This window comes from Pseudophryne corroboree, chromosome 6, assembly GCF_028390025.1.
Source record: "Pseudophryne corroboree isolate aPseCor3 chromosome 6, aPseCor3.hap2, whole genome shotgun sequence".
Taxonomy (NCBI): Eukaryota; Metazoa; Chordata; class Amphibia; order Anura; family Myobatrachidae; genus Pseudophryne; species Pseudophryne corroboree.
In genome coordinates this window covers 55,720,738-56,009,095 of record NC_086449.1, presented here as the reverse complement: position 1 = coordinate 56,009,095, position 288,358 = coordinate 55,720,738, and the positions used below count along the sequence as shown (strand labels likewise).

The 288,358-nt window shown below is 46.1% G+C and overlaps 2 protein-coding genes, 1 long non-coding RNA gene and 1 pseudogene across 4 annotated transcripts in view; 3 read left to right on the top strand and 1 right to left on the bottom strand.

The window, feature by feature from the left end:
• The first annotated feature begins 48,576 nt into the window (after nucleotides 1-48,576).
• On the top strand, nucleotides 48,577-169,853 carry LOC134934242 (zinc finger protein 208-like). Its single transcript, XM_063929721.1, has 3 exons — nucleotides 48,577-49,236; nucleotides 84,250-86,232; nucleotides 166,836-169,853. Exons 2-3 carry the CDS (start codon nucleotides 84,428-84,430, stop codon nucleotides 168,451-168,453), a joined length of 3,423 nt encoding a protein of 1,140 aa, XP_063785791.1. The 5' UTR covers nucleotides 48,577-49,236; nucleotides 84,250-84,427; the 3' UTR covers nucleotides 168,454-169,853.
• Nucleotides 136,709-153,957, top strand: LOC134936114 (uncharacterized). Its single transcript, XR_010180456.1, has 3 exons — nucleotides 136,709-137,030; nucleotides 142,407-142,441; nucleotides 153,895-153,957. It is a non-coding gene; the product is annotated as an uncharacterized LOC134936114 (long non-coding RNA).
• Nucleotides 169,854-211,503: 41,650 nt separating the features above from the next.
• LOC134936950 (5S ribosomal RNA) lies at nucleotides 211,504-211,622 on the top strand (annotated as a pseudogene).
• A 58,337-nt stretch (nucleotides 211,623-269,959) lies between these two features.
• Nucleotides 269,960-288,358, bottom strand: part of LOC134936111 (gastrula zinc finger protein XlCGF17.1-like) — a 150,348-nt gene continuing 131,949 nt past the window's right edge. Inside the window, exons 3-4 of one of the 2 annotated variants that reach the window (XR_010180454.1) lie at nucleotides 272,872-274,623; nucleotides 269,960-270,881 (exon numbers count right to left, since the gene is read on the bottom strand). Coding sequence is in view for 1 of the 2 variants with exons in the window: in XM_063931023.1 (XP_063787093.1) it covers nucleotides 273,476-274,444 (969 nt within the window). In the remaining variant the exon portion in view is untranslated. Of the gene's footprint in view, nucleotides 270,882-271,039; nucleotides 274,624-288,358 lie in introns of those variants that run through there. The other variant, XM_063931023.1, reaches the window with a different exon arrangement.

Genomic DNA, 288,358 nt, shown 5'->3' with positions numbered 1-288,358 from the left:
AAGTCTTTAGCTGACACTCTAGGATTCTTCTTCACCTCATTGAGCATTCTGCACTGTGCTCTTGCAGTCATCTTTACAGGACGCCCACTCCTAGGGAGAGTAGCAACAGTGCTGAACTTTCTCCATTTATAGACAATTTGTCTTACCGTGGACTGATAAACATCAAGGCTTTTAGAGATACTTTTGTAACCCTTTCCAGCTTTATGCAAGTCAACAATTCTTAATCGTAGCTCTTCTGAGAGCTCTTTTCTGCGAGGCATGGTTCACATCAGGCAATGCTTCTTGAGAATTGCAAACCCAAAACTGGTGTGTGTTTTTTATAGGGCAGGACAGCTTTAACCAACGCCTCCAATCTCGTCTCATTGATTGAACTCCAGGTTGGCTGACTACTGACTCAAATTAGCTCTTGGAGAAGTCATTAGCCTAGAGGTTCACATACTTTGTCCACCCTGCACTGTGAATGTTTACATGGTGTGCTCAATAAATACATGAGGACATATAATTGTATGTGTGGTATTAGTTTCAGCAGACTGTGTTTGTCTATTGTTGTGACTTAGATGTAGATCAGAACACATTTTATGACCAATTTATGCACAAATCCAGGAAATTCCAAAGGGTTCACATACTTTTTCTTGCAACTGTATGTGTGATGGGCTTATGGATGAATATAAAGAGATGAGTAAAATAGAGATGGGGGCTGTCTGATACCCCTTTCAAACTTATTTCAAAATCATGGGTTTTTGCATGTGAACGTGCAGCAACCTGCGATTTTGTCCTCGACCCTGCTCATTACAAAGGTTGGACTGAGACCTGGCAAATCCAAGTCTCATGTCTGGAAGGGGAAAGAGTGAAATCCAAGGTGGATAAAGCATCAACTGGTTTGTATACATTTTGTTTTTGCTTTTGTTTCCAGTTTATTTACACCTCTTTGCTGGCTAAGGGGCAGAATCAATTGCTGACGGAAATTTTGAAAAACCCCAGGACGTGAGGTTTTGGTATTCTAACGCAGGACAGAAAATGAGATGCAGTGATATCTATAGAAATGACTGCCTCTTTATGCACGCATCCCCAGGGCAAGTGATTGGTAGTTTCCAATTAGTTTGATTAGTCTGTAATTACTCATCTTCAAAAGTGGTGTCTTCTGCAGGAGCAGTGAGAGAGGTGTGTGAGTTTTGGTAAGTGTGTGTAAGTGTGACTGTGTGTGTGACCCCCCCCCCCCCCACCCCCCTGAGCTGGCAACTGGGAGAACTCCTTTGCAGCACCCTCCCCAATCAGAAGATGGAGGAGAGACCAACGGGAGCCGTGGAGACCCCCAGAGAGCTGAGTATCTTTTCATTTTATTTTTTACGTCCGCAAGGGTTTTCAGAGCTGAAAACCACACAAACATTTTTTTTTCTTGGATATCGTAGGTATCGGGGGCACGTATACCTGTGGTAATCCAAAATTGGGTGAAAGGTAAGCAAGGTTTTTTTTACCTCACTCCCAATTGAATTCCCCCTTTGTGTTTTATGTTTTGCTTAGATGTTAATAAAAGGTCCGGATATAAAAATACCTTTAAATAAAGTATATGGACAAAATATTTGGCCACACCTGTAAATTATTAAATTCAGGTGTTTCAATCAGACCCATTACCACAAGTGTATAATATGAAGCACCTAGCCATGCAGTCTCCATTTGCAAATATTTGTGATACAAAATACAGTAGGTTATTATGCAGAGCTCAGTGACTTAAAGCGTGGTACCGTAATAGGATGCCACCTTTGCAATAAGATGGGTCATGAAATGTTATCCCTGCTGGATATTCCACGGTCAACTGTTAGTGATAATATTAGAAAGTGGAAACGTTTCATCTTATATATCACAATTCTGGCAATTTCTATGATTATTTAAAAATGTTCTTAAAGGGTTAACTGAATTTCTGCTAGAAGCGCACATATAGTTTCTAACTGTTGAACACCGACTTCCTGTAAGCTTCCTGACCACAAATGAACTCGAAATGTCACTGTGTGGGCTACATAACTACAGTTTTATATTTCCAGTATCTGTCTTTTAGAGCATTTGAATAACTATGAAATGGATTCTATAGTCACACACAAAATGAATTCCATAGACAAAATGATGTCACCTTTGACACAAGTGACAGTGCCTCTAATTGTGAGTGGGGTACGCATCTCCTGAATTCATACTAATATACAATCTACCTTTTTGTGATGATGGGAATTAAAGATACCTTGATATACACAGGGTTCAGCTTTCTAGAGTGTGAGTTGGGGTATGCCCATCTTCATTGAGTCTACATGTACATATAAAGACACCAGTGGTGGAACTAGCGAGCAGCGGGCTCAGGTGCAACAAAATTCTTTGCCCCCCTTCTCATCCCGTCCAAGTCCACCCCCTCACCACCAGCTCCAAATTAGATATTCTTTGCATGCTCCCGTATGATATATATTTATATATATATATATATATATATATATATATATATACTGCGTCCCCTTTTTACACATTGCGGCAGACAGCACCCCCTTTTAACAACTTACAGCAGACAGAGTTCACCTATTTACATATTACGGCAGACAGCATCACCTTTTTACACATTACAGCAGACAGAGTCCACCTATTTACATATTACGGCAGACAGCATCCCCTTTTTACACATTACGGCAGACAGAATCCCATTTTTACACATTATGGCAGACAGTCCCCCTTTTTTACATATTACAGCAGACAGTCCCCCTTTGATTACATTACGGCAGACAGCATCCCCTTTTTACACATTACGGCAGACAGCATCCCCTTTTTACACATAACTACAGACAGCGTCCCCTTTTTACACTTTTATGGCAGACAGCGTCCGCTTTTTACGCATTATGTCAGACAGCGTCCCCTTTTTACGCATTACGGCAGACAGCGTCCCCTTTTTACAAATTATGGCAGACAGCGTCCCCTTTTTACACATTACGGCAGACAGTCCCCCTTTTTTACATATTGCGGCAGACAGTCCCCTTTTTACACATTACAGCAGACAGCGTCCCTTTTTACACATTACGGCAGACATCGTAAACCTTTTACACATTACGGCAGACAGCCCCCTTTTTTTACACATTACGGCAGACAGTCCCCCTTTGACTACATTAGGGCAGACAGCATCCCCTTTTTACACATTACGGCAGACAGCATCCCCTTTTTACACATAACTACAGACAGCGTCCCCTTTTTACACTTTTACGGCAGACAGCGTCCCCTTTTTACACATAACAACAGACAGCGTCCCCTTTTTACACTTTTACAGCAGACACTGTCCCCTTTTTACGCATTACGGCAGACAGCGTCCCCTTTTTACGCATTACGGCAGACAGCGTCCCCTTTTTACAAATTATGGCAGACAGCGTCCAGTTTTTACACATTACGGCAGACAGTCCCCTTTTTTACACATTACGGCAGACAGCGTCCATCTTTTACACATTACGGCAGTGTCCCCTTTTTACACATTACGGCAGACAGCATCCCCTTTTTACACATTATGGCAGACAGCATCCCTTTTTACACATTACGGCAGACAGCATCCACCTTTTACACATTACGGCAGACAGTGTCCCCTTTTTACACATTACGGCAGACAGTCACCTTTTTTTACACATTACGGCAGACAATCCCCCTTTTTACACATTATGGCATACAGCGTCCCTTATTATACATTACAGCAGACAGTCCCCCTTTTTGCACATTACGGCAGGCAGTCCCCCTTTTTTACACATTACGGCAGACAATCCCCTTTTTACACATTACAGCAGACAGCGTCCCTTTTTACACATTACGGCAGACAGCGTCCACCTTTTACACATTACGGCAGACAGCGTCCCCTTTTTACACATTACGGCAGACAGCATCCCTTTTTACACATTACGGCAGACAGCATCCCTTTTTACACATTACAGCAGACAGCATCCCTTTTTACACATTACGGCAGACAGCGTCCACCTTTTACACATTACAGCAGACAGTCCCCCTTTTTACACATTACGGCAGGCAGTCCCCCCTTTTTACACATTACGGCAGACAATACCCTTTTTACACATTACAGCAGACAGCGTCCCTTTTTACACATTACGGCAGACAGCGTACACCTTTTACACATTACGGCAGACAGCGTCCCCTTTTTACACATTACGGCAGACAGCGTCCCCTTTTTACACATTACGGCAGACAGTCACCTTTTTTTACACATTACGGCAGACAATCCCCCTTTTTACACATTACGGCAGACAGCGTCCCTTATTATACATTACGGCAGACAGTCCCCCTTTTTACACATTACGGCAGACAGCATCCCCTTTTTACACATTACTGCAGAGTCCACCTTCTACACATTACAGCAGACAGAGTCCATTTTTTGTTATGCACACCAGTGCCTGCAGGAAAGTACTGGTGTCAGAACTGTTACGCTCTCCAGTGCCTGCAGGAATGTACTGGTGTTTGAACTGTTATGCAAAACAAATGGACTAACAGACAGACTGGGGAATATGACATAACGTACAAAGAAGGTGATAGGGTAACAAAATACACACAAAGTGAACAGAGAAGCCCAGAGGCTAAGGAACTGGGTATCTCCCTTGTATTAGAACTGCTCAGATGGGAAAAGCAAGATGTTGTGTTTTAATACGTAGAGAACCCAAAATGCTGTTGCTAAGGGCAACAGCAAAACCCTAAAGGGTTACCAACGGGTGTGGCAGTAAACTCCTTGGTCAGAGATGGAATGATAGACACAAGGAGAGTCTCCACAATCCTAATTCTCACTTGCAGGGCCCAGGTTCAGCTTACTGCCACTAAACTGACCCCTGACACCTAGCACAGTGAGACAGGATTAGACAGGCAAGTCTTAGAATACAGCCACAAACTTGCTAAATTCACAGAGTAGTAACAGAACCCCAGCAAGCTAAACGACTGACTCCAGTCTTACTGCTAGGTCTGGATTGGCAGAGTGTAATACCAAATCCCCAGGCCTATTTGCAGTAAGCAACAAACAAATACAAAGCTACACAGTACTGGCTAACTTTCAGAAACTGACTAACCAACAAAGATTCAGCAGCATCTGCTTACCCTGAGAAGAGGCCTTATAAAGCAGGTGCTGTTCACGCCCCACTCAGACCTCACAGACTGTGAGCACAAAAACCAGCACCGGATCCCCTGCCATGCACAGAGCCTATAACCACTGCACAGCAAAGGACCCGAACCGGAGTATCAGCTGCGCTCAGGTTACTCCGCTAGCACTTGTCTCCCGGTTGCCATGACTACGTGGCAGCACAGGGCAGGAGACCCTAACAGTACCCCCCCTCTTACGAGGGGTCAAAGAACCCCTACCACCGGGTTTATCGGGGAACTGCGAGAAGAAAGAGCATATCAGTCTGGGGGCATGAAGATCACAACTGCGCACCCACGACCGCTCCTCCGGGCCATACCCCTTCCAGTGCACCAAAAATGACAGCCGACCCCGAACCACCTTGGAGTCAAGAATCCTTTCAACAACAAACTCCCTCTGGCCACGTATCAGAAGAGGGGAAGGTCTTCCACTGGAAGAAGGATTACTAATCGCCCGTTTTAAAAGGGAACAATTAAATGTTTTATTGATACCCAAAGAACGGGGCAGATCTAACTGAAATGCCACCGGATTGATAACCCTGGTGATCTTATAAGGGCCGATGAACCGGGGGCCTAACTTATGAGATGGCTGTCTCAACTTCAAATTCTTGGTAGACAACCAGACGAAGTCTCCTAATTTGAAGCTGCAGGGTCTTTTCCGCTTATCAAAAACCCTTTTGGTCACTAATGACACAGACACAAGGGCTTTCTTCACTTTCCGCCAAATACCTCTAAGGACCGAAACCACAGAGGAACCACCAGGCGTGGAGTCCAGAGGGTCAAAAGAATTGGCCTTAGGATGATGCCCATACACACAAAGGAAGGGAGAGATCCCTGTAGCAGAGTGAGCCGCGTTGTTATAGGCAAACTCCGCCATGGACAGATGAGTAACCCAGTCAGTCTGACACTTGGAGACATAACACCTGAGGAACTGCTCCAAGGACTGGTTCACCCTTTCAGTCTGACCATTAGACTGCGGATGGTAGCCTGACGACAAGCTGACAGAAATCTGGAGATTGGAACAAAATGCCCTCCAGAATTTGGCCACAAACTGGGATCCGCGGTCAGAGACCACATCAAGTGGCAACCCATAGAGACGCACAACATGCAGCATAAATAATTCAGACAGGCATCTGGCCGATGGCAGCCCAACCAGTGGAACGAAGTGCGCCATCTTCGAAAACCTGTCAACGACAACCCAGATGGCTGTCATCCCCGAGGATTTGGGCAAGTCCACCACAAAATCCATTGAAATGTGGGTCCATGGCTTAGATTGGATAGAGAGTGGATGTAATGGGCCAACAGGAACCCCTCTAGGAGTCTTATTTCGGGCACAGATGTCACATGCCCGAACCCACTGATCCACATCCTTAGCCACCGAGGGCCACCACACCGCCCTAGATAGCAACTCCCGAGTTCTGGCAATACCCGGGTGACCTGCCGACTTCTTGGCATGGAATTCAAGGAACACTCGCTGTCTTAACCTAGGAGGCACAAACAAAAGACCTACCGGAAGGTCTGGAGGAGCCTGCTCCTGTGCTCTAAGGACTAATGATAAGAGGTCCTGGGTAATGCCCACTTTAATACATGATGGGGAAACAATGGGCAACGGCTCCTCGGTGGTCTCCTGGATTGGAGCAAAACTCCGCGAGAGCGCATCAGCCTTGATGTTTTTTGACTCAGGGCGATATGTTATCAAAAAATTAAAGCAAGCAAAAAACAAAGCCCATCGTGCCTGCCTGGCATTGAGATGCTTCACTGACTCTAAATATGCCAGATTCTTATGGTCAGTGAGAATTGAGACCACAAACTTAGCCCCCTCAAGCCAGTGTCTCCACTCCTCGAGTGCATCCTTAATAGCCAACAATTCCCGGTTACCCACGTCATAATTCATCTCGGCAGGCGAAAATTTACGGGAAAAGTAAGCACAGGGATGAAGGCGATTATCAGACACTCCCATCTGAGAGAGCACTGCCCCAATACCCATCTCAGAGGCATCCACCTCCACCACAAAAGGACGCTCTGGATCTGGGTGTCGCAGCACCTTGGCCGAAACAAATGCCCTTTTGAGATGGGCACAAGCCGCTTTAGCCTCACAAGACCAGTGAGCAACATCCGCCCCTTTCTTAGTGAGTGCCACCAAGGGCGCCACTATAGACGAAAATCCAGCGATAAATCGTCTATAAAAATTTGCAAAGCCCAGGAAACGCTGAAGCGCCTTCAAACTAGTGGGCTGCACCCAATCCAGGACTGCCTGTACCTTGGAACCCTCCATTTGGAAACCTTCTGGGGAGATAATATATCCTAGAAATGCGATTTGCTGAACTTCAAATTCGCACTTCTCCAGTTTCGCCCCAAGCCGGTGGTCTCTGAGTTTCTGGAGGACTAAGCGTACATGCTTCCGATGTTCCTCCAGGGAATGGGAGAAGATTAGGATGTCATCTAAGTATACAACTAAGAATCTATCCAAATATTCCCTGAGCACATCATTCATGAAATTCTGGAAGACTGCCGGGGCATTACAGAGCCCAAAAGGCATCACCAAATATTCATAATGCCCTGAGTGGGTATTAAAGGCAGTCTTCCATTCATCCCCCTCTCTTATTCGGATTAGATTGTACGCACCGCGTAGGTCAATCTTAGAAAAAGCTGGTCAAACAAGACCGAAATGAGAGGCAGTGGGTATGAGTTTTTAATCGTGATACGGTTCAATTCCCTGAAGTCAATGCAGGGTCGCAACGAACCGTCCTTTTTACCCACGAAGAAGAACCCCGACCCAACTGGAGACTGTGAAGGTCTGATAAATCCCTTAGCCAAGTTCTCCTGAATGTACTCTGCCATAGCCTGAGTCTCAGGACGTGTCAGGGAGTACAACCTGCTCTTGGGAAGCTTAGCATTTGGCAACAAATCAATGGCACAGTCATTGGGGCGATGGGGAGGTAGTACCTCTGCAACTTTTTTGGAGAACACGTCCGCAAAATCTGCATAACACCCTGGCAATCCTGGCAAACTTAGCTGCGAGAGCCTGACTGGAAGGCTCAAGCAACTCCTGAAACAATCAGTACCCCAACTAAGAATCTCCCCAGAGACCCAGTCAAATTGAGGATTGTGGGCCCTTAACCAGGGTAACCCCAACACCAATGGGGCAAAAGTACAGACAGTCACATAAAAGGACAATTTTTCAGAGTGTGTGGCTCCAATAAACAAAGAAATCTGGCTAGTGCAAGAGGTAATTTTACCTTGGGATAATGGTTCCCCGTTTAACCCACAAATCTCAATTCCCGATGCCAAGGGTACTAAGGGAACAGAGTGTTTCAGGGCGAATTGGCGGTCCATAAAAACCCCGTCGGCCCCACTGTCCACAAAGGCCTCAGTCTTGACAGTTTGACCGAGGATCTTCAAGGTCACCGGAATGATAAAAGTCTTCTTGGGAAATTCTGACTTCTGGCCTGACAGGATATTTCCCATCACCCTCAGGCCCTGAAGTTTTCCGGCTTTTCTGGGCATGATACTACCACATGACCTTTATTCCCACAGTACAAACACAACCCCTGCTGTCTCCTCCACGTCTTCTCATGCGAGGAGAGGCGGGTAGCCCCAATCTGCATAGGCTCCTCGGAAAATTCCTCAGAGTCTGAGGTTCCCTTGGGAAGGAAGGAAATCTCAGTCTAACTTTCAAGCCTACGCTCTCTCAGCCGTCTATCCACCCGGAGGGATAACTGCATGAGCTGATCCAAGCTATCAGGCAAGGGATATTGTACCAGTTGGTCCTTTATCTGGTTAGAAAGACCTCTTCGGTACTGGTGTCTCAGGGCTGGGTCATTCCACTGGGTATCATGGGCCAACCTCCGAAACTCCGTACAGTAAACCTCAACAGGCCTTCGCCCTTGCTTAAGGATCGAAATCTGAGCCTCGGCTGAGGCCGTCTTGTCAGGGTCATCATACAACATGCCCAGTGCCGTAAAAAAAGCATCAACACTTTTAAGCGACGGACAGTCAGGCTGCAACCCATATGCCCAGACCTGTGGGTCTCCTTGTAGCAAGGAAATCACTATGCCCACCCGCTGAATCTCCGACCCAGAAGACTGAGGCCTAAGCCGGAAGTATAGCTTGCAGCTCTCCTTGAAACAAAAGAACTGCGAGCGATCTCCAGAAAAACGATCCGGGAGATTTACTTTCGGCTCCTTAACCCCTGCAGGTGCTGCTGCTACGGGAGCTCTGCCAGCAGCCTGGGAGGTGTGCATTTTAATGGACAAATCATTAAATTGTCGAGTCAGGACCTGCACCTGATCGACCACCTGTTGCAACGTATTTTGAGGGGTATGCTCCATATTCCCACAAAATTTCAACAGGAGTATTAGGCTGCTGAATATGTTATGCACACCAGTGCCTGCAGGAAAGTGCTGGTGTCAGAACTGTTACGCTCTCCAGTGCCTGCAGGAATGTACTGGTGTTTGAACTGTTATGCAAAACAAATGGACTAACAGACAGACTGGGGAATATGACATAACGTACACAGAAGGTGATAGGGTAACAAAATACACACAAAGTGAACAGAGAAGCCCAGAGGCTAAGGAACTGGGTATCTCCCTTGTATTAGAACTGCTCAGATGGGAAAAGCAAGATGTTGTGTTTTAATACGTAGAGAACCCAAAATGCTGTTGCTAAGGGCAACAGCAAAACCCTAAAGGGTTACCAACGGGTGTGGCAGTAAACTCCTTGGTCAGAGATGGAATGATAGACACAAGGAGAGTCTCCACAATCCTAATTCTCACTTGCAGGGCCCAGGTTCAGCTTACTGCCACTAAACTGACCCCTGACACCTAGCACAGTGAGACAGGATTAGACAGGCAAGTCTTAGAATACAGCCGCAAACTTGCTAAATTCACAGAGTAGTAACAGAACCCCAGCAAGCTAAACGACTGACTCCAGTCTTACTGCTAGGTCTGGATTGGCAGAGTGTAATACCAAATCCCCAGGCCTATTTGCAGTAAGCAACAAACAAATACAAAGCTACACAGTACTGGCTAACTTTCAGAAACTGACTAACCAACAAAGATTCAGCAGCATCTGCTTACCCTGAAAAGAGGCCTTTTAAAGCAGGTGCTGTCCACGCCCCACTCAGACCTCACAGACTGTGAGCACAAAAACCAGCACCGGATCCCCTGCCGTGCACAGAGCCTATAACCACTGCACAGCAAAGGACCCGAACCGGAGTATCAGCTGCGCTCAGGTTACTCCGCTAGCACTTGTCTCCCGGTTGCCATGACTACGTGGCAGCACAGGGCAGGAGACCCTAACATTTTTAGAGCAGACAGCGTCCCGTTTTTTACACATTACAGCAGACAGCGTTCCTTTTTTACACATTATGGCAGACATTCCCCTTTTTTACACATTACGGCAGCAGTCCCAGTTTGATTACATTACAGCAGACAGCATCCCCTTTTTACACATTACGGCAGACAATCTCCCTTTTTACACAATGCATCAGACAGCGTCCCTTTTCACACATTACGGCAGACAGCGTTCCCTTTTTACACATTACGGCAGACAGTGTCCCCTTTTTACACATTACAGCAGACCGCATCCCATTTTTACACATTATGGCAGACAAGGTACCCTTTTTTACACATTACAGCAGACAGTGCCCCTTTTACACATTAAGGCAGACAGTCCCCCTTTTTAGACATTACGACAGACAGTCCTCCTTTTTAGAGATTACGGCAGACAGCGTCCCCTTTTTACACTTGTACAGCAGACAGCGTCCCCTTTTTTACACATTATGGCAGAAAGCGTCCCATTTTTAAACATTATGGCAGACAGCATCCCCTTTTTACACGTTACTGCAGACAGCATCCTTTTTTTTTTACACATTTCAGCAGACAGTCCCCCTTTTTACACATTATTGCAGACAGCATCCCCTTATTTACACATTATGGCAGACAGTGTCCCCTTTTTTTACACATTTCAGCAGACAGTCCTCCTTTTTTACACATTACGGCAGTCAGTTCCCCTTTTTACACATTACGGCAAACAGCATCCCCTTTGTACACATTACGGCAGACAGCGTCCCCTTTTTACACATTATGGCAAACAGAGTACCATTTTTTACACACTATGGCAGACAGTCCCCCTTTTTTACACATTGCAGCAGATAATCCCCCTTTTTACACATTACGGCAGACAACGTCCCCTTTTTACACATTACGGCTGACAGTTCCTCTTTTTTGCACATTACGGCTGACAGTCCACCTTTTTTGCACATTACGGCAGACAGTGACCTTTTTTACACAATACGGCAGACAGAGTCCCCTTTTAACGCATTACGGCAGACAGCGTCCCCTTTTTACACATTACGGCAGACAGTCCCCCTTTTTACACATTATGGCAGACAGCTTCCCCTTTTTACACATTACTGCAGAGAGAGTCCACCTTTTACACATAACGGCAGAGTCCATTTTTACATTTTTATGGCAGATAGGGTCCCATTTTTTACACATTACAGCAGACAGCGTTCCCTTTTTACACATTACGGCAGACAGCGTCCCTTTTTTGCACATTACAACAGACAGTCCCTTTTTTACACATTATGGCAGACAGTCCCCCCTTGACTACATTACGGCAGACAGCATTCCCTTTTTACACATTACGGCAGACATTCCTTTTTTTCACACATTACACCAGACATTCCCCCTTTTTACACAATGCGGCAGACAGCGTCCTTATTTACAATTTACGGCAGTCAGAGTCCCCTTTTTCCACATTACGGCAGACAGAGTCCACCTTGTACACATTACGGCAGAGTCCCTTTTTAAATTTTTACGGCAGACAGGGTCCCGTTTTTTACACATTACAGCAGACAGCGTTTCCTTTCTACACATTACGGCAGACAGAGTCCACCTTTTACACATTACGGCAGACAGCGTCCCATTTTTACACATTATGGCAGACAGAGTACCCTTTTTTACATACTATGGCAGACAGTCCCCCTTTTTTACACATTACAGCAGACAATCCCCCTTTTTACACATTACGGCAGACAGCTTCCCCTTTTTACACATTACTGCAGAGAGAGTCCACCTTTTACACATTACGGCAGAGTCCATTTTTACATTTTTATGGCAGACAGCGTCCCGTTTTTTACACATTACAGCTGGCAGCGTTCCCTTTTTACACATTATGGCATACCGTGTCCCTTTTTTACACATTACGGCAGACATTCCCCCATTTTTACACATTACGGCAGACAGTCCACCTTTGACTACATTTGCTCATTACAGCAGACAGAATCTCCTTTTTACACTTTTACGGCAGACAGCATCCCCCTTTTTACACATTACGGCAGACAGCGTCCCCTTTTTCCACATTACGGCAGACAGAGTCCACCTTGTACACATTACGGCAGAGTCCCTTTTTACATTTTTACGGCAGACAGGGTCCCGTTTTTTACACATTACGGCAGACAGCATCCTTTTTTACAATTTACGGCAGTCAGAGTCCCCTTTTATCACATTACGGCAGACAGCGTCCCCTTTTTACACATTACGGCAGACAGCGTCCCCCTTTTTACACATTACGGCAGACAGCATCCCCTTTTTACACATTACGGCAGACAGAATAGATAGATAGACAGACGGAAAGAACAGATGATACTTACTGTTTCCGCTGGCTCAGGCAGTCAGGCTCCTCGGTGCAGCTTCTGGCAGATCCCGGGCAGGGGAGGAGGGAGCCGCAGCAGCACACTTTAAGTGGTGGAGGCGCCGCTGCCCCTCTATTTTCACATAGGCTGGCTGCCGCTGCTGTGATGAGGGAAGTGCATCCCATCCCAGCCTATGTATAAGGAGAGGGACAGCTGCAGCGGCACCTTCACCAATTACATTGCGCTGCTGTGGCTCCCTCCTCCACCTCCCTCCTCCTCCTCCCTGTGGCTGTGTCCCTGCGCTCTACTCTTCGGCGGACCACCCGCAGCACACAGCGGCAGGCGGCATGTAATGAGTCATTTTGACTCATTACATGCCGCTGGCTTTGGACATCATCAAAGTGGCGGGCCCCAGTGCAAGGCACCACTTGCACTGGTGGTAGTTCTGCCACTGCCTAGTTCATTTTCTGAACCATAGTAGAGCCTTATTAAATGTTATGCCCCATAGTAGTGCCCTAGTTTATTCTATGAATCGCAGTAGTGCTTAAGTTCACCCTATGTCTCATTTCAGAGCTGCCAGTGCACATTATGCCGCACACTACCCCCAATTCACGTTATGATATATAGTGCTTCCCGTTCATATTGTGCCTCATTACAGTGCCTTGGTTCATATTATATAACATTATAATGCCCTCCAGTTAATTTTATACCACACTACAATGAGCAGGTCTAGGGTCATACCTAGATATATTGCAGGTCCCAAGGAAAAAGTTTGAAAGGACCCCTACATACCACCCAATGGCGAAATATGTATATAACACATGTAACTGTGACAGGGAAGGTGGGCCCCTCTCAGCTCTGGGCCCCAAAGCATCTGCCCTGCCTGCACCTGTGGTAGCTACGCCCTTAAAAGATACCATTTATATACACATCCAACTTCACTACATTCTGAGTCTGGGTACTCTACTTTTAGTTGGAATATTAAAGATACCCTTTATTTATTAGCAGTTACCATTATAAGGGTTATTCACAAGTTGCTCCTGTGCCTACGGTACGCTATTACTGATTTTACCATTTGAGATTGTGAGGAGTCTTCTATCAACACTTCATTTCCTATAGAAAACACCTCGCACTATATATCTGTTATTGGATTAAACATAGATGTACTATACCATTATATGTTTTCTTTTTTTTCCCATTATTCCTCATGGTCTGAGATTCCAAGGAACATCTTAGGGGTCTTCATAAATTAATTTTCATCATTAAAGGAAAGTACAGTAAGATTGTTCTAGTGCCTATATAAAAGTGTCCCCCGGCTGCTGCATCACCTCCCTGGCTAGTGGAGCTCGGTGTTGGTTTTAAAAATACGGGAGACCACTACTTCTTTTGTCCCCATATTTTTGGAACCAGAACGAGTCCAAGAGCCCAGTGCTGGTTGTTTAAATATGGGGAACTGCTATTCATATTTTTTTCCTGTATTTTTGCAACCAGGGCCGGCTCAAAGAGCTCGGGGCTGGTTATGCTTCTTTTTTTTTTGGTGAGGGGGGGGGGGGAGACCTGCACGTCATTTAAAAAAAAAAGTTTATAACTATTTCTTTACTGTTCAATACAGAAGCATGGACGTATCACACTCTGTTCATTCTTTTGCCTAAGTGCACAGAGCAATGAGAACCTTAAAAAATGCATGTTTTTATTACGAAAAAATTGCTAAACATCGAATGCAATTCCCATTTTAACCCTAAAATTAGCACCCTATTACATTTGTGTTTTTCTGCTAAAAATCACAAGTAACAAACGTGTAATTTGACGCGATTTTTTTGGACACCCGAAAACATCTAGCCCCATATGTTAGACTGACATTAGGTCGACAGGGTCAAAAAGTTGACATAAAAAAGGAAGACCGTACAAAAGGTGGACAGGGTCAAAAAGTTGACATGAAAAAAGGTAGACAGTACAAACGGTGAACAGGGTCAAGAGGTCAACTTGAAAATGGTCAACATAAAAAAGACAGGTTTTTTTACATTTTACATGTTTTTGGACTTTTTTATACCTTCTCTATCCATGTTGGCACAGAGTTGGTTATAAACCTTGTGGTAAGCGCAGTGAGCCACCGAGCCCGAAGCGTGGCGAGCAAAGCTGGCACCGCGGGGTGATGCCTTTTTACAATTGGGGGTCCCAGATGTCAAAACTATCCACACAAACCACAAAAATACTAAAAAAATGGTGTCTATCTTTATGCCGGCCATTTTCGTGTCAAGCTTTATAGAGAGCCTGTAGCTCCTCTTTGTGTCCGTTTCACCCTGGCATGTGAGATGTCCCCGTCTACTACCCTCTCATTCAAACAACACACTGCCTCCTGAAGGACTTCATACCCACTCGTCCTATTGTGCTTGGGCATTCTATCCTGGTTCTTCAGGAGCTCATTCATATGTTTAATCAACCTGGCAGCTTACTGATAATAGGCAGTGTAGTACAACCAATATACCCCCTGCTCAGCTACCCAGTCTTTCATTTGCTTGCCAGTGACGTGTGTTCCATTATCTGACTGGCTCTCTTTTGGTATCTGGTATTGCAGCCATAAATCTTTCAACATTTTGATTGTAGCTTGTTGCTCGGCACTTGCACTTCCACTGTTTGGACTTGCACCGGGGCATCTATTATTTAATTGCCTTCTAGTCCAGTGTGGGCATTGACATGTCCCACAGACACAGGCCGTCATCGACGCTGGTTCCAGATTTCTTTCCACAGCTTGGTTACTCCCCAGATGACCATTCATGCACCTTCCACTTGTACTGGTGCCAATTGAGCATCCATATAGTCAGTCCTTGGAATACTGTACAGTCCAGCTATCAGTGTCAATGATGAGAGGGCCTTTGGTTTCTTCCAACAGCATGACATTCGCATATACATTAGCTCTGCATGCTAACTTGGTCCTTCACTACTCTTATGTATCAGTTCTTGGGTGGTTCCTGTGGGGACCGCTGTTGCTGACCCATCTGTGAGCGATGCATACTTCTTTTCTTTTGTCAGTTGAGTATCTGGTTCTGATATCTGAACTGGACATCTTTTGATTTGTAGTGGAGGCAATTCAGTCTCTGTACTTTCAAAGTTCACCATTCTGGCAATGTTTCTGGTCACTTGGGCAGTCTCTTGGATGTGCATTCCACCTCTTTCCATCAAGTATCACTTCCACATCATCTGCTTCTGAGCCAAAGCTGTGTCTGTGCCAAGACCCTCTTGTCTCACCCACCCTCCCACAGGTAAGTCAGTTCTCATGGTGATAGATGGTTGCTTGGTTATGCCTTTCACATGCTGAAGTACAGTGTAGGCTGTGAGCAAAGTCTTCTCAAAAGGTGAGTACCTTGTCTGTTTGGTTAGTAACTGCTTGGCCCAAAGTCCAACAGAAATCTCTAGTTCACCACTGTGTGCATTCTTCTGCCATGGGCTCCAGAGGAAAAATAACTGTTCTCCTTTGACGGAGCCTAGGGTGTTATGCACCTGCATCACTTGTTTTGCAGCTTGGAATGCAGCTTCCTGTTCAGCTGTCCACACAAATTTAGTGGGGGGGGGGTTTTCTTCTCACACTGTACTAAGGGCTGCATGTGTCTCTGAGCTCCTCCACTTGGATAACTTCACCTGTGGTCTGCCTTATTTCTTCATAACCACTGTGGATGCAGTACTGCTTCAGGTTCACAGGTTCTGCTCGTGGGGTATGGTTCCCATGTGGCATTCCCTCGACCTACCAATCTTACTGCAGTTTGTGAAGGCTTTTACAGAGCAGCCAAACATATGTGTGTCCATTAAAGTTATATTGTCTGTTAACTCAGAGACCAACTCTTGAACATGAAACCATGGGCAGTGCCCAATCCACATTCTATAGTAAACCTGGGCCACCAACAGCTGTGCAAATCTTCTACTGCTACCTTGCTGGTACTTTTGTGATGTACATGTAGGGGATGCAGTCAGTTTACCTCCAATCAAAATCCAGACGTTCAAAATCCCGACACCAATTGACCGATGGTCAAAATCCCGACAAGGTCAAAATGCCGACATGGACAAAATACCGACATTTAAATACCGACAAGGTCAAAATACCGACATGTAAAATGCCGACAGGTCAGAATACCGACATGAGTTTTTCATGATTTTTTTCATTGAAACCGACTTGTTCATACTTTACCATCCCAGTGGACCTGGAGGGGGAATATAATAGTGTGCCGAGTGCAGCGAGGCACCGTGCCCGAAGCATGGCGAGCGCAGCGAGCCATGCGAGGGGATGTGGTACACTTTACATGGTGTCCATGTTGACTTATGTTGACATACACACACAAAAACAACAAAAACTGCATGTCGGTATTTTGACCTGTCGGCATTTTACATGTCGGTATTTTGACCTTGTTGGTATTTTAAATGTCAGTATTTTGTCCATGTCGGGATTTGACCTTGTCGGGATTTTGACCATCGGTCAATTGGTGTCAGGATTTTGAACGTCGGTATTTTGATTGGAGGTATTTCATACCGATCCCACATGTAGTTGGTAAGCAGGGATGTGCTGTGAGGTAAATGGCTCAGGAGGCACTGGCTTGTTCCAGAGCCAGATTTATACACATTATAGGAGCCAAAGGGATCATGTGAGCATTATGCACAGGTGCATCAGTATATACATGTGGGCGTTATACACAGGTGGAGCAGTATATACATGTGGGCATTATACACAGGTGCAGCAATATATACTGATGGAAATTTGCTGAGTTTTGATCAGAGATGTGTGGATGCCTCACCTGCCATAGACTTTTTACTTCAGTTTTGACTATAAAAATTATTAGAATACAAAGGAGAAATGTATAATAAATTATTTGTAATTTTTCATATCATTTATATAGTCACAACTCTGGCATATACATTAGTATGACAGGAAAGGCTCTGCCTCACCCCACCACATGCAGCTGTAGGTAAGACAGTTGCCCCGTAATTCAACAGGGTTATATTGTTTGACTATACTGTTCTCTCCTCCTGTCCTCTGCAATTTTCATATGGGTATCGGCCCTTGACTTTGACTACAAAGATGTCCTATTTTATCAACTCCCTTGGGGGTGTTCTGCCAAGAACCTGCCATGAGGGGTTGTGAGACCTTCCACTGACTTGTCAGTGTCTGTGTATCCTCACCCTTGATTCCACCTCCCCACTCCTTGTCACTCAAAGCTGTCTTTACATCTTTATAGGGTGTGGGCGTGGTGCAGATAGGACTGTTGGAATTACTTTCTCACCCACTTCCTCATCATAGTCACTTGTAACTATGGGTTCAGACAGGCCCTGTTGTGTCTCCTGCCTAAACAACTCTTGCTGAACTATCTCATCTATATCCTCTTTAAAGACTCCGGCACTCAGTAAGTCTAAACATGTGTTTCCTGGATGTTTTGTAATGGCTGTGTAACGGCTGTGTAACTTGTCTCTGTTGTGTAAGGTGATTGTTATCCATACCCACCACTTCTCCTAACGCTGCTAGCTTACCCCAAAAAATACACAATACCACACTCTGTTTATTTCTGCTTGATCAGTGAAGAGTGGTGTCTGGTGTACAGGGAATATAGTGTGTGACATATCAGGACCTCCTTAATCATGTGGCAATATCTCCCCATCTGCTGTCCCCATCATGCAGGCTAGCATTTCCTCTAACGGACACTCAGATAATTCAGATTTCTGTGTCCTATGAAGCCACATTTCACTGTGTGTGTCCTAAACAATTAGACATATTAGAAATGACATTTCTCTGTATCGATGTTAATGATTTGCTAACATGTGTTTCACTCTTAGGGGTTCTATTTACTAAGCCTTGTATGGAGATAGAGTCAGCGGAACTAAAGTCCCAGCCTATCGGCTTCTAACTACCATGTCCCAGGCTGGGTTTGAAAAATGACAGGAGCCGATTGGCTGGTACTTTATTTCCATTCACGTCTTAGTAAATACATACCTCCCAACTTTGAAGTTCCCCATGGAGGGACACACGCGCGGCGAAGCCGCGCTTGCTCCCTAAAAGGGGGCGTGGCTTAGGGAAAAGGGGTGTGGCTTCGCGGGAGGACCCGCGACCGCGAGCCACGCCCCGTTTTCGTTACTGAGGGGGCATGCCCAGCGCTCTGTGAGCCGCTGGCATGCCCCCTCTCCCTCTGTCTCCAGTGAATAGACGCTGTGCGCATGCGCACAGTGTCTATTCACCGCGACAGACAAAGCCTCCCAACTGCCCCCCCACCGCGGAACACTGCGGCCCGCGGGTGGGACAGCGGGACAGTCCCCAAAAAACGGGACTGTCCCGCGAAAATCGGGACAGTTGGGAGGTATGTAAATAGGCCCCTAAGTCTGATCTGTCTCTGCCCAGCTGCACTTCTTTGTACGCTCTGCACCACATGTTACAGAAGAATCATCACAAAGTTACATTTTTTTACCTGACAGAGAGAGTTAGATTTGGGTGGGTTATTTTGTTTCTGTGCAGATTAAATACTGGCTGCTTTATTTCTACACTGCAATTTAGATTTCAGTTTGTACACCCCACCCAAATCTAACTCTCTCTGCACATCTTATATCTGACCCACCTGCACTGCACATGGGCCCTCATTCCGAGTTGATCGCTCGTTCTTTTTCATCGCATCGCAATGAAAATTCGCTTAGTACGCATGCGCAATGTTCGCACTGCGACTGCGCCAAGTAATTTTGCTATGAAGAAAGGATTTTTACTCACGGCTTTTTCTTCGCTCCGGCGATCGTAGTGTGATTGACAGGAAATGGGTGTTACTGGGCGGAAACACGGCGTTTTATGGGCGTGTGGATGAAAACGCTACCGTTTTCAGGAGTGGCTGGAGAAACGGGGGAGTGTCTGAGCGAACGCTGGGTGTGTTTGGGTGTGTTTGTGACGTCAAACCAGGAACGACAAGCACTGAACTGATCGCACAGGCAGAGTAAGGTTGAAGTTACTCAGAAACTGCAAAGTAGTTTGTAATCGCAATATTGCGAATACATCGGTCGCAATTTTAAGAAGCTAAGATACACTCCCAGTAGGCGTAGGCTTAGCGTGTGTAACTCTGCTAAATTCGCCTTGCGACCGATCAACTCGGAATGAGGGCCATGGTTTTGCCCATTAGAGAAAGATTTTGCTGTTGCTATCAGGTCTGAACTCTGACCATTGTCAGACACAAATTCATCATCTCTGTGTTCATTGGCCCTCATTCCGAGTTGTTCGCTCGCAAGCTGCTTTTAGCAGATTTACTCACGCTAAGCCGCCGCCTACTGGGAGTGAATCTTAGCTCCTTAAAATTGCGACCAACGTATTCGCAATATTGCGATTACACACCTCTTAGCAGTTTCAGAGTAGCTTCAGACTTACTCGGCATCTGCGATCAGTTCAGTGCTTGTCGTTCCTGGTTTTACGCCACAAACACACCCAGCGTTCGCCCAGACACTCCCCCGTTTTTTCCGGCCACTCCTGCGTTTTTAAAGGAAACTGTAGCGTTTTTTCGCACACACCCATAAAACGGCCAGTTTCCGCCCAGTAACACCCATTTCCTGTCAATCACATTACGATCACCAGAACGATGAAAAAGCCGTGAGTAAAATTCCTAACTGCATAGCAAATTTACTTGGCGCAGTCGCAGAGCGAACATTACGCATGCGCACTAAGCGGAAAATCGATGCGATGCGAAGAAAATTACAGAGCGAACAACTCGGAATGAGGGCCATTGTTCTCAGCAGCCTCATCCACAACTACCACAAAAGACTTCAAGCTGTCATTGAAGTTAAAGGGGGCAATACACGGTATTAAGAACTAGGGTATGTAAACTTTTGATCAGGGTCATTTGGGTAGTTTCTGTTGTCATTATGATATAAAAAGAGTAAACACAGATGTTTGACAATAAATGGATTCACCCAACCACTAACCATGAGTGAAAGAAAAGTTTGTGCGTTATCATTCATATTCTCTGACAAATTGCCAGAAAATCACAAATTCTGCTAGGGTATGTAAACTTATGAGCACAACTGTATCTTATGCGATCCTGTCGCCCGGGAAGCTGCCGGGCGGTTCAAGTGAAATCTTATGTGACATGAGGGTCCTATATGTCGCTGTAGTGTATGGGGCCCTTTACAGTCAGTCTCAATTAACTGCTTGTATCCTGCCAAAGACTACACCAAAATATTGTTGGTTGAAATTACCAGGTTCAGTGATACAAGGGTTAACCAGGGAGACGGGCACAGAAATGCAATGCAATAACAATTTATTCAGACATATGTACATGAACAGGTAACAAATTAAGCAGTTGGAATACTTATCTTCCCAAAGGGTTAATGTCCTATGATGACTTGTTTCAGGCTAGGAAAATACCATAAACTGGGGAAACACCAACTATGTTTGTCAAGTTAAAAAAAAATTATCTAACGTCCTAGTGGATGCTGGGGACTTCGTAAGGACCTAGGGGAATAGACGGGCTCCGCAGGAGACTGGGCACTCTAAGAAAGATTTAGGACTACCTGGTGTGCACTGGCTCCTCCCCCTATGACCCTCCTCCAAGCCTCAGTTAGATTTCTGTGCCCGGCTGAGCTGGATGCACACTAGGGGCTCTCCTGAGCTCCTAGAAAGAAAGTGTTTGTTAGGTTTTTTATTTTCAGTGAGACCTGCTGGCAACAGGCTCACTGCATCGAGGGACTAAGGGGAGAAGAAGCGAACCTACCTAAGTGTTGGTAGCTTGGGCTTCTTAGGCTACTGGACACCATTAGCTCCAGAGGGATGGAACACTGGACCTGATCTCGTCGTCCGTTCCCGGAGCAGCGCCGCCGTCCCTCTTACAGAGCCAGAAGCAAGAAGGTGGTCCAGAACATCGGCGGCTGAAGACTTTTGTCTTCTCCAAGGTAGCGCACAGCACTGCAGCTGTGCGCCATTGCTCCTCATGCACACCACACACTGCGGTCACAGATGGGTGCAGGGCGCTGGGGGGGGGGGGGGCGCCCTGAGCAGCAATACTAACACCTTGGCTGGCAAACTGGCACCATATATAGTCCCTGGGGCTATATAGGTGCTTATTAACCCCTGGCAAAACTTTTACATTAGCGGGAGAAAGCCCGCCGAAAAAGGGGCGGGGCCATCTCCCTCAGCACACTGGCGCCATTTTTCCCTCACAGCTCCACTGGAAGGAAGCTCCCTGGCTCTCCCCTGCAGTCCTGCACTACAGAAAAGGGTAAAAAAAGAGAGGGCGGGGGCACAAATTAGGCGCAGTATAACTATTTTATGCAGCTATAAGGGGAAAACACTCTTCTATAGGTGATATCCCTGTGATATATAGCGCTCTGGTGTGTGCTGGCATACCCTCCCACTGTCTCCCCAAAGGGCTTTGTGGGGTCCTGTCCTCTGTAAGAGAATTCCCTGTTTGTCTGATGTGTGTCGGTACTGCTGTGTCGACATGTATGAGGAGGAAAATGATGTGGAGGCGGAGCAAATGCCTGTGAATGTGATGTCACCCCCTGCGGGGTCGACACCTGTGTGGTTGGACTTATGGAAGGAATTGCGTGAAAGTGTCAACTCCTTACACAAAAGGTTTGACGACATAGGACAGCCGGCTACACAGCTTGTGCCTGTTCCAGCGTCTCAAATGTCATCAGGGGCTTTAAAACGCCCGCTACCTCAGGTGACAGATACAGACGTCGACACGGATACCGACTCCAGTGTCGACGATGATGAGACTAGTGTACCCTCTAATAGGTCCACCCGTTACATGATTGAGGCAATGAAAAAAGTTTTACACATTTCTGATAATACCCCAGGTACCACAAAAAAGGGTATTATGTTTGGTGAGAAAAAACTACCTGTAGTTTTTCCTGCATCTGAGGAATTAAATGAGGTGTGTGAGGAAGCGTGGACTTCCCCTGATAAGAAATTGATAATTTCAAAACGATTATTGGCAGCGTACCCTTTCCCGCTAGAGGATAGGTCACGTTGGGAAACACCCCCTAGGGTAGATAAGGCGCTGACACGCTTATCAAAGAAGGTGGCACTACCGTCTCCGGATACGGCCGCCCTGAAGGAGCCTGCTGATAGAAAGCAGGAAGCTACCCTAAAAGCTATTTACACACACTCGGGCATTATATTGCCACAAGCGATTGCATCAGCTTGGATGTGCAGTGCTGCTGCTGCGTGGTCAGATTCCCTGTCGGATAATATTGATACCATGGATAGGGACAATATTTTGCTGACGATTGAGCATATAAAAGATGCAGTCTTATACATGCGTGATGCACAGAGGGATATTTGCCGGCTGGCATCAAGAATAAGCGCTATGTCCATTGCCGACAGAAGGGGGTTATGGACTCGGCAATGGTCTGGCGATGCCGACTCAAAGCGGCACATGGAGGTTTTACCCTATAAGGGGGTGGAACTATTTGGGGATGGTCTTTCGGACCTCGTGTCCACAGCTACTGCTGGGTAATCGACCTTTTTGCCACAGGCTGCCCCACAGCAAAAGAAAGCACTATATTATCAGGTACAGTCCTTTCGGCACCAGAAAAGCAAGAGGGCTAGAGGCTCATCCTTTCTGCCGAGAGGCAAAGGTAGAGGAAAAAAGCTGCAACACACAGCTAGTTCCCAAGAGCAGAAGTCCTCCCCTGCATCCGGTAAGTCCACAGCATGACGCTGGGGCTGCTCAGGCGGACCCGGGTACGGTGGGGGCCCATCTCAGAAATTTCAGCGCACAGTGGGCTCTCTCACAGGTGGATCCCTGGGTCCTTCAAGTAGTACTTCAGGGGTACAGGCTGGAATTCGAGACGTCTCCCCCCCGCCGTTTCCTAAAATCTGCCTTACCGGCAACTCCCTCTGCCAGGGAGGCAGTGTTGGTGGCTATTCAAAAACTGTATTCACAGCAAGTGATTGTCAAGGTACCCCTCCTTCAGCAAGGAAGGGGTTACTATTCCACAATGTTTGTGGTACCGAAACCGGACGGTTCGGTGAGACCCATCTTAAATTTAAAATCCTTGAACACTTATATCAAAAGGTTCAAGTTCAAGATGGAATCGCTCAGGGCGGTTATTGCGAGCCTGGACAAGGGGGATTACATGGTCTCCCTGGACATCAAGGATGCGTACCTACATGTTCCCATTTACCCTCCTCACCAGGAGTACCTCAGATTTGTGGTACAGGACTGTCACTATCAGTTCCAGACGCTGCCGTTTGGGTTGTCCACGGCACCGAGGGTCTTTACCAAGGTAATGGCCGAAATGATGATACTCCTTCGCAAGAAAGGAGTTTCCATTATCCAGTACTTGGACGATCTCCTGATAAAGGCGAGGTCCAAGGAACAGTTGATAGTGGGGGTAGCACTTTCTCGGGAAGTGCTACAACAGCACGGCTGGATTCTCAATATTCCAAAGTCACAGCTGGTCCCGACGACACGTCTTCTGTTCCTGGGAATGATTCTGGACACAGACCAGAAAAGAGTGTTTCTTCCAGTGGAAAAAGCAGAGGAGTTGTCATCTCTAGTCAGAGACATCCTTAAACTGGGACAGGTGTCGGTACATCAATGCACACCAGTCCTGGGAAAAATGGTAGCTTCGTACGAGGCCATTCCATTCGGAAGGTTCCACGCAAGGACTTTCCAGTGGGACCTGTTGGACAAATGGTCTGGGTCCCATCTCCAGATGCAACAGCAGATAACCCTGTCGGCAAGAACCAGGGTGTCGCTGCTGTGGTGGCTGCAGAGGGCTCATCTACTAGAGGGCCGCAGATTCGGAATACAGGACTGGGTCCTGGTAACCACGGATGCCAGCCTTCGGGGCTGGGGGGGCAGTCACACAGGGAAGAAATTTCCAAGGACTGTGGTCAGATCAGGAGATTTCGCTTCACATAAATATTCTGGAGCTAAGGGCCATTTACAATGCCCTAAGTCAAGCAAGACCCCTGCTTCAGAACCGGCCGGTGCTGATCCAGTCAGAAAACATCACGGTGGTCGCCCATGTAAACAGACAGGGCGGCACAAGAAGCAGGAGGGCAATGGCAGAAGCCACAAAGATTCTCCGATGGGCAGAGAATCATGTGTTAGCACTGACAGCAGTATTCATTCCGGGAGTGGACAACTGGGAAGCAGACTTCCTCAGCAGGCACGACCTCCACCCGGGAGAATTGGGACTTCATCCAGAAGTTTTCCGAATGCTGGTCAACCGTTGGGAAAAACCACAGGTGGACATGATGGCGTCCCGCCTAAACAAAAAGCTAAGAAAGGTATTGCGCCAGGTCAAGGCACCCTCAGGCGATCGCTGTGGACGCTCTAGTGACACCGTGGGTGTACCAGTCGGTTTATGTGTTTCCTCCTCTGCCTCTCATACCCAAGGTACTGAGAATAATAAGACGGCGAGGAGTGAGAACTATTCTCGTGGCTCCGGATTGGCCAAGAAGAGCTTGGTTCCCGGAACTTCAAGAGATGCTGGCAGAGGACCCTTGGCCTCTGCCGCTCAGACAAGACCTGCTGCAGCAGGGACCCTGTCTGTTCCAAGACTTACCGCGGCTGCGTTTGACGGCATGGCGGTTGAACGCCGGATCCTAAAGGAAAAAGATATTCCGGAGGAAGTCATCCCTACCCTGATCAAAGCCAGGAAGGATGTCACCGCAAAGCATTATCACCGCATTTGGCGGAAATATGTTGCTTGGTGTGAGGCCAAGAAGGCCCCAACGGAGGAATTTCAACTGGGTCGTTTCCTAAATTTCCTGCAAGCAGGTGTGACTTTGGGCCTCAAATTGGGAACCATTAAGGTCCAGATCTCGGCCCTGTCGATTTTCTTCCAGAAAGAGCTGCCTTCACTGCCTGAAGTTCAGACTTTTGTCAAGGGAGTCCTGCATATTCAGCCTCCTTTTGTGCCCCCAGTGGCACCTTGGGATCTCAATGTGGTCTTGGAGTTTCTAAAATCACATTGGTTTGAGCCACTTAAGACTGTGGATTTAAAAGATCTCACGTGGAAAGTGGTTATGTTGTTGGCTCTGGCTTCGGCCAGACGGGTGTCAGAATTGGCGGCTTTGTCCTGTAAAAGCCCCTATCTGATTTTCCATATGGATAGGGCAGAGTTGAGGACTCGTCCTCAGTTTCTCCTTATGGTGGTATCAGCTTTTCACTTGAACCAACCTATTGTAGTGCCTGCGGCTACTAGGGACTTGGAGGATTCCAAGTTTCTGGACGTAGTCAGGGCCCTGAAAATGTATGTTTCCGGGACGGCTGGAGTCAGGAAAACTGACTCGCTGTTTATTCTATATGCACCCAACAAGCTGGGTGCACCTGCTTCTAAGCAGTCTATCGCGCGCTGGATTTGTAGCACTATTCAGCTAGAGCATTCTGCGGTGGGACTACCGCAGCCTAAAGCTATAAAAGCCCATTCCACAAGGAAGGTGGGCTCATCTTGGGCGGCTGCCCGAGGGGTCTCAGCTTTACAACTTTGCCGAGCTGCTACTTGGTCAGGGGCAAACACGTTTGCAAAATTCTATAAATTTGATACCCTGGCTGAGGAGGACCTGGAGTTCTCTCATTCGGTGCTGCAGAGTCATCCGCACTCTCCCGCCCGTTTGGGAGCTTTGGTATAATCCCCATGGTCCTTACGGAGTCCCCAGCATCCACTAGGACGTTAGAGAAAATAAGAATTTACTCACCGGTAATTCTATTTCTCGTAGTCCGTAGTGGATGCTGGCCGCCCATCCCAAGTGCGGATTGTCTGCAATACTTGTACATAGTTATTGTCACAAATATCGGGTTGTTATGGCGAGCCATCTGTTCAGAGGCTCCACTGTTATCATACTGTTAACCGGGGTTCCTATCACGAGTTATATGGTGTGATTGGTGTGGCTGGTATGAGTCTTACCCGGGATTCAAAATCCTTCCTTATTGTGTCAGCTCTTCCGGGCACAGTGTCCTAACTGAGGCTTGGAGGAAGGCCATAGGGGGAGGAGCCAGTGCACACCAGGTAGTCCTAAATCTTTCTTAGAGTGCCCAGTCTCCTGTGGAGCCCGTCTATTCCCCATGGTCCTTACGGAGTCCCCAGCATCCACTACGGACTACGAGAAATAGAATTACCGGTGAGTAAATTCTTATTATCTCCACCATAACCTCAGCTATGCGCGGTAACTATGGAACAACCGCCCCAGCTTTACTGTACATATTTCAGTTGTTTTACCCCTTACAGGTGTGGAAAGAGGATTTTTTCAGCTAAGCTTCCAATAACTAGTAGATAAACAACAGACTTCCAATAAATTGGGAAAGTCCAATCTGTCAATAGCGACACAGCTGGCTACTAAACCATCAGATTAAAAAAAAAAAGTACTTTAGCAAACCATAGCAGTAAATGGAGACTACTATCAACTTTAAGTAACACTGGTACAGCAATCACTGGACTTTTAGGTTAAGGACCCGGGAGTCCCTATGCGAATGCACAGAGTGCTGCAGGGGGTGCTGGGAGGCATCTGATTGGATAGAGCTGGGGAAGGGGGCGTGTATTTTATCTCCTAGCATAGCGTAGATGTGCCTTAGTTGCTTTCCGATTGGCTGGTTTTCATCTCGCTTATGTTCCTGGAATATGTTATTTTAAACCATTTGACCATATCATTACCAATAGTAATAGTTATACAGAATAATATATATCATTAAGTTTTGATCATTTGGGTCTATGGGCCTAATTCAGACTTGATTGCAGCAGTAAATTTATTAGAAGTTGGGCAAAACCATGTGCACTGCAGGGGGGGGGGGGGGGGTAGATGTAACATGTGCAGAGAGAGTTAGATTTGGGTGGGGTGTGTTCAAACTGAAATCTAAATTGCAGTGTAAAAATAAAGCTGCCAGTATTTACTCTGCACAGAAACAAAATAACCCACCCAAATCTAAATCTCTCTGCACATTTTATATCTGCCCTCCCCCCTGAAGTGCACATGGGCCCTCATTCCGAGTTGTTCGCTCGGTGTTTTTCATCGCATCGCAGTGAGAATCTGCTTAGTGCGCATGCGCAATGTTCGCACTGCGACTGCGCCAAGTAACTTTACTATGAAGAAAGTAATTTTACTCACGGCTTTTTCATCGCTCCGGCGATCGCATTGTGATTGACAGGAAATGGGTGTTACTGGGCGGAAACACGGCGTTTTAGGGGCGTGTGGCTGAAAACGCTACCGTTTCCGGAAAAAACGCAGGAGTGGCCGGAGAAACGGTGGGAGTGCCTGGGCGAGCGCTGGGTGTGTTTGTGACGTCAACCAGGAACGAAAAGCACTGAACTGATTGCACAGGCAGAGTAAGTCTGAAGCTACTCAGAAACTGCTAACTCGTTTGTAATCGCAATATTGCGCATACATCGGTCGCAATTTTAAGAAGCTAAGATTCACTCCCAGTAGGCGTAGGCTTAGCGTCTGTAACTCTGCTACATTCGCCTTGCGAGCGATCAACTCGGAATGAGGGCCCTGGTTTTGCCCAACTACTAACAAATTTGCTGCTACGATCAGGTCTGAATTACCCCCTATATGTATATACGATTCCATTCCCTGTTATTTTGCATGGTTCTCAATATAATTCAATATTTCTCATTCGTCCTAGAGGATGCTGGGGACTCCAAAAGGACAATGGGGTATAGACGGAATCTGCAGGAGACATGGGCACTTTAAGACTTTAAATGGGTGTGAACTGGCTCCTCCCTCTATGCCCCTCCTCCAGACCTCAGTTAAATTCTGTGCCCAGAGGAGACGGGTTGCACACTAGAGTTTCTCTAAAAAATACTTTTGTTAGGTTTATTATTTTCAGGGGGCACTGCTGGCAACAGGCTGCCTGCTTCGTGGGACTGAGGGGAGAGAAGCAGACCTACTTCTGTGAGTACAAAGGCTCTGCTTCTTAGGCTACTGGACACCATTAGCTCCAGAGGGTCTGATCACTTGGTATAGCCTAGCTGTTCGTTCCCGGAGCCGCGCCGCCGTCCCCCTTGCAGAGCCTGAAGTAAGAAGCCAGGTGAGTAGCAGAAGCAAGAAGACTTCAGAGGCGGCAGAAGACTTCAGTTCTTCCGTGAGGTAGCGTGCAGCGGTCGCGCTGCGCGCCATTGCTCCCACACACACAAGGCACTACATGGGTGCAGGGCGTAGGGGGGGCGCCCTGGGCAGCAATTAAACCTCAATCAGAGACTCGCATAGGCACTGTATACCGACCCCCGCCAGTATAAATAAAAGCAGGACTGAAGCGCGTCATGTAGGGGGGCGGGGCTTCCTCCTTCAGCTCTAACCAGCGCCATTTTCTCCACAGCGTGCTGCAGAGACGCTGCTCCTGGCCCTTCACTGCTGTGCACAAGTAACAGGGTGCACAAAACAAGGGGGGCACGGCAATTTGGTGTTGATTACTTTGGTATAAAAGCGCTTATAGGTCTGGGGCATTATTTAATTCTTTCAGACCGGTGAGGTGCTGGGTGTGAGCTGGCAAACTCCCTCTCTGTCTCTCTGAAGGGCCTTACTGTGGGTCTGTCCCCTATAGCCCAGTGTGTTTTAGGGTGTCGGTACGCGTGTGTCGACATGTCTGAGGCTGAATGCTCTTCCCAGAAGGAGGCTGGTGTGGGGGCTGAACAGAATGTGGGAGTGACTCCGTCGGCACCGCCGACTGCTGATTGGGTAGATATGTGAAGTGTTTTAAATGCAAGTGTGGCTTTATTGCATAAGAGGTTAGACAAATCTGAGTCTCAGAACCAAGCATGGACACAATCCATGGGAGATGTTTTGTCACAATCTCAGACCCCCTCAGGCTCTCAGAAACTTTAATTTACCCAGATAGCGGACACAGATACTGACACGGATTCCGACTCCAGTGTCGACTATAATGATGCCAAGTTACATCCTAAGGTGGTGACAATGCTAAATTCCTTTGTCGTATAAACAACCCTTTATGAAGCTAAGAACACTGTATGCTGTTTACTTAAGAAGTACCGTAATGGTACGCTATCTGCGTAGCGATCGCTCAGCCGTAGGCGAGACGCTCAAGCGTCACGTTCGCTCACGGCCCAGTGATCACAGGACACGTTATTGGTTATGTCTAGGGGAATGATTCGCTGTAGCGTAGCATACGCTCGAGACCACGAGGAGGTCACCAGCGATGCAGACGCTTACAACACTATACCTTTATGTTAAAACCTTATACCAATGAAATACACTGAATACCTTAATGTGAGTACAGGGTGTAAGTGCAACCTTGTGTAACCTGACTATCTACAAAGCTGCTTGAGCGTCACCGACGCTCAAATGAACACTTATCACTATAGAAAATACACAGATGCTGGTTTAGGTTCCAAGGCCTATTAACTGTATTATATCTAATATACTTGTAAAAGGGGATAACAGTACAAATGATACACTACAATATAACAAAGACTTCCTAACCACAGAACTAAACAATAAATACAAAAAGACAATACTACACTGACCTAAATGCAATACAATACAATACTATAATACTATGAGAGATATAAGAGAAAAGAAGAGAGAGAGAGGGAGAGAGAGAGAGAGAGAGAGAGAGACGGAGAGAGATGAGAGAAATTGGCTCACAGAAAGACAATGATTACGGAGAGAAACTTACGCACAAAGGGTAACGATCGCAAGCGCCTCTGGACAGCCAGCTTCCCGATTATCAGCAATGATAACAGTTTGAAGAGAAGTGAAGGCTGGATGTCACAGACCCGTCTTTTATGCTACTCACACAATGCAATCTATTGGTCCCTACAGTCTCACTGTCCATTGGACGCAGGAACTCGGCTTCGCATTATAACAAAGGTCACAAGTTGATTCATATCAGTGGCCCTGGTTATGCAAAACAATGGGTGATAACTAACACATTCCTGTCTTCTGGAGGGGGTATTGTTTGGCGAATACAAAACAGAATCCTGTCTGGGTTTTGTTCTATATTCATGATGTCCACTTTCAGTTGAGACAATGACATCTCAGCCCTCATTCTCCTGTATACAAATCCAGCCCCATTTGTAAACACAGGTGTTGGCCTTCCTCATTGAGTCTCAAAAGCTCAGTGTAATTAAAGACTATTGTACTCCGTCTGCGGGAAAGATACTGATTTGGAGTACAATTGATCTTCAATTACTATTCCTGTGTTTACCTTATGCATGTGTAGGTATGAGGCCCTCTTAACATGCAAACTATTGTTTGGGGGATCTCTGAGGTCAAAGAGACATTTGAGACCTACTGATGCCTGTCTCCAACTGTTCAGATGCATGACTAAGTAAGGACAAATAAATAAATGGACATAACTTCTTATGTCCATAACTATTCGCACGAGCAATTAATCTGCTCCAAACCAACACCGGAATATTGCTATTTAAATACTCTTCCGATAGGTACCAAACACCACTGTCTGACTCCTGTTAGACCCTTCGCACAATACAAAGAGGGATTCCTCCGTTCAGGGACATTCTATATTAACCAAACTTTCAGAATCTATCAAAGGGACCATAATCTATAAACTACATTAATTGTGAACATTTGTAACGAATGAGTCGCACGCTACGATCACATAAACTCTACCGTAAATGCGCATACCGCGCCTGCGTGTGCACGCTATTGCGGGTATGCGCCTCCACGGGAGAGCGTACGCACGCGCAGCACGGACCAGTGTGCGGTGCAAATATGGCAGTGTGCATTGAGACATTTTTCTGACTTCGACAGTCTACCCTTTGGCAGTCAATAATAACTGCCACAAAACCTTTAAGGAGAAAAATGTAAGTCAGGGGTTAATTGATTTCCATGGTGGGGTAAGGAAGGAGAGAGGAGTAGGTGTGAAAAGGGTATGACCTAGTGAGAGAGTAGAAGCGTGTGTGTATGAGTCCATGTTTGGAGGGTCATGTATCATCGTGCCGTACGTGTGGTAAATCAAGCTTCGAGGTATTGCGAAGTATACATTTGAATTCCTTCTTATCCCGTACTAAGGGTCTGTGGATGGGCTGTCAAACTTTACCGAGCTCATTTCGGCTGTGGTTGTAACAAAATGGGGATGCACATTTTAGTTGATGATACATGAATGGGGGAGGTATGTGGTTGCTGATATCTGTGCCTGTATTCCCTATCGTCTATGTGTGTCGTTACCTGAGGGTTGTAGAGATGAAGATAAAGAACACTTACGAAAATGCAATGATATTCTATGTCAGGGAAATGTACATCTGTCGTTGAGGTTGTGTTCGGTATCTGTTGAGAGTCGTCTTCTTTGCGCTGTATTGCTCCTTAGGCATGAGCAAATAGCTTTGTCTGAGCCATCAGATTTACAAAAAAATGTTGGGCTAGCGTGAGTTTAAAAGTACTAGGGAAACTGGGGATCCATGGCAAAGTTCATCAAGTGTCCATATTTAAAGTTGTCAAATCTTCTTCTTTGGTGCTTGTCTGTTGTCTGTATACATCTCGTCTCGTCAGCTTCCTCGTCCAAGGGGGTCTTTGTATCTTGGAGAAAAGCAGAAAAACAGGTGAAAGAAACGGACCGTATAATCGCATTTTCATCACATTCTGGTTTCTATCATTGGGTCATAAATCAAATCCAGGTTAATTACAGTTTCCTCACTCCTCAAGCTCATCACTTTTGTACTTTGTTTGCACCTCATTAAAGCCTGCCCGCATCTAAATATCAATCCAATCGATATAACGACACCCAAGATACATAGTAGAAACTTTCCAACATCCATTATGACTCCTTGAGCCCAGTCCCCCAAACCGGAGAACCAATTTCGCGGGTTCAACCATGACACCCAACTAGTCAGCTCATTACCTACAGCAGCAAGGGTGAGATTGTGTTTTCGACGAAATTCCCACTTCAATTGGAGAATATCGTCCATCTTTTGGTCTATGACCTCTACCGGATCCTCGGTGCTATTTGTGATATACGTGCAACACTTTATGCCGTACTGTGTTGCCAATGTAACACAATATCCGCCTGTTACTGCTGTGAGGTAATTAAGAACCATCCTATGCTGAACTAGTTCTGTTTTGTAAGCTTGAAGTTCTCTTCCAGTGTATCTAAACGTGTCATCATACATTTCAGTGATATTATCTAACAAATTGGCGAGTGCGGAAATGTATTTATAATTCATCACTCCTCGAGCGGTACGAGTGAAATCTAACGCTACCAGAACCTGAATCCCGGTGGATTCATGGATAAGATCAGAGGCCGGATGCTCTAACCTTTCTGACAGTTGTCTTTTAACCCGGTGCTCGTAATGAGTGTGAGTATAAGGAGCTTGGGCACCACGGTGTATGTCCTTCATTTTGTCATGTGTAACAGTCATCACTTCAGGCAATACTTTTCCAATATAACACAATCCTTCAGAGTTTGGGGCAAGCCATTTGTACGCCTTTCTCCCGCATATGAAATATGCATCATCGGGGAGAACATAAGGGACGGAGAAGGACATGATCATGTTACAAACCTTCCAGGTGAAATCTCCTGACCCTAATTCTTCCATCTGCTTAATGCACGTATCGGTTTGTACGATATGTGCACAGTATCCTGGTGATACCTCTCCAACTCTAGTAATCCTATTTCCTAAGGTATATCGATACCGGAAAGATTTTCCTCTACTGGCTATGTGGCGTACCAGCTCTGTATCTGTAGGCATTCTATCTGCTCTGTGTGAAAAGGTCATGGTAAGGTTGCTCCATGACACTTCCCAATTTCCCGGCTTACGGGGATTGGAGATATTAAAACATAAGAGGGACCTATCCACATGGTATTGGTGGAGCTTCAAACTAGGAGGGCTGGAGATGTTAAACCTCCGGTCCACCGGTCTCCCACCCCTTAGCTCAAGTACCTCCCCTAACGTTAAAGGAAATGGTACTAGCCCTGATTTGCTATGACCCTGAGGTACTTGAGAGCATACCCAACAATCGGTCTTATTTAACACATTACCCACTAAGGAGTGATAGTCACTCAATGGATGCCGGTCCATATGGATATTAAAACTGGATTGGCATTTCTTTGTTACAGAGCCTCCAGATACAACTTTCTTTTTGAACTAACATTCCTTCACAGTTGTTTACAAATAACATGGTTGTTAGATCGTGCCCGGTACTCGCCTTTGCTTGGTGATTGGGTTGCTATTGGAAATTTACACCTCCGTCTCAGTCATCAGGACCTTTCTGGATCCTTTCTCGACCTCACTGGTACTCTCACCGAAACAGACTGCTCTGGTCAACATCATGGTTAACGGGAAAAAATCCATATCACAGTCTCTTGGGGCAAGTCCATCTTACAGGAGGAGAAAAGAAGAAATTTGTAAATGGGGTATAAGAAAATCAGTTTGAGGGGGAGAGAACTCGTTACGATAATAAGTTCTCTCGTCTTGTCGTTCTTCTTGTTCTGCTGTCCTCTCAAAAGGTGCTGTCTCTTCAGTCTTCCGAATGAACCTTCTGGTGATGTAATCTTTCTTCCTAACTAGCGATCTTTCTGTGTGGAGCAAAAATCTGGCATTACCATTGGTTAACACTTAGGGGTGACATACCATCTTTAAACCATGGAAACATGAGTGAGGAGAGAGAGAAAATAAAAAACAAAAGAGATAGAGAACAATTCATGTGCATATATACATTACATAACTCGACAATAACCATCAATAAGAGAAGAGAAACAAAGCATTTTTAAACATTGTCAACATTAGGAAAACATTGTCAGACTATTAGGCTGTCGTATCTACGTGTCTAATGGTTTCCTTGAGCAGTCCCTCCCCACCAGCACTTGCATTATTCCACTGTCTGTATCTGGCCAGAATACATTGTGGTGGATAGGTCATGCTGGGGTTTGGTAGACTTCTGCAAGGACCAAGCGAATATGCAATGTTTGAATTCTTACCAATAATCGTCAGAGATGGGGATAGAGAGAGAGAGAAAAAACATTTTTCACAAATACATTTACAACGTTTAACCTGGTCATTCCTGTGTCTTCAGTGAATGACCTCCCAATTTACTAACCATTACCTCAGGCTTACCATCCGTCGTATGATCACCTTTCTTGACTACCTATCATGGGTGTGGCTCAAAATTCCTCCTATCTGATCTCTGATTATAATGGTGTGTGTTGTAATTTTGCTCATTTCTTGGTCTAGGGGGTCTAACTTTATGTGGGTTATTACAGTTGTTGGCATAATGCCCTTCTCTTCTACAATGGTAACAAATCCTTGGCTTTCTCCATGTGCTAGGGGCCTGGGGTTCCGGTCGACTTGATGCATCCTCTAGTGCTTGGATGTTCAGTGTCATCAACCGCTCTCCCTGCGCTTCCCTGGTTCTTTGGATATTTCGGTCATGCTCGATAGCGGACTCTCTTAATGCCGCCACCGAGATACCTCTCCAATGAGGTATTGAAGTTTGTACCCTAATTTTTAGTGTATCTTTTAAGTTGTTCGCTAATACGGACACAGCTACCTCTCTGTGGTGTACATTAGTTTCAATGTCATCTATACCAGTGTACCTAGCCATATCCTGCAGAGCCCGGTGAAAATACTCTTCTGCGGATTCACCTTCTTTTTGTCTTATTGTATAGATTTTATTCCACTTTGTTACTGTAGGAAAATATTCTTTCAACTGTAGATTGATTCTTTTTACATTATCTTGGTTATACTTGTTTGTTAGTGGCACTTCCTCATCTAGCTTACAATCAGTGATAAATTTCAATGAATCAACATCGGGGGGTAAACATGCCCTCAAAACTGTCCTCCAATCTTTGTTACTTGGCTCTGCAGTATGTCCTAGCACTCTAATGTATCTTTGACAAGCAACTAAGTCTTTCCTGGGATCAGGAAATTCAGACAGAATTGCTCTTAATTCTGTTCGGGAAAAAGGGCAGTACATGGCGATGTTCCTGACAGGAGTGATTCCTGAAGAGTCAGTTTCCCCATTTGGTACTGCAATTATCCTAACAGGATTAAGTCCAGTAATGTCATTCTGAATTGATTCTAGGATATAAGGTACATTTGTTTGTGCGTGATGTATAATACCATACATACCTGTGGACACGACCTCACCTGACCCTCCATTAGGGGGTTTGATTACAGTTTTTACTGACTGGGTCGCGTCCACCTGGACGTCTTGTGTGATGGCTTCTGGAAGAGGTGCCGACATCGTTCTGGGTTCACTTTCTGGTTGGTGTTCCTGAGGAAAGTTTAACATGGGGTGCGACTTGCATGGGTTAATAGTTGTACATTCAACAGTATTACAATTATCTTTGTTACATTTATTACACTTATTCTTATCATCTATACTACAGTTGCTAAGAGCGTTTATATTGTTCACCCCTGTGCTTTTCTCCGCAATCATAATTCTCCCTGCTGCCACGTTTCTCCTCTCAAGATGAAAGTTAGGTATGTAAGTTACATTTCTCTGTATTTCACTCTCCTGTAGCCATAACTGCAAACAATCATCATGTTTAACCCGTAGTTTCAAGTATTTTATGAGACAGATCCTCCGCCTTAAATTATGCAACACCTCTAAGTCAAAACTACCTATCCCGGGAAATGGTACCTTATCCCCCGCAGTCATTCGTGTCCATTCATCACAAAAGGTCTCAGAGTGGGGACCATATTTCCCCCACATTACTAACCGAGCAGACCCTCGGGGTCTGCAAGCCTCTGGAGTCTGAATCCTGACCTCCGACCGTCTCTGTATTGTGCACTTGGCTGCCATTGTGGACCTTTTTAACACAGAAAAAAACTTCCTAAAATGCACCAAACACAGAACTTCGTTGGAAATCCTTAAAGCTCTTCCACTGAACTTCTTCTGCTCCGGGTATCTCCGGTCCGCCTTCTAGCAGACACGTGTAGCCGTTGCAGGCCCTATTTTTTAGAGATTTTCCTGAGAAAATTCCCTTCCTTTTTCTTTACACAAATCACGCTTGCATGTGCTCCCTACAACACGTATGAGGGCAAGATTTACGCATGGATATACGACCTCATATCACGTTGCGTTATTGGTCACACATACAACCGTGCGGTCCAATCGTACCACTTATAGACACTTGTTGCCCATAAATGGTAGGATCATTGGAGTCTCCCTACTGTGCTCCAAAACAGCCAGAGCGTAATACAACGAAAACTTTATCACACTCTGTTGCACGTTTTCACTCAGATCGTGCTCATCACGTTCCACATAGATCACACATATCACAAAGTCCACAAAGCGGAATTCAATACCGTTTTATCACATAGATCACAAAGTCCACAAAGCGGGATTCAATACACTCATACCGTTTTCAACCCACTATCATTCTTATAGTTTTCTGATCAGAAAAATCATTTCCCGTAGTCTGATAGCTCTCCCCAGAGGCGTTACAGTAAAGTAAGGTATTTAAACTAAATTTTGGAAACTGAACAAATGTGTGCTATTTATCGCTTTGCGTTATTTACCGCATTGCGCTACTTATTGCCTTGCGCTATTTATCGCCTTTTAATTATAACATTTGTGATTTGTTACATGAGCGTACACGGACGCTCCGTTGCGCTGCGTGCGTCGGCCTTTGGGTTGCGTACGCAAGTCTCAGTCTTTTGTTAGAGACACGTGTACGCACAGCAAAGATCCACCGTAACACGATTTATACGTTTATCAATGTAGATGATCCTTGATCATTTACCGCGCACCACACTGACCTTGTCTCTTGGCAAAGCTGTGTGTTTGTCTATATTTTAACTATGTTGCTTCTACTATGAAATAACAGCAAATCTCTTTTTAGCACTTTCTATCAACTATAAAATTGGCAAACAGGAATAGTGATATACGAAAAATGAAACAGAAATGCAGATATATGCGTGCGTACGCAAGACAAAAGAAAAATAAACAGTTTTAAAAGGACACAAGCGTTTTGTTCTTACTTCCGGTTACCGGGTTCCTTCAGCACTCTTTATCTAAGCGAAGCAGACGCTTATCCCGTCAGCACTGTGAGACAACCTCCCACCCTTTGCTGGAGGGATAATGTCTGCTGATCTACCTAGTGCAGATATGAGAAGTATAGGACGAGCCCGCAATTGACAATGCTAAATTCCTTTGTCGTATAAACAACCCTTTATGAAGCTAAGAACACTGTACGCTGTTTACTTAAGAAGTACCGTAATGGTACGCTATCTGCGTAGCGATCGCTCAGCCGTAGGCGAGACGCTCAAGCGTCACGTTCGCTCACGGCCCAGTGATCACAGGACACGTTATTGGTTATGTCTAGGGGAATGATTCGCTGTAGCGTAGCATACGCTCGAGACCACGAGGAGGTCACCAGCGATGCAGACGCTTACAACACTATACCTTTATGTTAAAACCTTATACCAATGAAATACACTGAATACCTTAATGTGAGTACAGGGTGTAAGTGCAACCTTGTGTAACCTGACTATCTACAAAGCTGCTTGAGCGTCACCGACGCTCAAATGAACACTTATCACTATAGAAAATACACAGATGCTGGTTTAGGTTCCAAGGCCTATTAACTGTATTATATCTAATATACTTGTAAAAGGGGATAACAGTACAAATGATACACTACAATATAACAAAGACTTCCTAACCACAGAACTAAACAATAAATACAAAAAGACAATACTACACTGACCTAAATGCAATACAATACAATACTATAATACTATGAGAGATATAAGAGAAAAGAAGAGAGAGAGAGGGAGAGAGAGAGAGAGAGAGAGAGAGACGGAGAGAGATGAGAGAAATTGGCTCACAGAAAGACAATGATTACGGAGAGAAACTTACGCACAAAGGGTAACGATCGCAAGCGCCTCTGGACAGCCAGCTTCCCGATTATCAGCAATGATAACAGTTTGAAGAGAAGTGAAGGCTGGATGTCACAGACCCGTCTTTTATGCTACTCACACAATGCAATCTATTGGTCCCTACAGTCTCACTGTCCATTGGACGCAGGAACTCGGCTTCGCATTATAACAAAGGTCACAAGTTGATTCATATCAGTGGCCCTGGTTATGCAAAACAATGGGTGATAACTAACACATTCCTGTCTTCTGGAGGGGGTATTGTTTGGCGAATACAAAACAGAATCCTGTCTGGGTTTTGTTCTATATTCATGATGTCCACTTTCAGTTGAGACAATGACATCTCAGCCCTCATTCTCCTGTATACAAATCCAGCCCCATTTGTAAACACAGGTGTTGGCCTTCCTCATTGAGTCTCAAAAGCTCAGTGTAATTAAAGACTATTGTACTCCGTCTGCGGGAAAGATACTGATTTGGAGTACAATTGATCTTCAATTACTATTCCTGTGTTTACCTTATGCATGTGTAGGTATGAGGCCCTCTTAACATGCAAACTATTGTTTGGGGGATCTCTGAGGTCAAAGAGACATTTGAGACCTACTGATGCCTGTCTCCAACTGTTCAGATGCATGACTAAGTAAGGACAAATAAATAAATGGACATAACTTCTTATGTCCATAACTATTCGCACGAGCAATTAATCTGCTCCAAACCAACACCGGAATATTGCTATTTAAATACTCTTCCGATAGGTACCAAACACCACTGTCTGACTCCTGTTAGACCCTTCGCACAATACAAAGAGGGATTCCTCCGTTCAGGGACATTCTATATTAACCAAACTTTCAGAATCTATCAAAGGGACCATAATCTATAAACTACATTAATTGTGAACATTTGTAACGAATGAGTCGCACGCTACGATCACATAAACTCTACCGTAAATGCGCATACCGCGCCTGCGTGTGCACGCTATTGCGGGTATGCGCCTCCACGGGAGAGCGTACGCACGCGCAGCACGGACCAGTGTGCGGTGCAAATATGGCAGTGTGCATTGAGACATTTTTCTGACTTCGACAGTGGCTAAGAGTATTCAGTACATAATTGTGGCAATTAAAGATGTGTTACATATCACAGAAGACCCCGCTGTCTGTTAACTCAGAGATCAACACTTGAACATGAAACCATGGGCAGTGCCCAATCCACATTCTATAGTAAACCTGGGCCACCAACAGCTGTGTAAATCTTCTACTGCTACCTTGCTGGTACTTTTGTGATGTACATGTAGTTGGTAAGCAGGGATGTGCTGCGAGGTAAATGGCTCAGGAGGCACTGACTTGTTCCAGAGCTAGATTTATACACATTATAGGAGCCAAAGGGATCATGTGAGCATTATACACAGTAGAGATGAGCGGGTTCGGTTTCTCTGAATCCGAACCCGCACGAACTTCATGTTTTTTTCACGGGTCCGAGCAGACTCGGATCCTCCCGCCTTGCTCGGTTAACCCGAGCGCGCCAGAACGTCATCATGACGCTGTCGGATTCTCGCGAGACTCGGATTCTATATAAGGAGCCGCGCGTCGCCGCCATTTTCACACGTGCATTGAGATTGATAGGGAGAGGACGTGGCTGGCGTCCTCTCCATTTAGATTAGGGTTGAGAGAGAGAGAGAGAGATTGCTGTGATACTGTAGAAGAGAGTGCAGACAGAGTTTAGTGACTGACGACCAGTGACCACCAGAGACAGTGCAGTTGTTTGTTTTATTTAATATATCCGTTCTCTGCCTGAAAAAAACGATACACACAGTGACTCAGTCTGTGTGCACTGCTCAGCCCAGTGTGCTGCACATCAATGTATATAAAGCTTATAATTGTGGGGGAGACTGGGGAGCACTGCAGGTTGTTATAGCAGGAGCCAGGAGTACATGATAATAATATTATATTAAAATTAAACAGTGCACACTTTTGCTGCAGGAGTGCCACTGCCAGTGTGACTAGTGACCAGTGACCTGACCACCAGTATATATAATATTAGTAGTATTGTATACTATCTCTTTATCAACCAGTCTATATTAGCAGCAGACACAGTACAGTGCGGTAGTTCACGGCTGTGGCTACCTCTGTGTCGGCACTCGGCAGGCAGTCCGTCCATCCATAATTGTATATACCACCTAACCGTGGTTTTTTTTTCTTTCTTTATAGTCGTCACGGTCATACTAGTTACGAGTATACTACTATCTCTTTATCAACCAGTGTACAGTGCGGTAGTTCACGGCTGTGGCTACCTCTGTGTCGGAACTCGGCAGGCAGTCCGTCCATCCATAATTGTATATACCACCTAACCGTGGTTTTTTTTTCTTTCTTTATACCGTCGTCATACTAGTTACGAGTATACTACTATCTCTTTATCAACCAGTGTACAGTGCGGTAGTTCACGGCTGTGGCTACCTCTGTGTCGGAACTCGGCAGGCAGTCCGTCCATCCATAATTGTATATACCACCTAACCGTGGTTTTTTTTTCTTTCTTTATACCGTCGTCATACTAGTTACGAGTATACTACTATCTCTTTATCAACCAGTGTACAGTGCGGTAGTTCACGGCTGTGGCTACCTCTGTGTCGGAACTCGGCAGGCAGTCCGTCCATCCATAATTGTATATACCACCTAACCATGTTTTTTTTTTCTTTCTTTATACCGTCGTCATACTAGTTACGAGTATACTACTATCTCTTTATCAACCAGTGTACAGAGCGGTAGTTCACGGCTGTGGCTACCTCTGTGTCGGCACTCGGCAGGCAGTCCGTCCATCCATAATTGTATATACCACCTAACCGTGGTTTTTTTTTCTTTCTTTATACCGTCGTCATACTAGTTACGAGTATACTACTATCTCTTTATCAACCAGTGTACAGTGCGGTAGTTCACGGCTGTGGCTACCTCTGTGTCGGAACTCGGCAGGCAGTCCGTCCATCCATAATTGTATATACCACCTAACCGTGGTTTTTTTTTCTTTCTTTATACCGTCGTCATACTAGTTACGAGTATACTACTATCTCTTTATCAACCAGTGTACAGTGCGGTAGTTCACGGCTGTGGCTACCTCTGTGTCGGAACTCGGCAGGCAGTCCGTCCATCCATAATTGTATATACCACCTAACCGTGGTTTTTTTTTCTTTCTTTATACCGTCGTCATACTAGTTACGAGTATACTACTATCTCTTTATCAACCAGTGTACAGTGCGGTAGTTCACGGCTGTGGCTACCTCTGTGTCGGAACTCGGCAGGCAGTCCGTCCATCCATAATTGTATATACCACCTAACCGTGGTTTTTTTTTCTTTCTTTATACCGTCGTCATACTAGTTACGAGTATACTACTATCTCTTTATCAACCAGTGTACAGTGCGGTAGTTCACGGCTGTGGCTACCTCTGTGTCGGAACTCGGCAGGCAGTCCATCCATCCATAATTGTATATACCACCTAACCGTGGGTTTTTTTTCTTTCTTTATACCGTCGTCATACTAGTTACGAGTATACTACTATCTCTTTATCAACCAGTGTACAGTGCGGTAGTTCACGGCTGTGGCTACCTCTGTGTCGGCACTCGGCAGGCAGTCCGTCCATCCATAATTGTATATACCACCTAACCGTGGTTTTTTTTTCTTTCTTTATACCGTCGTCATACTAGTTACGAGTATACTACTATCTCTTTATCAACCAGTGTACAGTGCGGTAGTTCACGGCTGTGGCTACCTCTGTGTCGGAACTCGGCAGGCAGTCCGTCCATCCATAATTGTATATACCACCTAACCGTGTTTTTTTTTTCTTTCTTTATACCGTCGTCATACTAGTTACGAGTATACTACTATCTCTTTATCAACCAGTGTACAGTGCGGTAGTTCACGGCTGTGGCTACCTCTGTGTCGGAACTCGGCAGGCAGTCCGTCCATCCATAATTGTATATACCACCTAACCGTGGTTTTTTTTTCTTTCTTTATACCGTCGTCATACTAGTTACGAGTATACTACTATCTCTTTATCAACCAGTGTACAGTGCGGTAGTTCACGGCTGTGGCTACCTCTGTGTCGGAACTCGGCAGGCAGTCCGTCCATCCATAATTGTATGTACCACCTAACCGTGGTTTTTTTATACCACCTAACCGTGGCAGTCCGTCCATAATTGTATACTAGTATCCAATCCATCCATCTCCATTGTTTACCTGAGGTGCCTTTTAGTTCTGCCTATTAAAATATGGAGAACAAAAATGTTGAGGTTCCAAAATTAGGGAAAGATCAAGATCCACTTCCACCTCGTGCTGAAGCTGCTGCCACTAGTCATGGCCGAGACGATGAAATGCCAGCAACGTCGTCTGCCAAGGCCGATGCCCAATGTCATAGTACAGAGCATGTCAAATCCAAAACACCAAATATCAGAAAAAAAAGGACTCCAAAACCTAAAATAAAATTGTCGGAGGAGAAGCGTAAACTTGCCAATATGCCATTTACCACACGGAGTGGCAAGGAACGGCTGAGGCCCTGGCCTATGTTCATGGCTAGTGGTTCAGCTTCACATGAGGATGGAAGCACTCAGCCTCTCGCTAGAAAAATGAAAAGACTCAAGCTGGCAAAAGCAGCACAGCAAAGAACTGTGCATTCTTCGAAATCCCAAATCCACAAGGAGAGTCCAATTGTGTCGGTTGCGATGCCTGACCTTCCCAACACTGGACGTGAAGAGCATGCGCCTTCCACCATTTGCACGCCCCCCGCAAGTGCTGGAAGGAGCACCCGCAGTCCAGTTCCTGATAGTCAGATTGAAGATGTCAGTGTTGAAGTACACCAGGATGAGGAGGATATGGGTGTTGCTGGCGCTGGGGAGGAAATTGACCAGGAGGATTCTGATGGTGAGGTGGTTTGTTTAAGTCAGGCACCCGGGGAGACACCTGTTGTCCGTGGGAGGAATATGGCCGTTGACATGCCTGGTGAAAATACCAAAAAAATCAGCTCTTCGGTGTGGAAGTATTTCACCAGAAATGCGGACAACAGGTGTCAAGCCGTGTGTTCCCTTTGTCAAGCTGTAATAAGTAGGGGGTAAGGACGTTAACCACCTCGGAACATCCTCCCTTATACGTCACCTGCAGCGCATTCATAATAAGTCAGTGACAAGTTCAAAAACTTGGGCCGACAGCGGAAGCAGTCCACTGACCAGTAAATCCCTTCCTCTTGTAACCAAGCTCACGCAAACCACCCCACCAACTCCCTCAGTGTCAATTTCCTCCTTCCCCAGGAATGCCAATAGTCCTGCAGGCCATGTCACTGGCAATTCTGACGATTCCTCTCCTGCCTGGGATTCCTCTGATGCATCCTTGCGTGTAACGCCTACTGCTGCTGGCGCTGCTGTTGTTGCTGCTGGGAGTCGATGGTCATCCCAGAGGGGAAGTCGTAAGCCCGCTTGTACTACTTCCAGTAAGCAATTGACTGTTCAACAGTCCTTTGCGAGGAAGATGAAATATCACAGCAGTCATCCTGCTGCAAAGCGGATAACTGAGGCCTTGACAACTATGTTGGTGTTAGACGTGCGTCCGGTATCCGCCGTTAGTTCACAGGGAACTAGACATTTTATTGAGGCAGTGTGCCCCCGTTACCAAATACCATCTAGGTTCCACTTCTCTAGGCAGGCGATACCGAAAATGTACACGGACCTCAGAAAAAGACTCACCAGTGTCCTAAAAAATTCAGTTGTACCCAATGTCCACTTAACCACGGACATGTGGACAAGTGGAGCAGGGCAGGGTCAGGACTATATGACTGTGACAGCCCACTGGGTAGATGTATGGACTCCCGCCGCAAGAACAGCAGCGGCGGCACCAGTAGCAGCATCTCGCAAACGCCAACTCTTTCCTAGGCAGGCTACGCTTTGTATCACCGGTTTCCAGAATACGCACACAGCTGAAAACCCCTTACGGCAACTGAGGAAGATTATCGCGGAATGGCTTACCCCAATTGGACTCTCCTGTGGATTTGTGGCATCGGACAACGCCAGCAATATTGTGCGTGCATTAAATCTGGGCAAATTCCAGCACGTCCCATGTTTTGCACATACCTTGAATTTGGTGGTGCAGAATTTTTTTTAAAACGACAGGGGCGTGCAAGAGATGCTGTCGGTGGCCAGAAAAATTGCGGGACACTTTCGGCGTACAGGCAGCACGTACAGAAGACTGGAGCACCACCAAAAACGCCTGAACCTGCCCTGCCATCATCTGAAGCAGGAGGTGGTAACGAGGTGGAATTCAACCCTCTATATGCTTCAGAGGTTGGAGGAGCAGCAAAAGGCCATTCAAGCCTATACAACTGAGCACGATATAGGAGGTGGAATGCACCTGTCTCAAGCGCAGTGGAGAATGATTTCAACGTTGTGCAAGGTTCTGCAACCTTTTGAACTTGCCACACGTGAAGTCAGTTCAGACACTGCCAGCCTGAGTCAGGTCATTCCCCTCATCAGGCTTTTGCAGAAGAAGCTGGAGACATTGAAGGAGGAGCTAAGACAGAGCGATTCCGCTAGGCATGTGGGACTTGTGGATGGAGCCCTTAATTCGCTTAACAAGGATTCACGGGTGGTCAATCTGTTGAAATCAGAGCACTACATTTTGGCCACCGTGCTCGATCCTAGATTTAAAACCTACCTTGGATCTCTCTTTCCGGCGCACACAAGTCTGCTGGGTTTCAAAGACCTGCTGGTGAGAAAATTGTCAAGTCAAGCGGAACGCGACCTGTCAACATCTCCTCCTTCACATTCTCCCGCAACTGGGGGTGCGAGGAAAAGGCTCAGAATTCCGAGCCCACCCGCTGGCGGTGATGCAGGGCAGTCTGGAGCGACTGCTGATGCTGACATCTGGTCCGGACTGAAGGACCTGACAACGATTACGGACATGTCGTCTACTGTCACTGCATATGATTCTCTCACCATTGATAGAATGGTGGAGGATTATATGAGTGACCGCATCCAAGTAGGCACGTCACACAGTCCGTACTTATACTGGCAGGAAAAAGAGGCAATTTGGAGGCCCTTGCACAAACTGGCTTTATTCTACCTAAGTTGCCCTCCCACAAGTGTGTACTCCGAAAGAGTGTTTAGTGCCGCCGCTCACCTTGTCAGCAATCGGCGTACGAGGTTACATCCAGAAAATGTGGAGAAGATGATGTTCATTAAAATGAATTATAATCAATTCCTCCGCGGAGACATTGACCAGCAGCAATTGCCTCCACAAAGTACACAGGGAGCTGACATGGTGGATTCCAGTGGGGACGAATTGATAATCTGTGAGGAGGGGGATGTACACGGTGATATATCGGAGGATGATGATGAGGTGGACATCTTGCCTCTGTAGAGCCAGTTTGTGCAAGGAGAGATTAATTGCTTCTTTTTTGGTGGGGGTCCAAACCAACCCGTCATTTCAGTCACAGTCGTGTGGCAGACCCTGTCACTGAAATGATGGGTTGGTTAAAGTGTGCATGTCCTGTTTATACAACATAAGGGTGGGTGGGAGGGCCCAAGGACAATTCCATCTTGCACCTCTTTTTTCTTTTATTTTTCTTTGCGTCATGTGCTGTTTGGGGAGGGTTTTTTGGAAGGGCCATCCTGCGTGACACTGCAGTGCCACTCCTAGATGGGCCCGGTGTTTGTGTCGGCCACTAGGGTCGCTTATCTTACTCACACAGTCAGCTACCTCATTGCGCCTCTTTTTTTCTTTGCGTCATGTGCTGTTTGGGGAGGGTTTTTTGGAAGGGACATCCTGCGTGACACTGCAGTGCCACTCCTAGATGGGCCCGGTGTTTGTGTCGGCCACTAGGGTCGCTTATCTTACTCACACAGTCAGCTACCTCATTGCGCCTCTTTTTTTCTTTGCGTCATGTGCTGTTTGGGGAGGGTTTTTTGGAAGGGCCATCCTGCGTGACACTGCAGTGCCACTCCTAGATGGGCCCGGTGTTTGTGTCGGCCACTAGGGTCGCTTATCTTACTCACACAGTCAGCTACCTCATTGCGCCTCTTTTTTTCTTTGCGTCATGTGCTGTTTGGGGAGGGTTTTTTGGAAGGGACATCCTGCGTGACACTGCAGTGCCACTCCTAGATGGGCCCGGTTTTTGTGTCGGCCACTAGGGTCGCTTATCTTACTCACACAGTCAGCTACCTCATTGCGCCTCTTTTTTTCTTTGCGTCATGTGCTGTTTGGGGAGGGTTTTTTGGAAGGGACATCCTGCGTGACACTGCAGTGCCACTCCTAGATGGGCCCGGTGTTTGTGTCGGCCACTAGGGTCGCTTATCTTACTCACACAGTCAGCTACCTCATTGCGCCTCTTTTTTTCTTTGCGTCATGTGCTGTTTGGGGAGGGTTTTTTGGAAGGGACATCCTGCGTGACACTGCAGTGCCACTCCTAGATGGGCCCGGTGTTTGTGTCGGCCACTAGGGTCGCTAATCTTACTCACACAGCTACCTCATTGCGCCTCTTTTTTTCTTTGCGTCATGTGCTGTTTGGGGAGGGTTTTTTGGAAGGGACATCCTGCGTGACACTGCAGTGCCACTCCTAGATGGGCACGGTGTTTGTGTCGGCCACTAGGGTCGCTTATCTTACTCACACAGCGACCTCGGTGCAAATTTTAGGACTAAAAATAATATTGTGAGGTGTGAGGTGTTCAGAATAGACTGAAAATGAGTGTAAATTATGGTTTTTGAGGTTAATAATACTTTGGGATCAAAATGACCCCCAAATTCTATGATTTAAGCTGTTTTTTAGTGTTTTTTGAAAAAAATACCCGAATCCAAAACACACCCGAATCCGACAAAAAAAATTCGGTGAGGTTTTGCCAAAACGCGGTCGAACCCAAAACACGTCCGCGGAACCGAACCCAAAACCAAAACACAAAACCCGAAAAATTTCAGGCGCTCATCTCTAATACACAGGTACAGCAGTATATACATGTGGGCATTATACACAGGTGCAGCAGTATATACATGTGAGCATTATACACAGGTGCAGCAGTATATACATGTGGGCATTATACACAGGTACAGCAGTATATACATGTGGGCATTATATACAGGTACAGCAGTATATACATGTGGGCGTTATACACAGGTGCAGCAGTATATACATGTGAGTATTATACACAGGTGCAGCAGTATATACATGTGGGCATTATACACAGGTACAGCAGTATATACATGTGGGCATTATACACAGGTGCAGCAGTATATAAATGTGGGCATTATACACAGGTACAGCACTATATATATATACATGTGGGCATTATACACAGGTGCAGCAATATATATTGATGGAAATTTGCTGAGTTTTGATCAGAAATGTGTGGATGCGTCACCTGCCATAGACTTTTTACTTCAGAGTTTTGACTATAAAAATTATTAGAATACAAAGGAGAAATGTAGAATAAATTATTTCTATTTTTCATATCATTTATATAGTCACAACTCTGGCATATACATTAGTATGACAGGAAAGGCTCTGCCTCACCCCACCACATGCAGCTGTAGGTAAGACAGTTGCCCCGTAATTCAACAGGGTTATATTGTTTGACTGTACTGTTCTCTCCTCCTGTCCGCTGCAATTTTCATATGGGCAGGGCCGGACTGGCCATTGCTTCTACCGGGAAGATTCCCGGGAGGCCGACGCGCAAGTGAGGCCACCTGTCTGCCATGTGTTTTTTTTTTTTTGTTTTTTTTTTTACAGGCAGCCGAGGGTATGCAGCGCGGCCGGGCCGTGTTAAATGACAGGCAGCGTAGACAGTACTCCTAGGGCTGACTCTGAGGGGCCGGAATGACTACAGTACAGAGGGTGGAGGTGGGCGGAGCTAAGCGGGCAGGACAGCCGGCTGGGCTGAGAAGCTAGGACTGGGAGACCGAGGAGCGGGACACAGTGGAGCAGAGAGGGGGAGAGAAGCTGCATTAATCTGAAGACCGGGAGAACGAGGCTGATCAGAGGGGTACAGCTGGAGCTAATGATCGTGGCTGCAGCCTGCTTCTCACACACAGGCAGATGTCTGCCTGAGATTGTGAGTAAACAAGCAGCTCGGGGCTGAGCTCATCAGCACCAGCGGGCCCCTCTGTCAGCCTCAGGCACTGATCATTAGATTTAGGTTTTAGATGAAGGTTGTGTGCCCCTCCCTCACCAATCTAGCACAGGACTACAGTTTCCCCTCTCCTCAGACTTCAAGCCCTGCACAAACGAGTGTACAACATGTTGCCCCGCCCCCAGGTCTTCTACAGCTCCTCCCATCTCCATCTGCTTCCACGGGTTAGGCAGCACAGAGGGAGAAACTCAGATTCCCCTGCTGTGCCTCTAAACCCCCCCTCCCACTGCCACCATGTGTGCCTTTACCACCTATATCAGCTGCCTGTGTCTCTTGCATCCCTCCATGTGTGCCTCTGCCCATCTCCCTTCTGTCCCTCAGCCCCCTTTCTCATATGCCTCTGTCCACTTTCCCATCTATACTTTTGCCACATTATCTATCTATGCCTCTGATATTCCCCACTCTGTACCCCTGCTGCCTTTCATCATACCCCTGCCACCATCTGCAGACGGACACTCTGCTTCTCCTCCATGTGTACAATCCACACCACCCCATGGCTGGTTGTGCAGAACAACAAAATCAACACAGCGTACAGTGCCACATCATTCATTAGGATGGCAGGTTAGCACAATTTTTCATTTTTTAATAATTGTATATTCCTATTTTAAGTATGTATGTGTGTGTGTGTGTGTGTGTGTGTGTGTGTTGTACACTTAATAGGCACGGCTTGTGCTCCAGCTCCCACTACGCTTCAGGTGTGATGTGCAGGTGTGTGCCCCAGCGTCAGCAATGAAGAGGACCAGGAACAGGGTGGTAAGTATGATGGGATGAGAGGGAATGGGGACAGAAGGAGGAGAGCACTAAGGTGAGCTACAGATGTGCGTGTACACACAATAGAGATATATGCAATATGTGAAGGCCTGATTGCATTTGTGGATGTCTGACAGGCATGCGTAGGGAATGTGGGATGTCTGTGGACATGTAGGTAGATTTGGGGGTATGTGGTGAAGTCTGAGGAGCATCTGGAGCAGCTGTGGCCAGCCCGCGTCTCCCGAGCCGCATGCAGCTCTTTCTTTATTGAGCTGCGGCTCCTGCCGCCCGCTCCCTGACACTGTATGTGCGGCAGCAGAACCACCCTGATGGACAGATGGAGATAGCTTTATCTCTGTCTCTACACTTGTCTTACAGAGGATGACTGCCACGGCCATCCGTGAGCAGGGCAGACTCCCTGCTCCCCCTTCTCTACCCCTACCTGGGAGAGATAACGTCTCTCCCAGCCCAACCACAGTGCCCTGTGCTGCGAAGAGCCGCAGCGTGGGATGGAAGACGACTGCTGGCCGGTGGATGCGGCTGCAAACGTATGTATAACACACACTCTTTTTCTCTCTCTCTCTCTCTCTCTCTCTCATTTTATAGAAGGGGACTATGGGGGTAATTCCAAGTTGATCACAACAGGATTTTTGTTAGCAATTGGGCAAAACCATGTGCACTGCAGGGGAGGCAGATATAACATGTGCAGAGAGAGTTAGATTTGGGTGTGGTGTGTTCAATCTGCAATCTAATTTGCAGTGTAAAAATAAAGCAGCCAGTATTTACCCTGCACAGAAACAAAATAACCCACCCAAATCTAACTCTTTCTGCACATGTTATATCTGCCTCCCCTGCAGTGCACATGGTTTTGCCCAATTGCTATAAAAAATCCTGCTGCGATCAACTTGGAATTACCCCCTCTTTCTGCTATAATGTTTATAATGGGGATTCTTGCCTGCCGTAATGTGTAAAATGGGGACTCTTGCCTGCCGTAATGTGTAAAATGGGGACTCTTGCCTGCCGTAATGTGTAAAATGGGGATTCTTGCCTGCCGTAATGTGTAAAATGGGGACTCTTGCCTGCCGTAATATGTAAAATGGGGACTCTTGCCTGCCGTAATGTGTAAAATGGGGACTCTGCCTGCCGTAATGTGTAAAATGTTTCAGTGTTTCTCACCCCCAGTGTAACTAAAAATGGGGGTGTGACACACGGTCATGCTCCTACAAACATCATACTGAAGACGGGCGCACAAAAATGGGGTGTGGCCTCATGTCAGTTATGATACCTGCTCTTTGGCTTGACTACAGATATTTTTCGGCTCTTTGCCTCTGACTGGTTGGCCACCCCTGATCTGGAGTATGCCGGGACATAGCATGCACTAGTTCTTGGTACCAGTGTCTCATGGAACACCTCTGCATCCACTGGGTCAGCAGCAGGGGGTGAGGTGGTCGTGTGGAGCCCTGTTAGTTTAATTTGTACTGGGCCCCATCAAATCTGGTGGCAACCCTGGATGCAGGGGATGCCATTGTTATGTGGCCTGGAGTGCTGCCAGGTCCCGACATGCCCTGCACCCATGTAATGCCACCGAGCGGGAATTAGGAGAGGGTACATAAAAGGCAGTGATTGCACTGGCAGCAACATCACTAGATACTGATTGGTTCCCACAGAAAGTGCTCCGCAATAAGAAAATGTCCCATTCGCTTACTTTAATGCTGGCGTCTTAATTCCGGGACTACTGTGCCCCTGAAGCAAAAGTTTTACTGGTGGACAGTTGGGTGCAGCGCTGCGGCTACAGGAGCTAATTTCCTCCAGGGGCAGTGATTGCAGTGATTTCTTGTGTCGGCATTGTTTTGTGCTTGTTTCTCGTGCCCTGGTCTTCCCAATAGAGGACTATTTAGGTACAATTACTAATGAATATGGTTCTGGCACCTGCAGCTATTCCCCTTAATCAGTCACAAAGTGTGTGAAATTACATTTTGCAAATATTGGGGCATTACACATACAGTATATATGCCTTAGTTACACATTACAGGAGTAACGTAGGGTTCACTGAGGACTGCTCCAAGGAGTGGTAATAACTGACAGGACAGGGAGACTGCTTTTAAGTAGTGAGAGCCAGTGACATATTAACAGGGGGAACCTGTACTCATCTGTTTATATAGCACCCCCAATCCTTATCTCTCTCCTCTATCTCTTTCTCTACTTATTTTCCCCTTACCTCTTTTCCCTATCGCTGTCACTTTACCTCACTCTCTCTCTATCTCACAGACACTCTTGTCACTTTGTTTTAATAAATGTTTCTGTCACCCATGTGTCACCTCCACCCCAGTGGTGGGGATAGACTGTAGTAACCAGCTAGTATATTCTCTGTGCAGCATCTGTGAGGTGTCACTATGCCTCCCCGAGTTTTATTCAAAACATGCAGAAGCAGGCAGACGGTGTCCGCCTACTTCTGTGACATCACAAGTTGGAGAAAGTTGGCTGGTCTGATTACAAAGTTGGTTAGGTTTATGGAGTCACTGTTTGGGACACTAAGGTCAGTTGGATGGTTGAAGGGAAGTTTCTTTGGTACATGGCCAGCTTTTGCCTTGCCTATCACTGATGTATCCAGGTATAGTGATGTACTGGTCCCACCTACTTTGTTGTTGGTACCACGTATAGTTGATTTGGTGACGCCCATGTGAGGCCACTTCCAGAAATTATTCCAGGGCCACTTTTAGTTCCCAATCCGTCCCTGCATATGGGTATCGGCCCTTGACTTTGACTACAAAGATGTCCTATTTTATCAACTCCCTTGGGGGTGTTCTGCCAAGGACCTGCCATGAGGGGTTGTGAGACCTTCCACTGACTTGTCAGTGTCTGTGTATCCCCACCCTTGATTCCACCTCCCCACTCCTTGTCACTCAAAGCTGTCTTTACATCTCTATAGGGTGTGGGGCGTGGTGCAGATAGGACTGTTGGAATTACTTTCTCACCCACTTCCTCATCATAGTCACTTGTAACTATGGGTTCAGACAGGCCCTGTTGTGTCTCCTGCCTAAACAACTCTTGCTGAACTCTCTCATCTATATCCTCTTTAAAGACTCCGGCACTCAGTAAGTCTAAACATGTGTTTCCTGGATGTTTTGTAATGGCTGTGTAACGGCTGTGTAACTTGTCTCTGTTGTGTAAGGTGATTGTTATCCATACCCACCACTTCCCCTAACGCTGCCAGCTTACCCCAAAAAAATACACAATACCACACTCTGTTTATTTCTGCTTGATCAGTGAAGAGTGGTGTCTGGTGTACAGGGAATATAGTGTGTGACATATCAGGACCTCCTTAATCATGTGGCAATATCTCCCCATCTGCTGTCCCCATCATGCAGGCTAGCATTTCCTCTAACGGACACTCAGATAATTCAGATTTCTGTGTCCTATGAAGCCACATTTCACTGTGTGTGTCCTAAACAATTAGACATATTAGAAATGACATTTCTCTGTATCGATGTTAATGATTTGCTAACATGTGTTTCACTCTTAGGGGTTCTATTTACTAAGCCTTGTATGGAGATAGAGTCAGCGGAACTAAAGTCCCAGCCAATCGGCTTCTAACTACCATGTCCCAGGCTGGGTTTCAAAAATGTCAGGAGCCGATTGGCTGGTACTTTATCTCCATTCACGTCTTAGTAAATAGGCCCCTAAGTCTGATCTGTCTCTGCCCAGCTGCACTTCTTTGTACGCTCTCTACAGCACATGTTACAGAAGAATCATCACAAAGTAAAAAAATTTTACCTGACAGAGAGAGTTAGATTTGGGTGGGTTATTTTGTTTCTGTGCAGGGTAAATACTGGCTGCTTTATTTCTACACTGCAATTTAGATTTCAGTTTGTACACCCCACCCAAATCTAACTCTCTCTGCACATGTTATATCTGCCACACCTGCACTGCACATGGTTTTGCCCATTAGAGAAAGATTTTGCTGTTGCGATCAGGTCTGAATTAGGACCATTGTCAGACACAAATTCATCATCTCTGTGTTCATTGGCCCTCATTCCGAGTTGTTCGCTTGCAAGCTGCTTTTAGCAGATTTACTCACGCTAAGCCGCCGCCTACTGGGAGTGAATCTTAGCTTCTTAAAATTGCGACCGACGGATTCGCAATATTGCGATTAGACCTCTCTTAGCAGTTTCTGAGTAGCTCCAGACTTACTCTGCCATTGCGATCAGTTCAGTGCTTGTCGTTCCTGGTTTGACGTCACAAACACACCCAGCGTTCGCCCAGACACTCCTCCGTTTCTCCAGCCACTCCCGCGTTTTCCAAAAACGGTAGCGTTTTTTCACACACGCCCATAAAACGGCCAGTTTCCGCCCCAGAAACACCCACTTCCTGTCAATCACATTACGATCACCAGAACGATGAAAAAGCTGTGAGTAATATTCCTAACTGCATAGCAAATTTACTTGGCGCAGTCGCAGAGCGAACATTACGCATGCGCAATAAGCGGAAAATCGCTGCGATGCGACAAAAAATACTGAGCAAACAACTCGGAATGACCACCATTGTTCTCAGCAGCCTCATCCAAACTACCACAAAAGACTTCAAGCTGTCATTGAAGTTAAAGGGGGCAATACACGGTATTAAGAACTGGGGTATGTAAACTTTTGATCAGGGTCATTTGGGTAGTTTCTGTTGTCATTATGATATAAAAAGAGTAAACACAGTTCTTTGACAATAAATGGCTTCACCCAACCACTAACCATGAGTGAAAGAAAAGTTTGTGAGTTATCATTCATATTCTCTGACAAATGGCAAGAAAATCACAAATTCTGCTAGGGTATGTAAACTTATGAGCACAACTGTATCTTATGCGATCCTGTCACCCGGGAAGCTGCCGGACGGTTTAAGGGAAATCTTATGTGACATGAGGGTCCTATATGTCGCTGTAGTGTATGGGGCCCTTTACAGTCAGTCTCATTTAACTGCTTGAATCCTGCCAAAGACTACACCAAAATATTGTCAGTTGAAATTACCAGGTTCAGTGATACAAGGGTTAACCAGGGAGACGGGCACAGAAATGCAATGCAATAACAATTTATTCAAACATATGTACATGAACAGGTAACAAATTAAGCAGTTGGAATACTTATCTTATTAAAGGGTTAATGTCCTATGATGACTTGTTTCAGGCTAGGAAAATACCATAAACTGGGGCAACACAGGGGAAATACCAAATATGTTTGTCAAGTTAACATTTTTTTCTCTAACGTCCTAGTGGATGCTGGGGACTCCGTAAGGACCTAGGGGAATAGACGGGCTCCGCAGGAGACTGGGCACTCTAAGAAAGATTTAGGACTACCTGGTGTGCACTGGCTCCTCCCCCTATGACCCTCCTCCAAGCCTCAGTTAGATTTCTGTGCCCGGCTGAGCTGGATGCACACTAGGGGGCTCTCCTGAGCTCCTAGAAAGAAAGTGTTTGTTAGGTTTTTTATTTTCAGTGAGACCTGCTGGAAACAGACTCACTGCTACGAGGGACTAAGGGGAGAAGAAGCGAACCTACCTAAGTGGTGGTAGCTTGGGCTTCTTAGGCTACTGGACACCATTAGCTCCAGAGGGATTGAACACAGGACCCGACCCCGTCGTCCGTTCCCGAGCCGCGCCGCCGTCCCCCTTACAGAGCCAGAAGCAAGAAGGTGGTCCAGAAAATCGGCGGCTGAAGACTTCTGTCTTCTCCAAGGTAGCGCACAGCACTGCAGCTGTGCGCCATTGCTCCTCATGCACACCACACACTGCGGTCACTGATGGGTGCAGGGCGCTGGGGGGGGGGGGGGGGGGGGCGCCCTGAGCAGCAATATTTACACCTTGGCTGGCAAAATTAACACCATATATAACCCCAGGGGCTATATAGGTGTAAAAATACCCCTGCCAGAATTACTAAAAAAGCGGGAGAAAGGCCGCCGAGAAAGGGGCGGAGCCATCTCCCTCAGCACACTGGCGCCATTTTCCCTCACAGCTCCGCTGGAAGGAAGCTCCCTGGCTCTCCCCTGCAGTCCTGCACTACAGAAAAGGGTAAAAAGGGGGCAAAAATTAGGCGCAGTATAACTATTTTATGCAGCTATAAGGGGAAAACACTCTTCTATAGGTGATATCCCTGTGATATATAGCGCTCTGGCGTGTGCTGGCATACTCTCCCTCTGTCTCTCCAAAGGGCTTTGTGGGGTCCTGTCCTCTGTAAGAGCATTCCCTGTGTGTCTGCTGTGTGTCGGTACTGCTGTGTCGACATGTATGAGGAGGAAAATGATGTGGAGGCGGAGCAAATGCCTGTGAATGTGATGTCACCCCCTGCGGGGTCGACACCTGTGTGGTTGGACTTATGGAAGGAATTGCGTGAAAGTGTCAACTCCTTACACAAAAGGTTTGACGACATAGGACCGCCGGCTACACAGCTTGTGCCTGTTCCAGCGTCTCAAATGTCATCAGGGGCTTTAAAACGCCCGCTACCTCAGGTGACAGATACAGACGTCGACACGGATACCGACTCCAGTGTCGACGATGATGAGACTAGTGTACCCTCCAACAGGTCCACCCGTTACATGATTGAGGCAATGAAAATTGTTTTACACATTTCTGATAATACCCCAGGTACCACAAAAAAGGGTATTATGTTTGGTGAGAAAAAACTACCTGTAGTTTTTCCTGCATCTGAGGAATTAAATGAGGTGTGTGAGGAAGCGTGGACTTCCCCCGATAAGAAATTGATAATTTCAAAACTATTATTGGCAGCGTACCCTTTCCCGCTAGAGGATAGGTCACGTTGGGAAATATCCCCTAGGGTAGATAAGGCGCTGACACGCTTATCAAAGAAGGTGGCACTACCGTCTCCGGATACGGCCGCCCTGAAGGAGCCTGCTGATAGAAAGCAGGAAGCTACCCTAAAAGCTATTTACACACACTCGGGCATTATATTGCGACCAGCGATTGCATCAGCTTGGATGTGCAGTGCTGCTGCTGCGTGGTCAGATTCCCTGTCGGATAATATTGATACCATGGATAGGGACAATATTTTGCTGACGATTGAGCATATAAAAGATGCAGTCTTATACATGCGTGATGTACAGAGGGATATTTGCCGGCTGGCATCAAGAATAAGCGCTATGTCCATTGCCGCCAGAAGGGGGTTATGGACTCGGCAATGGTCTGGCGATACCGACTTAAAGCGGCACATGAAGGTTTTGCCTTATAAGGGGGTGGAACTATTTGGGGATGGTCTTTCGGACCTCGTGTCCACAGCTACTGCTGGGTAATCGACCTTTTTGCCACAGGCTGCCCCACAGCAAAAGAAAGCACCGTATTATCAGGTACAGTCCTTTCGGCCCCAGAAAAGCAAGAGGGCTAGAGGCTCATCCTTTCTGCCGAGAGGCAAAGGTAGAGGAAAAAAGCTGCAACACACAGCTAGTTCCCAAGAGCAGAAGTCCTCCCCTGCGTCCGGTAAGTCCACAGCATGACGCTGGGGCTTCTCAGGCGGACCCGGGTACGGTGGGGGCCCATCTCAGAAATTTCAGCGCACAGTGGGCTCTCTCACAGGTGGATCCCTGGGTCCTTCAAGTAGTACTTCAGGGGTACAGGCTGGAATTCGAGACGTCTCCCCCCCGCCGTTTCCTAAAATCTGCCTTACCGGCAACTCCCTCTGCCAGGGAGGCAGTGTTGGTGGCTATTCAAAAACTGTATTCACAGCAAGTGATTGTCAAGGTACCCCTCCTTCAGCAAGGAAGGGGTTACTATTCCACAATGTTTGTGGTACCGAAACCGGACGGTTCGGTGAGACCCATCTTAAAATTAAAATCCTCGAACACTTATATCAAAAGGTTCAAGTTCAAGATGAAATCGCTCAGGGCGGTTATTGCGAGCCTGGAGGAGGGGGATTACATGGTCTCCCTGGACATCAAGGATGCATACCTACATGTCCCCATTTACCCTCCTCACCAGGAGTACCTCAGATTTGTGGTACAGGACTGTCACTATCAGTTCCAGACGCTGCCGTTTGGGTTGTCCACGGCACCGAGGGTCTTTACCAAGGTAATGGCCGAAATGATGATACTCCTTCGCAAGAAGGAGTTTCCATTATCCCGTACTTGGACGATCTCCTGATAAAGGCGAGGTCCAAGGAACAGTTGATAGTGGGGGTAGCACTTTCTCAGGAAGTGCTACAACAGCACGGCTGGATTCTCAATATTCCAAAGTCACAGCTGGTCCCGACGACACGTCTTCTGTTCCTGGGAATGATTCTGGACACAGACCAGAAAAGAGTGTTTCTTCCAGTGGAAAAAGCCGAGGAGTTGTCATCTCTAGTCAGAGACATCCTAAAACCGGGACAGGTGTCGGTACATCAATGCACACGAGTCCTGGGAAAAATGGTAGCTTCGTACGAGGCCATTCCATTCGGAAGGTTCCACGCAAGGACTTTCCAGTGGGACCTGTTGGACAAATGGTCCGGGTCCCATCTCCAGATGCAACAGCGGATAACCCTGTCGGCAATAACCAGGGTGTCGCTGCTGTGGTGGCTGCAGAGGGCTCATCTACTAGAGGGCCGCAGATTCGGAATACAGGACTGGGTCCTGGTAACCACGGATGCCAGCCTTCGGGGCTGGGGGGCAGTCACACAGGGAAGAAATTTCCAAGGACTGTGGTCAGATCAGGAGATTTCGCTTCACATAAATATTCTGGAGCTAAGGGCTATTTACAATGCCCTAAGTCAAGCAAGACCCCTGCTTCAGAACCGGGCGGTGCTGATCCAGTCAGACAACATCACGGCGGTCGCCTATGTAAACAGACAGGGCGGCACAAGAAGCAGGAGGGCAATGGCAGAAGCCACAAGGATTCTCCGATGGGCAGAGAATCATGTGTTAGCACTGACAGCAGTATTCATTCCGGGAGTGGCCAACTGGGAAGCAGACTTCCTCAGCAGGCACGACCTCCACCCGGGAGAACGGGGACTTCAGAAGTTTTCCGAATGCTGGTCAACCGTTGGTAAAAACCAGAGGTGGACATGATGGCGTCCCGCCTAAACAAAAAGCTAAAAAGGTATTGCGCCAGGTCAAGGGACCCTCAGGCGATCGCTGTGGACGCTCTAGTGACACCATGGGTGTACCAGTCGGTTTATGTGTTTCCTCCTTTGCCTCTCATACCCAAGGTACTGAGAATAATAAGACGGCGAGGAGTGAGAACTATTCTCGTGGCTCCGGATTGGCCAAGAAGAGCTTGGTACCCGGAACTTCAAGAGATGCTGGCAGAGGACCCTTGGCCTCTGCCGCTCAGACAAGACCTGCTGCAGCAGGGACCCTGTCTGTTCCAAGACTTACCGCGGCTGCGTTTGACGGCATGGCGGTTGAACGCCGGATCCTAAAGGAAAAAGGTATTCCGGAGGAAGTCATCCCTACCCTGATCAAAGCCAGGAAGGATGTCACCGCAAAGCATTATCACCGCATTTGGTGGAAATATGTTGCTTGGTGTGAGGCCAAGAAGGCCCCAACGGAGGAATTTCAACTGGGTCGTTTCCTACAATTCCTGCAAGCAGGTGTGACTTTGGGCCTCAAATTGGGGTCCATTAAGGTCCAGATCTCGGCCCTGTCGATATTCTTCCAGAAAGAACTGGCTTCACTGCCTGAAGTTCAGACTTTTGTCAAGGGAGTCCTGCAAATTCAGCCTCCTTTTGTGCCCCCAGTGGCACCTTGGGATCTCAATGTGGTCTTGGAGTTTCTAAAATCACATTGGTTTGAGCCACTTAAGACTGTGGATTTAAAATATCTCACGTGGAAAGTGGTTATGTTGTTGGCTCTGGCTTCGGCCAGACGGGTGTCAGAATTGGCGGCTTTGTCCTGTAAAAGCCCCTATCTGATTTTCCATATGGATAGGGCAGAGTTGAGGACTCGTCCTCAGTTTCTCCCGAAGGTGGTATCAGCTTTTCACTTGAACCAACCTATTGTGGTGCCTGCGGCTACTAGGGACTTGGAGGATTCCAAGTTTCTGGACATATTCAGGGCCCTGAAAATTTATGTTTCCAGGACGGCTGGAGTCAGGAAAACTTTGCCGAGCTGCTACTTGGTCAGGGGCAAACACGTTTGCAAAATTCTATAAATTTGATACCCTGGCTGAGGAGGACCTGGAGTTCTCTCATTCGGTGCTGCAGAGTCATCCGCACTCTCCCGCCCGTTTGGGAGCTTTGGTATAATCCCCATGGTCCTTACGGAGTCCCCAGCATCCACTAGGACGTTAGAGAAAATAAGAATTTACTCACCGGTAATTCTATTTCTCGTAGTCCGTAGTGGATGCTGGGCGCCCATCCCAAGTGCGGATTGTCTGCAATACTTGTACATAGTTATTGTTACACAAATCGGGTTGTTATGGCGAGCCATCTGTTCAGAGGCTCCATTGTTATTATACTGTTAACCGGGGTTCCTATCACGAGTTATATGGTGTGATTGGTGTGGCTGGTATGAGTCTTACCCGGGATTCAAAATCCTTCCTTATTGTGTCAGCTCTTCCGGGCACAGTGTCCTAACTGAGGCTTGGAGGAGGGTCATAGGGGGAGGAGCCAGTGCACACCAGGTAGTCCTAAATCTTTCTTAGAGTGCCCAGTCTCCTGCGGAGCCCGTCTATTCCCCATGGTCCTTACGGAGTCCCCAGCATCCACTACGGACTACGAGAAATAGAATTACCGGTGAGTAAATTCTTATTATCTCCACCATAACCTCAGCTATGCGCGGTAACTATGGAACAACCGCCCCAGCTTTACTGTACATATTTCAGTTGTTTTACCCCTAACAGGTGTGGAAAGAGGATTTTTTCAGCTAAGCTTCCAATAACTAGTAGATAAACAACAGACTTCCAATAAATTGGGAAAGTCCAATCTGTCAATAGCGACAAAGCTGGCTACTAAACCATCAGATTAAAAAAAAAAAAAAGGTACTTTAGCAAACCATAGCAGTAAATGGAGACTACTATCAACTTTAAGTAACACTGGTACAGCAATCACTGGACTTTTAGGTTAAGGACCCGGGAGTCCCTATGCGAATGCACAGAGTGTTGCAGGGGGTGCTGGGAGGCATCTGATTGGATAGAGCTGGGGAAGGGGGCGTGTATTTTATCTCCTAGCATAGCGTAGATGTGCCTTAGTTGCTTTCTGATTGGCTGGTTTTCATCTCGCTTATGTTCCTGGAATATGTTATTATAAACCATTTGACCATATCATTACCAATAGTAATAGTTATACAGAATAATATATATCATTAAGTTTTGATCATTTGGGTCTATGGGCCTAATTCAGACTTGATTGCAGCAGTAAATTTATTAGAAGTTGGGCAAAACCATGTGCACTGCAGGGGGGGGGGGGGGGGCAGATGTAACATGTGCAGAGAGAGTTAGATTTGGGTGGGGTGTGTTCAAACTGAAATCTAAATTGCAGTGTAAAAATAAAGCTGCCAGTATTTACTCTGCACAGAAACAAAATAACCCACCCAAATCTAAATCTCTCTGCACATTTTATATCTGCCCTCCCCCCTGAAGTGCACATGGTTTTGCCCAACTACCAACAAATTTGCTGCTACGATCAGGTCTGAATTACCCCCTATATGTATATACGATTCCATTCCCTGTTATTTTGCATGGTTCTCAATATAATTCAATATTTCTCATTCGTCCTAGAGGATGCTGGGGACTCCAAAAGGACAATGGGGTATAGACGGAATCTGCAGGAGACATGGGCACTTTAAGACTTTAAATGGGTGTGAACTGGCTCCTCCCTCTATGCCCCTCCTCCAGACCTCAGTTAAATTCTGTGCCCAGAGGAGACGGGTTGCACACTAGAGTTTCTCTAAAAAATACTTTTGTTAGGTTTATTATTATTCAGGGGGCACTGCTGGCAACAGGCTCCCTGCTTCGTGGGACTGAGGGGAGAGAAGCAGACCTACTTCTGTGAGTTCAAAGGCTCTGCTTCTTAGGCTACTGGACACCATTAGCTCCAGAGGGTCTGATCACTTGGTATAGCCTAGCTGTTCGTCCCCCTCACAGAGCCTGAAGTAAGAAGCCAGGTGAGTAGCAGAAGCAAGAAGACTTCAGAGGCGGCAGAAGACTTCAGTTCTTCCGTGAGGTAGCGTGCAGCGGTCGCGCTGCGCGCCATTGCTCCCACACACACAAGGCACTACATGGGTGCAGGGCGTAGGGGGGGCGCCCTGGGCAGCAATTAAACCTCAATCAGAGACTCGCATAGGCACTGTATACCGACCCCCGCCAGTATAAATAAAAGCAGGACTGAAGCGCGTCAGGTAGGGGGGCGGGGCTTTCTCCTTCAGCTCTAACCAGCGGCATTTTCTCCACAGCGTGCTGCAGAGACGCTGCTCCTGGCCCCTCACTGCTGTACACAAGTAACAGGGTGCACAAAACAAGGGGGGGCACGGCAATTTGGTGTTGATTACTTTGGTATAAAAGTACTTACTGGTCTGGGGCATTATTTAATTCTTTCAGACCGGTGAGGCGCTGGGTGTGAGCTGGCAAACTCCCTCTCTGTCTCTCTGAAGGGCCTTACTGTGGGTCTGGCCCCTATAGCCCAGTGTTTTTGCGTGTGTCGGTACGCGTGTGTCGACATGTCTGAGGCTGAATGCTCTTCCCAGGAGGAGGCTGGTGTGGGGGCTGAACAGAATGTGGGAGTGACTCCGTTGGCACCGCCGACTGCTGATTGGGTAGATATGTGGAGTGTTTTAAATGCAAGTGTGGCTTTATTGCATAAGAGGTTAGACAAATCTGAGTCTCAGAACCAAGCATGGAGACAATCCATGGGAGATGTTTTGTCACAATCTCAGACCCCCTCAGGGTCTCAGAAACGTTAATTTACCCAGATAGCGGACACAGATACCGACACGGATTCCGACTCCAGTGTCGACTATAATGATGCCAAGTTACATCCTAAGGTGGCTAAGAGTATTCAGTACATGATTGTGGCAATTAAAGATGTGTTACATATCACAGAAGACCCCGCTGTCCCTGATACAAGGGTCTGTATGTTTAAGGGAAGTTTCCTCCCTCTCATGAACTGAACGCTCTTTTTGAAAAAGCTTGGGAGTCTCCTGACGAGACTACTAATTCCCAGGAGAATTGCTATGGCATATCCTTTTCCCTCTCAGGATAGGTTACGGTGGGAATCCTCACCCACGGTGGACAAAGCCCTGGTGCGTTGTCCAAGAAGGTGGCGCTACCGTCTCCGGACACGGCAGCACTTCAAGATCCTGCCGATCGTAAGCGTAAAACTACTTTAAAATCTATTTATGTGACTACGGGTACGCTGTTCAGGCCGGCTGTGGCATCGGCATGGGTGAGTAGCGCTATTGAAAAGTAGAGATGTGCACCGGAAATTTTTCGGGTTTTGTGTTTTGGTTTTGGGTTCGGTTCCGTGGCCGTGTTTTGGGTTCGAACGCGTTTTGGCAAAACCTCACCGAATTTTTTTTGTCGGATTCGGGTGTGTTTTGGATTCGGGTGTTTTTTAAAAAAACAACTAAAAAACAGCTTAAATCATAGAATTTGGGGGTCATTTTGATCACAAAGTATTATTAACCTCAATAAACATAATTTCCACTCATTTTCAGTCTATTCTGAACACCTCACACCTCACAATATTATTTTTAGTCCTAAAATTTGCACCGAGGTCGCTGGATGACTAAGCTCAGCGACCCAAGTGGCCGACACAAACACCTGGCCCATCTAGGAGTGGCACTGCAGTGTCACGCAGGATGGCCCTTCCAAAAAACACTCCCCAAACAGCACATGACGCAAAGAAAAAAAGAGGCGCAATGAGGTAGCTGTGTGAGTAAGCTAAGCGACCCTAGTGGCCGACACAAACACCTGGCACATCTAGGAGTGGTACTGCAGTGTCAGGCCGGATGGCCCTTCCAAAAAATACTCCCCAAACAGCACATGACGCAAAGAAGAAAAAAAAGAGGCGCATTGAGGTAGCTGTGTGACTAAGATAAGTGACCCTAGTGGCCGACACAAACACCTGACCCATCTAGGAGTGGCACTGCAGTGTCACGCAGGATGGCCCTTCCAAAAAACACTCCCCAAACAGCACATGACGCAAAGAAAAATGAAAGAAAAAAGAGGTGCAAGATGGAATTGTCCTTGGGCCCTCCCACCCACCCTTATGTTATATAAACAGGACATGCACACTTTAACAAACCCATCATTTCAGCGACAGGGTCTGCCACACGACTGTGACTGAAATGACTGGTTTGTTTGGGCCCCCACCAAAAAATAAGCAATCAATCTCTCCTTGCACAAACTGGCTCTACAGAGGCAAAATGTCCACCTCCCCCTCTTCCTCCGATTCCTCACCCCTTTCACTGTGTACATCCCCCTCCTCACAGATTATTAATTCGTCCCCACTGGAATCCACCATCTCAGGTCCCTGTGTACTTTAAGGCGGCAATTGCTGGTGAATGTCTCCACGGAGGAATTGATTATAATTCATTTTGATGAACATCATCTTCGTCACATTTTCTGGAAGTTACCTCGTACGCCGACTGCTGACAAGGTGAGCGGCTGCACTAAACACTCTTTCGGAGTGCAGAGGATTAAGTGCTGAATTCTTACCCGAACTTGCGGGAATGTCCAGTTTAGAATACAGGCACCCGGAGGGATAAGATACTGTATAGCTTCAAACCGTAATGCTTACCGCCGGTGAATCGTTGTTAATTTCAGTCCTGGTGGGCAGGTAGATCGGTCTGATACCAGTATGCTGTTTGCAGTGTGACCGATGAAATATTGCACTCTCGGGTCCTGACAGGTGGACAGCGGGAGCTCCGGTCAGCGTCTCGGATGTAACCACCGCTTGCAGTATGACCGCTGGAGATAGCACACTCTCGGGTCCTGGCAGGCGGACAGCGGGTCCTCCGGTTAGCGTCTAAAATAGCACCGCCGCTTGTATTCAGACCGCTGGAGGTTGTACACTCTCAGGTGCTGGCAGGCTGACAAACGGGAGCTCCGGTCAGCGGCTCAGTGCGTGTGGATCCTTCCGTCAGTGTGTGGTCAGACAGACAGGGAGATGACGTCAACGCGTTTCGTCCCGTCACAACTCGGGACTTCCTCAAGACGGGACGAAACGCGTTGACGTCATCTCCCTGTCTGTCTGACCACACACTGACGGAAGGATCCACACGCACTGAGCCGCTGACCGGAGCTCCCGTTTGTCAGCCTGCCAACACCTGAGAGTGTACTACCTCCAGCGGTCTGAATACAAGCGGCGGTGCTATTTTAGACGCTAACCGGAGGACCCGCTGTCCGCCTGCCAGGACCCGAGAGTGTGCTATCTCCAGCGGTCATACTGCAATCGGTGGTTACATCCGAGACGCTGACCGGAGCTCCCGCTGTCCACCTGTCAGGACCCGAGAGTGCAATATTTTATCGGTCACACTGCAAACAGCATACTGGTATCAGACCGATCTACCTGCCCGCCAGGACTGAAATTAACAACGATTCACCGGCGGTAAGCATTACGGTTTGAAGCTATACAGTATCTTATCCCTCCGGGTGCCTGTATTCTAAACTGGACATTCTCGCAAGTTCGGGTAAGAATTCAGCACTTAATCCTCTGCACTGGGACGCCAGTAATAGGAGGATGTGAGAGACTTGTGTGATCTTAACTGGCAGTTTTTACAGTACTGATACTTATTGTGACACAATTGGATGTAGCAGATTGAATAAGTCTGTTTAGTGTCACTTAAACACATTGTTGCCATCAATACAATTACACTGTTGCTGCCTAATCCCTTACAGTGCTAGTGGATTCTATCTGTCTTTTATTCTAGTGTGTGGAATACACAGAATTTTAGTTATCTATGTATGTGTGTCATTTTATTTGAGTAAATTAATTGTTTATAAATCAAGGCAGACTCTCTGTTGTTTATTTTGGTGGTGAGTGAAAGCGGACACCTATTGAGATATATATAATCAATTACCAATGGTTTACATTCAATTTAAGCGCACTATTGTTTTTTCTTTTTCTTTATTCAACTGTGTGAGGATTTAGCCAATCCTTTTATGTGTGCAGCTGAAGTTGAATAATTAAATCTAATCAATTTAATTGAGCCGGGAGTTTGGGGTGTTAATAACACCTCTCCTGTGGTTGCGGTTTAAAGTTCAAAGGGTTGCAGAACCTTGCACAACGTTGAAATCATTCTCCACTGCGCTTGAGTCAGGTGCATTCCCCCTCCTTTGCCTACATCGTAGGCAGATGTATAGGCTTGAATGGCCTTTTGCTGCTCCTCCATCCTCTGAAGCATATAGAGGGTTGAATTCCACCTCGTTACCACCTCATGCTTCAGATGATGGCAGGGCAGGTTCAGGACTGTTTGCTGGTGCTCCAGTCTTCGGCACGCGGTGGCTGAATGCCGAAAGTAACCCGCAATTCTTCGGGCCACCGACAGCATCTCTTGCATGCCCCTGTCGTTTTTTAAATAATTCTGCACCACCAAATTCAAGGTATGTGCAAAACATGGAACGTGCTGGAATTTGCCCACATGTAATGCACGCACAATATTGGTGGCGTTGTCCGATGTCACAAATCCCCAGGAGAGTACAATTGGGGTAAGCCATTCTGCGATGATGTTCCTCAGTTTCCGTAAAAGGTTGCCAGCTGTGTGCCTCTTATGTAAAGCGGTGATACAAAGCGTAGCCTGCCTAGGAACGAGTTGGCGTTTGCGAGATACTGCTACTGGTGCCGTCGCTGCTGTTCTTGCTGCAGGAGGCCATACATCTACCCAGTGGGCTGTCATAGTCATATAGTCCTGAGTCTGCCCTGCTCCACTTGTCCACATGATCGTGGTTAAGTTGACATTGGGTACAACTGCATTTTTTAGGACACTGGTGACTCTTTTTCTGACATCTGTGTACATTTTCGGTATCGCCTGCCTAGAGCAATGGAACCTAGATGGTATTTGGTACCGGGGACACAGTACCTCAATCAATTCTCTAGTTCCCTGTGAATTAACGGTGGATACCAGAAACACGTTTCTCACCACCCAGGCTGCCAAGGCCTGAGTTATCCGCTTTGCAGCAGGATGACTGATGTGATATTTCATCTTCCTCGCAAAGGACTGTTGGACAGTCAATTGCTTACTGGAAGTAGTACAGGTGGTCTTCTGACTTCCCCTCTGGGATGACAATCGACTCCCAGCAGCAACAACAGCAGCGCCAGCAGCAGTAGGCGTTACACTCAAGGATGCATCGGAGGAATCCCAGGCAGGAGAGGACTCGTCAGACTTGACAGTGACATGCCCTGCAGGACTATTGGCTTTCCTGTGTAAGGAGGAAATTGACACTGAGGGAGTTGGTGGTGTGGTTTGCAGGAGCTTGGTTACAAGAGGAAGGGATTTAGTGGTCAGTGGACTGCTTCCGCTGTCACCCAAAGTTTTTGAACTTGTCACTAACTTCTGATGAAAGCGCTCCAGGTGACGTATAAGGGAGGCTGTTCCTAGGTGGTTAACGTCCTTACCACTACTTATTACAGCTTGACAAAGGCAACACACGGCTTGACACCAGTTGTCCGCATTTCTGTTGAAATAATTCCACACCAAAGAGGTGATTTTTTTTGTATTTTGACCAGGCATGTCAATGGCCATATTCATCCCACGGACAACAGGTGTCTCCCCGCGTGCCTGACTTAAACAAGCCACCTCACCATCAGAATCCTCCTTGTCACTTTCCTCCCCAGCGCCAGCAACACCCATATCCTCATCCTGGTGTACTTCAACAGTGACATCTTCAATTTGACTATCAGGAACTGGACTGCGGGTGCTCCTTCCAGCACTTGCAGATGGCTTGCAAATGGTGGAAGGTGCCACCTCTTCCCGTCCAGTGTTGGGAAGGTCAGGCATCGCAACCGACATAATTAGACTCTCCTTGGGGATTTGTGATTTAGAAGAACGCACAGTTCTTTGCTGTGCTTTTGCCATCTTAACTCTTTTAAGTTTTCTAGCAGGAGGATGAGTGCTTCCATCCTCATGTGAAGCTGAACCACTAGCCATAAACATAGGCCAGGCCCTCAGCCAATCCTTGCCACTCTGTGTCGTAAATGGCACATTGGCAAGTTTACGCTTCTCCTCAGACGATTTAGATTTTTGCGTCATTTTACTGAGCTTTATTTTTTGGGATTTTACATGCTCTCTACTATGACATTGGGCATCGGCCTTGGCAGACGACGTTGATGGCATTTCATCGTCTCGGCCATGACTAGTGGCAGCAGCTTCAGCACGAGGTGGAAGTGGATCTTGATCTTTCCCTATTTTACCCTCCACATTTTTGTTCTCCATTTTTTAATGTGTGGAATTATATGCCAGTAATATATCAATAGCAATGGCCTACTGCTATATATACTGCGCACAACTGAAATGCACCACAGGTATGGATGGGATAGTATACTTGACGACACAGAGGTAGGTAGAGTAGTGTCCTACTGTACCGTACTGCTATATATTATATACTGGTGGTCAGCAAACTGTGCAAAACTAAAATGCACCACAGGTATGTTTGGATAGTATACTTGACGACACAGAGGTAGGTAGAGCAGTGGCCTACTGTACAGTACTGCTATATATTATATACTGATGGTCAGCAAACTGTGCAAAACTGAGATGCACCACAGTTATGGATGGATAGTATACTTGACGACACAGAGGTAGGTAGAGCAGTGGCCTACTGTACCATACTGCTAGATATTATATACTGGTGGTCAGCAAACTGTGCAAAACTGAAATGCACCACAGGTATGGATGGATAGTATACTTGACAACACAGAGGTAGGTAGAGCAGTGGCCTACTGTACCGTACTGCTATATATTATATACTGGTGGTCAGCAAACTGTTCAAAACTGAAATGCACCACAGGTATGGAAGGGATAGTATACTTGACGACACAGAGGTAGAGCAGTGGCCTACTGTACTGTACTGCTATATATATATATATATATATACACACACAATGCAGTTTACCCGGCACTCCACCTCGTACACAGCTGGTTCTGGTGCCCTCATAAAACAAATACAAGCAAGCAAGGATGCGGCACTCACGAACACTTGGGAAGAAAATCACAGACACCAATTCTGGTATAATCAACGTTTCAATCCTTTAAGGATTTTCGTCAAGAGCTTGCTCCTGACGAAAATCCTTAAAGGATTGAAACGTTGATTATACCAGAATTGGTGTCTGTGATTTTCTTCCCAAGTGTTCGTGAGTGCCGCATCCTTGCTTGCTTTTATATATATATATATATATATATATATATATATATATATATATATATACACATACACACAGAGAAAAAAAACCACAGCACTCACCACACCAGAAGCGGGGCACAGCTATGCACTTACCACTCACAGGGTGGGGTGCAAGTAACACTGCACTCTCCACCACAGAAGTGGGGTGCACAGCCGTACTTACCACTCACAGAGCGGGGTGCATGTAGCCCATGACCACATCGCTCAAATAAATACAAACAAGAAACCCAGCACTCACCAAAGTAAACTTACTTATCCTCAACACTTCAATAAATAAACGATGGGGGTTTAGTTGGTGGATTGGCCAATGCACGGAAGCCTGCATACCGATTTTCAAGGTACCCCACCTTCATGCAGGTCCTACACTATCACAAAGTCTTAAAACCTGACTACTTCACTGCTGCATCATCTGCCTGCTAGATGTAATGTGTACCTGCCACAGACTTTATGGCTTTTAAAGGCACACTAATCACCTATTGCACTGGCTCAAAGATGATTGCTAAAGAACAGCTTTAGCATTAACCGTGGCCACTAGCTTTCTCATGCACCCCTGTGTGGACTTTATTATCCTGAACCTATCTCAGCTGTTCTTTAGCAATCATCTTTGAGCCAGTGCAATAGGTGATTAGTGTGCCTTTAAAAGCCATAAAGTCTGTGGCAGGTACACATTACATCTAGCAGGCAGATGATGCAGCAGTGAAGTAGTCAGGTTTTAAGACTTTGTGATAGTGTAGGACCTGCATGAAGGTGGGGTACCTTGAAAATCGGTATGCAGGCTTCCGTGCATTGGCCAATCCACCAACTAAACCCCCATCGTTTATTTATTGAAGTGTTGAGGATAAGTAAGTTTACTTTGGTGAGTGCTGGGTTTCTTGTTTGTATTTATTTGAGCGATGTGGTCATGGGCTACATGCACCCCGCTCTATGAGTGGTAAGTACGGCTGTGCACCCCACTTCTGTGGTGGAGAGTGCAGTGTTACTTGCACCCCACCCTGTGAGTGGTAAGTGCATAGCTGTGCCCCGCTTCTGGTGTGGTGAGTGCTGTGGTTTTTTTTTCTCTGTGTGTATATGAAGGGGTTAATCTATGGTTAGCTCTTATTAACCGTGGCCACTAGCTTTCTCATGCACCCCTGTGTGGACTTTATTATCCTGAACCTGTCTCAGCTGTTCTTTAGCAATCATCTTTGAGCCAGTGCAATAGGTGATTAGTGTGCCTTTAAAAGCCATAAAGTCTGTGGCAGGTACACATTACATCTAGCAGGCAGATGATGCAGCAGTGAAGTAGTCAGGTTTTAAGACTTTGTGATAGTGTAGGACCTGCATGAAGGTGGGGTACCTTGAAAATCGGTATGCAGGCTTCCGTGCATTGGCCAATCCACCAACTAAACCCCCATCGTTTATTTATTGAAGTGTTGAGGATAAGTAAGTTTACTTTGGTGAGTGCTGGGTTTCTTGTTTATATATATATATATATATATATATATATATATATATATATATATAGTTATACTGGTGGTCAGCAAAATTCTGCACTGTCCTCCTGTATATACTACAATGCAGCACAGATATGGAGCGTTTTTCAGGCAGAGAACGTATAATACTTGTGGTCACTGGTCAGCAAAACTCTGCACTGTCCTTCTACTATATAATACTGCTGGTCCCCAGTCCCCACAATAAAGCAATTAGCACACTGAGCACAGATATTTGCAGCACACTGAGCACAGAAACTGAGAGGACGCCAGCCACGTCCTCTCACGATCATCTCCAATGCACGAGTGAAAAATGGCGGTGACGCGCGGCTCCTTATATAGAATACGAACCTCTCGAGAATCCGACCACGGGATGATGGCATTCGGGCGCGCTCGGGTTAACCGAGCAAGGCGGGAGGATCCGAGTCTGCTCGGAACCGTGTAAAAAAAGGTGAAGTTCGGGGGGGTTCAGATCCCGATGAACCGAACCCGCTCATCACTAATAGCTATATATGTAAACAGTAGATATAACAAAACACAGTAGATACTGTACCACACAACCCTGAATGCATGCACTCTTTCTTAACTAACACTGTCCCTTGAGAGGTAGAATACTTAAGTGTCCTGTAAAATGCACAGCGCTGGCGAGTAGGCGGTTTTACAGAGGAGGATTTGCCCCAGCAGTCACAGGAACAGCACAACTCCGTGTGATGGCGGCTGACAGGGAGTGAGGGAGAGATATGCAGCTCCAGGGCGGGAAAATTTACCCAAATGGCGCCCTGGGGCTGGGAGAGGGGCTACTGGTTAGGCTTTATCCCCCTGCTGGCTTCCTCACCGGGCACTGCAGGTTTTTTTAAGAGAAAAAGAACCCACCTGTGCCCCGGTGACTAGTGGAGTGGCTGCCCTTTACAGTGTCCACGCTAGCGCGCGCGGCCCGCCTCCAACGGCCGCACCGGATCACGATAATAGCGGGTCAAAGAGACCCCTTACCTCACCATGTACCTGCAGCCATGCAATCCCGGAGGGCAACGGCGAGTGTGTGTGACTGACAAGGAAAGACACCGGAGCCTCCGCTGTAGTTACCCAGCAACCAGGGCGCTAGAGTATACAGCCCCACTGGGGTAGTGATGGAGCTGCAGCAAAGGATGTCTATTTGACATTCATGACAGCTGCAGCCCTTGAAGTCTTCAAATCTCTTCTTTCTTTTGAAATTAAGCTATAATATAGGCCGCAGGAGCAGCCCCCTGTTGAATGCCTGCTTACTGCATGGCACCAACTTACAAACTGAGCTCCTGTGCATGAAGGCGGGGTTATAGAGGAGGCGGCGCAGTGCATCTTGGGAACAGTCAAAGCTTTGAGCCTGTTGGTGCCTCGGATCAAGATCCTACTCTACACCCCGATGTTAATCCTTGTGGAGCCCAGTGTACCCGGCAGCAGAAATATTCCTTTTGCACTTTAGGGATTTAACACTGACCAGGTGTTACCCCCTGTAAAGGTGCTATGCATAGATACGGATATAGAAAATGCCCAAAGTGCACCTGCCAGTGATGATAAAAGGGTAACCAGTGAAATTGGTAGCTGCAGAAACCGCTTATCCGCTAATTTTAGGCTGTGACTTTTTGCTACCGCAGGAGGTGATTAGCTGGCATGGCATCGGAGGGCAGACAAAGACTTAGGGATCCCAGGAACCAAGGTCTACAGCCAAAGTTCTGTGACTGTAAAATCCTCCTTGGCCAGGGAGCAGCAGGAGCACAATGAGACCAAGGCACATTGGTGTCCCACTGGTGAAAGAGTGTATTTACAGGACCAACAGAATGATGGAAATATGATAAATGCATTTAAAAGTGTTGTAGCAGTGAATAGTAAAGTAATTACTTCTTTACCACCAGAGTGGATATCATACTTTGTACCGAAAAATTATTTATTGTTGTTATGCACACCAGTGCCTGCAGGAATGTACTGGTGTCTGAACTGTTATGCACACCAGTGCCTGCAGGAATGGACTGGTATCTGAACAGATAGGGATGCAAAACAAATGAACTCACAGACAGACTGGGGAATATGACATTACGTACACAGAAGGTGATAGGGTAACGAAATAAACACAAAGTGAACAGAGAAGCCCAGAGACTAAGAAACTGGGTGTCTCCCTAGTATTAGGAATGCTCAGATGGAAAAAGCAAGATGTTGTGTTTTAATACGGAGAGAACCCGAAATGCTGTTGCTAAGGGCAACAGCAAAACCCCAAAGGGTAACCAACGGGTGTGGCAGTAAACTCCTTGGTCAGAGATGGAATGATAGACACAAGGAGAGTCTCCACAATCCTAATCCTCACTTGCAGTGCACAGGTTCAGCTTACTGCCACTAAACTGAATACCTGAACACCTTGCACAGTGAGAAAGGATTTAGGCAGGCAAGTCTGAGAATACAGCCGCAAACTTGCTAAGTTCACAGAGTAGCAAAAGAACCCCAGCAAGTTAAACGACTGACTCCAGTCTTACTGCTAGGTCTGGATTGGCAGAGTGTAGTACCAAATCCCCAGGCCTATTTGCAGTAAGCAACAACAAATACAAAGCTACACAGTACTGGCTAACTTTCAGGAACTAACAAAGATTCAGCAGCATCTGCTTAACCTTAGAAGAGGGTTTATAAAGCAGGTGCTGTCCACGCCCCACTCAGACCTCACAGACTGTGAGAACAAAAACCAGCACCGGATCCCCTGCCGTGCAGAACCTGTAACCACTGCACAGCAGAAGACCCGAACCGGAGTATCAGCTGCGCTCAGGTTACTCCGCTAGCACTTGTCTCCCGGTTGCCATGACGACGTGGCAGCACAGGGCAGGAGACCCTAACAATTGTACCGTATTGCTTATTTGCAGGTTCAAAAGGTAGACCAGTTGTTGGTTCCCTGGAAACATGAGCAGATGGTAATGAAGGCGGCTCACACTCATTTGAGGGGTGGGCATTTGCGGAGGAGAAAACTCTCCAGCATATACATATATATATATAGTTAAGGTTATTTTGGCAAAGTATTCATCTTTTTCATGTTAGGGGTGGATTAAATTACTACTTTAGTTTACCGTCCATAGACAGACAGCCTGGTTGAATGCTTTAACTGAACCCTAAAGCAAATGATAAAAAGGGTAGTGTCTTAGGAGGAGCGTTATTGGGACCTACTCCTACCCTATGATGTTTGCAGTTTGAGAGGTACCCCAAGCCTCTACCGGGTTTAGCTCCTTCAGACTTCTCTATTGCAGACAACCTAGGGGGATTTTAGATCTGTTAAAATAAGGGTGGGAGCAGCAGTCACCCCAAGAGCCTAGCATTGTTTGTGGTTGTGGCCCAACTATATGACCATTTAAGCCTAATTGACCCACTCTGAACAACATATGAACATGGCTCAACAGCTTCAAATACTTAGTTATGACATTACTGCTGGTAACCAGTCCTTTAAACCGGGAGATAAGATACTGGTTCTCACATCCACTACTGAAAGTGAATTGTATGCCCAGTGGCGAGGCCATTATGAGGTCATAGAGATGGGACTTGTTAACTATAAAGTTCGTCATGAGGGTAGAAGTCCAAATCTACCATGTGAATTTAATAAAACCCTGGGAAATAAATACCAGTCAGCCCTCTTTAGTGGCCATGAGAACCCCAGATTGTCAGGTTCCTATGGAAGTCACCTTGAATCCCAGCCAGAAACAAGAAGTGCTAGACTTAGTAGCACAGTACCAGGATGTGTTCTTGGCCATCCCGGGAAAAATCCAAATCATACAACATGATGATATTATTCCACCCTGGGAGGTAATAAAACAAAGGCCATTTTGCATACCTGAAGCTAAACGGGAAGCAGTAAAATGGAAAGTGAAGGAGATCCTGCATCTAGGGGTCATAGAGGAGTCAAACATGAATGGAATAATCCTATTATTTTAGTACATATGCCTTCAGGAGCCTTAAGATTCTATAATGATTTCCGAAAATGAAATAAAGTTTTTCAGTTTGACTCCTACCCCATGCTCGAGTGATGAGTTAGTAGAAAATTTAGAAAAAGTCAGTATCTCACTACTCTTGACTTAACAAAAAGGTACTGGCAAATTCCATTGACTAAAGCTGCCAAAAAAAAGGCAGTACTTCCTGCTCCGGGCTCCTTTACGGTAAAGGACCCCGGCAGATAGGAAAATTGAGACCATTCTGAAATCTATCTACACTGCTGCAGGTGTTGCTCAAAGACCAGTCATTGCAGATTGCTGGATGATACATGCAATTCATTCCTAGGCTACTCAAATTCAGGAAGGTCTCTCGGGTGATAAGACCCTAGTTACTACTGTCACTTTCCTAAAACACATTCAGGACACGGCAAGAGATTGGCAATATTAATGCTAGGACCACAGCTATGGCTGTGTCTGCGTGCAGAGCCATATGGTTGCGTCAGTGGATTGCTGATGCTGACTCCAAACGTAATGTGGAATCTCTTCCCTTCACAGGTGAATGGCTTTTTGGAGGTGAATTGGATGCATGGATTTCCAAACCTACTGCTGGGAAATCCATGTTTCTCAATTCAGGGGCTCCGCCTGCTTGACGTACCTACCTGGGACCGTCTAATCAATCCTTTTGGTCCTCCAGATTTTGATCTAGGTGCAGGGGGCCCTCCAACATAGCTAGAGGCTCCAGTGGTAAACCTAGAAACCAGCCGTTGCTGGACCTCAGGACCAAGGCAGCAGTTCTGCGTTTGCATGACGGTGCCCACCCACCCTGAGGGGATCTCATGGTTGGAGCTCAGTTACGTCACTACAGCCATATCTGGGACGGTTCCTGCCAAGATGCTTGGGTAAGGGACCTTATCTCAGGGTTACAAGCTGGAGTTCGACGGTGCTGATCCCCAACGATTTTTCAAATCAGGCTTACCAGCTTTGGAAAATGTGTGGTACGCTACTACTGGCCATAAGCAAGTTGGTCCAGCCCCAGGTCATTGTTCCAGTACCTCTACAACAACAAGGACAGGGTTACTACTCCAGTCTGTTCGTATTACCTAAAGCAGACGGGTCTATGAGACCCATTCTGAATCTGAAGTCCTTGAATCCTTACCTGAAGGTTTTAAAATTCAAGATGGAATCTTTCAGTGAATGCAGGCCTGGAACAACAGGAATTCCTAGTGTTCCTGGATATCAAGGACGCTTACCTCCATATCCCAATTTGGCTTCATCAGGTCTATCTGCGGTTCGCCCTACTGAACGATCACTACCAGTTTCAGGTGTTACCCTTTGGCCTGTCTACAGCTCTGAGGGTGTTCACGAAGGTGATGGCGGAAATGAGGTTTCAGCTCAGGGTCCAGTGGGTCAGCGTGATTCCATACCTGGACGAGCTCCAGGGAGCTTCTATTGTTCCATATAGATTGCACTCCAATTTCTGTCTCACCACGGGTGGATTCTAAATCTGCAGATGTCCCACCTGGAACTGTTTCAGTGGCTCCTGTTTCTGGATACTGTAGCACAGTGTTCCTCCCAGAGGAAAAAGTGAGAACACTTCAAGAAATGGTTCGCATGGTGCTCCTACCTGCTCGAGTATCCATTCATCTTTGCATAAAATTGTTGGGAAAGATGGTGGCCTCGTACGAGGCAATACAGTTCGGAAGGTTTCATGCCAGATCCACTTGGATATCCTGAACAAGTGGTCCGGTTCCCATCTTCAGATGCACCGGGTGATTCAGTCGTCACCCCCAGGCCAGGATTTCACTCGTGTGGTGGCTACAGTCTTCCAATCAGCAGGAAGGTTGATGCTTTGGGATTCAGGATTGGATCCTCCTCACGATGGATGTGAGTCTGAGAGGATGGGGAGCTGTCGCCCAGGGGGTGCAGTTCCAGGGCAGGTGGTTTGCCCAAGAGGCCCTCCTTCCAATCAACATCCTGGAACTTTGGGCCATCTACAATGCTCTGATTCAGGCCTCCCCTCTACTCTAGGATTGGGCAATCCAGGTTCAGTCGGACTCCACGGCTGTGGCGTACATCAATTGACAAGGAAGGACAAAGAGCAGAGCCTGCATGCGAGAAGTGTCAAGAATACTCTACTGAGCAGAAAGAAATGCAAGAGCATTGTCCGAAATCTTATTCCGGGAGTGGACAACTGGGAAGCAGACCTCCTCAGTCACCATGATTTCCTCCCAGGGGAGTGGGGACTACACCCTCAAGTGTTTCAACAGATCATCGACAGGTGGGGCTGCCCACAGATCGACATGATGGCCTCTCACCTCAACAAGAAGCTTCGCTGCTATTGCTTGCGAAACAGAGATCCTCAGGCGAGCGCAGTGGATACGCTAACAGCGCCTTGGTCTACCTATTTCCTGTGATTCAGTTGATCTCCAGGGTAATCAAGAGGATCAGGCATCAAGCAGTGCAGGCAATCTTGATTGCCCCAGATTGGCCCCGAAGAGCGTGGTACACAGCTCTTCTGGACATGTCCATAGAAGACCCTTCGCCTCTGCCACTAAGAAGAGATCTTCAGCAAGGACCATTCGTCTACCCGGATTTACAGCGGCTTCATTTGACAGCATGGAAGTTGAGCGGAACATCCTAGCTCACAAAGGGCTTTCCAAAAAGGTAATTGCCACTATGGTACAAGCCGGAAAACCTGTGATGTCAAAACACTATCATCATATCTGGCAGAGATATGTCTCTTGGTGCGAGGAACGCACATATCCATCTGTGAAATTCCACTTGGGGAGATTTCTTTGTTTCCTGCAGACTGGAGTGGATAAAGGTTTACGTCTTGGATCCATTAAGATCCAGATTTCTGCTCTTTCCGTCTCCTTCCAGAAGAAGTTGGCTTTCCTGCCAGAAGTTCAGACCTTCTTGCAAGGGGTGCTTCACATACAACCTCCGTTTGTGCCACCTACGGCACCTTAGGATTTGGATGTGGTGTTACACTTTCTACAGTCCTCCTGGTTTGAATCTCTGATGACGGTAGAAGACAAGTACCTCACATGGAAGACGGTGATGTTACTGGCCCTGGCTTCTGCTAGATGTGTCTCAGAATTAGTGTCCTTATCATGTAAAAGTCCCTACTTGGTCTTTTACGAGGACAGAGCGGAGCTCAGGACAACTTTTCCTGCTGAAGGTGGTCTCCGCGTTTCCCTTGAATTGTGATTCCGTCCAGTTCTGGCACTTCTGCCCCTCTGGAGGCATTGGATGCAGTACGAGCCTTGAAAGAAAATCTGTCAAGAGGACGGCTCGGATCAGAAAGAGATTCCTTGTCCGTGCTGTATGATGCACAGAAAAAGGCTTGCCCTGCTTCAAAGCAGTCCATTGCTCGTTGGATTCAGCTTACTATCCAACAGGCCTATGTATCGGCAGCCTTACCTGTTCCACAGTGTCTGAAGGCCTACTCTACAAGTTCAGTTGGCTCTTCCTGGCCAGCTGCCTGTGGAATCTCAGCCCTACAACTATGACAAGCTGCTACCTGGTTGGGGAAGAACACCTTTGTGAAGTTCTACAAATTTGATACCCTGGCCAAAGAGGATACCTAGTTTGGGCAGGCAGTGCTGCAAATGTCTCCACACGTTTCCGCCCATTCTGGAAGCTTTGGGCCATCCCCATTGTACTAATCTGTCCCCAGTATTACTTATGGATGCTAGAGAAAATAGGACTTTAAATACCTGACGGTAAATCCTTTTCTCGTAGCCCATAAGGGATAATGGCACATAACTCTGTGCGGTGACTTTCTGCAGGTTCTCTGTTAGGTGTTACCTGTTCAGCTGTTGCTGTTAATGTTGCCAGCCATTGCTGGCCAGGTTATGTTTTGGTGTTCTGGTGTGTAAATCTCACCACACTTATTGTTATGTTCCGTCTCTCAAGTATGTCATTCTCCTTCGGCACTGTTTTACCTATAATTGACCTGTAGGAGGGGGCATAGAGGGGAGGAGCCAGCACACCCAGTTGAAGAAACTTAAAATGCACTGGCTTCTTTGAACCTGTCTTTACCCCATAGTACTACTCTGTCCCTAATATCCCTTATGGACTACCAGAAAAGGATTTACTGGTAGGTATTTAAAATCCTTTTTTTTTTTTTTTTTTTTTTTTAGCTCTGAATGAAATTGCTGCCCAGAGAACGCAAGTACTCAACTGTGGAACAGGATTGCTTGTTAATTAAATGGGCAGTAGTGTCAATGAAATATTATTTGTTGGGTGAGAATTTCGGCTAGTCACAGACCATGCACCCTTACAATGGATGCACATGTACAAAGAAGTAAATGCTCATGTGACCCACTGGTTTTTGGCCTTGCCGCTTTTCAAATTTAAATGGCTGTATCATCCAGGGAAACACCTAATTGCAGATACTCTGTCCAGATGGTTTGTGGGTCCCTATCTTCCTCACAACCCTGTGGTGAAGCTGTGGGCGAAGAAGCAAAAGGGGGAGAAGGGGACTTCTGGAGAATGGTGGAGGGGTGTGTTCCCAGGCGAAGGACACAAATAGATGTAGGGGCAGCAGGTAGCTGGTCTGAAAATTCTTAGCTTCACCAAGGTGGTTAAAGCTAAGGTGGGAGGAGTGTCGCAGGGACTGCAGGATTTCACCTGTGTAAATGAAGAGCCGCAGGTGAACATGGATCCAGTCCAGGTTTTCTTTAATGGCAGAGATGAACTGCAGCTAAGCTCAATAGTAGCACCTCGTTAGCTAGCTTTAAAAATGCCTTCTTTGCATAAAATACACCTTATGCTGGACCAGCTGGCCAGACAATAGGCTGGGGGAGTGGGGATACACTAGGGGGTGTCGTACGGTATGCCGGCGCTCGGGCTCCCGACGCCCAGCATACCGGCGCCGGGAGCTCGATGCCCGGCATACCGACAGCGCAGCGAGCGCAAAGGAGCCCCTCGCGGGCTTGCTGTGGTCGCCACGCTGCGGGCACAGTGGCACGCTACACTATTTTATTCTCCCTCCAGGGGGGTCGTGGACCCCCACAAGGGAGAATAGTTGTTGGTATACCGGGTGTCGGGATTCCGGCGCCGGTATACTGTGCGCCGGGATCCTGACATTCGGTATACAGAAGACCACCCACACTAGGACCCATTGGAGTCTGTACCATCTTTGATTATCAGAACATGGAATGCTATACTGTGACCTGTAACCTGCTGTGAACTGCTGCTACAACATGCGAGTGACCTAACCTGTGGAAAAGAATAATCCTGGGGTCAAATGTCATAGAGTGAGATTTGGTAAGGTTTTTCAGGTTTTTTTTAAAGTGGCAATCATTTACACTGCAAAACCAGGTTGATCTTGCTGTGTAAATGATTGGCACTTTAAAAAAAAACCTGCAAAACCTTAACAAATCTCCCACTTTTTGAAACTCTCACTCTATTACATTTGGCCCCTGCCAAGGGCATAGCTACCATATGTGCAGGGAGTGCTGCTGCTATGTGGCCCTGAGCTGAAAGGGCCCCACATTCTCTGTCCAAGCTACATGTGTTAAATAAATGTTACTCCTTACAAAATTTTACCTTGGCTCCTATAACATATCGAGGTACGGCCTTGGACCTGCTTATTGTAATTTGGCATAAAATTAACTGGAGGACATTATAATGTTACATAATATGAACTGAGGCACTGTAATGTGGCACAATATGAAGTGTTGGCACTATAGTGTGGCATAATATGAAGTGAAGGAACTATAGTGTGGCATAGTATGAACTAGAGACACTGTACTGTATGCCATGATGTGAATTGGGGATACTGTTTTGCATAATGTGTACTGGCAGCCCAACAGTGTGACATAATGTGAACTAGGGCACTACTATGGGGCATAACATCAACTTAGGCATTAATATGAATTAGAGCACTACTATGGGTCATAAAATGAACAACTGGTGCAAAGAGGTGTCTCTCTAGAAGCATTGGGACAGGAGCCCCTTCAAAATGTTGCTATGGGGCCTACAAAGTTCTAGCTACGCCCCTGGTGTTTGAATAGAACATCGGTGTATGTGATCTTTTTCACATAATTATATAGGATGATATGAATGAACAGATATCTGATCTTTCCCTGCTTAGGAATCCGTGTAGTCAGTTCATTAATCAAGGACAGGTATTGAGTAGTGTCTCTGTATAGTCTATTATACAGTTCTGATAGGGTTGAAATAAATTCATGTTAGATCATTTTACAATATGACCCTGGAAAACCATTGAGACCCGGGGATTTGCGATGGTGAGGGCTAGCTTGGACCTCAGTCAATTCCAATTCAATCTCAGCCAAGAATGTCTTTTTGGGCTTAATAAACTGTCGTTTGGGCAGAGTCGCTTTATGCAACAATCGAACATGCAAAGATTAATAAGAAGGGCCAACATTATAAAAATCCAAGTACAAATATTGAAACTGGGATAGAATGTCAGAGGAATGAAAGTGGATGATTCCCGTACTCACATCCTTAATTGCTGTGATAAACAAGTACTTCTTCCAAGGCTTAAACATAGTTAATACCCCTTTTGCACAAAGCTTCTGCCCCGTGTTATTGCTGAGGCAACTTGGTTCCTGGCTTGGTGTGAAATGGGCTCTCTGGGTTGTGTGTCACAAGACTTAGACCCTGGTCACTACCTAGGACCAACCAAGGTTGGCTGCCATGTGGATGGTGCAGCCCGGGTTATCCAATATGGCTAGCGTTAAAAGGACTACAGAGATGAATCAGCTGTGATTGGAGATGACACCATATCCAAGCACCAGCAGATCAGGCAGACTGCATACAGGTACACTATGAAAAGGGACAACCGAGCAATAAGCCAGGTCCATCCTGCAGTGTGATAAAGGATAAACTTGCTGGCACTGTGACAGCCAAAAGCAGGGTATCTTGAATAATGCCACATGGATCGGTTTAGGGCAGCTTGCTTGGCATGATCAATGGGAAAGTTCAATGGTTAAAGGTCTGCTTAAGCAAGGGTTTCTTTGGCTCATCACGTGCTATTTTCCATCAATCCGGGCGTGAGTTATATATGCACAAGTATGGTATTCTTTTAGGATCCATGCTACAGTCATGTCCAAACCACTTTAAACCCTGTCTTTTAAAATAGGATCCAGTTGTGGATTGGTCTTGATATAGGGGGGTAATTGAGACCTGATTGCTGCTTTGCGAATTCACGCAGCGGACGATTATCAAGCTTCTGTGCATGCGTATGCATCGCAGTGCAGATGAGCGACAGAGATCAGCGATGATTCTGTGCAAAAATTTCATTCGCACAGCATATGCAATGTGATTGACAGGAAGACGCCGTGGGTGTAAAATGGCCATTTACTGGGTGTGTCTGGAGAGATGCAGGTGTTATCTGGGAGTGTGTGTGACGTCAGCTCGGGCCCCGATCAACCTGATTTCTTCGCACCGGAGGAGTAAGCCCTGGGCTACACACAGACTGGAAAAATACACTCAGTGGTGAGTGTGATGCGAACACTTTTTCAGCTGTCCACTGTGGGGAATTTTCGCATAGCGTACACATGCATTTGCACACTTTAATGTGGGGAATTTTCACTCCCCTGGGAGGCGAGTATCTAATCGCAGGACAGTATAATTTGTAGCACAGCGATCAGGTTTGAATTACCCCCATCGTTTTCAGATGTTTTCTTATATTTCTCCAGTGATCTGCTGGTTTTCCTTGTAGGATGTTCATAAGCATCTCATTTGGAAATGTTCAAGCCTCGTTAGTTTACTTTTAAGGATTGTCCATGATTCTGACCCAAAAAGTAATACTGGTCTAACTTATGACTTGAATATCTTCATTTTTTATACCGCTGGTAATATTCTTTTGGTTCCTCAGGCCTTTTTTTTTCCAGAAATGCAAAGGCATCTGTAGCACAAACTATACAACTCATGATTTCGCTTGTAAAAGATATCTTTCACCATTGATAGTTGAACCCAGGTATTTAAAGGTATCCACTTGTTAAATGTTGTTTCCATCTAAGTTTAACTGCAGTTGTGGTTCCAGTAAAGCTGTATTTGTTTTTCACATTTATTTGTAAGCCAAGCCTTGCTGCTTTTGTGCAGAGCTTATTTAGGATGTCTTGGGCACCCTACATGTTTTTGACTAGAAAAACAATATAATTGACGTAGACTAGATCTGTGATGGCTGTATGTTTTCCAGTGACGGTGCTTATTTCATATAGAAATTTTTGTTCTGAGTATACAGGCCATAGCTATGTTGAAGAGCATGGACAATACTGTATAACCTTGCTTGATGCCAGTTGAGATTGTGAATGGTATAGACATTTGACCTGCATATTTAACTTTGTTACATTGTTGTAAATGGCTTGAAGCACCTCCAGGGTTTTATGTGACATATTTTACACCTTAAAGGTACACCAAACCGATTATCATCCCACACTATCAAAAGCATAACAAAAACTAGAAACAGTTCCTCCTTTGATTGTATTCAAGTATTTGCCTAAAAACATGGTCTACGCATCCTACTGGGTCTAGATCAAGTTTGTTGAGCTCTGTAGTTGATTTCTCATGTTTTTAGTCGTCTTGAATAAATAATTAATGAAGGTTGGACCTGTGTTTTGGTATCAAGCAGCTTATCTGCTTTGTTGCCCTATCTGTTAAAAGTGTTTAGTGTGAGCCAGACATTGTGTTTGAGACATTAGAAAGGTCTCCAATTTTTATTACGGAAATATGTATCCAATGTAGAGGATGAGGGACTATTGACATAAAGACGAAAACTTTTAGAGGTGGTGTCACGGAGTATGCAGTAACGATCAGAAGAATTTTGCTTCAATTTAGAGACCTAACTGATGGTTTGAGCATGCATCACTTCTATTGATGTCTTCTAGAGAAGAAATGGATTGTCCCAGTGTTTGAGATTGTTGTCAAGATTGGAATATGATATAAATCACTTAAAATCCTCCAATTTAGATAAAACTTATGGGACTTGCCTAATAGTGGCCAGGTGGTTGTGTACAGCAATTATATAGACTCAGGGTTATCGGAGTGTGGACAGAAATGAAAAATATCAGAAGTGTAGTTGTTTAACTGGAGGGCAGAGAGTTGGCCGACAGAAAGTAATGTATGTGGGAGAGGGAATCGTGTACTCTGTAATTGTAGGAATAAGACCTATTTGAGGATATGTTAGGGATCACTGAGACAAGTTCTTGAATGTTCTGCCAACAAGTTTTTTCAGGTGGCAGGGTGAGATTTATCCATACTGGGGTCACGAATGGTATTAAAATCACCCCCAATAATTAGCTGATATAGGGTAGTAAATGCCTAGCCAACAGATGTAGTGCTGGGTGCACACTGACTAGGGAATATGAGCCACTTTCAATCTTTATGTTCACAGTCCTAAATCTCCAACCAGTGTCATAAACTGAACCTAAGATAGTATAACATAAGATATAATAGAAGAGTATGGCCTCCCCATGTGATCTGGAACTGTAGGATGCCAAAAGGCCGTCCCCTAACCATAAATCCCGATGGGTGGAGACTCATTATTTTTTCTTTTAGTATAAATTTCATTAACTTTTCTGATCTACCCTATTTCCTAGCACCAATCTCTTGTATAGATATTTCCTATTTATCCTTTATAAGATGGTGTCTCAGGTGACAATGAATCCTGATTCCTGCACACATCACACTGAGCTGAGAGACTGTGACATGGTCACATTACCCCCATTCCCATGGTGTATGCAAAGAATGGTGACATCCTGGTGCATCAGCTGACAGTAGGTGTGCAGGATTGGTAGCATGTGTTACCCATCTATGGTCAGTGCAGGGGGTGAGTAATGTATGATCTGCACATTCTGAGGTCAGAGGATGAGGATTATACAATTTTCAAAGAAACCTTAATAACCCATGTGTGTATTATAGTAAGTATTAGTGCCTGTTGCTGGAGGGTAGAGGTCTCTGTGCTGCACATCTGACTGGAAATGGAGATAAAGCAATTTGACAACATAAATATAAAAACAATGATTAGTGACTTGGTACTATTTGTTATTGTATAGAAATATACATCATCTTCCTTATACAATATAATATTTCGACCATTAATGTAGTTACCCCAGTAACCTTTATACTCTTACATAACTTTCTTTCAGGACAGCTGAAAAGGATTCCCACTAACAGTAATAGAAGACATTGTGGAAAGGGACATTGTTCTCTGATCAAGCCAACTACAGACGCCATTTCTTCTTACACCTCTGGGGATTCACAGAAGCTATTCTCATTATCTGGATAGAAAAACATTAAACCACTAATTTGTTTCTCATCTAATACATGATGAGTCTCACAGGAGAGAAACCACATCTGTGCTCTGAGTGTGACAGATGCTTTAAATATAAATCACATCTTCTCAGACATCAGAGGAGTCACACAGGAGAGAAACCATTTACATGTTCTGAATGTAGCAAGTGTTTTTCCCAGAAGTCACATCTTGTTATACATCAGAGGAGTCACACAAGAGAGAAACCATATAAATGTTCTGAATGTAGCAAGTGTTTTTCACATAAGTCAGTGCTTGTTTTACATCAAAGGAGTCACACAGGAGATAAACCATATAAATGTTCTGAATGCAGCAAGTGTTTTTCCCTGAAGTCACATCTTGTTACACATCAGAGGAGTCACACAGGAGAAAAACCATTTAAATGTTCTGAATGTAGGAAGTGTTTTTCCCTGAAGTCACATCTTGTTATACATCAGAGGAGTCACACAGGAGAAAAACCATTTAAATGTTCTGAATGCAGCAAATGTTTTTCCCAGAAGTCACATCTTGTTATACATCAGAGGAGTCACACAGGAGAGAAACCATTTAAATGTTCTGAATCCAGCAAGTGTTTTTCTCGGAAGTCACATCTTCTAAATCATCACACGATTAATAATGGAGAGAAACTGTTTAAATGTTCTGAATGCAGCAAGTGTTTTTCCCAGAAATCACATCTTGTTACACATCAGAGGATTCACACAGGAGTAAAACCATTTAAATGTTCTGAATGCAGCAAGTGTTTTACTTTGAAGAATAACCTTGAAAGACATCACAAGATTCACACAGGAGAGAAACCATTTAAATGCTGTGAATGTAGCAAGTGTTTTTCCCAGAAGTCAGATCTGGTTAGTCATCAGAGGATTCACACAGGAGAAAAACCATTTAAATGTTCTGAATGCAGCAAGTGTTTTACTTTGAAGAATCACCTTGTTAGACATCACAAGATTCACACAGGAGAGAAACCGATTAAATGCTTTGAATGCAGCAAGTGTTTCCAATATATGTCAGAGCTGGGTAGTCATCAGAGGATTCACACAGGAGAAAAACCATTTAAATGTTCTGAATGCAGCAAGTGTTTCTCCTACAAGTCAGATCTTGGTAGTCATCAGAGGATTCACACAGGAGAAAAACCATTTAAATGTTCTGAATGCAGCAAGTGTTTTACTTTGAAGAATCACCTTGTTAGACATCACAAGATTCACACAGGAGATAAACCGTTTAAATGTTCTGAATGCAGCAAGTGTTTTACTTTGAAGAATAACCTTGTTAGACATCACAAGATTCACACAGGAGAGAAACCGTTTAAATGTTCTGAATGCAGCAAGTGTTTTACTTTGAAGAATGAACTTGTTAGACATCACAAGATTCACACAGGAGAGAAACCGTTTAAATGCTTTGAATGCAGCAAGTGTTTTCCACAGAAGTCAGAGCTTGTTAGTCATCAGAGGATTCACACAGGAGAAAAACCATTTAAATGTTCTGAATGCAGCAAGTGTTTTACTTTGAAGAATCACCTTGTTAGACATCACAAGATTCACACAGGAGATAAACCGTTTAAATGTTCTGAATGCAGCAAGTGTTTTACTTTGAAGAATAACCTTGTTAGACATCACAAGATTCACACAGGAGAGAAACCGATTAAATGCTTTGAATGCAGCAAGTTTTTCCGATACATGTCAGATCTGGTTAGACATCAGAGGAGTCACACAGGAGAGAAACCATTTAAATGTTCTGAATGCAGCAATTGTTTTACTAAGAAGGAAACACTTGTTAATCACATGCGGAGTCACTCTGAGGCCCTGAATGCAGCATGTGTATCATAAGTGAAGCTGGGTACACACGGTGAGATATCGACTGTGCCCGATTTTGACTATAACTCCCCTTGAACTGCCCCAGAGTCCAGAAGCACCGATATTGTCTATACACACGGTGCTATTTTGACTATGGCCATTTTTTACTATAATTTGTACTAAATTGGACACAATATAGCCAAAATTGCCTTTCCTGCAGTCTATTTTTTCTTGCAATACAATCCCGCGGGACCGCGCATCGGTATTGCAAGCTGTATACACAGGGTGCGCTATGTGCTAACTTTTCTTATGATTTTAACTAGTCAAAATCGTAAGCACACAACGCACAGTGTGTATACCCCTTAACATAACTTGTATCACTAGAATATGCATTCAAGGGAGCCAATTTTTATTTTCTAAATGTGGCAAGTGTTTTATGTAAATCATTCTTAAGTATAGACCAGAGAGGTCTGACAAGTGGACTAGAAGTATTTACCCATTGGGACATTCTCTCTGTTAGCAACCTCCCAATGTCATGTAAAGCAAAATCATGATCCTCCAGCGGCAAACGCGTGTGCGACCAAAGAGAATGTTGGGCCCCATATCAGGTAAGGGGGCACTGCTTCATAACATCATGGTGGGGGCATGCCAATCTCTCTGGCAGCTGCTGGTCATGCCCCAGTCCCTCTCCACAGAATAGATAGCTTGCATGTGTGCACAGCTTCTATTCACTGCTGCTGTGCTAAGCAGAACCACAAGCGAGAGGGCGGCCTCCCACCTTCCCTCCCACAGTGGCAGTATAGCAAATATATTGATTCACGCTTTTTTTGCATTAATTAAGATATTTACTGTTAATCACACAATGTGTTCATGTATCCTTAAATATTGTACAGATATTCAGACTATATACCCCGAATATCTTGTTTAAAGCATGAATTGTTCAAGGACAAGTCAACATCAGATGTATCCAAGGCTAATTGGGAATAATATTGAAGAATGTTTTGAGTTTATGTCCGAAAGACTGATAATCATGAAGCAATAAACTATATTCAAGAATGTTCTAATTGCTAATTATAATCTTGTATGACAATTGATGTATGACAGGTTTTGAGACATACATGGTGTATTCTGATTGGCTAAATGTATTGGCAAACATGAATCCTTTGTCTTTAAGCTATAAAAATAAACCTATTACGGCCCCTAGGTCAGGTCAACTATGGTCTGCTTAGGTTACACATAATCCTGTGTCATCTATTCATTCACTGACCTCCAACCGGTTGCCAAAGAAACAGAATTCTGACTGATGACTGCAGAGAGTTTATAGACCAGACCAGAAGAGGTTAAAATACCCTAACATTTTGGGGGCTCGTCCGGGATATTCCAGCATCTCCTCCACTGGCAACAAATCCTCTGATCTTTCAGGAACCGCTGATTAAAAAAAACGGTAAGTGAGATATAATGTGTAGATTTCTACCTGCTCACTTGACTAAGCGTCTCTTGAATGGATCTGGGAAAGTCCAGTCGGGAAGATCAGAGAATATCTTAAAGAACCCAGTGTCAGTCAGAAGAAAAACATTTTTTTAAGGTACCGTACATGTATGTCACATTGTTAAAGTGTGGGTAAATATCTTCAGCTAATTTGTCACAAGTGTACAGGAGGAATTAATCAAATATCCAGAAAAATGTCACATTTTTAAAAGGTGGCGTATGGCCAAGGTGTATTCTAATGCTGATAAACAGTTTGAATTGATAAATAACCAAAGAGGTGTATGCAACTCTTGTACCTCTGTTGTTGTGTTAAGAAAATACAAAGGGTCCGGAGCACCGAGATTGGTGGCAATTACAAGCACTGAAGTCTCATTTGGTTATGTGGAAAATGATGATGAATTTTATTGTACAATAGGTTGTCATTTAAAAAGGGAATTGTTGCAGCATTACATTGAGAATGATTGGTCTAATATCATAACCTATTGGCCTAGGAACCACATAATCCCAGGTCTAAGACCCATTTGCCCGTACAGCCTCAAACAGCTGCCGTGCACAGATAACAGATATAGCAGTAAGAGGGTATCCAGAAAACAGAAAAACCAGATCCAAGATGTGGTCGTTTGTGAGAATATAGCACTTATTGTTTTTTGGAACCTTGCACTGTTGTATGTACTCTGCCAATATGCTTTTGAAAAGGTTTGGGGAGTCGGGTGTCTGCTAAACAGTGAAACCAGTGCCAGTAACTAGATTCTCCTGCACACATTGTACTGTATATTTTGTATGTCCCTATGCAAGACAGTTAAGGGGTAGGATTGGGTCAGTAACAAAGAACAGTTACTGTCTGAAAGGAAACAAGGGATAAACTTAAATGGTGGACCCAATAGCAAGGAGACTCAGGTATGATTGCCCAAGGTGCACAGTACACATAATTCTCCAGACACAAGGTGAACGTATTCCAAGAATAGTGGGGAGTTTACCTAGAACACAAGGAACAACAGGGGTACTGGTACAAGCAGGAGTCTATATAGGCAGGGGGATAGACACTTGGAGTGACTTAACAATAATATTAGGGACGCATCTCAGGGATCCAGAAGAAATAATCTATTATGCAGGTCTCACTTGGGGAGCAGTACTAATAGATTTTCCACCAATACAGGGAGGAAGGGGCAACACTACAACCCCAGTCATTTGTCCACAGACGGATTTAAGGAGCTCTTTAGGTACAAGGATAGAATAGATTCTTCAGAGTCAGCGTCTCACAAGGAGATTTTAAGTCCCTCATAAGGAGTTACTAAAATACCACATCAGGAGGGGTTCCGCGCGCGTTCACCCAGGCATGGGAGCGCGGTCTGTAAAGATGTCAGGGCCCGACAAACCCGTTGTTAGGGTCTCCTGCCCTGTGCTGCCACGTCGTCATGGCAACCAGGAGACAAGTGCTAGCGGAGTAACCTGACCGCAGCTGATACTCCGGTTCGGGTCTTTTGCTGTGCAGTGGTTACAGGCTCTGTGCACGGCAGGGGATCCGGTGCTGGTTTTTGTGCTCACAGTCTGTGAGGTCTGAGTGGGGCGTGGACAGCACCTGCTTTATAAGGCCTCTTCTCAGGTTAAGCAGATGCTGCTGAATCTTTGTTGGTTAGTCAGTTCCTGAAAGTTAGCAAGTACTGTGTAGCTTTGTATTTGTTGTTGCTTACTGCAAATAGGCTTGGGGATTTGGTACTACACTCTGCCAATCCAGACCTAGCAGTAAGACTGGAGTCAGTCATTAAGCTTGCTGGGGTTCTTTTACTACTCTGTGAACTTAACAAGTTTGCGGCTGTATTCTAAGACTTGCCTGCCTAAATCCTGTCTCACTGTGCAAGGTGTCAGGTTTCAGTTTAGTGGCAGTAAGCTGAACCTGTGCACTGCAAGTGAGAATTAGGATTGTGGAGACTCTCCTTGTGTCTATCATTCCATCTCTGACCAAGGAGTTTACTGACACACCCGTTGGTAACCCTTCAGGGTTTTGCTGTTGCCCTTAGCAACAGCATTTCGGGTTCTCTACGTATTAAAACACAACATCTTGCTTTTCCCATCTGAGCATTACTAATACTAGGGAGACACCCAGTTCCTTAGCCTCTGGGCTTCTCTGTTCACTTTGTGTGTATTTTGTTACCCTATCACCTTCTGTGTACTTAATGTCATATTTCCCAGTCTGTCTGTGAGTTCATTTGTTTTGCATACCTATCCGTTCAGACACCAGTACATTCCTGCAGGCACTGGTGTGCATAACAGTTCAAACACCAGTACATTCCTGCAGGCACTGGAGTGCATAACAGTTCTGACACCAGTACATTGCTGCAGGCACTGGTGTGCATAACATATTCAGCAGCCAAATACTCCTGTTGAAATTTTGTGGGAATATGGAGCATACCCCTCAAAATACGTTGCAACAGGTGGTCGATCAGGTGCAGGTCCTGACTCGACAATTTAATGATTTGTCCATTAAAATGCACACCTCCCAGGCTGCTGGCGGAGCTCCCGCAGCAGCAGCACCTTCAGGGGTTAAGGAGCCGAAAGTAAATCTCCCGGATCGTTTTTCTGGAGATCGCTCGCAGTTCTTTTGTTTCAAGGAGAGCTGCAAGCTATACTTCCGGCTTAGGCCTCAGTCTTCTGGGTCGGAGATTCAGCGGGTGGGCATAGTGATTTCCTTGCTACAAGGAGACCCACAGGTCTGGGCATATGGGTTGCAGCCTGACTGTCCGTCGCTTAAAAGTGTTGATGCTTTTTTTACGGCACTGGGCATGTTGTATGATGACCCTGACAAGACGGCCTCAGCCGAGGCTCAGATTTCGATCCTTAAGCAAGGGCGAAGGCCAGTTGAGGTTTAATGTACGGAGTTTCGGAGGTTGGCCCATGATACCCATTGGAATGACCCAGCCCTGAGACACCAGTACCGAAGAGGTCTTTATAACCAGATAAAGGACCAACTGGTACAATATCCCTTGCCTGATAGCTTGGATCAGCTCATGCAGTTATCCATCCGGGTGGATAGACGGCTGAGAGAGCGTAGGCTTGAAAGGGAGACTGAGGTTTCCTTCTTTCCCAGGAGACAAGTGCTAGCGGAGTAACCTGACCGCAGCTGATACTTCGGTTCGGGTCTTTTGCTGTGCAATGGTTACAGGCTCTGTGCACGGCAGGGGATCCGGTGCTGGTTTTTGTGCTCACAGTCTGTGAGGTCTGAGTGGGGCGTGGACAGCACCTGCTTTATAAGGCCTCTTCTCAGGTTAAGCAGATGCTGCTGAATCTTTGTTGGTTAGTCAGTTCCTGAAAGTTAGCCAGTACTTTGTAGCTTTGTATTTGTTGTTGCTTACTGCAAATAGGCCTGGGGATTTGGTACTACACTCTGCCAATCCAGACCTAGCAGTAAAACTGGAGTCTTTTACTACTCTGTGAACTTAACAAGTTTGCGGCTGTATTCTAAGACTTGCCTGCCTAAATCCTGTCTCACTGGGCAAGGTGTCAGGTCTCAGTTTAGTGGCAGTAAGCTGAACCTGTGCACTGCAAGTGAGAATTAGGATTGTGGAGACTCTCCTTGTGTCTATCATTCCATCTCTGACCAAGGAGTTTACTGCCACACCCGTTGGTAACCCTTTAGGGTTTTGCTGTTGCCCTTAGCAACAGCATTTCGGGTTCTCTACGTATTAAAACACAACATCTTGCTTTTCCCATCTGAGCATTACTAATACTAAGGAGACACCCAGTTCCTTAGCCTCTGGGCTTCTCTGTTCACTTTGTGTGTATTTTGTTACCCTATCACCTTCTGTGTACGTAATGTCATATTTCCCAGTCTGTCTGTGAGTTCATTTGTTTTGTATACCTATCCGTTCAGACACCAGTACATTCCTGCAGGCACTGGTGTGCATAACAGTTCAAACACCAGTACATTCCTGCAGGCACTGGAGTGCATAACAGTTCTGACACCAGTACATTCCTGCAGGCACTGGTGTGCATAACACCCGTGGATATTGTTAGTAACAGGGAGGGGAGGAAAGCTCTGAAAGGAATAAGTAAAATTTTTCCATCAGAAGGGACACTAGACCTAGAGAAATGGGGAAAATTTGCCTCCTGTAACAAGAGTTGGATAATTAAGCATAATTGTAGAGATCAAGTATCCATCTGGATCACTGTAGCAAAAAAATTAGAAGCAGAAAATAGAAGAGATGAGGAAAATGATTTCCCCATTGTACCAGAGTACCCAATTGCACCACAACCAGCGTTAAACTCACTGCCTGTGATTCCAGCAACAGCACCTCAAAACCATACCCCACCCCTATACTCAGACATGCATGCACATCCAGATACCCCTAGTATGAACAGAATTGAATCATCTACAAGCTCACTAATAGGCAAATTGAAAAGAGATGAACCAGGAAAAGAGTGGCGAATAATCAGCCTTATCTTGAAAAGATCTGTGGTTGAAAACCCGAATGATTTACCTGAGCTATGTGCACAGAGTATGCCCCAGTGTCCTGATACTTTATCACAAGAAACCACAACAAGATCAAACCAAAGAAACTGGCCACCTAAAGCTCCCCTCATGTTTAAACGAGTGGTGGACACCTGGAATCAAGCTATGAGTTCAGTATACAATAGTCCACAATCAGGAACTATAGGCGAAAGGGTGCAAATCAGGCGGAGAGGAGAAGCAAGGGGTCAAGACACAGCCTCTACAGCTTTTCATGCCCAGGTACATAATGTACAGAATAAAGTGATATATTTTCCAGAAAGATTGTGTCCGGTCTGCCAGTTTTGCGTTCCAGAAGGATATGAACACTGCCCAAATTGTGGAAACTGGATTTAACCCCATGAACCGCCATGCCAAGATAACTATGCAACTAGAAATGCTGAAAGACGGTCATCATTGCCTATTTCTCTGTATCCAGTAAAAGTGCAGAGAATACGCAACACAAATGATGCAACCAGGGTGGATGAACCATACATCGTACAGAGCCAACACCACAAACCATGGTATGGCAACGACCTCGCAAATATAGTTGCAGAGTCCCCAGATCCTAGAAAAAACCCAACAGCATTTTATGCCTATATGGAAAGAATTCAAGCCATATGGACACCAGCATGGGTCGACTATCACCAGTTGTGTGAGGCTATACTAGGACCAGGAACAGCTCAAGCAGTGAGCACCATGGCAGTAGCAATTGCAGCAAACGATTGCCCAGCCATAGAGGTCGCCCCGGCAGAGGAAAATAGAACAATGTTCGAAAGTGGAAAGATGTACATGACAAGACTTAAGAGATGGTGTCATGCACAGACACTCCGGGCACCAGCAGCCCCAGACTTGAAACAGGAGAAAACTGAGTCCATCAGAACTTACTATGACAGTCACTATACGACACACTGATGAAGGATATGCAACAGATAACCCTCAACACAAAAGACTGTTTAAGACTAAATTCCTAAATGGGTTGTCAGAAGCCTATAGAACTCAGTTGTTCCAGGTTAGACCAGAAACTTCTTATATAGAACTTGAAGCAATAGTTCAGGTGCTAGAAGGAATGGAGGAAAGGGAAAATGAAAAAAAAAAATAAGAATTTACTTACCGATAATTCTATTTCTCGTAGTCCGTAGTGGATGCTGGGGACTCCGTAAGGACCATGGGGATTAGCGGCTCCGCAGGAGACAGGGCACAAAAGTAAAAGCTTTAGGATCAGGTGGTGTGCACTGGCTCCTCCCCCTATGATCCTCCTCCAAGCCTCAGTTAGGATACTGTGCCCGGACGAGCGTACACAATAAGGAAGGATCTTGAATCCCGGGTAAGACTCATACCAGCCACACCAATCACACTGTACAACCTGTGATCTGAACCCAGTTAACAGCATGATAACAGCGGAGCCTCTGAAAAGATGGCTCACAACAATAATAACCCGATTTTTGTAACAATAGCTATGTACAAGTATTGCAGACAATCCGCACTTGGGATGGGCGCCCAGCATCCACTACGGACTACGAGAAATAGAATTATCGGTAAGTAAATTCTTATTTTCTCTGACGTCCTAAGTGGATGCTGGGGACTCCGTAAGGACCATGGGGATTATACCAAAGCTCCCAAACGGGCGGGAGAGTGCGGATGACTCTGCAGCACCGAATGAGAGAACTCCAGGTCCTCCTCAGCCAGGGTATCAAATTTGTAGAATTTTGCAAACGTGTTTGCCCCTGACCAAGTAGCAGCTCGGCAAAGTTGTAAAGCCGAGACCCCTCGGGCAGCCGCCCAAGATGAGCCCACCTTCCTTGTGGAATGGGCATTTACAGATTTTGGCTGTGGCAGGCCTGCCACAGATTGTGCAAGCTGAATTGTACTACAAATCCAACGAGCAATCGTCTGCTTAGAAGCAGGAGCATCCAGCTTGTTGGGTGCATACAGGATAAACAGCGAGTCAATTTTCCTGACTCCAGCCGTCCTGGAAACATATATTTTCAGGGCCCTGACAACATCTAGCAACTTGGAGTCCTCCAAGTCCCTAGTAGCCGCAGGTACCACAATAGGCTGGTTCAGGTGAAACGCTGACACCACCTTAGGGAGAAACTGGGGACGAGTACGCAGTTCTGCCCTGTCCGAATGGAAAATCAGATATGGGCTTTTGTGAGACAAAGCCGCCAATTCTGACACTCGCCTGGCCGAGGCCAGGGCCAACAGCATGGTCACTTTCCATGTGAGATATTTCAAATCCACAGATTTGAGCGGTTCAAACCAATGTGATTTGAGGAATCCCAGAACTACGTTGAGATCCCACGGTGCCACTGGAGGCACAAAAGGGGGTTGTATATGCAGTACTCCCTTGACAAACGTCTGGACTTCAGGAACTGAAGCCAATTTTTTCTGGAAGAAAATCGACAGGGCCGAAATTTGAACCTCAATGTACCCCAATTTGAGGCCCATAGACACTCCTGTTTGCAGGAAATGCAGGAATCGACCGAGTTGAAATTCCTCCGTGGGGCCTTCCTGGCCTCACTCCACGCAACATATTTTCGCCAAATGCGGTGATAATGTTGTGCGGTCACCTCCTTCCTGGCTTTGACCAGGGTAGGTATGACCTCTTTCGGAATGCCTTTTTCCCTTAGGATCCGGCGTTCTACCGCCATGCCGTCAAATGCAGCCGCGGTAAATCTTAGAACAGACAGGGTCCTTGCTGAAGCAAGTCTCTTCTTAGCGGCAGAGGCCCTGGGTCCTCTGTGAGCATCTTTTGAAGTTCCGGGTACCAAGTCCTCCTTGGCCAATCCGGAGCCACGAGTATAGTTCTTACTCCTCTCCGTCTTATAATTCTCAATACCTTGGGTATGAGAGGAAGAGGAGGGAACACATACACTGACTGGTACACCCATAGCGTCCACAGCTATTGCCTGAGGGTCCCTTGACCTGGCGCAATACCTGTCCAGTTTTTTGTTGAGGCGGGACGCCATCATGTCCACCTTTGGTTTTTCCCAATGGTTCACAATCATGTGGAAGACTTCTGTGTGAAGTCCCCACTCTCCCGGGTGGAGATCGCCTGCTGAGGAAGTCTGCTTCCCAGTTGTCCACTCCCGGAATGAACACTGCTGACAGTGCTATCACATGATTTTCCGCTCAGCGAAAAATCCTTGCAGCTTCTGCCATTGCCCTCCTGCTTCTTATGTCGCCCTGTCTGTTTACGTGGGTGACTGCCGTGATGTTGTCCGACTGGATCAGCACCGGTTGACCCTGAAGCAGAGGTCTTGCTAGGCTTAGAGCATTGTAAATTGCCTTTAGCTCCAGTATATTTATGTGAAGTGAAGTCTCCAGACTTGACCCCACTCCCTGGAAATTTCTTCCCTGTGTGACTGCTCCCCAGCCCCTCAGGCTGGCATCCGTGGTCACCAGGACCCAGTCCTGAATGCCGAATCTGCGGCCCTCTAATAGATGAGCACTCTGCAGCCACCACAGAAGAGACACCCTTGTCCTTGGAGACAGGGTTATCCGCTGATGCATCTGAAGATGCGCTCCGGACCATTTGTCCAGCAGATCCCACTGAAAAGTGCGTGAAATCTGCCGAATGGAATCGATTCGTAGGAAGCCACCATTTTTCCCAGGACCCTTGTGCAATGATGCACTAACACTTTTCCTGTTTTTTGGAGGTTCCTGACTAGCTCGGATAACTCCTTGGCTTTCTCCTCCAGGAGAAACACCTTTTTCTGGACTGTGTCCAGAATCATCCCTAGGAACAGTAGACGTGTCGTCAGGATCTTTTGGAATATCTAGAATCCACCCGTGTTGTTGTAGCAGTACCCAAGATAGTGCTACTCCGACCTCCAACTGTTCCTTGGACTTTGCCCTTATCAGGAGATCGTCCAAGTAAGGGATAATTAAGACGCCTTTTCTTTGAAGAAGAATCATCATTTCGGCCATTACATTGGTAAAGACCCGGGGTGCCGTGGACAATCCAAACGGCAGCGTCTAAAACTGATAGTGACAGTTCTGTACCCCGAACCTGACGTACCCTTGGTGAGAAGGGCAATTTGGGACATGAAGGTAAGCATCCTTGATGTCCAGGGACACCATATAGTGCCCCTCTTCCAGGTTCGCTATCACTGCTCTGAGTGACTCCATCTTGAATTTGAACCTTTGTATGTAAGTGTTCAAAGATTTTAGATTTAGAATAGGTCTCACCGAGCCGTCTGGCTTCGGTACCACAAATAGTGTGGAATAATACCCCTTCCCTTGTTGAAGGAGGGGTACTTTGATTATCACCTGCTGGGAATCCAGCTTGTGAATTGCTTCCAATACTGCCTCCCTGTCGGAGGGAGACGTTGGTAACGCAGACTTCAGGAACCTGCGAGGGGGAGACATCTCGAATTTCAATCTGTACCCCTGGGAAACTACCTGTAAGATCCAGGGGTCCACTTGCGGGTGAGCCCACTGTGCGCTGAAACTCTTGAGACGACCCCCCACCGCACCTGGGTCCGCTTGTAAGGCCTCAGCGTCATGCTGAGGACTTGGCAGAAGCTGTGGAGGGCTTCTGTTCCTGGGAAGGGGCTGCCTGCTGCAGTCTTTTTCCATTTCCTCTACCCCGGGGTAGATATGACTGGCCTTTTACCCACTTGCCCTTATGGGGACGAAGGGACTGAGGCTGAAAAGACGGTGTCTTTTTCTGCTGAGAGGTGACTTGGGGTAAAAAGGTGGATTTCCAGCTGTTGCCGTGGTCACCAGGTCCGATAGACCGACCCCAAATAACTCCTCCCCTTTATACGGCAATACTTCCATGTGCCGTTTGGAATCCACATCACCTGACCACTGTCGTGTCCATAAACATTTTCTAACAGAAATGGACATCGCACTTACTCTTGATGCCAGGGTGCAAATATCCCTCTGTGCATCTCGCATATTTAGAAACGCATCCTTTAAATGCTCTATAGTCAATAAAATACTGTCCCTGTCAAGGGTATCAATATTTTCAGTCAGGGAATCCGACCAAGCCACCCCAGCACTGCACATCCAGGCTGAGGCGATTGCTGGTCGCAGTATAATACCAGTATGTGTGTATATACTTTTTTTTTTTTTTTTTTATTTATTTATTCGAATTTTCCAGGTACATCAGAAAGTAAACATTGCAGAACAATCAGACATTGTACAATAACCTTCACAGCCCTGGTGGGCATGAGATCTCAATAAAGGTAACCATTAATAAAGGAAATATGTGCTAAAGACATCGTCGCTCCGCGTATCAATATATATTCCATGTGGTTTAGCAAGAACCTTAATTGTGATCGCTCCATCGTCTGACTATCCGTAACAGTTGAAATGTTTCAGTATAAAACAGAATATACCAATTTGACGGAAAAAAAAACAAAAAATGGAAAGAACAAACAGAAGGGTGATGGAAAGACAGAGGGGGAGGGGGAGGGGAGGGAGTGGGGGGGAGAGGTATCCTAGACTTATGTTGTAGGGTGAAATCTATACCAGTGCAAGCGTATTAATCTACTTTTGTCGTCTTTTTGGTGGGATAGGCTCATAGTCGTTGAAAACTTTTGTTATATTTTGCTGAGTCTCCAAGTCAAGAGTATTTATGAATGGAGCCCATTTAGTAGAGAATGATCTGATTCCATGCGCAAGCTCCTGACAAGCATATTTCCTTTCATAATACAATAATTGTAACAGTTTGCATTTAACATCCCCTAGTCTAGGAGCAGTTTTTTTAATCCAGTGGAGCAAAATACATTTCTTACACACCGCTAATAGAGTGATTAATAAAGGTAGCATATGTTTCTTATTCCTGCCCAAGTCCCAGTTGGAGAAATTAATACCCAGACAGGCAGCTGGGTCTGGACAGAGATGGAGATTAAACATATCATTAATAAATCGCATGACTTTACACCAAAACTGTCTAAGTTTATAGCAATCCCACATACAATGCATAAAATCTGCTTTAACAGCTGTACATTTTCCACATTCCCCCTGTTCTTCCTTAACCATATGTCTACGTTGATATGGGGTGATATATGCCCTATGTATGGTGCGAATATGTACCTCTTGCAAATAAGCAGATTTCAATATTTTCAGCGAGAGGGAAGAGGAAGCTGTCAAATCTTGTAATGTGGTCAATAGAGGAATATCTGTTTTCCATTTTGATATCAATGTCTCCCACTGGTTACGGCTATTAAAGGCAATAAGCAGGGCGTATAGATGTTTCACTTTATAGTTAGTGTTTAAAAGAAAGTAGAACAATTTCTCCAAAGAATCGATCTGGGCTATTGTGATTTGTGTTGTATGTAATAGGAAGGGGGTTGCTTTCTTTTTCATTAAGAAATGGCGGACTTGTAAGAACATGAATAGATGTGAGTTGGGTATCGAGAAGCGATTAGCTAACGTTTCAAAAGAAGCCAGATGGCCTCCCGGGTCAAAGACCTTGTACGATAGATCCAGTCCCTTGGAACGCCACATTTTAAACCAAGGATTTGTTAGCGATGGGGAAAAGGAGGGGTTACCCCACAAGGGGAGGAAGGACGTAGTGTGTGGTTCACTTTTGCAATGTTTATTAACTGCGATCCAGGTCTTGTGTGTATCTGCAAATAAGATATGAGTGCGTATTTCTGTGGGTATAAGGGAGGATGGTGATTGTAGAAGGGCACTAGGTGAATAAGGTGCGAACACTTCCATATCGAGAGATAGGTCAGTATACTGAGATTTGGATAGTATCCAATCTTGGATGTATCTAAAGATAACAGCGTGTGAATACATCTTTAAATCAGGATAACCCATCCCACCTTCCTTCCTGGGCAGTATCAGCTTGGCCTTCGAAATCCTGGGGCGCTTGCCCTGCCAGAGAAATTTGGAAAATAAGGCATCTATTTTTTGCATGTCTGGCTTTACCAACGCAGTAGGCAACATCTGCATACAATAGAACAGCTTAGGGAAGAGAATTGAATGTATAACAGTTAGTCTGCCCAGAAGAGATAGAGGAAGGTCTCTCCATGCCTCCATTTTCATTGCTAGTTTTGCTATTATAGGGTGAAAATTAGCCGAGTACAGCTTTTTTAAATCAGAACAAATTTGTATGCCCAAATATTTAATCTGTGACATTGCAAATGAAAAGGGGAAGGAAGGATCAGACTGCCAGTCAGGGGGTATCTTACCCAGAGGCAGTATCTCTGATTTGGATAAATTAACTCGGTATCCTGAAATTAAACCAAAAGAGTGTAGCAGATGTAGTAGAGCTGGTAAAGAGCGTTGAGGATTAGATAGAAAGATAAGAGTGTCATCTGCAAACAAGCTCACCCTCAGTTCCTCAGCTCCCACTCCTATACCAGTTATTAAAGGGGACGTTCTTATTGCCACTGCTAATGGTTCTATTGCAATAGCGAACAAAAGGGGCGATAAGGGGCATCCTTGTCTCGTACCTCTTTGTAGCGTGAATGCAGGAGAAAAGAGTCCATTACAGACTATCTGGGACTTAGGATTAGAGTAGAACAGGCGAAGAATATCAATGAATTGGGTAGGGAAGCCAAATTTTTCTAAAGTACGGAACAGGTGAGGCCATAGTACAAGATCGAAGGCCTTTTCCGCATCTAACGTAATTAGAATTGAAGGGGGAGAAGATGGGGTTATGACAGTAGCTTGATGTATTGCAGCTAGGACTCTTCGCACATTCACTACTGAATGCCTCCCAGTTATAAACCCCCGTTTGGTCTTTGTGTATTATGAGGGGCAGAATGGGTTTCAATCTTTCAGCTAAAATTTTTGTAAAGAGCTTATAATCAGAATTTAGCAGCGAAATAGGTCTGTATGACCCGGGAAGGGCCAGATTTCTGCCTGCTTTCGGCAAAATTTTAATAAAGGCATCCGAGAAGTGAAGAGGAAGAGACCCAGTACTAATTATATGATTAAAGCATGCAGCTAAGGGTTGGGCAACCTGTGAGTCCAGCATCTTGTAAAATTCGTTAGTATAGCCGTCAGGTCCTGGGGACTTGGCAAGTTTCAATTGTTTTATGGCTAATAAGATTTCTGCAGTGGTGATGGGTGCAGCTAAGGATGAACCAAGAGAGTCAGGGAGCTGAGGAAGTGAGAGCGAGTCCCAATAGGCAGAGGGAAATTGGGAAGAGGGGGGAAGAGGAGGAGGGTCAGTAGTAGTAGGAGAGGAGGTTAGATCAGGATTCTCTGCTGGTACAGAATAGAGGGTTTCATAGAAGGACTTCATGACTTCTGCAATTTGTTTATCTGAAGTAGTGAGAGATCCATCCGCTTGTAACAGCGGGTGGACCACAGACTGGCCCCTTGAACCCTGTAACAGGTTAGTCAAGAGCCGTCCTGTTTTATTACCAAATTTATAAAACTTAGCGTTAACTTGAAAGTGGTGATGATCACCACTTTTTTGTAATAATTCACTGAAATGCAGTTTGGCTGATAGGTAGGAAGTTTTATGTTCTGGGGAAGGGGATAATTTATAGGTCTGAAAGGCATTAGATAGATTAGCTTGCAGTTCTAGGTAGGTGGCATTACGTTGTTTTTTAAGGGAAGACACATAGGCTATCAGTTTACCCCTAATTACAGTCTTTGCAGCCTGCCAAAAGACTGTGGGATTGGAACTCGCATATGCCTCATTCTCGCTTAGATACTCCCCCCACCAAATCTCCAGTTGGGACTTCAGATATTGAGATTGCATTAAGTGGGAAGGGAATCTCCAAGTGGGAACAGAGCTCCCTGTCTTACCAAGACTTATCACCATGTGAACCAAACCATGATCCGCTACAACAGGGGGTTCCATATCTACCGACTCTATTCTCGGAAAAAGCTGTTCTGCTACCAGGATATAGTCAATTCTTGACCACGTGTTATGAGACAGAGAGAGGCAGGAATATTCCCTCTCTATAGGGTGTGTAGCCCTCCAAGTGTCTATTAAGTTAAGTGTCTTAAGAAAAAGGGGTATACCAATTTTAGGTAGTGTCATTTCTCGTTTCGGGGGGGGAGTCCTGTCCAGGAAGGAAGATGAGAGTAAGTTAAAATCACCGCAGACTACCAATGTGGCAGGATCTAAAACATGCAGTCTTGCTATCAGGGAGGTGAAGAAGGTTTTGCTATATACATTTGGTGCATAGATATTGCATATATGGAAGATCACACCTCGGAAGTCTAGCTTCACTATTATGACCCTGCCCTCCGTATCTGAATCCATACTAGACACATTAATATTTAGGGATTTCTTAGCTAATATCACTACACCCATTGATTTGTTATTATAGGATGAAGACCCCAATACTCCCCAACCCATCATGTTCAATTTTTTAACCTCTTCTGGCTGTAAATGTGTTTCTTGCAGGCAGATTAAATCTATCCTATGTTTATTTAAATATGTCAAGAGACGCCTCCTTTTGGCAGGAGTGTGTATACCCCGTACATTAAGAGACCCAACCTTAAGAGACATCATAACACAGGTGGGGAGTCATCACTCTAAACACCAGCACTTTTAAACCTAGTCTAGGAAGGGATGGGGAGGGATCACACATGAGGGACAAGCAGACATAAATAATAAAAACATATAATCTGGTGAAAAACATAAGAAAAACAGAGGCAAGCCTCCATGAGCAGCAACTACTCATCTTCCACTTAGACTTCCAGTGGGAATCCAGGCCTCGTGCAGCCAGTGCTCCGAGGGCTGAATTCTGTAGTAACGACAACGAAAATAAGACCCCACGGCTCGGTCTCCGCTCAGAACACCACCCCTTGTAACTATTAACCATTTGTCCCTATCTACTCAGGGCACGAACTTAGGCACATTGTAATGCAGGGATACAACATATTACTTTAGATAGCAACATAAAGGAACAGTAATGTGTCAGCATATGAGCAGTAAGATTATACTGATGCATTATTACTCAGGGGACAGTTTGTTTGTTGGTTTGTTTGATTTCTCATTATCGCCCCATATAGACAAATGCCACCTGACCCGGCTCAGTCATCTGGGGCCTGGGACAGATCCATATTATTTCTCCCATCAGCTTCCTCTTTGAGAAATGCCTCCGCGTCAGCAGGTGTGGTAAACTCAGAAAATTCTGCACCCGTATAGATGCGCAGGCGCGCCGGGAATAACATCATGAATCTTCGGTTAGATTTAGAAAGCATGGAACAGATTGGGGAAAAGGCCCGTCTCAGTCTCGATAACTCGACAGAAAAGTCCTGGAAAATACGTAGAGAATGTCCTTCCCATAAAATGGGGCTATATTTGCGGGACGCCTTCCAAATCGCCAGTGCATGCAGATAATTCAATGTCTTAAAGATCACCACTCTTGGACGTTGAGAAGCGTCTCTGGCCAGATCTCCTAAACGGTGCACTCTTTCAATCACCATGTCAGCACAGTCCCTGTCGACCTTTAACAGAGCACGGAGTGTAGTATGAACAAAGTGCTCTAAGGCGGCCCCTTTAAGTGTTTCTGGCAGGCCAATGATTCTTAAATTATTTCTTCTGGTTCTGTTTTCGATGCTATCTATCTTTTCTGATAGACGTTTATTATCTAGAACCAGAGCGTTGATAGTTTTCTGTAGCCCTGTTACATTATCAGTGTTGTCACTAATGCGCTGCTCAGCTTCAGTCATCCTGCCAGCCAAGTTTTTTATCTGTGTTGTTATGTCCACCACAGCTTTTTGCAATAATGGTGCCATTGCCTCCTACATCGCCAGTACCATGTCCTCATGTGCACAGGAGTGATTAGGTACACTAGATTTAGAGTCCCCCGTGCTAACCGCCGCTGCAATGAGTTTTTTACTGACCGGAGTTCCAGGGGCTGTATCGGCGTCCGGCGCCATGTTGTGTTCCCCCCTGCGCTTCTCCTGTCTCGGTGGCTGTGGCGGAGGGAGCGTCTTCGGGGTAGCTGGTGACGCTAAAAATTTCTCCATAGTCTCCTCTGTCCGCCGAGGGGACCGGGAGCGATGTTTCCCCGATGCTGACAGCGTGTTTGCGGTGAGGGATTAGTGTTGAGAGCGGAGCCGCGAGGAGAAGCTGCTCACTCTCCCATGCCGGAACCGGAAGTCTCTTGTGTGTATATACTTTTTATGATATTTTCCAGCTTCCTATCAGCTGGCTCCTTGAGGCGGCCGTATCTAGAGACGGTAACGCCACCTGTTTTTATAAGCGTGTGAGCTCTTATCCACCCTGGGGGGTGTTTCCCAACGCGCCCTAACTTCTGGCGGGAAAGGGTATAATGCCAATACTTTCTTAGATATTAGCAATTTTTTTATCGGGGAAAACCCACGTATCATCACACACTTCATTTAATTCATCTGATTCAGGAAAAACTACGGGTAGTTTTTTCACACCCCACATAATACCCTTTTTTGTGGTACTTGTAGTATCAGAAATATGCAAAGCCTCCTTCATTGCAGTGATCATGTAACGTGTGGCCCTACTGGAAAATACGTTTGCTTCTTCACCGTCGACACTGGAGTCAGTGTCTGTGTCTGTGTCGACCGACTGAGGTAACGGGCGCTTTAGAGCCCCTGACGGTGTTTGAGACGCCTGGACAGGCCCTAATTGATTTGCCGGCTGTCTCATGTCGTCAACAGTTTTTTGTAACGTGCCGACAGTATCACGTAATTCCTTAAATAAGACCATCCAATCAGGTGTCGACTCCCTAAGGGGTGACATCACTAATACAGGCAATTGCTCCGCCTCCACACCATTTTCCTCCTCATACATGTCGACACACGCGTACCGACACACAGCACACACACAGGGAATGCTCTGATAGAGGACAGGACCCCACCAGCCCTTTGGGGAGACAGAGGGAGAGTTTGCCAGCACACACCAAAAAAACGCTATATATGTATAGGGACAACCTTGTAATTAAGTGTCTATCCCTTATAGCAGTATTAAGCCAAAATAGTGCCCCCCCTCTCTTTGTTTTACCCTGTTTCTGTAGTGCAGTGCAGGCGAGTCTGGGAGCCTTCCTACCAGCGGAGCTGTGAGGGAAAATGGTGCCGTGTGCTGAGGAGATAGGCTCCGCCCCCTTCTCGGCGGCCGTTCTCCCGCTTTTTACTGGAAACCTGGCAGGGGTTAAATACATCCATATAGCCCCAGGGGCTATATGTGATGTATTTTTTGCCAAAACGAGTGTTTCCATTGCTGCTCAGGGTGCCCCCCCCAGCGCCCTACACCCTCAGTGACCGCGGTGTGAAGTGTGCTGAGCGCAATGGCGCACAGCTGCAGTGCTGTGCGCTACCTCAAGGAAGACATGGACGTCATCTGCCGCCGATTTCTGGACCTTTTCTTTCTTCAGCATCTGTAAGGGGGCCGGCGGCGCGGCTCCGGGACCCATCCATGGCTGGGCCTGTGATCGTCCCTCTGGAGCTAATGTCCAGTAGCCTAATAAGCCCAATCCACTCTGCACGCAGGTGAGTTCGTTTCTTCTCCCCTTAGTCCCTCGATGCAGTGAGCCTGTTGCCAGCAGGACTCACTGAAAATAAAAAACCTAAGTATACTTTTACTTCTAAGCAGCTCAGGAGAGCCACCTAGATTGCACCCTTCTCGGCTGGGCACAAAAACCTAACTGAGGCTTGGAGGAGGGTCATAGGGGGAGGAGCCAGTGCACACCACCTGATCCTAAAGTTTTTACTTTTGTGCCCTGTCTCATGCGGAGCCGCTAATCCCCATGGTCCTTACGGAGTCCACAGCATCCACTTAGGACGTCAGAGAAAAAAGAAAATCCAAAGAAAAGAATGCCATAACGAAGGTAACAGTTCACGTTGTACAGGAACAAAAATCAGAATCCCAACACAAGGGTCCACAGGAAGGAACTCAAAAGACGGAACCAAGCAAGATGACAGAAAGTGTTATTTCTGCAAGCAAGAAGGACATTTCAAGAGGAATTGCAGAAAATACAAGGAATGGTGTGAAAACCAGCAAGAAAAACCTAAAGCATGAAGAAGTGGCTTCCCGAGGTACCTCCCTGCCAAAACACCATCTGAACAAAAAAATTATCAAGTGACCCTTGAACTGCCAACAGGTCACCAATATCAATGCATTATAGACTCGGGAGCAAGCCGAACAATTTTACAGCAGCAAGAGGTACCAAGTGAATTAATGACCACTGAGACACTTCTAGCAACTGGTTTAGAAGGAACTACAGTGAAATTAAAGGAAAGTTGTCCTATGGTATTAACCATTGAAGACGTTGAAACTCCCATTCCGGTTCAATTCCTCACCTCTAGTACTTGTCCAGTAAACTTATTAGGAGCAGATGTTCTAAAGTTGATTCAAGCCTGCATACAGTACACACCAAAAGGAATTAAATTTTCCAGTAAATTACCAGAGAAGGTTCATCAACAGATGGAAGCAGCCATACAGATATATCATATAAGACAACATTCCAACCCAGCACCAAAACAAGTTTTGGCTGATGTACCTGACTGGTTAAAGGCAGTACTAGAAAAACTCTGGTCCAAAGGAAAGAATGATGTTGGACACATGCGGGTTCAGCCAGTACAGCTACAGCTGAAACCAGGAACGCAACCAATATCAATCAGACAATATCCTCTTACAGAAGCACAATCAAAAGCCATAACCCAGCAAGTGGAACAGTACAAGAAGGTGGGGGTTATTAAAGAATGCAGATCCCCTTTTAATTTTCCTTTGTTTCCCGTGAAAAAACAAACTAATACAAATGAAGTTCAATATAGGCTTGTTCATGATTTAAGAGAAATCAATAAAAGACTGATTGTCAATACTCCAATAGTACCCAATCCTCACACTTTACTTAATCAGATTCCGACTAAAGCTGCATGGTTTTCGACAATCGATCTCGCAAACGCATTTTTTTCAGTCCCCATTACAGAAGAAAGCCAGAAGTTTCTAACATTCACTCACGAAGGTTAACAATATCTGATGGACACGATTACCCCAGGGGGGAGCAACCAGTCCATCAGATTTCTCAGAGGCAATGGCATTAATCCTGCAGAAATGGAGACCGCACTTTACAGACACCCAGTTAGTTCAATATGTCGATGATCTGCTTATTGCTGCACAGACAGTAGAGAAGAGCAAAAAGGAAACAGCATCACTACTCATCTTTTTGGCAGAAGAAGATTGCAGAGTGTCAAAAGCCAAACTACAGCTAGTACAGAAAAAAGTTATCTTTTTAGGACACTGCATATCCCAAGGAACAAGGCATCTTACTGATGAAAGAACAAAAGCAATAACTCAAGCAAAAACCCCAAGAACATTAAAAGAAATCAGAGCTTTCCTGGGCCTTATTGGTTATTGCAGAGAATGGATACCCTCAGCTTCATTACTGATGCAACCTCTATACGAATTTACAAAAAAGGAGGCGTCAGCAGAAAACAGGGATACCATTGAAGAAGCAGTAAGAAAACTAAAGGAAGCCATAATAACAGCCCCAGCATTGGGATTGCCTGACTATAAAAAACCTTTTAACCTATTCTGCCATGAAAACAGAGGGCATTCTTTAGGGGTGCTCACCCAGAAATACAGACCAAAACAAAGACCAGTGGCATACTATTCAGCCAAGCTGGATCCGATTATCAGAGGAGCATCATCCTGTGTCTGAGCAGTGGCAGCAGCAGCGATACTCCAGGAAAAGGTGGCAGACATTGTGCTTGATCATCCACTATTTATACAAGTACTTCACGCTGTAACAGAAATACTAAGTCAAGCAAAAACCAAGCATCTTTCTGCAGCCAGACTTACCAAATATGAAGTAGCGCTATTAAGCGCCTCTCATGTCACCATCACAAGATGCACTGTACTAAACCCAGCTACACTCCTTCCCATCAACGATTCAAAAGAGGGGAGGAGAGGGGGAAATGGAAATGATGGTAAATCATCAGATGAGGAGGAAAATGCTGCTACAGACGCAGAAAATACAACACAATCATCTCCACATGATTGCCTAGCCCTCATGGAATTAGAGACTTTACCTCTTCCTAATGTCCAAGATACACCACTGGACAATCCAGACATGAACCTGTTCATCGATGGATCAAGATATTATGATAATGGATCCCCAAGGACAGGATATGCAGTAACAACTGAAACTGAAGTCATAGATTCTAAACCACTGCCACCAAGAATGTCAGCACAAGAAGCAGAACTCATAGCAATGACCAGAGCCTGCATACATGCTGAAAACATGACAGCTAACATCTACACGGATTCACGCTATGCTTGGGGGGTGTCCCAGGATTACGCTGTTATTTGGAAAAGTAGGGACTTCAAAGGTGCAAATGGAAAACCCATCAAACATGCCAGTTTGATTATGGAACTCTTAAGAGCATTGGAACTACCTAAAAGGATTGGCATAATCAAGGTACAAGCACATACTAAGCCAAACCATGGAAGCTAAAGGAAATGCATTTGCAGATGCAGAAGCCAAGAGAATTGCCTTACAATCAAAAGAACCTGAGCAAGTCTTAGTAGCTCAAGATGTGAAGCAAATGCCCAGTGAAGAGGAGTTGATCAAAATTCAACAAGCATCACAAGGAGAAAAGGAGAAATGGACACGATTGGGGGCAGATGAAGATGAACATGGACTTTGGAAGTCAAGAGAATTAAAGTACTGTCTACCAGCAGCTCTATTTCCACCTATGTTACAAGTAGCTCATGGACAAGTACATCATTCAAAGGAAGCCATGGTGAATAGAGTACAAGAGCATTGGATAGCTCCAGGCTTCAATAAAGCTGCAACAAACTTTGTAGCAGGATGCTGGATCCGTGGAATTACCCATTTCAAAGACTACAAATCGACTATATATAGTTGCCACAAAGCGGTCCATATGAATATGTACTAGTAGCAACGGACATGTTTAGTCACTGGGCCGAAGCCTGGCCAGTAAGCAAAGCCACAGCAAAAACCACTGCAAAGAAACTGATAGCAGAAGTAGTATGTAGATTTGGGGTACCTGAGGTTATAGAATCAGATAAAGGTACACATTTCACAGGAGAAGTCATGCAGCATATAATGAAAGATTTGGGGGTACAGCAGGCCTTCCACGTGCCTTACCGTCCCGAAGCAAGTGGGAGGGTAGAACGTCTGAACTTTGACCTTAAACTAAAACTACAGAAAATGATGACAGAAACCAAAAGAACTTGGCCAGAATGCCTACCTATAGTCTTGTTCAATATTAGGACCACACCCATGAGACCTAGTAAACTGACTCCATATGAAATATTGTTTGGGTCAGCTCCAAGAACAGGTTGTTATTATCCACAACAATTACAACATAATCATGGTGATTTAACAGGTTATGTACAGGAGGTCTGTAAAACATTGACTAACCTCCATTGCCGAGTGTTTTCTTCCATTCCAGACCCAGAAGGATCAGCTACGCATAAGCTAAATCCAGGAGATTGGGTCTATTTAAAGAGACATGTGAGAAAGACCTTTGAACCAAGATATGATGGTCCATATCAAGTGCTGCTAACCACGCCTACCTCAATCAAGGTGTCAGGTCGCAATACTTGGGTACACGCCTCCTACTAGAAGAAGTTGACAGTGACTCTCCAACCAGAAGAATGAAGTTGCTTATCCTTTGGTTGTTGTTAGGGGTAATCCCCAAGGTTTGGGCTATAAGTCCAGGGGACTGGTTTACTGAAAGGGAGTGCCATAATGATGGGACAGTTAACAAGGGTAAACCAGATTCCTGCTGGTGGAGCTTTAATGACCAACGGTGGAATTACTATAATGTAACTACCCAACCCTCTGTCTGTTTTTACTTTTATAAAAAAGGTGGAGTTCTCACTTATGAGACACCAAAAAACATGTCAGAGCAAGCTATAAAGAGGAGGAGAGCATGTAAAGCTCTTAAGATTATTATAAATGAAGGAAAAATGTATAAGAAAAGAATTGGTGCAGAGATACATCTTTTTCTATTGCCAAGTAACCGCCCCACATTTACATTGTCCCGTGGTACCAGGATAAAAATGAAATGCTGTGTAGAACCATTCACAAACCCAATAAGAAATGAGGGGGTAGTTCAGGCCATATCAAGATGTATAAATGGCTCCAGGGAACTACCTTTTAATACTGAATTGTCCGCACAGGAGTATTCGAGCACAGTAATTGTGTGTACTAACACACCCAGTTTTCCTGGTAATGCTACAGGACACAGATCAAAATTTTATATTTTGCAAAATAAGCCAGATATAAGAAATGATACTTTGATTAAAATACCAGCAACCTGTCAGAAGGTGGGAATAAAACAATTTAGAACACTACATCGATTTAACATTTCATTCCCCAAAGGCCCTAAGTGTAACCGAATAAAAAGAGAATAGTATGATATCCTTTTGGGAGCACTAAACTCCATAGACATAGAAACACTGACTAACAAAATGAGTGATGCAGGCAGTGATATGGAAAGAGTGGTTCACATGCAGGCAAAATGGATGCCTACTGTCTTCAATCCGATTTTAAAGGTCATTAATTGGGATCATTCTTTTCTAACCTTGGTCAATAGTTCTTTTATGAACACGTTAAAATTGACCAAAAACATCTCTAGTTTGTTTGAGTGGACAGAATGTTCCATAAGAACTGTGTATCAGGAACAACAGAAAAATCTGGCGCAGACCCAGTTAATGACTGGGAACATACAGGTTTACAGAAAAATGTTTAATATAGCATCTGAGTTATGGGTCAGGCTATATGAACATGAGGTTTATTGCACAGACAGGTGGTGTTGGGGGCAAATAGAAACGTACAACATAACAGAACCAAAGCTCATGTGTAAATACTTCATTTTAGCAGTACCCCTCATCACAAAAGCAGGTAACTCAGACCTATGGACACCACAGTTCAGAGGGCAGTACATTGATCCAGACAACAAAACTCATGACCTATCCCTATGCACTAGCACTAATAATGGGCTGGCATGTCCTCATACTACATACATACCAGAATCATGTCAGCTTAAAAATCCTACTAGTGTTTGTAATTGGGAGTTGCACGACCCAAAAGATGACATCTTCATAGAAGTGGCACCACAAATAGTCTGTATGATTATATATGACAAACAGATCAGTCAGCTATATCAGTTACCAAACCCTTTTTCAGGATGCCTGTTCAATGTAACTCATTTAATATGGAAAAATCAGACTATTATTTTCTATAAGGATCAAACTGACTACCTAGATCAGGCTTTTAAGCCATTAACTCTTCCCCCCCACAGGGCCGAAACTAGGGGGGGCTAGGGGGGCAGGCGACCTGGGCGCCAGATTGGAGGGGGCGCCGAGACCCCCTAACACCCGCCGCGGCACTTTTACACTATGAAACCCCCTTCTCCTGAGTGCCCAGCTCGGGTGGCGGGGTTTCGCGGAATGACGCGATTGCGTCGTGACGTCACGGCGCAAACGCGTCATTCCACGAAACCCCGCCGGAGGAGGGAGAAGGGAGCCGCGCAGACGAGGAGGGAGAGGCGGCTGAAGAGCGGCGAGAACCGCTTCAAATGTAAGTCAGCCCCTCTCCCTTCCTCTCTCTCTCTCTCTCTCCCTCCTTCCACCACCTGCCGCAATGTGTAAAATGGGACCTGTTGCTGCCACAATGTGTAAAATGGGGACCTGTGCCTGCCCTATGCCTGCCGCAATGTGTAAAATGGGGACCTGTGCCTGCCACAATGTGTAAAATGGGGACCTGTGCCTGCCCTATGCCTGCCGCAATGTGTAAAATGGGGACCTGTGCCTGCCACAATGTGTAAAATGGAGACCTGTGCCTGCCCTATGCCTGCCGCAATGTGTAAAATGGGGACCTGTGCCTGCCACAATGTGTAAAATGGGGACCTGTGCCTGCCGCAATGTGTAAAATGGGGACCTGTGCCTGCTGCAATGTGTAAAATGGGGACCTGTGCCTGCCGCAATGTGTAAAATGGGGACCTGTGCCTGCTGCAATGTGTAAAATGGGGACCTGTGCCTGCCGCAATGTGTAAAATGGGGACCTGGGCCTGCTGCAATGTGTAAAATGGGGACCTGTGCCTGCCGCAATGTGTAAAATGGGGACCTGTGCCTGCCGCAATGTGTAAAATGGGGACCTGTGCCTGCCGCAATGTGTAAAATGGGGACCTGTGCCTGCCGCAATGTGTAAAATGGGGACGTGTGCCTGCCGCAATGTGTAAAATGGGGTCACCTGTCTGCCGCAATGTGTAAAATGGGGAATGGGGACACTTGCCTGTCGTACTGTGTAAAATGGGGACACTTTTTCCTGGATATGAAATTTATGTTAGAAAAGGCAATTTTTCAGGTAAAAAGGTTCTGAAAGAGATATATATATATATATATATATATAATTTTTATTTATTTATTTATTGTAAAAAAAATTTTTATTATTATTATTTATTTATTGTAAAAGATTTTTTTTTGCGGGGGGGGAGGGGGGGTGTCAAATGACTACCTTGCCCCGGGTGACAAAAATCCTAGTTTCGGCCCTGCCCCCCATAACATAACTGTAAGCATACAGGATATCATTAACATAATCAACAATACAGAAAAATTGGAAGAGCATCTAAGGGAAGTTAATTACTCTACAAGACATGCGCAGATGCAAACAATAGTAGAAGCTGGGGAATTGAAACAAATGGCCACACAGTTAAAGAATAACTTACAGCATCACTGGTGGGATATTTTCACAGGAAAATCCCCATCAGCTACAGGATTAATGAAAACTGTCCTACACCCACTACTGGCAATAGTCATAGTATTGATAGGACTGGTTGCTTGGAATTGTTATTTTTCCTGCAGGTTCAGTAAACATGTGAACAAGATGAACGCAATCAGAAATGCCCAAGAGGTTCTTCTGTAGAATAGGGAGAAAAAGTGGAATCAAAAAGAGGGGAAATGATAGTGTAGGAGCTTCCGCAGTATAGCAAATATATATTGATTCACGTTTTTTCGCATTTATTAAGATCTTTACTGTTAATCACAATATGGGTTGATATGTCCTTAAGAAAAATGTGCAGACCTGGTCAGAATAATAAGATTTTACTTACCGATAAATCTATTTCTCGTAGTCCGTAGTGGATGCTGGGGACTCCGTCAGGACCAAGGGGATTAGCGGCTCCGCAGGAGACAGGGCACAAAAATAAAGCTTTTAGGATCAGGTGGTGTGCACTGGCTCCTCCCCCTATGACCCTCCTCCAAGCCTCAGTTAGGATACTGTGCCCGGACGAGCGTACACAATAAGGAAGGATTTTGAATCCCGGGTAAGACTCATACCAGCCACACCAATCACACCGTACAACTTGTGATCTGAACCCAGTTAACAGTATGATAAACGTAGGAGCCTCTGAACAGACGGCTCACAACAAAAAACAACCCGATTTTTTTGTAACAATAACTATGTACAAGTATCGCAGACAATCCGCACTTGGGATGGGCGCCCAGCATCCACTACGGACTACGAGAAATAGATTTATCGGTAAGTAAAATCTTATTTTCTCTGACGTCCTAGTGGATGCTGGGGACTCCGTCAGGACCATGGGGATTATACCAAAGCTCCCAAACGGGCGGGAGAGTGCGGATGACTCTGCAGCACCGAATGAGAGAACTCCAGGTCCTCTTTAGCCAGGGTATCAAATTTGTAGAATTTTACAAACGTGTTCTCCCCTGACCACGTAGCTGCTCGGCAGAGTTCTAATGCCGAGACCCCTCGGGCAGCCGCCCAGGATGAGCCCACCTTCCTTGTGGAATGGGCCTTGACAGATTTAGGCTGTGGCAGGCCTGCCACAGAATGTGCAAGTTGAATTGTGCTACAAATCCAACGAACAATCGTCTGCTTAGAAGCAGGAGCACCCATCTTGTTGGGTGCATACAGTATAAACAGCGAGTCAGATTTTCTGACTCCAGCCGTCCTTGAAATATATATTTTCAATGCCCTGACAACGTCCAGCAACTTGGAATCTTCCAAATCGCTAGTAGCCGCAGGCACCACAATAGGCTGGTTCAGGTGAAATGCTGACACCACCTTAGGCAGAAAATGAGGACGCGTCCGCAGTTCTGCCTTGTCCGAATGGAAAATCAGATATGGGCTTTTATACGATAAAGCCGCCAATTCTGATACTCTCCTGGCTGAAGCCAGGGCCAGTAGCATGGTTACTTTCCATGTAAGATATTTCAAATCCACCGATTTGAGTGGCTCAAACCAATGGGATTTGAGAAAATCCAAAACTACATTAAGGTCCCACGGAGCCACTGGGGGCACAACCGGGAGCTGTATATGTAGTACCCCTTTTACAAAAGTCTGGACTTCAGGAACTGAAGCCAATTCTTTCTGGAAGAAAATTGACAGGGCCGAAATTTGAACCTTAATGGACCCCAATTTGAGGCCCATAGACAATCCTGTTTGCAGAAAATGTAGGAATCGACCCAGTTGAAATTCCTCCGTGGGGGCCTTCCTTGCCTCACACCACGCAACATATTTTCTCCAAATGCGGTGATAATGTTGTGCAGTCACCTCCTTCCTGGCTTTAACCAGTGTAGGAATGACCTCTTCTGGAATGCCTTTTTCCTTTAGAATTCGGCGTTCAACCGCCATGCCGTCAAACGCAGCCGCGGTAAGTCTTGGAATAGACACGGTCCCTGCTGAATCAGGTCCCGTCTTAGAGGTAGAGGCCACGGATTTTCCGTGAGCATCTCCTGAAGTTCCGGGTACCAAGTCCTTCTTGGCCAATCCGGAGCCACGAGTATCGTTCTTACTTCCCTTTGCCGTATAATTCTCAGTACTTTGGGTATGAGAGGCAGAGGAGGAAACACATACACTGACTGGTACACCCACGGTGTTACCAGAGCGTCCACAGCTATTGCCTGAGGGTCTCTTGACCTGGCGCAATACCTGTCCAGTTTTTTGTTGAGGCGAGACGCCATCATATCCACCTTTGGTTTTTCCCAACGGTTCACAATCATGTGGAAGACTTCTGGATGAAGTCCCCACTCTCCCGGGTATAGATCGTGTCTGCTGAGGAAGTCTGCTTCCCAGTTGTCTACTCCCGGAATGAACAAGTTGTCTACTCCCAGAATGAACACTGCTGACAGTGCTATCACATGATCTTCCGCCCAGCGAAGAATCCTTGCAGCTTCTGCCATTGCTCTCCTGCTTCTTGTGCCGCCCTGTCTGTTTACGTGGGCGACTGCCGTGATGTTGTCCGACTGGATCAACACCGGCTGACCCTGGGGTCTTGCCAGGCTTAGAGCATTGTAAATCGCTCTTAGCTCCAGTATATTTATGTGAAGAGACATCTCCAGGCTTGACCATACTCCCTGGAAGTTTCTTCCCAGTGTGACCGCTCCCCAGCCTCTCAGACTGGCATCCGTGGTCACCAGGACCCAGTCCTGAATGCCGAATCTGCAGCCCTCTAAAAGATGAGCACTCTGCAACCACCACAGAAGAGACACCCTTCTCCGTGGCGATAAGGTTATCCGCTGATGCATCTGCAGATGCGATCCGGACCATTTGTCCAGCAGATCCCACTGAAAAGTTTGTGCGTGGAATCTGCCGAATGGAATTGCTTCGTACGAAGCCACCATCTTTCCCAGGACTCTTGTGCATTGATGCACAGACACTTTTCCTGGTTTTAGGAGGTTCCTGACAAGTTCGGATAACTCCTTGGCTTTCTCCTCTGGAAGAAACACCTTTTTCTGAACCGTGTCCAGAATCATTCCCAGGAACAGCAGACGTGTTGTCGGGGTCAACTGAGATTTTGGAAAATTCAGAATCCACCCGTGTTGTTGCAGCACTACTTGGGTTAGTGCTACTCCGTCCTCCAGCTGTTCTCTGGACCTTGCCCTTATCAGGAGATCGTCCAAGTAAGGGATAATTAATACGCCTCTTCTTCGCAGAAGAATCATCATTTCGGCCATTACCTTGGTAAAGACCCGAGGTGCCGTGGACAATCCAAATGGCAGCGTCTGAAACTGATAATGACAGTTTTGCACCACGAACCTGAGGTACCCTTGGTGTGAAGGGCAAATTGGGACATGCAGGTAAGCATCCTTTATGTCCAGGGACACCATAAAGTCCCCTTCTTCCAGATTCGCTATCACTGCTCTGAGTGATTCCATCTTGAACTTGAATTTTTGTATGTACAGGTTCAAAGATTTCAGATTTAGAATAGGTCTTACCGAGCCGTCCGGCTTCGATACCACAAATAGTGTGGAGTAATACCCCTTTCCCTGTTGTAGGAGGGGTACCTTGACTATCACCTGCTGAGAAATCAGCTTGTGAATGGCTTCCAATACCGTCACCCTGTCTGAGGGAGACGTTGGCAAAGCAGACTTTAGGAACCGGCGAGGGGGAGACTTCTCGAATTCCAACCTGTAACCGTGAGATACTACCTGCAGGATCCAGGGGTCCACCTGTGAGCAAGCCCACTGTGCGCTGAAATTCTTGAGTCGACCCCCCACCGCTCCTGAGTCCGCTTGTAAAGCCCCAGCGTCATGCTGAGGGCTTTGCAGAACCCGGGGAGGGCTTCTGTTCCTGGGAAGGAGCTGCTTGCTGCCCTCTCTTACCCTTTCCTCTGCCTCGGAGCAGATATGACTGTCCTTTTGCACGCTTGTTCTTATAGGACCGAAAGGACTGCGGATGAAAAGACGGTGTCTTTTTCTGTTGGGAGGGGGTCTGAGGTAAAAAGGTGGATTTCCCGGCAGTTGCCGTGGCCACCAGATCCGATAGACCGACGCCAAACAATTCCTCCCCTTTATACGTCAATACTTCCATATGCCGTTTGGAATCCGCATCGCCTGACCACTGTCGCGTCCATAAACTTCTCCTGGCAGATATGGACATCGCACTTACTCTCGATGCCAGAGTGCAAATATCCCTCTGAGCATCTCGCATATAAAGAAAAGCATCCTTTAATTGCTCTAAAGTCAATAAAATACTGTCCCTATCCAGGGTATCAATATTTTCAGTCAGGGAATCCGACCAGACCACCCCAGCACTGCACATCCAGGCTGAGGCGATGGCTGGTCGCAGTATAACACCAGTATGTGTGTATATACTTTTTAGGGTAGTTTCCAGCCTCCTATCAGCTGGATCCTTGAGGGCGGCCGAATCAGGAGACGGTAACGCCACTTGTTTTGATAAGCGTGTGAGCGCCTTATCCACCCTAGGGGGTGTTTCCCAGCGCGCCCTAACCTGTGGCGGGAAAGGGTATAATGCCAATAACTTCTTTGAAATTAGCACTTTTCTATCTGGGTTAACCCACGCTTCATCACATACATCATTCAATTCCTCTGATTCAGGAAAAACTACAGGTAGTTTTTTCACCCCCCACATAATACCCCTTTTTGTGGTACTTGTAGTATCAGAGAGATGCAAAGCCTCCTTCATTGCCGTGATCATATAACGTGTGGCCCTACTGGAAAATACGTTTGTTTCTTCACTGTCGACACTAGATTCAGTGTCCGTGTCTGGGTCTGTGTCGACCGACTGAGGTAAAGGGCGTTTTACAGCCCCTGACGGTGTCTGAGACGCCTGGGCAGGTACTAACTGGTTTGCCGGCCGTCTCATGTCGTCCACTGACTTTTGTAAAGTGCTGACATTATCACGTAATTCCATAAACAAAGCCATCCATTCCGGTGTCGACTCCCTGGGGGGTGACATCACCATTACCGGCAATTGCTCTGCCTCCACACCAACATCGTCCTCATACATGTCGACACACACGTACCGACACACAGCAGACACACAGGGAATGCTCTTATTGAAGACAGGACCCCACTAGCCCTTTGGGGAGACAGAGAGGAAGTTTGCCAGCACACACCCAAGCGCTATAATATATATGGGAACAACCCTATATAAGTGTTGTATCCTTATAGCCACTTAAATATAGTAATATCGCCAAAAAAAGTGCCCCCCCTCTCTGTTTTACCCTGTTTCTGTAGTGCAGTGCAGGGGAGAGTCCTGGGAGCCTTCCTCACAGCGGAGCTGAGCAGGAAAATGGCGCTGTGTGCTGAGGAGAATAAGCCCCGCCCCCTATTTCGGCGGGCTCTTCTCCGGAGTTTGTGATATCTGGCAGGGGTTAAATACATCCATATAGCCTCAAGGGCTATATGTGATGTATTTTTAGCCATAGAAAGGTACTATACATTGCTGCCCAGGGCGCCCCCCTCAGCGCCCTGCACCCTCAGTGACACGCTGTGTGAAGTGTGCTGACAACAATGGCGCACAGCTGCAGTGCTGTGCGCTACCTCAGGAAGACTGAAAAGTCTTCTGCCGCCTGTCTGTGGACCTCTTCAATCTTCAGCATCTGCAAGGGGGGTCGGCGGCGCGGCTCCGGGACCGGACTCCATGGCTGGGCCTGTGTTCGATCCCTCTGGAGCTAATGGTGTCCAGTAGCCTAAGAAGCCAATCCATCCTGCACGCAGGTGAGTTGACTTCTCTCCCCTAAGTCCCTCGATGCAGTGAGCCTGTTGCCAGCAGGACTCACTGAGAATAAAACCTAAAAAAACTTTTCCTAAGCAGCTCTTTAGGAGAGCCACCTAGATTGCACCCTGCTCGGACGGGCACAAAAACCTAACTGAGGCTTGGAGGAGGGTCATAGGGGGAGGAGCCAGTGCACACCACCTGATCCTAAAAGCTTTATTTTTGTGCCCTGTCTCCTGCGGAGCCGCTAATCCCCTTGGTCCTGACGGAGTCCCCAGCATCCACTAGGACGTCAGAGAAAATAAGAATTTACTTACCGATAATTCTATTTCTCGGAGTCCGTAGTGGATGCTGGGGTTCCTGAAAGGACCATGGGGAATAGCGGCTCCGCAGGAGACAGGGCACAAAAGTTAAGCTTTAGGATCAGGTGGTGTGCACTGGCTCCTCCCCCTATGACCCTCCTCCAAGCCTCAGTTAGGATACTGTGCCCGGACGAGCGTACATAATAAGGAAGGATTTTGAATCCCGGGTAAGACTCATACCAGCCACACCAATCACACTGTACAACCTGTGATCTGAACCCAGTTAACAGTATGAGAACAGAGGAGCCTCTGAAAGATGGCTCACTACAACAATAACCCGATTTAGTTAACAATAACTATGTACAAGTATTGCAGATAATCCGCACTTGGGATGGGCGCCCAGCATCCACTACGGACTCCGAGAAATAGAATTATCGGTAAGTAAATTCTTATTTTCTCTATCGTCCTAGTGGATGCTGGGGTTCCTGAAAGGACCATGGGGATTATACCAAAGCTCCCAAACGGGCGGGAGAGTGCGGATGACTCTGCAGCACCGAATGAGAGAACTCCAGGTCCTCCTTAGCCAGGGTATCAAATTTGTAGGATTTTACAAACGTGTTCTCCCCCGACCATGTAGCCGCTCGGCAAAGTTGTAAAACCGAGACCCCTCGGGCAGCCGCCCAAGATGAGCCCACCTTCCTTGTGGAATGGGCATTTACATATTTTTGGCTGTGGCAAGCCTGCCACAGAATGTGCCAGCTGAATTGTACTACAAATCCAACGAGCAATAGTCTGCTTAGAAGCAGGGGCACCCAGCTTGTTGGGTGCATACAGGATAAAACAGCAAGTCAGATTTCCTGACTCCAGCCGACCTGGAAAACTATATTTTCAGGGCCCTGACAACATCCAGCAACTTGGAGTCCTCCAAGTCCCTAGTAGCCGCAGGTACCACAATAAGCTGGTTCAGGTGAAACGCTGACACCACCTTAGGGATAAACTGGGGACGAGTCCGCAGCTTTGCTCTGTCCGAATGGACAATCAGATATGGCTTTGTGAGACAAAGCCGCCAATTTTGACACTCGCCTGGCCGAGGCCAGGACCAACCGCATGTTCACTTTCCATGTGAGATATATCAAATCCACAGATTTGAGTGGTTTAAACCAGTGTGATTTTTGGAATCCCCAAAACCACGTTGAGATCCCCCAGTGCCACTGGAGACATCAAAAGGGGTTGTATATGCAGTACTCCCTTGACAAACTTCTGGACTTCAGGAACTGAAGCCAATTCTTTCTGGAAGAAAATCGACAGGCCGAAATTTGAACCTTAATGGACCCCAATTTGAGGCCCATAGACACTCCTGTTTGCAGGAAATATAGGAATTAACCTAGTTGAAATTCTTCCGTGGAGCCTTCCTGGCCTCACACCATGGAACATATTTTCACCTAAACTGTGATAATGTTGTGCGGTCACCTCCTTCCTGGCTCTGACCAGGGTAGGGATGACCTCTTCCGGAATGCCTTTTTTCCCTTAGGATCCGGCGTTCACCCGCCCCTGCGTCAACGCAGCTGCGGTAAGTCTTGGAACAGACATGATTCTTGCTGAATCAAGACCCTTCTTATCTCTTGAAGTTCCGGTTACCAAGTCCTTCTTGGCCAAACCGGAGCCACGAGTATAATTCTTACTCCTCTCCTTCCTATAATTCTCAATACCCTGGGTATGAGAGGCAGAGGAGGGAACACATACCCGACTGGTACACCCACGGTGTTACCAGAGCGACCCAGCTATTGCCTGAGGGTCTCTTGACCTGGCGCTTCAGGTGGGATGCCATCTTATGACCACCTTTGGTCTTTCCCAACGGTTTACAATCATGTGGAAACTTCCAGATGAAGTTCCCACTTTTCCGAGTGGAATTCATTCCTGCTGAGGAAATTCAGTTTTCCACTCCCGGAATGAACACTGCTGACAGTGTTATCACATGATTTTTCGCTCAGCGAAAAGTTCTTGCTGTCATTGCCCTCCTGCTTCTTGTGCCGCCCCGTCTGTTTACGTGGGCGACTGCCATGATGATGTCCGACCAGATCAGCACCGGCTGACTTTGAAGCAGAGGTCTTCCTAGGCTCAGAGCATTGTAAATTGCTCTTAGCTCCAGTATATTCATGTGGAGAAAAGTCTCCAGACTTGACCACACTCCTTGGAAACTTCTTCCCTGTGTGACTGCTTCCCAGCCTCTCAGGCTGGCATCCGTGGTCACCAGAACACAGTCCTGAATGCTGAATGTGCTGTCCTCTAGAAGATGAGCACTCTGCAGCCCCCACAGAAGAGACACCCTTGTCCTCGGAGACAGGATTATCTGCTGATGCATCTGAAGATGCGATCCGGACCATTCGTCCAGCAAATCCCCCTGAAAAATTTTTGCGTGAGATCTGCCGAATGGAATTGCTTCGTAAGAAGCCACCATTTTTCCCAGGACTCCTGTGCATTGATGCACTGATACTTGGCCTGGTTTTAGGAGGTTTCTGACTAGTTCGGATAGCTCCCTGGCTTTCTCCTCCAGGAGAAACACCTTTTTCTGGACTATGCCCAGAATCATTCCTAGGAACAGCAGACGTATCGTCGGAAAAACGCTGCGATTTTTGGAATATTTAGAATCCACTCGTGCTGTCGTAGAACTACTTTAGATAGTGCTATTCCGACCTCCAACTGTTCTCTGGATCTTTCCCTTTTCAGGATATCGTCCAAGTAAGGGATAATTAAGATGCCCTTTTCTTTGAAGAGAATCATCTTTTCGGCCATTACCTTGGTAAAGGCCCGGGGTGCCGTGGATAATTCAACAGCAGCGTCAGAAACTGATATTGACAGTTCTGTACCACGAACCATAGGTACCCTTGTTGAGAAGGGCAAATTTGGACATGGAGGTCATCCTTGATGTCCAGGGACACCATATAGTCCCCTTTTTTCCGGTTCGCTATCACTGTTCTGAGTGACTCCATCTTGATTTTAACCTTTGTATGTAAGTGTTCAAAGATTTCAGATTTAGAATATGTCTCACCAAGCCGTCTGGCTTCAGTACCACAATATAGTGTGGAAGACTAATACCCTTTTCCTTGATTGTAGGAGGGGTACTTTGATTATCACCTGCTGGAAATACAGCTTGTGAATTTTTTCCAATACTGCCTCCCTGTCGGAGGGAGCCTTTGGTAAAGCAGACTTCAGGAACCTGCGAGGAAAAGATGTCTCGAATCTCCAAACTGTACCCCTGGGATAATACTTTGTACGATCTAGGGGTCAACTTGCGAGTGATCCCACTGCACGCTGAGACTCTTGAGACGACCCCCCACCTCACCTGAGTCAGCTTGCACGGCCCCAGCGTCCTGCTGAGGACTTGGCAGACTCGGTGGAGGGCTTCTGTTCCTGGAAAGGGGCTGCCTTCTGCAATCTACTTCCCTTTCCTCTATGTCTGGGCAGATATGACTGGCCCTTTGCCCTCATGCCCTTATGGGAACGGAAGGATTGAGGCTGAAAAGACAGTGTCTTTTTCTGCTGAGATGTGACTTGGGGTAAAAAGGTTGGATTTCCCAGCTGTTGCCGTGGCCCCCAGGTCCGATGGACCGACCCCAAGTACCTCCTCTCCTTTATACGACCATACTTTCATGTGCCGTATGGGATCTGCATCACCTGACCACTGTCGTGTCCATAACATCTTCTGGCAGATATGGACAACGCACTTATCTTGATGCCAGAGTGCAAATATCCCTCTGTGCATCTCGCATATATATACATATATAGACTGCATCCTATTAAATGCTCTATATCACTAAAATATTTTCAGTCAGGGAATCCGACCAAGCCAACCCAGCACTGCATTTCCAGGCTGAGGCGATCGCTGGTCGCAGTATAACCACCGTATGTGTGTATATACTTTTTAGGATATTACTCCAGCTTCATATCAGCTGGCTCCTTGAGGGCGGCCGTATCTGGAGACGGTAACGCCACATGATAAGCGTGTGAGCGCCTTATCCACCCTAAGGGGTGTTTCCCAACGCGCCCTAACTTCTGGCGGGAAAAGGTATAATGCCAATATGTGCTATCGGGGTAAACCCACGCCTCATCACACACTTCATTTTATTTTATCTGATTCAGGAAAAACTACGGTAGTTTTTTCACTCCCACATAATACCCATCTTTGTGGTACTTGTAGTATCAGAAATATGTAACACCTCCTTCATTGCCCTTAACGTGTGGCCCTAATGAGGAATACGTTTGTTTATTTACCGTCGACACTGGATTCAGTGTCCGTGTCTGTGTCGACCGACTAATGTAAACGGGCGTTTTAAACCCTTGACGGTGTTTTTGAGACGTCTGGACCGGTACTAATTGTTTGTCGGCCGTCTCATGTCGTCAACCGACCTTGCAGCGTGTTGACATTATCACGTAATTCCCTAAATAGGCCATCCATTCCGGTGTCGACTCCCTAGAGAGTGACATCACCATTACAGGCAATTGCTCCGCCTCCTCACCAACATCGTCCTCATACATGTCGACACACACGTACCGACACACAGCACACACACAGGGAATGCTCTGATAGAGGACAGGACCCACTAGCCCTTTGGAGAGACAGAGGGAGAGTTTGCCAGCACACACCAAAAACGCTATAATTATATAGGGACAACCTTATATAAGTGTTTTCCCTTATAGCATCTTTATATATATTTCTAACGCCAAATTAGTGCCCCCCCTCTCTGTTTTAACCCTGTTTCTGTAGTGCAGTGCAGGGGAGAGCCTGGGAGCCTTCCCTCCAGCCTTTCTGTGAGGGAAAATGGCGCTGTGTGCTGAGGAGATAGGCCCCGCCCCTTTTTCGGCGGGCTCGTCTCCCGCTCTTCAACGGATTCTGGCAGGGGTTAAATATCTCCATATAGCCCCCGGAGGCTATATGTGAGGTATTTTTTGCCAAATAACAGGTTTCCATTGCTGCCCAGGGCGCCCCCCCCCAGCGCCCTGCACCCTCAGTGACTGCCGTGTGAAGTGTGCTGAGAGCAATGGCGCACAGCTGCAGTGCTGTGCGCTACCTTAAGAAGACTGAAGAGTCTTCTGCCGCCGATTTCTGGACCTTTCTCTTTTCGGCATCTGCAAGGGGGCCGGCGGCGCGGCTCCGGTGACCCATCCAGGCTGTACCTGTGATCGTCCCTCTGGAGCTAATGTCCAGTAGCCTAAGAAGCCAATCCATCCTGCACGCAGGTGAGTTCACTTCTTCTCCCCTAAGTCCCTCGATGCAGTGATCCTGTTGCCAGCAGGACTCACTGTAAAATAAAAAAACCTAAAGTAAACTTTTCTAAGCAGCTCTTTAGGAGAGCCACCTAGATTGCACCCTTCTCGGCCGGGCACAAAAACCTAACTGAGGCTTGGAGGAGGGTCATAGGGGGAGGAGCCAGTGCACACCACCTGATCCTAAAGCTTAACTTTTGTGCCCTGTCTCCTGCGGAGCCGCTATTCCCCATGGTCCTTTCAGGAACCCCAGCATCCACTAGGACGATAGAGAAACTATATTTGCTGAATAATCTTGTTTTAAGGCATGACTTGTACAAGACAAATGCAACATTGTATGAAATGTATCCAAGGTGGACAAAGCAACACCAGATATATCCAAGGCTAATTGAGAAGAATAAAGAAAGAAATCTTTTGAGTTTATGTCCGAAAGACTGATAAACGAAACAATAACCATTTTCAAGGCTGTTCTAGTTGCCACTTGAAACATTGTATGACAATTGATGTATTTCAAGACATACATGGTGTATTCTGATTGGCTAAATGTATTGGCAAACATGAACCCTTTTGTCTTCAAGCTATAAATAATAAAGCTATGATGGCCCCTAGCAGGTCATTTTATGATTTGATTAAGGTTACACAAAGAACTTGTGTCCTTTTTTCATTCACTGATCTCCAACCGGTTGCAAAAGAAACAGAATTCTGACTGATGACTGCAGAGAGTTTATAGACCAGATCTGAATAGGTTAACATACCCTATCAGCTTTATTATTTACTTCCAAATAGTATCTGAACTCCACATTTAAGTGTGCCCCTTTTCTCTCCTATGCATATTATTCGGACTATATCTTCCCATTGCATGAAGTCCAGAGTGGATCAAGAATCCAAGGGAGAAATTCTAGTCACGCTACTCCCAATAGTAGGATCTCACCATTCCTTCCAACCGAACAGGGGAGTATTTTTTGTGTTGATTTTAGTGTGATATATAACCCTGCGTTGATTTCCTACCAGTGGAGCGATGTGAATTTTATTTGCTATATTTTTATTCACTATATGAAGTGCTCTTACAAGCAGAAACGGCTGTTTGAAGAAGACTTTGCAAAAGACCCTTTGGGCTCAATATTTTACTTATGCGCACATGTCCCGATGGTCGCCACCAGCACCCACAGATCAGAACTGCATGGAGAACCATCTACTTCCAATAGGCGTTCATGGGTGGAAACAGGTTAAGGGGGGAAGGGGGGGTTAAGTTTTGGCTTGAGTTGGTGAGTGGCCGGAGTCAGTTCCTCTGACACCAGCAGCCCAATTATGTTGCAAATGCGATGGTGCATATACTGTCCGCTCACTATGCACACTATTGTGTATACACGGTGGATTAGTGCTGCAGCTGCTGGGCCCATCAGCTGCAGCAGTTGCATAAGTTTGCAGTGGCAACTTCACCAAAAGTCACTGGTGCTCAGGATCCACCTCTGAATCAAACCCTTTCTTATTTTATATCTGGCGATTAAGAGAACTGCCGGTTGTTATTGTGTATCGGGTGAATTTGACACGGCGCACAGTTTGAGAACCATTATTATATAAAGCTGTGATGTATGTTACTGACTGTATTTCTCATACACATGCACAGTGCAAGTTGGAGCCCTGACATTACAGGACATAGGGGTCTATTTACTAAGCCTCTGATGGAGAGAAAGTGGACGGAGATAAAGTACCAGCCAATCATCTCCTGTCATTTTTCAAACCCAGCCTGTAGCAGCTAGGAGCTGATTGGCTGGTACTTTATCTCCATCGACTTTATCTCCATCCGAGGCTTAGTAAATAGACCCCATAGATCTGTATTATATGTGCAACATAAACTGATAGCTGATCTCTGACATTGGAGGTCATTCCGAGTTGTTCGCTCGCAAGCTGCTTTTAGCAGCATTGCACACGCTAAGCCGCCGCCTACTGGGAGTGAATCTTAGCATAGTAAAATTGCGAACGAAAGATTAGCAGAATTGCGAATAGAAACTTCTTAGCAGTTTCTGAGTAGCTCCAGACTTACTCCTACACTGCGATCAGTTCAGTCAGTTTCGTTCCTGGTTTGACGTCACAAACACACCCAGCGTTCGTCCAGACACTCCCCCGTTTCTCCGGCCACTCCCGCGTTTTTCCCAGAAACGGTAGTGTTTTTTCGCACACACCCATAAAACGGCCAGTTTCCGCCCAGAAACACCCACTTCCTGTCAATCACATTACGATCACCAGAACGAATAAAATAAGATTTTACTTACCGATAAATCTATTTCTCGTAGTCCGTAGTGGATGCTGGGACTCCGTCAGGACCATGGGGATTAGCGGCTCCGCAGGAGACAGGGCACAAAAATAAAGCTTTAGGATCAGGTGGTGTGCACTGGCTCCTCCCCCTATGACCCTCCTCCAAGCCTCAGTTAGGATACTGTGCCCGGACGAGCGTACACAATAAGGAAGGATTTTGAATCCCGGGTAAGACTCATACCAGCCACACCAATCACACTGTACAACCTGTGATCTGAACCCAGTTAACAGTATGACAAAACGTAGGAGCCTCTGAACAGACGGCTCACAACAATAACAACCCGATTTTTTGTAACAATAACTATGTACAAGTATTGCAGACAATCCGCACTTGGGATGGGCGCCCAGCATCCACTACGGACTACGAGAAATAGATTTATCGGTAAGTAAAATCTTATTTTCTCTGACGTCCTAGTGGATGCTGGGACTCCGTCAGGACCATGGGGATTATACCAAAGCTCCCAAACGGGCGGGAGAGTGCGGATGACTCTGCAGCACCGAATGAGAGAACTCCAGGTCCTCTTTAGCCAGGGTATCAAATTTGTAGAATTTTAAAAACGTGTTCTCCCCCGACCACGTAGCTGCTCGGCAGAGTTGTAATGCCGAGACCCCTCGGGCAGCCGCCCAGGATGAGCCCACCTTCCTTGTGGAATGGGCCTTGACAGATTTAGGCTGTGGCAGGCCTGCCACAGAATGTGCAAGTTGAATTGTGCTACAAATCCAACGAGCAATCGTCTGCTTAGAAGCAGGAGCACCCAGCTTGTTGGGTGCATACAGTATAAACAGCGAGTCAGATTTTCTGACTCCGGCCGTCCTTGAAATATATATTTTCAATGCCCTGACAACGTCCAGCAACTTGGAATCCTCCAAATCGCTAGTAGCCGCAGGCACCACAATAGGTTGGTTCAGGTGAAACGCTGACACCACCTTAGGCAGAAACTGAGGAGGACGCGTCCGCAGTTCTGCCCTGTCCGAATGGAAAATCAGATATGGGCTTTTATACGATAAAGCCACCAATTCTGATACTCTCCTGGCTGAAGCCAGGGCCAGTAGCATGGTTACTTTCCATGTAAGATATTTCAAATCCACCGATTTGAGTGGCTCAAACCAATGGGATTTGAGAAAATCCAAAACTACATTAAGGTCCCACGGAGCCACTGGGGGCACAACCGGGGGCTGTATATGTAGTACTCCTTTTACAAAAGTCTGGACTTCAGGAACTGAAGCCAATTTTTTCTGGAAGAAAATCGACAGGGCCGAAATTTGAACCTTAATGGACCCCAATTTGAGTCCCATAGACAATCCTGTTTGCAGGAAATGTAGGAATCGACCCAGTTGAAATTCCTCCGTGGTGGCCTTCCTGGCCTCACACCACGCAACATATTTTCTCCAAATGCGGTGATAATGTTGTGCAGTCACCCCCTTCCTGGCTTTTACCAGCGTAGGGATGACCTCTTCCGGAATGCCTTTTTCCCTTAGAATTCGGCGTTCAACCGCCATGCCGTTAAAAACAGCCGCGGTAAGTCTTGGAATAGACCCGGTCCCTGCTGAAGCAGGTCCCGTCTTAGGGGTAGAGGCCACGGATCTTCCGTGAGCATCTCCTGAAGTTCCGGGTACCAAGTTCTTCTTGGCTAATCCGGAGCCACGAGTATCGTTCTTACTCCCCTTTGCCGTATAATTCTCAGTACTTTTGGTATGAGAGGCAGAGGAGGAAACACCTACACTGACTGGTACACCCATGGTGTTACCAGAGCATCTACAGCTATTGCCTGAGGGTCTCTTGACCTGGCGCAATACCTGTCCAGTTTTTTTCTGCTGAGGAATTCTGCTTCCCAGTTGTCCATTCCCGGAATGAACACTGCTGACAGTGCTATCACATGATTTTCCGCCCAGCGAAAAATCCTTGCAGTTTCTGCCATTGGCCTCCTGCTTCTTGTGCCGCCCTGTCTGTTTACATGGGCGACTGCCGTGATGTTGTCCCACTGGATCAATACCGGCTGACATTGAAGCAGAGGTCTTGCTAGGCTTAGAGCATTGTAAATTGCCCTTAGCTCCAGTATATTTATGTGGAGAAAAGTCTCCAGACTTGATCACACTCCCTAGAAATGTTTTCCCTGTGTGACTGCTCCCCAGCCTCTCAGGCTGGCCTCCGTGGTCACCAGCATCCAATCCTGAATGCCGAATCTGCGGCCCTCTAGAAGATGAGCACTCTGTAACCACCACAGGAGAGATACCCTTGTTCTTGGAGATAGGGTTATCCGCTGATGCATCTGAAGATGCAATCCGGACCATTTGTCCAGCAGATCCCACTGAAAAGTTCTTGCGTGGAATCTGCCGAATGGAATCGCTTCGTAATAAGCCACCGTTTTTCCCAGGACTCTTGTGCAATGATGCACTGACACTTTTCCTGGTTTTAGGAGGTTCCTGACTAGCTCGGATAACTCCCTGGCTTTCTCCTCCGGGAGAAACACCTTTTTCTGGACTGTGTCCAGAATCATCCCTAGGAACAGCAGACGTGTCGTCGGAAACGGCTGTGATTTTGGAATATTTAGAATCCACCCGTGCTGTCGTAGAACTACTTGAGATAGTGCTACTTCGACTTCCAACTGTTCTCTGGACCTTGCTCTTATCAGGAGATCGTCCAAGTAAGGGATATTTAAGACGCCTTTTCTTTGAAGAAAAATCATCATTTCGGCCATTACTTTGGTAAAGACCCGGGGTGCCGTGGACAATCCAAACGGCAGCGTCTGAAACTGATAGTGACAGTTCCGTACCACGAACCTGAGGTACCCTTGGTGAGAAGGGCAATTTTGGACATGGATGTAAGCATCCTTGATGTCCAGGGACACCATATAGTCCCCTTCTTCCTAGTTCGCTATCACTGCTCTGAGTGACTCCATCTTGATTTGAACCTTTGTATGTAAGTGTTCAAAGATTTCAGATTTAGAATAGGTCTCACCGAGCCGTCTGGCTTCAGTACCACAATATAGTGTGGAATAATACCCCTTTCCTTGTTGTAGGAGGGGTACTTTGATTATCACCTGCTGGGAATACAGCTTGTGAAATGTTTCCAATACTGCCTTCCTGTCGGAGGAAGACGTTGGTAAAGCAGACATCAGGAGCCTGCGAGGGGGAGACGTCTCGAATTTCCAATCAGTACCCCTGGGATACTACTTGTAGGATCCAGGGGTCCTGTACGGCCCCAGCGTCATGCTGAGGGCTTGGCAGAAGCGGTGAAGGGCTTCTGTTCCTGGGAATGGGCTGCCTGCTGCAGTCTTCTTCCCTTTCCTCTATCCCTGGGCAGATATGACTGGCCTTTTGCCCGCTTGCCCTTATGGGGACGAAAGGACTGAGGCTGAAAAGACGGTGTCTTTTTCTGCTGAGATGTAACTTGGGGTAAAAAAGGTGGATTTTCCAGCTGTTGCCGTGGCCACCAGGTCCGATGGACCGACCCCAAATAACTCCTCCCCTTTATACGTCAATACTTCCATGTGCCGTTTGGAATCTGCATCACCTGACCACTGTCGTGTCCATAAACATCTTCTGGCAGATATGGACATCGCACTTACTCTTGATGCCAGAGTGCAAATATCCCTCTGTGCATCTCGCATATATAGAAATGCATCCTATAAATGCTCTATAGTAAATAAAATACTGTCCCTGTCAAGGGTATCAATATTTTCAGTCAGGGAATGCGGCGCCCCGGGCAAAAGTACTGCTTGCCCGTGGCAAGATCCGCTACTGCGTGTCTGTGTCGACCGACTGAGGTAAAATGGGCGTTTTAATGCCCCTGACGGTGTTTGAGACGCCTGGACAGGTACTATTTTGTTTGCCGGCCGTCTCATGTCGTCAACCGACCTTGCAGCGTGTTGACATTATCACGTAATTCCTTAAATAAGCCATCCATTCCGGTGTCGACTCCCTAGAGAGTGACATCACCATTACAGACAATTGCTCCGCCTCCTCACCAACATCGTCCTCATACATGTCGACACACACGTACTGACACACAGCACACACACAGGGAATGCTCTGATAGAGGACAGGACCCCACTAGCCCTTTGGGGAGACAGAAGGAGAGTTTGCCAGCACACACCAAAACGCTATAATTATACAGGGACAACCTTCATATAAGTGTTTTTCCCTTATAGCATCTTAATATATATAATCATATCGCCAAATAAGTGCCCCCCCTCTCTGTTTTAACCCTGTTTCTGTAGTGCAGTGCAGGGGAGAGCCTGGGAGCCTTCCCACCAGCATTTCTGTGAGGGAAAATGGCGCTGTGTGCTGAGGAGAATAGGCCCCGCCCCCTTTTCGGGCGGGCTTCTTCTCTCGTTTTTCGGAGACCTGGCAGGGGTTAAATACATCCATATAGCCCCAGGGACTATATGTGATGTATTTTTTAGCCAGAATAAGGTATTATCATTGCTGCCCAGGGCGCCCCCCCCCCCAGCGCCCTGCACCCTCCGTGACCGCTGGTGTGAAGTGTGCTGACAACAATGGCGCATGAAGACTGAAAAGTCTTCTGCCGCCGGTTTCTGGACCTCTTCACTTTTCGGCATCTGCAAGGGGGTCGGCGGCGCGGCTCCGGGACCGGACTCCATGGCTGGGCCTGTGTTCGATCCCTCTGGAGCTAATGGTGTCCAGTAGTCTAAGAAGCCAATCCATCCTGCACGCAGGTGAGTTCACTTCTCTCCCCTAAGTCCCTCGTAGCAGTGAGCCTGTTGCCAGCAGGTCTCACTGAAAATAAAAAAATAAGAATTTACTTACCGATAATTCTATTTCTCGGAGTCCGTAGTGGATGCTGGGGTTCCTGAAAGGACCATGGGGAATAGCGGCTCCGCAGGAGACAGGGCACAAAAGTAAAGCTTTTCCAGGTCAGGTGGTGTGCACTGGCTCCTCCCCCTATGACCCTCCTCCAGACTCCAGTTAGGTACTGTGCCCGGACGAGCGTACACAATAAGGGAGGATTTTGAATCCCGGGTAAGACTCATACCAGCCACACCAATCACACCGTACAACTTGTGATCTAAACCCAGTTAACAGTATGATAACAGAGGAGCCTCTGAAAGATGGCTCCCTAAACAATAACCCGAATTAGTTAACAATAACTAAGTACAAGTATTGCAGATAATCCGCACTTGGGATGGGCGCCCAGCATCCACTACGGACTCCGAGAAATAGAATTATCGGTAAGTAAATTCTTATTTTCTCTATCGTCCTAGTGGATGCTGGGGTTCCTGAAAGGACCATGGGGATTATACCAAAGCTCCCAAAATGGGCGGGAGAGTGCGGATGACTCTGCAGCACCGAATGAGAGAATTCCATGTCCTCTTTTGCCAGGGTATCATATTTGTAGAATTTTACAAACGTGTTCTCCCCCGACCACGTAGCTGCTCGGCAGAGTTGTAATGCCGAGACCTCTCGGGCAGCCGCCCAAGATGAGCCCACCTTCCTTGTGGAATGGGCCTTAACAGATTTAGGCTGTGGCATGCCTGCCACAGAATGTGCAAGTTGAATTGTGCTATAAATCCAACTAGCAATCGACTGCTTAGAAGCAGGAGCACCCAACTTGTTGGGTGCATACAGGATAAACAGCAAGTCAGATTTCCTGACTCCAGCCGACCTGGAAACTATATTTTCAGGGCCCTGACAACATCCAGCAACTTGGAGCCCTCCAAGTCCCTAGTAGCCGCAGGTACCACAATAAGCTGGTTCAGGCGAAACGCTGACACCACTTTAAGGAGAAACTGGGGACGAGTCCGCAGCTTTGCTCTGTCCGAATGGACAATCAGATATGGCTTTGTGAGACAGAGCCGCCAATTCTGACACTCGCCTGGCCAAGGCCAGGCCCAACAGCATGGTCACTTTCCATGTGAGATATAACAAATCCACAGATTTGAGTTGTTTAAACCAATGTGATTTTAGGAATCCCAAAACTACGTTGAGATCGCCCAGTGTCACTGGAAACATCAAAGGGGGTCGTATATGCAGTACTCCCTTAACAAACTTCTGGACTTCAGGAACTGAAGCCAAATTCTTTCTGGAAGAAAATCGACAGGCCGAAATTTGAACCTTAATGGATCCCAATTTGAGACCCATAGACACTCCTGTATTCAGGAAATGTAGGAATTAACCTAGTTGAAATTCTTCCGTGGAGCCTTCCTGGCCTCACACCATAGAACATATTTTCACCTAAGCGGTGATAATGTTGTGCGGTCACCTCCTTCCTGGCTCTGACCAGGGTAGGGATGACCTCTTCCGGAATGCCTTTTCCCCTTAGGATCCGGCGTTCACCCGCCCTGGCGTCAACGCAGCTGCGGTAAGTCTTGGAACAGACATAATTCTCGCTGAAACAAGACCCTTCTTAGTATCTCTTGAAGTTCCGGGTACCAAGTCCGTCTTGGCCAGACCGGAGCCACGAGTATATTTCTTACTCCTCTCCTTCCTATCATTCTCCATACACTGGGTATGAAAGGCAGAGGAGGGAACACATACACCAACTGGTACACCCACGGTGTTACCAGAGCGTCCCAGCTATTGCCTGAGGGTCTCTTTGACCTGGCGCTTCATGTGGGACGCCATCATAACCACCTTTGGTCTTTTCCAACGGTTTACAATCATGTGGAAACTTCCAGATGAAGTTTCCACTTTTCCGGGTGGAATTTCATGCTGAGGAAATCTTCCCAGTTGTCCACTCCCGGAATGAACACTGCTGACAGTGTTATCACATGATTTTTCGCCCAGCGAAGAATCCTTGCTGTCATTGCCCTCCTGCTTCTTGTGTCGCCCCGTCTGTTTACGTGGGCGACTGCCATGATGATGTCTTACTGGATCAGCACCGGTTGACTTTGAAGCAGAGGTCTTCCTAGGCTCAGAGCATTGTAAATTGCCCTTAGCTCCAGTATATTCATGTGGAGAGAAATCTCCAGACTTGTCCTTGGAAATTTCTTCCCTGTGTGACTGCTCCCCAGCCTCTCAGGCTGGCATCCGTGGTCACCAGAACCCAGTCCTGAATGCTGAATGTGCTGCCCTCTAGAAGATGAGCACTCTGCAGCCCTCACAGAAGAGACATCCTTGTCCTTGGAGACAGGATTATCCGCTGATGCATCTGAAGATGCGATCCGGACCATTCGTCCATCAAATCCCCCTGAAATTCTTTTGCGTGAGATCTGCCGAATGGAATCGCTTCGTAAGAAGCCACCATTTTTCCCAGGACTCCTGTGCATTTATGCACTGATACTTGGCCTGGTTTTAGGAGTTTTCTGACTAGTTCGGATAACTCCCTGGCTTTCTCCTCCATGAGAAACACCTTTTTCTGGACTATGCCCAGAATCATTCCTAGGAACAGCAGACGTATCGTCGGAAAACAGCTGCGATTTTTGGAATATTTAGAATCCACTCGTGCTGTCGTAGAACTACTTTAGATAGTGTTCTTCCGACCTTCAACTGTTCTCTGGACCTTGCCCTTCGTCCAAGTACCGGATCATTAAGATGTCTTTTTCTTTGAAGCATCATCTTTTCGGCCATTACCTTGGTAAAGGCCCGGGGTGCCGTGGGTAATCCAACGGCAGCGTTTGAACTGATATTGCCAGTACTGTACCACGAACCAGAGGTACCCTTGTTGAGAAGGGCAAATTTGGACATGGAGGTAATCCTTGATGTCTAGGGATACCATATGGTCCCCTTTTTCCGGTTCTCTATCACTGCTCTGAGTGACACCATCTTGATTTGAACCTTTATATGTAAGTGTTCAAAGATTTCAGATTTAGAAAATGTCTCACCAAGCCGTCTGGCTTCAGTACCACAATATAGTGTGGAAGACTAATACCCCTTTCCCTGTTGTAGGAGGGGTACTTCGATTATCACCTGCTGGAAATACAGCTTGTGAATTTTTCCCAATACTGCCTCCCTGTTGGAGGGAGCCGTTGGTAAAGCAGACTTCAGGAACCTGCGAGGAAAAGATGTCTCGACTCTCCAATCTGTACCCCTGGGATAATACTAGTACGATCTAGGGGTCAACTTGCGAGTGATCCCACTGCGCGCTGAGACTCTTGAGACTACACCCCCACCTAACCTGAGTCCGCTTACACGGCCCCAGCGTCATGCTGGGGACTTGGCAGACGCGGTGGAGGGCTTCCTTTCCTGGGAAGGGGCTGTCTGCTGCAGTCTACTTCCCTTTCCTCTATATCTGGGCAGATATGACTGGCCTTTTGCCCGCTTGCCCTCATGGGAACGGAAGGATTGAGGCTGAAAAGACAGTGTCTGTTTCTGCTGAGATGTAACTTGGGGTAAAAAAGGTTGGATTTCCAGCTGTTGCCGAGACCCCCAGGTCCGTTGGACCGACCCCAAATAACTCTTTCCCTTTATACGGCCATACTTCCATGTGTCGTATGGGATCTGTATCACCTGACCACTGTCGTGTCCATGACATCTTCTGGGAGATATGGACCACGCACTTATCTTGATGCCAGAGTACACATATCCCTCTGTGCCTCTCGCATACATAAATATATAATGCATCCTATTAAATGCTCTATATCAATAAATATTTTCAGTCAGGGAAACCGACCAAGCCAACCCAGCACTGCATCTCCAGGCTGATGGCGATCGCTGGTCGCAGTATAACCACCGTATGTGTGTATATACTTTTAGGATATTCTTCCAGCTTCCTATCAGCTGGCTCCTTGAGGGCGGCAGTATCTGGAGACGGTAACGCCACTTGATCAGCGTGTGAGCGCCTTATCCACCCTAAGGGGTGTTTCCCAACGCGCCCTAACTTCTGGCGGGAAAAGGGTACAACGCCAATATTTGCTATCGGGGTAAACCCACGCATCATCACACACTTCATTTTATTTTATCTGATTCAGGAAAAACTACAGGTAGTTTTTTCACTCCCACATAATACCCTTTTTTGTGGTACTTGTAGTATCAGAAATATGTAACTCCTCCTTCATTGCCCTTAACGTGTGGCCCTTAATGAGAAATACGTTTGTTTATTCACCGTCGACACTGGATTCAGTGTCCGTGTCTGTGTCGACCGACTGAGGTAAAAGGGCGTTTATAAAAACCCCTGACGGTGTTTCTGAGACGCCTGGACCGGTATAACTGTTTGTCGGCCGTCTCATATCGTCAACCGACCTTGCAGCGTGTTGACATTATCACGTAATTCCCTAAAAAAGCCATCCATTCCGGTGTCGACTCCCTTGAGAGTGACATCACCATTACAGGCAATTGCTCCGCCTCCTCACCAACATCGTCCTCATACATGTCGACACACACGTACCGACACACAGCACACACACCGGGAATGCTCTGACAGAGGACAGGACCCCACTAGCCCTTTGGAGAGACAGAGGGAGAGTTTGCCAGCACACACCAAAAACGCTATAATTATAAAGGGACAACCTTATATAAGTGTTTCTCCCTTATAGCATCTTTATTAATATCGCCAATTAGTGCCCCCCCTCTCTGTTTTAACCCTGTTTCTGTAGTGCAGTGCAGGGGAGAGCCTGGGAGCCTTCTCTCCAGCCTTTCTGTGAGAGAAAATGGCGCCGTGTGCTGAGGAGATAGGCCCCGCCCCTTTTTCGGCGGGCTCGTCTCCCGCTATTTGTGAAGTCAGGCAGGGGTTAAATATCTCCATATAGCCTCTGGGGCTATATGTGAGGTATTTTTAGCCTTTAAATAGGTTTACATTTGCCTCCCAGGGCGCCCCCCCCCAGCGCCCTGCACCCTCAGTGACTGCGTGTGAAGTGTGCTGAGAGGAAAATGGCGCACAGCTGCAGTGCTGTGCGCTACCTTTAGAAGACTGCAGGAGTCTTCAGCCGCCGATTCTGGACCTCTTCTTACTTCAGCATCTGCAAGGGGGCCGGCGGCGCGGCTCCGGTGACCATCCAGGCTGTACCTGTGATCGTCCCTCTGGAGCTGATGTCCAGTAGCCAAGAAGCCAATCCATCCTGCACGCAGGTGAGTTCACTTCTTCTCCCCTCTGTCCCTCGTTGCAGTGATCCTGTTGCCAGCAGGACTCACTGTAAAATAAAAAACCTAAGCTAAACTTTCTCTAAGCAGCTCTTTAGGAGAGCCACCTAGATTGCACCCTTCTCGGCCGGGCACAAAAATCTAACTGGAGTCTGGAGGAGGGTCATAGGGGGAGGAGCCAGTGCACACCACCTGACCTGGAAAAGCTTTACTTTTTGTGCCCTGTCTCCTGCGGAGCCGCTATTCCCCATGGTCCTTTCAGGAACCCCAGCATCCACTAGGACGATAGAGAAAACCTAATAACTTTTTCTAAGCAGCTCTTTAGGAGAGCCACCTAGATTGCACCCTGCTCGGACGGGCACAAAAACCTAACTGAGGCTTGGAGGGGGGTCATAGGGGGAGGAGCCAGTGCACAACACCTGATCCTAAAGCTATATTTTTGTGCCCTGTCTCCTGCGGAGCCGCTAATCCCCATGGTCCTGGCGGAGTCCCAGCATCCACTAGGACGTCAGAGAAAAAACCTTGTAATGCCGTGAGTAAAATACCTAACTGCATAGCAAATTTACTTGGCGCAGTCGCACTGCGGACATTGCGCATTAGCGACTAATCGCTCCGTTGTGAAAAAAACAATAACGAGCGAACAACTCGGAATGACCACCTTTATATACATGGGGTCGGATGTAGCAGCGCCCGAGTTCGGCGACCGTGTGGCACGCCGGCCGAGCGCGGATGTTTTTTTAAAGGGGCAATCATGTACAAGGCATGGTTTAGCCTTGTACATGATTGCCCCTTTAAAAAATAAAAATCCGAGTTTGGATGACATCCTGCACAGTCGCCGAACTCGGGCGCTATTACATTCAGCCCCATAGACCTTCTCTCTATCTCTCACCCTCTGTATGTATATACGTTACGCACTGCATGTATATATGGTACGCTGAACGTACATAATACGCTGCTGCATGTATACACGGTACGCTGGAGGCTATGCTGCATGTATATATACTACGTGTTCCCTTATTCTACGCCTATACTGCAGGTGAAGGACAATAGTAGTTATGCTGTATGGTATATATGAGCATGCAGCTCCTCCTCACACATGGTTATTGTTAGTGTTGTGGTCTATACATAATAACACCCCCCAGTAGTCACTTATGGGGGGAGGTGCCGCACAACACCCGACCCCACTCGCCCACACAGTGTGACACGGAATGTATACACGGCGCGTTACAAATGCTGCAGCTGCGCAGCAGCCGCCTTTCCCGCGCTCTACTACAGTCACATGACCTGCCAACGGTCAGCAGAAGCCCCGAGGCCAAGGCGAGATCTCAGCTCTGCGAAAGGACGGAGAGCCCACGTGTCCCCCTGTCTCCGTCCCTCCCCTCTCTACTGTAACCCCGCCCAGTCTCCTGTCCCCTTCTCAGTGATCACGCCCAGTCTCCTCCTCTTCATCCGTGTCCCCGCCCAGTCTCCTTCCCCCTTCGTGCGTATTCCCACCCAGTCCCCTCCCCCCTGTGCTCTTCCTCACTGACCCTGCCGGCAGAACTTGTATTTACAATAGGACGCGGCAGGGAAACGAGAAGTGCCGCGGTCAGCAGTGTCTGCCGGCAGCGGTATGGTGTGAGGTGAGTCCCTGGTGCTCGGCGGTGCAGCGTGTGCGTGGGGTCCCTGGTGCACGGCGGTGCTGCGTGTGCACGGCGGTTTTGCGTGTGCGGGGGGTCCCTGGTGCACGGCGGTGCTGCGTGTGCGGGGGGTCCCTGGTGCACGGCGGTGCGGGTGGCGTGTGGCGCAGTGAATAGTAAAGGCTTTGGCAGCACAGCGCCGTTGCGGTCTCTGAGTGTCACCATCTTTGCCGACACCAGTGTCGGTACATGGAGTGCTGCCATTATAGGTGCATTAAAAAAAATGGAGTAAGCGCTATATTGGGATATACCAAACCCAAGTAACCTATTTAAGAAACCTTTATACTGCAAATACCGTGTCCTTATTCCTTATCATACACTTTGGTTTCAAGAAATACAGTCCATGGAAATAAATGTTCTTGTATTTTTCTTCCAAATACAGTATAACTCCCCCTCCCCCTCACTAACTTTCTTGATTACCTAAAAACACATATAAACCACTTCCCATGGTGGAAATTAGTGGCTATACACAAAAATCGACAAGCAAATGTTCCAGTAGTGATACGTAATGTGTACTTTTATGTCCTGGTACAGGCCAACTTCATTGCATGGGTATTGGAGATATATATGCTCCTCAGTTCCTCCTTCCAGCCTCTATGAATTATGGGCCCTACACACTGATCCGCCGCCGAGCTGCCCGACGGCGGATACGGACGACCCGGCGGCGGGGGGGCAGTGATGGGGGGAGTGAAGTTAATTCACTTCCCCCGGCTCCATAGCATAGCAGGCAAATATGGACGAGATCGTCCATATTGGCCTGCATGTATGGGCCCTCGATATTACTGCACGATATGAACAATCTCGTTCATCGCTGGTGACATGTCTGCTGTGCATGCAGGCCAATATGGACGAGATCGTCCATATTTGCCTGCACGTCTATGGTGACGGGGGGAGTGAAGAAACTTCACTCCCCCCGGCACTGCCTCCCCCCCCCCCCTGCCGCTGGGTCGCACGTATCGGCGGTCGGGCAGCTCGGCGGCACATCGCCAAATGTGTAGGGCCTATAAGCGACGGGGCACCAGCAATGAACGAACGCGGGGCCGCGCATCGTTAATCGCTGGTGCCTCCACACTGAAAGATATGAACGGTATCTCGTTCATTTATGTTCCCGTCGTTAACGGTACCTCGTTCATTAATGAACGAGATCGTTCATATCTTTCACTTATGTCGCCCAGTGTGTAGGGCCCGTTAGAGGTTCCCTCTGTTTGTAGACCTCCAAAAAGTACAGAGTTGCTCCAGTGTAAAACTAACATTTATTGTAATGTAACACAAAAAAGGCCCAAACAAGAGTACCTTAGTACCGTGCAGGCACAATTATCGGCAAGGACCAGAGGTGTGGTACATGCTCACGGAGTGTGCGTTATCTAGGCAAGCTGCTGCAGTTTTTAAGTGACCAACCTATGTTGAGCTAGTGGAAAAAGTAATGCTTGAGTGGTACAGGTCAGCTGCCAGAGGATGCTAAACTCGTCGTTTTGAAGGTGGCAATGCGTCGTTGAAGGGAGGGGCGCAGTCTAGATAATGGAGGCGTGTCTGGACTGTTTGCGGGGCGGGTTGCGGGGGCTGCGTGTCATATGCAGCTGCTGCGACCCAAAACATGGCTGCCCGGCGCCTGCATCCGCAGCTAGGTTGTGGAAGTAGTTGTAGTTTTGCAATTTTTCGCTAAACTACAACTCGTGCTGAATTAGGCCCTTATACCGTTTGCAGACGCCTCCCTGGACGCTGGTCACCACCAAGGATAAATTAACGGAACCGTCTACCGCACATCCCCTCTGCATACAGAGACTCGCCTGACTGCCTTTCCTGTCGCCGCGTACTCTCTTCACCGGCATGCCTTTGCTCCATCTGTCTCCTGTTGCTAGGTAGCAGCGTTTTACTTCCGGGTGTGCTTCATCACGTGACCACTGTAGTGTGTGCGGTGATAACCCCCTATGTGACGCTGGTGTGCCAAATAGGGGTGTACAATGAATACTGTCCCAACGCATTTCAACCCGGTGTGGCCCGCCTTCTGGGAGATGTGTACTGAACAGTTGTAAAAGCATTTAGCAGTGCCGTAACTAGGTGCGTGCCAGCGGTGCCTGGCACACAGCGCATTTGCACTGTGGGCGCAGGATCGCTGGCACAACCCGCAGGACCACTACTGTCTATGATGGACCTCTGCCGCTAGCGAAGTGCTTCCTGCGGCGAGGTGCGCCCAGCGCTAGTTACCTACATGACACAAGCGCCCCCCTGCACGGAGAGTATGTGTGCTGCCCGTACCGCAAAAGCCGGCACCTAAAATCCTTTCCGCCCCCCCGACCCGGAACCATGTCCTGCAGCACGGACACTGTCTGCAGGCTCCGCTTCCTCCCTGGTGCCCCGCTCCGACCGTAGCTCTTTCTTGTTTGTGTTAGATGAGGGCAGCTGAAGCCAAACCCACTCACACCCTCATCATGCCCCGCATCTACGTCGGAGAGAGTGTGCTTCCCGTGGCTCCCCTCACCCCACCCAAGGCACCTCAAGTAGGGTAACAGAAGGCGGCAGGGCAGGAAGAGGACAGAGGATATGCATGCCGGCTCATTGCAGGTAAGTATAACTCTCTCCCCTCCCTCCCTCCCATAATGTTTAAAAAGGGAGCTGCCTGTCATAATCTTTAAAAAAGGGGTACTACCTGCCGTAATGTGTAAAAAGGAGACTGCCTGCTTAATGTGTAAAAAGGGGGCTCTGCTGCAATAATGTGTGAAAAGGGAGACTCTGCCTGCTGTAATGTGTAAAAGGGAGGTCTGTGGCCATTCCCCTTCCCCATGAAGCCACGCCCCTATATTTTTTACGCGCAGTACGGCGCACATTGGTCCGGATTTGTATATTGGGGGGGGGGGGGGGGGTGCACCGCAACTGTTTCTTGCACACAGCGCTAAAATGTCTAGTTACGGCACTGGCATTTAGCGTTGAAACGCATTTACTTATTGAGGCTCGTGTGTTAATTATTAGCTGTGTTACACACACACAGAGTTTAGCATCCTTTTGCAAGTTACCTGTACCACTCCAGGGGCACGACATCTGCATTCCACAATTATAGGCATGAAAGGCATATGTAAAACCCGCTTTTCACACCTGCCTTTCTTGCTGATAATTGTGCACTAAGCTACTCTTATTTTTGCGTAGAAAAGTGTACGCAGTACATATCAATATTGGATCAGTTATATGTTCATTTTTGTGTATACCCACTGATTTGCACCATGAGAAGTGGTTAATTTATGTTTGTGAGGTAATCAAGACGGTGAATGATTCTGTGCGAAGAATACAAGAGCAATTATTTCCGTGGACTATTTGTCTTGAAATCCACGTGTATAAGAAGTAGTGTTCATTCTAGCACCATGCACCTGTCACAACTTGTGCAGTTCCTCTCTCCTGCCTGCGGTGTCGCTCTCTGTTCTGCTGCTTCTAGCACACACTGGAATGGATCTTATTGCCGAGATACAGACCAGAGTGTGCTAGAAGCACCACAAAAGAGAGCGACCTCTCAGGCCGGAGAGAGGAACTGCACAGGTTGTGACAGGTACAGGGTGCTAGAATGAACACATTACAATAAGGACATGGTATTTGTATTATAAAAGTTTGAGATAGGTGACTTAGGTTTGGGATATCCAAATTTGGAGCATTTTTTTTTTTTTTCCACGTGACTTCTTATTCCCCTTTCACACTGCCAATGCCGGATCCCACCCGGGAATTGGAAACAGGTCCTTCCTGGGTGGGATCCGGCATTGGCAGCTGCTACAGGTTTCCCCGACCCGGCAATATGCCGGGCAAGTTGCCACAGCAGTGGGGGGCGGAGCTGGCAGATGAGATCATCTCCGCGCCACCTCTCCTTGCTGTAGTAAACGGGTCCCGGGAAGGAGCCTGTTTACGCATCCGCTGACCCGGTATTCAACTCGGGTATAACACTGCTTTATTCCCGGGTTGAATTGCCGGGTCAGGCGACCTGCGATTTCGGCTATGCCTCTTTCACAGCGCACGCCGACCTGGCATATTGCAATATGCCGGGTCGATACCGGGTTATTTGTGCGGTGTGAAAGGGGTATTACTGAGCGACTGGTGCTCATCGTTGAGAATTGAGCTGCACCTATGCACCTATTTGAGGCTCAGGGATTCATAATTTTCCTTGTATAAACCATTATTGAAACACCTGTGTGAAGGGGTGTAGTATGGTATGCCACGCTGTTTGTTCTCTCAGCATGCTCCTGAGACTGTCGCACACTCTCCGGCAGTTCCGAACTGCGCTGTGGAGATAGTGACTCTGTCAGTATCTATCCATCCTGCCGGTGCAGGTCCCTCTTCACGCTAGTTACTGACTTAGGAACTGCACCATGAACACTCTGGCCACCATCGCCAGCACGCGCGCCCTCCCCTGCGGGAACCCACAGCAGCGGTCCCAGACACCGCGAGAACCCCTCCCCACCCCCCTACAGCAAGCCCAGCAGACCACCTCAGACTTACCCCATGTGGGGTATATTTTGTCTCTTAACATTGCATAGATGTACCTTAGTTGCTTTATGATTGGCTGATTTACTTCTCACTATTATTCCTGGATCATGTTTATTATAAACCATTTGGCCATATAATAGTAATGTTTATACAGAATAATATACAGGTTGAGTATCCCTTATCCAAAATGCTTGGGACCAGAGGTATTTTGGATATGGGATTTTTCCGTATTTTGGAATAATTACATACTATAATGAGATATCATGGTGATGGGACCTAAATATAAGCACAGGATGCATTTATGTTACATATACACCTTATACATACATCCTGAAGGTCATTTTAGACAATATTTTTTATAACTTTGTGCATTAAACAAAGTGTGTGTACATTCACACAATTCATTTATGTTTCATATACACCTTATACACACAGCCTGAAGGTCATTTAATACAATATTTTTAGTAACTTTGTGTATTAAGCAAAGTTTGTGTACATTGAGCCATCAAAAAACAAAGGTTTCACTATCTCACTCTCACTCAAAAAAGTCCGTATTTCGGAATATTCCGTGTTTCGGAATATTTGGATATGGGATACTCAACCTGTATATCATTAAGTTTAGATAAATTTGATCTATATACAGTATATAGGATTCCATTCCCCAATATTGTAAAAAGTTCCCAATGTAATTCAGTATTATTTAGCAGCAGTGCCTCCCATTTATTAGATTGGTAAATCTGCGTATACTGTTTAGTATATACATATATGCACCATTTTATTTCAATTATTTATTATAACCAAAAATGATATTGTCTGAATGAAGTTTTATTAATCATTTATATTAATTTGTATGCTTAGCATTCTAGTGTCATCAGGATCACATAAACAAGATGGTAAATATTAATTTATTTATTACTACTATAACCTAATTTAAATGTCTGTGAATATCATAGTAACATAGTATCTAAGGTTGAAAAAGACAATTGTCCATCGAGTTCAACCTATTTGTGGTCTCCTATGCAGAATTATTTTGTATAAAAATTTGACTGAAGTTGATGACTGCCGTTATGTTTTACCCCTCTTTTTAAAATAACCATAGTGCGTGACTATGCACCGTAACCCTGGGTATCCTTATCCATTAGGAATTTATCTAACCCATTCTTAAAGGTGTTGACTGAGTCAGCCATTACAACTCCCTCAGGCAGGGAATTCCAAACACGTATCGTCCTTACCGTAAAAAAGCCTTTACGCCATATTGTGCGGAATCTTCTCTCCTCTAACCTGAGCGAGTCTCCACGAGTTCTCTGTGTTGATCTAACCAAAAACAGGTCCTGCGCAAGATCTGTATATTGTCCCCTTATATATTTGTAGATGTTGATCATGTCCCCTCTTAATCTCTTTTCCAGTGTAAACATGCCTAGTCTTGCAAGCCTTTCCTCGTATTCCAGCATCTCCATACCCTTAATTAGCTTGGTTGCCCACCTCTGAACCTTTTCTAGCTCCAGGATATCCTTTTTGTAGTATGGTTCCCAGAATTGTACACAGTATTCAAGGTGTGGCCTCACAAGTGATTTATATAACGGAAGTAAAATGCTCTCGTCCCTAGCATCAATTCCCCGTTTTATGCATGCTAATATCTTATTAGCCTTCTTTGCTGCAGTCCTACTTTGGGTGCTACTGCTTAGTTTGCTATCTAATGAGGACATCTGAGTCATTTTCCAGTACAGAATCCCTTAATTTTACCCCATTTAGTAGGTAGGTGTTATTTTTGTTCTTCTTACCAGAGTGCATTACCTTATACTTGTCTGTATTGAAGCGCATTTTCCATTTTGCTGCCCAAGCTTCTAAGTTAACTAAGTCGTTCTGAAGCGACTCAGCATCCCCTCCGCATTTATAACTTTACACAATTTGGTATCATCTGCAAAAATTGACACCATGCTCTCTAGACCTTCTGTTAGGTCGTTAATGAAAATATTGTACAATAGCGGTCCTAATACTGAGCCTTGCGTGCCACTTAGCACTTCAGTCCAATTTGAAAAAGATCCATTAACCACAACGCGCTGCTCCCTATTATCTAACCAATTTTTGACCCAGGTGCATATTGTGCTTCCTAGGATAAGTCTCATGTGTGGTACAGTGTCGAATGCTTTGGCAAAATCTAAAAAGATTACATTTACCTCTTTACCCTGATCTAGGTTTGCGCTGTTTCATAAAAGCCAAGTAAGTTGGTTTGACAGGATCTGTCCTTCATAAACCCATGTTGATTGCTTTTAATGACCTTATTGACTTCAAGGAACTTCTGAATACTGTCTCTTAGAATACCTTCCAATACTTTCCCCACTATAGATGTAAGACTAACTGGTCTATAATTACCTGGTTCATCATTACTTCCCTTTTTGAATATAGGCATTACTTCCGCTATACGCCAGTCTTTGGGAACCATACCTGATATTACTGAATCCTTAAAGATCAAAAATAGCGGTTTTGCAAGTTCAGAGTGAAGCTTCATTAGAGCCCTTGGGTGAATACCATCGGGATCTGGTGACTTATTAATCTTTAAATGTTTTAATCGGTCACAGACTACTTCCTCGCTTAAATAAGTACCTATCAGTGGGATATTCTCGTTGTTGAGATTATGGGTTAGTCCCTGAATTGGGTCCTCTCTAGTGAATACTGTTGAAAAAAACTAATTTAGTGTGTCCGCTATGTCATTACCAGTTTTGCTTAAGACTGCCAACTTGTCTTTTAAAGGGCCTATACTCTCCTTCTTTAATCTCTTGCTATTAATGTATTTAAACAATTTTTTGGGATTTGCTTTGCTTTCCTTTGTTACTAGTTTTTCAGTTTCTACTTTAGCCGCTCTTATTTCCTTTTTGCATATTGTTACATTCCTTATAGTGCTGAAATGACTCTGCTTCCCCGTCAGATTTGTACTTTTTAAATGCTCGCCTTTTCTTGCCCATAAGTTCCTTTATCTTTTTGTTAAGCCACATCGGTTTATGATTTTTATTCCATTTTTTGCTGCTCGTAGGAATAAATTTGAGAGTATTTTTAGCTAGCTGGAATTTTAGTACCTCCCATTTCTCCGTAGTATTTTTTCCTAAAAACATTCCCATTCAGTATCCCTGAAAAATACCCTCATCTTTTCAAAATTCGCTTTGCTAAAGTTTAGCGTCCTAGTTGAGCCAGTATAGGGCTGTTTATGAAAACTGATATTGAATGAGACCATATTGTGGTCGCTGTTTCCTATGGGTTCCCCTACTATAATACCTGATACCAAATCCCCATTGTTTAATACCAGGTCTAAGATTGCATTGTACCTAGTTGGTTCCTCAATTAGTTGAACTAAGTAGTTATCATTAAGTGTGTTTAAAAACATATTGCCCCTAGCAGTGTCACAGGAATCGTTTTTCCAGTTTATCTCTGAATAGTTAAAATCTCCCATCACTACTATGTCTCCTACTCCTGCTGCTCTTTCAATTTGCTTTAGTAACAATTCCTCATCAGATACGTTTAATACCAAGCGGCCTATAGCATACACCCAATACTAACTTTTCTCTAACGTCCTAGTGGATGCTGGGGACTCCGTAAGGACCATGGGGAATAGACGGGCTCCGCAGGAGACTGGGCACTATAAAGAAAGATTAGGTACTATCTGGTGTGCACTGGCTCCTCACTCTATGCCCCTCCTCCAGACCTCAGTTAGAATCTGTGCCCGGCCAGAGCTTGCTAGTAAAGAAAGTATTTTAGTTAGGTTTTTTATTTTCAGAGAGCTTCTGCTGGCAACAGACTCTCTGCTACGTGGGACTGAGGGGAGAGAAGCAAACCTACCTAACAGCAGCTAGGTTGCGCTTCTTGGGCTACTGGACACCATTAGCTCCAGAGGGATCGAACACAGGTACCTAACCTTGATCGTCCGTTCGCGGAGCCGCGCCGCCGTCCCCCTCGCAGAGCCGGAAGTACAGAAGCATGAAGACATCGAAATCGGCGGCAGAAGACTCCTGTCTTCACTTAAGGTAGCGCATAGCACTGCAGCTGTGCGCCATTGCTCCCACAGCACACCCGCACACTCCGGTCACTATAGGGTGCGGGTGGGGGGGGGCGCCCTGGGCGGCAATTATGATACCTTTTGGCAAAATAATACATATATACAGTCAGGCACTGTATGTATGTACGAGCCGCCGACATTTTTTACACATAGAAGCGGGACAGAAACCCGCCGCTGAGGGGGCCTTCTTCCTCAGCACACCAGCCCCATTTTCTCTTCACAGCTCCGCTGGAAGGAAGCTCCCCAGGCTCTCCCCTGCAGTATCCAGGTGCAAAAAGGGTAAAAAAGAGAGGGGGGGCACATAAATTTAGGCACAAAAGTATTACAAACAGCAGCTACTGGGTAGACACTAAATTACTGTGTAATCCCTGGGTTATATAGCGCTGGGGTGTGTGCTGGCATACTCTCTCTCTCTGTCTCCCCAAAAAGCCTTTGTGGGGTCCTGTCCTCAGTCAGAGCATTCCCTGTGTGTGTGCGGAGTGTCGGTTCGTCAGTGTTGACATGTTTGATGAGGAAGGATACGTGGAGGCAGAACAAGTGCAGATGAATGTGGTGTCGCCGCCGACGGTGCCGACACCTGATTGGATGGATATGTGGAAGGTGTAATGTAAGCTCCTTGCATAAAAGGTTGGATAAAGCTGAAGCCTTGGGACAGTCCAGGTCTCAACCCATGTCTGATCCTACAGTTCAGAGGCCGTCAGGGTCTCATAAGCGCCCACTATCCCAAATAGTTGACACAGATGCCGACACGGAATCTGACTCCAGTGTCGATGACGATGAGGCAAAGTTGCAGCCTAAAATGACTAAAGCCATCCGCTACATGATTATAGCAATGAAGGATGTATTGCACATTTCAGAGGAAAACCCTGTCCCTGACAAGAGGGTTTATATGTATGGGGAGAAAAAGCAAAAAGTGACTTTTCCCCCTTCACATGAATTAAATGAATTATGTGAAAAAACGTGGGATTCCCCTGATAGGAAAGTAATAATTTCCAAGAAATTACTGATGGCGTATCCTTTCCCGCCATCGGACAGGTTACGCTGGGAATCCTCCCCTAGGGTAGACAAGACGTTGACACGCTTGTCTAAGAGGGTGGCCCTGCCGTCTCAGGATACGGCCGCCCTAAAGGATCCTGCAGATAGAAAGCAGGAAGCTATCCTGAAGTCTGTTTATACACATTCTGGTACACTACTGAAGCCAGCGATTGCTTCGGCCTGGATGTGTAGTGCTGTAGCAGCATGGACTGATACCCTCTCGGAGGAGATAGATACCCTGGACAGGGACACTGTTCTACTGACCCTAGGACATATCAAAGACGCTGTCCTATATATGCGGGATGCCCAGAGGGACATTTGCCTACTGGGCTCTAGAATAAAGCAATGTCCATTTCTGCCAGAAGGGTCTTATGGACTCGGCAATGGACGGGGGATGCCGACTCTAAAGAACACATGGAGGTTTTGCCTTATAAGGGTGAGGAATTATTTGGGGACGGTCTCTCGGACCTCGTTTCCACAGCTACAGCTGGGAAGTCAAATTTCTTGCCTTATGTTCCCTCACAGCCAAAGAAAGCACCGTATTACCAAATGCAGTCCTTTCGTTCTCAAAAAAGCAAGAAAGTCAGAGGTGCATCCTTTCTTGCCAGAGGCAGGGGTAAAGGAAAAAAGCTGCACCATGCAGCTAGTTCCCAGGAACAAAAGTCCTCCCCGGCCTCCACTAAATCCACCGCATGACGCTGGGGCTCCACAGGCGGAGCCAGGAGCGGTGGGGGCGCGTCTCCGAATTTTCAGCCACCAGTGGGTTCGCTCACAGGTGGATCCTTGGGCTATAAAAATTGTGTCTCAGGGATGCAAGCTGGAATTCGAAGTGACGCCCCCTCACCATTTCCTAAAATCGGCCTTGCCAGCTTCCCCCACGGAAAGGGAGGTAGTGCTGGCGGCAATTCACAAGCTATACCTCCAGCAGGTGATTGTAAAGGTTCCCCTCCTTCAACAAGGATGGGGTTACTATTCCGCGATGTTTGTGGTACCGAAACCGGACGGTTCGGTAAGAGCCATCTTGAATTTAAAAGCCCTGAACAGTTCAAGTTCAAAATGCAATCGCTCAGAGCGGTCATTGCAAGCCTGGAGGAAGGGGATTTTATGGTATTTCTGGACATCAAGGATGCTTACTTGCATGTCCCCATTTATCCACCTCATCAGAAGTACCTCAGGTTTGTGGTACGGGACTGTCATTACCAATTCCAGACGCTGCCGTTTGGCCTGTCCACGGCACCGAGAATATTTACCAAGGTGATGGCGGAAATGATGGTGCTCCTTCGGAAGCAAGGAGTTACAATTATCCCATACTTGGACGATCTCCTCATAAAGGCTAGGTCCAGGGAGCAGTTGCTGATCAGCGTAGCACACTCTCAGGTAGTGTTGCGACAGCACGGCTGGATTCTGAATATTCCAAAGTCGCAGCTGATTCCTACGACGCGTCTGCCCTTCCTGGGCATGATTCAGGAAACAGACCAGAAGAAGGTGTTTCTCCCGAGGAAAAGGCTCAGGAGCTTGTGATATGGTCAGAGACCTCCTAAAGCCAAAACAGATATCGGTGCATCACTGCACGCGAGTTCTAGGAAAGATGGTGGCGTCATACGAAGCCATTCCCTTCGGAAGGTTCCATGCGAGGATCTTTCAGTGGGATCTGCTGGACAAGTGGTCCGGATCGCATCTTCAGATGCATCTGCTGATCACCCTGTCCCCCAGGGCCAGGGTGTCTCTTCTGTGGTGGCTGCAGAGTGCTCACCTCCTCAAGGGCCGCAGGTTCGGCATACAGGACTGGGTCCTAGTGAACACGTATGCAAGCCTCCGAGGATGGGGGGCAGTCACTCAGAGAAGAAACTTCCAAGGGCTGTGGTCAAGTCAAGAGACTTGTCTGCATATCAATATCCTGGAACTAAGGGCCATATACAACGCCCTGAGTCAAGCGGAGCCTCTGCTTCGAAACCAACCAGTGGTGATTCAATAAGATCTCAGCCAGCAAAGAAATCCTCAGGCCAGTATAATCTCACAGAGCGGGAAGACAGCGCCATTAAGGGGATGGAGCTTCTCAGAGCGGACCCAGCAGCGTTGAGCGCCATTTTCCTGCCTGCAGCTCAATACCAGTGGAAGAACAGGTCCCTCCAGAGCACCTCCAGCTATCTGTACGGTACCAGGGGTTGTAGAAGGGAGGGGAGTCTGTGTACAGACTGTGTCACCGATTAAGGGATACAGTCAGCGCTGTGTGTGGGTTGGCTCCAATCTCTGTGTCTCTCTGCCATTCTTGGGGGGGGGGTACGACTGTCTACCCAGTACCCTGTGTGTTTGTGACACGGGGACAGGGTAGACAGGGACACGGTTTCATATGCTGCAGAAGATTTATCTTCCCAGGAAGACTCCATACCATGTCATCAGGATTGCACTGTTGTAGTGCAGATCCCAGCTAGAGAGCCAGAATGGTTAGTCTCTCTGAGGGGAACTATTTTTCAGATTTCTGATAGGGTTGCTAGGACTGAGCATGCCACTCAGGTTCTGCAATCCTCTATGGTTGTATGGTCTGATACTTCTTCCTCGGGATCCCCTGCAGTACATTCTCACAAACGTGCACTTGCTAGTCTTATGCAGGATGACACGGACACCGATTCTGACACTGCAGATGGTGACGGGGATGTGTTGAGGGGGACAGCTTCACTTGCTAAGGGGGTGCAGTTGATGATTGAAGCTGCGAGGGATGTGTTACACATTACTGACACAGTTCCTGAGCAGGTAGAGGAGGCCTTTTTCACAGACCATAAAAAGCCGCCGCCCCCCCCCCCCCCCCCACACACACACACACACACACACCTTCCCGGCATCCAAAGGATTAAATACTATCTTTGAAATAGCCTGGGACAATCCGGAGAAAAAAATCCAGATCCCTAAGAGGGTCTTGGTTGCTTTTCCCTTCCCAGAGGAAGATAGAAAAAAATGGGAGTCCCCACCAATAGTCGACACCTCTGTCTCTAGGCTGTCCAAACAGGTGGTGCTGCCAGTCCCGGGATCTACCGCGTTGATGGACCTGGCAGATCGCAAGGTGGATGCTACACTAAAATCCATTTACACGGCTTCAGGGGGCTATATTACGGCCTACTATAGCCCGTGCTTGGATTGCAAAAGCTATTGCCAGGTGGTCAGTCACTCTGCAGGAGGAATCGACTACGCTGGATAGAGGTGACGTTGATTTATTTTTACGTAATATTCAGTATTCTGCAGGGTTCCTGGTGGATTCCATGAATGACCTTGGTTCCATGGCTGTGGGGATCTCCTCCATGTCCGTCTCGGCTTGCAGGGTTCTCTGGCTGCGCCAATGGTCACCAGACGTGGAATCCAGGAAGAGTGTGGAGAGCCTACCATATACAGGTCAGGCTCTCTTTGGGGAGGCGCTGGATGCGTGGATTGCCACAGCTACCGCGGGTAAGTCTCCTTTCTCCCCTCAGCAGCGCCGGCTATGAAAAATCCCTTTACACCAGCCATGTCGCAGTCCTTTCGACTCGGGAGGCCTAGAAAGAACAAGCCTTCGAACACCTTCAGAGGTTGTTGTGCCAAAGGAAAAAAACCTGCTTCCACAGGTTCCCAAACCCAGAAGCCTGCTTCCGATACCACTAAGTCCTGTGGACGACTAGGCCTGGAGGAAGGTCAGGTGGGGGCAAGACTCCGGCATTTTAGCTACATCTGGGTGTCTTCTGACCTGGACCCCGGGTACTGGATATAGTGTACAGACTGGAGTTTCATAATCTCCCACCTCACCGTTTCTTCAAGTCAGGTCTGCCAACTCTGGGGGTAATTCCAAGTTGATCGCAGCAGGAATTTAGTTAGCAATTGGGCAAAACCATGTGCACTGCAGGGGAGGCAGATTTAACGTGCAGAGAGAGTTAGATTTGGGTGGGGTGTGTTCAATCTGCAATCTAATTTGCAGTGTAAAAATAAAGCTGCCAGTATTTACCCTGCACAGAAATAAAATAACCCACCCAAATCTAACTCTCTCTGCACATGTTAAATCTGCCTCCCCTGCAGTGCACATGGTTTTGCCCAATTGCTAACTAAATTCCTGCTGCGATCAACTTGGAATTACCCTCTCTGCCGGCAGGCAGAACCACTCTTCTGGAGGCCATCCGAAAATTGGTGGTGTTCGAGGTCCTTGTCCCAGTTCCGCCTCAGCAGTGGAACAAAGGTTATTATTCGAACCTTTTCGTGGTACCGAAACCGGGTGGTTCGGTACGGCCAATTCTGAATTTAAAGTCTTTGAACCCTTATCTCAGAGAGTTCAAATTCAAGATGGAATCTCGAGAGCTGTCCTCTCAGGACTGATGGAGGGGGAGTTCTTGGTGTCTCTGGACATCAAGGATGCGTACCTCCACATTCCCATTCGGCCGCCGCATCAGGCATACCACTGGTTTGCACTGTTAGACAATCACTACCAGTTCCAGGCGCTACCGTTTGGGGCTTCTCCACGGGTGGTCTTCAGTATGCCGATTGTCGGGATCCCGACGCACATTATACCGGCGCCGGAATCCTGACACCCGGCATACCAACAGCTATTCTCCCTCGTTGGGGCCCACGACCCCCCAGGAGGGAGAATAAAATAGTGTGGCGCGCGCCACCGTGCCCTCAAGGGGCTGCTTAGCGCTCGCCACGCTGTCTGTATGCCGGCGGTCGGACTCCCGGCGCCGGTATGCTGGTCGCCGGGAGCCCGAGTGCCGGCATACCGTACTACACCCCTCTCCACAGCACCGAGGATCTTCACCAAGGTGGCGGAGGTGATGGTTCTCCGCAAGCAGCGGGTGAACATAATCTCGTATTTGGACGATCTCCTGATCAAGGCGTCGTCCAGGAAGAAGTTGTTGTGATCCATTGCTCTCACGACACATCTGCACAAGGAGCACGGTTGGATCCTGAACCTTCCAAAGTCTCATCTGGAGCCGACAAGGAGGCTGTCTTTCCTGGGGATGATCCTAGACACGGAACTGCAGAGGGTGTTTCTGCCGGTGGAGAAAGCATTGGTGATTCAATCAATGGTCCGGGACAACTTAAAGCCTACCTGGGTCTTGGTTCATCAGTGCTTCCACCTTCTGGGGAAGATGGTTGCCTCCTACGAGGCTCTACAATACGGCAGGTTTCATGCTCGATCATTTCAGCTGGATCTCTTGGACCAGTGGTCAGGATCTCACCTACACATGCACCAGAGAATACGTCTGTCACCGAAAGCCAGGATTTTGCTCCTCTGGTATCTACAACTACCACACCTTCTGGAAGGCCGAAGGTTCGGCGTTCAGGACTTGATCCTTCTAACCACAGATGCAAGCAAGAGGTTGGGGAGCAGTCAATCAGGGGGAGTCCTTCCAAGGAAGATGGTCGAATCAAGAATCCCTTTTCCCAATAAACATTCTGGAGCTTAGAGCTGTGTACAACGGCCTTCTGCAAGCAGCTCACCTTCTACAGGATCAGGCTGTTCAGGTGCAGTCGGACAACGTGACCACAGTGACCTACATAAACCGACAAGGCGGAACAAAGAGCAGGGCTGCCATGTCAGATGTGTCAAGAATCCTACTTTGGGCAGAAAGACACGCGGTGGCGATGTCGGCAATCTTCATTCTAGGAGTAGACAACTGGGAAGCAGACTTCCTCAGCAGACACAATCTCCATCCAGGAGAGCAGGGCCTTCACCCGGAGGTGTGGGGGGTTCCTCACGTAGACATGATGGCCTCCCGCCTCAACAAGAACCTACAAAGGTACTGTTCCAGGTCGAGAGACCCTCAAGCAGTTTCGGTGGATGCACTGGTAACACCGTGGCTGTTCACGTCGGTGTATGTGTTCCCTCCACTTCCTTTGATAGCAAGGGTTCTTCAGCTGGTGAGAAGAACAAAGGTTCTGGCAATCCTCATTACTCCGGACTGGCCAAGGAGGGCTTGGTATGCAGATCTGCTGGATCTTCTGTTGGAGGATCCAAGGCCCATACCTCTTCGGAAGGATCTGCTACTGCAGGGGCCGTTCGCCTATCAAGACTTACCACGGCTACGTTTGACGGCATGGCGGTTGAATGCCAGATCTTAGCTTGGAAGGGTATCCAGAGTGAGGTTATTCCTACCCTGATTCAGGCTAGGAAGGGGGTAGCGTCTAAACATTACCACTGTATTTGGAGTGTGAATCCAGGAAATTTCCTGCTGTGGAGTTTCAACTTGGACGTTTTCTCCTTTTCCTGCAAGCAGGAGTGGATATGGGCCTGAGATTGGGCTCCATCAAGGTACAAATCTCTGTTTTGTCCATCTTCTTTCAAAAACAATTGGCTGTCCTCCCTGAGGTCCAGACCTTTTTGAAAGGGGTTCTGCATATCCAACCTCCCTTTGTGGTGCCAACGGCACCCTGGGATCTTGATGTGGTTTTGCAGTTCCTACAATCAGCTTGGTTTGAGCCCCTGCTGACCAAGTTTGGTCTAGCAGTCTTGCAGGAGCCTCCGTGCTCCCCCTCCCATACTGGGAGCTTTGGTACATCCCCATGGTACTAATATGGACCCCAGCATCCTCTAGGACATAAGACAAAATAAGATTTTAATTACCTACCAGTAAATCCTTTTCTTGTTGTCCATAGAAGATGCTGGGCGCCTGCCCACCCAGGGCTTTTTTTTCCTGCATTGGTTTTATAGCTCAGTTCTACCTGGTTCCTAGGTAAGTTCTGCCTTGTTTACTGTTTCAGTACTGTTTCAGCTGTTGCTGAGTGTTCTGGCTTGTTTGCTGGGTGTGTCTGTGTGAGCTGGTATGAATCTCGCCACTATCTGTGTATTTCCTTCTCTCGAAGTATGTTGTGTCCTCGGGCACAGTTTCTAGACTGAGTCTGGTAGGAGGGGCATAGAGGGAGGATCCAGCCCACACTGTTAAACTCTTAAAGTGCCAATGGCTCCTTGTGGACCCATCTATATCCCATGGTACTAATATGGACCCCAGCATCCTGTACGGACTACGAGAAAAGGATTTACCGGTAGATAATTAAAATCCTATTTTTGCATTGTTATTGTGACTGTGTGCGCCTGTGTCTGTGGGTCAATTTCACGTACCCTAGGGACTTGGTGCGTTAAGTACCATATATATATATATATATATATATAATATATATATATATATACACATACACATACACATACAACAAGAAACAGAGTGCGCTGTAGTTTGTTGATTGATAGTTTAATCAATTCAGAAACCGTAATAAAGGTTCTTCTTGAGTTTTTCTCACTTGCTGATTTCCCAGATGGGACCTACATAGAAACCCCCTCACCGGAGAAGATATTCACCCAACAAGAAATACACCCAGTTAGTATCACAGACTCTTTGGTTGAACAGATTTTTTAATACAAAGTCTTTTTCTTTAAAAATTACAATGGTAGTAAAATACAATGGTAATAAAATGCTTTTTCACAATCAATTTCATACACACCAGATTGCTTAGGTGGTATATAGAATGGCCTCCTCACCTAGACTGTGTGAGCTCTTAGGAGGATATTGAAAGCATCAAAGCAAGCCGGTAGTGTACAATAATCGATGACCCCTATGCGTTTCGTCCTTAAAGGACTACTTCAGGGGTATTTGAAATATCTGGATGGAACAATTATAAATGAAAAATTACAAGAAAAATAGGGAAAGAGATGGAGGCATCTTCTCCAAAGGAAGAATAGAAGAGGAGAAGGGTGTCATTTGAATACCCTCCTAAAACATTGTGTTAAAAGCGTCTTAGTGACTGTCAATTCTTCGATTGCGCTTATAATAAGCCATTTGTAGTCCAAAGGGCTATATCTAATAATTACAAAATTATATTAATATCAAGTGTTTGTGTAATTTTAACTTAACTAGAAAAAATACATCTTAATACTAACCTAAAGTGAAAATTGCTCGAGGTTCTTATGGTCTTCTTAGGAACCCAGCACAACAGAAAAACTTCTTTACTAAACTGCCTCTAAAGTGGCAAAAGTGACATTTTTAATGTGAAGAGTGTAAATTAAGAATGTGTAACCAATTGTTTATAAAAATATTATTATTTACATTTACTAACCAGGTCTACTTCCGACCAGAGAAGGGGGTCTAGAAAAGCCCTCTTTCCTACAAAATATACATATATAATTAAAAAAAAAAATTGTGAAAAGTTTATGTGAAAAAATATAAGTGTAAGGGAAATTAATTTTTTCTGCATACCCAAAGACTGGACATACACCCGTCTGGCACCACAGGCCGATATTGATTCCAAACAAAGATCTAATGAATCCCTCTTCTCTATAACAAGAGATATATGCGTAAGGTTTATCGATGTATTATATACTAAAATAAAAAAAAATTTCAAATAAGAAGACATTTATACAATATATACCCCTGTTCAGTAAGTTTGATATATATACAGAATCATTGGTCTATATAGAAGTCAGGAGCAAATACAAGTCCAATGGTTTAGCTCCTTAAACAACAAAAATAATATTCTTTTAGTCATGCATAAGAAAATAAGATAAAAAATATTTTTTTCAGTCATTATTAGCATGATACATAATATCTTTCAGGGTGTTATTCTATACTGAGCCATATTAGAGCCTAATTTTATATGGTATCAGAAAAATTTAATAAACCATCGAAGATAATCAATCCTGACTGATAACTTAATGTATAACATCACATATAGTATAAGGGACGTAAGATTTTCCTATAAATATAAGATATAATTCAGAGAAACAGTCAAACAATTGAAATTACTCAGACAGAATAAATGGCTTGCTAAGCTTCAATTTCAATTAATCAGCAGGTTATTAGTGTCAGAAACATCAGATAAAAATACAGACATTTAAACCCATACTTAGTTCCATATAGATAGCCATAAGTGAGGTCGAGTGGTAATATGGAAAAATACTCCTGTGTAGCTCAGTAATGGACCGTCTGATTCATAGGCCAGAGAAAGATCCTGGAGCTCAAATCTGCTCCTTTTAACTAACCAGACCTGTTACCTCATTTCCTGTCCAGTTAATTAATTATGGTGGTGAGAAAAAGGGATTAGGAGGATACACCTATATAAGTTAGTCTCCTGATTCTTAGGGACATTGATGCATCAGTGTCTATAATGTTTAAGATTTAAAATGCAGTTTCTCGTATTAGGTGGACGCTAAACAGGAGCACATTAATGTGCTTCCTGTTTGCGTTCCACCTGAACTCCAGTGCGTGCGGCCCAGCCCCACGTGTGATGGTCGTTGGGACTCGTTCGTGTGACTGCACGCGTCATATCCGGAAGTGCGTAGTGTGCGCAAGCTTTCCAAACCAAGTGGAGCACACGCGTCACTTCCGACGCATTCCGTTCACCGCCCCCACCTCACTAGACGGTCCTGTTCGTAATGTGGATATAATATGTGCTTGCGCGTCCCCCTTAGGGAGAGCGAATGTGCAGACCCCGGACTCCTTGCGGTGTTTTACCGTAATAAACTATGTTAAAAATAAGATGCTACTAGGGACTCGCTGTAAATACTATGTATATATATGTATGTACACAGTATTTACAGCTCGAGTACTCTACTGTGTTTTTTAGTCACCTCATACTGCATTTAGTCTCTTTTTGAGTAATTTATTTGCATGTAATTTCTCTGACGTCCTAGTGGATGCTGGGAACTCCGTAAGGACCATGGGGAATAGCGGCTCCGCAGGACACTGGGCACAAAAGTAAAGCTTTAGGACTACCTGGTGTGCACCGGCTCATCCCCCTATGACCCTCCTCCAAGCCTCAGTTAGATTTTTGTGCCCGGCCGAGAAGGGTGCATTCTAGGAGGCTCTCCTGAGTTTCTTAGAAAAAGTTTAGTTTTAGGTTTTTTATTTTCAGTGAGACCTGCTGGAAACAGGCTCACTGCATCGAGGGACTAAGGGGAGAAGAAGCGAACCTGCCTGCTTGCAGCCAGCTTGGGCTTCTTGGCTACTGGACACCATTAGCTCCAGAGGGACCGAACACAGGCCCAGCCTCGGAGTCCGGTCCCAGAGACGCGCCGCCGGCCCCCTTACAGAGCCAGAATCAAGAAGAGGTCCGGAAAATCGGCGGCAGAAGACATCAGTCTTCACCAAGGTAGCGCACAGCACTGCAGCTGTGCGCCATTGCTCCTCAGGCACACTTCACACTCCGGTCACTGAGGGTGCAGGGCGCATTCAGGTGCATTCAGACAACGCCATCACGGTGGCATACATAAACCAACAAGGTGTCACTCGAAGCAGCATGGCGATGTTGGAAGTGTCAAAAATACTTTGTTGGGCAGGGCGCCACCTGTCAGCATCAGGAAGTCTTTCAACTCCTAGTGGACAAGTGGGGTCTACCAGATGTAGACCTGATGGCGTCTAGACACAATCTCAAAGTTCCAGTCTTCAGACCAAGAACCCGGGATCCTAAAGCAACGTTTGTGGACGCACTGGCAATTCCATGGAACTTTCACCTGCCTTACATGTTCCCTCCAGTGTCGCTCTTGCCCAGGGTACTTCGGGAGGTCAAGCAAGAAGAAGGAATGCTAATTCTAGTCGCTTCAGAGTGGCCCAGCCGGCACTGGTTCTCAGACCTGCATGGTCTCTCAATAGAGAGTCCTCTTCTACTTCCCCAACGACAAGACCTCCTCGTACAGAACCCTTGTCTCTATCCAGACCTGGCCAGACTGGCTTTGACGGCGTGGCTCTTGAAGCTTCACTCCTAAGGGCAAAAGGATTTTCTGCGGCAGTCATCCAAGCTATGTTGAAAGCCCGCAAACCGGCATCTGCCCGATTCTATTACAGAGTCTGGAATTCTTACTACACCTGGTGTGCTGATAAGAACTATGATGTTCACAGATTCAGAGCTTCCAGAATTCTGGCTTTTCTGCAACGAGACCTGGACTTAGGCTTCATCTGGCCTCCCTCAAGGTTCACATATCTGCTTTGTCGGTATGGTTTCAGAGGAAAATTACGTCTATACCTGACGTTCATACATTTACTCAGGGTGTCTTATGGATTCAGCATCCCTATGTCCCTCCTGTGGCTCCATGGGATTTGTCTGTTGTCCTACATGCCCTGCAAGAGTCTCCATTTGAACCTCTTAAAGGCGGTGGACCTTAAATGGCTAACCGCCAAGGTCCTGTTTTTACTGGCTATTGCCTCTGCTAGAATGGTGTCTGACCTAGGCGCCTGGTCCTGTCGTCCATCATTTCTGATATTTCACCATGACCGGGCAGTTCTTAGAACTCACCCAGGTTATTTACCTAAGTTTGTGTCATCTTTTCATCTTTAACCAAGAGATTGTGGTTCCGGCCTTTATCTCTTCTGATTTGTCCTCCAAATAGTGGTTTTTGGAAGTGGTAAGGGCTCTCCGTATATATGTGGTGAGGACTGCCTCTATCAGGAGGTCAGATTCCCTTTTTGTACTGTTTGGTCTCCACAAACGTAGCTGGCCTGCGAATAAGCAAACCTTGGCCAGATGGATTAGAATGGTGATTGCACAAGCTTATACGCATGCTGGATTCCCAGCTCATGCTGCTATTAAAGCATATTCTACTCTGTTGGACATTCTTGGGCGGCTCGCTGTGGCGCGTCCACAGAACAATTGTGCAAGGCGGCTACGTGAACACGTTCATTAGGTTCTGTGCCATTGATACTTCTACCTCCCAGGAGGCTTCTCATACCCGCTAAGGTGCATCCCTCCCTTGAGGAACTGCTTTAGGGCATCCCAGATATTTCCCTGTGGAATACAATGTACACTGCTGCAGAAAAGGAGAGTTATGGTAGACTTAACCATGGTTAACTCTTTCTGCGAGGTACATTGGGTTCCACAGGGCGCTCACCTGGACGCACCTAGCTTCTATGGGTTTGTATGGCATCAGCTGCTGGTCATTTCTCCTGTCGTGAGAATGTGGTTCTATGTGACTAACATCTGCCTTCTCACTTGCCTGCTTCTGCATTAGACTGGTTAACTAAATTGCACTCACAGTGCCTGGAGGCGGGGTTATAGAGGAGGCCCCAATGCATCCTGGGACAGTCTAAAGCTTTAGCCTGTTGGTGCCTCTGGATCAAGATCCACTCTACACCTCTATGTTTCCCTGTGGAACCCAATGTACATCGCAGAAAGAGAGTTAACCTTGGTAAGTCTACCATAACTCTCCTTTTACCTTTCTGATCTTCCCAATTCCCTAGCACCAAGTCTACCAATATCTCTTGCATAGACATTTTCTAATTATCCTTTAAAAAGATGGTATGTCAGGTGACAATGAATCTTGGTTCCTCTGCATACATCACACTGAGCAGAGAGACTCTGAGATGGTCATATTACCCCCATTCCCATGGTGTGTGGAGGGAATGGCGGCATCCTGGTGCATCAGCTGACAGTAGGTGTGGCAGGATTGGTAGCATGTGTTGTTATTAACCTTTATTTCTCTTATGTCCTAGAGGATGCTGGGGTCCACATTAGTACAATGGGGTATAGACGGGTTCACCAGGAGCCATTGGCACTTTAAGAGTTTGAGAGTGTGGGCGGGCTCCTCCCTCTATGCCCCTCCTACCAGACTCAGTTTAGATAATGTGCTACAGGAGGCTGTTGGCAACAGCCTGCCTGCAGCGAGGGACTAAGGGGGAGAGCAGTGTCCGCCCTGTGGGGTCTGAGCCACTGACTCCGCTGACTGGACACTGAGCTCCAGAGGGGTCAGATCGGTCTCCGCCACAGGGGAACCGCTCGCCCCAGCAGCATGCTGCCAACCTTTTACAGAGCTGAAGAAGTGGTGAGTGAGTCACCGACCTCCCTAGGTAGCGAGTGGCCGGTGTGAAGATGGCGGCAACGCGGAGGGTGCGCCCTGGAATGTACCAGAGGCACATAGTGCGGCGCTGTGAGGGGCGCCCTGGGACAGCACTTATCCCCCACACTGGTCAGCAAGCCTGTCTGGGTCCGCGGATCTCAGCCAGAAAAAGTCCTCAGGCCAGTATAAGGATCTGAAGAGAGGGAAGACAGCGCCATTAAGGGGGTAGAGCTTCCCAGAGCGGACCCAGCAGCGTTCCAGCGCCATTTCCCTGCCTGCACAGCAAGGAGAGGAAGAACAGGTCCCTCCACAGCAACTCCAGCTTACTGTACGGTACCAGGGGGTTGTAGAAGTGAGGGGAGGCTGTAATTAGCCTGTGTGTCCTATTAAGGAGCACAGTCAGCGCTAGAAAGCGCTGTGTGTTGGGTTGGCTCCAATCTCTGTCTCTTTCTTGCCATTCTTGGGGGGACAGCTCTGTCTGCCCCCACCAGTGTGTGTGTGGAGTGTTTGGTGGTCTCCTTTAGCTATGTCCAGGTATACTGTGTCATATGCTGCAGAGGATTTATCCTCCCAGGATGATCCCATTCCATGTAATCAGGTTAGCACTGGTTTAGCACAGATACCAACAAGGGAACCAGAGTGGTTTTCCTCTATCAAGACTTGGATTTCTCAGATTTCTGACAGGATTGCTTGTAATGAATCTGCAACCCAGGTATTGCAGAGCTCTATTACTGTATGGCCCATATCTGATACCTCACGACACCCCGCTATTTACCCCCAAAAATGTGGGCTTGTGCATGCCACACAAGATGACACTGATACCGATTCTGACACTACAGATGGTGATGGGGCTGTGTTGTGGGGGTCCGCATCTCTTGCAAGGGGGGGTGCAATTGTTGATAGAGGCTATCAGGGATGTGTTAAATGTTAATGAAACCACGCCTGAGCAGGTTGAGGAGGCTTTATTCACTGAAAATAAGAAAGCCTCGCTAACCTTCCCTGCATCAAAGGAGCTGAATGCTATATTTGAAAAAGCATGGGTTAACCCTGAAAAGAAGTTTCAGATCCCTAAGAGGGTTCTTTTGGCTTTTCCTTTCCCTGAAGAGGATAGCAAAAAGTGGGAAAACCCGCCGATTGTTCACGCATCTGTATCCAGATTCTCAAAAAAGGTGGTTTTACCTGTTCCGGGTTCTACAGCCCTGAAGGAGCCGGCAGATGGGAAGATTGATAACACACTTAAATCAATGCACACTGCTTCAGGGTCCATATTACGTCCCACTATTGCTAATGCATGGATTGCAAAGGCAATAGTAAAGTGGTCGGCTACCTTGCTTGAGGATTGGGATACGATGGATAGGGATGACATTGCATTATATTTATGCAACATACATGATTCTGCAGGTTTTATGGTAGAATCCATGAAAGACCTGGGTTCCATGGCTGCGGGAATTTCTTCCATGTCTGTTTCAGCTCGTCGGGGACTATGGCTGCGCCAGTGGTCGGCCGACGCGGAATCCAGAAGAAGCGTGAAGTTGATATCCTATAAAGGTCAGGCTCTCTTTGGGGAAGCTCTTGACGCGTGGATATCCACCGCTACAGCGGGTAAGTCTCCGTTTCTTCCCTCAGCAGCACCTGCTCTGAAGAAATCCTTCTCCTCAGCTGCACAGCAGTCCTTTCGGCCTAGAAAGGCCAGATCATCCAATACATTCTTTAGGGGAGGTTATGTCCAGGAACAAAAGCCTGCTTCAGGTACCCCAAAGTCCTCCGCATGACGGTGGACTGCACGGCCCGGTGGTGGGGCCTGTGGGAGCGAGACTCAGACAGTTTAGTCATGTCTGGGTATCGTCCGGCCTGGATCCCTGGGTAGTAGATATTGTGTCTCAGGGATACAGGCTGGAATTTCATAGTCTCCCTCCTCATCGCTTTTTCAAGTCAGGCTTACCAACTTCTGTTGGAGGAGTACTACAAGACGCTGTCCAAAGGCTGGCGGAGGCACAGGTCATTGTGCCAGTACCACCTCACATGCTGACCAAGGGTTACTATTCGGACCTTTTCGTGGTACCGAAACCAGATGGTTCGGTCAGGCCCATTCTGAACCTAAAATCACTGAACCCCTTTTTAAAGGAGTTCAAGTTCAAAATGGAGTCTCAGGGCGGTGATATCAGTTCTGGAAGAGGGCGAATTCCTGGTATCACTGGATATCAAGGATGCGTACCTTCACATTCCGATCTGGCTGCCGCATCAGGCTTATCTCCACTTCGCATTGCTGGACTGTCATTTTCAGTTCCAGGCCCTGCCATTCGGCCTCTCCACAGCACCAAGGGTGTTTACCAAGGTGATGGCGGAAATGATGATGCTACTCCGCAAGCAGGATGTGAACATCATTCCTTATCTGGACGATCTCCTGATAAATGCATCGTCGAAGGAGAAGCGGCTGCAGTCCATTGTTCTCACAACCCGCCTCCTCAAGAGTCACGGCTGGATTTTGAACCTTCCAAAGACACATTTGGAACCAACCCAGAGATTGTCCTTTCTGGGAATGATCCTAGACACAGAAGTTCAGAGGGTTTTTCTTCCGCGGGACAAGGCGTTAGTGATACAATCCATGGTCCGGGATGTCTTGAAGCCACCACGGGTTTTGGTTCATCAATGCATTCGCCTATTGGGAAAGGTGGTGGCTTGTTACGAGGCTCTCCAGTACGGGAGGTTCGATGCTCGGACTTTCCAACTGGATCTTCTGGACAAGTGGTCGGGTTCTCGCCTCCACATGCATCAGAGAATTTGTCGCCAAGGGCAAGGATCTCGCTCCTCTGGTGGCTCCAATTGCCTCACCTCCTGGAAGGCCGCAGGTTCGGAATTCAGGACTTGGTTCTGCTAAAACCGGATGCAAGCCTCCGGTGCTGGGGAGCGGTCACTCAAGGGGTGACTCAACCGTGGTCAGTCCTGAAGGCCGGCCTGCCCTTCAACATTCTGAAACTAAGAGCCGTCTACAACGGTCTTCTTCAGGCGGCCCCTCTTCTATGAAACAGAGCCATTCAAGTTCAGTCAGACAACGTAACAACAGTGGCTTACATAAACCAACAGGGTGGAACGAAGAGCAGAGTGGCAATGTCAGAGGTGACCAGAAGACTCCTCTGGACAGAAAAGCACGCGTTGGCGCTGTCAGCCATCTTCATTCCGGGAGTAGACAACTGGGAAGCAGACTTCCTCAGCAGACATGATCTCCATCCAGGAGAGTGAGGACTCCAGAGGTGTTCAAGGAAATAACAGATCTTTAGGGTCTACCCCAAGTAGACATGATGGCCTCTCGTCTCAACAAGAAGCTTTGGCGCTATTGTTCCAGGTCGAGGGACCCACAGGCAGTGGACGCCCTGGTGTCTCCGTGGGTGTTCCAGCCAGTGTACGTGTTTCCACCACTCCCACTCATCCCAAGAATCCTAAAGCTCATAAGGAGAACAAGGGTTCAAGCGATCCTCATTGCCCCAGACTGGCCAAGAAGGACTTGGTACATGGACCTTCTGAATCTACTGCAAGAAGAGCCGAGGCCTCTTGCTCTTCAGGAGGGCCTGCTACAGCAGGGGTGCTACAGCAGGGGTCCGTTCTCCTATCAAGACTTACCGCAGCTACGTTTGACAGCATGGAAGTTAAGCGCCTGATTCTTGCTCGGAAGGGTATTCTGAAGAAAGTTATTCCTACCCTCATAGAGGCTAGGAAAGGGGTAACGTCTAAACATTACCATCGTATTTGGAAGAAATACGTCTCTTGGTGCGAGTCCAAGAAGTTTCCTATGGTGGAGTTTCAACTGGGACGTTTTCTCCTCTTCCTGCAAGCAGGAGTAGATATGGGTCTGCGGTTGGGATCTGTGAAGGTCCAGATCTCAGCCCTGTCCATTTAGTTTCAAAAACAATTGGATGCCCTCCCTGAGGTTCAGACCTTTTTGAAGGAAGTCCTGCATATCCAACCTTTCTTTGTAGCGCCTACGGCGCTATGGGACCTTAACGTGGTGTTGCAGTTCCTCCAATCGGATTGGTTTGAGCCTCTTCAGGAGGTAGAGCTCAAGTTTCTTATACGGAAGGCGGTCAATTTGTTGGCCTTAGCTTCTGCTAGACGTGTGTCCGAACTGGGGGCTTTATCATGTAAATCTTCCATGAAAATAGAGCTTAGCTCCGGACTCGTCAGCAGTTTCTTCCGAAGGTTGGGTCGGCATTTCATATCAACCAACCTATTGTGGTGCCAGTGGCTACTGACTCCTCAATTACTTCAAAGTCCTTGGATGTTGTAAGGGCTCTGAAGATATATGTGAAGAAAACTTCTCGTCACAGAAAGTCGGACTCTGTTTGTCCTATATGATCCCAAGAAAATTGGGTGTCCTGCTTCTAAGCAGACTATTTCTCGCTGGATTAGGTTCACTATCCAGCACGCCTATTTTAGAGCAGGACTGCCGTGTCCAAAATCTGTTAAGGCCCACTCTACTTGTAAAGTGGGGTCTTCCTGGGCGGCTGCCCGGGTTGTCTCGGCATTGCAACTTTGCCGAGCTGCAACTTGGTCTGGGTCAAACATGTTTGCAAAGTTTTACAGGTTCGATACTTTGGCTGCTGATGATCTGAAGTTCAGTCAATCAGTGCTGCAGGAGCCTCCGCACTCTCCCTCCCGTTCTGGGAGCTTTGGTACATCCCCATGGTACTAATGTGGGCCCCAGCATCCTCTAGGACGTAAGAGAAAATAGGATTTTGGTACCTAACGGTGAATCCTTTTCTCGGAGTCCGTAGAGGATGCTTAGCGCCCTCCCAGCGCTTCGTTTTCCTGCAATTGTTATTTGGTTCAGTACAACTTCGTTTTAGTGGAGTACTGTATTGCTACTTGAAGTTTCAGCTATTGCTGCATAATTCAAGTTAGTTGACTTGACGTGCCTTGTATGTGTGAGCTGGTATGAATCTCACCGCTGTCTGTATAATCCTTCTCTCGAAGTATGTTGTCTCCTCGGGCACAGTTTCTAGACTGAGTCTGATAGGAGGGGCATAGAGGGAGGAGCCAGCCCACACTCTCAAACTCTTATAGTGCCAATGGCTCCTGGTGGACCCGTCTATACCCCATGGTACTAATGTGGACTCCAGCATCCTCTACGGACTACAAGAAAAGGATTTACCAGTAGGTACCAAAATCCTATTTTATATGGCGCCACAAGGGTTCCGCAGCGCCCAATTAGAGTACATAAATATTTAAAATAGGAAAACCGTACCTTGCAGGTGACGACAATAAGGACAAGTACAGGGTAAATAAACAGCTACATCAGCAGATGACCCTGGAATAAGCATCAGGTGGCAGAAGACTGCTGGATTTGGTGCAGTTTAAGATTATTAAAGTGAGAAAAAGGATAAACACTTGAGGGAAGAGGTGAGAGCTTACATTCTAAAGGGGAGGGGTGCCCATCTATGGTCTGTGCAGGGGGTGAGTAATGTATGATCTGCACATTCTGAGGTCAGAGGATGAGGATTATTCAATTTTCAAAGAAACCTTAATAACCCATGTGTGTATTATATTGAGTATTGGTGCCTGCTGCCAGAGGGTAGAGGTCTCTGTGCTGCACATCTGACTGGAAGTGAGGATAAAGCAATTTGACAACATAAATCTAAATATGGAAAAAACAAAATAGAGACTTCAATAGGCGTTATATGATGTTACATATACACAAAAGAAAGTCAGTCAATTCCACCAAAGTGGATAAAATCTTCCCTCAGATGTCTCTTTGGGTAATACAGACAGTCCCCAGGATTCTTGATTCTTTTACTCCTTCCAGATAGATTCCCTTTGGCAGTTATTCGGAATATACCCAAAAAGGAAAGAGACAATAATAGTGTAATCCTGTGGGGTTTGGTGATATGGGGATGGTTTAAAATTGCACTTACATTTAAAAAAATGAGTGAAGGCATGTATCTCACTCAATAGTGAGTAGTTTCCAAGATAAGGATAATTCAGTCCTTCTTCTGAAGATGGATCTCTATTGGATAATCCTCCAAAGCAGTACCACCAAATGAAAAAAACATATAATGGTGCAAATAACGTCTTTTTTTTAAAATACAACGATATCTTTAATAAATAGCACTCACATTATAACAAACAAATACAGGCATATCTACCCAACATCTGGGTCCAGGAGTTAAAATTCAAGCAGCAGGTTATCCTCACAGATGGAAAAGTGCACGTGCAGTGATAGAGAACCAGCCTCCTCAAGACAACCCCGGGTCCACAGTATGTAAACAGCAGCTTAACGCGTTTCGAACCCTAAAAGGTTCTTCCTCAGAAGCTTCTGAGGAAGAACCTTTTAGGGAAGCTTCTGAGGAAGAACCTTTTAGGGTTCGAAACGCGTTAAGCTGCTGTTTACATACTGTGTACCCGGGGTTGTCTTGAGGAGGCTGGTTCTCTATCACTTCACGTGCACTTTTCCATCTGTGAGGATAACCTGCTGCTTGAATTTTAACTCCTGGACCCAGATGTTGGGTAGATATGCCTGTATTTGTTTGTTATAATGTGAGTGCTATTTATTAAAGATATCGTTGGTTTTTTTTTTTTTTTTTTTTAAAGACGTTATTTGCACCATTATATGTTTTTTTCATTTGGTGGTACTGCTTTGGAGGATTATCCAATAGAGATCCATCTTCAGAAGAAGGACTGAATTATCCTTATCTTGGAAACTACTCACTATTGAGTGAGATATGTGCCTTCACTCATTTTTTGAAATGTAAGTGCAATTTTAAACCATCCCCATATCACCAAACCCCACAGGATTACACTATTATTGTCTCTTTCCTTTTTGGGTATATTCCGAATAACTGCCAAAGGGAATCTATCTGGAAGGAGTAAAAGAATCAAGAATCCTGGGGACTGTCTGTATTACCCAAAGAGACATCTGAGGGAAGATTTTATCCACTTCGGTGGAATTGACTGACTTTCTTTTGTGTATATGTAACCTCATATAACGCCTATTGAAGTCTCTATTTTGTTTTTTCCATATTTGCTTGAAGTTAGGTGTTACTTCTGAGAGGCTTTTTGTGCTGTTTGTGTGGGGTGTAGTACGCCTATTCATATATCATCAGCCACTGTTTCTAACATAAATCTAAATCTGATCAGTGACTTGGTGCTATTTATTATTGTATAGAAATTTACATCATCTTCCTTATACAATATAATATTTCTACCAATATTGTAGTTACCCCAGTAACCTTTATGGCTTTTACTTAACTTTCTGTCAGGACAATTGATCAGGATTCCCACTAAGAAGAATAGAAGACATTGTTGAAAGGGACATTGTTCTCTGATCAAGCCAACTACAGACGCCATTTCTTCTTACACCTCTGGGGGATTCGCAAAAGCTATTCTCATTATCTGGATAGAAAAACATTAAACAGAATTTGTTTCTCCTCTAATACATGATGAGTCCCACAGGAGAGAAACCACATCTGTGCTCTGAGTGTGACAGAAGCTATACATGTAAATCACAGCTTCTCCGACATCAGAAGATTCACACAGGAGAGAGACCACATCAGTGCTCTGAGTGTAACACAAGCTTTACATATAAATATCATCTTATCACACATCAGAAGATTCACACAGGAGAGAGACCACATCTGTGCTCTGAGTGTAACAAAAGCTTTATATTTAAATCACAGCTTCTCTTACATCAGAGGAGTCACACAGGAGAGAAACCATATCTGTGCTCTGAATGCAGCAAGTGTTTTTCTTGGAAGTCACATCTTGTTAGACATCAGATGAGTCACACAGGAGAGAAACCACATAAATGTTCTGAATGCAGCCAGGGTTTTATTCGAAAATCATCTCTTGTTATACATCAGATGAGTCACACAGGAGAGAAACCATTTAAATGTTCTGAATGCCCCAAGTGTTTTTTCCAGAAGACAGAGCTTGTAATACATCAGAGGAGTCACACAGGAGAGAAACCATTTAAATGTTCTGAATGCAGAAAGTGTTTTTCCCAGAAGACAGAGCTTGTTTTACATCAGAGGAGTCACACAGGAAAGAAACCATTTAAATGTTCTGAGTGCAGCCAGTGTTTTTCCCAAAAGGTAAAGCTTGCTGAACATCAGATGGTTCACACAGGAGAAAAACCATTTAAATGTTCTGAATGCAGCAAGTGTTTTTCCCAAAAGGCAAGTCTTGTTAGTCATCAGATGATTCACACAGGGGAAAAACCATTTAAATGTTCTAAATGCAGCAAGTGTTTTTATGTGAAGTTACAGCTTGTTAGACATCAAAAGGTTCACACAGGAGAAAAAATATTTAAATGTTCTGAATGCAGCAAAAGTTTTTCCCAGAAGTCACAGCTTGTTAGACATCAGAGGAGTCACACAGGAGAGAAACCATTTACATGTTCTGAATGCAGCAAGTGTTTTTCCGATAAGGATAATCTTGTTAGTCATCAGAGGAGTCACACAGGAGAGAAACCATTTAAATGTTCTGAATGCAGCAAGTGTTTTTCACAGAAAGCAGATCTTGCTAGACATCAGAGGAGTCACACAGGAGAGAAACCATTTAAATGTTCTGAATGCAGCAAGTGTTTTTCCCATAAGAATAATCTTGTTAGACATCAGTGGATTCACACAGGAGAGAAACCATTTAAATGTTCTAAATGCAGCAAGTGTTTTTCCCAGAAGGCAGATCTTGTTATACATCAGAGGATTCACACAGGAGATAAACCATTTAAATGTTCTGACTGTAGCAAGTGTTTTGTCCAGAAGGCAGATCTTGTTATACATCAGAGGAGTCACACAGGAGAGAAACCATTTACATGTTCTGAATGCAGCAAGTGTTTTTCCCGTAAGTCAGCTCTTGTTAAACATCAGAGGAGTCACACAGGAGAGAAACCATTTAAATGTTCTGAATGCAGCAAGTGTTTTCCCCAGAAGGCAGATCTTATTAAACATCTGAGGATTCACACAGGAGAGAAACCATTTAAATGTTCTGAATGTAGCAAGTGTTTTTCTCAGAAGTCATCTCTTGTTATACATCAGAGGATCCACACACGAGAGAAACCATGAAGGCAGCAAGGGTTTTGTTAATCACATGCGGAGTCACTCTGAGGGTCTGAATGCAGCAAGTGTATCATAAGTAAGGGAACATGTATCACAACAATATGCAATCAAGGGAGCAAATTTTTATTTTCTGATTGTGGCAAGTGTTTTATATAAATAATTTTTGATAAAGACAGGCGAGGTCTGACAAGTGGACTTAAGCTGGGTACCCAGTGAATGATATGCCGCTCTGATCCTCCAGATCAGACAACAAATCGCCCAAATTGGAACATATCGGACATTGTGTATGCCCAATATGTGTGCTCCTGCGGTCGCTAGCGATATTGCTAGTGTCCTTGTTTATGCTAATGAAGCTTATCCGTTGCATCCCCTAGTCCTTTGCTTTTATGCAGCAGTAGTCACCGGTTCCTTCTCTTTTATTCAGCAGTCTCCGTCCCCTTCTCTCCTCTGATGTCTGCTGCAGCAGTCTTCCTTGCCCCCATGTGCAGCTCAGCAGTGGATTCAGACCCCGCAGGCTGATTGTGGGTCCCTGGTAGTACCTGCTGACAGCAGCGGTAGGCTCTTTCCCTACCGGAAGCGTCCCTGGGCAGTACCTAGTATGCAAACACACAAGAGAACAGAAGCAAAGGCAGCCCTATACCCTCAAAATATCTGCCCCTCACACATGCAACAATCACAGCCCCTCTGCTACTCCAAGTTAGAGACCCTCTTAACTCACAAGGTCAGCCCCTTGCAGCCTCACCAGAGACTCAATGGTTTTACAAATATTTGTGTTCCTGATTGCGTATTATAAAACCTTTTTCTGTATTCTAACTCAACTGCTGCTGTTCCCAACTCAAAATACACTTAAAAATCCAAGCTATCACCTTAGAATGCAAGCCTCCTTACAATGAGCAAGCTCTAATAAGTCTGCTCACTGATTAAATAGGCTCTCTGGCAGCTGCTGTAATCAGCCCCTGCTCCTCCTGATTACTTCACACCTAGATTCAACCCCATTCCCCCTGGTTTCTCCTCACACTTAAGAAAGCAAAGCACAGATACAAACACCAGATTCACACTAAATGTTTCCCACAATATTACAATCCCTATATGGATAGCCTCCTTTCAATGAGCAAACCATGTAATATTTTGTGAAATGTTGCAACAAAGATGCTGGTCACCTGCCTCCCATAGTAACAATTACTACTTTGCTAACATTAGATAGTGGATATCTGATTGCTAAGATCCTTTGTAATACAGTATTTTTATTCTTAACTAGTAAAATGTACACAATATTATGACAGCCATCTAATGTACATCTCTCCTGCATGTATACTGATAAACTATGTTAAAATATCCGTAATAACGTTTTTGTAACAAGCAGCTGTCCCCATAACACTTGTTTAATAAAAACTGATCTGGATAAATGTGTTTGTTTTTGATTTTTAGAACTATTTCTGCTGCGGGGTACACTGGGCTCCACAAGGAATAGACATAGGGGTGTTAGAGTAGGATTACTGCCGTCTAATTCCAGATATATTACTGGCATATAATTCCACACATTAAAAAATGGAGAACAAAAATGTGGAGGGTAAAATAGGGAAAGATCAAGATCCACTTCCACCTCGTGCTGAAGCTGCTGCCACTAGTCATGGCCGAGACGATGAAATGCCATCAACGTCGTCTGCCAAGGCCGATGCCCAATGTCATAGTAGAGAGCATGTAAAATCCAAAAAACAAAAGTTCAGTACAATTACCCAAAAATTAAAAGCATCTGAGGAGAAGCGTAAACTTGCCAATATGCCATTTATGACACGGAGTGGCAAGGAACGGCTGAGGCCCTGGCCTATGTTCATGGCTAGTGGTTCAGCTTCACGAGGATGGAAGCACTCATCCTCCCACTATAAAAATTAAAAGAGTTAAGATGACAAAAGCACAGCAAAGAACTGTGCATTCTTCTAAATTACAAATCCCCAAGGAGAGTCCAATTGTGTCGGTTGCGATGCCTGACCTTCCCAACACTGGACGGGAAGAGGTGGATCCTTCCACCATTTGCACGCCCTCTGCAAGTTCTGGAAGGAGCACCCGCAGTCCAGTTCCTGATAGTCAAATTGAAGATGTCACTGTTGAAGTACATAAGGATATGGGTGTTCCTGGCGCTGAGGAGGAAATTGACAAGGAGGATTCTGATGGTGAGGTGGTTTGTTTAAGTCAGGAACCCGGGAAGAGACCTGTTGTACGTGGGATGAATAAGGCCATTGACATGCTTGGTCAAAATACAAAAAAAATCACCTCTTCGGTGTGGAATTATTTCAACAGAAATGCGGAAACTGGTGTCAAGCCGTGTGTTGCCTTTGTCAAGCTGTAATAAGTAGGGGTAAGGACGTTAACCACCTAGGAACATCCCTTATACGTCACCTGGAGCGCATTCATCAGAAGTCATTGACAAGGTGTGAGGTGTTCAGAATAGACTGGAAATGAGTGGAAGTTATGGTTTTTGAGGTTACTAATACTATAGGCTCAAAATGACCCCCAATTCTATGATTTAAGATGCTACCAATCCTGTCACACCTACTGTCAGCTGATGCACCAGGATGCCGCCATTCTCTGCACAAACCATGGGAATGGGGGTAATGTGACCATCTCAGTCTCTCAGCCCAGTGTGATGTGTGCAGAGGAATCAGGATTCATTGTCACCTGAGACACCATCTTTCTCTGGTAGGGACCACAGGTTATCCACAGGATAACAATGGGATATGATGGAGTGACAGCGGATTGGCACCAAACAATCAAAAGCTTTCAGGCCTCCCAGGATACAACAGGCCCATCCATGTGTCCCCGCCCATTGGCTCAGGCAAATCAGTTTTTTGTTTGGTGCAGCAGGAGCCGGACCATGGTCAGAGGGCTGCTGTTCCTTTTAGCAGTCCTAAACTTTCTTATGTTATTTTTTTTAGTTTTACTAAGTTTTTTGAGTGATCCTTCTAAACCGCATCTTACACGCTTAGAAAGATTTGCTCCAACAACTCTCCGCCGGGCCGCGACAGTGCTTACCCACGAGTACAGTGCTGTTTCGGCGGGTGTCTGTGTCGGATATACTTCTGTTCACTCCTCTGTCTGCTACAGTCTGTCACAAATATCACCATCGCGCTTTAGCTCCTTAAGAGCCTTAGTCAAGGAGCTGAAACGCGTTGGTGATATTTGAGACACACTATAGCAGACCGAGGAGTGAGTGGGAGTCAACAGGCGTAGCAGTGCCAGTAGTGAATGTGCTGATATCCTGGGAGGTACCTGAGTAAACATCACATATGCACTATAGGGTGGGTACTTCTTGACACCCCAGTAGATTTGGGACGCACACTTGCCCCAAAATTTGGTGGATTCTGACTTTATTGTAATAAATCTTGATGTCTAATTGGAAATAAACTGTACTTCACTATATATTCCTCAATCTTTAAATCTTTGGGGGAACACGAATTGAAGTAGGAACTGGTTATGAAATTCGTTGGAGTAATTGAAACTCTATGGCGGAAAATTCATGATAAAGTGACTGTTGTGAAATTATATCCCATATTCCACAGGGTGCACACATCTGCATACTGTGATTTTTGTCTTAGAACTCAATGGCAGTGAATGCCAGGCATCATGTTTGGAGGAAACCAGGCACCACTCATCACAAGGCCAATACCATCCCTACATAGTGGTGGCAGCATCATGCTGTGGGGATGTTTTTCAGTGGCAGGAACTGGGAGACTAGTCAGGATAGAGGGAAAGATGAATGCAGAATGTACAGAGACATCCTGGATGAAAACCTGCTCCAGAGTGCTCTTGACCTCAGACAGCTGCGATGGTATATCTTTCAGCAGGACTACGACCCTAAGCACACTGCCAAGATATCAAAGGAGTGGCTTCAGGACAACTCTGTGAATGTCCTTGAGTGGCTCTGTGAATTCTTTCCGGATGCACTATATATATATATATATATATATATATATATATATATTTCTCTGACGTCCTAGTGGATGCTGGGACTCCGTAAGGACCATGGGGAATAGCGGCTCCGCAGGAGACAGGGCACAAGAATAAAAGCTTTAGGATCAGGTGGTGTGCACTGGCTCCTCCCCCTATGACCCTCCTCCAAGCCTCAGTTAGATTTTTGTGCCCGAACGAGAAGGGTGCAGGCTAGGTGGCTCTCCTGAGCTGCTTAGAATAAAAGTTTATTTTAGGTTTTTTATTTTCAGTGAGTCCTGCTGGCAACAGGCTCACTGCATCGTGGGACTAAGGGGAGAAGAAGCGAACTCACCTGCGTGCAGAGTGGATTGGGCTTCTTAGGCTACTGGACATTAGCTCCAGAGGGACGATCACAGGTTCAGCCTGGATGGGTCCCGGAGCCGCGCCGCCGGCCCCCTTACAGAGCCAGAAGAGCGAAGAGGTCCGGTGAAATCGGCGGCAGAAGACGGTCCTGTCTTCAACTAAGGTAGCGCACAGCACCGCAGCTGTGCGCCATTGCTCTCAGCACACTTCACACTCCGGTCACTGAGGGTGCAGGGCGCTGAGGGGGGAGCGCCCTGAGACGCAATATATCAGATATACCTTAGGTTGGCAAAAAAGAAATACATCACATATAGCTCCTGGGCTATATGGATGTATTTAACCCCTGCCATTTTTCCGGAAAAGAGCGGGAGATAAGGACGTCGTGAAGGGGCGGAGCCTATCTCCTCACACACAAGCGTCATTTTCCCTCACAGCTCCGCTGGAAGGACGGCTCCCTGACTCTCCCCTGCAGACCTGCTACAGAATCAGGGTAAAAAAGAGAAGGGGGGGCACTATTGGCAGCTAATAATAATAAAAACAGCAGCTATAAAGGGATTAACACTTATATAAGGTTATCCCTGTATATATATATATATATAGCGCTTGGTGTGTGCTGGCAAACTCTCCCTCTGTCTCTCCAAAGGGCTAGTGGGGTCCTGTCCTCTATCAGAGCATTCCCGGTGTGTGTGCTGTGTGTCGGTACGTGTGTGTCGACATGTATGAGGAGGAAAATGATGTGGAGGCGGAGCAATTGCCTGGGTTAGTGATGTCACCCCCTAGGGAGTCGACACCTGACTGGATGATCGTATTTAAACATTTCTGACACTACAAGTACCACAAAGAAGGGTATTATGTGGGGTGTGAAAAAACTACCAATAGTTTTTCCTGAGTCAGATGAATTAAATGAGGTGTGTGATAAAGCGTGGGTTTCCCCCGACAAAAAACTGCTAATTTCTAATAAATTATTGGCACTGTATCCTTTCCCGCCAGAGGTTAGGGCGCGTTGGGAAACACCCCCTAGGGTAGATAAAGCGCTCACACGTTTATCTAAACAAGTAGCGTTACCGTCTCCTGATACGGCCACCCTCAAAGAACCAGCTGACAGAAGGCTGGAAAATATCCTAAAAAGTATATACACACATACTGGTGTTATACTGCGACCAGCGATCGCTTCAGCCTGGATGTGCAGTGCTGGAGTCGCGTGGTCGGATTCCCTGACTGAAAATATTGATACCCTGGACAGGGACAATATATTGCTAACTATAGAGCATTTGAAGGATGCATTACTATATATGCGTGATGCACAGAGGGATATTTGCACCCTGGCATCAAGAGTAAGTGCTATGTCCATTTCTGCCAGAAGAGCGTTATGGACGCGACAGTGGTCAGGGGATGCGGATTCCAAACGACATATGGAAGTATTGCCGTATAAAGGGGAGGAGTTATTTGGGGCTGGTCTATCGGACCTGGTGGCAACGGCTGGAAAGTCCACCTTTTACCCCAGGTCACCTCACATCAGAAAAAGACACCGTCTTTTCAAACTCAGTCCTTTCGTTCCCATAAGTACAAGCGAGCAAAAGGCCACTCATTTCTGCCCCGGGGCAGAGGAAGAGGGAAAAGACTGCACCATGCAGCCGCTTCCCAGGAGCAGAAGCCCTCCCCTGCTTCTGCCAAGTCTTCAGCATGACGCTGGGGCTTTACAAGCAGACTCAGACACGGTGGGGGCCCGTCTCAAGAATTTCAACACGCAGTGGGCTCACTCGCAAGTGGACCCCTGGATTCTACAGGTAGTATCGCAGGGGTACAAACTGGAATTCGAGGCGTTTCCCCCTCGCCGGTTCCTGAAGTCTGCTCTACCAAAGTCTCCCTCCGACAGGGAGGCAGTTTTGGAAGCCATTCACAAGCTGTATTCCCAGCAGGTGATAATCAAGGTACCCCTCCTACAACAAGGAAAGGGGTATTATTCCACGCTGTTTGTGGTACCGAAGCCGGACGGCTCGGTGAGACCAATTTTAAATCTGAAATCCTTGAACACTTACATAAAAAGGTTCAAATTCAAGATGGAGTCACTCAGAGCAGTGATAGCGAACCTGGAAGAAGGGGACTATATGGTGTCTCTGGACATCAAGGATGCTTATCTCCACGTCCCAATCTACCCTTCTCACCAAGGGTACCTCAGGTTTGTAGTACAAAACTGTCATTATCAGTTTCAGACGCTGCTGTTTGGGTTGTCCACGGCACCTCGGGTCTTTACCAAGGTAATGGCCGAAATGATGATTCTTCTTCGAAGAAAAGGCATCTTAATTATCCCTTACTTGGACGATCTCCTGATAAGGGCAAAGTCCAGGGAACAGTTAGAAATCGGAGTAGCACAATCTCAGGTAGTGTTACGTCAGCACGGGTGGATCCTAAATATTCCAAAATCGCAGCTGATTCCAACGACACGTCTACTGTTCCTAGGAATGATTCTGGACACAGTCCAGAAGAAGGTGTTTCTCCCGGAGGAGAAGGCCAGGGAGTTATCCGAGCTAGTCAGGAACCTCCTAAAACCAGGCCAGGTGTCAGTGCATCACTGCACGAGGGTCCTGGGAAAAATGGTGGCTTCTTACAAAGCGATTCCATTCGGAAGATTCCATGCAAGAACGTTTCAGTGGGATCTACTGGACAAATGGTCCGGATCGCATCTTCAGATGCGTCAGCGGATAACCCTGTCGCCAAGGACAAGGGTGTCTCTTCTGTGGTGGCTGCAGAGTGCTCATCTACTAGAGGGCCGCAGATTTGGCATTCAGGATTGGATCCTGGTGACCACGGATGCCAGCCTGAGAGGCTGAGGAGCGGTCACACAGGGAAAAAATTTCCAGGGCTTGTGGTCAAGCATGGAAACATCTCTTCATATAAACATTCTGGAACTAAGGGCCATTTACAATGCCCTAAGTCAAGCGAAACCCCTGCTTCAGGGTCAAGCGGTATTGATCCAATCGGACAACATCACGTCAGTCGCCCACGTAAACAGACAGGGCGGCACGAGAAGCAGGAGGGCAATGGCAGAAGCTGCAAGGATTCTTCGCTGGGCGGAAAGTCATGTGATAGCACTGTCAGCAGTGTTCATTCCGGGAGTGGACAACTGGGAAGCAGACTTCCTCAGCAGACACGACCTTCACCCGGGAGAGTGGGGGCTTCACCCAGAAGTCTTCCACCTGATTGTAAACCGTTGGGAAAAACCAAAGGTGGACATGATGGCGTCCCGTCTCAACAAAAAACTAGAAAGATATTGCGCCAGGTCAAGGGACCCTCAGGCAATAGCGGTGGACGCTCTGGTAACACCGTGGGTGTACCAGTCAGTGTATGTGTTCCCTCCTCTGCCTCTCATACAAAAAGTACTGAGAATCATAAGAAGGAGAGGAGTAAGAACTATACTCGTGGTTCCGGATTGGCCAAGAAGGACTTGGTACCCGGAACTTCAAGAGATGCTCACGGAAGACCCGTGGCCTCTACCTCTAAGAAAGGACCTGCTCCAGCAGGGGCCTTGTCTGTTCCAAGACTTACCGCGGCTGCGTTTGACGGCATGGCGGTTGAACGCCGGATCCTGAAGGAAAAAGGCATTCCAGATGAAGTCATCCCTACCCTGATCAAAGCCAGGAAGGATGTAACCGCAAAACATTATCACCGCATTTGGCGAAAATATGTTGCGTGGTGTGAGGCCAAGAAGGCCCCTACAGAGGAATTTCAACTGGGTCGTTTCCTCCATTTCCTGCAAACAGGACTGTCTATGGGCCTAAAATTAGGGTCCATTAAGGTTCAAATTTCGGCCCTGTCGATTTTCTTCCAGAAAGAACTGGCTTCAGTGCCTGAAGTTCAGACATTTGTAAAAGGGGTACTGCATATACAGCCTCCCTTTGTGCCTCCAGTGGCACCGTGGGATCTCAATGTTGTTTTGAGTTTCCTAAAGTCACATTGGTTTGAACCTCTCACCACTGTGGACTTAAAATATCTCACATGGAAGGTGACGATGCTGTTAGCCCTGGCTTCAGCCAGGCGTGTGTCAGAATTGGCGGCTTTATCATATAAAAGCCCTTACTTAATTTTTCATTCTGACAGGGCAGAATTGAGGACTCGTCCTCAATTTCTCCCTAAGGTGGTTTCTGCATTTCACATGAACCAACCTATTGTGGTACCTGCGGCTACTAGGGACTTGGAGGACTCCAAGTTGCTTGACGTAGTCAGGGCCCTGAAAATATATGTTTCCAGAACGGCTGGAGTCAGAAAATCTGACTCGCTGTTTATCCTGTATGCACCCAACAAGCTGGGTGCTCCTGCTTCTAAGCAGACGATTGCTCGTTGGATTTGTAGTACAATTCAGCTTGCACATTCTGTGTCAGGCCTGCCACAGCCAAAATCTGTAAAAGCCCATTCCACAAGGAAAGTGGGCTCATCTTGGGCGGCTGCCCGAGGGGTCTCGGCTTTACAACTTTGCCGAGCAGCTACTTGGTCAGGGGCAAACACGTTTGCTAAATTCTACAAATTTGATACCCTGGCTGAGGAGGACCTGGAGTTCTCTCATTCGGTGCTGCAGAGTCATCCGCACTCTCCCGCCCGTTTGGGAGCTTTGGTATAATCCCCATGGTCCTTACGGAGTCCCAGCATCCACTAGGACGTCAGAGAAAATAAGATTTTACTCACCGATAAATCTATTTCTCGTAGTCCGTAGTGGATGCTGGGCGCCCATCCCAAGTGCGGATTGTCAGCAATACTTGTATATAGTTATTGTTACAAAAATTCGGGTTATTATTGTTGTGAGCCATCTTTTCAGAGGCTCCTTTTCGTTTTATCATACTGTTAACTGGGTTCAGATCACGAGTTGTACGGTGTGATTGGTGTGGCTGGTATGAGTCTTACCCGGGATTCAAAATCCTTCCTTATTATGTACGCTCGTCCGGGCACAGTATCCTAACTGAGGCTTGGAGGAGGGTCATAGGGGGAGGAGCCAGTGCACACCACCTGATCCTAAAGCTTTTATTCTTGTGCCCTGTCTCCTGCGGAGCCGCTATTCCCCATGGTCCTTACGGAGTCCCAGCATCCACTACGGACTACGAGAAATAGATTTATCGGTGAGTAAAATCTTATTATTTATATATATATATATATATATATATATATATATTTCTCTAACGTCCTAAGTGGATGCTGGGAACTCCGTAAGGACCATGGGGAATAGCGGCTCTGCAGGAGACTGGGCACAACTAAAGAAAGCTTTAGGACTACCTGGTGTGCACTGGCTCCTCCCTCTATGACCCTCCTCCAGACCTCAGAATTTTGTGCTCGGCCGAGCTGGATGCACACTAGGGGCTCTCCTGAGCTCTTAGAAAGAAAGTAATATTTAGGTTTTTTATTTTCAGTGAGATCTGCTGGCAACAGACTCACTGCTACGAGGGACCTAGGGGAGAGAAGCGAACCTACCTGCTTGCAGCTAGCTTAAGCTTCTAGGCTACTGGACACCATTAGCTCTAGAGGGATCGAACACAGGCCCAGCCTCGGTCGCCCGGAGCCGCGCCGCCGTCCCCCTAGCAGAGCCAGAAGCAAGAAGACGTTCCTGGAAATCGGCGGCAGAAGACTTCGGTCTTCATTAAGGTAGCGCACAGCACTGCGGCTGTGCGCCATTGCTCCCCAGGCACACCACATACTCCGGTCACTGATGGGTGCAGGGCGCTGGGGGGGGGGGGGGGCGCCCTGGGCTGCAATATAAGTACCTTACTTGGCAAATTAACACATAATATAGCCTTTAAGACTATATATGTGTAAAATCCCCTGCCATAACTGTATAAAAAAAGCGGGAGAAGCCCACCGGAAAAGGGGCAGGGCTATCTCAGCACACTGGCGCCATTTTCCCTCACAGCTCCGCTGGAAGGATTGTTCCCCAGGCTCTCCCCTGCAGTTCCAGACTACATAGGGTAAAAAAGAGGCAGGGCACTAAATTTAGGCGTAATCTGTGATATATAAGCAGCTATAAGGGGTAAAATCACTGTGTAGTGTGTATCCCTGTTTTATATAGCGCTGTGGTGTGTGCTGGCATACTCTCTCTGTCTCCCCAAAGGGCTTTGTGGGGTCCTGTCCTTAGTCAGAGCATTCCCTGTGTGTGTGCGGTGTGTCGGTATGGCTGTGTCGACATGTTTGATGAGGAGGCTTATGTGGAGGCGGAGCAGGTGCCGATAAATGTGATGTCACCCCCTGCGGGGTCGACACCTGAGTGGATGGATATGTGGAAGGAATTACGCGACAGTGTCAACTCCTTACATAAAAGGTTTGACGACATATCAGATGTGGGACAGCCGGCTTCTCAGCCCGTGCCTGCCCAGACGTCTCAAAGGCCATCAAGGGCTCTAAAACGCCCGCTACCTCAGATGGCAGACACAGGTGTCGACACAGATACTGACTCCAGTGTCGACGATGATGAGACTAGTGTACATTCCAATAGAGCCACACGTTACTTGATTACGGCAATGAAAAATGTGTTGCACATTTCTGATATTACCCCAGGTACCACAAAAAAGGGTATTATGTTTGGGGAGAAAAAACTACCAGTGGTTTTTCCCCCTTCTGATGAATTAAATGAAGTGTGTGAAGAAGCGTGGGCTTCCCCCGATAAGAAACTAGTAATTTCTAAAAAGTTGCTAATGGCGTACCCTTTCCCGCCAGAGGATAGGTCATGTTGGGAGACATCCCCTAGGGTAGATAAAGCGCTCACACGCCTGTCAAAGAAGGTGGCAGTACCGTCTCCGGACACTGCCGCCCTAAAGGAGCCTGCTGATAGAAAGCAGGAGGCTTTCCTGAAGTCTGTTTATACACACTTAGGTATTATACTGAGACCAGCTATTGCTTCAGCATGGATGTGCAGTGCTGCAGCTGTGTGGTCAGATTCCCTGTCAGAAAATATTGATACCTTAGACAGGGACACTATATTGCTAACCATAGAGCATATTAAAGATGCACTAGGGTATTCAATTATCCGCAAATTCGCGGCAATTTTTCGCCTGTTTTTCGACCAATTCAATTCCGACCGGGTTTCACGTGAAAATTCTTGCAGTGAAAAGAGCAGGTGAAAATGGGGAAATCAGCCTGTACCCCAAAAAATGCTAAACTAACATAGGAAAACAGAAGAGAAGTGTGTTAGCGATCACATTAGAGAGTTTTTGGGGACTTAAATTGTGTGAAATGGCTGTTATGTGCATTTTTTTTAAAATGCAAAAAAATGATAGAAAGTAAGTTTTTTTGAGCAAAATAAATGCTCATTAAATTTGGGGTACATGAAAATGGGTATAAGTATATATTTGGGTCATTTTAGGGTACTTTAAAAAAAAGTGGAAAAAGACCGATTACTCCCATCTGCAAGCCTAAAAAACACCTGTCCCACTCATAAAGCACCCCAATATACCTGTCCCATACCTTGAACCCCAATTTCCATCACTTTTTACTTTTTCACCCCAAAAATGACATGTCATTATTGGCCAATTAAAAATAATTAAAAACCTCAACGTGCCTAATTAGTCATTAAGGAGGGTGTCCCAGGAGTTCTGTACCATATCCAAACATTTTTACCTTAAAATAGTGACTTTTCCCAACTTTTCACCTGCTTCAGAGAAGGTGAAGTGAAATTAGTGAAAAAATTATCACCGATAAATTTTCCAGGATAATTGAATAGCCTGTAATTGCGTTTCACGTGAAAAGTCAGTTTTTTCACCCGAAAACTGGACTTTTCACGTGAAAAGTCCGTTATCACTGCTAATTGAATATACCCCGCAGTCTTATACACGAGAGATGCACAGAGGGATATTTGCCGGCTGGCATCTAAAATAAGTGCAATGTCCATTTCTGCCAGGAGGGGTTTATGGACTCGGCCGTGGACAGGGGATGCAGATTCTAAAAGGCACATGGAAGTTTTGCCTTACAAGGGTGAGGAGTTGTTTGGGGATGGTCTCTCGGACCTCGTTTCCACAGCGACAGCTGGGAAGTCAGCATTTTTACCCCATGTTCCCTCACAGCCAAAGAAAGCACCGTATTATCAGGTACAGTCCTTTCGGCTTCAGAAAGGCAAGCGGGTTAAAGGCGCGTCCTTTCTGCCCAGAGGCAGAGGTAGAGGAAAAAAGCTGCAGCATACAGCCAGTTCCCAGGAACAAAAGCCCTCCCCTGCTTCCTCTAAGTCCACCGCATGATGCTGAGGCTCCACAGGCGGAGCCAGGTACGGTGGGGGCCCGTCTCAAGAACTTCAGCAACCAGTGGGCTCGCTCACGGGTGGATCCCTGGCATCTACAAGTATCTCAGGGGTACAAGCTGGAATTCGAGACGTCTCCCCCTCGCCGTTTCCTCAAATCTGCCTTGCCAACAGCTCCCCCGGACAGGGAGGCAGTGCCACAAGCTGTATTCGCAGCAGGTGATAGTCACGGTACCCCTCCTTCAACAAGGAAGGGGTTACTATTCCACAATGTTTGTGGTACTGAAACCGGACGGTTCGATGAGACCCATTTTAAATTTGAAATCCTTGAACACCTATATAAAAAGGTTCAAGTTCAAGATGGAATCGCTCAGGGCGGTTATTTCAAGCCTGGAGGAAGGGGATTACATGGTATCACTGGACATCAAGGATACTTACCTGCATGTCCCCATTTACCTTCCTCACCAGGAGTACCTCAGATTTGTGGTACAGGACTGTCATTACCAATTCCAGACGTTGCCGTTTGGTCTGTCCACGGCACCGAGGGTATTTACCAAGGTAATGGCCGAAATTATGATACTCCTTCGAAAAAAGGGAGTTTTAATTATCCCATACTTGGACGATCTCCTTATAAAGGCGAGGTCCAGGGAGCAGTTGTTGGTCGGGGTAGTACTATCTCGGGAGGTGCTTCAACAGCACGGTTGGATTCTTAATATTGCAAAATCACAGCTGGTTCCTATGACACGTCTACTGTTTCTGGGGATGGTTCTGGACACAGACCAGAAAAGGGTGTTTCTCCCGGAGGAGAAAGCCAAGGAGTTGTCGTCTCCAGTCAGAGATCTCCTGAAACCAAAACAGGTCTCGGTGCATCATTGCACGCGAGTCCTGGGAAAAATGGTAGCTTCCTACGAAGCAATTCCATTCGGCAGGTTCCATGCAAGAATCTTTCAGTGGGATCTGTTGGACAAGTGGTCCGGTTTGCATCTTCAGATGCATCGGCTGATAACCCTGTCTCCAAGGACCAGGGTGTCTCTGCTGTGGTGGCTGCAGAGTGCTCATCTTCTAGAGGGCCGCAGATTCGGCATACGGGACTGGGTCCTGGTGACCACGGATGCCAGCCTTCGAGGCTGGGGGGCAGTCACACAGGGAAGAAACTTCCAAGGGCTATGGTCAAGCCAGGAGATTTCCCTACACATAAATATTCTGGAACTAAGGGCCATCTACAATGCCCTAAGTCAGGCAAGACCCCTGCTTCAAAACCAGCCGGTACTGATCCAGTCAGACAACATCACGGCGGTCGCCCATGTAAACCGACAGGGCGGCACGAGAAGCAGGACGGCGATGGCAGAAGCCACAAGGATTCTCCGATGAGCGGAAAATCACGTGTTAGCACTGTCAGCAGTGTTCCTTCCGGGAGTGGACAACTGGGAAGCAGACTTCCTCAGCAGGTACGACCTCCACCCGGGAGAGTGGGGACTTCATCCAGAAGTCTTTCAGCTGATTGTAAATCGCTGGGAACGGCCACAGGTGGACATTATGGCGTCCCGCCTCAACAAAAAGCTAGAAAGATATTGCACCAGGTCGAGAGACCCTCAGGCAATAGCTGTGGACGCTCTAGTGACAACGTGGGTGTACCAGTCGGTTTATGTGTTCCCTCCTCTTCCTCTCATACCCAACGTACTGAGGATAATAAGACGAATAGGAGTAAGAACTATACTCATTGTTCCGGATTGGCCAAGAAGAGCTTGGTACCCAGAACTTCAAGAAATGATCTCAGAGGATCCCATGGCCTCTGCCGCTCAGACAGGACCTGCTGCAGCAGGGGCCCTGTCTGTTCCAAGACTTACCGCGGCTGCGTTTGACGGCATGGCGGTTGAACGCCGGATCCTGAAGGAAAAGGGCATTCCGGAGGAAGTCATCCCTACGCTGATTAAAGCTAGGAAAGAAGTGACCGCAAACCATTATCACAGCATATGGTGAAAATATGTTGCGTGGTGTGAGGCCAGGAAGGCCCCAACAGAGGAATTTCAGCTGGGCCGTTTTCTGCACTTCCTACAGTCAGGGGTGACTATGGACCTAAAATTGGGTTCCATTAAGGTCCAGATTTCGGCTCTATCGATTTTCTTCCAGAAAGAACTGGCTTCACTACCTGAAGTTCAGACATTTGTTAAGGGAGTGCTGCATATTCAGCCCCCTTTTGTGCCCCCAGTGGCACCTTGGGATCTCAACGTGGTGTTGAATTTCCTAAAGTCACATTGGTTTGAACCACTTAAAACCGTGGATTTAAAATATCTCACGTGGAAAGTGGTCATGCTGTTGGCCTTGGCTTCGGCCAGGCATGTGTCAGAATTGGCGGCTTTATCATGTAAAAGCCCATATCTGATTTTCTTTTTGAAATACTTTATTTATGCGTGGTCAGGTAGGTACAGAGAGCATACTGAAAATACATGGGACATGCGGCCAACATAGCCAGTGTCCGGGGTAGACCACATTTTTCAAGCATATAACAAGATTAAACAGTGAGGGAGAGACAATCAAGTTCAAACATGGGGTTTGGGGGGGGGGGGGGGGAGGACCACATTTGTGTCTATACATGATGTATACCATGAGAACAAGTAAAGTCAGATTAAGAGGGGGGAGGAGATTCAGAAAGGGGGTGTGGACGAAGAGAGCAGCAGGGAGGAAGGGAAGTTAGAGCGGGGGGGGTGGGGGGGTGGATTAGAGAGAATTGTCGGAGGGAGAGAGCGGTAGGGGCCCATGGGTCCCTGGGGGGGAGGGGGATGTTCTATAGGAGGGGAGACTAGTTTCTACGTTCGGCGGCGAGCCAAGGAGCCCAAACCTGCTCGAAGACGTGGCCCCGGTCGTGGAGATAATATGTGATCTTTTCCATTGAGGCGATGTGCCAAATTTTAGCTTTAAGGGAGAGTAGGGAAGGTGGGGAGGGGTTCTTCCAGTTGAGGGCAATCAATGATTTTGCTGCTGCTAAAATATGTGAGGTTAGCTTTTGGGAGAATTTATTGAGGAGTGGGGGGGGATAACATAGCAGGGAGGTCCAGGGGTCTTTCCGGACAGGAGGGTCTAGAAGTGAGTTAAGGAGGGAGTAGACCAAGTCCCAGAAGGGCACAATTACTGGGCAGGTCCACCATATGTGGAGCATAGTGCCTCTATCTCCGCAGTTTCTCCAACAGGACGGGGAGGAGGACGGGAAAATTTTGTTAAGTCGGTCAGGGGTGTAGTACCAGCGGTAGTAGATTTTGTAGGCCGTTTCCTTAAAGGCAGTGGCAATGGAGCTTTTAGCGATCCCCAGCCTCATGTCCTCCCAGTCCTCTGTTTCTGGAGGAGGTCCGAGGTCTTGTTCCCATGCGAGTTCATGGGGCCGGGAAGAAGGGAGGGAGGAGTCTAGTAGGAGAGAGTAGAGTTGGGAGATTATACCTTTGGAGGAATGGGAGTTGACGCATAGGGATTCAAAGGGAGTAAGGGCGCGGAGTAAGGCGGTAGAGGGGAAGGAGGCCAGAAAGTGGCGTATTTGTAGGTATTGGAAGGGATTAAGTGGTTGTGAGGGAGTTTTCCGCTGGAGGTCGGGCAGGGACAACCATTGGCCTCGATCGGCAAAGTCCGTCGGAACATATCTGATTTTCAATATGGATAGGGCGGAATTGAGGACTCGTCCCCAATTTCTCCCTAAGGTGGTATCAGCTTTTCATTTGAACCAGCCTGTTGTGGTGCCTGCGGCTACTCGTGACTTGGAGGATTCCAAGTTGCTGGACGTAGTCCGGGCCCTAAAAATCTATGTTTCCAGGACAGCTGGAGTCAGAAAGACTGACTCGCTATTTATCCTGCATGCACCCAACAAGTTGGGTGCGCCTGCTTCAAAGCAGACTATTGCTCGCTGGATCTGTAGCACGATTCAACTTGTACATTCTGCAGCTGGACTGCCGCATCCTAAATCTAAAAGCCCATTCCACGAGGAAGGTGGGCTCTTCTTGGGCGGCTGCCCGAGGGGTCTCGGCTTTACAACTTTGCCGAGCAGCTACTTGGTCGGGGTCAAACATATTTGCTAAATTCTACAAGTTTGATACCCTGGCTGAGGAGGACCTAGAGTTCGCTCATTTGGTGCTGCAGAGTCATCCGCACTCTCCCGCCTGTTTGGGAGCTTTGGTATAATCCCCATGGTCCTTACGGAGTTCCCAGCATCCACTTAGGACGTTAGAGAAAATAAGATTTTACTCACCGGTAAATCTATTTCTCGTAGTCTGTAGTGGATGCTGGGTGCCCGTCCCAAGTGTGGATTGTCTGCAATACTTGTATATAGTTATTAGTTAACTAAAGGGTTGTTGTTGAGCCATCTGTTGAGAGGCTCAGTTATATTTCATACTGTTAACTGGGTATAGTATCACGAGTTGTACGGTGTGATTGGTGAGGCTGGTATGAGTCTTACCCGGGATTCCAAATCCTTTCCTTATTGTGTCAGCTCTTCCGGGCACAGTATCCTAACTGAGGTCTGGAGGAGGGTCATAGAGGGAGGAGCCAGTGCACACCAGGTAGTCCTAAAGCTTTCTTTAGTTGTGCCCAGTCTCCTGCGGAGCCGCTATTCCCCATGGTCCTTACGGAGTTCCCAGCATCCACTTAGGACGTTAGAGAAATATATATATATATATATATATATATATAATAAGATTTTACTCACCGATAAATCTATTTCTCGTAGTCCGTAGTGGATGCTGGGACTCCGTAAGGACCATGGGGAATAGCGGCTCCGCAGGAGACAGGGCACAAGAATAAAAGCTTTAGGATCAGGTGGTGTGCACTGGCTCCTCCCCCTATGACCCTCCTCCAAGCCTCAGTTAGGATACTGTGCCCGGACGAGCGTACATAATAAGGAAGGATTTTGAATCCCGGGTAAGACTCATACCAGCCACACCAATCACACCGTACAACTCGTGATCTGAACCCAGTTAACAGTATGATAAAACGAAAAGGAGCCTCTGAAAAGATGGCTCACAACAATAATAACCCGAATTTTTGTAACAATAACTATATACAAGTATTGCTGACAATCCGCACTTGGGATGGGCGCCCAGCATCCACTACGGACTACGAAAAATAGATTTATCGGTGAGTAAAATCTTATTTTCTCTGACGTCCTAGTGGATGCTGGGACTCCGTAAGGACCATGGGGATTATACCAAAGCTCCCAAACGGGCGGGAGAGTGCGGATGACTCTGCAGCACCGAATGAGAGAACTCCAGGTCCTCCTCAGCCAGGGTATCAAATTTGTAGAATTTAGCAAACGTGTTTGCCCCTGACCAAGTAGCTGCTCGGCAAAGTTGTAAAGCCGAGACCCCTCGGGCAGCCGCCCAAGATGAGCCCACTTTCCTTGTGGAATGGGCTTTTACAGATTTTGGCTGTGGCAGGCCTGCCACAGAATGTGCAAGCTGAATTGTACTACAAATCCAACGAGCAATCGTCTGCTTACGGAGTTCCCAGCATCCACTACGGACTACGAGAAATAGATTTACCGGTGAGTAAAATCTTATTTTAGATATTATATATAAAACGCACAAGTCCCGGCACTCCACATAAATACCTCCACTTGGTTTGGTGCCCTCATAAAGCTTCAAATAGACCAGGATACTGATGCGGCACTCATAACCGATTGACAAATGATGCAATAACGCAGTAAATTCTTTCAACGTTTCAATCTGTATTAAGATTGTCTTCAGGAAATTGAAGACAATCTTAATACAGATTGAAACGTTGAAAGAATTTACTGCGTTATTGCATCATTTGTCAATCGGTTATGAGTGCCGCATCAGTATCCTGAGATATTATATATATATATATATATATATATATATATAATAAGATTTTAAACCTACCGGTAAATCTTTTTCTCCTAGTCCGTAGAGGATGCTGGGGACTCCGTAAGGACCATGGGTATAGACGGGCTTCGCAGGAGACATGGGCACTCTAAGACTTTAGATGGGTGTGAACTGGCTCCTCCCTCTATGCCCCTCCTCCAGACCTCAGTTAAAGAACTGTGCCCAGAGGAGACAGACAGTACGAGGAAAGGATTTTTGTTAATCTAAGGGCGAGATACATAGCAGCCCACACCATACACACCGTACAACATGGTACATACTAAACCAGTTAACAGTATGAACAAAACAGCATCAGCCAGAGACTGATCTCAACTGTAACATAACCCTTATGTAAGCAGCAACTATATACAAGCCTTGCAGAATTTGTCCGCACTGGGACGGGCGCCCAGCATCCTCTACGGACTAGGAGAAAAAGATTTACCAGTAGGTTTAAAATCTTATTTCTCTAACGTCCCAGTGGATGCTGGGGACTCCGTAAGGACCATGGGGAATAGACGGGCTCCGCAGGAGACAGGGCACTTTAAGAAAGAATTAGGATACTGGTGTGCACTGGCTCCTCCCTCTATGTCCCTCCTCCAGATCTCATTTAAAGAAACTGTGCCCGGAAGAGCTGACAGTCCAAGGAAAGGATTTTGGAATCCAGGGTAAGACTCATACCAGCCACACCAATCACACCGTATAACTCGTGATAAACTTACCCAGTTAACAGTATGAACAACAACAGAGCATCAGATAAACCCTGATGCAACCATAACATAACCCTTATGTAAGCAATAACTATATACAAGTATTGCAGAAGAAGTCCGCACTTGGGACGGGCGCCCAGCATCCACTACGGACTACGAGAAATAGATTTACCAGTAAGTAAAATCTTATTTTCTCCAACGTCCTAGTGGATGCTGGGGACTCCGTAAGGACCATGGGGATTATACCAAAGCTCCCAAATGGGCGGGAGAGTTTGATACCCTGGCTGATGAGGACCTCATGTTTGCTCAATCGGTGCTGCAGAGTCATCCGCACTCTCCCGCCTGGTCTGGAGCTTTAGTATAATCCCCATGATCCTTACGGAGTCCCCAGCATCCTCTAGGACGTAAGAGAAAAATAAGATTTTACTTACCGGTAAATCTATTTCTCGTAGTCCGTGGTGGATGCTGGGGACTCCGTAAGGACCATGGGGAATAGACGGGCTCCGCAGGAGACAGGGCACTTTAAGAAAGAATTAGGATACTGGTGTGCACTGGCTCCTCCCTCTATGTCCCTCCTCCAGACCTCAGTTTGAATCTGTGCCCGGACTTGCTGGGTGCTACTTAGTGAGCTCTCCTGAGCTTGCTAAAAAGAAAGTATTTTGTTTTGTTTTTTGGGGGTTTTTTTTATCCAGAGAGATCTGCTGGCAACAGACTCTCTGCTACGTGGGACTGAGGGGAGAGAAGCAGCCATACTCAATGAAGATAGGTCCTGCTTCTTAGGCTACTGGACACCATTAGCTCCAGAGGGATCGTACACAGGAACAAACCCTTGGTCGTCCGATCCCGGAGTCGCGCCGCCGTCCCCCTCGCAGAGCCAGAAGACAGAAGCCGGCGTGAGAAGCAAGAAGACTCCAGTCTTCATATGAGGTAGCACACAGCACTGCAGCTGTGCGTCATTGCTCCCACACTAAACCCACACACTCCGCTCACTGTAAGGTGCAGGGGGGGAGGATGGGGGGGGGGGGGGGGCGCCCTGGGCAGCAATTGGGAACCTCTTGGCAAAAAGCAGCATATATACAGTTGGGCACTGTATATATGCATGAGCCCCGCCATTATTTTACACCCAAAACGCTGGACAGAAGCCCGCTGCTGAGGGGGTGGGGCTTCTTCCTCAGCACTCACCAGCGCCATTTTCTCTCCACAGCTCCGCTGAGAGGAAGCTCCCCAGGCTCTCCCATGCAGAATCACGGTAGAAAGAGGGTAAAGAGAGAGGGGGGGCACATAAATTTGGCGCAAAAACAGTATATACAGCAGCTACTGGGTTAACACTAAGTTACTGTGTGATTCCTGGGTCATATAGCGCTGGGGTGTGTGCTGGCATACTCTCTCTCTGTCTCTCCAAAAGGCCTTGTGGGGGAACTGTCTTCAAAAAGAGCATCCCCTGTGTGTGTGGTGTGTCGGTACGCTTGTGTCGGCATGTTTGACGAGGAAGACTATGTGGAAACAGAGCGGGTACAAATGAATGTGGGGTCGCCGCTGACGGCGCCGACACCCGATTGGATGGATATGTGGAAGGTTTTAAATGATAATGTTAATTCCTTGCATAAAAGGTTGGATAAAGCTGAAGCCTTGGGACAGTCAGGGTCTCAACCCATGCCTGATCCTACATCGCAGAGGCCGTCAGGATCTCAGAAGCGCCCACTATCGACACAGATTCTGACTCCAGTGTCGATGGCTAAAGCCATCCGTTACATGATTATAGCAATGAAAGATGTGTTGCACATCACAGAGGAAACCCCAGTCCCTGACAAGAGGGTTTATATGTATGGGGAGAAAAGGCAAGAGATGACCTTTCACCCTTCACATGAGTTAAATGAGTTATGTGAAAAAGCTTGGGAATCTCCAGATAGAAAACTGCAGATTTCAAAACGGATGCTTATGGTGTATCCTTTCCCGCCAACGGACAGATTGCGCTGGGAATCCTCCTCTAGGGTAGACAAAGCTTTAACACGCTTATCCAAGAGGGTAACCCTGCCGTCACAGGATACGGCCACCCTTAAAGATGCTGCTGATAGAAAGCAGGAGGGTATCCTGAAATCCATTTATTCACATTCAGGTACCTTACTATGGCCGGCGATTGCGTCAGCCTGGATGTGTAGTGCTGCAGCAGCATGGACAGATACCTTATCTGAGGAACTTGATACCTTGGACAAGGATACTATATTACTAACCCTGGGGCATATAAAAGACGCTGTCCTATATATGAGAGATGCTCAAAGAGACAGCCTACTGGGCTCTAGAATAAATGCAATGTCGATTTCTGCCAGAAGGGTCCTGTGGACTCGGCAATGGACAGGCGATGCCGACTCAAAAAGGCACATGGAGGTTTTACCTTACAAGGGTGAGGAATTGTTTGGGGAAGGTCTCTCGGACCTGGTCTCCACAGCTACGGCTGGAAAGTCAAATTTTTTGCCATATGTTCCCTCACAACTTAAGAAAGTACCGTATTACCAAATGCAGTCTTTTCAATCACAAAAAGGCAAGAAAGTCCGAGGTGCATCCTTTCTTGCCAGAGGCAGGGGTAGAGGAAAGGAGCTGCACAATACAGCTAGTTCCCAGGAACAGAAGTCCTCCCCGGCTTCTACTAAATCCGCCGCATGACGTTGGGGCACCACAGGCAGAGCTAGGCCTGGTGGGGGCGCATCTCCGAAATTTCAGCCACAAGTGGGTTCACTCACAGGTGGATCCCTGGTCTATAGAGATTGTGTCTCAGGGATACAAGCTGGAATTCGAAGAGATGCCCCCTCACCGTTACCTCAAATCGTCCCTGCCAGCTTCCCTCTTAGAGAGGGAAATAGTGTTAGCTGCAATTCACAAATTATATCTCCAGCAGGTGGTGGTAAAGATTCCCCTCCTTCAACAGGGAAGGGGTTACTATTCGACAATGTTTGTGGTACCAAAACCGGACGGTTCGGTCAGACCCATATTGAATTTAAAATCCCTGAACATATACCTGAAAAGGTTCAAGTTCAAGATGGAATCGCTCAGGGCGGTCATCGCAAGCCTGGAGGAGGGGGATTTTATGGTGTCTCTGGACATAAAGGATGCTTACCTTCATGTCCCCATTTATCCACCTCATCAGGAGTACCTCAGATTTGTGGTACAGGATTGTCATTACCAATTCCAGATGTTGCCGTTTGGTCTCTCCACGGCTCCGAGAATATTTACCAAGGTAATGGCGGAAATGATGGTGCTCCTGCGAAAGCAAGGAGTCACAATTATCCCATACTTGGACGATCTCCTCATAAAGGCGAGGTCCAGAGAACAGTTGCTGATCAGCGTAGCACGCTCTCTGGAAGTGTTACAACAGCACGGCTAGATTCTGAATATTCCAATGTCGCAGCTGATTCCTACGACGCGTCTGCCCTTCCTGGGCATGATTCTGGACACTGACCAGAAGAAGGTTTTTCTCCTGACGGAGAAGGCTCAGGAACTCATGACACTGGTCAGAGACCTCCTAAAACCAAAAACGGTGTCGGTGCATCACTGCACACGAGTCCTGGGAAAGATGGTGGCGTCATACGAGGCCATTCCCTTCGGCAGGTTCCATGCGAGGATCTTTCAATGGGATCTGTTGGACAAGTGGTCCGGATCGCATCTACAGATGCATCGGCTGATCACCCTATCCCCCAGGGCCAGGGTTTCTCTTCTGTGGTGGCTGCAGAGTGCTCACCTTCTCGAGGGCCGCAGATTCGGCATTCAGGACTGGTTCCTTGTGACCACGGATGCAAGCCTCCGAGGGTGGGGGGCAGTCACACAGGGAATAAGTTTCCATGGTCTGTGGTCCCAAGTCAGGAGACTTGCCTTCACATCAATATCCTGGAACTAAGGGCCATATACAACGCCCTAAGTCAAGCGGAGACCCTGCTTCGCAACCAATCGGTACTGATTTAATCAGACAACATCACCGCAGTGGCTCATGTAAACCGCCAAGGCGGCACAAGGAGCAGGGTGGCGATGGCGGAAGCCACCAGAATTCTTTGGTGGGCGGAGAATCACGTATGAGCAGTGTTCATTCCGGGAGTGGACAACTGGGAAGCCGACTTCCTCAGCAGGCACGACCTCCACCCGGGAGAGTGGGGACTTCATCAAGAAGTCTTTGCGCAGATTGCAGGTCGGTGGGAACTGCCACAGGTGGACATGATGGCATCCCGCCTCAACAAAAAGCTGCAGAGGTATTGCGCCAGGTCAAGAGACCCTCAGGCGATAGCTGTAGACGCACTAGTGACACCGTGGGTGTTCCAGTCGGTTTATGTGTTTCCTCCTCTTCCTACGATTGCGTCTCAAAGTCAGATTCTGTGCACATAGTCAAATTTGCAGACGATATTGCCATCGTGGGTCTTATTAGTGGAAATGACGACTCACATTTTATATTTGATGTAGGTAGGCTGAAGGATTGGAGTCAAGAAAATCAATTGATACTTAATGTCAAAAAGACTAAAGAGATGGTTATAGATTTTAGAACTAAAAATAGGTATATTTATGGTCCCTTAGTTTTAGATAAGCAGGAGGTGGAGATTGTAACATCTTTTAGATTTTTAGGCTTGACTATATCTAATGATCTGTCATGGAATTCTCATGTTAATGCTGCTACAAAGAAAGCTCAACAGCGTTTATACTTTCTTAGGAAGATGCGATCAGCAGGTATAACAGTGGAAATTTTAATTAACTTTTATTCATGTATTATCGAGAGTGTTCTTACTTATGGTATTCTAGCATGGTTCGGAAATTGTAGTATTATAGAGCGAAAGTCGTTGGAAAGAATTGTGAAAACTACTGGCAAGATAATTGGGTCACAATTGCCTAGTATCCAGTCTATTTACGAGAAGAGGCTCCTTGCGAAGGCTGGGAGTATATTGGGTGATGTGACCCATCCTAATTATGGGATGTTTTCCCTACTCCCCTCTAATTCTCGTTATAGATCGATAATGTGTAAGACCAGTCGGCTGAAAGACAGCTTTTTTCCTAGGGCTATAACAATGCTTAATGGTTCTAAATGTAGATAGGATTGCTGGAGCTGCCTATGCTTTTGTGTTACCGTTTTCTTACGGCTTTTTTTTTTAAGTATCTTATGGTAATGTTCTTTGTGTTATACATATTCCGTGGTGTCTGTTCTTTTGCTTACATGAAAATTTCATTGATTGTTCATGCGTTGAATATTTAATGACAATAAAACCAAATTCCAATTCCAATTCCTCTCATACCCAAGGTGCTGAGAATCATAAGAAAAAGAGGAGTGAGAACAATACTCATAGTCCTGGATTGGCCAAGAAGGACTTGGTATCCAGAGCTACAAGAAATGCTCACAGAGGACCCATGGCCTCTGCCTCTAAGACAGGATCTGTTGCAACAGGGGCCCTGTCTGTTCCAAGACTTACCGCGGCTGCGTTTGACGGCATGGCGGTTGAACGCCGGATCCTAACAGAAAAAGGCATTCCGGATGAGCTTATTCCTACGCTGATAAAGGCTAGGAAGGACGTGACGGCTAAACATTATCACCGTATATGGCGAAAATATGTTACTTGGTGTGAGGCCAGGAATGCCCCTACATAGGAATTCCAGCTGGGCCGTTTCCTTCACTTCCTACAGTCGGGAGTGACTTTGGGCCTAAAATTGGGTTCCATTAAGGTCCAGATTTCGGCCCTATCCATTTTCTTTCAAAAAGAACTGGCTTCTCTTCCTGAAGTTCAGACGTTTGTAAAGGGAGTGCTGCATATTCAGCCCCCGTTTGTGCCTCCAGTGGCACCTTGGGATCTTAACGTGGTGTTGAGTTCCCTGAAATCACACTGGTTTGAGCCACTTAAAACCGTAGAGTTAAAATTTCTCACGTGGAAGGTGGTCATGCTGTTAGCCTTGGCTTCGGCTAGGCGTGTGTCAAAATTAGCGGCTTTGTCACATAAAAGCCCCTATCTGGTTTTCCATGTAGACAGGGCAGAATTGCGGACCCGTCCACAATTTCTGCCAAAAGTGGTGTCATCTTTTCATATGAACCAACCTATTGTGGTGCCTGTGGCTACTCGTGACTTGGAGGATTCCGAGTTGCTAGATGTGGTCAGGGCTTTGAAGGTTTATGTGGCCAGAACGGCGAGAGTCAGGAAAACTGAGTCACTGTTTATCCTGTATGCTCCCAACAAACTGGGTGCTCCTACTTCAAAGCAAACTATTGCTCGCTGGATCTGTAACATGATTCAGCAGGCACATTCTGCGGCTGGATTGCCGCTACCAAAATCAGTAAAAGCCCATTCCACAAGGAAGGTGGGCTCTTCTTGGGCGGCTGCCCGAGGGGTCTCGGCATTACAGCTTTGCCGAGCAGCAACTTTGTCGGGTTCAAACACTTTTGCAAAGTTCTACAAGTTTGATGCCCTGGCTGAGGAGGACCTTGTGTTTGCTCATTCGGTGCTGCAGAGTCATCTGCACTCTCCCGCCCATTTGGGAGCTTTGGTATAATCCCCATGGTCCTTACGGAGTCCCCAGCATCCACTAGGACGTTGGAGAAAATAAGATTTTACTTACTGGTAAATCTATTTCTCGTAGTCCGTAGTGGATGCTGGGCGCCCGTCCCAAGTGCGGACTTCTTCTGCAATACTTGTATATAGTTATTGCTTACATAAGGGTTATGTTATGGTTGCATCAGGGTTTATCTGATGCTCTGTTGTTGTTCATACTGTTAACTGGGTAAGTTTATCACGAGTTATACGGTGTGATTGGTGTGGCTGGTATGAGTCTTACCCTGGATTCCAAAATCCTTTCCTTGTACTGTCAGCTCTTCCGGGCACAGTTTCTTTAACTGAGATCTGGAGGAGGGACATAGAGGGAGGAGCCAGTGCACACCAGTATCCTAATTCTTTCTTAAAGTGCCCTGTCTCCTGCGGAGCCCGTCTATTCCCCATGGTCCTTACGGAGTCCCCAGCATCCACCACGGACTACGAGAAATAGATTTACCGGTAAGTAAAATCTTATTTTTCTCTTACGTCCTAGAGGATGCTGGGGACTCCGTAAGGATCATGGGGATTATACTAAAGCTCCAGACCAGGCGGGAGAGTGCGGATGACTCTGCAGCACCGATTGAGCAAACATGAGGTCCCCATCAGCCAGGGTATCAAACTTGTAGAATTTTGCAAAAGTGTTTGGACCGGACTAAGTAGCTGCTCGGCAAAGCTGTAATGCCGAGACACCTCGGGCAGCCGCCCAAGAAGAGCCCACCTTCCTAGTGGAATGGGCCTTTACTGATTTTGGTAACGGCAATCCAGCCGTAGAATGAGCCTGCTGAATCGTGTTACAGATCCAGCGAGCAATAGTCTGCTTAGAAGCAGGAGCGCCAACCTTGTTGGCCGCATACAGGACAAACAGTACCTCTGTTTTCCTAACCCGAGCCGTCCTGGCTACATGAATTTTTAAGGCCCTGACCACATCAAGGGACTTGGAATCCTCCAAGTCACCCGTAGCCACAGGCAACGAAACCACTTTAGGTAGAAATTGAGGACGAGTCCTCAACTCTGCTCGATCCACATGGAAAATCAGATAGGGGCTCTTGTGAGACAAAGCCGCTAATTCGGACACCCGCCTCGCGGATGCCAAGGCCAACAACATGACTACATTCCAAGTGAGAAATTTTAATTCAACTGTTTGAAGAGGTTCAAACCAGTGTGATTTAAGGGACTGTAACACCACGTTAAGGTCCCACGGTGCCACTGGGGGCACAAAAGGAGGCTATATGTGCAGCACCCCCTTTACAAAGGTCTGGACTTCTGGGAGAGAAGCCAATTCCTTCTGAAAGAATATAGATAAGGCCGAAATCTGCACGTTATTGGAGCCTAACTTTAGTCTCATAACAGGAGTGTCTGTAGAAAGTGGTGAAAACGACCCAGCTGAAAATCTCCCGTAGGAGCATTCTTAGCTTCACACCAAGACACATATTTTCTCCAGATACGGTGATAATGTTTCGCCGTTACTTCCTTCCTAGCTTGATCAGAGTAGGGATGACTTCCCTCTGAATACCTTTCCTAGCTAGGACTTGGTGTTCAACCGCCATGCCGACAAACGTAACCGCGGTAATTCTTGGAACACACAGGGCCCCTGTTGCAACTGGTCCTCCCTGGGAGGAAGAGGCCACGGATCTTCTACTAGCATTTCCTGAAGATATGAATACCAGGCCATTCGAGGCCAATCTGGGACAATGAGTATTGTCTGCACTCTTGTTCATCTTATGATTCTCAATATTTTTGAGATGAGTGGAAATGGAGGGAACACATAGACCGACTGAAACACCCATGTGGGGGAAGGTAGTAGCGGCAGTTAATAGTGAGGGTGTGGTGAGGAGGACCGAGTACACGTGTCGTAAGCGATTCTACGACATCAAGCGCTGTGTCAAGGCTAAGATGGCGAAGGAGGCTAAGTCAGCCAGAGAAACAGGGGGTGGCCATCCCTTCAGAGCATCATATCGGGATTGGGTGGAGCCTGTGCGTTCCCTTATTCCGCCAGAAGTGGTTGGTGTAACTAATGTCCGAGGTTCGGATCGTCCAAGGCAGAATGGTGAGTTTGTTGTACAATACTTCTATTTTTTTTAACATATGTGCTTTGTCCTTAGTTGTCTGAAATGTATTCTAGCTAATTGTGATTGTAAGTTGGTTCATTGTTCTAATGTGTTGGTGTTGTAGTTTTAGACATAAATAGTTATGTTTTTTCCCTTTGTATTGTGAAGTTAGCAGTTGTCCTGGCCCTTTAATTTTTGGGGGTGACTTTAAATGAAGTGTGACTTATGTGTTTTCCAGAATGTTTAGTCAATTTAGTTGAATGTAGTTATGGTTATTGTATATTGTTCTGGGTAGGCCTTTGTGTGCATGATGGGATTTTCTCTGACGTCCTAGTGGATGCTGGGAACTCCGTAAGGACCATGGGGAATAGTGGGCTCCGCAGGAGACTGGGAACTCTAAAAGAAAGATTAGGTACTATCTGGTGTGCACTGGCTCCTCCCTCTATGCCCCTCCTCCAGACCTCAGTTAGAATATGTGCCCGGCCCGAGCTGGTTGCACACTAGGGGCTCTCCTGAGCTCCTAGTAAAGAAAGTATTTGTTAGGTTTTTTATTTTCAGTGAGATCTGCTGGCAACAGACTCACTGCTACGAGGGACTAAGGGGAGAAGAAGCGAACCTACTGTTGGAGATAAGCCTCCTCTTATCAATTTCCTTCAATTGTCTGTTGTTACCCTTTGTTTACCAATCGATTGGGAATCCCAGGAAGCCGACACCACACGTCAGTTATGTCCAGCAAAATGAGACTGCCTTCACTTTATTTAGCATAACATATATAAAGAAAAAAGCTACTTGCATGAACACTTGATACACGTCATATTTCAAAACAATAATGCATCTCTTCTCATAACTCCTCTCAGGCTGTCACCCCACTTCATGTCCTTCAGGAGAAGTCTAAACACACAGACATGTTTTTCAAGACTATAGCTACGACCTTGCTTCGCACAGAATGTACTAACTATGAAATGTCAACATTATTATGATTAACTCAGAAAAGCATACTTCTACTTCACTATATCATGGCTGCTACTAACAAAATGGCTGACATGCTTAAGCTATATACATCTATCTTCCTCAGTCCCTCCTTTCATAATAAAATGACATTACCGCTGATAACAAGATGACATTACAGTTGAGCTACAAGGCATCACATAAACTCTGCCTAGAAAGACTAAGCAAACAGTCTAGCTATAATGGTGCTAAAGGCTATGTTCCCGTAGGATCGTGCTTGTCACTCTATCCCACGGAAGGTAAAGAACCGTTCACATCATATCCATTAAGGTAGACTGTTCACGGCTCTTTCTTGCCAAGCTCTTCTGTAGTTTTGTTAACACTCGGAGGATTCACATCTTTGAGTTTACAGATTTCTTTCAAGCTGAAAGGAAAGGAAACAAAATAGCATCTTACAATACAGATATTTGCAAATTGCTAAGCCAACAATTTTAATAAAAACATCACTATTCCAACAATCTACTCTTTGATCCCGCTAAATCAATTAGCTGGGTTTGAGCAGAACATTTCTCTAAACCACTTCTTGCGCACTATTTGTTTCATTAGTAATAATATACAACACATTCTTGGAGTTCTCTTCATACATATTCTAAAAAATATTACACTATTTTAGTAGTACAGGTTGAGTATCCCTTATCCAAAATGCTTGGGACCAGAGGAATTTTGGATATGGGATTTTTCCGTATTTTGGAATAATTGCATACCATAATGAGATATCATGGTGATGGGACCCAAGTCTAAGCACATAATGCATTTATGTTACATAAACACCTTATACACACAGCCTGAAGTCAATTTTAGCCAATAGTTTTTATAACTTTGTGCATTGAACAAAGTGTGTGTACATCCACACAATTCATTTGTTTCATATACACCTTATACACACAGCCTGAAGGTCATTTAATACAATTTTTTTTTTATAATTTGTGTATTAAACAAAGTTTGTGTACATTTAGCCATCAAAAAACAAAGCTTTCAGTATTTCACTCTCACTCAAAAAAGTCCGTATTTCGGAATATTCCGTATTTCGGAATATTTGGATATGGGATACTCAACCTGTATGTATTTGCTTTACAAAAATTAAAACCTATTATACACTTATATGTAGTGGGGACAGATGTCCATTCCCCTCCTTTTCCAGATGTGGGCCCGTGTGAGCCCAGCATTTCTTAATTAACTGGTATCTTTGAACTTCTAGAGATTTCATGATCTTTACTTTAACTTGACTTATCACAAACTCTAGTGTAAAAACACACTGCTTATATACATATACAGTATATAAGAAGCACATACTACATATACTACATATATAAAAAAATATATACTTATATACTGAACACCGGTACGTAACTTTGGATTGGCGGACATGCCAGTCCCTGTCCTCTCCTATGAGAAATATAGAGCATATTATGACAACAATGACTACTGAAGTTCCCAATATAATGACCCATAGTGGTCTGTCTAGTTCAGGCCCAATTAGCCTCTGCATGTTTGTGTATTTCATTGTTCAAACTTAACTTGAGCAAAATTGCAGTGGAACCCAAGTCTTTCTTTACTTAATTGACACAGAAGTGGGCGTGGTCAGCAACACTCTATATGGACCATCAAATATGGACTCAAATGACTTTTTCACATGTCTTTCCAGATACACCCGATCTCCTGGTTAAAGCTTGTAGGGATTCAGATTTGCTCCTGAATCTGGGAGAAAGGCAAACTAGAAAATACAGAAGTGTTAGTTTCTTCAGTAAGACTTTTTTAACATATGTAGTCAAATTACCATATGTATGCTGTAACCCTTACGGATAATAACATTTTATCTTAGGTATGCTATCAAACAATATTTCATAAGGTGAATAACCTATGATTTTACTGATTATTGTTCTACTATTAACCAGTACTAAAAATAAACACTTTAGCATCCCCTGGTGGTTTCTGTGACACACCCACTAACCTATGGGGATATACACGGAATGCCTGTTGTATTCCCAAATCATACCTTATGTACTACATTATTTCTTTAATGAAATAAATTCCGCTATCTGCTACTATAACTTCTGGTATTCCATATTTGCACATAACTTCTGAAACTAGTTTTCTAGCTATTGATTTTGCTGTGGCTCTTTGCCATTGGCAAGTAACTGAAAATGTCTGTGGCTACCAATACATCTTTGGCAGTTAGATATAGTAAATTTGCAGTCTTTGAAATGGAAAATAACTTTTTTGGGGGGATTGCTCCAAGGATTGACTTGACCTTCTGTCCTGGATTAGACATTTCCAGTAGGCCTACATATCTAGTAGGCTTGTACAAACTTGGTTGTGGCTGGATAACATCATGGAGCTATCCATCTTCCATTAACTAAATTTTCCATTTGATCCTCTCCCAGGTGTGTGAGTCCATAGCTGACTTAACACCTATGTGGATATAAGCTTCTGGGTAAGTATAACTTAAATTTTTTATAAGCCAGTGTCTGATCAGGGAAGCATGTTGTATGTCTTCGCCACTTGCCTTCTTGAAGCCTCTGCTTTTCCATATCTGGTCCACACTCTTGTACTGGGATGGTAAGGATCCTGAATCCACAACTCCATGTTCAGTGGTCACTTACTCCTGTATAAGGAATTCCATCCTCATGGTACCTTGATCCATCCACATATAGCTCTTACTGAGCATTAGGTAGGGCTGTGTATGTAACATATGGCAAGTTGAGGTTCTTGTTCCATTAACACCAAAATTTTTGATTACCAGAATTATTCTCTTCCTCTTCTGGACCATCACTCCTGTCCTGTATCCATGATGATCTGTCTGTATCTTGCTCTTCTGGACCACCTTACTGGTCCTAATCATCAACTTCTTTTTTTCCCATTCATCAGTAGATAATCTGTTTTTCCCTCCTTTTGAATCTTGAGATTCAACACCTTTATTGATTAATGCTGGAAAAGGGTTGCTGAGTTGAGGGTAATACATCTTGTGATGGTTACTTGTCGCACTTTGGCAGTGCTACTTCATACATGGTCAGCCTTGCCGCTGACAGGTGTTTGGTTCTTGCTTGTTGAAGCTTCTCTGTACCTGCATGTGGTACCTGGATGATAAGTTCATGATTCAGCACTATGCCTGTGCTCTTGTCCTCTTCTAGGACTACTGATTCAGCACTGTGTCTGTGCTCTTGTACTCTTCTAGGACTGTTGCTGCTATCACTGCTCTGATGCCGGTAGGTGCTCTTTGAGTACTGCTGTCAAGCTTGCTTGAGTTGTAGGCCACTGGTCTTCACCTCAGTCTATGATTTTGCATAAGAACTTCTATGTATGGCCTCCTTCTTTAATAGTCAGGTAGTTCTAGGGCTTGAGATGAGGCAACTGCTGTTTCCAATTGTTCAATAGCTTCATTCATCTGTTGCTGTATGTAGGATGCGGACCCTCCTCCCTTTCCGTGTTGTCATACAATGCTTGCATGTAGACTGGTGCTAGAGGTATCTGTGTTCTGTAGTGTCCTACTAGGCCCAGGAATGATCATCTGACTTGCCTGACACTAGTTGGCATCTTAGCTTGCAGTATGAATTTCTCCCTTCTCACTTTTGTTAGATGTCAGGTACCTTGGGTGTCCTAGGAAGATTACCTCTTGCTTGACTAGCTGCAATTTCTCCTTCTGAGGCTCTGCAGTCTTGTTCTTCCAGAAACTTCACTAAGGACACTGCCCCTTCTTGGTACTTCTTTTAGTAGTGGTGGCAATCAGCAGTTTATTCACATCCTGTATTTAGCTGTGTGTTTTGTGGATAAATCACTTGGTGATATAGCCCCTCCACAGGGCTATCCTGGTCCAGTAGTATTGCTTACTTTCTTCTACAACTGGTACTGCGGGAATGAGCCAATACTGAACTTCTGTTCTAACTTGCTTTTTAATGGCTTTTTGTTCTTTCATTTGATAAGTTGCTAGAAAGTTAAACTTCTGCTGGTGTGTACTTTATTCTCCTTGGATAAGCTTTAGTACATTGTGCTTCAGCAAAGTCACTGGACATGTACTCCGAGGTCAAGAACTGGGCTGGTATTGGTGACTGTAGTTCTTGCATCTCCTGTCCTTTTAAGAATTTCTGATATCATCAGTTCTTGTGGTATCTCCCTCTGCTGTCTTCTGTGTGTGCTGGCTCCAGTATTCATTAGGCACAAACGTATTTCTCCAGTGGGCAAGGTGACTGTAATCATACCTTCTGCTGTTTCCTCTAGAGACATTATGTTCACTGGGGAGTACCTGAAGAAGCTTATACTTCATATTGGCAGAAGAAGCATCATTCATTTGTCTTCTGGAACTTTTTCTGTCTTGTTCCTTATTATTTGCTTTAAACCCTGGAGCTTCTGTTGCTTTAAATCATGGCATTATCTCTGTAATCTTGCCATGTAGTACTGACCACTTGTCAGATGTCTTTCTTTGTCCTTCTCAAAGCAGACTTCCTTTAGTCCCCAAACTTTCATGCGACCTTCATATTGTTTCTCAACTTTTCTTTTTTCCAATCACCTCTCTTTATGATTCATTCATTATTCTTCATACTTTGTCCTTTCTTTACTTGCATATTCTTTCTCACTGCTGCTGGCATGTCATCTTTTTAGTCCAAGTCCACCCAGGCTGGTGTTCAACATAATGATGTTCATGCTGGGAGTTGTCGTTCCTCTTTGTCTTACTTTTCCTGTGAGAGGTAGACTTGTATAGCAGCTTGTATTTCAGGTTACATCTTTGCTTTCTTGCAGGGGTAGGGTTTAACCTCCCAATCCAGTTGTTGCAATGGCCTGATCTGTAAGTAAATGTAGAGGAATCTGGTTGTGCATAAAAACAGCTCTTGAAACCCTTGTGTCTTCTGTGGGTAAAGTCACTTTTATCGAACTGCCAGTGGTGACTGAGTACACTGTTGCCGACACAGGAGTTGCACACTCTCATATTTTATCATCTTGTGTGTGCTGCCTAATATATGGCTGATAAGAAACCTGCTGCCGTGCTTTTAAAACCTGTTCTAAATTTACTTAACAGGGTCTATATATTTATTTATATGTATATATATATATATATATATATATATATATACACACACATACATATCATACATATCCTACATCATACACATACATATCATACATCATACACGTATTTACTAAAAGAATGCAGCAGGATTCTATTCTCTCATATCTGGCAACTTATTTACAATTCCCAACATATTTGACCGACACCATGGTATGTAATATTCTCAATCAATATGTTTGGAGCTGCCATGTCTAACTCATTTTTCCACCTGTATCAAAAACTGCATCACAAAACTTTTAGTATTTTAAATAACAATAATAAAGCACTGTAATAATGAGCACTATACTTACTATCCTTCAGCTACCTGACAGCTGAGAATTATTCTCTAACCCAAAACTAAAATACACATTGCATATGTGAAAAAATTAATTTGTGGAAAAATATATATAAATCTGCATAATTATGCATAGTCACCCATTAATATACTTTACAGTAGAATGTTCTATAAAACTTACTGCTTTCTAATTATCTTTAAAACATTCTAAGACCTTAAGGAATAAAAATGACAATTGTTTTCTAATGCAATTTTTCTTTACTTCTTATGATCTCCTATATATTAGCCCAAGTCTGTGACTCTGTGCTAGCTGTAACGCTGGGCGGAGTTACAGTGGTGGGTGGAGTTATTCAAATGAGTCACAGAACTGGGCAAATCTATAGGAGACCAGCAGCAGATGCAGATGGTATGGGCATGGCACAGGCAGGGGTGCATACCTCCCAGCTTTCTTCAGGCAGGAGGAGGGACACACACACACACACACACAAAAAAAACACCACACAGCAAAAAGGGGGCGTTGCCAACGAAAGGGGCGTGGCTTCATGGGAGGGGCCCCGTTTTCGTCAGTGAGGGGGCATGCCTAGCACTCTGTGAGCTGCTGGCATGCCCCCAGGGGCAGATTATGAGTCTGGGGGGCCCAAGGCACTTAAGACAAGGGGCCCTGTCTCATTTCTGTGCCTGCTGTGGGGTTGGGGGCATGGCTTTATCATGCCCAGCAAAGCCACGCCCCCTTATGCAAATTCCAGTATTATTTTTTTTAATGGAATTTTGGCCCCTCAGCTAGGGGTAAATCCAGAGGAGGTGGTCGCTTCCCCTACACACCTGCACAGGCAGAAGAAAGCAGGGAGACTGCTGCCTCCCTGCAACACCACAGACCTGCCAATACGCAGCTGTGTGTGCTGACTGTAGCACAATTCTGCTGCTGTTACTGGCAGGACGAGGAGCTTCTGAGCTGGGACAGAGCTACTCCAGCCGGGGGGGCCCATAAAACTGTGGGGCCCATGGTACGTACCCCCTGCCCCCCCCCCTTAATCTGGCTCTGCTGCTGGAACCTCCATTAATCCGTACCCCCTGATGCCCCCTCTCCCTCTGTCTCCACTATTCACCGCTGCTCTGCTAAGCAGAACAGTGAGTACAGGAGCTTTCCAACTGCCCCCCCCAACACCACCACCACCGCGGGACACTGTGGCCTGCGGGTGGGACAGCGGGACAGACCCTAAAAAATGGGACTGTCCCGCGAAAATCGTTGGAGGTATGGGGGTGAATGAGGGGGTATGCCATACAGACTGACAGGCACCGGCACACTGTGTGCCTGACCCCCCACATCAGCATACTCAGCAGGGTCTCCCTGGCGTGGAGGAACGTCACTTTCTGGCACACTCCACGCTTCTTAGCTGCAGTTTTGTGGGGCACCTGCCGCTGTGCAGGTTCCGTACTGCCTCTGTTATCTCCAGCCCCAGCAACCCCACCGCTAGCTGCAGCGCTGCCACCCGCAGTGAGGTGCGCCCAGCTCCTTCACACACTTTAGCTCGCAGGCAGCGCTGCAGAAGTCCGCGCTGCTTGCAGGCTCCCACCCCCTCCTCCCTCCAGCCGCAGCGTCTCCTGGGGGCTAACCAGTCACTGCCAGTCTCACTTTACCACAGTGCCCGCCAGCTGCACGAGGTCTGCGGTGTGTGACTGAGGAGGGGGGGGGAGGGATGCGGACGGGCAGAGGAAGCAGGACTCCAGCCTGAGAGAGTCAGCCATGCCAAGTCTCCACCAGCAGCAGATCCCAACAGGTTGGAGTGGAACAGCAGCAGCCAGCAGCAGTGACTTCGGTAAGACACAACTGTTCTGTCCGTAATACCAATCTCTACCGTGCCCTGTGTTCTCTCATGTCCCTGTCACCCTTATCCTGGCCCTGTCACCCCTATCCAGGCCCTGTCACCCCTGTGCTTGCCCTGTCAACCCTATACTGGCCCTGTCACCCCTGTCCTGGTCCTGCCGCCCCTACCATGGCCATGTCACCCCTATCCTGTCCCTGTCATTTCTGTCCTGGCCCCGTCGCCCCTGTCCTGGCCCTGTCACCCCTGTCCTGGCCCTGTCATCCCTGTCCTGGCCCTGTCACCCCTGTCCTGGTCCTGTCACCCCTGTCCTGACCCCGTCACCCCTGTCCCCGTCACCCCTGTCCTGGCCCCGTCACACCTGTTCTGACCCTGTCACCCCTGTCCTGGCCCTGTTACTGCATACCCTCCAACTACCTTTCTCTGACGTCCTAAGTGGATGCTGGGACTCCGTCAGGACCATGGGGAATAGCGGCTCCGCAGGAGACAGGGCACAAAAGTAAAAGCTTTAGGATCAGGTGGTGTGCACTGGCTCCTCCCCCCATGACCCTCCTCCAAGCCTCAGTTAGGTTTTTGTGCCCGGCCGAGAAGGGTGCAATCTAGGTGGCTCTCCTAAAGAGCTGCTTAGAGTAAAAGTTTTGTTAGGTTTTTTATTTTCAGTGAGTCCTGCTGGCAACAGGCTCACTGCAACGAGGGACTTAGGGGAGAAGAAGTGAACTCACCTGCGTGCAGGATGGATTGGCTTCTTAGGCTACTGGACACTAGCTCCAGAGGGACGATCACAGGTACAGCCTGGATGGGTCACCGGAGCCGCGCCACCGACCCCCTTGCAGATGCTGAAGAGAGAAGAGGTCCAGAAATCGGCGGCTGAAGACTTCTCAGTCTTCATGAGGTAGCGCACAGCACTGCAGCTGTGCGCCATTGCTCTCAGCACACTTCACACCAACGGTCACTGAGGGTGCAGGGCGCTGGGGGGGGCGCCCTGGGCAGCAATGAAAGTACCTATGCTGGCTAAAAATACATCACATATAGCCTCTGGATGTATTTAACCCCTGCCAGGTTGTCAGAAAAACGGGAGAAGAAGCCCGCCGAAAAGGGGGCGGGGCCTATTCTCCTCAGCACACAGCGAAATTTTCCCTCACAGAAATGCTGGTGGGAAGGCTCCCAGGCTCTCCCCTGCACTGCACTACAGAAACAGGGTTAAAACAGAGAGGGGGGGCACTTATTTGGCGATATTTATATATATTAAGATGCTATAAGGGAAAACACTTATATAAGGTTGTCCCTGTATAATTATAGCGTTTTGTTGTGTGCTGGCATACTCTCCCTCTGTCTCCCCAAAGGGCTAGTGGGGTCCTGTCCTCTATCAGAGCATTCCCGGTGTGTGTGCTGTGTGTCGGTACGTGTGTGTCGACATGTATGAGGACGATGTTGGTGAGGAGGCGGAGCAATTGCCTGTAATGGTGATGTCACTCTCTAGGGAGTCGACACCGGAATGGATGGCTTATTTAGGGAATTACGTGATAATGTCAACACGCTGCAAAGTCGGTTGACGACATGAGACGGCCGGCAAACCAATTAGTACCTGTCCAGGCGTCTCAAACACCGTCAGGGGCTTTTAAATCGCCCATTTACCTCAGTCGGTCGACACAGACACGGACACTGAATCCAGTGTCGACGGTGAAGAAACAAACGTATTCTCCATTAGGGCCACACGTTACATGTTAAGGGTAATGAAGGAGGTGTTACATATTTCTGATACTACAAGTACCACAAAAAAGGGTATTATGTGGGAGTGAAAAAACTACCGGTAGTTTTTCCTGAATCAGATAAATTAAATGAAGTGTGTGATGATGCGTGGGTTTACCCCGATAGCAAATATTGGCGTTATACCCTTTCCCGCCAGAAGTTAGGGCGCGTTGGGAAACACCCCTTAGGGTGGATAAGGCGCTCACACGCTTATCAAAACAAGTGGCGTTACCGTCTCCAGATACGGCCGCCCTCAAGGAGCCAGCTGATAGGAAGCTGGAAAATATCCTAAAAAGTATATACACACATACTGTTGTTATACTGCGACCAGCGATCGCCTCAGCCTGGATGTGCAGTGCTGGGGTGGCTTGGTCGGATTCCCTGACTGAAAATACCCTTGACAGGGACAGTATTTTATTGATATAGAGGATTTAATAGGATGCATTTCTATATATGCGAGATGCACAGAGGGATATTTGCACTCTGGCATCAAGATAAGTGCGATGTCCATATCTGCCAGAAGATGTTTATGGACACGACAGTGGTCAGGTGATGCAGATTCCAAACGGCACATGGAAGTATTGCCGTATAAAGGGGAGGAGTTATTTGGGGTCGGTCCATCGGACCTGGTGGCCACGGCAACAGCTGGGAAATCCAACCTTTTTACCCCAAGTCACATCTCAGCAGAAAAAGACACCGTCTTTTCAGCCTCAGTCCTTTCGTTCCCATAAGGGCAAGCGGGCAAAAGGCCAGTCATATCTGCCCAGGGATAGAGGAAAGGGAAGAAGACTGCAGCAGGCAGCCCCTTCCCAGGAACAGAAGCCCTCCACCGCTTCTGCCAAGTCCTCAGCATGACGCTGGGGCCGTACAAGCGGACTCAGGTGAGGTGGGGGGTCGTCTCAAGAGTCTCAGCGCGCAGTGGGCTCACTCGCAAGTGGACCCCTAGATCGTACAAGTATTATCCCAGGGGTACAGATTGGAGATTCGAGACGTCTTCTCCTCGCAGGTTCCTGAAGTCTGCTTTACCAACGTCTCCCTCTGACAGGGAGGCAGTATTGGAAACAATTCACAAGCTGTATTCCCAGCAGGTGATAATCAAAGTACCCCTCCTACAACAAGGAAAAGGGTATTATTATTCCACACTATATTGTGGTACTGAAGCCAGACGGCTCGGTGAGACCTATTCTAAATCTGAAATCTTTGAACACTTACATACAAAGGTTCAAATCAAGATGGAGTCACTCAGAGCAGTGATAGCGAACCAGGAAGAAGGGGACTATATGGTGTCCCTGGACATCAAGGATTATCTCCATGTCCAAATTTGCCCTTCTCACCAAGGGTACCTCAGGTTCGTGGTACAGAACTGTCACTATCAGTTTCAGACGCTGCCGTTTGGATTGTCCACGGCGCCCCGGGTCTTTACCAAGGTAATGGCCGAAATGATGATTCTTCTTCAAAGAAAAAGGCGTCTTAATTATCCCTTACTTGGACGATCTCCTGATAAGGGCAAGGTCCAGAGAACAGTTGGAGGTCGGAATAGCACTATCTAAAGTAGTTCTACGACAGCACGGGTGGATTCTAAATATTCCAAAATCGCAGCTGTTTCCGACGAAACGTCTGCTGTTCCTAGGGATGATTCTGGGCACAGTCCAGAAAAAGGTGTTTCTCCCGGAGGAGAAAGCCAGGGAGCTATCCGAGCTAGTCAGAAACCTCCTAAAACCAGGCCAAGTATCAGTGCATCAATGCACAAGAGTCGTGGGAAAAATGGTGGCTTCTTACGAAGCGATTCCATTCGGCAGATTTCACGCAAGAAATTTTCAGGGGGATCTGCTGGACGAATGGTCCGGATCGCATCTTCAGATGCATCGGCGGATAATCCTGTCTCCAAGGACAAGGGTGTCTCTTCTGTGGGGGCTGCAGAGTGCTCATCTTCTAGAGGGCAGCACATTCGGCATTCAGGACTGTGTTCTGGTGACCACGGATGCCAGCCTGAGAGGCTGGGGAGCAGTCACACAGGGAAGAAATTTCCAAGGAGTGTGGTCAAGTCTGGAGACTTCTCTCCACATAAATATACTGGAGCTAAGGGCAATTTACAATGCTCTGAGCCTAGGAAGACCTCTGCTTCAAAGTCAACCGGTGCTGATCCAGTCGGACAACATCACGGCAGTCGCCCACGTAAACAGACAGGGCGGCACAAGAAGCAGGAGGGCAATGGCAGCAAGGATTCTTCGCTGGGCGAAAAATCATGTGATAACACTGTCAGCGGTGTTCACTCCGGGAGTGGACAACTGGGAAGCAGACTTCCTCAGCAGGAACGAACTCCACCCGGGAAAGTGGGAACTTCATCTGGAAGTTTCCACATGATTGTGAACCGTTGGGAAAGACCAAAGGTGGACATGATGGCGTCCCATCTGAAGCGCCAGGTCAAGAGACCCTCAGGCAATAGCTGGGACGCTCTGGTAACACCGTGGGTGTACCAGTCGGTGTATGTGTTCCCTCCTCTGCCTCTCATACCCAGGGTACTGAGAATTATAAGACGGAGAGGAGTAAGAACTATACTCGTGGCTCCGGATTGGCCAAGAAGGACTTGGTACCCGGAACTTCAAGAGATACTAAGAAGGGTCTTGATTCAGCAAGAATCATGTCTGTTCCAAGACTTACCGCAGCTGCGTTTGACGGCATGGCGGTTGAACGCCGGATCCTAAGGGAAAAAGGCATTCCGGAAGAGGTCATCCCTACCCTGGTCAGAGCCAGGAAGGAGGTGACCGCACAACATTATCACCGCATCGGTGAAAATATGTTGCATGGTGTGAGGCCAGGAAGGCCCCACGGAGGAATTTCAACTCGGTCGATTCCTGCATTTCCTACAAACAGGAGTGTCTATGGGCCTCAAATTGGGGTCCATTAAGGTTCAAATTTCGGCCTGTCGATTTTCTTCCAGAAAGAATTGGCTTCAGTTCCTGAAGTCCAGAAGTTTGTCAAGGGAGTACTGCATATACAACCCCCTTTGGTGCCTCCAGTGGCACTGTGGGATCTCAACGTAGTTCTGGGATTCCTCAAATCACATTGGTTTAAACCACTCAAATCTGTGGATTTTATATATCTCACATGGAAAGTGACCATGCTGTTGGTCCTGGCCTCGGGCCAGGCGAGTGTCAGAATTGGCGGCTTTGTCTCAAAAAGCCCATATCTGATTGTCCATTCGGACAGGGCAGAACTGCGGACGCGTCCTCAGTTTCTGCCTAAGGTGGTGTCAGCGTTTCACCTGAACCAGCCTATTGTGGTGCCTGCGGCTACTAGGGACTTGGAGGACTCCAAGTTGCTGGATGTGGTCAGGGCCCTGAAAATATAGGTTTCCAGGACGGCTGGAGTCAGGAAAACTGACTTGCTGTTATCCTGTATGCACCCAACAAACTGGGTGCTCTTGCTTCTAAGCAGACGATTGCTAGTTGGATGTGTAGTACAATTCAGCTTGCACATTCTGTGGCAGGCCTGCCACAGCCAAAATCTGTAAATGCCCATTCCACAAGGAAGGTGGGCTCATCTTGGGCGGCTGCCCGAGGGGTCTCGGCTTTACAACTTTGCCGAGCTGCTACTTGGTCAGGGGCAAACACGTTTGAAAAATTCTACAAATTTGATACCCTGGCTGAGGAGGACCTGGAGTTCTCTCATTCGGTACTGCAGAGTCATCCGCACTCTCCCGCCCGTTTGGGAGCTTTGGTATAATCCCCATGGTCCTGACGGAGTCCCTGCATCCACTTAGGACGTCAGAGAAAATAAGAATTTACTTACCGATAATTCTATTTCTCGTAGTCCGTAGTGGATGCTGGGCGCCCATCCCAAGTGCGGATTGTCTGCAATACTTGTACATAGTTATTGTTACAAAAATCGAGTTATTATTGTTGTGAGCCATCTATTCAGAGGCTCCGCTGTTATCATGCTGTTAACTGGGTTCAGATCACAGGTTGTACAGTGTGATTGGTGTGGCTGGTATGAGTCTTACCCGGGATTCAAAATCCTTCCTTATTGTGTACGCTCGTCCGGGCACAGTATCCTAACTGAGGCTTGGAGGAGGGTCATAGTGGGAGTAGCCAGTGCACACCACCTGATCCTAAAGCTTTTACTTTTGTGCCCTGTCTCCTGTGGAGCCGCTATTCCCCATGGTCCTGACGGACTCCCAGCATCCACTACGGACTACGAGAAATAGAATTATCGGTAAGTAAATTCTTATTTTTTGGCAGGTACAGTACCCGTAGTGCCTCCAGACTCCTCCCCAATGCACCACACCTCCGCACCTTCCCCTCTACCACATGCGGAACCCCACCCCTCCCCCACACGCTGTGCCTCCAGACCCACTACACCACCCGCGGCTTCCACTCCTCCTCCCCTCCACCACCCACAGCACCTCCAGACCCTCTCCACCATCCACCCCCCCATATATGTCTCCCCCCACACCTGCCCCCCTCCACTCGCAGCATCTGCAGACACCCTCCTCCATCCGCGGTGCCCCCCTCATCCACCCCTCCCCGACCTGCCCCTCCACCACCTGCAGCACCTCCGGACCCCTTCCCCATCCGCCGCACCACCTGTATCTGCCCCTCCCCTACTCACGGCACCTCCGGACCCCCTACCCCACCCCCGCCCCTTCCCATCCCACAGCACCTCCGGAACCCTTCACCCATCCGCAACATCCCCGCACCTGCCCCTCTCCCACCCTTGGCACCCCTCCCCTTCCCCCACCGACAGTGCCTTCCGACCCCATCCCCCATCTGCAACCCACTCCTCTGCCCCTCCCCCACCCGCAGCATCTCCCGACCCTTCCCCATCTGGGCCCCCCCGCTTCCACCCCTCCTCTACCCGCAGCATCTACAGACACCCTCCCCCATCCACAGTCCCCCCCGCACCTGCTACATTCTGTACATTGTGCCCTGTAGGTGCTGTTCATACCGTCGCAAGGGGCTGCGCCTCCTTCACCATCGCACGCCCTTTCATTGTGCAATATTTAACCACTAACAAAGGAATGCAGGTAATACTCCATATAATACAAATATTGAACCCCAGAAAGGCATGCAAGGGTTAAGGGGGCGTAGCCCCTTGCGACGGTGTGAAGAGTGCCCGTAGGGCGCGATGAAGCACCTAGTATATATATATATATATATATATATATAATATTATCCATATTCCGTAGTCATAAACATTTGTACATCCGCATGTCATTAGTCACATAGAACTAACATGTGAATTGTTACCTTATTTCCCATCCCCAGTCTGTATATTTACAGAGCACATAGAAACATTATCAAGTATAATCTGTTGTTCTATCTTACTACTACGATAAAACTTTGATATATCAATTATCTATTGTTCAGATTTTGTAATATTTTGGATTTACACACTAGTACTTTGGTCATATGGAATCAGCCTTTGTGGTTTCCCTGAGGGATTTACAACACAGACGGGCTGAAGTGTGTCAATTCATGTGATATTACTGCCATATCTCTCTGGCTACGCCCAATCTCGCCTGATCTTGGAAGCTAAGCAGTGAGGAGCCTGATTAGTACCTAGATGGGAGATTACTAGGGAATCTTAGGTGCAGTAATAGATATCTTTATCCCTATGTGAAAAGCAGAAGTGTTGGAGCAACCTTTGACCCTACTGATTTCATACCTTTTTTCCTTTTCTAATTGTCTGATCTCAGACTTGTCAATCATATTAATCACCTGTTAATATCGTTATATTCCTATCTATGTATGCAAAACCTAAGTGTTGGAGCAATTATTGACTCTATTGCACATTTGACCTCAGACTTGCACACATTTTGCAATTTTCTCCTTACATTGATCAGTAATCTAGAATCAGCAAATTACCTCTTACTAGGATACCAGGATATATTCATTACAATTGGCATTGGTCAACGGACCTATACTTTTAGTCTATAAAGAAATTGTTGTTATAATAAATGCCATTGTGATTCATATTTGAAATCTTTTTTCTTCTTTATGTGGAAACCAATCTTTGATATTTTCATCTTAGGTGTCACTGTCACCTCATTTATTATATCACTTGAGAATATTTATTGTTATTTGTAATCTTCAATTTTCATATTTCTTCAGTCTACCTTCAGATTCCTATGATAATAGTAGAGAGAGGTCTAGATTCCCTCTTTTCCTCCTCTTTTAGAACCTTATACATGTTTGTATGTGTGTGTCTGTCTGTCAATGTACTATATTCTTATCTTATTCTAATTAAAAGTTAAGTTTTATTTAAGCGTGCCCCAGCACAGAGTCTCTCTTTCCCTCTTTAAACATTAACACAGACGGGCTGTAACAGTTACTTTCTCTTTGCTATTGCAATCTAGACAATGTATTGCTATGTAGAACTTGGTCTGGGAACATTCACATCTCCAGGAACCTTGCTTATAGGGAGTAGCCCTTAATTCTCCCTCATTACCGCTTCTAGCAGTACGTGCTGTGGGCAGTATGCCAAACTTATCAGGTCTGCATTTTTCAGACCTAGGGACATTACAATTTTAACAATCTCTATTTGTACATTTCCATCCTGATACTTTTGTATAAACCAGGGAACAATTTGGATCCACTGTTCTTGTGGATGACATAATAATTCTGGAGGTTGGATACAACCAAACCATTAAGTATTTTAACATTTAACACTTAGGTACTTTTCCAAGTATCATTATCCAGGATCCAAAGGATCGTAGGATATACAGCTATGTGCTCGATTTCCTGAACTAGCAAGGAAACTCAGACACTCTCTACCAATATCACTTGGTTTTGGAATAAAGTGACATCCCATCAATATATAAACACTTTCTATTGAGTCCGTAGTGTTCCTCCACACTCCTGTTTCCGCACAGAACGAAATGGCTCTCAATATGAAAGCACCTTGCCCTCTCTTTTCTATAAATGCCACACACAAACATTCTGAGCATACGTCTTCTGTCGACATGTGTATACACTTTTAACTACTTATTCATACAGGTGATGTATTAAACCTTATGCCCCTGAAACAGTTTGTCAAATTCTTAACAGTGTCAGTAAAACCTTGTTTATCAATCCAGTGTTGTTGTTTGCTTCAAATCTCCCTCATTAGTAAATACTTTCTTTCCTCTAGGAAGTTTGCCCCTTACACAAATTGTGCTTATTTTTTCCTTCCCTAGAACTGACAGGGGCTCACTGTGCGGTCCCTTCGCGTGATTGATCAATTCACTTTGCGAAATCCTTCGGGACTGCACCTTGTACTGCGCAGTATCAAAAACGACAAAAGTCAGTATATACCTCAGCTTAAATTTTTTTTACTGTTTCAAGCTTCACACTTAATAATATACAGTATAAGTGTTGTCTAGGGAACTCTCAGTTTAGAAAACCTATTCTAAACATCACACTTAGTTCAATTAAGTGTTTTCTTAGGAAAATACCTCAGTTTAAGAGACTTGCCTCTCATAAACATCACACTTCTTATTTAAGTGTTTTATATATTCATCAGCAATGCAGGACCAAAATGAAGCAAACCACTTGGATCTTTAATCCTCTGACACAACAAACCCCAAATTCTGTCATTACTGACTTGACTTTATCTGATTTACAAAGACTTCTCAAATCACTGAGTCATATGCATACGTTACCTTTGTCAATAATGGCTTTAACCTCTACTTCTAATAATGTTAAACTCTTTGAACAGACAAATAAATTCTGGTGACAAGTGATTAATAGATGGACAAGCGTAGACAATATACTGCAATATATCAGCTAGTGCACGTTTCTATGAAAAACTGATACCGCTATTATCATACCTTGTATGTTAAATTTTGACTGCAGATTCCTTACATTAAAAAACACACACACTCTGGCTGTACTGGATTGCAAAGACTGAGTATGTTTTTAAATGCCTTAACCTTAGTCTATGCCATATGGTTAAACGTTGTTTATATTCAGAAGGATTTCCTTCACCAACTATAGCTCTGGAACCAAGGGGTATATAATTAACAGGTAATTAATTTATCAAGGCAATACAGAAATCTATCACCAATACATTTTTCTATCACCAGCTTATCAACATGACACCCCACAACTGTTGCAAAACCTGTCTTAGGTTCCTTACAAAATTGAAATCACTATTTTGCAAATATACCTTTAAAATCACAATATTCTTACTCAATAGCAGGATTACAACACAAAAATTCTGAACATTTGCAGTTATGACACGTTATCTAAAAATAAAACCACAACATTTTTTTTCCCTTTCAAATGTGAAACTGAAACTTAGAACTTTAAAATAAAACAAAAATTTTCCCTTGCAACAGTCAAGCTAAAATGTATAATCTTTATCAGCGCACACAGACAAATAATGAATGTTTATCAAACAGACAGACAATTGGGTCCAAATAATCGAGTATTTGCTTACCTAATCAGATGAACCAGATGAATGTATATACAAGTACTGACAAAGTAATCCGGTTGATATATACAATGATCAAGCTTCAGATTACTTACCTGGGTATGTCAGCAGGGCCGTCTTTTTGTATGGGCTCAATAGGCTCTTGCCCAAGGGCCCCAGGAGTATAAGGGGCCTAGGCTGATAGCTGGGGATCCCCTCTTTCCAGGGGTACCAGATTTTTGAAAATCGGCCCTGGGGAACAAGAGATATCCGACTTGAAAGCAGTGGTCCCCATCCTAGCCTGTTAATTGCTCTTCCCAGCCAGATATCTCGAGTTTTGTTTGACTTAGAGTTTTTCTGAGGGTATACTCCAAAAGCTGGGACTCTCCACTTTCGGTGGACACTGGCAGCTTGTCTTTATTATGCCCATAACTAGAGATATCAGCCTTCAAGCAGCTGGTCCCTGTTCCAGCTCCACACGCCTGGTATGCAGTTTTATATTTTCGTTGGTGAATTGCCCTGGCTCCTGAACTCTGATCTCCAAGTCCCTAGCACCTCCTGAAAGGTGGGACTCTCTTGTTTTATATCCAATTCAAAGCTAAGAAATATATTTTCAGGAACTTGAGATATCTGCAGTCAAGTAAGATGCCCACCCCCTCACCGGAAAATGTGGAATATTAAGCCCACTCCACTATCCTCCCCTCCCCTACGTATTAAACACCCCCTACCACCCTGAAATTCATGTACCAGGGCTTCTTCATTCAACCCAATGCCCCTTCTACAGTTTAGCCCCATCTGTGCAGTAAAGGAGTACTTAGCAGAAATTACTGTTCCAGGTCCTACAAGCTGAGCGGAAAATAGAACACCCTCCCACCGCCCGCGGGACATCAAAGCTGCCGCTGATAGCACCCCCCACCCCTACTGCTGGTGGATGGGTAGGGGCCCACACTGCTGTTAAGACGGGCCTGTATGTCAGCAGTTGCACACACATCCAACAGCCGCATCGTTATCTGATATTGATAAGCTTATCGATCCCGGAACAATAGCCCCCATTTTACTGTTGGAGATAAGCCTCCTCTTATCAATTTCCTTCAATTGTCTGTTGTTACCCTTTGTTTACCAATCGATTGGGAATCCCAGGAAGCCGACACCACACGTCAGTTATGTCCAGCAAAATGAGACTGCCTTCACTTTATTTAACATAACATATATAGAGAAAAAGCTACTTGCATGAACACTTGATACACGTCATATTTCAAAACAATAATGCATCTCTTCTCATAACTCCTCTCAGGCTGTCACCCCACTTCATGTCCTTCAGGAGAAGTTTAAATACACAGACATGTTTTTCAAGACTATAGCTACGACCTTGCTTCGCACAGAATGTACTAACTGTGAAATGTCAGCATTATTATGATTAACTCAGAAAAGCATACTTCTACTTCACTATATCATGGCTGCTACTAACAAAATGGCTGACATGCTTAAGCTATATACATCTATCTTCCTCACTACCTGCTTGCAGCTAGCTTGGGCTTCTTAGGCTATTGGACACCATTAGCTCCAGATGGATCGAACACAGGCCCAGCCTCGGTCGTCTTGTCCCGGAGCCGCGCTGCCGTCCCCCTTACAGAGCCAGAAGCAAGAAGAACGTCCTGGAAATCGGCGGCTGAAGACTTCGGTCTTCATTAAGGTAGCGCACAGCACTGCAGCTGTGCGCCATTGCTCCCTATGCACACCACATACTCCGGTCACTGATGGGTGCAGGGCGCGGGGGGGGGCGCCCTGGGCTGCAATTAGAGTACCTTAATTTTGGCAAAAAACACATAATATAGCCTAATAAGCTATATATGTGTAAAAATCCCCAGCCATAATACAATTATAAGAGCGGGAGAAGTCCGCCAAAAAAGTGGCGGGGCTATCTCCCTCAGCACACTGGCGCCATTTTCTCTTCACAGTGCAGCTGGAAGACAGCTCCCCAGGCTCTCCCCTGCAGTTTCCAGGCTCAAAGGGTTAAAAAGAGAGGGGGGCACTAAATTTAGGCGCAAACTGTATATAAAAAAGCAGCTATAGGGATAAATCACTTTCTATTAGTGTAAATCCCTGATTAAATAGCGCTGTGGTGTGTGCTGGCATACTCTCTCTCTGTCTCCCCAAAGGACTTTGTGGGGTCCGTTTTTTTATTTTAACAAGTACGGGGATTACAAATGGATTACAAGAAGAAGAGGAGCGTTCTACCCTGGATTTTGTGAGTATAATTTTTTCAACAGGTACACCATGGGTTCTACTGGAGAAGAGGACCGACCTGCGTGTGTACATAGGTATGTATGTATGTATGTATGTATGTTGGTGTGGATGTATGTATTAAAGTTATACTTTCAAGGTGTGTGTGTTATGTCTTTATTGGGGTATTTTTTTAGTAGTAGTGCTACAGGTACCAGCGGGCCAGTTTTCCGCCGCATGCTGGTACTTGTGGTTCTTCGAATACCAGCCTGCGGGGGAGGCTTGCTGGGCCTTGTAGTACTGCTACTAAAAACAATATCAATCACTTTTAACTTTGGCTATCAGCCCCCTATCCGCAGCCCTTGGATGGGGGGGACAGCCTCGGGCTTCACCCCTGGCCCTTGGGTGGCTGGGGGGGGGACCCCTTGATTGAAGGGGTCCCCACTCCCCCAGGGTACCCCGGCCAGGGGTGACTAGTTGGGTAGTTAATGCCACGGCCGCAGGGCACTGTATAAAAGTGACCCCCAGCTGTGGCATTATCTGTCTAGCTAGTGGAGCCCGGTGCTGGTTTCAAAAATACGGGGGACCCCTAAGCTTTTTGTCCCCCGTATTTTTGGAACCAGGACCAGGCGCAGAGCCCGTGCTGGTTGATTAAATATGGGGGAACCCCTGTCACTTTGTTCCCCATATTTTTTCTACCAGGACCGGCTCAAAGAGCCCGAGGCTGGTTATGCTTAGGAGTGGGGATCCCACGCAATTTTTTTAATTAAAATTAACACTTTCCCACCCCTTTCCCACTGATATACATGCACGGATCTCATGGATCCGTGCATGCCTATCCAATCACGGTTCAAAAAAGCAGGTCTGTTTTTTTTAGCACTTTTTTACGATTTGTAATTTTTCACGGCAGTGTTTGGATATTTTGAGATTTGCACTTTTTAGTAAATGACCGAGTTATACTAATTTGCTGGCACTATGTTAAAACAAGGCGCTTGTGACAATATGTATTCTATTTTGCAACAATTTAATTGTTGCAATACTGTAGTGTAATACCTGTAAAAAAAAAGGATTAGTAATGTTTACAGCTCCTTTTCTGTCTATTTCAGTCCTGCCGGATTTTTCTATAATACCGGCTCCTTATCCCATTGAAATCTCTGTACGGGGTGACAGTTACCCTATCTTTCCCTATACTACCCACCTTGTGTTCAGCATTGGTGGGACGAGATCTTTATTCCAAGCGGTGAAGTGTTTCCTCTTCGTAACCGCTGCTTGTCTCTGTTCCGTCTTCAATGTCCCGTGCTGTGCTGCGGCGGCTGCTCGGAATCCCGGCTTGTGAAGCGGAGGGGAGACAGGTTATTTCTTCTGTGTGCTCCGTCTCCAGTGAGCCTCTCTCACCTGTGTCCTCTCTGTCACGTGTCCCCGGCAGCACTCTTCACCATGCAGTCAGTCTCAGTGCCGAGACTGACTGCAAATTCCCGAGATGACACTTTGAAGAAAAAACGGCATCTCGGTCAAAATCGGGACCTTAGTAAATATACCCTGACTCCAGTGTCGACGAGGTTGAGACATATACAAAATCCACTAGGGGCATCCGTTGCATGATTTAGGCAATAAAAAAAAATGTGTTCCACATTTCTGACATTAACCCAAGTACCACTAAAAAGGGGTTTTATGTTTGGGGAGAAAAAGCAGCCAGTGTTTTGTTCCCCCATCAGATGAATTGAATGAAGTGTGTGAAGAAGCGTGGGTTTCCCCCGATAAGAAACTGGTAATTTCTAAAAAGTTACTGATGGCGTACCCTTTCCCGCCAGCGGATAGGTCACGTTGGGAGATATCCCCTAGGGGGGATAAGGCGCTCACACGTTTGTCAAAAAAGGTGGCACTGCCGTCTCAGGATACGGCCACCTTGAAGGAGCCTGCTGATAGAAAGCAGGAGGAAATCCTGAAGTCTGTATATACACACTCAGGTACTATACTGTGACCTGCAATTGCCTCAGCATGGAGGTGTAGTGCTGCTGCAGCGTGGTCTGATACCCTGTCAGATAATAGTGTTACCCTCGACAGGGATACTATTTTGCTAACCATAACGCATATTAAAGACATCGTCTGGGGCGTGGCCTAGCTGCTGTGAAGAGTAGATGTGCTTCACCTCAGCTCCTGCAAATTCTGCATATAAAAGCACCTCAAAATTTTCCTGACCGGTTCCTGCTGGCCCCAGGCGCCCCTCGGAGGCTACATATACCCTGCTGCGGTTGTTTGGGGGGTCCCGCGGAATCGGGGAGCACTTTTAAGTGCTCCCGCGGATTGCGGCCTTCCCCCCAGAGTGAAGCCGGGGCCTGGAGTTGAGAGGCGTCCCGGACTGGCCGCTGGACGGAAGAGCCCTGCCACGGACTAATCCTCCTACACCCATCGTGCCCCCACCCCGGTGGACGGAGTGTCGATCCCCGCCAAGCAGGTGAGACCGCTCCGTGATTGGGACTCCCTCGCTAGCCGCCGCGCTCACTGTTCCCCGGAGCTGCGGAAGCCGCCGAGCCGCTAGACGCGCCCTCCCTCCCCTACCTCTCCCGTCCTTCTGGTGACCTGGGACGTGGGGAGCCGTGCGGCCGGGTGAGCACGCTGAAGCCCGCCATCCTCCTGCTCCCCTGTGCTGCGGTGACGGGAGGCCTGCTGTTTGCGGCCGGATGGGTGGGCTGGGGCCGCCGGAGACTAGTGGGGCATAGTGGAGCTGGGTGACTTTAGGGGGGGGCCGTCTGCTGATACTGGGTCTCAGGGGCGCACGGAGGAGGCTGTACAGCAGTACAACAAAGAGACACAACAGCATTGAGGGCTAACTGAGCGGTTGCTGCTTTAACCCTTCGGTGGCAACCCCTCACCAAACTATAACACGGCCCAGCCTCTGCTTCCCACCTGTGCCGGGACAGCACTACTAGTCCCTACCTCAACGCGCACCGACACCATAACCCAGGTTGACTGCTCCCAGGGGACTGCGGAGCCACCAGTGGCCCCTGACATCACACGCCGGACGCTGGAAGCTCCGCCCTGCTTCGCCCTGACCTTGGTGACGCCGGCTCTTGTTCCCAGCGGGATCCCACTGGCACCTGACCAGCATTGGAAAACCCCTTGCCTGGCCTACTCCAACGTTCAGGACTTACACCCCTCAGTCCGCATCGGCAGAGGAGTCCTTGACCGGGGGTCTCCCTGCTACCTTGGAAGTGGAATCCTCACTGCCGACAATTCCACCACGCCAGCACTCGGCGCTATGATCGGCTAAAAGTGAGGAGTGCGGTCCCCCTGGGTGCCTACCCTACCCCTCCGGCTTCCCCCCCCCCCCTTTTTTTTTTCTTTTTTCTTTTTTTTCTCCCGCGTCTGACTCCCTACCCCCTCTGACGGATCATATTTCATAGTATAATACCCTACACTGGTACGGTCCACATGCAGAAATCTTCGTCCAAGACTCCTAAACAAGGTGGTGCCGATATCTCTCAACACTTTACCAGGGGCACCAAGAACACCCAACCTAGGGGTCTCCCCTCCCCTCTTCACGATTCTATGGATAACTCCGCCACCCCGCCTTCCGCTCCGTCCACTAAAGACGATATCCTAGATTTCCGCTCCCTTATTTCGGACTTTAAAGACTCCTTGGAGTCCAAATTGGACAAGGCGGTGGCCTCCATCAAAACGGACATCTCTTCGCTTGCTTCCAGAGCCTCGAAAATGGAATCCCATCAGGACCATTTCCAGAAAGCTTTAAAAGATACGGGGCGCGATTTGGACTCATTGTCTCAGAACTATCAGAGCTTCACACTAAAAATGAAGATCTCGAGAACCGCGAACGCAGATCCAATCTACGCATTCGCAACGTCCCGGAAACCGTCAGTATGGATAATCTCGAACCTTATCTTTACGACCTCTTCTCCTTCCTGATCCCGGACCTGGGGGCTGTACAGATTCCTCTAGAGAGGGCTCACCGTGCCCTCTGTCCTAAGCCGAGGGATGGCGAACCTCCTCGCGATGTGGTCCTCCGCTTCCTCAAGTTCAAGGATAAGGAAAGGGTCTACAACTCTACCCGTGGAAAACCTTATGTACTCTACAATTCTTCTAAACTACAGTTCTTCCAAGATCTGGCCCCCCCTGACCTTAGCCAAACGGAGGGAACTCCGCGATCTCACGAAGGCGCTACGGGACCGGAACATTCGATACCGATGGGGTTTCCCCTTCAAGCTAATCGTTGACCTCCAGGGAAAGAAGGTCATCATCAGAGATCCCCGTGAGGGCAGGGATCTGCTCTCGCACATAGAGGAGGCTGGTCCCCCCGCCGGAGCAGACCACTCACCTTAAAATCGGATGGCGTGTTAGGTTGGATGTTCTACAACGAATCCTTTTTTCCTGCCCATCGATAACTACTTCTGCCCGTGAATAATCTACACTACTTCGCATGCTTCCCCCCTCAGTCATCTGTATAACTTTTTATGGACTGTTTGCTGTCGGGGGGTCACACCCCTTGTTATACTGTTCTACCATTTTACGACGATACGTCTGCAAGGAATTCAATGTTATGTTCATGTAATGCATGTGTTCACTTCTCCACCCATATACCCCCCTCCCCCCCCCCCCATTTACTATAATTAATCCCCCTTTTTTTTTTTTTTTCCTCCTCCTTCCTTGTCCCCCCCCCCTTACCCATACCCCATGGTGCCTTTTGTTCTTTTTTTGGAATTATCTCGAGGTCATTCTCTGTAGCAGTCCAAACTCACTAGACTCCATATGTTTATAGTAATCTGGGTGGCCAATCTCTGGTTTCTGGCAATCACCCCTAACCCTCTATGCTACTGCCATTCGAGGTTAAATTCTATCGTTCCCCCACACCCCATTTTGCCTGCCATTGTTAGTTTGTTCTTAACTCAGGAACTTCATGTCTCTCTTAGATGATCACGGTTATAATGACAGCACCATGCATTATTAGGTCTCTCTTCTCCTGCAGTCCCAACGTTTTCAAGTTTCATCTGTTATGGTTTGTGGGGCGGTCCACGGGCTCAGGGGGTCTCACATGTTTAACCAGCTTCACCGCCGGCTCCCTCCTGGACTTCACAAGCTGCACTGTGGACCCCCTGTGCCGGTCGATCCCGCAGGTTTTGACAAATGTATATCTATGTATACCGTAAAACTTTTGGTATCCCCAGATAATAAGTACTCAATGTACTTTCAGATGCTGATTGTTTCTCTCCTCCAACACACCCTCCGTTCTATTTTTATTTATTTTTTTCTTTCCTCTCTCCCCCCTCGTTTCTCTCCCTCTACTCCCCCTCACCCAGGGGACACCGCCCCACCTCGTGTCTCCTACAATTTAGTGCACATTTTGTTTGAAGCTTTACCCCCCCTCTTCTAGGGTTGTGCGTGTACTCTCTGTTCTCCTCTATCCATGTGATATCTTTCTACGCATTCAGATTTCCAACACCCCCATTTTTACTTACTTTTTCTTACTCCCTCTCGGCGACACTGAACTTTGGTTCCCTCGCCTCTCCGGACCACTAAGTCCTAACTACAGGAGTACCAATCTCCTCTGTGTTGAGTATCCTGCTCCTTCTCTCTTACCTACTCGTCTCTACTTTTCTTTTTAGGTCTTTTATCTCTCCCCCTCCCTTTTTTTTCTTTTTTCTTTTCCTTCTCTCTTTCTTCTCCCCCCTACTCTTTTTCTCCCTCCCTCCTCTTTCTCTTTCTCTCCTGAGCGTGCCGGCCTCATTCTACTGATCTCCCTTTTTATTACCTCACCCAAACTCTCCCTGCTCCCAACACCATGCCCTTCACCATTGCCTCTATGAATGTCCGGGGCCTTAACACGCCTCATAAACGCTCTCATCTATTCCGTTCAATCCGCACCCTGCGCGCAGACATAGTTCTACTTCAAGAAACACATTTTAAGCGTAATGGCCACCCCAATTTATCTTCCAGACGATTCTCCACTGTGTTGTACTCCTCAAGTGAATCTAAACGCAACGGAGTCGCTACCCTGATAAGCAGCAAACTCCCCTTCACCCAAAGCTCGGTTCATGTGGACACAGAGGGGAGATATATCATTCTGGTTGGCAGGCTGGGTCACCTGGATGTAACTATAGCCAACCTATATGCGCCCAATACGGGCCAACAAAGGTTTCTGAGCTCCTTTTTCAAAGCCCTTCAAAAACACAGAGCGGGCTATGTATTCCTGGGAGGGGACTTCAACGCAGTCCTAGACCCTCTACTAGATAAATCTGCTCCCCAGAAGCGCCCCCGCACCTGTCCTATATCCGACACCTGCTCCAAACTTATTAAAGAGGCATCTCTCTTCGACACCTGGCATGCTCTGAACCCATCCTCCAAGGACTATACTTTTTTTCCTGCCCTCATCAATCGTATTCCAGACTAGATTATATCTTCTGCAGCCCCCCGGCTTCTAACCACATTCTGTCCTCTTCAATTATCCCTAATGTCTGGTCGGATCACTCCTCCATCGCGTCCGCATTTGATCTGTTGGATACCCCAACTTCCCGCCCATCTTGGCGCCTGAACGAGACACTTCTTAAAATCCCCTCCTTCAAATCCATGATAACCAGGCATCTTAAGGAATACTTTTCTTTTAACAATCCTGAATCAGGATGTTCCCCATTGGTCTGGGAAGCCCACAAAGCGGTCCTCAGAGGCCATTTAATCAGCTATGCATCCCATCGCAATAGGGAACACAAGGCACTGCTCAAGGATCTCACTGATCAGGTCCAAAACCTAGACTCTCTTCATAAGCGCAGTCCCACGGACTCGAACTACAAACAGCTTTTGGCAGCCAGAGCAGCCCTCAATGCATTAATCACAGAAAAGATAGATAAATCCCTTCGTTGGCTGAACCAGCGATTTTATGAAAAAAGCAACAAGGCTGACGTCCTATTGGCAAATAGGTTAAAGGCACGTAAAGCCCTCTCTTCCATAGTCTCTCTTAAGGACTCTAATGGCAACACCCACTATAAACCCTCAGACATTAACTCTATCTTTAAAGATTATTACGCCCGCCTATATAACTCCCCAAACAGTTCGTCATCCCTACCTGACTCAAATATGCAAATTTCTGATTTCCTGACCTCATGCTCTCTTCCACAAGTGGATGCTCCTTCAGCCACTGCACTATGTAAACCTATATCCGACGAGGAAGTATCGGCTGCTCTTAAACTTCAGAAACCCTCTAAGGCCCCAGGACCGGACGGCCTACCCTTCGCGTACTATAAAACATTCGAATGTGATCTAGTCCCCCACTTGACGTCTACTTTTAATAAAATCCTTAACGGGGAACTCTTTCACAGCAAAACTACTAGAGCATTAATCACTGTTATTCCCAAACAAGGTAAGGACCACCAGCAGGTCTCTAATTATCGCCCTATATCCCTCCTCAACACCGATCTGAAACTTTTTGCAAAAATTCTTGCCTTACGTCTGAACCCTCTTCTCCCATCTCTTATTCATCCCGACCAAGTCGGATTTGTCCCTTCACGCCAAGCTCTAGATAATACCAGACGCACCATCAATTTGATCCATCACGCTAATTCAGTCAAGCTCCCCTCTCTTCTATTGGCATTGGACGCGGAAAAAGCCTTCGATAGGGTTTCGTGGGCCTTCCTCGATCAAACACTCCGCAGCTTTGGTATCCACAGGAAATTTCTCCAAGCAATATCGGCACTCTATCACAACCCTTCCACCTCTGTGCTAACAAATGGAATTCTTTCTGACACCTTCGCCATCACCAACGGTACGCGGCAGGGATGCCCACTGTCACCTCTCATCTTCGCTCTGATAATTGAACCTCTCGCCTGTCGCATCCGTCTTAACCCGGATATTACGGGCTTCTCTATCAAAGACTCACAATATAAACTCTCTCTTTTTGCGGATGACGTCCTCCTCACCCTCACTAACCCGCTAATTTCCCTTCCCAATCTTTTCAAAGAACTAACTCTCTATGGGGACCTCTCTGGATATAGGGTGAACAACGACAAATCTGAGGCCCTCCCGCTACACATTCCTCTCAACTCCCTATACCTTCTGAAATCCAACTTCCCTTATGCATGGCGTCATACCTCCATTAAATACCTGGGGGTACAAATCACTAAATCTTACCACTCTCTCTATGACGCCAACTTTCCACCCCTATTTAAGGAAATATCTCAAAACATCTTAGGATGGAAAAAACATTTAATTTCTTGGATCGGCAGAATTAATGCCATTAAGATGAATGTCATCCCAAAGATATTATACCTTTTCCAGACTCTCCCTGTCCTGGTCCCTCCTCGGATTCTATCCTCTCTCCAGACCCAATATGGTAAATTCATATGGAATGACAAGAAGCCACGTTTGCGCAGGGAAACCCTCCAGCAAAGCTCTTCATGTGGCGGTCCAGGTCTCCCCTCGCTGTCAAGATACTACCATGCCACGGCTCTCAGTCAACTTGTCGCCTGGCACTCTCCACGGCACACAAGGAGATGGGTGGATCTGGAGAGTGATCTGGCTCAAGTCGATTTGGTTTCTCACCTTCCATGGCTCCCCCGCCAGCATAGACCTAAAACCACTCAACTAGTGCCAACAATATCCTTAACTTTATCGGTGTGGGACTCGCTAAACTCTAAATTTTCACTCCACACGACTCCCTCTCCCCTAACCCCCATTTGGAACAACCCCTCCTTCTGACCGGGCCGATCCCACCAACTTGCCTCCACATGGACTAGAGCAGGAGTCTCCCGCTATCACCATCTACTTCACAACAATGCACCGTACTCCTTCGCAGACCTCCAAACAAAACACTCTCTCCCGACGTCATATTTCTATCAATACCTTCAAATTCGAAATTTCGTTATGTCCTCAACCAGGACAACGCCTATCCCTAATGTCCCGACTCCGATGGAACGCCTTTGCATGTATCGCCCCACGGACCGAGGCACTATATCTAATCTGTACCACTCCATTTTGTCTCCAGCCGCGCCAACTCGCATGGCGCATGAACTTGCTTGGGATACCGATTTGGGATCACCCCTGGAAGACGACATGTGGGAATCTATCCGGCTGAATATTTCTAAATGTTTTATCAGTGTCTCCATTAAGGAGAACTCCTACAAAGTTTATGCGCGATGGTATCTGGTCCCCGAGCGCTTACACCAAATGTATCCGAACACTTCTAACCTCTGTTGGCGCCACTGTGGTCAATTAGGCTCGTTTTTTCACGTTTGGTGGAGCGGCCCGAGGATAGCCCCCTTTTGGTTTATGGTCCGCACCCTTATCCAGTCGCTTATTCCGGACTGCCCCCTTTTGTCCCCTGAGACGTTGCTCCTGTGTGCCCCAGCCTGCCAGCTATCCAAGTCAGAAAACAAACTAGCTATGCATATAGCCTGTGCAGCTAAACTCCAGATTGCTAAATCATGGAAACTCCCCAACCCTCCAACACGTCTGGAACTCATGAACCGCGTTTGGTTTGTGGCTAAGATGGAATATCTTTCCTCCTTGATGAACAACACAGTGGATAAATTTCATGGCGTCTGGACACCTTGGTACACTAAATTTCAAGTCGCTCTCCCAGGTCTTTCCTAGTTCGCATTACCCTTTTTCCCCACACGACTCTTCTCCCGACTCGCTCTTCCCCCGCTCGCGACGGGCACCTGCTTCTCTCTGCCCCCCCTTTTTTTTTTTTTCTCTCCCTCTCTCTTTCTCTTCTCCCTCTTACTCTTTTTTCTCCTCAACTTTTCATTCTACTCCTCCTTCTTTTCTCATATAACTCTCGGTAGTCTCCTACAAATCCTCTCAAGGATCCTAATGTTAATCCCTCTGGAATATTTTATCCTGTTTCCTAATCTTGCTCCTAGTTCTCGATTGTTTTTTGATATGTTCAAAGCAAAAAAATAAAATAAATAAAATAAAATAAAAAGGTAAATATAATAGAACAGTTAACATGAGAACACACTCTTACACTTAATCCTCTCTATATACTAGTTTTGTTATGCTTCGGGAGTGTCCATTGCTTTCATATGTCATTGTATTCCTTTTGTCAATAAACTTTTGTGATTTAAAAAAAAAAAAGACATTGTCTTATATATGAAGGATGCACAGAGGGATATTTGCCGGCTGGCATCCAGAATTAATGCAATGTCCGTTTCTGCCAGGAGGGTATTATGGACCCGGCAGTGGACAGGTGATGCTGATTCTAAAAGGCACATGGAGATTCTGCCTTATAAGGGTGAGGAATTGTTTGGGGATGGTCTCTCGGACCTCGTATCCACAGCAACAGCTGGGAAGTCAAAATTTTTACCTCAGGTTCCCTCACAGCCTAAGCAAGCACCGTATTATCAGGTACAGTCCTTTCGGCCTCAGAAAAGCAAGCGGGTCAAAGGCGCTTCCTTTCTGCCAGAGGTAAGGGAAGAAGAAAAAAGGCTGCACCAGACAGCCAGTTCCCAGGATCAAAAATCTTCCCCGGCTTCCTCTAAGTCCACCGCATGACGCTGGGGCTCCACAGGCTGAGCCAGGTGCGGTGGGGGCGCGTCTCCGGAACTTCAGCGACCAGTGGGCTCGCTCACAGATGGATCCCTGGGTTCTGCAAGTAGTATCACAGGGATACAAGCTGGAGTTCGAGGCGACTCCCCCTCACCGTTACCTCAAATGAGCCTTGCCTGCTGACCTCAGAGAAAGGGAGGTAGTACTGGCAGCAATTCACAAGCTGTATCTTCAGCAGGTGATAATCAAGGTACCCCTCCTTCAACAGGGACGGGGTTACTATTCCACAATGTTGTGGTACCGAAACCAGACGGTTCGGTGAGACCCATTCTAAATTTAAAATCCTTAAACATTTATATAAAAAAGTTCAAGTTCAAAGTACCTCAAGGTTGTGGTACAGGACTGTCATTACCAATTCCAGACGTTGCCGTCTGGTCTGTCCACGGCACCGTGGGTATTTACCAAGGTAATGGCCGAAATGATGATGCTCCTCCGAAAGAAGGGAGTCATGATTATTCCGTACTTGGACGATCTCCTTATAAAGGCGAGGTCCAAGGAGCAGTTGCTAGTGGGCGTGGCACTATCTCAGGAAGTGCTGCATCAGCACGGCTGGATTCTGAATATCCCAAAGTCGTAGCTTATTCCTGCGACGCGTCTGCTGTTCTTGGGCATGATTCTGGACACAGAACAGAAGAATTTCTCCCGGAGGAGAAGGCCCAGGAATTATCATCTCTGGTCAGGGACCTCCTGAAACCAAAGCAGGTGTTGGTGCATCACTGCACGCGAGTCCTGGGAAAGATGGTAGCTTCTTACGAAGCAAGTCCCTTCGGCAGATTCCATGCAAGGATCTTCCAGTGGGATCTGTTGGACAAGTGGTCCGGATCGCATCTCCAGATGCATCGTTTAATTACCCTGTCCCCGAGGGCCAGGGTGTCTCTGCTGTGGTGGCTGCAGAGTGCTCATCTGCTCGAAGGCCGCAGATTCGGCATACAGGACTGGGTCCTGGTGACCACGGATGCAAGCCTCCGAGGTTGGGGGGCAGTCACCCAGGGAAGAAACTTCCAAGGACAATGGTCAAGTCAGGAAACTTCCCTACACATAAATATTCTGGAACTAAGGGACATTTACAACGCCCTGAGTAAAGCAGAACCCCTGCTTCAAAAACAACCGGTTCTGGTTCAGTCAGACAACATCACAGCGGTCGCCCATGTAAACCGCCAGGGCGGCACAAGAAGCAGGGTAGCTATGGCAGAAGCCACAAGGATTCTTTGATTGCGGAGAATCACGTGATAGCACTGTCAGCAGTGTTCATTCTGGGAGTGGACAACTGGGAAGCAGACTTCCTCAGCAGGCACGACCTCCACCCGGGAGAGTGGGGACTTCATCCAGAAGTCTTCCAGCTGATTGTGAACCGTTGGGAACGGCCACAGGTTGACATGATGGCGTCCCGCCTCACCAAAAAGCTAAAAAGATATTGCGCCAGGTCAAGGGACCCTCAAGCGATAGCTGTGGACACTCTAGTGACACCGTGGGTGTACCAGTCGGTTTAAATGTTTCCCTCCTCTTCCTCTCGTACCCTAGGTACTGAGAATAATAATAAGGAGAGGAGTAAGAACTATACTCATTGTTCCGGATTGGCCAAGAAGAGCTTGGTACCCAGAACTTCAAGAAATGATCTCAGAGGACCCTTGGCCTCTGCCGCTTAGACAGGACCTGCTACTGCAGGGGCCCTGTCTGTTCCAAGACTTACCGCGGCTGCGTTTGACGGCATGGCGGTTGAACACCGGATCCTAAAGGAAAAGGGCATTCCGGAGGAAGTCATTCTTACGCTGATTAAAGCTAGGAAGGATGTGACCGCAAAACATTATCACCGTAAATGGCGGAAATATGTTGCTTGGTGTGAGGCCTGGAAGGCCCCAACGGAGGAATTTCAGCTGGGTCGATTTCTGCACTTCCTACAGTCAGGGGTGACTATGGGCCTAAAATTGGGTTCCATTAAGGTCCAGGTTTTGGCTCTGTCGATTTTCTTCCAAAAAGAACTGGCTTCACTGCCTGAAGTTCGGACTTTTGTTAAAAGGAGTGCTGCATATTCAGCCCCCTTTTGTGCCTCCAGTGGCACCTTGGTATCTCAACGTGGTGTTGGATTTCCTAAAGTCGCATTGGTTGAGCCACTTAAAACCATGGAGCAAAATATCTCACGCGGAAAGTGGTCATGCTGTTGGCCTTGGCTTCGGCCAGGCGTGTATCAGAATTGGCGGCTTTCTCATGTAAAAGCCCTTATCGGATTTTTCATATGGATAGGGCGGAATTGAGGACTCGTTCCCAATTTCTTCCTAGGTGGTATCAGCGTTTCATTTGAACCACCCTATTGTGGTGCCTGCGGCTACTAGGGACTTGGAGGATTCCAAAGTTACTGGACGTAGTCAGGGCCCTGAAAATCTATGTTTCCAGGATGGCTAGAGTCAGGAAAACTGACTCTATTTATCCTGTATGCACCCAACAAGCTGGGTGCTCCTGCTTAAAAGCAGACTATTGCTCGCTGGATCTGTAGCACGATTCCACTTGCACATTCTGCGGCTGGACTGCCGCATCCTAAATCAGTAAAAGCCCATTCCACAAGGAAGGTGGGCTCTTCTTGGGCGGCTGCCCGAGGGGTCTCGGCTTTACAGCTTTGCTGAGCTGCTACTTGGTCGGGTTCAAACACATTTGCAAAATTCTACAAGTTTGATACCCTGGCTGAGGAGGACCTGGAGTTTGCTCATTCGGTGCTGCAGAGTCATCCGCACTCTCCCGCCCGTTTGGGAGCTTTGGTATAATCCCAATGGTCCTTACGGAGTTCCCAGCATCCACTAGGACGTCAGAGAAAATAAGAATTTACTCACCGGTAATTCTATTTCTCGTAGTCCGTAGTGGATGCTGGGCGCCCGTCCCAAGTACGGATTGTCTGCAATACTTGTATATAGTTATAGCCTAACTAAGGGGTTATTGTTATGAGCCATCTTTTCGTGAGGCTCAGTTGTTATTCATACTGTTAACTGGGTATAGTATCACGAGTTGTACGGTGTGATTGGTGTGGCTGGTATGAGTCTTACCCGGGATTCCAAATCCTTTCCTTATTGTGTCAGCTCTTCCAGGCACAGTGTCCCTAACTGAGGTCTAGAGGAGGGTCATAGAGGGAGGAGCCAGTGCACACCAGATAGTACCTAATCTTTCTTTTAGAGTGCCCAGTCTCCTGCGGAGCCCGCTATTCCCCATGGGTTTTACGGAGTTCCCAGCATCCACTACGGACTACGAGAAATAGAATTACCGGTGAGTAAATTCTTATTTCTCTATCGTCCTAAGTGGATGCTGGGGTTCCTGAAAGGACCATGGGGAATAGCGGCTCCGCAGGAGACAGGGCACAAAAGTAAAGCTTTTACAGGTCAGGTGGTGTGTACTGGCTCCTCCCCCTATGACCCTCCTCCAGACTCCAGTTAGATTTTTGTGCCCGGCCGAGAAGGGTGCAATTCTAGGTGGCTCTCATAAAGAGCTGCTTAGAGAGTTTAGCTTAGGTTTTTTATTTTACAGTGATTCCTGCTGGCAACAGGATCACTGCAACGAGGGACAGAGGGGAGAAGAAGTGAACTCACCTGCGTGCAGGATGGATTGGCTTCTTGGCTACTGGACATGAAGCTCCAGAGGGACGATCACAGGTACAGCCTGGATGGTCACCGGAGCCACGCCGCCGGCCCCCTCACAGATGCTGAAGCAAGAAGAGGTCCAGAATCGGCGGCTGAAGACTCCTGCAGTCTTCTAAAGGTAGCGCACAGCACTGCAGCTGTGCGCCATTTTCCTCTCAGCACACTTCACACGGCAGTCACTGAGGGTGCAGGGCGCTGGGGGGGGGGCGCCCTGGGAGGCAAATGAAAACCTTTAAAAAGGCTAAAAATACCTCACATATAGCCCCAGAGGCTATATGGAGATATTTACCCCTGCCTAAATGTACTAAATAGCGGGAGACGAGCCCGCCGAAAAAGGGGCGGGGCCTATCTCCTCAGCACACGGCGCCATTTTCTGTCACAGCTCCGCTGGTCAGGAAGGCTCCCAGGTCTCTCCCCTGCACTGCACTACAGAAACAGGGTATAACAGAGAGGGGGGGCATAATAAATGGCTATATATTAATATAAAAGCAGCTATAAGGGAGCACTTAATCATAAGGCTATCCCTGTCATATATAGCGCTTTTTTGGTGTGTGCTGGCAGACTCTCCCTCTGTCTCCCCAAAGGGCTAGTGGGTCCTGTCTTCGTATAGAGCATTCCCTGTGTGTCTGCTGTGTGTCGGTACGTGTGTGTCGACATGTATGAGGACGTTATTGGTGTGGAGGCGGAGCAATTGCCAAATATGAGGATGTCACCTCCTAGGGGGTCGACACCAGAATGGATGCCTTATTTGTGGAATTACGGGATAGCGTCAACTCGCTTAAGCAGTCGTTTGCCGACATGAGGCGGCCGGACACTCAATTAGTGCCTGTCCAGGCGCCTCAAACACCGTCAGGGGCTGTAAAACGCCCTTTGCCTCAGTCGGTCGACACAGACCCAGACACAGGCACTGATTCCGGTGGTGAAGGTGACGAATCAACCGTATTTTCCAGAAGGGCCACACGTTATATGATTTTGGCAATAAAGGAGATGTTACATTTAGCTGATACTACAGGTACCACTAAACAGGGTATTATGTGGGGTGTGAAAAAACTACCAGTAGTTTTTCCCGAATCAGAAGAATTAAATGACGTGTGTGATGAAGCGTGGGGTGCCCCCGATAAAAAAACTGCTAATTTCCAAGAAGTTATTGGCTTTATACCCTTTCCCGCCAGAGGTTAGGGAGCGCTGGGAAACACCTCCTAGGGTGGACAAAGCGCTAACACGCTTATCAAAACAAGTGGCGTTACCCTCTCCTGAGACGGCCGCACTTAAAGATCCATCAGATAGGAGGATGGAAAATATCCAAAAAGGTATATACACACATGCAGGTGTTATACTACGACCAGCTATTGCGACTGCCTGGATGTGCAGTGCTGGGGTAGTTTGGTCAGAGTCCCTGATCGAAAATATTGATACCCTGGACAGGGACAATATTTTACTGTCGTTAGAACAAATAAAGGATGCATTTCTTTATATGCGTGATGCACAGAGAGATATCTGCACACTGGCATCACGGGTAAGTGCTATGTCCATTTCAGCCAGAAGAGCTTTATGGACACGACAGTGGACAGGCGATGCGTAGAGGGGTTATTTGGGGTCGGTCTATCGGATTTGGTGGCCACGGCTACGGCCGGGAAATCCACCTTTCTACCTCAAGTCACTCCCCAACAGAAAAAGGCACCGACTTTTCAACCGCAGCCCTTTCGTTCCTTCAAAAATAAGAGAGCAAAGGGCTATTCATATCTGCCACGAGGCAGAGGACGAGGGAAGAGACAGCAACAGGCAGCTCCTTCCCAGGAACAGAAGCCCTCCCCGGCTTCTACAAAAGCCTCAGCATGACGCTGGGGCTTCGCAAGCGGACTCGGGGGCGGTAGGCGGTCGTCTCAAGAATTACAGCGCGCAGTGGGCTCACTCGCAGGTAAATCCCTGGATCCTGCAGATAATATCTCAGGGGTACGGGTTGGAATTAGAGACAGAGCCACCTCGCCGTTTCCTGAAGTCTGCTTTACCAACGTCCCCCTCCGAAAGGGAGACGGTTTTGGAAGCCATTCACAAGCTGTATTCGCAGCAGGTGATAGTCAAGGTACCTCTTCTACAACAAGGGAAGGGGTATTATTCCACTCTATTTGTGGTACCGAAGCCGGATGGTTCGGTAAGGCCTATTCTAAATCTGAAGTCCTTGAACCTGTACATAAAGAAGTTCAAGATGGAGTCACTCAGAGCAGTGATAGCGAACCTGGAAGAAGGGGACTTTATGGTATCCTTGGACATCAAGGATGCGTATCTCCACGTTCCAATTTACCCCTCACACCAGGGGTACCTCAGGTTCGTTGTACAAAACTGTCACTATCAGTTTCAGACGCTGCCGTTTGGTTTGTCCACGGCACCTCGGGTCTTTACAAAGGTAATGGCCGAGATAATATTTCTTCTTCGAAGAAAAGGCGTATTAATTATCCCATACTTGGACGATCTCCTAATAAGGGCAAGGTCCAGAGAACAGCTAGAGATGGGTTTAGCACTATCTCAAGAGGTGCTAAAGCAGCACGGATGGATTCTGAATATTCCAAAATCCCAATTAATGCCGACAACTCGTCTGCTGTTCCTGGGGATGATTCTGGACACAGTTCAGAAAAAGGTTTTTCTTCCCGAGGAAAAAGCCAAGGAGTTATCTGACCTGGTCAGGAACCTCCTAAAACCAGGAAAGGTGTCTGTACATCAATGCACAAGAGTCCTGGGAAAAAATGGTAGCTTCTTACGAAGCAATCCCTTTCGGCAGATTCCATGCAAAGGGATCTGTTGGACAAATGGTCAGGGTCGCATCTTCAGATGCACCTGCGGATAACCCTGTCGCCGAGGACAAGGGTATCCCTTCTGTGGTGGTTGCAGGAGGCTCATCTATTGGAGGGCCGCAGATTCGGCATACAGGATTGGATCCTGGTGACCACGGATGCCAGCCTGAGAGGCTGGGGAGCAGTCACACAAGGAAGAAATTTCCAGGGAGTGTGGTCGAGCCTGAAAAAGTCTCTTCACATAAGCATTCTGGAATTAAGAGCAATCTACAATGTTCTAAGCCAGGCGGAACCTCTGCTTCAAGGAAGACCGGTGTTGATCCAGTCGGACAACATCACGACAGTCGCCCATGTAAACAGACAGGGCGGCACAAGAAGCAGGAGGGCAATGGCAGAAGCTGCCAGGATCCTTCGCTGGGCGGAGAATCACGTGATAGCACTGTCAGCAGTATTCATCACGGGCGTGGACAACTGGGAAGCAGACTTCCTCAGCAGACACGACCTTCACCCGGGAGAGTGGGGACTTCATCCAGAAGTTTTCCACATGCTATTAAACCGTTGGGTAAAACCAATGGTGGACATGATGGCGTCTCGCCTCAACAAAACACTGGACAGGTATTGCGCCAGGTCAAGAGATCCGCAGGCAATAGCTGTGGACGCGCTGGTAACACCTTGGGTGTACCAGTCGGTATATGTGTTTCCTCCTCTGCCTCTCATACCAAAGGTATTGAGGATTATACGGCAAAGAGGAGTAAGACTAGTGGCTCCGGTTTGGCCAAGAAGGACTTGGTACCCGGAACTTCAAGAGATGGTCACGGACGATCCGTGGCCTCTACCTCTGAGAAGGGACCTGCTGCAGCAGGGTCCCTGTCTTTTTCAAGACTTACCGCGGCTGCGTTTGACGGCATGGCGTTTGAATGCCAGATCCTAAAAGGAAAAGGCATTCCAGAAGAAGTCATTCCTACCTTGATAAAGGCAAGGAAGGAAGTCACCGCGAAGCATTATCACCGTAATTGGCGAAAATATGTTGAGTGGTGCGACCAGCGGAGTGCTCCGATGGAGGAATTTCAACTGGGTCGTTTCCTACATTTCCTGCAATCAGGATTGTCTATGGGTCTCAAATTGGGATATATTAAGGTTCAAATTTCGGCCCTATCAATATTCTTCCAAAAAGAATTGGCCTCAGTCCCTGAGGTCCAGATTTTTATCAAAGGAGTACTGCATATACAGCCTCCTGTAGTGCCTAAGGTGGCACCGTGGGATCTAAATGTAGTTTTAGATTTCCTCAAATCCAATTGGTTTAAACCACTAAAGAATGTAGATTTGAAATATCTCACATGGAAAGTGACTATGTTACTGACCCTGGCTTCGGCCGGGAGAGTATCTGAACTGGCGGCTTTATCTTATAAAAGCCTTTATTTAATTTTCCATTCGACATAGGGCAGAGCTGCGTCCGCATCTTCTCCCTAAGGTGGTATCAGCGTTTCACCTGAACCAGCCTATTGTAGTGCCTGCGGCTATAGACGACTTGAAGGACTCCAAGTTGTTGAACGTTGTCAGAGCCTTAAAAATATACATTTAAAGGACGGCTGGAGTCAGAAAATCTGACTCGCTGTTTATACTGTATGCACCCAACAAGTTGGGTGCACCTGCTTCTAAGCAGTCGATTGCTCGTTGGATTTGGAACAAAATTCAACTTGTACATTCTGTGGCAGGCCTGCCACAGCCTAAATCTGTTAAGGCCCATTCCACAAGGAAGGTGGGCTCATCTTGGGCGGCTGCCCGAGGGGTCTCGGCATTACAACTCTGCCGAGCAGCTACGTGGTCAGGGGAGAACACGTTTGTAAAATTTTACAAATTTGATACCCTGGCAAAGGAGGACCTGGAGTTCTCTCATTCGGTGCTGCAGAGTCATCCGCACTCTCCCGCCCGTTTGGGAGCTTTGGTATAATCCCCATGGTCCTTTCAGGAACCCCAGCATCCACTTAGGACGATAGAGAAAATAAGAATTTACTTACCGATAATTCTATTTCTCGGAGTCCGTAGTGGATGCTGGGCGCCCATCCCAAGTGCGGATTATCTGCAATACTTGTACATAGTTATTGTTAACTAATTCGGGTTATTGTTTAGGAAGCCATCTTTCAGAGGCTCCTCTGTTATCATACTGTTAACTGGGTTTAGATCACAAGTTGTACGGTGTGATTGGTGTGGCTGGTATGAGTCTTACCCGGGATTCAAAATCCTCCCTTATTGTGTACGCTCGTCCGGGCACAGTACCTAACTGGAGTCTGGAGGAGGGTCATAGGGGGAGGAGCCAGTACACACCACCTGACCTGTAAAAGCTTTACTTTTGTGCCCTGTCTCCTGCGGAGCCGCTATTCCCCATGGTCCTTTCAGGAACCCCAGCATCCACTACGGACTCCGAGAAATAGAATTATCGGTAAGTAAATTCTTATTTTTTACCGCAGATTATATATTTTTATAAACTTTTTTTTAAATATATTTGGTTGTTGTGAGTTATTTTTGTCACAAATCAATTTTTAATTACAGACTAATATTCTTGTTGGGTTAAACATCCACGGTTGGTTGGTTTTGTAGTTGTATAATATTGTGAATTCTGCACCTTAGGGTATGGATTGGTGTAATTGGTTCATAATTAAAGTATACACACCCAATGAAGTCAGCCAGAAATGTATAACCAAAGATTTGTTTACTTCTCATAATGTTCTTCATATGTCCACATCACAATAAGGTTTTTGATTAAATATATAATCACAATATAATGCTCATAAGGACAATCTTCATATTTTGACAGTACGAAAGAGAGCCAGCAAAGCCAGGACACCAACCACACTGCCAAGAGATGCGGATGCTGGCGATGCAGGTAAGAATTCTGCAAACACATAGAAAGACAGAATTATAATGTTTATATTATCCCATAGGAACTTCAGCATCGCTCCACCCTCCACTAAGACGACCTTCACAGGGCTCTGCCAGTCTCCAGAAGATGGTTAGCAAGAGATGGCGTCTTGAGGCGGTATCTACACCCGCATCATTACCACCACAACGCCGCATCTCCACTGTGTTGGCTCAGCCACCAGAAGCCATTTTGGCCAGTCCACAAAGCGAGGAACCACAATCACCTCAGCTGTCTGGTGAGTAAACATAAAAATACAACATAAAAAAAATACACAGTGTTTTAGCACACCAAAAAAACATAACCACAAACACACACTCATCCTTGTATTAATCACCACCAACAAACACATGGGGGTAACGTTACTAAGGCCCTCATTCCGAGTCGTTCGCTCTGAAAATTTCTTCGCATCGCAGCGTAATTCTGCTTAGTGCGCATGCGCAATGTCCGCACTGCGACTGCGCCAAGTAAATTTGCTATGAAGGTACTTTTTTTACTCACGGCTTTTTCTTCGCTCCGGCGATCGTAGTGTGATTGACAGGAAATGGGTGTTTCTGGGCGGAAACAGGCCGTTTTATTGGCGTGTGGGAAAAAACGCTACCGTTTCCGGGAAAAACGCGGGAGTGGCTGGAGAAACGGAGGAGTGTCTGAGCGAACGCTGTGTGTGTTTATGACGTCAAACCAGGAACGACAAGCACTGAACTGATCGCACTGGCAGAGTAAGTCTGAAGCTACTCTGAAACTACTAAGAAGTTTGTAATCGCAATATTGCGAATACATCGTTCGCAATTTTAAGAAGCTAAGATTCACTCCCAGTAGGCGGCGGCTTAGCATGAGCAACTCTGCTAAAATCGCCTTGCGAGCGAACAACTCGGAATGACCTCCTAAGATGGGAGTTCTTTTTAAGATGTGATGTTGACCATAGCAGCCAATCTTATTCTACGTTACATTATACAGCACCTTCTCGAATATAATCCCTGCAATGTGATTGGTTGCTATGGACAACATCCCATCTTAAATCTAACTTCCATCTTAGTAATTTGACCCCATGGTAAGCATTATTTCGTTGTGCACATCTCAACTTAACAATATGCGCAAAATAGGTGTGCCCACTCCTGCCAACCATGGTGAATAATTACTGCAGTGGTAGAATTTTAGAACTGGTGATGTTGCCCATAGCAACCAATCTGATTATATCTATTATTTGCTAGAAGCAGCTACATAAATGGTAAGTAGAATCAGATTGGTTGCCATGGCCAACATCACCAGTTCTAAAAATCTACCACCTTAGTAAATTTACACCCATATTTTTAATAAAAATAATTTCCATATATATTTAAAAAAGTTTACTGGACAACACTGACAGCCTTTAACAATGTATGAGTGTTTTGTTCAACACATTTAATGTATTGTGTTTGTTTGCCAAAAGGAAGCTACAAACATAATATGTAAATGGTTGAATTTTTATTTGTTATAGTTGTACGTGTTATCACATTAAGTATGGCTCATACTCCAACATTTACCTAAATAATTGATGAAATGAGTAGGGTACCTAAGAAGCCACATGTTTCTAAAATAATGTTCAATAATATTTTAAGTTTAGCCCACACTCTATTTATAATTTCAAACATGCATATTAAGAAGTAATGCATGTTGACGTAAAGCTGAAACCAACCAGAAGCACAACGGTAACTAAATTGTGGCTGTCTTCAACCCCATATAGATCCAGACATCATGCCCCAGGCTACCCAGCAGGAAACTGACTTGCAGCAAACGTACACACTCCACCTGCAAGCGATTGATAATAACCAGCCAACCACAGCGGCTGACATAACTCAACTACCCCAAACAACCCACACACCCCAAATGAGCCCAACATCACCCCGGCTACAAATGGGACCAGAGTTTTGGTCCAGTTGGGCCACACAACAGGCACAAAACTATGCCTGTCTCAACACACACAGCCAATATCTTGCCAGTCTACCCCATCATCTACCAAGACTCAGTAGAAACTCAGGTAGACCGATTGTGCAACTTGGCAGAGTGGCCAATACCATGGAGCAGATGAGAGCGGACAACAGCCAACTGATAGGAAGTTTTCAGCGAATAATGGACGAACAACACCGCCATCAACAAGCCCTCATTCAAATTATCCAAAATAAGCAATTAATTACAGAAAGCCTGTCCCGAATCATCGCCAAACAACACTGCCGCAACCACACAACTCACAGCAAGCCTCAACAACCTGAGCCAAAACATAAATGTGTTGGCATCCCAGCAACAAAGCTCAAGCTCAGGGACAACCACACCTAGCCAGACCCCAGTTACCTCCCCAGTTAGACGATCCAGCATAACCCGGCCCAATGTGCCATCACAATCCTCTGCACCCAGCAAAGAACACCTAGGAAATGAGCAAGCCTGCATCAAAATATACAGTATTTACAAATATATGTAAAGATTATCGAATTTTGACAAACCAAAGTCAAGTGTTTAAGGTAATAAATTATTCAAACGCAATATGTGTAATGTTTAATTTGTTATTGACTGACAGTGTAAGACGAAAATGTTATTGAGTAACTGTAAACAACATGCCTAATATCAAACAATAACGCATCACAAACAGAATTCATAACTACATATATTTTAGGATTGGGGTTAGCCAATGTTGATTTTGAAAAATTAAAACTTACCGGTTAAATAACGCAGAATCAGTTCTTGCCTTACCTGCCTCCTACATCTATACTCACACTGTCGCCAGTTGTTTCTAACTCCTCTACTTGCTGACTGTATTCTTCATCGCCAACATCAGATGTTGGCACAAACACATGTTATGAAGAAAACAGCAGCAGAACACAATCCTAGTCACCTTTGAGGGACTATACAACAAAAGCCCTGCAGACTTATCCAGACACCGAAACCTAGATTTCAGCACCCCAAAACATCTTTCTATCACATTCCATGTGGACTTATGTGCATTATTGTAATTGTGTTCAGCAGGGGAATCAGGTTGGGACAATGGAGTGAGAAGCCAAGAGAAGCAGCCATATCCCCCATCACCTGAAAGACAGATATAGCCAACATTAGGACATGTGGTTTAGGCAAAAAATAGCTTACATAATGACGATGTTGAGGTTAACACACATACACACAACAAACTTGGAACATACCCAGCAGCCATCCATCAGGCATTTGTCCGGCCTCAAATTTATCAAAGAGGATGACTGACTGAGGATGAAGGAGTCATGGCAGCCGCCAGAGTAACCTGCAACAACACTCATTATTTGTAGATTTGAATCATAACCACCTGGACATTAGTGGAGTGGGCCAGATGTCTATTGGTATAAATGTATTGCCTGCCCCTAGGTGGTCTCAGCTCAACGTGTGTGCAATCTATGGCACCCAGCACATTGGGCATGCCAGCAAGCTCATAGAAAGCTACCCTGACTGCATGCCACTGCGACTCCTGGGTAGGGAAGCAGATAGAGGCATCTATGTGTGTATCCAAAGCATCCAAAACCTGAGTGGACATTGCAAAATATAAGGTGAGTGTCATGACCTGTAATAAATACAATACTGTGTTATATTACATAACAGAAGCACCACTTAGACATAGAGGAGTATGTATGTGTTAACTCACCTGATTTAAATATTTTGAAAAGGTTGGCTGGGAGATACCAATTACATCGCCAGTCACAGCCTGAAAGCTGCCAGTAGCCATAAAGTGCAACACAGCCAGGAATTTGTGCAGGCCTGAGACAGAGCGAGAGTGTGCTGTCTCAGGGTCTAGGTCCAGTTTGACAAGGTCATACAGACGGAAAATGTTGTTTCTATTTAGCCGAAACATCTGTATGACCTGGTCATCGGCCAATGCGTTTAAGTTTAAATGTCCCCTAAAAAAATGAGGCCTGCACAGCCTCCGCGGCACCTGGACAACCTGCTGACCATGTTCAGTTTCCTGGCCCTGGTTTATTGTAGCCTCATGGAGCAGTCTCAGGTATCCCACAGCAAACAAGAAATCAGTACTACACACGGCAGCAGCCATTTCAGAGTGAGAGATTTGAAAGATGTGCTTGGGTCCCTTTTAAAGGGCCAAAAATGCAGGTGTGATTAATGATGAAGTCGGAACACATGTAAATACGCTTCTCAAAAGCAGGTCTATTTTTTTCCGGACTTTTTACGAATCGCATTTTTTCACGGCCGCCAATGCACTTTCACGGTAGATATTTCAAATACGAATGCATAGTAAGTTACCGAGTTGTATACCAAAACAGCCGCATCTGACCGATGTTGTATTAATTTGTATTTTTTACTTTGACATCCAAAAAAATACGAATGACCTCATCACTGCCGTGATTTGAGTTTTGTAAATTCCCGAGATGACACTTTGAAGAAAAAACAACAAATTGGTCAAAATCGGGAGCTTAGTAAATATGCCCCATGGTATCCCTAGAATGATTGAAAGTGATAGGGGTACCCATTTTAAAGGTGAAGTCTTTCAGGTCATGTGCAAACTGATGGGTATTAATAGCAAGCTGCACACTCCGTACAGACCACAGGCGAGTGCGAAGGTAGAGAGAATGAACAGCATTATTAAGAACAAGCTGAGCAAAGTGATGGCTGAGACTGGATTGTTGGGGCCAGAAGCTTTGCCACTATTGTTGTACAGCATCAGAACCACTCCCAGGTCACCGCTTAACTTATCACCCTTCGAAGTTCTTTTTGGTCGACAACCCAATGTAATGATAGACCCCCATGATAATTTGAAGTGCCTGTTTTCTTTCACCATTTTTCTCTGTCTCCCCCTTTACCCAGAAACATCCAACCGGAAAAGACGTCAACCCTACCCAAATGTTTATGTGAATGTATTTTTATATATGTGTCTTACCTTCATCACTGCAACCCTCAGTTAATGGCACACATAGTCGACAGGTGTTATCCACATATAGCAGCACTCACATATATTCTCCCTCCATGTATCATCAGATAAATGTGCTCCGCATTTGTTGGAAATAAGAAGCCGAAAAGGGTGAGGGTTAAAAAAGCCCTTGCTCTAAAAGAGCTCGGTAGTGTTTGTTTGCCCATTTACAGATCCTTAATACGGGATGAGAAGGAATTAATCTATACTTCACAATACCTCGAAGCATGCTTAGAACATATACGGCACAATGATACATGCCCCTCAGATATTGATTCATTCATACATGCTTTTATCTATCCCACTAGGCTATACATTTCCCAGCTACATCTCTCCCCCGATCATCCAAACTTTGTATATATTGTATAGATAATATTTTCAGTTTTCTAGTTAAGTGGGGCAGTTATTGATGAATGCCAAAGGGTGGACTGTTGAAGTCGAAAATATTATTGTCACACACACCAAGTACAAACACCACACAGATGGCGCAATCTGCGTTTAATCGCTCACGCGGTAGTGCGTATTAGCACGTGGTATGAGTAATTATGGTAGCATATGTATTTGCACGGAAAAGCCACAAAGACATATCTCATATTTCTCTTACGTCCTAGAGGATGCTGGGGACTCTGTAAGGACCATGGGGATAGACGGGCTCCACAGGAGACATGGGCACTAAGGCCCTCATTCCGAGTTGATCGCTCGGTAAATTTCTTCGCATCGCAGCGTTTTTCTGCTTAGTACGCATGCGCAATGTTCGCACTGCGACTGCACCAAGTAATTTTGCTATGAAGATAGGTGTTTTACTCACGGCTTTTTCATCGCTCCGGCGATCGTAGTGTGATTGACAGGAAATGGGTGTTACTGGGCGGAAACACAGCGTTTTATGGGCGTGTGGATAAAAACGCTACAGTTTCCGGAAAAAACGCGGGAGTGGCCGGAGAAACGGGGGAGTGTCTGGGCGAACGCTGGGTGTGTTTGTGACGTCAAACCAGGAACGACAAGCACTGAGCTGATCGCAGATGCCGAGTAAGTGTGGAGCTACTCTGAAACTGCTAAGTAGTTTGTAATCGCAATATTGCGAATACTTCGTTCGCAATTTTAAGAAGCTAAGATTCACTCCCAGTAGGAGGCGGCTTAGCGTGAGCAACTCTGCTAAATTCGCCTTGCGAGCGATCAACTCGGAATGAGGGCCTAAGAAAGAACTTTTGGTATGGGTGTGCACTGGCTCCTCCCTCTATGCCCCTCCTCCAGACCTCAGTTTATTACTGTGCCCAGAGAAGACTGGGTGCATTACAGGGAGCTCTCCTGAGTTTTCCTGAAAAAGAAAGTATTTGTTAGGTTTTTTATTTTCAGAGAGCCTGCTGGCAACAGACTCCCTGCAGCGAGGGACTGAGGGAAGAGAAACAGACCTACTTTAATGTTAGGCTCTGTTTCTTAGGCTACTGGACACCATTAGCTCCAGAGGGAATGGAACGCAGGTTTCACCCCGCAGTTCGTCCCAGAGCCGCGCCGCCGTCCTCCTTGCAGAGCCGGAAGATAGAAGCCGGGTGAGTATGTAAAGAAAGAAGACTTCAAAGGCAGAAGACTTCAGATCTTCACTGAGGTAACGCACAGCGGTAACGCTGTGCGCCATTGCTCCCACACAGTACACACAAACGACAGTCACTGTAAGGGTGCAGGGCCCTGGGCAGCAATATGGACCTCCAGAGGTGGCAATAACCTTATATACAGGCTGGGCACTGTATATAAGAGAGATCCCCCGCCATGTTTTTAATTTTTAAGCGGGACCGAAGCCCGCTGCTGAGGGGCGGAGCTTGTTCCTCAGCACTCACCAACGCCATTTTTTCGAAAAGCACACCGCTGAGAGGAAGCTCCCCGGACTCTCCCCTGCTTAACCACGGTGAAAGAGGGTTTTAAAGAAGGGGGGGCACATAATTTGGTGCAAAATAGATATTACAGCGCTATCTGGGTAAACATATAGTATGTTTTTTCCAGTGTCATTAGCGCTGGGTGTGTGCTGGCATACTCTCTCTCTGTCTCTTCAAAGGGCCTTGTGGGGGAACTATCTTCAGATTAGAGGATTCCCTGGGTGTGTGGTGTGTTGGTACGCATGTGTCGGCATGTCTGAGGAAGAAGGCTCTCCTAGGGAGGAGGTGGAGCAAATGAGTGTGGTGTCTCCGTCGACAACGCCGACACCTGACTGGATGGATATGTGGAATGTTTTAAGTGCTAATGTGAATTTATTGTACAAAAGGTTGGACAAAGCTGAAGCCAGGGAACATGCAGGGAGTCAACCCCTGCCTGCCCCTATGTCGCAGGGACCTTCGGGGTCTCAAAAGCGCCCACTATCCCAAATAGTAGACACTAATACCGACACGGATTCTGACTCCAGTGTCGACTACGATGATGCAAAGTTACAGCCAAGATTGGCTAAAAGCATTCCATATATGATTATTGCAATAAAGGATGTACTGCATATCACTGATGACCCCTCTGTCCCTGACACGAGGGTACACATGTTTAAGGGAAAGAAAGCTGAGGTAACCTTTCCCCCTCTCATGAGCTTAACGAGTTATGCGAAAAAGCTTGGGAATCTCCAGACAAGAAACTGCAGATTCCCAAAAGGGTTCTTATGGCGTATCCTTTCCCGGCAAAGGACAGGATACAGTGGGAATTCTCCCCTAGGGTGGACAGAGCGTTGACACGCTTATCCAAAAAGGTAGCGATGCCATCCCAAGATACGGCTACCCTCAGGGATCCTGCTGATCGCAAGCAGGAGGCTACCTTGAAGTCCATTTACACACATTCTGGTACTTTACTCATACCAGCGATAGCATCGGCTTGGGTTTGTAGCGCTGTGGCAGCGTGGACAGATACCTTAACGACGGAAATTGATTCCCTGGATAAGAATACCATTTTATTAACCCTGGGTCATATTAAAGATGCTGTCTTATATATGAGAGATGCTCAAAGAGACATTGTCCTACTGGGTTCTAGAGTCAACGCTATGTCGATTTTTTGCTAGACGAGTCCTATGGACACGGCAATGGACAGGTGATGCCGACTCAAAGAGGCATATGGAGGTTTTACCTTATAGGGGTGAGGAATTGTTTGGGGAAGGTCTCTCGGACCTGGTCTCCACAGCTACGGCAGGTAAATCAAATTTTTTGCCTTATATTCCCTCACAGCCTAAGAAAGCGCCACATTATCAAATTCAGTCCTTTCGGTCAAATAGAGTACGAGGTAAGGGGAGAGGGAAAAAGCTGCAAACCACAGCTAGTTCCCAGGAGCAGAAGTCCTCCCCGGCCTCTACAAAATCCACCGCATGACGCTGGGGCTCTGCTGAGGGAGTCCGCCCCAGTGGGGGCGCTTCTTCGACTTTTTAGCCACATCTGGGTTCACTCACAGGTGGATCCCTGGGCAATAGAGATTGTTTCCCAGGGTTACAAGCTGGAGTTCGAAGAGGAGTCTCCTCGCCGGTTTTTCAAATCGGCCCTACCAGCTTATCCGCCAGAAAGGGAGATAGTCTTAAATGCAATTCAAAAATAGTGTCTTCAGCAGGTGGTTTTCAAGGTTCCCCTGCCTCAACAAGGGAGGGGGTATTACTCAACCCTATTTGTAGTCCCGAAACCGGACGGTTCAGTCAGACCCATTTTAAATTTAAAATCCCTGAACCTATACTTGAAAAAGTTCAAGGTCAAGATGGAATCGCTCAGAGCGGTCATCGCCAGCCTAGAGGGGGGGGGGGATTTTATGGTATCCCTGGACATAAAGGATGCATACCTTCATGTTCCCATATATCCACCTCATCGGGCGTACCTGAGATTTGCGGTACAAGATTGTCATTACCAATTTCAGACGTTGCCGTTCGGGCTTTCCACGGCCCCAAAGATTTTCACCAATGGCGGAAATGATGGTTCTCCTGCGCAAGCAGGGTGTCACAATTATACTGTACTTGGACGATCTCCTAATAAAAGTGAGATCACGAGAGCAGTTGTTGAACAGCGAGTCACTTTCACTGAAGGTGTTACAGCAACACAGCTGGATTCTCAATATCCCAAAGTCAAAGTTGGTTCCTACGACTCGTTTGACCTTCTTAGGCATGATTCTGGATACGGACCAGAAAAGGGTTTATCTTCCGATAGAGAAGGCCCAGGAACTCATGACTCTGGTCAGGGATCTATTGAAGCCAAAACAGGTGTCAGTGCATCACTGCACTCGAGTCCTGGGAAAGATGGTGGCATCTTACGAGGCCATTCCTTTTGGCAGGTTCCATGCGAGGATCTTCCAATGGGACCTACTGGACAAGTGGCCCGGGTCACATCTACAGATTCTTCAGTTGATCACCTTTTCCCCCAGGGCCAGGGTATCTCTCCTGTGGTGGCTGCAGAGTGCTCACCTTCTAGAGGGTCGCAGATTCGGCATCCAGGACTGGGTTCTGGTGACCACGGACGCGAGCCTCCGAGGTTGGGGAGCAGTCACACAGAGAAGAAACTTCCAAGGTCTTTGGTCAAGTCAAGAAACTTGTCTTCACATCAACGTCCTGGAACTGAGGGCCATATACAACGCCCTTCATCAAGCGGAGACTTTGCTTAGCGACCTACCGGTTCTGATCCAGTCAGACAACATAACCGCAGTAGCTCATGTAAACCGCCAAGGCGGCACAAGGAGCAGAGTGACAATGGCGTAAGCCACCAGGATTCTTCGCTGGGCGGAACATCATGTAGGCGCACTGTCAGCAGTGTTCATTCCGGGAGTGAACAACTGGAAAGCAGACTTCCTCAGCAGACACAATCTACATCCAGGAGAGTGGGGTCTTCATCAGGAAGTCTTCGCACAGATTGCAAGTAAGTGGGGCCTGCCCCAGATAGACATGATGGCGTCCCGCCTAAACAAAAAACTACAGAGGTATTGCGCCGGGTCAAGAGACCCTCAGGCGGTGGCGGTGGGTGCCCTAGTGACACCGTGGGTGTTCCAGTCGGCCTATGTGATTCCTCCTCTTCCTCTCATCCCCAAGGTGTTGAGAATAATAAGAAAAAGAGGAGTACAGACAATTCTCATTGTTCCAGATTGGCTGGATCTGCAGGAAATGCTCACAGAAGATCCGTGGCCTCTTCCTCTAAGACAGGACCTGTTACAACAGGGGCCCTGTCTGTTCCAAGACTTACCGCGGCTGCGTTTGACGGCATGGAGGTTGAACGCTGGATCCTAGCGGAAAAGGGCATTCCGGATGAGGTCCTTCCTACTCTGATAAAGGCTAGGAAGGACGTGACAGCTAAACATTATCACCGTATATGGCGAAAGTATGTTTCTTGGTGTGAGGCCAGGAATGCTCCTACGGAAGAATTCCATCTGGACCATTTCCTTCACTTCCTACAAACTGGAGTGAATTTGGGCCTAAAATTAAACTCCATTAAGGTTTAGATTTCGGCCCTATCCATTTACTTTCAGAAGGAATTAGCTTCTCTCCCAGAAGTACAGACTTTTGTGAAGGGAGTGCTGCATATTCAGCCTCCTTTTGTACCTCCGGTGGCGCCTTGGGACCTTAACGTGGTGTTGAGTTTCCTTAAGTCGCACTGGTTTGAACCAATTAAAACAGTGGAATTAAAATATCTCACTTGGATAGTGGTCATGTTGTTAGCCTTGGCTTCGGCTAGGCGAGTGTCGGAATTGGCGGCTTTGTCTCATAAAAGCCCCTATCTGGTTTTCCATATGGATGGAGTGGAATTGCGGACCCGTCCTCAATTCTTGCCTAAGGTGGTTTCATCTTTTCATATGAACCAACCTATTGTAGTGCCGGTGGCTACACATGACTTGGAGGATTCAGAGTCCCTTGATGTGGTCAGGGCTTTGAAAATTTACGTAGCCAGAATGGCTAGGGTCAGAAAAACAGAAGCACTGTTTGTCCTGTATGCTGCCAACAAGGTTGGCGCTCCTGCTTCAAAGCAGACTATTGCTCGCTGAATCTGTGACACGATTCAGCAGGCTCATTCAACGGCTGGATTGCCGTTACCAAAATCTATTAGGGCCCATTCCACTAGGAAGGTGGGCTCTTCTTGGGCGGCTGCCCGAGAGGTCTCGGCATTGCAATTGTGCCGAGCTGCTACTTGGTCAGGTCCTTTGCAAAGTTCTACAAGTTTGATACCCTGGCTGAGGAGGACCTCCTGTTTGCTCAGTCGGTGCTGCAGAGTCATCCGCACTCTCCCGCCCATTTGGGAGCCTTTTCTATAATCCCCTTGGTCCTTACGGAGTCCCCACCAGCATCCTCTAGGACGTGAGATAAAATAAGATTTTAAACCTTCCGGTAAATCTTTTTCTCCTAGTCCGTAGAGGATGCTGGGCGCCCGTCCCAAGTGCGGACTATTTCTGGAAGACTTGTATATAGTTTTTGCTTACATAAGGGTTATGTTACAGTTTTCATCAGTCTCGGTTTGATGCTGTGTTGCTTCATACTGTTAACTGATTCGTATATCCCTAGTTATACGGTGTGAATGGTGTGTTCTGGTATGAATCTTGCCCTTGTATTAACAAAATCCTTTCCTCGTACTGTCCGTCTCCTCTGGGCACAGTTTCTCTAACTGAGGTCTGGAGGAGGGGCATAGAGGGAGGAACCAGTGCACACCCATACCTAGTTCTTTCTTAGTGCCCATGTCTCCTGCGGAGCTCGTCTATCCCCATGGTCCTTACGGAGTCCCCAGCATCCTCTACGGACTAGGATAAAAAGATTTACCGGTAGGTTTAAAATCTTATTTTAATTCACACAGTGCAAAAAGTACACACAGCCCACATGCACCACACCAGCAAGTTATACTTGTTTAAAGGGTACAATAACAAAGGGATTCACCTTCACAGGATATGAGGGGACAGCATTAGGTTAGGAGGTGGTGTTTGGTATCCAGCTGTAGGGTATTTTAAGGGCAACATTCCGGTAGCAGTTTGCAGAAGATAGCACACTCCTGCGCTTAATTATGCACAGGAACAGAATATTAATCTTATACTGTATTTACTGTACTCTGATATTCGGCGGGAACCCAGTGGAGACCAACTGCAAGTACACCTGGACCAGGCATCGCCCACCTATTCAAACCAACCTATGACCCCTCCTGTACTGTAAATGACCAACCCTTTGACCTATAGGTGAAGAGATTACAGTTTCTATTGTATTATATTATTTATTTTAGCCAAATGTATAAAAGCTAACCAAAGTAAGACAGCGCTGACTGAGATGGATTGTAAAAATACAGTACTATTTATTAAATTAACAGTGATTAACTAAACAATTTTAAAATTAATAAAATCTGATTTCACTGCACTCTTATATTATAGTCACCATACATATGATTATTGATCATTTGTTGTTTTGTCCAATGTCCCCGTGAGGTCCGCACATTTATTGTCCCGTATCCTAGGGTTGTGGCACAATCCCTGGGCCGATGTTACGCTGGAGGAATGTCTAATCCCAATTTTTAAACAAGGCAATGGGAAATGTCCTCACCAGTGTTGCGTGTTGATCTTTCTATTCGGTCCTTATTAATGGATGGGGTGCAAAGTTGCGCTGTTCGGCGGAGTCCTCAGGGGTTCAGGCAGTATTGGATGATCAATGTAGGTGACACAGGTTCACAGCTGACGCGTTTCTCAGCTGGCTGCTGCTTTTTCAAAGGTGACTGTAGTCCTAGCTGGCAGTGTATTTATACCTGAATTAATTACTCATTCATTACACCTGATTCAGAACAATCCATCTCTCAATTTACATGTAAATGATTAAAAACAACAGTTCATATAGGATAGACTCAAGGATACATAAAGATTCAATATAATTTGTAAACCGTAGTGTTTTATTCAATAAAGAATACATTTAAACTTAGTCCGGTGGTGCTGGAACGCACGCGGACTACCGGACTTCCGGTCCGTGACCCGCATTAATTACTTTGCAGATGGGTCTCCTCCAATCTTATGTCTCAGACCATCATTATGTTCCGGTCTGTGACGTGCCTTGGTTACCATGGTGATGGAGATCAACTCTCCTCGGGTTACAGAGCAGACGCGGAATCACATGATCGGCACTCGACGAAGCATATTAAGCATTCGTCATTTCCGGTCTGTGACACGCACAGATGGCTGTTAAGGGGGATTCCTTCTTTATTCCTATAGTATTACGTATATGAGGCCACGTGATCGGCCTCCAGTGAAACGCATAATGAATTAACAGTTCATATGATTTATGTGGGAGGGAATTTTAAAATTAAAAAACATTAAAAGAAATATATATTTGTGACTCATAGTATGTTAATACATATTAGATACTGCTATTATTTATCTAATTCGATGAATTATTCCATCGTACTTCTAACGGACTTTTCTTTATCATTAGGTTGTTTCTTACATAAATAGAGATCTATATATTCAATATAATTGCTCTGAAATTCGGAAATATTAAAAATTTATATGTAGTTTATAGGAAACGTGGGACGGACAGTTTTTTATATCCTTTAAACTAAGCAATCAAATCACGATCTACTGTAGTATGGTGATCAATATCATTCAATTAGAAGGGTTCTAACTAGATTAGATCAACAATGATTAATAATGGATATCAATCTCTAGGAGAGATCCATATTTAATTGGAGAACAGAGTGCTTACATGAGATAATAAGGGTAAAAGGAAGAATGGAAAATAGATTACCATTAAAAGGTTTATGAGGCTATATATGAGAGAAAACAGACCATAGTATACTATATCACACAGTTAAGCTCTACTGACTCATTTAAGCCTGTGGGAAAGATGCTATTCATTTTTAGCATCCAGAAGACTTCTTGTTTACAAAGAGTCTTATATCTGTCCCCTCCTCTTATCGTTTTACTGATAGATTCCAGACCTGTTATCTTCAAACATCTAGGGTTTCCTTTATGGAAATCCGCATAGTGTTTAGATACACTATGCGTTAAAACTTTGTTCAGAATATTCCTGCGGTGCTCAAGGAATCTTATTTTTAGGGGGCGTGTGGTCCTGCCGATATATTTTAAATTGCACCCACATGTCAGCATATAAATAACGTGGGGTGTATTACAATTTATATATGTTTTTATCTCATATGGTATTTCTTCACCATCTATATTAATCATTAAAGTATGGTCAGCTGTAAAGTCGCAGGTTATGCATCTGTTTCTCCCACATTTAAAGAACCCTTTCATTTTGTTTCCCAGTTGTGTAAGCCAGTTGGTTTTTTCTGGATTCTTATTAGGGCTATTTTTCTCCTCGATTCTTTTCAAATGGCTGGGGGCCAATATATTTTTGAGTGATCTATTTTTCCGAAAGATGAAGTTGGGTGATTTAAAATTGTTTAGTTAATCACTGTTAATTTAATAAATAGTACTGTATTTTTACAATCCATCTCAGTCAGCGCTGTCTTACTTTGGTTTGTTTTTGTTTTGTATGATATTGTGGGCGTGACTAGCCTACTGAGACAGCTGCTTATTACACATTGTTTGGAAACACAGCTTGAGCGCCCCTTCCAATTTGAAATGTATAAAAGCTGCCTGGCCCGTCACTCTCGCTCTCTGAAGGTCATCTAGCTTGATTGACGGAACACCGGGACTGTGTGGCACTGGCGAACCAAACGTATGTACCATTGATTGTAGCCTCTTTTCTCTTATTGTGATTGTATTGTTATTGTAACCTCCTTTTTGCAATTATATGTTGGTGGGTCGGATCCCAGCATTTTAAATACAATTGGTGTCGTGTCTCTTTCCTGCTAAGGTTTAAAGTGTATTTCAGCCACACGTGTAGCTGCATTGTGCTTACAGCGTGTCTGTGTGTGTGTACGCTAAGTGAGTAAAAAGTACGTAGGTTTAGGATTACATCCAGCAGCGGCTCAAATTTCAGTGTAAAAGGTATTGCTTTTCTGTCCTGTATGTTAATCAGCATTAACATACTTAAAGTGTAACTACAAAAATGATGGCTGTTGCAATTGGAATTCATCATGTTCAGTGGATACATAGCATATGTAATAGGGTCTGAGTTTGCTGGAGGTGCTGGGTGCTGGCTGATTTAAGATGTTTTTTTAAAGCGGCAATTATGGTTATGCCTTGTTAAAGATTACTGCTTTAAAAAAAAAAAAATGGAGATCGTTCGGCATCCTACACCTCCAGCAAACTCTGACCCTATTACATATGCCCCATAGTCTGAGAGGTAAGAAAAAGTACAATGGGATTTTACTACTTACATCTTTGAAATTAGATTAGGAGAAAGTTCCCTGAGCACAGCGTGAGTTTGTGTGGGTTGGGTATGGATGACCGCTGCTGGGGGTCCCGGTGGTCAACATAACAACCGGGGGATCCGGATGGTGGAATGACGGTGGTGTGGGGGGCGGGTGCAACAAGCCCCTTGCAGGCTCACTGCGCACGCCATGCTGTGGGCTCGGTGGTGAGCTGAGCTCACCACAGGTTCTATTCCCACTCTATGAAAGTCGTGGACACCCAGGACTGGGAATAGTCACTGCCAGTTGGCATGCCGACTGTCAGGATTTAGAGGGGTGTGGGATGTAGGGGTAGGTAATGCGACCGGCAGTTTCCTGCCTGTCAGTCACATAATACATCCTGTTTGTGTATGTGTGTTCTGTGTCACTAGTTGCATGCAGTGTCTTGTGGGGTGGTCTTCAGTATACCGGCGCTGGGATCCCGACAGCCGGCATACCGACACTTATTATTCCTCGTGGGGGTCCACGACCCCCCCTGGAGGGAGAATAAAATAGCGTGGCACGCGCAGCGAGCCCGCAAGGGGCTCATTTGCGCTCGCCACACTGTCGGTATGCCGGCGGTCAGGCTTCCGGCGCTGGTATGCTGGTCGCCGGGAGCCCAACCGCCGGCATACCATACTACACCCGTCTTGTGTAGTCTCTGCGTGCACTAGAGTTCTGCCTGCAGAGGATCACTGTGAGGCTGTAACATGATGGGAGGAAGTACTGATTGTGTGTAACATCAGTGTATGAAATGAACTGGGAATGCAGGAAAACATGGCATGCTGATCCAATAGAAACAGATCATAACAGCACCAAGTGGCCTGGCCCGAACAGCCAGCAGCCTGGCCTGGGAACCCAACAGCCTAATTTCAGCCGAGTAAATTATAGCAATGCTTACAGTACAGTACCTCTATAGCATACACTAGTGTTCTATTTACTATAGTGACAATACAGTATGGTACATTGTGAATAGCAAGAATTTCTCATACAGTACTGTATTACCACTACTAAACTGTACAATATATTTATGTATGTATTTCTGTCAGCGTTTAGCAGTATGTCACTTACCAGTGATCCTGAGAGGTTAAACCCAGCTTTGCAAGACAAACATTAAATGAGTGTTGGTGCTGCTATGGAGAGTGTATCCTCCCCACACTTGCCTCTCTTAGACATGATAAACAAATCACACACATATACAGTGTTAACTACACAATTTGTGACTGAAGTCACTTTTGAAAATTTGTTAAAGTGATATACAATCTGACCCCTCCCTGCTTTGCACCAGCATGGAGGATCAGAATACACAGAAACTGACAGAAAATAGTTAAAGTCAGCAATCACACTAGCAATCAGTCACAGGTTATACATTAGTATAATAAGCAATATGAGAACATATTCAAGTATGTAGGAGAAACATATTACTGCATTACCTTATATAGGACTTTAAACGTATTCAGTTACACAGCAAAAGAAACCGCAGCAATAATTTTAGCGACACGTGCATCAGGCACTTTTCCAACTATTCATACTCAATGGTAGATAGAGACTTAGTGCTGTATCACCTAGCTCAGGAGAGTGGAATACAGAGAGACTTCACCTCGCTTCCAAGATCGATCAAATATTTCTGAACGCTGAGTGGATCTAGACGCTATTAGTGTACACAACCGCCCCCTGAACCTACAGTGAACACAGATGCCCAAGGGAACACCGACGCACCAGTCAAACAGCGGCCTATGCTGCGACTGGGTCTTTTCAGATACACAGCGTCTCAGAAGGAAGCGTAAAATTAGTTAATGGTGGAAAACTCAGAGGAAACTGGTGATGAAATGGGGGGAGGGGCGACCAGGGGAGCATTTTACTCCCCACTGCTGACATCAACCTCAGGGATCGCGGCCTCTACTACCCCTGGAGCCTATGATCCCTGAGGCCTAGCGCTGGTGCTCCTGAGGTGGCAGCCGCGTCAGCAACTGTTTGCTAGTCTCCATCCCAAAACAGTGCGGCTGTGTCTCACGTTTACCCTGCTAAGCGGAACCAATGCCTTACCTTCTGCCCGTGCTCCGGCCACAGCCTGGTAACGTCTGCTGGACTTGCTAGTACATCCTACACAGACGCCCGCCAAAACAGCACTGTATACGTGGGTAAACGTTGACGCGACCCGGCGGAGAGTTGTTGGAGCGACTCTTTCTTTTTTGAAAGATCACTCAGAAATAAATGAGACTAGAAAAATAAAGTAATAAAAAGCTTATGGCTGCCAAAAATCAGCAGCCCATTGACCATGGCCTGGCTCCTGCTGCACCAAACAAAAAACTGAATTGCCTGAGCCAGGAGGCTCAGAGAAGTAAGCATTTGCACAAGGTTAAATTGCATTTGGAATGTATTGCATACAGTAAAGATGTGTCCCCATACACCTTTCCTTTATCCTGCCATGTACAGTATGGCATGGCTTGGAATGCCATAGACCAGGGGTAGCAAACCCTGGTCCTCGTGAGCTACCAACAGTGCGCGTTTTCCAGGTCTCCTCACAGAATCACAAGTTAAGTGATTAACTCCACCTGTGGATCTTTTAAAATGTGACAGTTAGTAAAGACTGCACCTGTGCACCTGCCGGTGAACTGGAAAACACGAACTGTTGGTAGCTCCCGAGGACAAAGGTTGGCTACCCCTGCCATAGAATATGAGATTTAGCCATGCTTTGTGATTTTTCTTAATTTGCTTCTTTAATATGCTACTTTATACATATTCTATTATGGCAAACAAAACTGTTTGGTAGGTTGATCTGTAAATATACAGTAAGTCACTTTTCAAGCACATTTGCAACAAATAAAGACTTTTCAATACATTTTGACACTTTAAAAAAAAACAGATAAACTTTTGACCGGTAGAAAAATGCTCCATGTACTACTGTAAATGTCATTTTTACATTATTTTCCACAGGAAATGTGAATTAGAAGCATATAAATATACTAAATTGCACAATCAGTTCAACCTGGATCCAATGCTATGTGACATGCCTACAGTGTATTCTTTCTATAATTTGAAAATAATCCACGTACTGCCCACAAATGCGTCTTAGATGCAAATTAATGTACAGTACTAAGTCACATAAGCAGCTTATGGTGATTTTAATAATATGCGCATGGCTATATTCAGTGTGTAATTACGACTGTATGTAAGTATGTTACAGTGTGTGGCTGGAATACATTGTAGCATAACATCTTGTATGCAAATACAGTTGCTATTACACACAGAATATAATGTAGGTATGCTGCATATCATTTTATACAGCAGAAGCCCCATAGCCCCTGTGTGTCTTAATTGGACGCACGTACAGCATTGCCCTGAAACATTCTAAACCTATGCCGTCTCACGCTCCATAGATTTGGGCTTCCATGAGGCCCTGGTTCAAGCTCGGCAGCCATTTTGTTAACCTGGTCGGTGCTCAAGTCAGGCCTGTTACAGTGTACATTGCCCAGAGCTCGCTTAGCCACATAAATCCTCTGTGTTTTAAATAGCGTAATTGGACGCATGAACATCAGTGCACATATACAGTACATACTGTACATAACCTATGCAATCATATTTTCTGAGAAAAATGTCTATTTAGCATATAATACTGTATAGTAAAGCAGTTCTTGAACGTGTGCATTGGTGATTCTTGCACCATAGTATTTTATTGGACAACTCACACATGCGCAATGGGGATTTTAAAAATCAACATCTGGTGGATGATCAGTGGTATTACACTCACCGGTCACGCCATACTAAGTTCTATGTGCCTCCCTATGACTAAACGTTCCGCCTTACGCCTAGGCATGCTGCGACTCCTTGATCGGGACTAATGCCATAGATGGGATAGATGAGCGAGGCTCCTTCTGTAATAACCTATGTTAGTATAGACCAGGATTCCTCCATCTGTGTGGACTTTACATGTGCATGCTGACTATCAGGAATAGACAGTAATCCACTTTTGGGACAAGACCAATACATTTGTTTATACTATCGCTGAATAATGTCCATGGACCACTATATGCTAAATTGGTTGCAATAACCTGTTTAATGACAGTTCATGACCTATCAAGCCAGGGGCGGACTGGGATGGGAAACCAGCCCAGGAAATTTATGGAAGCAGCCCTTATGGGGGTGTGGTCTGATGAGGGGGTGGTATCAAGGGGGTAGGATCCTACCTCAGAGGGCCTGATTGTATGCAATTGTGGCCTTCCTTGCATCTTTTGCTGCAGCTGTGTCAGAGACCAGGGGCATTTGAGAACTAAAAGTGGTCCTGTAACATTATGTAGAAGTAGCCAGACATGGGCAGCACAAGAGGTATTACATACAGTGTAGCCGTGGCAGCATCACTGGATGGCAGAGTTACTGTACGGCAGAGATGGAATAACAGAATGAATGGGGACAATGCAGTGTACTGAGTCGGTGGGCTGCCTGGCATGTGAGAGGTGAGGCCACGACATCCCACAAAACAGACCCCACGGACACGACAGCCTACAGGGAATCTCCCTGGTGAGCCTTAAGGGCAATCCGCCCCTGTATCATTCCGTGTAAAGCTTCTATGTGCAATTGTGTAAAAAATACTAAAATGGCCAGAAGTATGCGTTTGAACATTCACAAAAGTTTACACTTAATTGATTGTATTAACCTATGTAATAACAGTCGAGGATTTACCAAGCTGTGTGGAGTTTACATGTGCATCAAACATAGATATGTATCTATTTGAGACCAGATCATTTATTAGTATTTTGAGATCACCGCTCATGTGATGCCTTTTATCCCATGAGGAATATATGGAATTACCAATTCAATTATGTATCAAGGGATGGTTATATTTTTTGCCTTCATTTGTTTTATTAAGTACTAGCGTTTGACTGTGGCTTCATTTATGTGGATGTCTGCTATTGCTCAGTGAAACTAATTTTACAAAGACAGTAGTGGCATCTAATACTGTGATGTATATTTTATATTTTAGACATTGATCACAAAATATCTTTGTAAACAATACGTGCAATTTGTCCTACAGGGATTAACACAAAAAGATGCTTTGGGCTATGAACTGATGAGCAAGCCACGTAAAGCTGCCCATGTGAGAAGCAGCTGGTCCTGAGATCTAGGTCTGCAGCCCTGAGCATTTGTCCCTGCAACTTGTTGAACGTCATAGCGAAGCAGAGGCTTACAGGAAACTGCAGATACTTAAATTGAAAAGGAAAACTGTTGGGGATAAGTGGTATAAGCACAGTCTCGCCTGCAACAGATGCCATTAGAATTTCTTACTCAATTAGTTTCCTCAGCAGACAAGTCACTTTTAGTCAGGTTGCTTTCAGTTAATGGCCTTTGTCTAGCTTGCTTAACTTTGATGGAAATCTTTTACAATATAAACTTTCAAGATGTTATTATTGTACCATAATAATAAACAGTACACAAATAACCAATAATTCAGTTTAATTTTTTTTTATGTAAACCACAAATTTCAATTCAAGGGGCAAAAAATCCTCAGTAACCAGCAACTCTATGATATACAGTATTTGTCTTGGTGCACCATCTACTGGATTGACATGTATAATTTAACTTCATGAGTCAAGATAACCTGCCTGATTAGTGATTAATACTGTATATAATTGGATTTTCATGCTAACTAGATCTTGAGATAAACTGTCATGATTCTGGCGTGGCGATTCTCCTGATACGCCAATCTGAGAACCGCTGCCGTGTCACCTTACTGATTACCTCAGAGCATGTTGTAAATCAATGAGGTAACTGCCATCAGCAGAAGTACCTTTTTGGGTCAAGCCCAGGCTGAGCTCCTGCTCTCACCCACACACAGTTATTAATACATAATCAAATAGGTAACATGAGCCTCTCGAGGTTAGATGTAAAAACACAGAATCCAGAATCATAGCTTATAGTACAGAAAAAGTAAGGTTACAAGAATGTAATAGTTTAAATAGTCACACAAGTAATTACAATTTCAATAAATAAAATAGGGAGAAAAACAAAATTCATGTTACCTGCAGTACCGAACGTTGAATGAGTTAGGCCTCTCTTCATAAACTAGTCTCTTTTTAGGACCCACTCTCTTACTAGACTCACCTCAATGACTATGAACTATGTGCAGAGTCAGTTTCCCATATGTAAAGCTATTGCAATTCACATGCAGCCTCCCCCTCTTGGGATTCCATTAATTCTTTCAAAAGCAGAGCGATTTAAGTCGCAGTTTGCACTTTGGGGTTTCTAAGCCATTCTGGCAGGACTGTATTCCCTTATCTTTAATTGCTTGTTTGAAGCTGGTGAACCAGAATTGTGTTCACAAACTGGAATAATTTTTACAATAGGCCAGGAACAAAGTGTCACATCTTGGTAGACAATGTGTCATTTCTGCATTGCAGGGTGGACTCTTGTGGTGTTATACACAAACTTCAACCTCTAATTACTGTCCCATACAGGATCCTAGGGCTATTACCAGCTTGTCTCTGAAGTTATTATTATTATTATTATTATTATTATCATCATCATCCTTTATATGGCACCACAAGAGTCCCGCAGCGCCTAATTACAGAATACATAAACAAATAATCAACCAGGAAAACAGCAACTTACAGTTGAAGACACTAGGATAAGTACTGGGTAAATTAACATAGCTACATCAGCAGATGACACTGGAGTAAGTATCAGGTGGCAGAAGACTGCTGGATTTGGTGCAGCGGAAGATTATTAAAGTAAGAAAAATGATAAGCACATGAGGGAAGAGGGCCCTGCTCGTGAGAGCTTACATTCTAAAGGGGAGGGGTAGACAGACAGGAGTGACACAGACGGGGTTTGACAGAGAGTGTAGAACAGAGAGTTAGGATGATATTTTTCTGGGTTTGGTGAAGAAGTTGGTCTTGAGAGCAAGGTTGAGTTCTGTAGCTATAATGAAATACCAGCAAAGCCATTAACTTCCAACCATTTGTCATGCACAGACATGTTTCTGAATACAAAATACATTGATACTTCAGGTAATGTGAAAAATACACTTTTTTAAACATACCCAATCCAATATAAATTGGGCGGGTACTAAATGTGTGTGTGTGTGTGTGTGTGTTTTTTTTTTTTGATATGCATACATATATAACTGTTTGCGTTTAGGGTGTGCAATATATATTATTTTTCCCCCTCTATATATATATATATATATATATATATATATATAGAACAAAGCTATCCGGCACTCACGAAAAAACAATAGACAAAATGCCAGGGTACCCTCCTAGTGATAATGCAGACACAGTATCCTTCCCCACCTGTGGCTCAGGTGTTAGCAGCAAAGGAAATGAGGCGGCACTCCATGGACTTATGCAAAAATCGTTATTTGTATTCAAAACATAGTGACATCAAAGTAACATCGTGTCAATCAAATCAAAAAAAGTGGGGGGGCAGGTATCTTACGACGTTTCAAGGCATGGCAGCCTTTTCATCAGGTAAGTTGACCCCAGTGCTGTGGTTCTTCTTTTCTCCACAGCACTGGGGTCAACTTACCTGATGAAAAGGCTGCCATGCCTTGAAACGTCGTAAGATACCTGCCCCCCCACTTTTTTTGATTTGATTGACACGATGTTACTTTGATGTCACTATGTTTTGAATACAAATAACGATTTTTGCATAAGTCCATGGAGTGCCGCCTCATTTCCTTTGCTGCTAACACCTGAGCCACAGGTGGGGAAGGATACTGTGTCTATATATATATATATATATATATATATATATATAAAAAGTTATTTTAGACTTGAGAGTCTGTGCAAATGTGGATAAAAAAAAAATGGTCTCCATAAATCATACACAGTTCCGAGGAGTATATTTATCTGCAAAAATTACCATGTACAGACACAACTATTACAACTTTACTATAAGTATAGATTTTCATGCTTATGTGCAGTTTCAGGATATATCACTAAAAGTTACATTTTATATGTTACTTTGATATCAAACCATAAGAGAGCCCTAGGTTGAGTCTTTTTATTTATTTCTACTTGTGCAAACCCTTTTAGTTTTATTACTGTTTACCAGATTACCATCATAACATGAACACCTAAGCATCTCTCCCAGTTCGACCTACTAAAATGCAGAAAATGTACAAATAAAAAATAAGAATTTACTCACCGGTAATTCTATTTCTCGTAGTCCGTAGTGGATGCTGGGGACTCCGTAAGGACCATGGGGAATAGATGGGCTCCGCAGGAGACTGGGCACTCTAAAGAAAGATTAGGTACTATCTGGTGTGCACTGGCTCCTCCCTCTATGCCCCTCCTCCAGACCTCAGTTAAGGAAACTGTGCCCGGAAGAGCTGACATTACAAGGAAAGGGTTTGGAAATCCAGGGTAAGACTCATAACAGCCACACCAATCACACCGTACAACTTGTGATAACCTTACCCAGTTTACAGTATGAACAACAACTGAGCATCACTCAACGGAGGTCTCATAACAATAACTCTTTATTAAGCAATAACTATATACGCGTATTGCAGAAAGTCCGCACTTGGGACGGGCGCCCAGCATCCACTACGGACTACGAGAAATAGAATTACCGGTGAGTAAATTCTTATTTTCTCTAACGTCCTAAGTGGATGCTGGGGACTCCGTAAGGACCATGGGGATTATACCAAAGCTCCCAAACGGGCGGGAGAGTGCGGATGACTCTGCAGTACCGAATGAGCAAACTCAAGGTCCTCCTCAGCCAGGGTATCAAACCTGTAGAGCTTTGCAAAAGTGTTTGAACCTGACCAAGGAGCTGCTCGGCAAAGCTGTAATGCCGAGACCCCTCGGGCAGCCGCCCAAGAAGAGCCCACTTTCCTCGTGGAATCGGCCTTTACTGATTTTGGATGCGGCAATCCTGCCGCAGAATGAGCCTGCTGAATCGTGTTACAGATACAGCGAGCAATAGTCTGCTTTGAAGCTGTGCACCCAGCTTGTTGGGTGCATACAGGACAAACAGCGAGCCAGTCTTCCTGACTACATAGATCTTCAAAGCCCGGACCATGTCCAGCAACTTGTAGTCCTCCAAGTCACGAGTAGCCGCAGGCACCATAATAGGTTGGTTCAGATGAAAAGATGATACCACCTTTGGCAGAAAGTGCGGACGAGTCCGTAATTCTGCCCTGTCCATATGGAAAACCAGATAGGGGCTTTTACATGACAAAGCCGCCAATTCTGACACTCGCCTAGCCGAAGCTAAGGCTAACAGCATGACCATTTTCCAAGTGAGACACTTCAGCTCCACTGTCTTAAGTGGTTCAAACCAGTGAGATTTTAGCAAATCCAATACCACGTTGAGATCCCAAGGTGCCACTGGTGGCACAAAAGGGGGCTGAATATGCAGCACTCCTTTGACAAACGTCAACCTCTGGTAGGGAAGCCAGTTCTTTTTGAAAGAAAATGGATAGGGCCGAAATCTGGACCTTTATGGACCCTAATTTTAGGCCCATAGTCACACCTGACTGTAGAAAGTGTAGGAATCGACCCAGCTGGAATTCCTCTGTAGGGGCCTTCCTGGCCTCACACCAAGCAACATATTTTCGCCATAAACGGTGATAATGTTTTGCCGTCACATCCTTCCTAGCCTTTATCAGCGTAGGAATAACTTCATCCGGAATGCCTTTTTCTGCTAGGATCCAGCGTTCAACCGCCATGCCATCAAATGCAGCTGCGGTAAGTCTTGGAACAGACAGGGCCCCTGTTGCAGCAGGTCTTGTCTGAGAGGCAGAGGCCATGGTTCCTCTGTGAGCATCTCTTGCAGATCTGGATGCCAAGTCCTTCTTTGCCCATCTGGAACAAGGAGTATTGTTCTCACTCCTCTTTTCCTTATGATTCTCAGCACCATGGTATGAGAGGGAGAGGAGGAAATATATAAACCGACTGTAACCCCAGCGGTGTCACTAGTGCGTCTACAGCTATCGCCTGATGGTCCCTTAACCTGGCGCAAACTTAGCTTTTTTGTTGAGGTGGGATGCCATCATGTCCACCTGTGGCAGTTCCCACCGACTTGCAATCTGTGTGAAGACTTCTTGATGAAGTTCTCACTCTCCCGGCTGGAGGTCTTGCCTGCTGAGGAAGTCTGCTTCCCAGTTGTCCACTCCCGGAATGAACACTGCTGACAGTCTTAAGTCGGCATCATCTGTCCATTGCATATTGTACAGGACACGTCAAGCAGAGATCGACATAGCTTTGACACTAGGACCCAGTATACTCATGTCTCTATGGCATGTTTTATATATACACATCTCTTTAGACAGCATCTTTAATATATATCTATATACATACTAGGGTCTCTATCTCTGCTGATAAGGTACCTGTCCCCGCTGCCACAGCGCTACAACCCCATGCCGACTCAATCGCCGATCTGGGTAGTGTACCAGAATGTGCACGCTATTTGCAGGATCCCTGAGAATAGCTGTAACATCAGGGCTGCCTTTTGTGACACCCTAGGGGAAGATTCCCACCTTATCCTGGCCCTAGTGGGGAAAGGATACTGTCTGAGAATTCTTTGTGGGAAGCTGCAGTCTCTTGTCTGGAGATTCCCGCTCTTTTTCCTCATGAGAGGAGGGAAAATTACCTCAGCTTTCTTCCCCTCACACCTGTGTACCCTTGTGTCAGGGACAGATGAGTCATCAGTGATATGCAAATCATCTTATTACAATAAACATATATTGAATACTTTACTGCCCATCAGGCTGTAACTTTCCATTATCATAGTCGACACTGGAGGCAGACTCCGTGTCGACATCTGTGTCAATTAACTGGGATAGTGGACACTTATGAGACCCCGACGACCTCTGAGCTGTGGGATCAGGCACTGGGTGAGACCCTGACTGTCCCAAGGCTTCAGCTTTGTCTAACCTTTTAGGCAAGGAGTTTACATTATCATTTAACACCTTTCACATATCCATCCAGTCAGGTGTCGGCGCCATCGGCGGTGACACCACATCCATATGCACTTGGCCCGCCTCCACGTACCCTTCCTCATCATACATGTCGACACTGATGTACCGACACACCGCACACACACAGGGAATGCTCTGACTGAGGACAGGACCCCACAAAGGCTTTTGGGGAGACAGAGAAGGAGTATGCCAGCACACACCACAGCGCTATTAAACCCAGGGATTACACTACAATTAGTGTCCACCCAGTAGCTGCTGAATTAAACGTTTTTGCGCCTAAATTTATGTGCCCCCCCTCTCTTTTGCCCTTCTTGTACCTGGATACTGCAGGGGAGAGCCTGGGGAGCTGCTTCAAGCGGAGCTGTGAAGAAAACAATGGCGCTGGTGTGCTGAGGAAGAAGGCCCCACCCCCTCAGCGGCGGGCTTCTGTCCTGCTTCTTATGTGTAAAAATGGCAGGTTTTTTTACATATATACAGTCTGTGACTGTATATATGTCCATTTATACCAAAGGTACTCAATTGCTGCCCAGGGCGCACCCCCCCAGCGCCCTTCACCCTACAGTGACCGGAGTGTGAAGGTGTGCCGTGGGAGCAATGGCGCACAGCTGCGGTGCTGTGCGCTACCTTATGTGAAGAAAGGAGTCTTCATGCCGCCGATTTCTAAGTCTTCTTGCTTCTGCCGGTCTTCTGTACTTCTGGCTCTGCGAGGGGGACGGCGGCGCGGCTCCGGGAACGGACGATCGAGGTATGGTACCTGTGTTCAATCCCTCTGGAGCTAATGGTGTCCAGTAGCCTAAGAAGCGCAACCTAGTTGCAGTTAGGTAGGTTTGCTTCTCTCCCCTCAGTCCCACGTGGCAGAGAGTCTGTTGCCAGCAGATCTCACTGAAAATAAAAAACCTAACAAATACTTTCTTTTCTAGCAGGCTCAGGAGAGCCTCCTAGGAGCACCCAGCTCTTTCCGGGCACAGATTCTAACTGAGGTCTGGAGGAGAGGCATAGAGGGAGGAGCCAGTGCACACCAGATAGTACCTAATCTTTCTTTAGAGTGCCCAGTCTCCTGCGGAGCCCGTCTATTCCCCATGGTCCTTACGGAGTCCCCAGCATCCACTTAGGACGTTAGAGAAAAACAATTTAGGTCTAAAAATCAAAAACAGACACATTTATTCAGATCAGTTTTTATTAAACAATTGTTAGGGAGACAGCTGCTTATTACATAAAATGTTACAGATAATACTTTAATATGGTCCATCAGTATACATATGCCGGGGAGGCATTTTGCCTAAGAGACTATGCACTGGTTGTATATAAAGAATATTATTACATTTAGAACCAACCGATATAGAAACGAAATATTTTATCAATATAGAAATTGAATAAATGGGTCTGGTTGGAGGTGCGCCTGAAAGCAAAGTACAGAATTCAGGTTAGGGGGTTCAGCAGGACCACTAATTGGACTCAGCCTCAGAAGGTTTCCTTGGTGGCGCTCTCTTTTAGAATTGTATAGTGAGTTAATGTTAAAACGTAACTTTTTAAAAAAAATTAAAATAGATCTTTTGCGTATTAGGCATGACATAGGATAATTGCCTGAGTATGAAAAGAATAAAAAAGAAATTGTTGGCTCTAATGCAATCTCTGGCCCTCATTCAGTCCTGATCACACACTAGCGCTGCGATCAGGTCTAAACTGCGCATGCAACGCAGTGCGCAGGCACGTTGCATGGGTACAAAGCCGATCGTTGCTGTGCGATGGCTTTAACAAAGAATCCATTTGCACAGCCGATCGCAAGGTGATTGACAGGAAGAGGGCGTTTGAGGGTGGCAACTGACCATTTTCTGGTAGTGTTTGGAAAAACGCAGGTGTGTCCAAGCGTTTGCAGGGCGGGTATCGGACATCAATTCCGGGACCGGACAGGCTGAAGTGATCGCAGCGGCTGAGTAAGTCCTAGGCTTCTCAGAAACTGCACAAAGTTTTTTTTGTACAAGTCGGCTGCACATGCGATCGCACACTTGCACAGCTAAAATACACTTTCCTTTAGGCAGCAACTATCTGATCACAGTGCTGCAAAAAACGGCTAGCGAGCGATCAACTCTGAATGAGGGCCACTGTTCTCTATTTTCTTATATTTATAATATAATTGCTGAAGGAAGAGAGTAACCCTGCTTCATCTATTCAAGATTGTTTTTTCTATTATAGAGAAATAAAGTTTTTTCTTTTGGGTTTATTGTTGGAGTATTTATATAGTCCCTACCTTGTACCAGTTTAACAGTAATAGAAGTTTAAATGTTGTATTATATTATACAGAATTAGGTATATTGGTGGGACCAATCTATTTAAGGTAAGTAGTAGTGACAATATTAAAGTAATTTGATCTCCAACTGTCCTGTTTCTTGCAGCTCCCTGCAGAGCACTATTCTCAAATACAGACTGTAGAAATGAAATCCTATCCATCTATGTGCAATAATACATAGAGAGAATCTATACATTTCTCTTGCCACTGCTTGATCATTAAATGGCATTGCCAGTGTAGCCTCCAAACCGTAAAGGCTGTATAGTGTAGAGCAGAGATTTTCAACCTTTTACAACTCGCGGCACACTGAACAAGATTTAATTATTGCCAAGGCACATTCAAATATAATGGTGATGCATGGTGCAGTTGCGTGTCCTAGGATGTCGTGTCGCAGCTTCTCCATAGATAACGCCTGAGCCACATCTGAGAAAGCCAGAAGAGCCCAACACTGCCCGGGCCCAAAATTAGAACTGGCTCCGCAACCACTAGACCCAACAGTATTGATCATTCCAGGGCCGCAGTAGTAGCAAAACACTGACTGGCCTGGCTGTGCTTCCTTGGCGGCACACCTGGAGACTGCTCAGGGCACACTAGTGTGCCATGGCACAGTGGTTGAAAAATACTGGTGGAGAGTAAATAAAAAGGATACAATAGTTGGTATTTACAACTCAAAAGCTACTTCCCGCTAACCAACTTCCCTTTCTGCATGAATTATTCAGTAAAATTCAGGCGCTCCATAAAGGTTCCTTGATGGTTATGGGGGACTTCAACCTAGTATTGGATCCAACCTTAGATAGATCCCTGAGAGGGGTCCCACTGGGTCCGGCTCCCCATCTCGATCTTCCACTGGGTTTAGGGCATTAGTGAACGGGTTTGACTTGTACGACGCATGGAGAGTCCAGAACCCGTCAGCAAGGGACTACACCTTCTATTCACCTGTACATAATTCATATTCACGCATTGATATTGCTTTCTGTGACAAATGGACTCTACAGCACATACGTTCAGTTGATATTTTTCCCATAACGTGGCCAGATCATGCCCCCATACTTTGCCGATGGGATTTAGATAAACAGTACCTACCCCCCCCCCACCCTTGGCAACTATCCCCCCATTTGCTCTCCTATCAAGTTTCTAAGAAGTTGATCAAGGACAGTGTATCAGGTTATCCATTATCTAATACCCCTGCAGACACGTCCACATGTAATCACTAGTGTGCCTTAAAAGCAGTAGTTAGGGGGGCAGCTATCCAAGCAGGTGCTTTGTTAAAACGCCAGTCAACCAAATTACAAAGTGACTTAGAAACTAAATTGAAGTGTTTAGAAAATCAAAACAAACAGATCCCATCTTTGTCCATTCGAAAAGGAGCTTGCCATTGTAAGGGGACAACTGCAAAAACTTCTAGTGACCCGGACACAGCAAGCTCTGAATAGATTACGTAAGAGAGTCTATATAGCAGGTAATAGACCAGGCAGGTTACTGGGCCGGAGGTTACGGTCTCAACAGGCTCAAAATAAAATACAATTCTTAATTTCCCCCTCAGGTTCAAAAATTTCTAACCCTCTGGATATGTCAAACCAATTTGCCCATTACTACGCTCAACTATATAATCTCTCGTCAGATCCTACCACCTACCAGCCTACAACATCATCCATTGATAGCTTTTTAAGCTCTCTGCGTCTTCCTTCTATGTCGGAGGCCCAGGTAGAGCTCTTGAATGCTCCGTGGACCTCTGATGAAGTTGCTGAGGCAATAAAATCGTTGCCTTCTGGTAAAGCTCCGGGACCAGACGGTTTTATAAATGATTTTTATAAAGTATACCAAGGGCTATTGACTCCTACACTGACCCACGTTTTTAATGACATAACTGATACAGGTGCCCCCCCCCCCCCCCCAGGGAGATGCTGGAGGCGCAGGTGGTGACATTGCCTAAACCAGGGAAGGACCTCTCTTCTTGCCAAAATTACCGTCCCATAGGATTATTGAATGGAGACATTAAATTATTCGCCAAGAATATTGCCACCCGAGTGAAGTCTTTCTTGCCTGCCTTGATCCACCAGGACCAAGTGGGATTTGTGCCTGGAAGGCAGGCATCGGACAACACCCGCAGAGTCTTTAATCTCCTCAACTCTTTGCCGACTGATCAGGGTCTTCTCCTGCTATCCCTGGATGCGGAGAAGGCGTTTGATCAGTTGAGTTGGCCATATATGAGATCAGTCCTTTCCAACTTTGGTTTTAGCGGATGGATTTTCACCTCCATGCTAGCACTATACAATTGCCCCTCAGCTCGAGTCTACAGTAATGGCTTCTTGTCAGATGTATTTCCCATTACTAATGGCACAAGACAGGGCTGCCCCCTGTCCCCACTAATGTTTGTGTTAGCTATAGAACCTCTAGCAGCGAAAATCCGTCTCAGTCCCTTGTTCCCTGGTATTTCTCTTGGGACCCAATCGCATAAATTGTGCCTCTTTGCTGATGATGTTCTACTATTTGTAATCAACCTCATGGAGTCCCTTCCCCACTTGCATTCTTTATTAGAAACTTATAGTCAGGCCTCTTAGCTTGTACAGCATACCCGTTGGGAGATTTACTACACACCCCTAAGAGCCTCCGTCCATCTTCTTTACCAACGCTTCCCTCTACTTGTGCATTATTGCGAACATGGGACAAATTAGCGGCGAAACGGACTGCTACACCCCCCACCTTTACGTCCATATCTCTTCGTGCCCTGATGAAACTCATTACAAATTTGAATATTGCTCGATGGCACATTTATGGCCTCTCTAAATTGAGTGATCTCTTAGACGGTTCAGTAGTACTACCTTTCCCCACCCTGCAATCTAAGTTTTCCCTACCTGACTCCTCACGCCTGAGTTATTACCAAATTAATCATTGGTGCAGCTCGCTTCCTGTTGTCACCAGAGCTGTTAACCCTCATACTCAACGAGTTTACGCCAGGCTGACTGTGGCTACCTCTAAGGGCGAAATATCCTTTTGGTACAATACTCTTATAGCTTTATTGCCCAACTATAAAGTCAAGGCACAAATTAAGTGGGAGGAGGATTTGGGTATCGGACTGTCTGATCCACAATGGAGCAACATCATTGTCTTCACATAATATGTCTAAATGTCTCAACCACACTGAGATACACACGAAATTACTGAACAGACTATATACCAGATAGACTCCATACGTTCTGGCCCTCATGCTCAAAGTTTTGTTGGCAGCAATGCGGGGAAGTAGGTGATATATTTCATATTTTTTGGTCTTGCCCCCCTACTGGTTGTCTTTTGGGCGGCAGTATTTAATTGAATTAATAACGTTCTCCACACGTCTCTCAGCCCCTCCCCTAATATAGCATTACTTCATTTGATGCCGGATACACTATCCTCCCGACACAAATATGTATTAGGTCACATCCTGATAGCGGCAAAGGCACAAAATTGGAAACAGCCCACATTGCCACATATTTCAAAGGTTATTCAAAAAATAAAATTTCACTGAGATGGAAACACAATTTGTGGCAATGTCCCTTCACCCCCCTGCAAAGCTACCGGACTGGTCATTATGGCAGGAGTATGGAATCAACAGAGTTCAGTCCCAAACTTTACCAATCTCCTCTATTCCGGGATCAACTCTTTTCCCTTTGAATGAATCGAATGATTTCCTTAGCCCCGTTCGTAAATAACTTGATCCCTTTGTGTTCCTACATGTTGGTGAACTTATATACAAATATTTTATTCAACTTGGATGCATTGTAATTCTGTTGTTATGGATGTTTCCCCCCTTATAAATGTTTAACAAATTTCCCCCCCTCTCTTTCTTTCTGTACCCCATACTTTTTGTTTGAAAGAATAAAAAAATGATTGATGGTAAAAAAAAAAAAAAAAAGCTACTTCCCTATATCTAAATAAATCTGATATATGTGGCCCTTGTAGCTGATTAGCATGTAACAGCGCCTCAATTCAACTCAGTGTGTTCCCAGCTTAAGTCCACTTGTCAGACCTCTCCTGTCTTTATTAAAAATAATTTATATAAAACTCTAAATAAATATGTATAATGAAGGCGCACAAGAATATTCAAAAGCAGCTGCTGACTTGATACAATTAGATCCCAATTTATAAAAAATTTAAACACATTTAATGAACATTTAAAACAAAGATTAGTATATAACACATTCACAGCAGGAAAACACAGGCGTTAATATGGCTTTCTCATGCAAGAGAAAGCCATTGAGTGCTTGTGATTGGTTAATTCATTTAACCCATTACGATCTAGACAGTAAATCACTATCAGCAGCATATGATACATGTGTTTGTCTCCTGTTTTGTTAAGACCGCAGCCTATCAATTAATTATATTAACGGAGATTTAAATACATGATATATATCTATAGATAGTACAAATGATAATAACATTATTAATAATGTTTAAAAAATAATTAATGAATATGCTAAATATACTAAAGAGAAATGCCTATCCTAGAAAATGAAAGCCAACGGACCAGATCCATCTATCAATAAATCCAGAATCAATAATATTTCAATATTTATACACATACATCATACACATATAGGTCCATATATCTATCTATCTATCTATCTATCTATCTATCTATATATATATATATATATATATATATATATATATATTATGGACTCTATATATAAATTAGAACATTAATTGACTCTGACAATTAATTAAGAAGAGACTATATCTCAGAAGTATTATTTAGAAAAATCAGAGAAATTGAATCAATATATAACGCCGATATCATTCCATATGCAGATTAACACTCAATGGTGTCCATTTGTGTATATATATATATATATATATATATATAAAAGAAACCACACAACTGGACCCCATTTGTCTGCACACTTATGAATAATTACCGATCCAGGATGTTACATAATACTAATGTTCCATAAGCAAGGAGAAACAAATTCAAGTACATTTTTGGGACTCAATGATTAAAAAATAAAAAATACAAAAAAATATAAAAAAATACATATATGTATAATCAAATAGTCAAAAAAAGTTAAATTTTTTTATTAGAACACTTGTTCAAACAATTGTCTTAAAAATTATATCATTCAATACTTTCATTAAGCACGAATGGTTCTAAAGTCTTCAACCTAAAAATCCAGTATGCTTCTCTCTTACGGAGCAAATTAAAATGGTCTCCTCCTCTTTCTGTTGACTTGATCTGCTCAAGAATACAAGTTCTAATATCTGTTAGTTTCCCTTGTCCACATTGAGTTGTGTGTCTGGATAGACTGTGAAGAGAACTGTACTTTAAAATATTTCTTCTGTGCTCTAAAAAGCGTGCTTTAAATTTCCCAATGGTGCGTCCCACATACTGTCGGCCGCAACCACACTCTATGAGATACACAACATATGAAGATTCACAATTCACAAACTCATTAATGGAGAAACTCTCTCCTGTATTAGTGGACTGGAAATTCTTTGTTCTTGATACTAAATTATTGCATGTAAGACATCTACTTCTCATGCATTTGTAAAATCCTTTAGGTTTCTCTCTTAACCATTCAGAAGGATCATGTATATTCTTCGTATTATCACATGTTTTAGGTTTTTTATGTTTAAACATACTGGGGGCAAGCTTACGTTGTAATGTATCAGATTTCTATAAATCACCTTTATATTAGTGGTGGATGTAGGATTCAATAGAGGGTCAATTTTAAGAATGGAAGAATTTTTAAGAATTATCCGTTTAATATCTGAAGCATGTGTATTATATTGTGTTATAGAAGCCAAAGTATAATTCAACTGATTATTCAGTATTTTTAGGATTTTATTCAATAGCAGATTTCTTTCTTTCTTATTGGTAGCTTCCAGTGCATTATCCAAAATATGTGCTGGGTATCCCTGTTCTTCAAAAGCCCGATAAACTTTCTTAACCTGTTCTTGATAAACCTCTTGCCTGGAACAATTCCTTTTAATACTGTAAAATTGGCTTTTGGGGATATTCTTTTTCCATACCTAAACAAGAAACAAATTATTCCAGCGCGTCACGACCACCTAGTTTATATAATATGGTTCATATGTGTTGAACTAAGCAGCTCTCAACTGGACAGTACTGACCTATCCACACAGAAAAATAGTACAAAGGATAATAATTAATTATCAGAGAGCGCATATAGCTTTATAGCTCAAATTTATTGCATATGTATTAAAAATAAATAATAGTAAATAAAGTAAACAGATGTACAAAATAATAACAATCAATAAAAAATCAATAAAAAATTCCCCCTGCTGCAGCGGATACCTGGACACTAGTTTTATGTCCAGATTAATAGCACTTGGTATAACCTTATTAGCAATTAAAAAGTCCAGAACGGTATACCGTCCAATTTAAGAACAATTTTTGATGCTTGCTGTTTGAATTCAGCTGTAGGTATTTTCCACTTGTTAATAGAGATCTCCTTGTATATCTGATAACAGCAGGCTTTCCACTCCGTTAATTACTGCCGCTGAACGGCCAAGACCTTTAAATGCTTATGCTCCGGTATCTGTGTCAAAATGACCTTTTCCATCCACTCTCACTGTGCTAATAGGCCATACTTGCAAAAATGTCCACTTTATACTCACAGCCAGGAGTATATCCTTTAATTATCCGTGGACGGCCCCCGTTGTAGGTCTCAGTCACAGTTGCGGGGAGAGCACCTTTAGCGAGGTGCACCGGAGAGTCTCTGAAGCCGATCAGCATGCAAACGGATACAACACCGAAAAGTATTACTTGACCATAAGCCGCTAGTAGCAGGAAGGACACCAATGTGAAGTAAGCCCCGGTCCTTACGCGTTTCTCCGCCAATGTGAATGTGCGGTTTCATCAGAGGATGACATGGGGCTGTCTTGCATGCTATTTAAATGTCAGGGGACCAATCATAATGATGCTATTTAATTGTCACACCTGAATTAATCTCACATGTGCAAAATTAAAATTCAATCACATAACGACCCATAAGTTATCATAATCTTACAATATAATGACAAAAAGGTGGATTTAATATATGTCTATATATTCGTAAACTTAAAAATTACTTTTTTTAAAACAATAGAATACATTTCTATCTCTAGTAATTGGAGAACAGAGGTGATGGCACGCACTCACTAATTGCAAACAACAGCAACAAGTCTGCAAAAAATCCATATTGATTATACGGCATCTATTCTAGCCTAGTGGTCTAATGCCCCGTATTAATACCCACAGGGTCCCGAGTTCAATCCCCCCACATATAATATTGATTTCAAATATGTTTTTATCTCTTTCAATATTGTTGTTATTGTTTATATTCGTCAGTTACGCACTCCCATACTATACAGCGAGTGCATAATTCTGGCTAGGATACAGAAAATATATTAAATACATTGTGAAGACACTTCAAGAGAGACCGCAGTCAATAATATTAATAAACCTCATTACAAACTGTACTTCTAAATGTGCTATGCTTTTCAAAGTGCAATAAAAATCAGCAACTCAACAAATATAGAGGATCTATACTCTGTGAGGATATCATTATTATCACTGTTTATCACGTGTGTACAGATATATAATATCAAGAAAAATGAAAAAAGGAAAAAGGTAAAGATAGAGAGGTGTAAGGAACGGGAAAGCTGAAAAACGATCCTACTAGCACTTGGATTTCATCTAATATTATTGATCTCCATATTCTCGTTTAGACCTTCGGGTACCAAAGTGCCCAGATTGAAAATCCAAAATGCCTCTCTTGTGCACAATTTATTGAATCTGTCGCCCCCCCTAGGGGTGGGGGCCACAGATTCAATACCCTGCACCTTCAGTGAGTCCACGTTACCATCATGTTGATGGGTTACGTGTCTCGACACACTATGGTGGAGATTCTTCTTAAGGACATTTCGTCTATGTTCTAAAAACCTAGTGTTGAGACTCCTAACCGTCCTCCCCACATATTGTTTTCCACATGTGCAGCTTATTAAATAAATGACATACCTGTAAATGACTACTGTCATATTTTAAAAAAAATGTTTGCTTCCACAGGCTTAAAAAAAGTAGCTGTTTCTATAGTATCATCCCTGGACAGAAGTGCAATATCTAAAAAATGTATATAGTTATTTACATGCATAAAAACTAACTCAGCATTTATTTTGGATGCATAATAACTAACCCAGCTAAAAGAAAACTGATCTCAACAATAATTCTTGCATGAGAAAGCCATATTAACAGCTGTGTTTTCCTGCTGTGCATGTGTTATATACTAATCTGTGTTTTAAATGTTGATTAAATGTGTTTAAAATTTTAATAAATTGTGATCTAATTGTATCAAGTCAGCAGCTGTTTTTTAATATTCTTGTGCACCTTCCCTATACATATTTATTGATTTTCCATATTTTGGTGGACTTCCAGGTTCATAGTGTGAAGGCAGCCTTTTATTAATTTATTAATTAGTACTGGACTATATATCCAGGTGAAAATTAAATTTATCTATAGCGCCTGACACAGTTACCGTTCCTTCTTCTTATATAAAACTTGCCACAATCAGAAAATAAAAATTTGCTCCCTTGATTGCATATTGTAGTGCTACAAGTTCCCTTACTTATTGCACACTTGCTGCATTCAGGCCCTCAGAGTGACTCCACATGTGATCAACAAGTGTTTTCTTGTTAGTAAAACACCTGCTGCATTCAGAACACTTAAATGGTTTCTCTCCTGTGTGACTCCTCTGGTGTACAACAAGAACTCCCTTACGGGAAAAACACTTGCTGCATTCAGAACACTTAAATGGTTTCTCTCCTGTGTGACTCCTCTGGTGTACAACAAGATTTCCCTTACAGGAAAAACACTTGCTGCATTCAGAACACTTAAATGGTTTCTCTCCTGTGTGACTTCTCTGATGTATAACAAGATCTGCCTTAAGGGAAAAACACTTGCTGCATTCAGAACATTTAAATGGTTTCTCTCCCGTGTGACGCCTCTGATGTCTAACAAGCTCTGCCTTAAGGGAAAAACATTTGCTGCATTCAGAACATTTAAATGGTTTCTCTCCTGTGTGACTCCTCTGGTGTACAACAAGATTTCCCTTACAGGAAAAACACTTGCTGCATTCAGAACACTTAAATGGTTTCTCTCCTGTGTGACTTCTCTGATGTCTAACAAGCTTTACCTTAAGGGGAAAACACTTGCTGCATTCAGAACATTTAAATGGTTTCTCCCCGGTGTGACTCCTCTGATGCATAACAAGATTTGACTTCTGGGAAAAACACTTGCTACATTCAGAACATTTAAATGGTTGCTCTCCTGTGTGACTCCTCTGATGTCTAAAAAAATTTGAATTCCAAGTAAAATACTTGCTGCATTCAGAGCACTGATACGGTTTCTCTCCTGTGTGACTCCTCTGATGTATATGAAGCTGTGATTTACATGTAAAGCTTTTGTCACACTCAGAGCACAGATATGGTTTTTCTCCTGTGTGACTCCTCTGATGTATGAGAAGCTGTGATTTACATGTAAAGCTTCTGTCACACTCAGAACACAGATGTGGTTTCTCTCCTGTGAGGCTCATCATGTATTGGAGGAGAAACAAATTAGTGGTTTAATGTTTTTCTGTCCAGATAATGAGAATAGCTTCTGTGAATCCCCCAGAGGTGTAAGAAGAAATGGCGTCTGTAGTTGTCTTGATCAGAGAACAATGTCCCTTTCCACAATGTCTTCTATTACTGTTAGTGGGAATCCTTCTCAGCTGTCCTGAAATAAAGTAGTGTCAAAGCATTAAAGTTACAGACGTAACCCTACATTAATGGTAGAAATATTATATTGTATAAGGAACATGATGTATATTTCTATACAATAACAAATAGCACCAAGTCACTGATTATTGTTTTTATATTTATGTTGTAAAATTGCTTTATCCCCATTTCCAGTCAGATGTGCAGCACAGAGACCTCTACCCTCCGGCAGCAGGTACCAATACTTACTATAATACACACATGGGTTATAAAGGTTTCTTTGAAAATTGTATAATCCTCATCCTCTGACCTCAGAATGTGCAGATCATACATTACTCACCCCCTGCACTGACTATAGATGGGTAACACATGCTACCAATCCTGTCACACCTACTGTCAGCTGATGCACCAGGATGTCACCATTCCCTGCACACACCATGGAAATGGGGGTAATGTGACCATCTCACAGTCTCTCAGCTCAGTGTGATGTGTGCAGAGGAATCAGGATTCATTGTCACCTGAGACACCATCTTTTTAAAGGATAAATAGGAAAAGGGGAGTTATGGTAAACTTACCATTGTTAACTCTCTATTTGCGAGGTACACTGGCTTCCACAGGAAAACATTGGGGTGTAGAGTGGATCTTGATCCAGAGGCACCAACAGGATAAAGCTTTAGGCTGTCCCAGGATGCATTAGGGCCTCCTCTGTAACCCTGCCTCCAGATACTGTGAGCTCAGTTTTGTTAACCAGTCCAATGTAGGTGAGAGAAGGCAGATGTTAGTCACATAGAACCACATTTTCACGACAAAAGAAGGGACCAGCGTCTAATGCCATACAAACCCAAAGAAGCTAGGTGCATCAGGGTGGGCACCCTGTGGAACCCAGTGTACCTTGCAGAAAGAGAGTTAGCCATGGTAAGTCTACCATAACTCTCCTTTTCTGCAGTGGGGTACACTGTGTTCCACAGGAATACGTCATGGATGTCCTAAAGCAGTTCCTCAAGGGAGGGGATGTGCCTTAGTGGGTATGAGAACCCGGCGTCCAAAGGAAACATACTGGGATGCTGAAGTATCAAAGGCATAGAACCTAATAAAGGTGTTCACAGAGAACCACGTAGCCACCTTGCACAATTGTTCTGCAGACGCACCATGGCAGGCCGCCCAAGAAGGTCCTACAGACCGAGTAGAATGGGAAGTAATAGCAGAATGAGCTGAGAGACCAGCCTGTGCATAAGCTTGTGCAATCAACCATTCAAATCCATCTGGCCAAGGTCTGCTTATTCAAAGGCCAGCCAAGTTTATGAAAACCAAATAGTACAAAAAGGGTTTTTGACCTCTTGATAGAGACAGTCCTTTCCACATATATACAGAAAGCCCTTACAATATCCAAAGACTGCTCTTTGGGGGACAAATCCAAAGAGATAAAGTCCGGGACAACAATCTCTTGGTTAAGGTGAAAAAATGACACCACCTTAGGTAAATAACATGGGCAAGTTCTAAGAATTGCCAGGTCATAAAGTAATATTAGAAAGGGTTGATGACAGGACAAAGCGCCTAGGTCTGACACCATTCAAGCAGAGGCAATAGCCAACAGAAATAAGACTCCGACTGTGAGCCATGTAAGGTCTACTGACTCAAGAAGTTCAAATGGAGACTCTTGCAAGGCATTCAGGACAACAGACAGATCCCATGGAGCCACCAGAGGGACATAGGGAGGCTGAATCCTTAAAAAACCTTGAGTAAATGTATGAACGTCAGGTAGAGATGCAATTTTTCTCTGAAACTACACTGACAAGGCAGATATGTGAACCTTGAAGGAGGCCAGACAAAGGCCTAAGTCCAGGACTTGTGGCAGGATAGCCAGGATTCTGGATGTTTTGGATCTGTACACATCATAGTTCTTATCAGCACACCAGGTGAAGTAAGAATTCCAGACCCTGTAATAGATCCGTGCAGATGCCAGTTTGCGGGCTTTCAACATAGTTTGGATGGCCGACTCAGACAATCCTTTGGCCCTTAGCAATGATGCTTCAAGAGCCATGCCATCAAAACTAGTCTGGCCAGGTCTGGATAGAGACAAGGGCCCTGTACAAGGAGGTCTGGTCATTGAGGAAGTAAAACAGGACGCTCTGTTGATAGACCCTGCAGGTCTGAGAACAAATCCCGTCTGGGTCACGCCGAGGCAAAAAGCAGCAGTATTCCTCCTTCTTGCTGGATCTTCCGCAGGACCCTGGGCAGGAGTGACACGGGAGGGAACATGTAAGGCAGCCGAAAGTTCCATGGAATGGCTAGTACGTCCACGAACACTGCTTGTGGATCCCTGATCCTTGATCCGAAGACAAGAACTTTGTGACGCCATCAGGTCTACATCTGGTAGGCCCCATGTGTCCAGTAGGAGTTGAAAGACTTCTGGATGAAGACTCCACTCTCCGGCGTGCACGTCTGAACAACTGAGGAAGTCGGCTTCCCAGTTTAGGACACCCAGAATGAACACTGCCTATATTGCTGGCAGATGGCGTTCCGCCCATCGAAAGATTTATGACACTTTCAACATTGTCTGACTGTACTTGAACAGGCCTGTTCTGTACCAGACGCCGGGTGAGAGGTAATGTATTTAACACTGCCCACAGCTCCAGAATGTTTATTGGGAGGATAGACTCCTCCTTGGTCCAACGACCCTGGAAAGAGTGTTGCTCCAACACCGCACCCCATCCCCACAGACTGGCATCCATCATCAGCAGGACCCAGTTGGGGATCCAGAAGGGATGGCCCTTGCTCATTTGCTGGTCCTGTAGCCACCAGGTCAGCGATTGATGAACCCCTGGAGTCAAAGTAATCATATGAGAATTGATCCAATGAGGCAGGCCATTCCACTTGGAAAGATATTACCTCTGCAGAGGGTGGGATTGAAATTGAGTGTACTCTACCATGTTGAATGCCAACTCCATCAGGCCAAGTACTTGCATCATCAAGTGCATCAACACTTTGGAGTGACAAAAGAAGCATCTTATCCTGTCCTGAAGCTTCAGAGCTTTCTCCAAAGACAGGAACAGACATTGACTGTGTGTGTCCAGGAGTGCCCCCAGGTGCACCCTGCTCTAAGCTGGGACCAGCGTGGGTTTCTTTTAAGTAATGAGCCACCCGTGGGCTTGTAGGAATCTTACCATCAGTTGTAGATGACTGAAAAGGACATCGTGGGAGTTTGCCTGGATCATCAAGTCATCCAGATACTGCAGGATTCTGACTCCCTGGCGACGGAGATGTGCCATCATTACAGCCATGACCTTGATAAAGATCCGAGGAGCTGTATCCAGGTCAAATGGCAGTGCCTGGAACAGATAGTATAGGTTGCTAATAACAAACCATAGATACTGCTGATGTCACTTGGCAATAGGTATATGCAGGTACACATCCCGAATATACAGGGATACCATATAGTCTCCAGATTCCATCGCCGGTACAATTGAGCGCAGCATCTCCATACGGAACTAGGTCACTCTCACCAACTTGCTTAGTGATTTGAGGTCGATTATAGGCCGGAAGGACCCATCGGGTTTGGGGACTATAAAAATGGTCGAGTAGTAACCACTGCCCCTTTAGGACAGAAGTTCCAGCACTACCACTACTGTATCCATGTATCCAGGTGAGAACTCACAACCTGCTGCAGAACTTGCGCCTTTAGTGGATCCGAAAGGGATGACCATGGGATACGGTCGTTAGGCCGACACAACTTAGGTTGACAGTCATTAGGTCAACCACTGAAGGTCTACATGCATTAGGTCGACAGGGACAATAGGTTGACATGGTCATTACGTCGACATGTCCTAGGTTGACAGGTCAAAAGGTCGACATGAGTCTTTCACATTTTTTTTTACTTTTTGGACTTTTTCATACTTTACGATCCATGTGGACTACAATTGGGAACGGTAACCTGTGCCGAGCGCAGAGGTAATGGAGTGAGGCACCTTGCCCAAAGGACGGTGAGTGAAGCAAGTCATGCAACACAGTGCACTAATTGAGGTTCCTCGTCACTTTACGAAGAAAATGACACCAAAAAAGGTCCAAAAATTCATGTCGACCTTTTCATCTGACGACCTAGTACATGTCGACCAAATGACAAAGTCGACCTAATACCTGTCGACCTAATGACCATGTCCACCTTCAGTAGTCGACCTAATGACTGTCGACGTAAGTTGGGTCGACCCAACGACCCATATCCATGACCGTGGCATATCCATGGCAAAGGGGACGTCTCATGAAAGAGAGTGCGTACCCGTGAGAGACCACTTCTTGCACCCATGCGTCTGAAGTGGTCTTCAACCAGACCTGGTTGAACTGCAGAAGTCGGCTTCCCACCCTGGGGTCCCCCACGGGGAGGTCTGCCCCATCAAGTGGCAGGCTTGTCTTGTTTAGAAGCAGGCTGACGGGCCCCCCAGGACTGCTTTGTCTTGGGCTTAGTGGTTTTGGGAGCAAGAGATTGTCTCAGGCCAGATCTTTTGAGGTTGAAAGGAATAAAAAGTGGTATTTTTTGCCTTCTGTGCGGAAGGATTAGTATTTGGGAGAAAGGCAATCTTGGCAGCCACCAGTTCAGACACATTTTTATTTTGGTCTTCCCCAAACAATATGTCTCCATTAAAATAGGATTTTAATTACCTACCGGTAAATCCTTTTCTCGTAGTCCATAGAGGATGCTGGGGTCCACATTAGTACCATGGGGTATAGACGAGTCCACTAGGAGCCACTGGCACTTTAAGAGTTTAATGGTGTGGGCTGGCTCCTCCATCTATGCCCCTCCTACCAGACTCAGTTTAGAAACTGTGCCTGAGGAGACAATATACTTCTAGAGAAGGAAATACACAGATAGTGGCGAGATACATACCAGGTCAAACAAACAAGGCAAACCAGGCTAACAAGCCAGAAAACTCAGCAACAGCTGAAACAGTACTGAAATCAGTAAAGAAACTTAGAATTTACCTAAGAACAAGGCAGTACTCAACCAAAGAACCACTGCAGGATAACAAAGTGCTGGGCAGGCACCCAGCATCCTCTACGGACTACGAGAAAAGGATTTACCAGTAGGTAATTAAAATCCTATTTTCTCTTACATCATAGAGGATGCTGGGGTCCACATTAGTACCATGGGGATGTACCAAAGTTCCCAGAACGGGAGGGAGAGTGAGCAGGCAACTGCAGACCTGATTGACCAAACTTGAGGTCCTGAGAGGCCAAAGTATCGAACTTGTAAAACTTAGCAAACGTGTTCGACCTAGACCAAGTAGCCGCTCGGCAAAGCTAAGACACCTTGAGCAGCCACCCAGGAAGAACCCACTTTATGAGTAGAGTGGGCCCTAACAGATTTTGGACACGGCAATTCCTGCTGTAGAATATGCATGCTGGATAGTGAACCTGATCCAGCGAGAAATCGTCTGCCTAGAAGCAGGACACCCAATTTTCTTGGGATCATACAGGACAAACAGAGAGTCCAATTTTCTGTGACGAGCAGTCCTCTTCACATAGATCTTCAAAGCCCTCACAACCTCCAAGGACTTTGACGCAATTGAGGGGTCATTAGCCACTGGCACCACAATAGGCTGGTTGATATGAAAAGCTGACAACTTTTGGAAGGAACTGTTGATGCATCCTGAGTTCCGCCCTATCTTCATGGAAGACCAAATAGAGACTTTTACAGGACAAAGCCCCCAACTCAGACACACGTCGTGCAGAAGCCAAGGCCAACAATTTGACAGTCTTCCATGTGAGAAACTTGACCTTAGCCTTCTGTAAAGGCTCAAACCAATCTGATTGCAGGAAATGCAACACCACGTCAAGATCCCAGGGTGCCGTCGGCGCCACAAAGGGAGGCTGGATGTGCAGAACCCCTTACAAAAAAGTCTGAATGAACCTCAGGGAAGGCAGCCAATTGTTTCTGAAAGAAAATGGATAAAGCCGAAATCTGGACCTTGAGGGAGCCCCGTCTCAGGTCCATATCCACACCTGCCTGCAGGAATAGGAGAAACCGTCCAAGTTGAAAATCCACCGCAGGAAACTTCTTGGAATCACACCAAGACACATACTTTATCCAAATTCGATAGCAATGTTTAGACATTACTCCCTTCCTAGCCTGTATCAGGGTAGGAATAACTGTGCTTGGAATACCCTTCCGAGCTAAAATCTGGCGCTCAACCGCTATGCCATCAAACGCAGCCACGGTAAGTCTTGATAAGCAAACGGCCCCTGTTGCAGAAGATCCTCCCGAAGAGGTAGAGGCCTTGGATCTTCCAATAGTAGATCCAGCAGATCCGCGTACCAAGCTCTTCTTGGCAGGTAGGGAGCAATGAGGATCGTCTGAACCCTTGTTCTTTTTACAAGCATTAGGATTCTTGGAATGATAGGAAGTGGAGGGAACACATACACTGACTTGAACACCCACGGTGTCACCAGTGCGCCCACCGCCACTGCCTATGGGTCTCTTGGCCTGGAACAGTACCTCCGAAGCTTCCTATTGAGGCGGGAGGCCATCATGTCTACGTGAGGTACACCCCATCAACTGGTTACCTCCTCGAACACCTCCGGGTGGAGGCCCCATTCTCTTGGATGGAGATCGTGTCTGCTGAAAAAGTCCGCTTCCCAGTTGTCCACTCCCAGAATGAAGATTGCTGACATCGCCACGGCATGCCTTTCTGTCCAGAGGAGGATTTTTGTCACCTCTGACATTGCCGTTCTGCTCTTCGTTCCGCTTTGTCGGTTTATGTAGGCCACTGTGGTCACATTGTCCGACTGCACCTGAACAGCCTGATCCTGCAGAAGGTGTGCTGCTTGAAGAAGACCATTTTACACTTGACCACTTGACAGCCTCCTTGTTGGCTCCAGATGGGACTTTGGAAGGTTCAGGATCCAACCGTGCTCCTTGAGCTGATGCATTGTGAGAGCAATGGACCTGGGGTGTCATTCTGAGTTGTTCGCTCGTTGCCGATTTTCGCTATACTGCGATTAGTCACTTACTGCGCATGCGCAAGGTTCGCAGAGCGCATGTGCTTAGTTATTTTACACAAAAGTTAGATATTTTACTCACGGCATAACAAAGCTTTTTCATCGTTCTGGTGATCGGCGTGTGATTGACAGGAAGGGGGTGTTTCTGGGCGGAAACTGGACGTTTTATGGGAGTGTGCGGAAAAACGCTGGCGTTTCTGGGAAAAACGCGGGAGTGTCTGAAGAAACGGGGGAGCGTCTGGGTGAATGCTGGGTGTGTTTGTGACGTCAAACCAGGAACGAAACTGACTGAACTGATCGCAGTGTAGGAGTAAGTCTCAAGCTACTCAGAAACTGCTAAGAAATTTCCTTTCACAATTCTGCTAATCTTTCGTTCGCAATTCTGTTAAGTTAATATACACTCCCAGTAGGCGTCAGCTTAGCGTGTGCAATGCTGCTAAAAGCAGCTAGCGAGCAAACAACTCGGAATCACCCCCCTTAACAACTTCTCATTGGACGATGCCTTGATCAGCAGGTCATCTAGGTATGGAATTATGTTCACCCCCTGCTTGCCATCAACTTGGTGAAGACTCTTGGTGGAGAGACAGAATTGCAGTGCTTGAAACTGATGGTTATCTTCTAACAGTGCAAACCTGAGATAAGCCTGATGCGGCGACCAAATGGGAATGTGGAGGTACGCATCCTTGATGTCCAGGGACACCAGAAACTCCCCCTCCTCCAGACCTGATATCACCGCCCTCAGAGACTCCATTTTGAATTTGAACTCCCTTAAAGTAGGGTTTAACGATTTCAAGTTCAAAATTGGCCTGACCGAACCATCCGGCTTCGGTACCACAAAAAGGTTCGAATAGTAACCCTTGTTTTGCTGATTAGGTGGAACTGGAACAATGACATTTCCAACTTTCAGATAACTTCCTGTAGGATAGCTTTGTCTGCAGGCAACGCTGGCAAGCCTGATTTGAAGTATCGGTGAAGAGGAAGAGTTTGAAACCCCAGCCTGTACCCCTGGGACACGATATCCTTCACCCAGGGATCCAGGCTGGATGACACCCAGACATGGCTGAAATGCCGTAGTCTTGCTCCCACCTGATCGACCTCCAGGCTGTGCGGTCTGCCATCATGCTGAGGATTTTGAGGCACCAGAAGCAGACTTTTGGATTTAGCATGACCTCCTCTATAGAAGGTGTTAGAGGGCTTGTTCTTTCTTGTCCTAGTGGGCCGAAAGGATTGTGACGTATTAGGAGAAAAAGGATTCTTCGTAGCTGGTGCAGCTGAGGGAAGAAAAGGTGACTTACCCACAGTTGCCGTAGGGTCTCCACACTTCTCCTGGATTCCACGTCCGCAGACCATTGGTGCAGCCAGAGACCCCTGCAAGCCGAGATGGACATGGAGGAGATCTCCACAGTCATGGAACCCAGATCCTTCATGGATTCTACCATAAATCCTGCAGAATCCTGTATGTTACGTAAAAACAATTCCATGTCACCTTTATCCATCATAGCCAAGTCTTCCAATAGTGTGCCTGACCACTTTGCAATAGCTTTAGAAAACTATGCACAGGCAATAGTAGGCCGCAGTATCACCCCTGAAACCATGTAAATGGACTTCAGCATAATGTCAACCTTGTGATCTGCTGATTCTTTCAACACGGTAGATACCATGACAGGTAAGACCACCTTATTTGATAGCCTGGAGACATATGCGTCAACTATAGGCGGGTTCTCCCATTTCTTCCTATCTTCCTCAGGGAAGGGAAAAGCAAACCAGAACCCTTTTGGGATCTGGAATTTTTCTCTGGGTTTTCCCAGGATTTTTCAAATATAGCATTTAATTCTTTAGATGCAGGGAAGGTTAGCGAGGCTTTCTTATTATCTGTGAAGTAAGCCTCCTCAACCTGCTTAGGAGTTGTGTCAGCAATATTTAACACACCTCTCATGGCCTCAATCATCAACTGCACCCCCTTAGCAAGTGATGCCGCCCCCTCAAGACATCCCCATCACCGACTGCCATGTCAGAATCGGTATCCATGTCATCCTGCGTAATTTGGGCAAAAGCACGTTTTTGAGAGTGTACTGCAGGGGGGGTCCGGGGGAACAAAACCGGGCCATACTGCCACAGAAGACTGTAAACACAGAGTTGAATTCTCAGTCTGCGCAACCCTCTCAGAAATCTGAGAAATAACTAGAGATGAGCGGGTTCGGTTCCTCTGAATCCGAACCCGCCCGAACTTCAGGTTTTTTTACACGGGGCCGAGCGACTCGGATCTTCCCGCCTTGCTCGGTTAACCCGAGCGCGCCTGAACGTCATCATCCCGCTGTCGGATTCTCGCGAGGCTCGGATTCTATCGCGAGACTCGGATTCTATATAAGGAGCCGCGCGTCGCCGCCATTTTCACACGTGCATTGAGATTCATAGGGAGAGGACGTGGCTGGCGTCCTCTCCGTTTAGAGAAGAGAGTGAGACAGTAGAGAGAGACACAGTAGTAGTAATTTTGGGGAGCATTATTAGGAGGAGTACTACTACTACTACTAAGTGATATAGATAGTGTGACTGTATTAATTATCTGACTTGTGGGGGAGACACTGACAGTGGGGAGCAGTTAGAGTCTGAGAGCAGGACTCAGGAGTACATATAACGTACAGTGCACACTTTTGCTGCCAGAGTGCCACACTGCCATTGTGACCACACTGACCACCAGTATAATATATTTTGTGATTGTCTGCTTAGGAGTACTACTTGCAAGTTGCTGATAGTGTGACCAGTGACCTGACCACCAGTTTAATAATCAATCACCACCAGTTTAATATATATATATATATATATATATATATATATATATAATTGTATATAATATATATATATAATATTGTATACCACCTACCCGTGGTTTTTTTTTTCATTCTTCTTTATACATACTACTATAGTAGCTTACTGTAGCAGTCTGCGGTGCTGCTGAGCTGACAGTGTCCAGCAGGTCCGTCATCAGTCATTACATAATAAATATATATACCTGTCTGGCTGCAGTACTAGTGATATTATATATACATATATATTGATTTCATCTCATTATCATCCAGTCTATATTAGCAGCAGACACAGTACGTTAGTCCACGGCTGTAGCTACCTCTGTGTCGGCACTCGGCAGTCCATCCATAATTGTATACCACCTACCCGTGTTTTTTTTTCTTTTCTTTCTTCTTTATACATACTACTATAGTAGCTTACTGTAGCAGTCTGCGGTGCTGCTGAGCTGACAGTGTCCAGCAGGTCCGTCATCAGTCATTACATAATAAATATACACACCTGTCCGGCTGCAGTACTAGTGATATTATATTGATTTCATCTCATTATCATCCAGTCTATATTAGCAGCAGACACAGTATGGTAGTCCACGGCTGTAGCTACCTCTGTGTCGGCACTCGGCAGTCCATCCATAATTGTATACCACCAACCCGTGGTTTTTTTTTTCTTTCTTCTTTGTACATACTACTATAGTAGCTTACTGTAGCAGTCTGCGGTGCTGCTGAGCTGACAGTGTCCTGCAGGTCCGTCATCAGTCATTACATAATAAATATATATACCTGTCCGGCTGCAGTACTAGTGATATTATATTGATTTCATCTCATTATCATCCAGTCTATATTAGCAGCAGACACAGTACGGTAGTCCACGGCTGTAGCTAACTCTGTGTCGGCACTCGGCAGTCCATCCATAATTGTATACCACCTACCCGTGTTTTTTTTTTCTTTCTTCTTTATACATACTACTATAGTAGCTTACTGTAGCAGTCTGCGGTGCTGCTGGGCTGACAGTGTCCAGCAGGTCCGTCATCAGTCATTACATAATAAATATACATACCTGTCCGGCTGCAGTACTAGTGATATTATATTGATTTCATCTCATTATCATCCAGTCTATATTAGCAGCAGACACAGTACGGTAGTCCACGGCTGTAGCTACCTCTGTGTCGGCACTCGGCAGTCCATCCATAATTGTATACCACCAACCCGTGTTTTTTTTTTCTTTCTTCTTTGTACATACTACTATAGTAGCTTACTGTAGCAGTCTGCAGTGCTGCTGAGCTGACAGTGTCCTGCAGGTCCGTCATCAGTCATTACATAATAAATATACATACCTGTCCGGCTGCAGTACTAGTGATATTATATTGATTTCATCTCATTATCATCCAGTCTATATTAGCAGCAGACACAGTACGGTAGTCCACGGCTGTAGCTACCTCTGTGTCGGCACTCGGCAGTCCATCCATAATTCTATACCACCTACCCGTGGTTTTTTCTTCTTCTTTCTTCTTTGTACATACTACTATAGTAGCTTACTGTAGCAGTCTGCGGTGCTGCTGAGCTGACAGTGTCCAGCAGGTCCGTCATCAGTCATTACATAATAAATATACATACCTGTCCGGCTGCAGTACTAGTGATATTATATTGATTTCATCTCATTATCATCCAGTCTATATTAGCAGCAGACACAGTACGGTAGTCCACGGCTGTAGCTACCTCTGTGTCGGCACTCGGCAGTCCATCCATAATTGTATACCACCTACCCGTGTTTTTATTTTTTCTTTCTTCTTTATACATACTACTATAGTAGCTTACTGTAGCAGTCTGCGGTGCTGCTGAGCTGACAGTGTCCAGCAGGTCCGTCATCAGTCATTACATAATAAATATACATACCTGTCCGGCTGCAGTACTAGTGATATTATATTGATTTCATCTCATTATCATCCAGTCTATATTAGCAGCAGACACAGTACGGTAGTCCACGGCTGTAGCTACCTCTGTGTCGGCACTCGGCAGTCCATCCATAAGTATACTAGTATCCATCCATCTCCATTGTTTACCTGAGGTGCCTTTTAGTTGTGCCTATTAAAATATGGAGAACAAAAATGTTGAGGTTCCAAAATTAGGGAAAGATCAAGATCCACTTCCACCTCGTGCTGAAGCTGCTGCCACTAGTCATGGCCGAGACGATGAAATGCCAGCAACGTCGTCTGCCAAGGCCGATGCCCAATGTCATAGTACAGAGCATGTAAAATCCAAAACACCAAATATCAGTAAAAAAAGGACTCCAAAACCTAAAATAAAATTGTCGGAGGAGAAGCGTAAACTTGCCAATATGCCATTTACCACACGGAGTGGCAAGGAACGGCTGAGGCCCTGGCCTATGTTCATGGCTAGTGGTTCAGCTTCACATGAGGATGGAAGCACTCAGCCTCTCGCTAGAAAAATGAAAAGACTCAAGCTGGCAAAAGCAGTAGCACCGCAAAGAACTGTGCGTTCTTCGAAATCCCAAATCCACAAGGAGAGTCCGACTCCAATTGTGTCGGTTGCGATGCCTGACCTTCCCAACACTGGACGTGAAGAGCATGCGCCTTCTACCATTTGCACGCCCCCTGCAAGTGCTGGAAGGAGCACCCGCAGTCCAGTTCCTGATAGTCAGATTGAAGATGTCAGTGTTGAAGTACAACAGGATGAGGAGGATATGGGTGTTGCTGGCGCTGGGGAGGAAATTGACCAGGAGGATTCTGATGGTGAGGTGGTTTAAGTCAGGCACCCGGGGAGACACCTGTTGTCCGTGGGAGGAATATGGCCATTGACATGCCTGGTGAAAATACCAAAAAAATCAGCTCTTCGGTGTGGAAGTATTTCAACAGAAATGCGGACAAAATTTGTCAAGCCGTGTGTTGCCTTTGTCAAGCTGTAATAAGTAGGGGTAAGGACGTTAACCACCTCGGAACATCCTCCCTTATACGTCACCTGCAGCGCATTCATAATAAGTCAGTGACAAGTTCAAAAACTTTGGGTGACAGCGGAAGCAGTCCACTGACCAGTAAATCCCTTCCTCTTGTAACCAAGCTCACGCAAACCACCCCACCAACTCCCTCAGTGTCAATTTCCTCCTTCCCCAGGAATGCCAATAGTCCTGCAGGCCATGTCACTGGCAATTCTGACGAGTCCTCTCCTGCCTGGGATTCCTCTGATGCATCCTTGCGTGTAACGCCTACTGCTGCTGGCACTGCTGTTGTTGCTGCTGGGAGTCGATGGTCATCCCAGAGGGGAAGTCGGAAGACCACTTGTACTACTTCCAGTAAGCAATTGACTGTCCAACAGTCCTTTGCGAGGAAGATGAAATATCACAGCAGTCATCCTGCTGCAAAGCGGATAACTGAGGCCTTGACAACCATGTTGGTGTTAGACGTGCGTCCGGTATCCGCCGTTAGTTCACAGGGAACTAGACAATTTCTTGAGGTAGTGTGCCCCCGTTACCAAATACCATCTAGGTTCCACTTCTCTAGGCAGGCGATACCGAGAATGTACACGGACGTCAGAAAAAGACTCACCAGTGTCCTAAAAAATGCAGTTGTACCCAATGTCCACTTAACCACGGACATGTGGACAAGTGGAGCAGGGCAGGGTCAGGACTATATGACTGTGACAGCCCACTGGGTAGATGTATGGACTTCCGCCGCAAGAACAGCAGCGGCGGCACCAGTAGCAGCATCTCGCAAACGCCAACTCTTTCCTAGGCAGGCTACGCTTTGTATCACCGCTTTCCCGAATACGCACACAGCTGAAAACCTCTTACGGCAACTGAGGAAGATCATCACGGAATGGCTTACCCCAATTGGACTCTCCTGTGGATTTGTGGCATCGGACAACGCCAGCAATATTGTGTGTGCATTAAATATGGGCAAATTCCAGCACGTCCCATGTTTTGCACATACCTTGAATTTGGTGGTGCAG

Coding starts and splice junctions, on each gene's coding strand:
- LOC134934242 (XM_063929721.1), top strand. CDS start 84,428: ATGATGAGTCTCACAGGAGAGAAACCACATCTGTGCTCTGAGTGTGAC. Junction 86,233..166,835: donor CTGAATGCAGCATGTGTATC/ATAAGTGAAGCT, acceptor ATACATGATGAG/TCCCACAGGAGAGAAACCAC.